The sequence below is a fragment of the Camelus dromedarius genome, chromosome 12 (assembly GCF_036321535.1).
Source record: "Camelus dromedarius isolate mCamDro1 chromosome 12, mCamDro1.pat, whole genome shotgun sequence".
In the NCBI taxonomy this organism is placed as follows: Eukaryota; Metazoa; Chordata; class Mammalia; order Artiodactyla; family Camelidae; genus Camelus; species Camelus dromedarius.
The window spans coordinates 9,469,725-9,749,554 of record NC_087447.1 but is presented as its reverse complement, the minus strand read 5'-3'; the positions used below and the strand labels follow the sequence as shown (position 1 = coordinate 9,749,554).

Genomic DNA, 279,830 nt, shown 5'->3' with positions numbered 1-279,830 from the left:
GGTTAACCGCCCAGGCTCTGCAGTCCAGCCTGGGTGAGGTCCCCAGCTCCAGCACCGGGCCAGGTGACTTTGGGGGACTGCTGACCCCCTCTGCATCCTTGTGCCCCCAAAACAGGAGTATCTCCCCTCTTGCCTTCCTTCTTCCTCTCTTGGGCCAGCTTCCATCTCCTTCTAGGGCTTTTCCAGCACCCCATAAGCAGGCCCCTGGCCGAGTCACCCCTCTTCCTCCAAATCATCAGTTTGCAACTGCTCCACCACAGGGTCCCGCTCGTCAAGAAGAAGTCCTTGAGGAAGAACCTGACTGAGCAAGGCAAACTGAAGGACTTCCTGAAGATCCACCACCACAACCTAGCCAGCAAGTACTTCCCTGCCACCTCAGAGGCTGCCAACTTCCTGGACGAACAGCCCCTTGAGAACTACCTGGATGTGAGTGTGCGGGCAGGCAGTGGGCCGGCTCCAAGGCCTTGGCCGGGAGGAGAGAAGGGGGTCCCAGGGGTCTTGGAAGATGGCCCAGGGCTCTGAGCCCCCAGGCAGTAGTAAGCCAGGGGTCCACTCCCTGGATCTCAGAGGCACAGGGAGGCAGGAAAACTCACAGTCAGAGCTGCTGCTCTCATTCATTCGTTCATTCCTCCGGTGCTTCCGTATACAGAGCACCTCCCACGTGTCAGGCACGGTGCTGGGCCCGGGGAAGCAGCAGTGAACAAAACCTCAGGAAGCTCACAGTCTGGTAGGAGAGACAGACGGTAATCAGTGAGCCTCACAAAGCGTGACAAGTACATGTGCGGCAGGTGGCAGGCAGGGACACCTCCCTGGCACAATGAAGGAAGAGCAGGGGGTCCAGAAGGACAGGAGAAGTTCCCAGAGAGTGGGATGACTTGTGCTAGACCCTGTGACAGTGAGGAGCAGAGCGCATTTGAGGAAAAGAAGCCAGTGTTCATGTTCAAAGCCCAGTCAGACATACTGGGGGAAATTTTGAGTTTAAGGTCACTTAACAAATATTTCTTTTGGAGGGGGAGGTTAATTAGGTTTATTTATTTAATTTTTTTAATGGAGGTACTGGGGATTGAGCCCAGGACCTCATGCATGCTAAGCATGCACTCTACCACTTGAACTATACCCTCCCCCTTAACAAATATTTCCAAAGCACCTACCATGTACCACAGCTGGGGAAACAATGGTGACTCAACAAAGATATTGGAGTTTATATTCTGGTGGGGAAGAAAAATAAGAGACCAAGAAATAAGTATGTAAGATAATTCGTGGTAATTACAAGTGTCACAAAGAAAAAATTACTTAATTAGAGTCAGGGGAAGAAGAAGAAGAAGGCAGGGGCAAATTTAGATGAAGTGGTCAGAGGGTCTTTTGGCTGAGTTGACATCTGACTGGAGTTCTGAATGATCAATGTGAAGGAGCCAGCCAGGAAAAGATCTAGAATAAACATTTTCCTAGCACAAGGAAGTGCAAGTGCAAAGGCCCTGGGGTGGGAATGAGCTTGCCATCAAAGAATAGCAAGATCACTGTAGTTGGAACAGAGTTGGTGAGGGAGAAATTGCTTCCACTAAGAATAAAAATTCTGTGAGGATGCCCTTTCTTAAAATCTGCACCCAGATCTAGGAATAAGAGATCTCAAGGGATTTCTGTTTCGAAGGTGACTTGTTTATCTCTTCATCAACAATTTAATGAAAATACACTCTGCTGGGTGCTGTAAGGTTCCACCCCAAACCGAGGGTGTGCATTTTTGAGAATGGAAAGATTAAGACATACAAGGCAAGAGCTTAGGAAGGGACAGTAGATAATTATTACTGTTTATAGTGCTTAGAAGAGAAAAATCAGAGGGTAACAGGAAAGTAATCAGGGAAGACTTCAAGGAGGAGGGGAGAATAGGCTGGGCCTTAAAGGATGGACTCACTGGATAGAGAGAAAGGCAAGGAAGCCAGCGAAGGGGAAGGCAGGAGATGACTGAGAAGATGGCTCAGAGACAGTCCCTGGGGAGACCAGGTTGGTGAGTCCCAAGACAGTGAGCTGTGCTGTCCCCACCCCGGCAGACGGAGTACTTTGGCACCATCAGCATCGGAACCCCGGCTCAGAACTTCACCGTCATCTTTGACACTGGCTCTTCCAACCTGTGGGTGCCCTCCATCTACTGCTCCAGCTCTGCCTGCAGTGAGTGCCCAGCCTGCCCTGTCCAGGCCCCCAGCACCAACCAACCTGGGAGCCCTGAACACTCAGGGGCCTCAAATCGGTCTGATTGCAAGTCTGCTGGAGTCACTCAGGAATCCACTCAACAGGCATTTACTCAGCACCTACTATTTAGGTGCCCTGGAGGATGAAGCGGGGAATCACATGTGGTCCCAGCCCCCAGGGAGTTCAGGGCCATGGCAGAGGGTATGAAGGTGCAAATCACTGTGCGCAGCCATGGGCCTGCTCCACTCAGCATTAGCCTAGGGAGGGAGATGCCGGGGGGGACCCTCGAGAAGACCTTCCATCAGTGAGATGGTCCCAACTGGTCCAACCACACAGAAAAAGGAACCTGGGAATGCAGGGATCCAAAGTCTGGGGAAAAGGTTACCTTTCTTCTCTGAAGCCCCACCCAGAACCAAGGCACCCAGCCCCAGGAGACATCCCGGCCCATGACACTCACTCAGCTTTTGGAGTCTGACAATGTCACATCTTTCTCTTGCAGCCAACCACAACCGCTTCAACCCTGAGGAATCCTCCACCTACCAGGGCACCGACGAGACGCTCTCCATCACCTATGGCACCGGCAGCATGACAGGCATCCTCGGATATGACACTGTCCAGGTGAGCACCCGCTGGCTGGCCTCCTCATTTCACCCAGCCCTGGGGCCAGCTTCCAGGGAACTGGAGGCCACAGCACCCCCTGCCCCCTGGCCCACACTAGAACCAACTTCTTCAAGCAATATGGGTCTCAGTGATCACAAATGTAACCTGACCGGGGCATGCAGGAAGTGGTAGAGATATCACAGACATTTCTAGTGGGGGCAGCAGCGGTACAGGGGTGGGGTGCCTAGAGCTGGAAGCCAGCCTCAGCCCCACCCAAGCTGAATGCTATGGAGGAGGGTGGGGAGAAGGTAGAAAAAGGCTCAGTCCTCTATTTGTACCTCTTCTTCCTCCTTCCCACCACCCTGCAGCCGCCTTGAGTCACAAAAGCTCCCCAAGCACACAACCCTACCCCCTACCCCACTTTCAGGGCTCAGCAGGGGTCAAGGGCTCTGATTTGCCCAGGGTCTGCTTTGCATCCGATCTTCAAAAGCACAAACACACGGTGACCATCTGTTCTGCAGCAAATTCTCACCAAGTCGCAGACTGTGGCCATCTGGAGATCAGCATCAGCTGTTCCCTCCAGTGGAATAACAAGCATTCCCAGGGATAATCCCTCTCCACTCCTTCCAGTCTGATGCCCAGAGGCCAAGTCCTACAAGAGAGGAACCAAGGACGCTCTGCACGCAGGGCTGGCACCCTGCAGGGTTCTGCAAACACAAACTGATTGTGAACATCTTGGTTCCCCCGACTCAGGTTGGAGGCATCAGCGATGTCAACCAGATCTTTGGCCTGAGTGAGACAGAGCCCGGCTCCTTCCTGTATTATGCCCCCTTCGATGGCATCCTGGGTCTGGCTTACCCCAGCATCTCCTCCTCCGGGGCCACCCCTGTCTTTGACAACATCTGGGACGAGGGTCTGATTTCCGAAGACCTCTTCTCTGTCTACCTGAGCTCGTAAGTTGGGGCTAAGAGGTCACAGCCGGTGGCTTTTGAGGGCTGGGTGGGATGGAGAGAATCTTGGCCAGCAGGAGATTGGACAGGTTCATGTCTAAGGCTCGAGAGGTATGTCTTTGGAGACAATGGTGCCCAATACCCCTCTAATGAACCATCTTCATTGGCTTTACTTTACTAGCGAGAGCTTGCCGTACCCAAGGCAAATACCATTAGCTATTTGTTTTCCAGCACCCCTCCCTCCACCCCACCTCCCCTCATCCCGTCCACCATTTCAAGAGTATCCACTTAAAATCAGGGCCAAAATTCAATAGCAAAAAATGAAAAGAAGGTTTGACTGAGATTTAACATCTTGAACAATGAAATTTTTCAATAATGAAAGCAATTTCTTGAATTAGTTAACCCAGTCTAGGATCCACGTATGACTATGAGTTAATTCGAAGAATAAATAAAGAAGAAACGGAGTGTTGATGTTCCTTGAGTAGAGGTTCAGGCCAGAATAGCTGAGGGTGTGTCACTGACTTTGCCGAGACCCACACATCCTTCTCTTTTGAAGCGATGTGTCGTGATTGATGTTTTTATTTAGTTATTAACTGTTCTACTGTGATCTCATCATATCACATGGACTGTCAAGATGTTTACGGGAACCATGGGGTAGGATGAACTGAGTGGGGTCACAGGCTGCCTGTGACCAGTTCTTTAGGGATGAATTCCTTTCTGTCATCTACATTTGCTTCCTTATCTAACCTGAAACTGAAGAGATTGAGACAAGGAATATTCCAGTAACAAGGACTCCTGCCATTACAACAGGAGGGTCCCTTTAACCTTTTTTCCTCTGGACCACTTACTATTCAAGCTGGCTCTTAAACATAATTTGCCTTTAGGGATACTTAGCTATTTCCCATGAAGCCAACTAGATCAGTTTCTCAGCCTTAGCACTATTGACATTTTGGGACCAGATAATTCCTTGCTGTTGGGGGCTGTCTGGGCAGTGTAGGAGGTTTAGCAGCCTCCCCGGCCTTGACCTACTAGACACCAGGGGCTCCCGCCACCCCCACCCAATCAGGACAATCAATAACATCTTCAGACGTTGACAAACCATGAACTTCACTATCAAGGCTTTCAGAGCAGAAGCTGCTGTTCATTCCTCTTGAGGTCCCCGTGGTAGCAAGAGTGAGTATGTAGTGGAAACCACACACTTTGGAACTAGAAAGATCTGGGTTCTAGTCTTGGTTGGACAGCCCGGCTGTGTGACTTTGGGCACGGTGCCTCACCTCTTTGAGCTTGTTTCCTCACTGTAAAGTGGAAATAATAATAGTGACCATGGCATGGGCCTTGGTGTGAGGATTAAGAAACCCTCTTGGTCACACACTCAGCACAGCCCCTGCCACTGGCAAGAACCCAATCAAGAGGGAAGTGCACACAGAAACTCAGGTGTACCAGGTCCAAGGGCAGAGGCAGTGGTTTCATAGGAACCTGGGCCAGGCCTGCCTGCTGGATTTGGAGGTTCTCCTGGGGACGTAGGGGATGGCTGTGCCTCACTCAGGGGGCATAAAAGCTAGTGGTGGATATTCTGGTAGTGTTCATCTACATGAGCTTTCCTGGAGGCTGACATCTTGATTGGATCATTAGCACCAAGACCTAGCCCCACACAACAGCCTGTAGGGAAGCCTCAGGCCGAACAACATACAGGGTGGGAGCACAGCCCCACCCATCAGCAGACCTCCTGAGCCACTAACACCCCTAGACATTGGTGGGCCTTACCCACCAGAGGCCCAGGACCAAGCTTCCCCCAGCAGTGGGCAGGCACTGGCTCCTCTTGCCAGGAAACCTGCATAAGCCTCTAGTCTAGCCTCATCCACCAGGGGCAGATACTAGAACTAAGAAAACAATAACCTCAAAGCCTGTGGAAGGAATCCACAAACACATAGAAAGCTAGGCGATATGAGGCGGCAAAGGAATATCTCCCAGGCCGAGGCACAAGATAAGATTCCAGAAGAAGAAATAAGTGATGAGGAGATAGGCAATTTATCTGAGAAAGAGTTTAAAGTAATGATAGCCAAGATGTTCAGAGAACTCAAGAGGTGTACAGATGCACAGAGTGAAGTTTTTAGCAAAGAGTTGGAAAATATAAAGAATACCCAAACAGAGCTGAAGAATAAGATCACTGAAATGAATCACACACTAGAAGGAACCAAGAACAGACTAAATGAGGCAGAAGAATGGATCAGTGAGCTAGAAGACAGATTAGTGGAAATCACTACTGCAGAACAGAAAACAGGAAAAAGAATGAAAAGGAATGAGGGTAGTGTAAGAGAACTCTGGGACAACATGAACTGCTCTAATATTCGCATTATAGGGGCCCCAGAGAGAGAAGAGAGAAAGGACCTGAGAAAATTTTTGGAGAGATAATCACTGAAAACTTCCCCAACTTGGGAAAGGAAACAGTCACCAAAGTCCGGGAAGCGCAGAGAGTACCACACAGGATCAACCCAAAGAGGAGCACACCAAGGCACACGGTCATCAAACTGCCAACAATTAAGGATGAGGAGAAAATATTAAAATTAGCAAGAGAAAAGCAACAAATAACATACAAGGGACTCCTATAAGGTTATCAGCTGATTTTTCAGTAGAAACTCTACAGGCCAGAAGGGAGTGGCACGATATATTTAAAGTAATGAAAGGGGAAAATTTACAACCAAGAATACTCTATCCAGCAAGGCTCTCATTCAGACTTGATGGAGAAATAAAAGCTTCACAGATAAACAAAAGTTAAAAGATTTCAACATGACCAAACTAGCTTTACAACAAATGTTAAAAGACCTTCTCTAGTCATCAAACCATAAGAAAAGAGAACAAAAAGAAGGAAAAAAAAAAGAGACCTACAAAAGATTGCTTTGGCTGTTCGGGGTCTTTTGTGGTTCCTTATAAATTTTGGAATTGTTTGTTCTAGCTCTGTGAGGAATGTCAGGAGTATTTTGATGAGGGTTGCATTGGATCTGTGGATTGCTTTGGGTAGTGTGGCCATTTTGATAGTGTTGATTCTTCCAATCCAAGAGCACAAGAAATCTTTCCATTTCTTTGTGTCATTTTGGTTTTCAGAGTTTAGGTAACCTCGTTTACTTCTAGGTATTTTGTTGTTTTTGATGTAATGGAAATGTCTCTGCCAGTTATAAAATTCTAGTTTTTGAAGTGAAAAAGAAAAAGTGAATGAAGGGCTGCAAATGGCAAAATATTCTTCTTTTTTATGGGTGAGTTGTATTCCATTACATATATAAGTCTATGTGCTGCATCTTCATTATCTATTCAACTATTGATGTGCACTTAGGATGCTTCCATATCTTGGGAATTATAAATAATATTGCTGTTAATAGCAGGGTGTATGTATCTTTTTGAATTAATTCTTATTTTGTGTTTGGCTTTATTCCTTTGATAACTATGTAAGTTTAAAAAGCTAAAGCTCTAAACATTCTTAGAAACAATGAACAGTACATATATGTAAATTAATAATATATGTACAGTAAAAAAAAATGATCTATCAAGCCATGAAAGACATGGAAGAAACTTAAAAGACATATTACTAAATGAAAGAAGCCAGTCTGAAAAGGCTACAAACTGTACAATTCCAACCAAACAACATCCTGGAAAAGGCACAGCTATAGAAACAATAAAAAGATCATGGTTTCCAAGGGTTTGGGGAGAGGGAGGGAGGGAGGAATGAATAGATGGAACACAAGGGATTTTTAGGGCATTGAAATTATTCTGTATGATACTATAGTGGTGGCTACAGGTCATTATGCATTTGTCAAAGCCCACAGAATGTACAACATCAAGAGTGAGCCCTAAATTAAACTATGGACTTTGGTTGATAATAACGTGCCCATGTTAGTTCATCGATTGTACCAAATATGCCGCACTGATGAGGGGTGTTGAGGGTAGGGGAGTGTATATGTGTGGGTGGGGAGGGCTATGTGTGAACTCTCTATATTTTCTGCTCAGTTCTGTTGTGAAACTGAAACTGCTCTAAAAGAATATAGTCTGTTTTAAAAAAAAAAAAAAAGGAACCTAATCAAGAATAGCTCTTAGAAAAGAACTTCTAAAAAATAAAGAAAAAGAAAAAGAAGAAAGAAAGAAAAAGAAAAAAAAAAAAGAGTGGCTCTTAGCATGCTCATAGCTTATGTTCAGGTGAATGAGTGAATGAATGAATGACTACCTGTCTTCCCCTCCACTTTCCACAGCAATGACGAGAGTGGAAGCGTGGTGATATTTGGTGGCATCGATTCTTCTTACTATACAGGAAGCCTCAACTGGGTGCCTGTTTCTGTTGAGGGTTACTGGCAGATCACCGTGGACAGGTGAGGTCACTGAGGACTGGTAATATACTGGCGTGAGCCCCAGATCCCACTTCTTTACAGACTTGTAGTAAACTCAGCATTCCAGGATTCCCCTGGAACAGCCAGAACAGGGAAATGTGCTCCAGAAGGAGAAGGTGGAATTTGGCCGAGCCAGAGAAACCCAGGGAAGGGCACCTCACCGGAGGAAGCGTGCTGTCTGGGACCCTCAGACACTCTGCAAGGATGAAATAGCCACTTTCCTTCTGGGCAAGGAGGCAGGACCATCTACCAGCATCCCTGGGAAGTGGAGGACCCCCTGTCCGCACATCTCAGCATTTAGGGGGCCTGTGACTTTTGGTCTAGGGTCAGGGTGAAATGGCTGAGACGCTGTTTCAGGTCATTCCCTCCCACCTTCCCCTTCAGAGCCTGTCTGTCCCCTAAGCTGCCTCACTCACCATCTGTTCTGCCCCCAGCTGGCTGGCTAGGGTGACCCCATTGCCCAGGTTTGGCCAGGAGTGAGCAGTTTCCTGGGATGCCAGACTTTCACTACTAAAACCAAGACAGTCCCGGGCAAACCAGGGCGCACTGGTCCTCTTCCATCTACCCATGAGAAAACCTCATCAGTTTCTCGAACCCCCGCCCCTGCTGCCCTAGTCTTCATCACTCCCCACCATCCACCCCCTCTGCCTGTGATGTCCTCCTCCAGCTCTTCGCCTCCCTAGCAACCTCTGGGTGTCTGCATTCCTGAGAAGCCTTCCCTGGTTGCTCCCTACCACCACCCTCACCCTGGTTTGTGTTCCCGTTCCCCTGCCATGTGCCCCACTTATCCTCTGTTCCTCGATCATAACTTCTCTTTCCAGATAGAGTGTGAACTCCCTGAAGCCAGAAACTGCAGCCCCCTTGTTTGGCTTTGCATCTCTGGTGCCTAGCACAGAGTAGGCACTCAGTACATCTCTGTTGAGTACATGATGCCTAGAATAAATGCGTGAACAAGAGCAGCTGAAATGTTAGACACTGGCCAATGGATGGGGAAGAGGGACCGTCTGGGGTCACCTACTTCCTCCTTGGGGAGACATACCCCCTGGGGGCTCAGGGAACCCTGACTTGCATCTCGTTCTCAGCATCACCATGGAAGGAGAGTCCATCGCTTGCAGCAGTGGCTGCCAGGCCATTGTTGACACCGGCACCTCTCTGCTGGCCGGCCCAACCGACGCCATTTCTAACATCCAGAGCTACATCGGAGCCAGTGAGGACTCATACGGTGATGTAAGTCCAGCCCTGACTGCCCTGTTCTCGACCCAAGCGGTGGGGCTGCCGCAGGAGGAATGAAAGCCCTTCTAACCCTTGTTCTTTCCAGATGGTGGTCAGCTGCTCCTCCATCAGCAGCCTGCCCAACATCGTCTTCACCATCAACGGCGTCCAGTACCCTCTGTCCCCCAGTGCCTACATCCTGGAGGTAAGGGGGCTCAGGACCTCCTACCTAGGTGTGTCCGCAGAGGATGTGGCTGCATACATACCCCACTTTGCTCAAGGGAAAGTGCACTTCCACAAGCTGATGCTGACAACTGCTCTGGACAACCTCCGGAGAGAAAGAATATGTGGAAAATAACTGCCCGAATGAGACTTTGGGTGCAGCACCCCCTGGGGGAGTGGGGCTGGGGTGGGGAGTGAAGCAAATGCTGAAGATGTGGCAAGAGGATTTCTAGTTGGACTCCTGAGTCCATGCTCTGGGACACACTCACTAGCCCGTGGATTCTGAACAAGTGGCAACCTCCCTCAGCCTCAGTTTCCTTGTCTAAAAGCTGGAGCTTTCCCTGTGCTCAGGGTGAGGTTAGGGTAATCACGTGAAGCTGACCACATCAAAGTACAAAGGGTTGGGCAAATGGAAATCACACTCTCCAGAGGGTCAGGGCTTCTGATGCTCTTACTGTCTCTACCAAGCCACACGTCCTTAGTCCGATGAGCTACGGGAACTCTGCCTTCCATTGTAATGCCGGGTGGAAAACTAGTTTTGCCCAATGAGTCAATGTTATTCAGCAAGAAAATCGGATACCCAGGCCCCTCCCCCAGCGATGCTGATTAATTAGGAGGGGGTAGGGCCTGAACCCTGGTTGTGGGGGGCGGGGTGCAGGCATCAAAGCACCCCAGGTCATTCTAATAGGCAGCCAAGTTTGCTGGCCCAGTGACTTAGTGAATAGAAAGGACCACAAGCTGATCCACTTTGCCACTGGACGGAGTCAGAATAATGAGAAAAGGCTGCATCACCCGCACTTCCAAAATCCTTCCCGGCAGCTGAGTTCTCCCTAAACCCCTCAGCTCTGATGCTGATGTCAGGATTTGTGCATCTGCCAGAAACACTGGATAATGTCTAGTAATCCCTGGAAACCAAGAGTGCAGCGAGCAGCTTGTACAGACAGATCCCAGGCCGGCAAGGTCCTCCTTGCATGTGCCTTGCTTATTCCCCAGCGCCTGTCACTGCTGGGTCTGTGTCCTAGCTCCAGTCTTATTCTCCTTTTCTTTCCCCAGAGCGACGACAGCTGCACCAGTGGCTTCGAGGGCATGGACCTCTCCAGCTCCGAAGAGCTCTGGATCCTGGGTGACGTCTTCATCCGCCAGTACTTCACCGTCTTCGACAGGGCAAACAACCAGGTCGGCCTGGCTGCCGTGGCCCAAGCCTGAGTCTTTCCGGCCACTTCCCAGGGAGATCCAGCCCCAGTTCTGTGCCCGCTCTGAGCTGTAGACAATTCTCCTGATTGTTTTTCCCTATGGGATTGGGGAGGTGGAATCTCGGCCCTGTTTCCTGTCACGCCAATAATGTAGAATAAATTATAATCTCCTGAAAATTGCTTTGTGGGGTTGCTTCTTTTCGTCAGTGTCTCCTTCGTGTCACCAGAGGAAGATGGACGGGCCTTGGCTGGTCTGACTGGGAGCATCATTCATATAAAAACTTGGGGACCAGAAATGCCAGGCCTGTTGCCTCCTCGTAGAATCGAGCACTTGACTTCTTGGTTGAGAGAGTAACTTATTTTTCCCAAAGCCAGAAATTGATCATGAGAAAAGGAAAGACGTCGAGGAGAGGTAGCCACTGATGGTGACATTCCTGAGTAGGCCAGGTAGGGCAATATTGTCCATAAGATGTGGGCTGGAGAGGTTACAGAAGCTGACACCCCCAAATCTACCAGGCTGCTCCGTAATGAGCTGATTGATGCAGAACCCCTCAACACTCTGGGGGCAAGACACTGAGCTGATCTGTTTCCCATCAGTGATTTAAAGAGGACAGTTTTCTGATCCCTGAGGAGAGATTGTTGAAAGGGAACTGAGCAGGCCTCTAACAAATCTGCCCTAGAAAGGCAGACAGGAAATATCCAGAGCAGCATTTCTCAGAATGGGTTTTCATAGCAAAATGTACAACGAAAAACAAAGTTTCAAAGTAAGTATGAAACATGCTACATTCTAGGCGCTTCGTGGAGGTTCACAAGGCGCCGTTCCCAATCAAAGTCTCTGAGAAGTCCTGCCGCAAAGTGGTCTGTTTCACTTTGACTCAGCTCAGCTTAATCCCAGTTCCTCTTTTGCTGATAAACCTATTCCAGTCCTGTGCTCCTCAGCACGCATGTTGCAAAAATTCCCATAGCTCCCGCCTCGGCTGGCTTCCAGGCTGTCCACTGGAGACACCAGCCCGAGGGCTGGAGCTGGGTCTCCCTGCTGATGGGGACTGACTTTGGGGGGCCCAGATCAAGATGACTTTGGAAACTTGTCACATCATTCCCCAATTTGTAATTTATTGCATAAATACAAGATGTTGGGATCGAGGAATGGTTGGGGTGAACTCTCGCACCCAGTGCCCCAGGTCTCCCCAGAGTCACTTCGACCCTTTCCAGCCCATTTTCTACCAGCTGTACAATCTTTTTGAAACATCAGTTTGATCACACCCCTCCCTTACTGAAAACTTTCATTAATGCCTTGCCATTGCACTTGGAATAAGACAATAAATCTTTGGCATGTCTTCCAGGCCCTGTACGCTCTGGTCACCACATACCTTTCCTGCCTCACCTTGATCCCACTCACCCCGAGCTCCTGCAACCCTGGCCTTCGTCCACCTCCACAAATACCCAAGCTCCTCCCCGCCTCCAGAACTTTGCACACACTGTTCCCTTGGCCTGGGCTGCTGTTTCCTTTTTCTTGACCCGCTAACCCCTAGCATCCTGCAGATCTCAGCTTACACATCCTTCCCTGCAAAGCCCTCCCGGACCACCCTCTCACCGAGCCCGGCCCTCCTTCCCTTTATGGCACTGGACACAGCTGGTGATCTGGCATTTATGGGAGGGTTTATGTCAGATCGACCAGGACAGAGACTGGGATCATTTAACTGTTGAAGTCCCAGGAGCAAGAGCTGGGCCTGGCACGCTGTAGGTGCTTGATGACTGAGTGATGAATTCGGAATGACTTTTTAAAAGGAAACAAATAGGATAAGATGAGAGCATGGATCTGATTTGATAGAGGCCATGCATAAGACAGAGAGGGCTCCACTCTCACCCCCAACCGGTATTCTGTCCTAGTCATGTTTGGTCATGAGACAAACAGGTGGCTTTTCAGGTGTCTGGGGATGAGTTTCACCGTGTCTTGGCTCCTCTGCTGTGTTTGTGTTTCTGCCGTTTCCATGCCCCAGCAAGCACCTCCCATGCCCCAGGCAGTATGCTAAGTTCCAGGGATGCAGCCGGGTCTCCCCAGACCCACCTTTTCTCCTGCCCCTGGCCCCATCCTTCCCGCCTCTCAGCGAGGGCAGCTGCAGCTCAGCCTCTCCCTCCCAGCCCTGCTTCCGCTCCCTCACCCTGGGATTCCTGAATCCAGACAGAATCTAAAAAGTCTCCCCATTAGACAGATCATTTGTACTAGAAAACTCCCTGCTAACATGTCTGATTTGACACTTTGCTCTGCAAGATAAGATGGATTCACATTCCTTTTCCCCATTCGTCTTTCCCCATTTCCTCAGGGCCTCAGGGCTCTAAACTCAGCTCAATCCATCCTTTCCACTCACACTTGTCCGGACATGTTATTTTCATTTCACAGGTCTCTGCCCCACTCATGAGGGGAACCCTGGCCCTCCCAAGAGCGGATTCCTGCACACCGCTGGTAGGAGCATCCGTTTGTATAGTCCCTAAGGAGTGCCGTTTGGCGCTATCCATCAAAATTAGAAATGCGTATACCTTTTGGCCCACTAACTTCACTTCTGGGAATTTATCTTAAAGACAGACTTGCACACGTGCAAAATGATTTAAGTCGGAGGTTATTCTTTGTAGCATCTTTCGTAAGAGCAAGATTTGAAACAACCCAAATGTTCCCCACCACCACCCCCAGGGATGGTTGTATGACTTTGGCTGTGTGCACACAGGAGCCACCCCGCAGCTGTACAAAGCAAAGAAAGGAGTACATTCGCTAGGGACTGGGGCGCAAAGATCTTGAGAAGAGACTGTCAGGTGAAAAAAGCACAGACAAACAAAAGCAGGTGACAACAGGGCCTACACCAGCCTATCTTTAGATTATAAAGAAAATAAGATTCACTTGCACATACATAAAGGAACCAAGAAAAGACACCCGAGAACCAGGCACCGTAGAAGTGGGTTGTGGGAGAGGATACGGGGTAGGCATGGGAATGGGGACACTCTTCACTGAATACAACTTAATATATTTTTATTTCTAATGATGTGGATGTACTACACAGTCAAAATAAGTTAATGAAAGCATTTTTATATATATTATTTTTTATTTTTTATTTATATATTTAAAACTTTTTATTTTAATTTTTTGGGGAGAGGAGGCAAGTAGGTTTTTTTTTTTCTAACAGTACTGGGGATCGAACCCAGGACCTTGTGCATGCTAAGCCTGCACTCTCCCTCTGAGCTATGCTCTCCCCAGTGAAAGGTATTTTTAAACCTCTGAAAGTTTTTCCTCATTCCAAATATACTGTGGTTTATCCTCAAGCTGGTTTGTCTAATAAACTCCAAAAGCAGGTCTCTAGAACCAGGCGTGAGCATCTGGCCTTCAGGAACTCCCCGGGTCCAGTGAAACAGACACTGTGGAATGGGCTTCTGGCCCACCCTCCCCATACCCCTGCACTTCTCAGAACCCTAAATGGGGGCTCCTAGGTAGGGGAAAATGCAAGGTGTGCTCACCCAAGAACACCCCCCCCCCCCACCGGGTTGTTGGAGCCCAGGCTGCTGAGAATTCAGACCAGCTCATCCACTCGTTAAAAGTACTATGTACCCATCTCGGGCCTCGAAGATACTGACCTCCTGGTGCCAGCCAGCCCTGGGCAGGGGGAGTCATACTGGGGCTCACTGTGGGCAGAATATGCTCCAAGTCAGGTCCCACAGGGGCCTCCCAACATGTCACAATGACCCTGCCTGCCCATGGTTGGGGGGAGACAGCTCAGAGCCCCCCAGGGGTCCTGAGAAGGGACTGTGCTGACCACAGTGTGAGGTGGTGAGAGCCCTGGCCCAGCTTGGGGTGCTCTGTAGACAGCTCCTGCACCTCCTGCCCTGGGGCCTTCTTATGCCCTTGGGTGGGGCCAGCTGGATGTGCTGGAGAGCCCACTGCCCAGGAGCAAGAGAGGGACCAGAGCAGCATCCTCAGGCCTTCGGCAGACAATTCTGAAGCGTGTGCTACATGATCTCCCAGGAGGTCCACAGAAGGGCCAGATGCCAATTGCCCACAGCAGTGCCCTTTACCAAAACCTGATGAGCCTTCTTCCCTTCTCTGTCTCCCTTCCCTTCTCCATCTCCCTTCCCCTTCCCTCACCCTGCTCCCTGGGATCACCTCCCTGGGCAGCGGCTCTCATCCAAATCCCTCTCTCCAGGTCTGCTCCTGGGGTGCTCAAACTAAGATAAGGTGGTCACAGCACCTTCACCTAAACTGCAGCCGTCAACTGTCTCTCTGAAACTCCAACAGAACAACCCAACCAAATGCAACGTGAAGGGGAAAAACCCAGACTAGGAGTCAGACTAAGCTGTGCAAACTTAGGACACCCCTAACCTCCCTAGGCTTCTGTGGTCTCAGCCATAAGCATGCGGGGTTGGGGGCGGGAGCTGGGTGGTCCCAGATAAGCATGTCCTTATACTTGGTCTAACCTGGGGAAGTGTTTACAGCTGTCCTCTAGCCCCCCCACACCCCAGCCCTTTTTTAATGTTCAAAATGAATGCCGTTTACTTGAGTTCTATGGAGAGGGGAGACTAGACTAGTATTATACAACTTGAATTGCACACTTTATGGAATTGAGGGATAACGATGAAAATTGGCACTGGCTTTCAGCCACTACCAGGGTGACAGTGGCTTGTGTGAGAAGCTGCAGCATGGAGGCAGCCAGCGTGCTACACTTTCATCCTGAAATCAGACCCCAGGAGGCATCGTGAAGCCGGGTAGGCTGTGCAGGGTCCCAAGCACAAGCCAACAAGACGTACGCAGTCTGTATTGCACGCCACCATCCCAACTCCACGAGGTAGGACTGCTGATAATACAGATGAGGTAGCTGAGACCTAAGGGCCCACAGGACCCCGGACCTCACTCAACCACACCCTTGGTATCTTACCAGACAAGATGGTCTCTAAGTCCTTTGCAGCTCTGAAGCCTTTCGTTTCCATGCTCCTAATTCCAAATTCATTGTTCTCACCATCATGCTCGGATTAGGAGCCCTCACTGCACTAGCATCTGGGCTGGATACCCTGGATGGCCTTCGCAGCCAGTAGCCACCGCAGACACCACCCGGGGAGACGCAGTGAGCAGCAGGGCAAAGAAGGGCCAGCGTAGGAAGGTGTGGGTGCAGTTCATCCTGCAGCCCCCTTGGATTTCAGTAGTAGCAAGTTGGTGACTTGGTGACAGCACAGTTCTCTGTCTTCCATCCCCATCTCATGTCCCCCCATCAGTGTTAGCACTGTCCTCTTTCCACCTGTCATGGAAACTGGGTTGCAGCGACCAGATGCCCCCCTTCAGGACTGACATGTTTTCTCCCCCAGCTGCAGAGAAGGTGGTTGGCTGACAGCTCTCAGCCGCCAGGCCTCATAGGGAACTGTCCGGGTGGATGCACCTTGCCTGGGGGGACCCAGGTAGAAATATTGGTCAACATGGGGGCACAAGTCCCTGGGCCCTTGCCCCACCTCAGACACTCTGAAGGGCCATCCCAGACTCTGAGCCTCACAGCCGGTGGCTGAGACCTCGGGGCTGCCCGGCCCCACTGCTCCCTCCTGCTCCCTCCCGCCCCTTCCCTCCTGCTCACAGACGTGAAGGCTGAACACAGGCACTAAGAAACCACTTCCCTCCTAGTTCATCTCAGATGTTCCCTCCCAGGGAACCTAACCTGCAAAACTGCCTCCAGCCATCTTTTCTCTCCTCACTTGAGAAGGCTCCTAGCAGCAGAGGCCACTGGGTGCTCACAGAGACCCCTCCGAATCTAGCCTCACACTGGTGCAGGCTTTTCCTCCAGGCTGGGGGTCGAAGTGGGTGCTCGGTCACACCTGCGGGCTTAGAGTTTTCCCAGCTTTCCAAAGGCAAGAAAGCGAATGAACAGGGCAGCCTGGGGGACACCGAGATAGCCTTTAATCAGGGAACCTCAGGTAAGGACGTGGGATGGCTGGTGACACAATCCCCATGGAATCCCATCCCCCTCTGACCCTCCTCCTCCAGCGGGAGGACTCGACCGCCCCGACATTTCTCAAGACAGGCCAGCCGTGCCATCCAGGGAGGATGCTGACTGTGGAGGACACACTGCTGGATTCTCACAGCACATCCCAAATGCTTCCTGGGGACAAGGCTACGTCGGGTCCTGGGGGCTTTCCATCCCCACCAGGAGTCCTGCAGGAGTGAGCCTCCGGCTTCAGCAGCCTTGTCGGCCCCCAGAGCCGCCCTGCAAGCTCCCAGGGCCATTGGCAGTCTTCTCTGTCCGGAGTCTCCTGGGCATGGCCCTGAAATGGAGGCCTGCTTACCCAGCGGCCTCCTCCTCCCGTGAGGTCCCCACGGCAGGCTGCGGGGGGTCCGAGCTGGCCGTGGCTGCAAAGGCTGCGGAGAGTCTGCGAGGCCTGAGAAAGGTAATGGGGCCCTTCGTGGAAAGGGCTGAAGCTTCAGTCAGGACGGTGGCAGGCAGAGAGGGTCGTCTGGACGCCGTGTGGGCCCCAGCGGTTGAGGATGAGGGGTCTGGAGTAACAGGAGGTGGCCCAGGAGCCCCAGGAGAGGCTGGAGGTAGAGAGGAGGCTCCTGGAGGAATTGAAGGCCCTGGTGAGGGCCGAGGGGGCTGGGAGGCCCTAGGCTCCCCTGGCAACTTGCCCCCTGGCCCCAAAGGGAACGAAGGCGAGGCCTGGGCTCCTGAGGGGCTCACAGGTAAAGTCTGCATGTTAGACAGGTTGGTTCTTAAGAGGAGCTGGAGCAGTTGGAGCGCTGGCCTCTGAGGTGATGCCGCTGGGGGCCCCGGGCAGGAGCTGCAGTTGACGGGGGCCTCAGTGTCTCCCCGGGGGCTCCGAGCCGCCTTGCTGAGCTCCATGTCCCCACGAGGAGAGAGCCCCCGGCTTTCCTCCAGGGAATCTAGAGAGAGAGGTGATGCAACAAGATGCACAATGGTTCTCCCTGCGGCTGAGGCAGTTCTGGGAGTAGCTGCACCAGAGACAGATGCCCAAGCTCTGTCCTCCAAGGGTCCTTGCACATCTGGGGTTGGGGTGGGGAAGTTCCTGCCTCCAGGGAAGTAGACGGAAAAGGAACCATGAGCAGACAGAGGCAGTCCACCAAAGGCATTGGCTGTGCGGCCTTGTGTAAGGCACATCACTCCCCTGAGCCTCCATTTCCCCATCTGTAAAATGGGCTTCATGGTAACAATGACTGCACAGGGCTATTCAGTGAAGATGGAATGAAACGGTGCTTGACAGATCTCAGCCTAAAGCCAAACATAAACTATGGACTTTGGGGGACATTTATGTCAGTGCAGGTTCACCAACTAGCAAATGTACCATCTGGTGGGGGATGTTGATGGCAGGGGAGGCTGTGCATAAATGGAGGGCAGGGGGTATGTGGGAGCTCTCTGTACCTTCTGCGCAGTTTTGCTGTGAACCTACAATCACTCTAAAAAAAAATCTATTGAAAAAATTTGTTTTTAAGTCTCAGCCTGGAACCTGGCACATCATAAGGGTTTAATCCATGGTGAGAGAACTTGGAAGGAAGAGAGAATATTAGAGAAAATATTGGAGGAAGGTATGATCAGGGGGAGACAGAGGCCAGCTAACATATTAAAAATTGGAACTACTACATTATTAAAATGATCAAAAGGTAACCTATAACCTTTAAAAATTGTGAATCACCAGGTCATGCACCTGAAATTTATATAATATTGTACATCAACTATACATCAATTTAAAATATATAGATATATAAATCATCAAAAGAACAGTCACACTACTCTGTGAATATACTGAAAACTACTGAATTGTGTACTTTGAGTGTGTGACTTGTATGGTATATAAATTATATCTCAAGAAATATTCATGATCTAAAGGAAACAATTCATACTGTATTTCAATAAAAAACTGTTTCTCCTTAAAAAGAGTTCTCTGTACTGACAGGCATATGTAGGATAGATAAAAAAGATTACACTGTATAGCACAGGGAAATATATACAAGATCTTGTGGTAGCTCACAGCGAAAAACAATGTGACAATGAATATATGTATGTTCACATATAACTGAAAAATTGTGCTCTACACTGGAATTTGACACAACATTGTAAAATGACTGTAACTCAATAAAAAATTGTTTAAAAAAAAAAGAGTTCTCTGTACATATGACTGAAACATTATGCTGTACACCAGAAATTGACACAACCTTGTAAACTGACTGTACTTCAATAAAAAAAGAATGCAAAAAAAAAAAAAGAAAGAAAGAAAGAAAAGAAAGGGCTCTCATTAGGAAGAGGCACGTGGCAAACGGACGTGAGGCTGATGCTCCAGGAGAAGGAACTAGGCTCTGCATCTCACCTCTTTGGGCTTCAGTTTCCCCATCTGGAGGCAGGAGAGCAGAATGGGAAGGAGCATAGGCGTAAGGAATCAGAGGGACCTGGCTTGAGTCCAACACCACCACACAGTGTGGCCTCAAGACAGAAACTTCTTGGAGCCTCCATTTCCCCATCTGCAAAATGGAGCTAATGAGAGCGTGCAGGCTGGAATGTTCCCAGGGCATTTAAATGAGATCACGCAGGTCAAATGCTCCCTACGCTGCCTGGCACCTTAGCCTCTAGAAAGCAGAGGGAATAATACCTATCAGCTTGCAGAAGGGTTTGGGGTGCTTAAGGTGAGATCGACTCTGTAATCACTCAACAGTCCCCAACAGAATGACTGTATGGGATCAGGGTGCCTCCAGCCCCACCAGTCTCGACAGCAGCTCTTCATCCACAGATCTGAACAGCTGCTCTAAATAGAGAACATCCTCTTCAAAAGATCAAAGGAGTTAAAGAGACATTTTATACAAATGGAAATCCAGGCCACAAATCCATGGAAAAATTCACTGTCTTGCTGGAAGTTTAAAAAACGTAAAAAAGCCACATTCACGGTTCTTGATGGACATGTTGAATTAGAAAAAATTAAACTCAAAACACACAGTGTAGAGCTGGTAGGTATGTGGGGAACCAGCTCTCTGTCTAGGACTCCTGTCTGGTCATGTGCTGTCATGCCGGAGGAGTTACCAAACCACTCCTGACGCCCTATGATCTAGTTACTCCATTTAACTGCAGGGTCCGAACACAACTCACAAAATTTGAAAAAAAAAAAAAAAAGCTGTCTGACCAAAGGTTTTTCACAGTAGGTCCAAAAAAAAAAAAAGAGGAAAAAGAAAGAAACCACCTAACTATCAACTAAAAAGGCAAGGGGTAAGTAAACCAGAGTATGGGAGCTTTTTTCAAATGGCCAGCTGAGGGCTACAGCAATACTTTGAAACTGTGTGTTACAGTAGGTTGTCCACGTCCTGTTTATATCTCTGCAAAAAGAGCCACGTGGATGAACACTAATGATGGAGACAGACAAATAGATGAGAATAATTTTCAGGAGTCAATGCAGCATAGTAGCTGAAAGCATCAACTCTGGGCTCAAATCCTGGCTCTATCAACCAGCTGCGTGACCTTTAGGATCTCTCGTCACCTCTCTGTGCCTCAGTTTCCTCACCTGGAAAATGCTAATAGGACCTATCACAAAGAGTTGCTGTGAAAAGGGAATGAAACAAGATATATGAAGACAGACAGATGGCCAACAAGTACATGAAAAGATGCTCGACATCACACATTACCAGGGAAATGCAGATCAAAAAACCACAATAAGATACCACCTTACACCTGTTAGAATGGCTGTCATCACAAAGACAAGAAGTAACAAGTGTTGGTCAGGATGTGGGGAAAAGGAAACCCTTCCATTGTTGTTGGGAATGCAAATTGGCGCAGCCACTGTGTAAAACAGTAAGGAGGTTTCTCAAAAAATTAAAAAAGAACTATCATATGATCCAGCAAGTCCACTCCTAGGTCCATATCCAAAGAAAATGAAAACATTAATTCAAAAAGATACCTGCACCCCAGTGTTCACTGCAGCATCATTTACAATAGCCAAAACATGGGAACAAACTAGGTTTCCACTGATAGATGAATGGATGAAGATGTGGTGTATATATGTATATATATATATATATACAATGGAATATTACTCATCCACAAAAAAAATGAAATCTTACCATTTGTGACAACGTGGATGGATCCACAGGGTATTATGCTAAATGAATAAATCAGACAGAGAAAGATAAATACCATATGATCTCACTTATATGTAGAACCATTAAAAAAAAAAAAGAAGAAGAGCTCAAAGATACAGAGAACAGATTGGTGGTTGCCAGAGGTGGGATGTGAGGGGTGGGCAAAATGGGTGAAGGGGGTCAAAAGGCACAAATTTCCCGTTATAAAATAAATAAATCATGGGGATGTAATGTACACATGACTATAGTTAATAATATTGTATTGAAATACTATATTTAAAAGTTGCTAAGAGATTAAATCTTAGCAGTTCTCATAACAAGAAAAAAATGTTTGGTAACTTTGTGTGGTGACTGATGTTAACTGGACTTACTGTGGTGATCATTTCATAATATATACAAATATCAAATCATTACATTGTACCCCTGCAACTAATATAATGTTATATGTCAATTATACCTCAATTTTCTTTTACCTTTTCTGTTTTTTAAATTGAAGTATACTATATGTTTTGTTAGTTTCTGATGTATAGCACTGATACAGTTATATGTATATATACATATATATATTCTCTTTCATTATTGGTTATTACAAGATATTGACTATAGTTCCCTGTGCTATACAGTAGGATCTTGTCGTTTATCTATTTTAATATATAGTAGTTTGCATGTGCTAATCCCAAACTCCTAATTTATCCTTTCCCCCCTTTTCCCTTTGGTAACCATCAGTTTATTTTCTGTATCTGTGAGTCAGTTTCTGTTTTGTAAATATCTTCATTTGTATCATTTTTCAGATTCCACAAATGAGCAATATGATATTGGTCTTTCTCTGTCTGACTTACTTCATTTAGTATGATAATCTCTCTAGGTCCATCCATAATGCTGCAAATGGCATTATTTCATTCTCTTTCATGGCTGAGTAGCATTCCATTGTATATATATCACATCTTCTTTATCCAGTCATCTGCTGATGGACCTTTAGGTTGCTTCCATGTCTTGGCTATTGTAAATAGTGCTGCTATGAACATCGGGGTCTATGTACCTTTTCGAATTAGAGTTTTCTCTGGATATATGCCCAGGAGTGAAATTGCTGGATCATATATACCTCAATTTTTAAAAAAAGAAATAATATATGGTGTTCCTTGACCCATAACGGGTGCTTGGTACATATTAGCAATTATTCCCCTGCAAAGTGGATTCAATTCCTAAATTCTAATTTTTAAGAAGGGAAGAGAGCAGAGGAGGAGATTAAGGAAGGAAGAAATGAAGAAGAAAAAGGAACGATAGACAGACTTGTCAGACGGCACGTCACAGGCAGCATAAACAGCACAGATGAGGGTCAGCAAGGCCAGGGCACACTTCGTGCTTGCCGCGTGACCTTGAGCAGGCCATGTTCCCTCTCCGAGCCTGGGTTTCTCACATCCAGTACAAGTTCTGTGTCTCTGGGAAGAAGAGCAAAGTGGAACGAGACGATGGTGAAACTCCAAGCTGCAGAGGCCCACTTACCTGGGCAGGAGGAGCAGCAGTCCCCAGCGGGTGTGGAGGGGTCTGAGCAGGCCCTCTGGCAGGGCACCTCCTCACAGCTCACCTCTCCCAGCTGGGGAAGCAGAAGGACACACATGAGAAAGCCCAGAGCAACTCCCTGCCCAGAGCAGCGTCCTCGGGGATTTCTGGCACCAGCAGCTGGACCCACGGAAAGATCCGGGGCGGATGCTGCAGTACCCAGCCCTCGCCTGAACAGGTGAGCCCAATGGAGCAGGGCCACCTTAAGGAAACTTACAAAGGGAGAGGATACCATCAAATCTGAAAGCGTTCTGGCAGGTAATTAAAGTTGAAGAACGGCAGGAGGAAGATGCGGGGATACTGGCTAAGGGGTTCCAAGTTTGGCCAAGGGATGAAAGGCTAGAAGCCCTGGCCAGGAGTCTCCAGGGTCCCCAGGCCCAGCTCACCTGGCATATGCACTGGGTACAGGGCTCATCGTCCAAGGTGAACACCTGGCCATTTCCCACCTTCCTGCCCTCGTAGTTGCAGTCTGCAGGGGCAGAGGAGACAGGCGCTGTGAGAGCCAAAGCCCACCTGGGAGCCCCAGACATGGGGTGGCTGGTCCCACTAACCTAGGCACACCGGGCAGCACTCCCCGTCGGGGTGGAATGGGTAGGTGCAGGTGATGGGGCAGTCCACCGGCGAGCAGGCCACCGATCCTAGCTGCAGGACACAGAAAACACATAAGGCCCTTCATTCAGGGAGGCTGGAAGGACAGTCGGGAAGGACAGATCACACAGCCACTGAGTGCCCATCAGAGCCACCAAGGTCAGGGAAGAGGTCCTTGTCAGAGGTGGGAGAGGAACTGTTCACTGACAGAGTCTGTCCTCCCACTAGAACACAAGCCCTACGGGACCAAGAGCCTGGCCTTGTCTACGGATCTTATCTGTCAACAGGTACCTGTCAAACAAATCCATGAACCACCCAGGGACGCTGAGCACTAAAAACGTAGGAGAAAGGACCCAGAAGCCGAAGCTCCCCAGAGCACATGGCTATGAATGAATAGGGCCACTCAGAGGCCAGAAATGCTCACCCCGAATTTCTCAATCTTTTTGTAGACCTGTCTGTTTTCACACAGCGTCTGTACCCACCACCAGCAAAGAAACTCCATTGGCACGAAACAATTTTGGCATGACAAGCAATAAGGACTTTCTTTTTTTTTTTTCCATTTTCCAAATACTAAATGATATCCCTATCATTTAGGGGTAAAAGTGTGCTTTCTGAAGCAGATTCAGAATATGAGGATTTGATTCTTGGCACTGTGACTGACTAGTTGTGGGGTCTTGAGCAAATGACTTGTCTCTCTGTGCTGCATTTTCTCACCTAGCAGATGGGGATGGAGGTGGTACCCAAGTCATAGGACCCCCCCGTGGATTAACTGAGGTTGAGCTGAGAGCAGGGACTGGCACTAGCAGAGGCTAAGAATGTGAGTGTATTAAAGATTCCATACAGAGTCCTGGGTTTGAGTGCATCACCCCCACTCTCGGCAGGAATCCCTGGGCCGCATTTTATACCATAAGGAGCTGGCCCCCAAGACCCTTCCTGGTCACCAGAAGGGGAGGACTTTTGCTAGGTAGGGTTAAAAATATTTCTCTGACCCTGAACAAAGATTCACCCTGGGCAGGGCTGGAGGGAGCCGGCTTTCACCATGACCCAGAGTGACCTTTCTCTTGGAGGTCTCTGGATTTTGCCTCCAGGGTTCAGGAGCTGGTGGGAAGTTCCTGGGGAGTTTCTGCAGACAGGGGTCAGGTCTGTGTGGTCATACCAGGCAGATGCAACTCAGACACGGGTCCAGCATGGATGGGAAGGTCTGGTTGTTGTAGAAGATTCTGCCTGTGTAGGTACAGCCTGCCAGAGAGAGCACGCGGTAAGCACCAGCCGGGGCATGGCCGGCCTTCCCCAGGGCGGGAGTCCAAGGCCGATCTGGGTAGCAAAGGTCAGGCCAGCTGCCTCCCCAGGCACTTGCCCCGGGAGTTGGGGAAGGGACAGAACACTTTTAACTTCAAGATTTTGAAGACAAGGTCCTACTGTATAGCAAAAGGAACTATATTCAGTACCCTGTAATAGCCTATAATGACAAAGAATATGAAAAAGAATATATATATATAATTGAATCACTATGCTGTGCACCAGAAATTAACACAACATTGTAAACCAACTGTATTTCAATTAAAAAAAAGTGATAATGGGCACTTTTAATTTTTTGTTTGCTTTCTGTATTTTCTAAATATTCTATAATAAAATGTTACTTCTGAAATAACAGAAAAGGTAAAAAAAATGACTATTAGAACATAAGGGGTGCTCTTCGTTTCCTCTCCCTGTTCTCTAATCATTTCCAGATACAGTTGCTTGATCACCCCACCTAGGCTGCAAGCTCTGCATATCTTCACATCTGCTTCCAGCACCCAGACAGGGCCTCCCTTGGGCAAACTGCTTTCTGGCTCTGAGCCTCAGTTTCCTTATCTGTAAAATGGGCTGGGTCCCCAGGGTCACTGCGAGGATGACCAGAGATAAAGCATGTTTTTTATGGAGAAGCCTGACACAGGGTGAGCCCGGGGGCCGGGGGTTGGGTAGGGATGGCCAGGGAGGGTGCTCTGCTTCTCCCCCACATCCCCGGGAGGGGAATTACCTGCAGAACAGTCCGGGCAGCACTGTCCAGGGATCCGTATCGGGTGAGGGCAGGAGTCCACACAGTCTGTCCTCTTGCAGCTCACTGAGCCGTCTGCCTGAAGGAAGGAGGAACTTCACCAAGAACCCACCTGCAACACCAGTCCCCACCTCCCTTCCCACCCTGCTCCACCCTGCCGGCCCCCCCAAAAGAAAGGTTAGTGCTGCAAACTGGCCAAGATTTGCCCTAAAGAGCACCACGAGGCAGCTAGGAGCTGGCAGGGATCCCCAAAGAGATCCAGCCTCTTGGGAAAGGAGGTGTGAGCCTTCCAGAAAGGCGTCCCTCATCCCAGGAGGGGGAAGGTCAGAGCTGGGGTCTTGGTCTCCTCGGCTTCCTGTTCCTCTCCCACAGAGGCCAAGACTGCGCTGTGACCCCATCCAAATTCTCCTCCCAGAGTTTCCCTGAAACCCTGGCTCACCCCAGATCTATGGAGTACAATAAAATACTATTTTTATAGAAAGGTATTCCACCGGAAATGTCTTTCAGAGATGAAAGCACCATATACATTTCTTTTTTTCTAAAAGAATCTGAATGTTTATGAACCTTTTACGTTACTTTCTTGTCATACAAATGCCTGAGATCAGTCCTAAAGGAGAAAAAGGCAGCGGATATACTTTCCTCCCGACTCTAATTCCAGTGAAATGTGTCCAAGTTTTGCAAAGGTCTAGGACTTTTTAACAAATGGTGCATCAAAGGGACTCAAAGGCCGTTCTTCTCATAGGCTTATGTGCACGTGAGTCACCCGGGGATTAAAAGGCAGATTGCTGAGTCCGGAGGCCTGGGCAGCCTGAGGGTCTACCCAGCTCCCTGGTGATGCTGATGGCACTGCGGGTGCAGGGATCTCATTTTGAGAAATAAAGCTCTAACCTCTAAGGGACTCAAAACTCCTTTAAAGTTGAAAAGAAAGCCAACCTATACTTAAACATGAGCTAGAATGATGCTGTGTTGGCATTTCTGTCAATCTGACGCTAAAACTCACGCGCCCTCACCTTATCCACTTCTGATGAGATGAGGTCACGTGATTCGTGTTAGGGAAGGAAGCCTTGCAATTTCGCAGCTGAACTAGAGGGCTTCGGGCTGCCCCAGCTCCCTTGGTCATCTGTGCCCGGGGAAAACCCGCTACCAGGATTCCTACTTTCATCTCTTTATGCCAGCAGGTCCCCACACAAGCAGTGTGTCACACACCACTCTGAAGACAGACCGCCAAGCTCTGTCCTCCTGAAAGTCTAACGAAGACAGAATAAACTGGATCCCAGCCCCTTCTGTAAAAATGGGATTTGACAGCATGGAGGCGAGACTGGGGCCGCCAGCCTGGGGTGGCCCCGCTTCTGGAGGGGGGAGGGCCGGGAAAGCAGCTGAAGGCGCGCAGGTTGTCATTCACCTGGCAGATGCATAACTCACAGGGATCACCGGGAGACCAGATCTGTCCAATCGGAAACTCAACCCCGTTGTCGTCGAGAGAGCAGCCTGGCCAGGGGACAGCAGGGGAGAAAGGGCGCATGGGTAGAAGTGCCAAGGAGGGTCCTGAAGGCCCATGGGACAGACGGCACTGCCCCGCCAAGGACAGACAGATGCCTCGGCTCACTCACACAGTGTCCACGCAGCCACCTTCCCGCAGCTGCCACCCGCTGGCTCAGATGGTGAATTTTTTCCCTGCCCAACATGCACCCAGTATACAGGGACACACTCACAAATGTGAGCTTCCGTGCACACCCACAAACACAGCCATTCACACTCACAGAACCCACTCCCATATGGACACACACACACTCACACAGATACAGCAGACACACAACAAAAACACACACACACTCAAAAACACACACAGATACAACTCACACGCAAACACATGGACACACGTACACAAACTCACACACAGATGCCACTCATACACAAACTTAAAACAGACAAATATATACACTCACAGACACACACACATCCTTCCAGACACACTTAATGCAACACACACGGAGAACACACACACACACTAACAGTCTCAGGGGTGACGCTCAGCCTCCCTCCTCTCCAGCCTCCAGACCCGGGGGTGGGTGCAGCCTGGGATGCAGGGCTGCGTGGTCCTCACCTGTCATGGGTGTGGGCTTCCTGCAGGTGAAGCAGCACTGCCCAGGGCCAAGCCACCACTCCTCGCGGGGACAATCCAGTTCTGGACATGGCGTGAAAGAACATTCCACCTCCCCATTCTGGAAGAGAGCCCAGGGGCACGGACCAGAAAGAGCAAAAGAGGAGGCCGGCAGGCTGCCATCATCCTCCTAAATGTGATGAATCTCCAGCAAGCCAGAGTGGAAGGAAGGGCGAGTCCTCCACTGGGGGTTGGGGGTGAGGCTGGAAGAGGGTACAGGGAAGGTGCCGCTGTCTGGCCGGAGGGTCCCTGGCCTGCCCTAGCTGCTGCCTCCAGCATCTCTCCGCCTCACTTCTGCAACAGCTTCCTGTTCTCACTCCAATCCACTCTCACCCTGCAGCCAAAGAACTCTCTTGTGGGTCAACCTGATCTCATCACTCTGCCACTTAAAACTCTCTGGCACCTCTGCCAAGTCCAACCCCTCTGCCTGTCTGGCAAAGCCCTTCATGACTGAGTCCGAGGCAGAGGCTGTCACCCCAAAGTACCACCTTAGCTGATGGGGCTGTGTCCTCCAGGTGCCTGGATGGTTCCTTCAGCCCCACTCCCTCGCCTCTAGACACACTCACCTCTGCAGAGCAGCTTACACTCCAGAGCTCCCCTGGGATCAGCCTGAGACCCCGTCCTCACTGGACCTCTTCCCTTGCCTGTCCTGCTCCCCCCACCAGTGTCTCCTGAGAGCGCACCCTCCGAAAATCACACGAGAAGCCCACCCCACGCCCTGCCTCTCAGAACCCAGCCCAAACTGGATGCCCGCCTCAGCCTGGTCTCCAGCCTCTCTGGCATCCTGGGCTCCGGCCAGAATGGACATCTTCAGACCTTACAACACGTCGTGCTCTCTCCTGCCTCCTGCCTTCTGCTCATGCAGTGCCCTCTGTCAGGCACACCTGTCTCAGCTCCCACCTGACTAGTCCTCGACATCCTTACCATCTCTGCTTAGCATCCCTCCCTCCTAGAACTAAAGAGCTCCCCCCCGGTCACCTGTTCATTGCCCACCTAGCTGCGTGCCCCCTGACAGAGGGGAAGGGGGCTGTCTTGTGCTCAGCTGCATCCCCAGCACTCAGCATTGACCCAGGCATTCAGTAGGTGCTCAGTAAATAGCACTGCTCAAGGACAAACTTCAGGGAGGCGGAGGGGAGGCCTTGGTGAATGCTAAGGTCCCTTTGATCACTTTGCTTCGTCAGTATCCCTTTTGCTGCACGGCTGCTCCTCTCCTCCTGGACAAGGCATCCTGGGGAAGTCCGGTGCCCTACCCTCTCCCCGTCACCCATCCTGGAAGAAGCCCCTACCTGGCAGACACAGGTGGTACATTCATCACCAACCCCGCTGAACACAGCCCCGTCTGCATACCACCGACCGTGGAAATAGCATCTCACTGCAGAGAAAGGAAGAAGCAGTTCACGGTCTTTGCGCAGCTAAAGAAAAGGGGGAGCAAATGGGTGGGGGGGTTGGGGAAGAAAACGCACCTCCATGATACCCCACAGCACTCCTACACCCAGGACCCCAACCGTAGCCCCCCTCCAAACTCTCAGCTAAAGGTACACTGGTACCTAAAAATTGACAGAGAATGAGCCACATCAAAATTAGGTCCTAACTGAGAAGGCAACAAGGCCCTGAATAATTAGAGTCAGAGAAAAGAAGAAATGAAAAAGATGGCCCTGTTTAATATGGTATTTGTCTTTCTCTGTCTGACTTACTTCACTTAGTATGATCATCTCTAGGTCCATCCATGTTGCTGCAAATGGCACTATTTCATTTTTATGGCTGAGTAGTATTCCATTGTGTATGTGTGTATATGCATATATATATATATATACACACATATGTATATACCACTATGCTGTACATCAGAACTAACAAAACATTGTAAATCAACTATATGCCAATTAAAAAAAAAAAAGACAGCCCTAGACACCTAAAGCAAAGTCTGGGAACGCTGCTGTTCCCTAGAGGCTGGGAGGATTCAGTGGGAGCCTCTCATCTGAAGATCCCCACTCCCACACTGGTAAAAACAGCCTAAAAAACCTGCGCAGGCCCACCTGACTTCTGTCACACTGCTCTGGGTTCAAATCCCAGCTACACAACTCACTTGGGGCAAGATACTTAAGGCTCGCTAAGCCTCAGTTTTCTCATCTGTAAAATGGGGTTAATGGTTCCTACCTCCTAGGGAGTGTATTGCCTCTTCAAAAACTATTTTAACTAAAAATAATATAATATTCAAAAAATAGTATTAAATACACCAGAAATTGACACAACATTGTAAACTGACTATGCTTCAATAAAAAAACAACAGTAACAAAAATAGTATTAAAAAGAACACTATGTGAGGGAGGGTATAGCTCAGCGGTAGAGCTTGTGCTTGGCGTGCACGAGGTCCTGGGTTCGATCCCCAGTACCTCTGTCAAAAAAACAAATAAATAAAAATTTCAAAAGTAAAATAAAAAGAACACTAGCTTTGAAATCAGATAAGCTTGAGCTGAAGCTCTGCTCCTTTACTAACTGACTGTGTGTCTTTGGGCAGTGAGGACCTCTCTGAGACTCAGTTTCCTCACCTATAAAATGGGGCTATTAATAGTACTCCCTCAGGGCTGCTCCATATGGACTCTGAGATCAAGGACTGGCAAGCGCCCCACACAGCCGTGGCCCAGAGCCGGCAGTGACAGCAATGAGGTCATCTCAGGAAAGAGAGCCATGTTTTAACAAAGGACCAACTCATTAGTGGGGAAGGGGACACCCCTCCCAGTCTTGGGACAGAGCCATGCCAAGGGTGGATTCAAACCCCTTCCTGTCAGTGTTGAAGGCACCACCCCGGGCGGGGGCAGGCCGGGCTGTGAGCCCAATCTCGTATCCAAACTACTGTGCACACGGTAGGTGCTCAATTAAAACAGGCGCTTTGAAATGCTTCCCTTGATCTGGGTTTCTAAAGCAGAAATCAATCTCCTCCTTCTGTCCTCCACTCATCCTTCCCCCAAAGCACCTCCCCGACACACTAAAAGGCTAAATGCCCTCCCCCAACCAAAGAGCCACTTACCTGGCACGCAAGTACAGCAGTCCGGCTTCGGGGAGGTCTGACAGGGGCCGGGAGGACACTCAGGGGAGATGCAGGACACATTTCCAGCCTGAGGAGGGGAGAGGTGTGGGGGGCCCGGGGGGGGGGTTGGGGGGGAGCAGGTGGAGGAGGGGCACCAGGCTCTCTGTCAGGCCCTACTGTCGTTCCCTATTTCCACCACACTCAGGTCTCCTGTCCCACACAAAAGCCTCCAAAAGGAAGCCGTCCAAGACCTTTATATGTCACTATGGGCTCACAAGGATACTGTGCAGGGACCCAGTACCAGGGCTTATTATGGTGTGGTTTAGAATATCCCCCTTTCCAAGATGAGCAGACCGGAGAGCAGAGCAAGCTGCCTAGTCCTCCATAGCATTCCCCCCATGGCATCCCCCCCATGGCATCCCCCCATGGCATCCCCCCCATGGCATCCCCCCCATGGCATCCCCCCATGGCATCCCCCCCATGGCATCCCCCCATGGCATCCCCCCCATGGCATCCCCCCCCCCATGGCACCCATCCAATAGAACCCCTCCCACAGCATACAGAAGTTCCGGAAGGATGCTGAGGATGCTGAGAACAGATGTTACTCCACCAAAGGCACCTTCCTGTGCATCTCAATTTTGAACCAAGTGACCATATTGGCCAAGAAATTACATTTAAAACTCAATTTTAAAAATTGGAAGTTACGAAAAAAGCCCCAGGCTTGGGAGACAGCCAGACCTGAGGTCCATGGTCTGCTCCTACAAGTCATGTGACTTTTTGGGCAAAGTATATCCCCTCTCTGAGCCTCGGTCTCCCTGTATGTGAGATGAGCTGTGAAGGGCTCCTCAGTCAGGGGTCACTGAGGACTGTGAAGTGTGGTCATGCACACCAGCGTTTGACCACTACACCTGTGTGCGTGGCACAGAGGAAGGGCTCAACAAAAGGGGGTAGGAGCTGTCACCTGCCCCCCACCCAACCTTACAATGCAGCTTCCACCATCCCTGCTTGACCAGGGGCCGCTTTTAAAGATGATCAGAGGCAGTGAGAGTTGGTGGACAGAGCCTGGGTTTTGGATGCAGACAGATCTCTGCTCAAATCCCAGCTCAGCTACCTCCCAGCCTCAGTCTTTTCATCTGTAGAATAGGGGCAGTAAAGCCAACCTGGAAGAGCTGCCAGCAGCCTCAAGTGAGGAACTAGATGGAAAGCACCAAGCCCCCTGCCTGGCACACACTGTATGCTCATAATCCAATCCATGGGACAGCATCTGGCACTTAGTAGGTGCTTGAAGCAGTGGATTTGCTTAAAGCAAAATACTCTTTAACAAGCTAAATCTGGTCATGAGCCTTCTCCCTCCCGAAGTGGACACCTTTATGGTGCTGGCAAATATTTTGCCTGGAGAGAAAAACAGCCTCCCTGGTGGGAAGTTTCCGAGGGAGTTTCATCCCCTCCCCTTCCTAGACAGATGGACCCTGTGTGCCTGTTGGCTCTTTTCTGCTCAGCAGAAGCCTCCCTGACTCCACAGACTACAGGCTTCCCTCCCCACCCGACCCCACACTTTTAAATTCGACAGGTTCCGACCAAAATCCACAACCCGAGAACTCTCCCACCATTCAGTCAAGCTCACCTTTAACATCCAGTCTTTCCTCCTTCCTCTAAAACCCCCAAAGGTTAAGAAAACACCCGCAAGGCTTTGGGATCTTGTGATGCTCACCAGACAGACACAGACGGTGCAGTTCTGGTTGGGAGGTGAAAACACGTCCCCTTCGGCCCGGATGACGCCACTGTGAAAACAGCCTTTGAAAGACAAACAGGAATGGAGGCATTGGACCTCTTCAAAGTAGAGGAAGCTTGAGGGCTCATTACTTTTCCAGGCAAAATGTACCTGGAGGCTTCTCCTACCAGCCTGGATGCCCCAGGAGTGGCAGATCCACACACTCAGACCTGTGTGGTCCTAGGACCCCTGGGGAACTACAGGAGATATTCGCATAGAATGCCCTGGGAGGACTCCGTTCATGTCTGATAAACCCAGAACCGCTGAGAACATGGCATTTTATTCCCATAAGGCAGGAAAGGCAGCCAGACAGCTCTGGGTTCAAAACCTGGCCTGCCTGCTAAGCCCCTTGAGCGACCTTGGACATGTCACTTAGCCTAGGACTCTTATGTCTACCGCAAAATGGAAATACACCACGTGCCCTGCAGGGGGCTTCAAAGGATGCACACCCGCAGATGTAATGCACCCAGCACTTTACATTCAGGCCTTAGTATGCGGTAGGGACACAGTAAAAGATCACAATTATCATTTTCATTCTAACCCCTAGGAAAACTTTTTCACTGCTGCTCAAAGTGCAGCGGAAAAGCAACTGATCATGTTGGGGGGGTTGTTGTTCACAGAAGCACAGAAGCTCAGGCCTGTCCCTAAATCCACTGAATGGGAACCTCTATTTTAACAAGATTCACGTGCAGAGTGAGTTTTGAGGAGCTCTGCTGAAGGACTTGTTAAGATTTGGGGTCTTTATCCTAACAGCAATGAGAGGCAAATGAAAAACTGTCAGCAGGTTGTTGGAGGGAATCAGAAAGGGGGGAGAATTCATAAATGATTATTCCTGCAGTGGGAGGGGGTAGGGACAGAGGAGGCGACTGCTGAGTGGGTCTGGAGGAACTCGCTGAATGAATGAATAAATGAATGAATGAAGCTCGGAAAGGATCCTCAGGAGATGAAATGTTCCCCCTTGAAGGGTACCTCAGCATAGACCAGTGGCTCTTAAAGTGACTTCTGACTTAGCAACACCAGCATTGCCTGGGAATTTGTGAGAAATGCAAAGTCCTGGGTCCTACACCTGCTAAATCAGAAGCCCCCAGGGGGCGAGGCTCGGGGAACTCGCTTCAGCCTTTCAGCTACAGAAAGGCCGGGGAGGGTGAGAGGCAGGACCACGTGGGACACTCACAGCCTCCCCCAGACCAGCTCGCACCTGTACATGACGGGCAGCAGCCCCCATCTCCAGAGGGAATCGGGTGGGAACAAGCAGCTTCACACATCACCTTCTCACAGGTCACTTCCCCATCCTAGAAGCAGAAACTGGAGTTCCAGCCACCACCAGGCCCCAGATACTAGACCAGGGACAGCCCGAGGACCCCTCATGCCCACCTGGCACCAGCACTGGGAACAGCCAGGCTCTGTCCAGCGGCTCCCCGACTCATACATGGCTCCCAGGTGCCAACAGGCAGGGGGTGCTGGTGCCAGGCGTGTGGCTTCCGGGCCCCTGGGCATGGAAGGGGTCACCACCACCTTCTCTTGGAGTTGTGAAGGAGGTCTGAGGGTCCACAAGAGAGAGGCACTGGGCACGGGGATGGCCGTCGGGGTGGACAGCAGCTGCGTCGGGGCAGAGGGGGAGGACACGGGTAGTGCAGGTGTGGGGGATGGCAGTCGGGTGGGCCTGACTCCCACTGGGGGCCCTGGGGCCCCAGAAGGAGGGCTGTGTCCTGGGGAGAGGGCGGGCCGGCCTGCCTCTGGAATCAGCAGTAGCATCTTAGGGGGGTGCTGCAGAGGCTGCAGGATGGCTGATGGGGCCAGCACGGCTTTTGGGAAAGCTGCAAAGGAAAGAGAGGTGTCTTGAGGGAAGCGGCAGGGGTCAGAGGCGAGATTCAAGGGGCCTGGACTCAGCTCCAGCGCTGCTAGTCACTCAATGTCTCTGAGCCAGTGTCTTCAATATAATGGGTCTAATACCACCAGTTTAAACTCAAACCGAGGGAGCGGCGGTGACGACTAGGGGAGAAGACTGATGAAAAAGTACCAAAGGAGCAGACAGAAGTTACCAGCTGGTGATGCTGAAGGTCCAGCTGCCTGAGACGCTGCAAAATCACACTCTTCTCCCTTCCCTTCCTCGACAGCCACAGAGGAGACTCAGGTTTCCTGAGCCAGGCAGACCTTCTCTAAGCCCTCAGAGATCCATTCTGGGAATGACCCTTCCCTACTTCTGTGTCCTGACAAGTCCAGAGTGTGTCCCCTCCTCCACCACCCAGATGTGGCTTCCTAGGAGGAGATGCTGAGGTTCAGGGGAAGGAAGAGAGCCTGGCGCTGGGAGAGCGGGGCCGGGGAGGGGCCAGCTCTGGAAGCGCGGGACCCGGGGCCGGGGCGGGGCCAGCTCCGGGAGGGTGGGGCCTGGGGCCGAGAGGGCGGGGCCGGCGCTCACCTTCACAGGACACTCGGTCAGCTCGGAGCCTGAAGCCAGGTCGGCAGGTGCACAGGAAGCTGCCCACGGTGTTATGGCAAGAATGGTGACAGACTCGCCTCTCCAGCGGCCTCCGACACTCGTTTACATCTGCGGGAGAACCTCGCTACCAACGGCTGCCTTGTCCCTGCTAACGAGTCCTTCTTCCTCCATCCCTTAGCCCAAAAGGCTTGGGGGAGTCTCCCTGCCACGTTCTTATGGGGTCCATCCCTGCCCCAGGGTGCGGATGTGACTTAGAGGGCCGGGAGTGGGGCTGAAATCTGGTGCTAGTCCCTTGGAAGGTTCATACATCCAGTAGATGCACCAGTAACTTATGCCCCAGCACTGTGAGCAGTGATTAAGTGCTGGCTGGTGGGGATGGGCCCCACTGGGGATCTCATCTCCAAACCTTCCACCATCCCACTGTCAGGCACTGTCGAGTGGTGTGGGCCCTTCTGAAAAAGTCTCAAAAATCACTGCACTGCTCAGGGCAGGCTTCAGGACAAACACCCAGCTCTGCTAGAACAAGGTCTTTTTTCAGGCCCATGGGACCCCACCTTCAACCCATGAGCCAAGCTCCAGCCAAACATGCCAATCCCTTTCTGGAAATTTCTGCTAATGGGCTGAGAAAACAGGGGTCTCCTTCTAAACCAGAGGAACCAAGACATAACGTGCTTTATTTACCCAGGGGAGCAAAGGCAGCCAAGAAAATGGGTGAGCAGAGAGGAATCCTTGGGGTGTATCTGGGAGAGGGTGGAAGAGAAACATAACAGGATGAAAGTGGCATGGGGCCAGGAAAAGTCCAAGACAGGGTCTTCCATTAGGAGCCACGCCAACCCCGGGGGAAAGGCCGGCTCTGAGCGCTTGCAGGCTCCAGGGAACCAGGAGGTCCAGGCTGTTGCCCTTTCCTTGTCCCTGGGCTCAGCCTGTCCATCTTCCTGATTGGCAGCGTCAGTGCGAAGACAACAGGGTCCCCGGCCTTACCTACACAGGAGTGCCGGTTGCCGTGGAGATGGAAGCCAGTTCGACAGGAACACCTGTAGCTGCCAATGCTGTTTTTACACCTCTGCTGGCAGGGGGTCCCAAGGCATTCATCAGTGTCTGAAGGGAACAGGACACAGCTGGAGCTTATTTCCCCCTGGAGTTTTGGAAATAGGTGGTCCTCCCTGCCTCCCTTATTGACATCTCCTACCAGACTCTTCACCCATCTCCTTCTCACCACCCATATTCAGTCTATCAACTCCTAAGTCCCCCCTGGACTAGTCCACTTCTCTCCAGCCTCACCGCCACACCCGAGTCCACCCAGGGCACCTTTGTCTCTAGCCTGGAAGATAACAACAGCCTTGTAGCCACCCTCTACACAGCCTCCTGGATGTTCTGACCAAAGGGCACCCTGATCAGGCTGCTCTCTGCTTAAAACCCCTCCAAGGCTCCAGTAAGCACAAATGCTGCACCAGAGCTCATGAGCCCTGGGCTGCCTTTCCCACCTCCCTCCTTGTCCCTTTCTCTTTACTCTGGCCTAAATTCTTGCCATCTTCTAAATGCTCCTGTGGCCCTCCCCCTTTGCCCATGTTCTCCTTTCTGCTTGGAATGCCTTCCCATCTTGTCTGGCTGGAAAACTTTTACCCATACCTCAAAACCCAGCTTTTAAACCACCTCCTCTGTCAAAGCTTCCCCAAGCCATTGTTTGAAATTATGAAAAACTGGAAATAATCTACATGTTCATCAATAAGAGAAGCATTAGTAAACTATAGATATTTGCATTGCAGAGTACCAGGCAACAGTTAAAAAGAATAAAGCAAGTCTGTTGACCCTGATGTGAAGATATCTTCAAGACAGATTGTTGAAGGGAAAAAAACAAGCAGAGGACCAATGGGGATCAAATCTCAGCTCTAACGTGATTGTGAGCAAGTTCATTTTTTAAGCCTTAATATTCCTATCAGGCAAATGGAAATAAACAGTACCAACTTCACCGGATAATTTTGAGAATGAAATGAGAAAATGCATTTTAAGTGCTTCACATGGTGCCTGGAACACAGGAGTTCAACAACTGTTAGCCACTCATCTCTTATTATCCTATCTCTGTAAATGCACGTGTGCCTATGTACCCGTACTAGGGAGGGGCAGGCAGGGCACTCATCGGGTTGATAACCAAGTGCTACAGATGAATTATGTTCCCTCCAAATTCATATATGGAAGCCTGACCCCCAGTGTGATGTAAAAGGAGGGGGGCCTTTGGGAGGTAATTAGGTTGAGATGGGGTCTGGAGGGTGGGGCCCTCTTGATGGGATTAGTGCCCTTAGAAGAAGAGCCACCAGAGAGCTTGCGCTCTCTCTCTCTCTGCCTTGTGAGGTTGCAGAGAGAAGGCAGCCTTCTGCAGGTCAGGAAGAGAGCCCTCACCAATAAATGAATGGACCAGCAACTTGATCTTGGACTTCTCAGCCTTCAGAATTGTAAGAATAAATTTCTGTTGTTTAAGCCACCCAGTTTGTGGTATTTTGTTATAGTGGCCCAAGCAGATACTAAGATACTAGGGTTATTCTCTAGGGAGAGCAGAGCTTGGCAGTGAGAGAGAGGGCCTGAGGCTAGGGCCATGACTTCTAAAACTTTTTAAATAATCTACAAAAATTTCAAACACACAGAAAATGGTACCAAGTATCAAGGGGAGCTTCTGTCTTTGCTGCCTTGTTAAAGAGAGAATGTTTCCTTGGTTTCTATAAATAAAAGTCATTTTTACAGAATGAGTAATTACTTTCTTTTGTTTTAATTGAAGTATATAGTCAGTTATAATGTGTCAATTTCTGGTGTACAGCACATTGTCCCAGTCATGCATATATATACACACATTCATTTTCATGTTCTCTCTTTCATTAAAGGTTATTACAAGATAGTGAATATAGTTCCCTGAGCTACACAGAGGAAATTTGTTTTTTATCTATTTTTATATATAATGGTTAACATTTGCAAATCTCAGACTTCCAAATTTACCCCTTCCCATTCCCTTTCCCCCAGTAACCATAAGATTGTTTATTACGCCTGCAAGTCTGTTTCTGTTTTATAGATGAGTTCTCTCATCCCGTTCCCTTTGAAGAAAAGATGCCTTCTCTTCCCTGGGTTCCCACAGCACTTACCCCTCATCCCAGCCTCTTTATTCTTCCCCTGCCCACCAGGTGGGGGCTGCTGGAGGGCAGGATGTTTTCCTACTGTGTGTCTCCAGAGCCTGGCCCAGCACGAGGCGGGTGGATGAAGTGAGTCCATCACAGCATGCCTCTCCCACAGCCCTGTCCCCTCTGACCTCCTCCATCTCAGCGGCCTCCTCCCTCAGGTTAGTCTGCTCTGCCTGCCCTGAGCTCTCCCCTCAGCCTCTCCTCCACTCCCAACCCCTACCCTGTAATAAAGGCACTAGCAGTTTCTCCTGAGTCGTGATCCAGAGAAAAGACCCTAGAGTCAGACACACCTGGATGCAAGCTGACTCCTCCTCTTACTGACAGAATGGCTTTGAAGCCTCAGTTTCCTCATCCGTAAGGTGAGGATGCTAACAATATCTCCCTCAGGGGTCGGGGTGAAGGTGAGACACAATCATGCCTAGAGAGCACAGGCTGGGACCGCAAGGGCCCTGAGTACAAGGTCAGAGTCTAACAGCAGTGGCGACGCCATCACCATGACCCCTCCCAGAGCCGCTCACCTTGGCAGCTGTGGCGGTCAGCAGACAGCTGCATGCCCGGCCCACACTCACACACGAACCCGCCTTCTGTGTTCACGCAGTGGCCCTCGCAGGAGGAGCTTAAACACTCGTCGATGTCTGGGGAGACAGAAAACATTCTTGAACAGCCCACTCTGATCGTGGTTCGGGGGCAGGGAGAAAACCCACCCCATAAGGACTCTGTGTCCACACGGGGCCTACTCTTAGCAGGGTGGAACCCCCACCCTACCCCAAGGAAGTCATCTGGCTACGAGGGAGCCCCCAGGAAGAAGAGGCCGACGGGCCAGGCCTCTTTTTGACCCACACAGAACAGATGACAGAGAGGCTGGCAGAGACAGAATCATTTCCAACGGTCCCACCTACAGGGCAACCCCAAAAGGCAGACGGGAGTGGGCAGAAAGGATGTTTAAATTCCCTTAAGTGTTTCTGGAGCACTGCCTGTGTGCAGCAGACCTAGAGGGGTGGAGGGGGAAGCTGCCGAGGACACAAGTGTGACTAAGACACTGCTGACTCTCCAGATGGCTGCAGCCTGAGAATGTAGGAGCCACAACACACGCCCACGAGAGGCCAGCATGTGGCCGGTGAGACGTGCCCCATCACGGACCGCCTGGCCACAGCAGGGGTGCACTGGAGGAGAGCTGGACTGGAAGGTCCAGGAGGTGTCAGGAGGAGGGAGCCGTCAAGCAGAGAGAGTCTAAGAAGCTTCCTGGAAGGATGGGGAATGCTGGGGACTCAGTCTGGCCAGAGATTAGGTTCCTGTCCGAGAAGTGGGAGGCAGAGTTGAGAGGTGGCGGGTTAAGGCTTGGCTGTGGAGCGCAAAGGGGTCACCAAGCCTTCTGCCCAGGGTAGGGGGACTGGATCCAAGTAGTACTTTAAGGAGGTTCAGATCAGGGGCGGGGAGAGGGGAGACAGCTCTGCATTTCAGCTTCAAGGCATCCCTTCCTATCTGAGAACCATGGCGGCTCCTGAGGGCCTATGGGATCAGCTCTGCCCACTCCAGTCGGCCCCTGAGTCTTCATCCAGCCCCCTGGTCCCACACCTGCTGGTCACCTCCATTCTCCTCTCTTGCTCTTCCCACGGCGGGCCTTTTGGGGCCATACTCACTACCTCTAAGGAGCTCACCCTGACTCACCCCATCCCACGGGGCCCCTCATGGTGGTGGCCAGTGCCCCCCTGCCCTGCGCTTGCTTTGACATTGGGCTCTGGCTTTTCCCTTGGTCCAGTTTGCCTCGGCCATGTGTGTGTGGAAAGGACTTCAACCAAAACTCCTTCATGAGACCCCTGACCCCGTAGTTCTCCTTCTGGGAATAATCAGAGAGGCCGACCAGAAGCCTCTTTATTGCAGCATTATTTATAGCAGCAAAACATTGCAGACAAGCTAATGATGGATGGCACAGAATTAGGGACTTGAATTACAGCAGCCACATCTGGAGCCGTTAAAAATTATGTTGTAAGGACAACTTCCTGCTCATGACACCAAGTTAAGTGAGAAAAATAATGAACGAAAGCAATAAAAAAGGTATGATCCCAATTTTATAAAACACACAAACATGCCTGACACACATAAGCACAGTCACACACACTCACAAACACAGACACACCCAGAGGAAAGGGCAGAAAAAAAAATAACTTCATTTTAGTAACAAATATCTATGGGTAGGAACTTCAGAGAGATGTTTATTTTCATCTTTCTACCCTTTTACTTTCCAAATGTTCCAAAATAAGTTATTTTTTACTTTTATATTCAGGGGAAGAAATATTATTTTTACAAAGTTCAAATTGAAAAAAAAAAAAAAAGGCTTTCAGCTCTCTGGAAAGCTATGTAAGAAACTGGTCACAGTGGCTGCCTCTGGGGAAGGTCACAGACTTCACCCATGGGAGCTTTTTTAAAATACGAACAAATAATACTTTTACAAAATAACCATTGAGTTTCGTTTGTCTCAAGTTTCAAATGTCACTTTTCCAAGGGAGCCTTTGGTGGTCAGACCTCCATTCCAGTCCTGGTTCCCTGTGCCCCGTGGGCCCCGGCACCGTCCACTCCACAAGTAACGGTCCCCTCACAGGGGACTGTCATCGTCCTTACTTGTCTCCCTGCCTCGTATTCTGAAGCAACATAAAAGCAAGGACTGCCCCCGTAACCCCAGCCCCAGCTCAGTTCCTGGCCCATAAGAGGAGCCCTGTGAGTATTTGTGAAGTAGCAGAAGGGACAAATTTCATGTGTCCACCTGCCTGCCCACCCACTCTCAAACTTCAGAGCTGCTCCACGCTCAGCTCTGCTCTGGCATCTCTCCGGAAACCATCCTGGCAGGACCGGGACCACCCACCCTCTCCCCACGGTCCCCAGGCCTCTCACCGGTACACCTGATGCCGACAGCTGTCTCTGTCATGGAGAAGCCCACAGGGCACACTCGGGCCACCTCCTGACAGCCGCCATGGTTACAGGTAAGGTCACAGCCATACTCCCCGCAGGGTCCGTGGGCTTCTAAAACAGGCACCGCACCCATGAGCATGCACCAGGCCACAGTCCCAGCAGCCCCCGCCTCCCTGGGCTCCTCCTAAATCTTTTTGGGAAGTTGGCTCTGCAGGCAAACAGGCCTGAGTTTAAATCCAGCTCTGCCACTTGCTGGCCGTATAACCCTGGGCGAGTCACTAGCTTCTGTGCCTCAGTTTCCTCATCTATAAAATGGGAATGAGAATGCCTATCTAACGGGGTTGTTTGAAGACAATATGCCAGGGCACAAGTGCCCAGGGCCTAGCACATAATCTCAGTGAAAACTGAGTTCTTCCCATCAGCATTGCCCCACCCCACCCCCAGTTACCTGGGCAGGTGGCCCCTTGCTCTCCATCCTGGCAGGAGCAGACGTTGGGAGCGATGCAGATGCCACTCCCACAGCCAAAGGAGCAGAGGGCTGAGAGGAGAAAGGCAGGTGAGGGAGTGGGGGCTGGGGTCCCCAATCTGCCCCTCAGGCCAGCCCAGGGAATGAGCGCCCTTCTGTGGAGGACGTTCGGGGCACAGAGACAGGCACTTACGAAGGGTGCAGTGCCCACTGCCCATGGAGGGTGCCCAGCCAGGGCAGCAGCCACTCCCGAACCCTGAGAGGCAGACGTGGGGGCCCAGCCGGCGTCTGCAAGAGAGGAGAGAACACCTTCTACATTCTGTACCAGAGGGGAGGATTCCTCTACAGGGCAGTGAAAGCCTTCCAGCCAGTCAGTGAGTCAGTCAGTCAACAAACAGTTCTGGAGACACCACACCCCTGCCAGAGGAATAGTGGGAAGTTTCCAAAGAAAAATGACCCAGACCATCAGTCCCTCCTGGAGGCAGGACAAAGATAAAGGTGTAGGAGAACAGACACTAGTCTCCTACAGATGCCTGCCACATGAACACAGAGCAAAGAGGGGCCACAGAGCTGAGGAGGGAAGACTGCAGTGGATGAACAGCCCCAGGGACGGCTGCCTCAGGGCCTTTGCACTTGCAGTTCCCTCTATGACGAAGGTTCCTCCCCAAACACATAGTTCCGTCTCTTCTTTTACCCAGGTCTATGTTCATGTCACCTTCTCAGGAGACCCTGCTTGCCCACCCTACCTTGCTTTATTCTTCTTCATAACACTTACTCCCTGGGACATTAAATTATGTATTAGTTTGTTGATTTATTCATTGCCTGGCTCCCCAACTATTCCCTGAGGACAAGGGCTTCATCGTTTTTGCTCACCTCAGCACTAAGGGCAGTGCCTGGCACATAGTAGGTTTTCAGTAAATGGCTGTTGAGGGCAAGGTTGAGAAGCAAAGCCAGCAGAAGAGAGGAAGGGGGGGGCGGCAGCTCCAAGGGGGCTGGAGAGATGTCATTCCCCAGGTGACAAGTCTGGAGTTGGGGAGGGGGCACCAGCGAGCTGCCCAAAGGAGTGAAGGGGAACCCAGAGCGCCCGAGGCTGGGCGAGGCAGCACAGCCACGAACAAACCACTTTCCCCGCCTTCCAGGGACAGATAGGAACCAGGTGACAACAACATAGTGTGACAAGTGCCACAAGGCAACAGGCTATGGAGCCCCAAGGAGCGTCTGGGGAGGTTTCCTGGGCTGAGGTGGGAGAGAGGAACAGAGGCGGCTGGTGAGAGTGGAGGAGTGTTCCAGGCAGAAGGAGCTGCACGTGCTCGAGCCTGAAGGGGGATGGAGACCATGACTAGAACTGGTTCTGTGATAATGAAGTCCAGCCTGGTTGGAACTGGGAATCCTGGTGCAACAGAACAGGGACAAGAAAACCCTTCCCAACAGTGTTCTACCTGTGTTTGGGGGCTGATGGGAATATTCTGCCAGTCAGGCCATCTACGGAGCACCCACCAGGTGCCAGGCATGGCAGAAGGCACTGGGGACATGAGTGGAGAGACAGACTCAGCCTGCTCTGGGGGAGAATAACCTGTGTCAAAAGTGACAAGTATTCTAGAAAGGGAAACTCAGGGCACATGGCAAAACAGAAACGTCTGCAGAAAACTGTCCCTGGAGCCTGCGAGAGACTTTTCCCTCTCTGAAGTCATCACAGAAAAAGGGGCCCTGGAAAGGGGTGGGGGGTGCGGCAGGGATGTCTCGCCCGCTGCCCTTGCTGGAGCGATTATGGCAGCAGCCAGCGAAGGAGGAGCCGGCAGCTCCTGTTGCTCAGATGGGGCTTTCAAAGGGACAGGGGTGCCACCAAAGCAGCAGATGGAAGGATGTCCGGGAAGCCGGTGGAGCTTCACCCTTAGGTGGGCGGGGGCCAAGCACCCACCACAGAGCCCCAAGGAGCCTAGGGAGGGTGGTGACAGGGAGACAGGTGGCAGGCAGGAAGGCTCTGACGCGCCGCGGATCCAGGCCTATCTGAGCAGGAACTGGCGGTGGCTGCAGAACACACGTGCGGCTGCGAGCCTCGAGGGGCCGCCCCCCTGCGCGCCCCTCGAGGCCGTGGCCGCGGGCCAGGCCGCCCGCTGACACCGTGTTCCCTCGCTCGGAGCATCACGCACACACGCCCTCGGCCCGCGACGGCACGGCCTCCGCCGGGAGGAGACACAAGGGGAGGGCGGCATCAATTGAGAAAGAGCAAGGGGCAAACACCCCACCCCCGCCCGCGCGCAAACACAGGCGGAAACCGAAACATAACCCAGAGACCCCGGCGGTTCCAAGGTCCACGGCGTGCGCAGAACCTGGACACAGGGAGCCCCTAGTCACAGAGCGGCGGGCGCCGCGGGGCAGGCCAGGCACTGCCTAGGCAGAGCCCCGGGCACGTTCGGGAGCGAAAGCCAGCCAGTCTGGAGACCAGTGGCATGTCCCGGGGTCCCCTCGCCAGGGGTCCGCGCTCCACTGGTCTCAAGAGTGGCTCAGGCAGCTCCTGGATCTCCGTTCCCCGCGCCAGGTCCTAGTCAGGACAGCCCGGCCAGGGGCGCAGAATGGGCACCCGCTCAGAGCACAAACTGCTGTCCCTTTGTCCCGACCCCTTGGGCTGCGCCCGCGCGCGGACAGCGGCCGGTCGGGGGAGCCCCGACCGGCGCCTGCTCGCGGATCCGGGACGCCCCTTCGCGCCTCCCGGCTCTGCGCTGGTAGCGCTCTCGCGGAGGGGCAGGGCAGGGGCGCAGGGCGCTTACCTCTCGGCCCCGAAGTGCCCGGGCGTCTTCCTCCCGGTGTAGCCGCGGGCCGGGGTCCGCGGCAGCAGGAGCGCGACGCAGGCGGCCCGGAGGAGCAGTCCGGCCCACATGACCGGCGGCGGCGGGTCCCCCCGGCTCGGCTGGGCTCCGGCGCCGCGCGCGGGGGAGGGGGCTGCCGGCCCTCGCCCCTCCTCCTGGCGCCGCGGGGAGCGAACCAGCGAGCCCCGAGCTGGCACGCGGAGCCGAGCAGGGGAGCTGGGGACTCCGAGAGGAGGGGCCGGGGGCCGCGAGGGGACGCGGCCGACGACTGGGGGGGGGGGGGTCTCTGGCACCTCGGAACGAAACACACAAAAGGCAGCGCCGCCCGCCAGCCGGTGGCCTCCTGGGGAGGCGCGGAGCCCGGGGCGGGGGCAAAGATCAGGGACCCCTGGGGGCGGGGTTTCGTCCTCGGCCCACACCCCCTGCCCGGGTTTGGGAGTCTGCTTCCTGCGACGGGCTGTAGGCGTCATATTGAGGCCCAGAGAGGAAAGAGACTCCGGGAACAAGGCTGGCGCTGGAGGCTTCGCGTCCCAGGCTTTGATGGTCTCGGTGGAGCTTGAGATGCCTGTGTTGTCACGAGAAGGTGGCATGCTGGGTCATTTTAATGCTGGGCAGTTCTAGGCTGGCCCCCTGCCTGACAGCAGGTCTGCACCCTCACCCCTGAGTGCGTGAGTCAGTGGGTCCACCTGCTCCCTGGGCAGGGGGCACTAGCGGGGCTTGAACCCACAGACTCCTCTTCTGCAGCTGCCCCAAGCCACAGTCAGAGAAGGGAAGCAGGAAAGTGGTGAGCAGGTGGTGGATGGAAATCAGGATCATTCAGCTGGGGAAGAGTTGAAAGGAAGACCAAAGTCTACCTTCTGCTCTGTGCAGGAACCTTCCCTCACCACCCAATCCCAATCAGTCAAGCTTTTGCTTAAACACTTCCGGGGATGAAGATCTCACGACCTATCAAAAGGCTGATACAATTTTGAATAACTACCTTTATTAGGAAGCATTTTTTCTTTCCAGCTAAATAACTCCAGTTCCTTTAGTCCTACCTCCACAGTAGCCCTCCCACTGGCTACCTCAGCCTGTCACTAAGGTCCTTAACATTGGTGGCCACAGATGAACATGGTGTGCCAACAGTCTGGACTCTTGCCTCCTTCCTTCCTTCCAGACACCATACTTCTATTAACACTGCCTAGTATCACTTGTCTTTTGGGGTCACCCCATGATGCTGTTAGTTCATAACTTTATGTTTACAGTAAAGGAAAGCCTCAGGTCTTTTTTGTTGTCATGTTTTTGTGTTGTTATCACAAGCTGCTGAGCCGATCTCCTCACCTTGAACCTGTATGATTGAGTTTTTGCAGATGTTCTAATTTAGGCCTGTTATCTCACCTAGTTAATCTTGATCCATCTAAGCAAACTTAGATGGATCAGCAAGTAGGTTGCCCAGATACTCTGTTATCATAAGATGAATACAACTTCCATATTTATGTCCATTCAGAATCCTAAGGACCCCAGAATTTTAGGGCATCTTTCCTTTCTATTCCAACATCCAAAGGTACACTTTCCCCCTACCGCTCACACTGCATTCCTGTTACTTTCAAAGTGCTTCAGGGCCCACCTTCAATGTCCACACCGTCAGAAATCTAGCCCTGAATTCTTCAGTGGAGATAAACATAAAGCCCTTCCTTCACCTGAGCCCACAGAATCTATTGCACCACTGCACTTACCACTCCCACCTAGATCACCACTCAGTAACAAACACGTGCTCCTTCTTGGCCCTAGAAGCTACCCACAAATTCTCAACACATTTACCTAGGACAAGTTTCTATTCACACACTTGTTACCCCTTGTGCCACTGCCTCCCATCCTCCAGCACACCTCAGCCACCTCCATTCTCATCTTGACTACCTTATGTTGCTCCAGCCCCTCCATCTCACCCCTGTGACTCTGGCAGGCTTTGTTCCATAGTGGGCAGTAGGCAGCTGGAATAACTGAGCTGGAACTTTGTGCTTACAGAAAATCCTCAGCTACCCTCAGGAGGAGTTTGGAATATTTTAAGACAGAAAATTCCTACTGGTGAACTTTGAAAGAAACAACTTTCTAAACAGCCCTTGACATTTCTTTCATTTCCTGTTTCTCTGACCTTATGACATTCACCTTGCCTCCTCATGTCAGAAGTTTGCTTCTTTAGTTTGGTTTTCACTATTTTTATTTTTTTTCTTGTCTTTTGGGTTGACCTTGAGGCTTCTCAAAGTTCGGACCCTGAGAGTCACTCACTTAACATCATTCATCTTCCAGGACTAGTCTGGACCCTAACAGTTCTTCAGTGTTTCCTCCTCAGGTCTGTGGCTTGTGGCTTCTCGGTAACAAAAGGGACCCTCCGCCGAGGGTGGAGGATTCAAGTTGTTGTTGGCTGTAGAAAGAAGGCCTCTGGCTTGTGACCCTTCCAAATGGTCATGTGATGAGTCAGTGTTTCTGTTCTCCCAAAGGTCCATTCGTGCAGAGGCCTGGAGTGAGACTAGCTCATCAGCGCCTACATGGAAAGGAGCCATTCCAGCTGGCTGCAGCGAAGCTCCAAAGGCAACCTTTCACCCCGGGAGAGGTGATTAATGGTTTTAAGAGGCGATGTGGGAGTGTGGCAGCAGAATGTCAGTTTCCAAAGGATTGCTGGAATTCAACCCGGAGTGACTATACCCAAGATCGTAGGAAACAAAAAACTGCAAGGACTCTGATTTCCAAAATCAAGACTGAGCCACTGGGAGGTAATACCCTTCTACTTAACAATGTAGCAGGTCTCTGTGGCTGCAGGTCAGACCACTAAAAAGCACCAGAATAATAATCCCACCAAATTCTGTCTTTCTGACCTTGGCACTTTATAGTCAATCCTCCTATCTAGGATTAAATTTTTTAAGTAATCACAATCTGGAGACTGTTGCTTGCCTGCCTCATTTAAGCTGGTCTCTGGCGTGGGGGCAGGACTTTTCAATTCAAACCATGACTTGAAGAATTCAAATCACAGTGTTGAGTTTCAAGTTCAAACTGTGGTTTTTGAGAGATGATTACTTTTTCCCTTAAGACCCTTAACCCCCACCCTCAGAAACCCCAGGAGAGTAAGGGGAAAAGAATGGTAATGAAACACAAGGAATGCCCCCAGGGAAGGAAACTTGCTCCAGAAGACCCCCAAAGCAGAGATGCTTCCTTGTTCTTTTCCTTTTAAGCTAGAATCTCTCAAAACCACAGTTTGAACTTGAAACCACAATTTTCCTGACACTGTATCAAAGGCTGGTCTTAAAGGAGCCAGCCAATATGCCTGGGATCAACCCTGCTCTGCTGCTGGGACAGAGAGGCCTTTATTCCCACTGGATCACGGGTGGAAACGTGGGCCCAGACACTGACCCACAGCTGAAAGAAGACAGGCTCTGTTTGCTGGACAGAAGGGTGAACCCCAAATGTGTCCTACTCCTATGTTTTCAAACCTAAGGCATCAAAGGTTTACTCAATTTAACCAAAGGAAATAAAATCAGAATCCAAAGGGCATGTGGCAACAGGCAGCTGGGAGGCGCGTGAGGAACAGCGCCTGGGGGGCTAGCTGGCTGAATGCTGCGAACACATCTGGCTGTAACTGTAAAATGACGTCAGGAAAAGCAGCCCAAGGAACCCCCACGCCCGGCATGCTACTAACAGGCAATGGGGAATCAAACGGTGACCAGACAGTCAAGGGCAACCAAAGACTTCTGTATTTTGAAAACCGGACACTCATCATCCTTGGGATCCCACCAAGAGTGATCATATGGTAAAGAAGCGGTACAGACGTCATTCCACTACTTGAGAGGAATGTTTCAGCAGCAAGGACAAGGGACTGCTGCAGTGGCCATGAAGGAGAAACTGAGCTTGCAGTGAATTGGGCAGTGAGACTGGGATGCTGGAGAGCTAGGGAGGGGGAAAAAAAGCAGAAACCAATGGATCTTTCTTCTTAGACTCTACTTTATTTGGTAAAACTCAAAAACTAACCACCAATTCACGTCCCCCCACCTTCTTCCCTCTGAAGGAGGCAGTTCCTCAGAGACAAAAAGGCTGTGGTTTGGAGATCATCCACCATCTGCAGGTTTTATACTCAGGCAGCCCACGGCCTGGTGGTCAGGCCTCCAGACCCAAAGCTCTCAGAGGCAATAGCAGAAAGCAAAGGAAGCTCTCACTTCAAAGACAACGAACCCCTCCCGCCCCTCTTCCCCGCCCTACCCACAACCTCCCCACACCCCCAACCTAAATAAAAAGATAGTAGAGGACAATGCATGAGTGTGGGAGACACACACACACAGCGCTTCCTTTCAGCCAAAGAGCTGCAAAATCGCTCCCTGGAAGGAGGAAAACTGGCTACACCAGTCAAGGCTTGGTGGCCCAAGGTGATGGCTAGAATCACATGAGACTGGTAAAAATCCAGGGAGAAAATATTTCACCTTCAGCCCTTTCCCAGGTCTCCAGTGAACTGGTTTGAGTTCTACGAAATCCCCATTTCCACAAAGGTGGGCTGTGGCTTCTGGGGCAGCCAGGAGACAATGGCAGGGGAGGAGGAGGAGAGCAGGAGGGCAAAGCCTTCAGAGAGGGTCTGGGAGAGGGGGGTCCCCGCCCTGGGCTAGTGGATCCGGGTTAACTCCTCCACCACCTTGATCAGGTCATCTGCGGTGGCCTCCCGCTTCATTCCGCTGCCGTCGTCATACTGCAATGAGGGAGGGGTGGCTGTGAGGGCCGAGGGGGTGCTCTCCCTCCCCTGGGGAAGGGATGCCCACAAAGGAGGCGCCCCACCCCACCACTTCCCCAGCAGGGAGGAAGGACTCATCGTTGGAAGCCCACACCTCTCCTTGGGGTCACAGGTTAGCATGGTCTGATGATAGCAAAGCCGCCTGGAGGCTGCCACCTGGTATATAATTTCCCCTCCCCCAGGATGTTCCTCACAGGCACCATCTCCAGTGAGCAATAACCCCAAACTCCAGCACTGTGGAAATTTCTCTTCCCTGCAGGATCCTGACCCTGCCCCCTTCCTGTGGGTCTGGCAGAGATCCCAGACACACCCAAACATGCCCTCGTTGCTCAAGTACAGTGCCCGGTGCCTGGTAGGGGGATCCAGGAGCTCCAGAGACATCTCCCTGCCCTCAGACTCCACCTTCCCACATGGGTAGAAGAAAACTTTAAAAGGCCTGCTGGTGTGTGGGACTCAACAGAGGGGAGGCACTGGAGTTCTAATGGTCTCCTGGCACACCTGACCCTGCAACGGACTCACGTAACTGACCCAGGACTGAACACTGCACAGCTCACCTGTAGGTTTGCCACAACCTCCTGCATCTTGGGCCTGCTTATATCCAGGAAACTCTCAATCAAGTCTCCATCGATGAAGCCTGTGGCTGGTTCTGTCTTTCGTTCAGTATGAAAGGATCTCCAGGTGGACAGGTGAGTTAAGGAACATACTGATTATTTGGAAATAATAGATACCCTTACCCTGAGTCATCCCCACTTCTGAGTAACCACGATCTAAAGCAATCATCAAGATGAGAATTGGAAACAACAGTTTCAATTAAAAATCACACCACTTTTTGGACAGTCTTGAAATTGAAAGACCTGCAAAATCATCACCTAATTAAATGGTTCTCAAATAGGATAATCTTCAAAACAAATCTGTTGTTTAAAACACAGCTAAGACTCTTGGTGCAGAGCCTGGATCTGTCTGGATGTTATTTTTACAAGTGCTCCAGGTAAATCAGATGTCTGCTTGGGAAGAACCACTCTAGCCTTAGCCTACATAGATAAACAAACTAAGGCTCAGAGAGACAAGAAGTGTGTCCGAAGTCCTGCTGGTTAGCAGAAAACCACCCATCGGCCTGTCCCCTCCCTCCCTGGCTACAGTTCGGCCATACTGCTTGTAACAGAGCGTGACCAACCGCACAGACTCACAGCAGGAGCCCCTCCCACCTCCTGAGGGCTCCTTATCTTTCTCCTGTAACAGACTTCCAGCAGTACTTGGATCCTGGGTGTCCCGGGGGGCTGCTCCCTGGGCTTCTGGAGTTTGCAGTTTCTTCTCTTTTCCCCTCTTCTTCTGCTAGCCTCTCTAGCGAGGGTCCTCAGACACTGCTGCCTCCAACAAGATCTCTGAAAGGATGTTCCTAAGCTGTGATCTACATTTGCATTTGACACGTGACACCAGGAAGGCCAGAGGCAGATACATTTCAGGAACATGAATGTCCATTTTCAAGATGACCCAGTGAAGCTGGGTGGTAAGTACTTGGGGATTCATTATACTAGTCTCTCTACTATTGTGTTTGAAATTTTCAATAAGAAAAAGTTTTAAAAAGCCTTTTCCCCCAGGAACTTAGTCAAGACAGTTTCTAAGCTGACAGTAGTTTCCAGAAGCTGCTCAGGGTAATGCTGTGCTCTGCCTGTGCCAGGACGTGCTTCCCAGCAAGGGGCGCCCCGGGAAGGATATAAGGAGTGCTCAATCTTGCCCACACTTTTGATGACTTTATTGAGTCGATTCTGCATGTCCAACAAGAGGTTGTACCAGCTCTCTGACAGCGAGGTCACCAGGCCTGAAGAAGCAGAGGGAGCAGGGAGCTGCAGGGTGCTCCGGAGCCCACGGTGAGCAAGGCCAAGGGCTGCCCAGGCCGCAGCACGAGGCGGCTCCTCCACAAACACAAAGCCCCGCTCTCCCCTCACCCCTCAGGATGGAGCGGGGATCTCAGGAAGGATGCTTGTAGGGAACTACGCCTGCAGGGGTCACCCTTACCAATCATGCCGTTGACCGTGCCGAAGAGCACCGAGCCCTGTGTGGGGGTGGAGGTCTCGCCCAGATTCTGCATAACCAGAGAGCCGTGGCAAAAGACGTTGACAAATTCGCCCAGATGGAAGAGCCCGACCTCCTGAAGGTGCTGCCGCTCCTCGTCAGTGGTGGCAGCGCTGAAAGGCAGTGCAACAACTCACCACCCAAACCTCCCGTCCCCGCCACGGGGCTTCGCCAAGGACCGCGTGCAGCGGGCAGATTCCCTGGTAAGCCCACACACTCAGCGGAGGACACGCCAGAAAAGGCTCATCTTTGTGGTCTGATTCTCTCGTGAAAACACTTGACCTCTATAAAGAGAAGCAACTGAGTCTGAGAGAGGACCCGCCCCCCGACTCTCCCCAAACCCCCACACGTCATCCACCGCACCCAGGGGCTCCAGCTGCCCCCCACCAACCACTCCCACAGCTGGTCACTCACCTATCCTTCTGACACACAAACAAGTTAAAGGCATTTTCAGCCCCCAGGAAATTGTCATCATCCAAGATTTCCACAGCACTCATCCAGTTGGGGTTAAAGTCTCGAGCAATCTTATGAAATAGACAAGATACAAAAGGAAATACAATGAGCAGTGCTGGGACGTGGCCAAGAGCCTGCCCTGTCCCATGTCTAACAACTGCCCCTCTACAGAGATTCTCCACCAAGTCTCTGGCCAATGCAGCCAATTTGGTTTTAAGTGCCCAGAAACAGAGTTGAAGGTCTCTAAAAATACTTAATGGATACAGAATGCATGCTCCAGGGACAACGTTTCTGCCCCCACCGGGCTTGACTATCCCTCACACAGAGAGAGACACCTGCAGGGGGCCCAGCCTAAGCAAAAAACCTGCCCCTCCCTCAACTACCTCTTCGAAGTTGCCCTCCATGGGCTTGTAGGCCAGCAGTAGCACCGAGCGCATCAGGTCGCCCACCAGGATGAAGTCGCCCTTGGTCTTCAGGTAGAGGGCCATGATGTTGTTGTAGTGATTGCACTCGGTGCGAAGCTCCTTCTCTGTCGTCCACTCATAAAGCCGCACCTGGACGGGCATTGCATTTCTCTCAACCCAAGGGGCCCAGGAGTGCAATGTGGGATGCACAGTGGTTTGGTGTGGTACTTGGATGAACATTGTTTATTTCAATGTTATATATTCACGAAAGATGAAAACAGAGTGAGCACATGAAACTAATAACACAAAGTTTCCCTTCACATAAAAAAAAGAGGCAGAGTAAAGAAAAATATAAAATAAACAGTAATACAAGTAACACTATGGATGTGACAAAAGATGGTTTTGTGCCCGAAGTTCAGTAGCTGACCTATAGAAATATCTCCGGAAAGAGAGGATCCATCTCCAATTTCCTGACCAGAATGGAACAAGATCCCTCCTATACAGATTGCCTTTTCTGAACCCTTCTCAAAACTCACACATTCCTGGCACCTTTTGATGTGAAAGCAACAAGCAAAGAAAACCAAAGGGGAGAGTCCAACAGAGACCAAAGGACTGAAGCACCAGAGTCTGCGTCCTCCCCTCGACGCAGTGTTTCCTCAGTGGTGAGCACCTCTCCAAAAGGAGGAAGACACTTTATCACCAGCAGACAGACGTACAGATGCTCAGCACAGCACAGCCCTGGCAGAGACTTCAGGGTCCAGGCAACCCCCCCACGGCCTCTGCACATCCGGAAACTCCAGGACAACACATTAAGCCATGATTTCTCAAGGTGTGCCCAAGGAAACCTAGCTCCAGTGTGCACTCCAAGAGCCATCCACAAATTACAATGGCTGCCACACCTCTACCGCTAGGGTCAAGGGTGCCCAGAACACCCCAATCTGGGATGAGGCCAGCCTGGCTGAGCCTCCACACCTCTAAGAGTGGAGTGAAGAAGGAGCCAGGAGTGCAGCACACTCCTGGAAACACACCCCACACGTCCCTCTGCATATTCCCAGCCTCCCCTCCGCTATGGCGATAGTCAAGACCAAGGTCAGATACCACCGAAATCCAAGGCTCCCACTCTCAGCCCATCAGGTCCCAGACCCCCACTGTTAATGTGGTAACCACCAGCCACACATGGCTACAAACACCTGAAATGAGGCTAGCTCAAACTGAGATGTGCTTTAAGTAAAAAATACACACCAGATTTGGAAGTCAGATAAAAATGTAAAATATCTCACTAAAAATTTTTATATTAATTTTTCTATTGATTAACTACATGTTGAAATTTTAGATCTACTGAGTTAAATAAAATACATTACTAAAGTTAATCTCACCTGCTTTTTACTTCTATTCATGTGGCTTCTGGAAAGTTTAAAATTACACATATGGTTCTTTTAATTCTATTAGACAGCAATGGACATCCCGTAATCCCACCTCACATCCAACCCCTCCCCAATTCCTGCATCTGTTCACTGTACCCTCTGGAATATACAGTCACTACTCAGGGGCAACCTGTTCTCTAGCTGGTCCCTTGTCACTCTAACTGAAATGTGGGTCTTTCAAAGGGCCCTGTGGCTCTCTCAACGTGGCAATTCTCTCTCCGACTGTCCTTCATACACTGGGACTGGAGGAAAGGCAGCCTCCAAGCATCTTGCCGGCCCTTTCAAAATTCTATCCTGTCTGCCTCCCAATCATGCCAGTTCTGAAGTTGACACCACCAGACCACTACCGCTGTCACCCCTGGAGGCACTCATCTCCACCCCTACCTACCACGCTCTCCCCACACAACATGCCTGTAATTCTTGGTGACGTTAATATTCACTGACAAGAGCCTTCCAATACCCTGATCTCTGACCTTTTCTGACCCTCTCTCCCCCACCCATCCTGCCCATTCCTATGGTCACCCTTAGAGCGTGTCATTAAAAGCAACTCCAGAATCTTGGGGCCCCAATTTCACCACTTCTCAGACGCCGAGTCCAGCACCACAACCCTGGTCTCACAGCTTCTCAGCCCCCTTCCCCCTTGATCATGCTCACTCAGCAAAACCAGACTTTGGTGAAATTCTAATCTTCAACTACAAGCTGAGGAAAAACAACCAACCAGGATGACAGGTGTCATTTTAACCTCAAGACCACGCACCTGAAGTGGGCTCCTGTACTTCTCAGTAACTGCCTGTTCCTAGTCCATTACTCTTCAGGTCCTGAAACGGATTCAGACCTCCTTCCCTCGCCTTACAACTCTCGTATCGCCTCTTCCATCCTTCCTCTCAGCAACTTCACAGAAGACGGACACAGTCAGAAGAGGATTTCCACCTACTTCCACCATCTTGAGGCCGACACTGTGCACTCCATCTCTCTCGGACATTCAAAACATGGCTCCAGTGGCTCTTCCCTGACGGACCACTGCCATCAGCGAGAAACCTGCAGCAGTATTTCCTAACTTAAAGAGTTCAAAACTCTCGTGTCCTGACACTCCCTGTAGTTACCCCATTACTCTCTTCTTCACCGCAAAACCCCTGGAAAGGATTCCTAACACTAGCTGTCCTCACCTCCTAGTCCTGGTCGAACCCTCTTCAATCAGGTCTCCATCCCCACGACTCAACCAGAAGAGCTAAACCAATGGCTGATTCTTGATCCTTATGTTACCTGACGTACTGACAGCACCTGCAGTTTATCAGCTCCTTCCTGCTTGAAGCTCTCTTTCCATTGGCTTCCAGAAAGCTTCTCTCTCTCGGTTGCTCTCCTACTTCACTAGTCGCCTCCTCTCTGTTTGGCTGGATCCTCCTTCTCGCCCCACCTTTCAAAGGCTGGAGGGCCCCTGGGCTCAGTCTTCAGATCTCTCCTCTCCCCACTCTCAGCAGACAGCTGATCCCAGGTATCTCATCCAGACTTCCAGCTTTCCACGCCACCCAACAGCTGCCACGCTGGTATCTCCAGCCAACCTCTTGCTAGAACCTATTCTCTCTCTCATTCAGCTACCTACCTGACATCTCCACTAAGATGACTACTGAAGCTCAGCATTTTCAAAGCCAAACCTCTGACTTCCCCTCTTCAACACAAGAAGAAATACACATTTCTCTGCCCCCAGTTCCTGCAACAGAGCTCCTAAAACCCTTGGAATTTCCTAGGTGATAGGAGTTCTTTGTTATAATGATGTGGCTATCTGTAGCTCCTGGATAGCAACAGGATGGGGGCTGGTCATCAGAAAGACCCGGCCATGATTAGAAGCTTGGAACTTTCAGCCCCACCCTCCTCTCCTCCAGGAGAGGAAAAAGGGACTGGAGATTGAATTAATGATAGATCATGTCTATGTGACGAAGCCTCCATAAAAATTCCAAAAGGACATAGCTCGGAGAGCTCTCAGGTTGGTGAGCACAGCCATGTACTAGGAGGGTGGCTCACTCCAGCTCCACCAGGACAGAAATTCCTGTACTCAGGACCCTTCTAGGGCTTGCTCTATATATCTCTTCACCCGGCTATCTGTCTGTCCTTTATAGAAAACAAATCTAAGTAAATGTTTCATTTCAGCCAACTATCAAATCTAAAGGGGTGGGGGTCATGGGAACCTCCAACTTCGTAGGCAAGTTGGGCAAGTTCGGGTACCTATTACTTGGGACTGAGGTCTGAAATAAGGGCAGTCTTGTGGGACAGAGCCCTTAAACCTGTGAAGTCTGACATTAACTCTGGGTAGCTAGTGCCAGAATTCAATTCAATTATTGGACATCTAGTTGGAAAACTGGTTGGTGTGGGGGTAAAAACCCCATACATGTGGTGTCAGAGGCTTGAGTAAACAAAGTTTTCCTTTAGCCCCCAAACCTGCTCCACTCACAGTCTTCCCCCTATCGGTAAAGAGCAACGCCACCCCTCCTGTTACTTGGGCCAAAACCCTAGCCCTTTATTCTCCTCTCCCACCCCACCTTCAATCCATCACGGAAGCCCCTTGATACAGCAGAATCTGCAGAATCTGACTACACTTCACCTCCTCTATCAGCACTCTGCTCCCCACGGCTATCAGCTGCTGTCTGGATTACCCCAAGGGCCTCCTAACTGATCTCACTGCTTCAACCCTTGGTCCCCTACAGTCTTTTCCAAGATGTGAAATGAGCTTTTCAAAATATAACTCCATCATGTCACTCATTTGCTCAAACCCTCCAGAGGTTTCCATCACCTTCAGAGGAAACCCTGAAGGGCTTACACACACAGCCAATCAGGCCCCACATGTGCTAGCCCCTGGCTGCCTCTCTGACTTATCTCCCAGCACCCAGCAGCACCCAGCAGCACCCTCCCATGCAGACACCAGGCTTGCCGGACTCCTGGCCCTGGTCTTCTCCCAGACAGAGGCACGCTTTGCTCCTTCCCTTCCTTGAGGAACCTGCCCAAACGTCACTGTACGAATAAGACCCTCCTGACCATGTGACAAAACAGCAACTCTGCCCTCCCACGCGCGCTCTGGCCCGCCTCCAGCTTCCTGCCCACTTTATTTCTCACCATGTATTTTTCATCATCCCCGGTACATACATGCATGCTACTTGCTCACAAGCCCCAGAAGGGTAACTCTTTGTCCATTCTGTCTACTGCTACATTTGGTAGTCTTCCAACTACCAAAACAGTGCCTGGTACACTACAAGTGTTCAGTTAGTATCTTTTGAATGAACGTCTAGAAACCTTCAATTCAAAGCATTTACATAATGCTTCTTTACTCCTGATCGTCTCAGAACCTTTAACATGCTATGATGCACTGTGAAGCTCCAAGAGGGGGAGACAGGAGGCAGCATTTCCCAAATCTGTCTGACCATGAAACTTACTTTAAAAAATATTTTTTGCGAGGGAGGAGGGGATCATGCCAGAAGGGAAGTGGAATATTTCACAGGACTGGTATTTCAGGGATGCACTCAGGATAACCTGGTTTGACTCATTTTGTTCCATACAGATGGAACAGTCTCATGCCATGACCCATTCTGAGAACAGGGGCCAGCCCCACAGCGCTCAGGATGATAATACACATGGGGCTTGACATAACCAAGTCTGGGGTCTGGTCTAACTCCAGCTCCCCATATTCCCAGCTCCATCCTCCATACCCACTACTTTGTTATCCTTAAAATCTGATACACAGGCAGCTCCAGAAACAAGTGAAAAAATACTCTGTGAACAATGGTGTGTGACCCGAGGCACGACACCAGTGGGACGGGCCTCACCGTGCTGTTGATGCTGGCTAACAGCTTCCCATTGAATTCCACCATGGAGTACACGGCTCCTTTCACCTCCTTTTCAGCCACCGTCTGCAGTTTTCCTGTGGGAAAAATGATACTTTTGAGTCTTCCTTATGAGCCCACACTTGAATCAAAAGAATCTCCATTTTCCCTCTAGTTCTAATTTCTGCCCCTAAAACCACTCACATGAAAGCAGGAAATAGAGTCAGTGAATAGGGGGGGTTATCCACCACCCAAGTATGAGCCCCAACATAATGAGCAGTGATCCCAGACAGTGCCCTCGCCCTGAGACTCCAGATGTCTCTGTCAAGATGGAAACCAAATTCATTTCTAGCCATCTAATCTGAGATTTCGGGGCTGAGAGCTAGTCTTTAGAACTATCCTGGGTAGCAGAAACGAGAGAAGATGTAGAAAAAAAGCACTGATGCTGGGTAAAGGACCTAAAAGGCTGAGCAGCCCAGTGGAAAACACACCAAGGATTCCCTAATAAGATTCCTAATTCTTGTTCTGGTCACCAGTTATCCATAGTTCACTTCTCCCCTTTTTTTCTTCCTTTCGAAGAGTGAAAAAGGAAGAAACACATGATAGATTTTTTTTGTGCCTCTGCTCATACACTCCAAAACTCATTCAGACCACCAACAGCTTAAAAGAAGCACCTTGAGTCACAGGAAATCAACCCAAATTCTTCTCCTTAACTGAGGCTGAAACCTAAGAGCCTGCTGACTTCCCCAGTTTCAAATCTCCCAAAAGCCGGAGACTGTGCTCACTTACCGTCTGAATACTGAAAGACCACAATACGACCCTGCTTGGGCTCTGCCTCTTCGGGATACACCATGGCCGTGCCCACGATGAAGTATGTGTTGGGGTCTTTGCCCAACTTGCAGGAGACCAGGCTGAGTGCATACTCGTTCTGCAGAAACTGGTGGGCATGAAGCACTAGAAGGAGAGTAGCAGAGAGGTGACTGGATGACGACCCCCACACACGCGCACTTGTGTGCTTCTGTGAGGCCCTCACTCAGCTCGAAGCAAAGTACAGGAGGCATCTGCCTCCTGCTATTCCAGTCTCCTCGCAAGCTCATTCTGACATGAGGATGCCCAGCACTCTCGTCTCACAGTCCACTCAGAGGCCCCACCCCTTACTTCTCCTCCTAGAATGGTCTGCCAATGTCTATCAGATTTTGGAGTATATCAGAGCCCAGAAGAGCCTAACTCAAGGAGGACATAGGTACAGAATGACAGAAAGAGCTCAGTTGCACCTTCAAAGGTGTGCTGGTCAATGATAAGGAGGTTATGCACCTCCACCTCTTCTCCAAAGGAGGTCTCGTGAGGGGCTGTGCTGCTGGAGAATAGCTTGCTGGAGCTGACGCTGCTGGACAGGGCCTGGGAACAGAGAGAACACACATCAGCCCTCTCAAAAGCAGAATGGGTGCTGGGAGCAGCAGTGTGAGGATGAGAGAGGGTCAGGGAACAGGGGATGAGTCTGAATGAGAACTTAAGGCTGGCCGGTTACACAGAGCCCAAAGAACAGAGAGCTTCAGAGAGGACACAGGGGCCAAGGATACGGATCCAAATTCCATATGGAACTGATACAGCAGTCCAAAATACCACAAGAATCTGAGAGTCATTAAAGAGCACTAAAACAGTGATGCTACATCAATCAAGCTAAGGAGAAATTCAGATGAATGAATAAAGGGACAGATTTCCACCCTCTCCACGGGGAGAGTAGGAGAGCACTTCAAATAGAAAGAAAAATGACCTTCTGCTCTGGGTTAAGGGAAGAAGCCATACCAGATACGTGGGAGCAAGAAAGGCAGAGAAAACACAGGATAAAATGATCAGCTAACGTCTCCACTGATTCTATAATGTGCAGCACTAGATTCTCCTATCACTTTGCAGATGAGAAAACTGAAGTTTAAACCTTCCCAAGGTCACATAGCTAGCAAGAAACTCTGAAGCCAGTTCTGTCAACTCCAAATCCCATGCTCTTACCTCTTATACTACACTGTTATGCACACATGACCCAAAGTACCCAAACTGATGACAAGAGAAAAAGCGGGGAGGGTACAGCTCAAGTGGTAGAGCACATGCTTAGCATGCACGAGGTCTTGGGTTCAATCGCCAGTACCTCCTCTAAGAAACAAAATAAACAAACCTAATTACCTACACCCCCCCAAAAAAAGTTTAAAAATATTTTTTTTAAATGAGAAAAAGAAATATCCTGCAAGGAGGAGCAAAATCACTGACTGCTCATTTAAGGGTCTTCTCAATCCTCTAAATGAGGGTGCCAAATCCAGCTCACTGCTTGTTAAAAGTTTTCCTGGAACCCAGTCATGCCCACCTATCAGGGCTGCTCTCACAATGGCAGAGTTGAGTGGTTGTGACTGAGACCAGATGACCTGCAAAGCCAGAAATACTAACTATCTGACTCATTACAGAAAAGTATGCCCCTGCTCTCACGCCATCTTTCTTTGTCCATTGCCCTTACCTGGGTGCTGGCACTGGGCCTCAGAGCAGTGGTGCCCCCACTCGTGTCCTGGACTTCAATACGGCTGGAGAGGACCCCGAAGCACTGGGACACCTCCTGATAGCAGATCTTCCTGGAGAGAGAGTACGGAACAACAGGGCCTCTCAGGACAAGTCTGAAGCGCTCCACGCCAACTCCCAGATCACCACCCTCTGCGGCTCCCGTATGCTGCCCTCACCTGGGAGATTCGTAGAGGGGAACTGTGCGAATGTGCAGCTTCTGGATCTCGTCGATGGTGCCAATGGTGAGGGTGCTGTTGTTGGCCAGTGCCAGGCTGGAAAGAAGGTTCTGGGTTTAGATTGAGTAGACCCAAGGAGGGAAAGGATTCTATGAGGCAACTCCATGAGGGGAAGAAAAACAAGGCAGAATTATACTACCTTACTCCAGGGCAGTGGTTCTCAACTACGACTCTATGCTAAAACACACCTAGGGCAGATGCCTGGTCTGACCCCTGAGATATTCCTGCTTAACTGATCTGCTTGGGCCTAGGCTAAGATTTTTAAGAGCTATTTATTTATGCTAAAGTCCAGCATTAGAATACAGAACAGTGGAAACTATCAAACCATGCTGGCATCAGGATCAACTGGAGGGCACTTTAAACTAGTCTGCTGGGCCTGCCCCCAGACTTTCTGATGCAGTGGGTCCAGGGGTGAGGCCTGAGAATTTACATTCCTACTGAGTTCCTAGATAGTGCCAGATCTGCTGCTGAGGGACCACACTTTGAGAATTCCTGTTCTAGGGGAATAAATGATGAGCCCTAAATCAGGGGTTCTGAAACTTGACTAATTTGAATCATTTGAATCACCTGAGAAGTTACTCAGGATTCCATTTTTGTCAGATTCTAAGAAGGATTCAAAACCCATCTGTACATTAACAAAGGTTTCCCAGGTATTTCTACTATGCAGCCAAGATTCTCTGCTGTACATGTCCCATCTCAGCTATCCACTGACTTTGACATCGGGGAAAGGCTGGAGGGGAAGGGTTTGAGGAAAACATCACAAGACCCTCAATCACTGGCTCTTGCTGAGGAAAGGAAAAGAGGCTCACCTGTCAGGATAGCCATCTGAGTTGAGGGGACACATGTAGTTCACTTCCTTGAGGTTGACATTGGAGAAGACCAATTTGTGGTTGCTGCTGTAGATGACAGTGGGGCGGTCAGAGCAAGCAAAGACGTTGGTCGTAGAAAGAGAACGGAAGGTCCTCAATACCGTGGGCTGGGTGCCGAGAGTCACCTTCTTACGGTCGCTCAACAAGCCTACAGAAAGAATGGCATCAGGAGAAAAAAGGAAGGAGAGGAAACAGGACAAACAGCTGGATTGTGAAGGTTCAAGAGCAGCACCCTGATGCCAGCAACTCCAATAACCCAAAGGGCCCCTCAGTTGAAGTGCTACTCTCACCTGTCTCAATGTTGAGCCCGAAGTAGAAAAGTGCCCCATCTCCCAAGGCACAGAGGAGGTAGTGGCTACTCTCAAACGTGGTCATCAGGATGGAACGAGGAATGATCTCTGTGGGAAAGAGGCACACTGAGCTCTTGTTCCACATTCTGACTCTGATCCCAACCCAGGTCCTCGAAAGAAACACACCTCCACCCAGCATCTCTTTGTGCAGTAGCTCAAAAGAGGGCAGCTTCGAGATACGGGCCGAGATGTCTGTCCAGAGGCCAATGGCACAAAGAGGGGACAGACCATTGCTGTCCCCTAATGGGGTGATGTCCAAGCAGGCCACTTCATGTTCCATCTCTGTGTGGCTGAACAAAGAATAATATGGCAGAGGGAGGAATCCAAGGATCAAAGACGTCTCAGAGAACAGGGGAGGAAAAAAAGAGCAGAGAGATAAGCACGCACCTGATCTGTCGGAGCTCCTGTGGATGGATCTGCAGGTAGTAGAGGGCCCTTCCCACGGCTACCACTACCTGGTTGCTATTGCAGGAGGCCACACTGATGTTCTTGCCCTGAGGCTCCTTCCATTCACTGACCAGAGCTTTGGGTTCTTGAGAGACCAACCTCACAGATGCTGAAGTAATCTAGAGAAAGAAGAGCAATGTTTCCAGGCCCCTGTTGGGATCTACACAGGGGAGGAAAGCTGGCAAGCACTGCCCTCGTGGGACCCGAAGAATAAGCTCAGTCAGTCCTCCTGGGCCACGCAGATTCATTTTTCCAAAGTCCTGCAATGATTAGTTATGTGAAGATGTTATTTTTAGTTGAAGCCCTGAAGACTGGCTTAAGGCAGCTGACAGCTTACATACCTGTAGCCAGCAAAAGAGAAGGCCTGTTTCATTCTGAGTAAGACCTGGGTAACACAAATTGCACCCTGTGGAAAGGTATCAATGGAGTGAGACCCTCTGACTACCAATCTAGCCATTTCCCTCAACCCAAAAATCAGACCTCTAAAATATCAAAGTTCTTCCATACTAACCATTAAAACTGCATAGAATTCTTTAGTAAAAGCTACAAAACTGTATTAAAATACATTTTATACATTTATCTCATTACTGAAATAAAACAAAAAGCAGGTTGATAATGCTGTTACATATTAATACATCTTACTTCTCAAAATTGAGTTTCTATTTAGAGAGGGAAGCGCTTTAATAAGAGATGTGAGCTGGGGCCAGTCTTCAAGCCACTAGTTAGAAAACACGGACAAAGCAACGAGTCAGGATCTGGGCACTTCCCACACTTGTTCCAAAAACTGACAGAACCTTCCTTCTGGTTTTTACCAAATCCACCACTGCCTCTTGGCTAAAAGGAAGAAGAGGATAAAAAGATGGAGACAGTTCAGTAATCCTCAAGCCCTCAACTGCTTTATCCACCACTGGCAAAAACTGACACTGGTCAGAGTGGAGAACAGCTCAAAAGGTGAGGAGAGTGTGCAAAAAACCAAGGAGCATCTTAGTCACTCCAAACCTAAAGACTGCCGGGCCACTGGGAGGTGCTGAGAAAGCAGGCTCTCGCGGCTAACCATTGCCAAAAGGCTGACACCCATATCACAGACAGATTCAGAAAAAAGATTGGAATAGAGTTAGAGCTCTGGATATAATAATTAGTATCTTGAAAGTGCTGCAAAAAGTCTTATATATGGATGCTAGCATATGACTAATTTTTTTCTTCTTTGCGCTTTTCAATATTTTCCAAATAAGTATGCATTATTATTATTATTGTAATGAGGGGGGAAAATGTGTCTCAGAAGACAGGATATAATACATGCTAAAAGAATATCCACCCCGCCCAAAAAAACACATATATGTGTATACATACCCACATTCATATATATATACACATGTGTGTATATATATACACACATCATTTATATATATGCTTATATATATATATATACATGGACATATATATACACATATATACACACACATATATATATATGCGCATATATATATATGCGCATATATATATATATACATATAAAAGATCCGAGTCTATAAAAGAAAATATGAATGAATACAATATACAGTCATCCCTCCGTATCTGCAGGGACGTAGTTCCAGGACCCCAGTAGATACCGAAACCCACAGATGTTCAAGTCCCTTATATAAAATGGAGTAGTACTTGCATATAACCTACTCATATCCTTCCGTGTACATTAAAGCATCTCTAGATTACTTGTAGCACCTAACACAATGTAAATAATTGTAAACACAATGTAAACAATGTGTAAATAGTTTCTGGTGTACAGGAAATTCAAGTTTTGCTTTTTAAACTTTCTGGAGTTTTTTTCCCCCAAGCATTTTTGATCCACGGCTGGTTGAATCCATGTATGCGAAACCCACCAATACAAGGAACCAACCATACATACATTTGCAAAGGAAAATTAAGGCCAAAAGGAACAATCCCAAAGTTAAAAGAGCTAAGTTGCTCTCAGTAGTAGGCTACCAGGTAATTTAAATTTTAGAGCCATAAAAATTGACTTAAAATCCAGTGGTGCTCTCTATGGCACTCTAGGTCAAATTCAAGTAAATGGGGCCTGCCTTATTCTCAATTACTACCTGGATAAGTTGTTGATGAGCCACGTTGCCACAGAAGAAAGTCTGCTGATCATCCACAAAACCCATCAGTTCAGTTTCTTCCACTTCCTCTCCGTTTAACATGAGAACTCTGCAGCAGAATGGAGGGCTGGGTCAGCCAGACCAGCTTCCACACCTTGCAACTTTCACATGAGCACCCGGAGCTGGCACCAGACTCATCTTACCTTGTCTGGCCCACAAAAGAGAGCACCAAAGTGTCATCAGTCTCCCGGTTAGGATCGGACCGCAGTGGCCAGAGGCCTGGAACAAAGATCAAGGATTAAGATGCACAGTAAAGGCCAACACTCAGCTCCTCGCTCTCTGTCTAAGGAAAGAGCAGCCTAATCCCACAGGAAGAGCAAGAAATTTGGAGTCATCCTGAGTTAAAAGAGCCTCTCTATTCGTCCCTAACTTTAAGACTCTGAAGAAGTTAAGACATTTTCAAAACTGTTTGAGCCTGATATTTTAAAGTTTTTCATTTGACTTTGGATGGGAGAATACATTCCCATGACTCAAAATCAAAATTTACCTTTAAAATACTTAATACAAAAGTCTCACCTCTGTACCTCTCCCTCCAACATATCCCCAAAATAAGTAATCAACAACAGATTCCTGTTTATCCATTTTTTTTAACTTGAAATAGGTAAATGCTGTATTGTAAACCGATATAAATATAAAATAGCTCATCACAAACTGCACCTTGTTCTGTCATCTAACATATGCCTGAGCCCTTACAGGACAGCAGTTCCTTGTTTTTGACATCTGCATGCTATCGAATTGTATGTATGTACCAGTTTATTCATAAGTCCCCAGTGATGGACACTTCTCCAGTGTACTGTCGTAACACACAATGCCGCAATGAAAAATCCCGTATTTGTCATTTTACATAGATGATGGTCTGTGGGGTAGGTGCCCAGAACTGGGGTTGCTGGGTAAATCACTAAATGCAGCTATAGTTTCAGTAGATATTGCCAATGAGCATACTTATTTCCTCACAGCCTCACCAACATAATGTGTTATCAAACTTGGATTCTGGTCACCTAGTAAAGAATGGTATCACTATTTTGTTTTGATTTGTATTTTTCTTATTACAAGTTAAGCTGGTTAACCTGTCCGTTCACGTACTTTGCCATTTCAGGGGGAGGAATTTTGGAGATCTTTCTAGAAATTTTTTTATAAATTAGGGAGATTAGGCCTTTGTCTACAATATGAACTATAAACTCTTTTATCCAATTTGCCATTTCTTCCAACTTAGCTTATAGTGTTTTGTTTTTGCCATGCAGATGTATTTTATTTTTATGTTGTTGAATTTATCAATCTTTTTGGTTTCTGTGCTTTGGGTCATAGTTTGAAAGACTTTCCCCACTGTAAAATTAGAATGGAATTCACCAACTTTCCTCTTTTGTATGACTTCATTTTTTACAGTAAGTCTTTGATCTACTTAGATTCTAACAACATATACATTGTGCAGTATGATGGACCCAAACTTACCTTTTCCAAAATGACACCAGTTATACCAACACCATTTATTAAAAAGAATCATCTTTATCTCATTGAACTGAGATACCACTACTGTTGTACACTAAAGTCCCACATATAATTGTGTCCATTCCTAGACATTTGAATCTGCTCATGGGACTCCTATCTATTTGTGCACCAAAACCACACTTTTAATTACTAAGGTTTAATAGTATGTTTTAATAACTGGTAGGACTAAACCCATCTCACTACTCTTTTTTAAGTTTTCCTAGCTTTTCTTGCTTATTCTGTTTCCCATTCAGACTTTGACTTGTCCAGGTCAAGGAATAAAACTGATTATTTTTATTGAGATACATTAAACATAAAAATCAAAGACAGAAAAGCTTTATGTGTTGACTTAAAAGACCCTGGCATGTCTTTTTCATTTAATCAATCTATCCTTTTAATCCTTCAAGAGTATTTTAAAGTTTTCCTTGTATAGATTTTGCACAATTCTTGTTAAGTTCATCCTTCAGTATTTTACCTTTTCATTGCTATTGTAAATTGCTTCTTTCCCTCTACTATACCTTCTAATTGTTTTTACACGAAAGCTGTTGATTTCAGTACACTAACTTTATATCCTACTTTAATGAATTCTTATAGTCTAGTTTTTCAGGTGATTCTCTTGGGTTTTGTAGTTTTATGATCTCTTCCTAATTTATAAACTTCTATTTCTTTATTAATCTGTTCTCATTCTTTTTTTTAATATTCTGAATTACATTTTTTTAGATGTGCTTCCTATACTACTTTGAGTTGATTTTGCCTTATGATCCAACTTGACTATCTTTTTTAGGTGAAGTTTAGCCCATTTACATTTACTGCTATCAGATATCTGATATATCAGACACAGATACTCATACAGATGTTTGGTAACAGTTCCGTCATTTTTTTTAGGTTATGTTTACTGTATATATACTGTAAAAGTCCTCTGCTATGTAGTCTTTCTTTGATCTTTTTTATTAAAATAAATAAATAAAAATTATCTTGGAATTTAGCAAGATTTGTATTTTCGTTCTAAAAGTTACCTTTACATGATATTTTCAATCTCCTCTTTCTTTAGAGGTTCTAGCAGTTCCTTTATATAAACAACATTAAATTTAACTTGTAATCTTTTCCTTCCCCATTCTTCTACTCCATTACTCATTTGGGGCAATAATATTCTCTTTTTTTAAGTTTACTTTGGTACTTAAGCTTCTACCACTTATTTGTCATTATGACCTTTTTTTTTTCTTTATTCTTCATTTGATCTGCTTTCCTCTAGCTCCCACCCAAGTGTCTTCATGACAAGTAATGAGGCCAAAGCCCGGGGTCACTCAAATAAGGTCTGCATCCTATGTCCATCAAACGGCTACCTTTGATGCCTGGTAGGTCAATGCTGGCATGCTCGTGGATTCCAATTCCATTCCGGATGATCCGCAAGGAACCTTCCTTGAAAGCTCCAGAGCAAGTGACCAGCTGCAAGTAGAGAAAAGGTTTCTAAGTAATCCCTTACAGAAACTAGAACAATTAGATGGACACCCAGAAAATAAACAAACGATACCTAAACCCAAGGCCTCTTTGTTGTAGAGCTAGGTTTGAAGACGCAGACTTAGAAGAAGTTGATCTTCAAAGTCTCCCAAATTTATTGAGAAGACAGGATATCCTAGACCAAGAAGCAAAAAGCTCCTACCACTGCTCTTAGCAAGCTTGCTTCTACCCTGGGAACCTAGTTCACTAGAAAGAACACAGGATCTGGAGGCAGGCACACCTGCCATTTAGTAGTTATATGACTTTGGACAAGTTACTTAATCCTTCTGAGGCCTCAGTTTCCTCACTTCTGAAATGTCTAACAGGGGTGCTTGTGTGATTTTAGATAATGTACATAAAGCGCCTGGCAGACGAAAATAGGCACTCAATTAATGGCAGTTATCCTCGCATCACTAGAATTACTGAGTGAGGCTCTTAAAGGTTATCTGCAGTGCACACTCCCCAGTCTAGATAAGTCTTTGCTAACCCAGGAGGACACAGTTTGTGTGGGCGTATCTACTATCCCTTTCCAGGATGACCCCTTTACCTGTCCCTGCCCCTGCCTCTCCAGGTCCACCACACACATGTCCACGATGGGTCCTAAATTGGTAAAGGTTTCCATGGCCACTACATAGGAGCCTTGTTCATTGCTGTCAACATTGAGCTAAAAAAGAAAGAACAACGTTAGTCCTGGAATGATATAGACCTACCGTAAAGAGATAGCTCTCATCCAAAAGAAACTCAGTCTTACTAGATCCACCCTTCTTGTGCCTTATTAGATCCTTCTAGAAGGGGAATGCTGACTAAGGAACATGGCTGGTGACCTTTAGCCAGGGATTTCTAATCTGGCATCCATGGATGGATTTCAAAGAAGCAGTTTGGAAATTAACGTAAAATGTTTACATGCATTTCTCTGCGGAGAAGGTCCAAAATTCTCATATTCTAGAAGGGATCAAGTGCATTAGACTATGACCTATTTGAAGGCAGAAGCTGGGTCTTGTTCATCATTGTATTCACAGCACCTTGCACAGTATACTTGTTTTTTTGTTTTTTTTTAACATTTTTTATTGATTTATAATCATTTTACAATGTTGTGTCAAATTCTAGTGTTCAGCACAATTTTTCAGTCATACATGGACATATACACACTCATCATCACATTTTTTTTTTCCACAGTATACGTGTTGAATGAACATTTAGGACAAAGAGCTAGTCAGGGTAGGATGCTAAATCAACTAAGGAGAAAGCTGAATAGTAGGAATACCTATGAACTGAAGAAATTCTAAGAGGCACTAAACACAGGAAACACTTGATGATGAGGCAATGAAAAAAAAAAAAGTAGCAGCAATGAAGACAGCTGAAGAGAAGCCAGAAAGAAAATGTCTTCTCACCTTCACAAGCTGGGAGTCACCAAGGCGAGACCCAACAAACACAACACCATTATCGAGGTATGTCAAGCACTCAGCAATAGAGGTCTAGAATAAAATCAACAGCGTGAAAGACATCAGAATGAACTTCACGTGGGATCCAGACACTGTCCTACCCACTTCTCAGACATGTGCTGAGAAAAATCACAACTGCAGCCATGATTCCCAAAGCAGCTCTCCATTTCAAATCCTCAATCACACTCAACAAATGTTCCTAAATCTACGAAGTTTGTGACTATTTATCACATCCCTACAGTCAGAAAAGTCTAATTTATCTTGCAGGTGTCTGCTCCACATGATCATTTCAATCCCAACAGTTCCAGTCTGCTCAAAATAGCTAGAGACCGCTCAACTAAAATTCACTGCATCGCTCTTAACAATACTTTTTTGGAACCCCCTCCCATAACTGAACATCAGTCTTAGATTAACCTTTAATTCTACACTTTATCCTTTTGTTTCTCTTCCTTTTAATACTTGAGGTAGTGTCCCACTGCTTGTAAGATTCTCTACAATCTACTCATTCTAAAACCAACTTCCATAGTAGCACTGAGCATTTGTTGTTGCTCGGTAATTCCCAGTTGCAGTGTGGGACCACACATCTGGGGTCACTAGGCTTCTAGGAGAATGTAGCAGAGTAGGGACAAGGCCTACCTCCCCAAGGAGTTCCACACGGAGATCCTTGAGGGTAACAGTGCCATCCATCTGTTCCTCCTTCTCCAAAAGCAGCATGAAGAGCCGTCCTTCCATGTCTCCCAGCAGATAGCGGGAACCATTTGGGTCCACACGATTGTGACACACAATTGTGCTTTGCTGCCAAGAGAGAAGATACAGTCATTAGAGATTAAGTGTCTTCCACAACCAGAGTTCAAATCCTAGAGGACCACTTCCTTTTCCAAACCCAGCCACTTCATGAGCAAGGTATCCACACAGTTCACATTACATGTATGACTGAAAATGGGGACATTTTTATTTTGAAGACAATGTTCTAAGGAGCTCAATATACCTGAAATGCTTATTTACGTATTATTCTACAAAAAAACAGAAATAGACAGAATAGGAAGCAGCTGTAGGTATTCACTGGACTGTGGATACTACCACAGATTTTGTTTTTATCCTCACTATCACTAACTACCTCTGATCATGAATGTCACTATAGATTTTCTTATTTATTTTCAGAAAAGAAAATAAAATTAAGCTTTTATGGTGTATTTTTATAACTTGAAATTTTAAAGCTTGAAATTTTTATGGCTAATTTTTTAAGTCTATATATATTTCTTCACTATATTACTTTACATGACTTAAGCTCTGAAAACATTGACATTCAATAGAATTGTGAAATTTTTCCCTTCTTAAAGTTGCCCCAGACAGCAGAAAGGGTAAACCAACTTTGATTATCATTTCTCTTCCTTAGCAAGGAAGCAAGCTCTTTGTAAGAAAATCAAACCAATCCCTCTTTGTATTCCCACTGACCAACAAAGTATCTTATATACATAGTGAATAACTTAGTGACAGACAACTGTGAATCTCCTTTTGACAAATGGAGAGAAAGGGCGGGGGGGGGGGTCGGGGGAGGGCAGGGCTCAGGGGGCAGTAAGAACAAGGGAAGAAAAAAAAGAAAAGAATGCTGCTCACCTTAATGATAGGAGGGGCAATCGCCAGGTATTTGTCACCATTGTGATAGGTGATCGATTCCTGTCCAATGATGATGGCGCCTCCAAAGGGCTCTGGGACTGCAGGAGAAAGAGCGGCGTTAGAATGCTCAGCATCTGGGACTTGCAAAACCCTGAGGCAGCAAGGGCACTGATCAGTTATCTCTGAGGCAAACTTTAAGATGATCATTATTTTAGACATCAAAGTCCAGGGAACATGATAGCCCTTTTCTGAGATTCCAGTCTTAGAAATTTTAGGCTGCTCATCCTCCACTCCTGGGAATATTTTTATTGCCATTCTTTCAATGTTTCTGAGACTCAAGGTGTGGGCAGTCTTCCCAGTGTTTTTCCATACGCATTCTTCCCATTTCTCTTCTAAACTTCAGATCCTTTCTAACTAAAAGCTTTTACTTTTTCCCCTTGTTCCTTAGCTTAATTTCCCCCATTTCAGGGCTACCATATAGAAGAGCTAATTAAGAGTTTTAAACTTCCCTACTGTTACCTACTAGGTGAGACACACAACAGCATTAGGGGAAGAAAACAGGACAGAGAGCAAAGAGGTCTGGATTTCAGCCCAGGCTCTGTCAGTGAGGTACAGGTATATGGGCAAGTCCCTTGGTCCTGTTTTCCTCATTTATGAAATAAAGGAGCCAGATAAGATAAGCTCTACTGGTCCTTTTCAGATTTTAAAAATTTTACATGCAAACATAAAATAATGAAACTAATTTCCATATGTCACTCTGCAAATCAACCTCACTGTTTTATGGTTAACCCCTCTACCGCAAATAAAGCTATACTTTTTGGGAAGAGTAAAAAACAAGACAACCCAAAGATAGAAATGCAAAAAGCAAAGGAAAGCACGTTTACAGACAGGAGACATGAGGGAGTGCTAAAGAATGCATGTGCTCAATAGCACTTGGGCACTGAGATGAAGGGGCAGAGAAGGTGAGGAAGGAATAATAGGGAATTGGCCCAGACCTGGGGTGGAGGCACATTTCCCAAATCCCCCAACAAACCTGCAATCACCATGGAAGCTTCCGCTTCTACGTTTTCCTGTTTCCAAGGGCCCTTATTGAACTCCTTCTCGCGCAGAGACACCTCATAGGTTTTCACGTGCCGCCCCTGAGGGTCCTAGATGGGGAAAGGTGAAATGGTTAACCCCCAGGAAGGGTGAACCCTGGAGGGGGCCTGAAAGGAACAGGTTACCAGCATCCAGCATCTGGCACTCCTGCCACGCCAGCCTTCCCATCTTTATCCATCAGCATGCCGACAGCCCCCAGCTGAGCCTCTTATGGTCTGGGGAGACTGCGACTGAGACCAAAGGCTTCTAGCAACTGAATCAACCAAGGCTTAAAAATTAGAAAGGTAAACTTGTCACACTGCATGAACCACTACAGAGACGTAACGTACATATGTGTACATTTGTGTGTTTGTATGTGTATGTATAGGATATACATGTATATGTGTGTGTGTGTATATATATATACGTAAACATATATATATTCGATACTCCTTGTCTTCAATGAACTTACAAACAGCTAAAGAGAAAAACACATGAGAAGTTACATACATGTAACAAAAATTTCAAATTTGTTTCATACAATTCTCAGAAGCATTCTGGTGGGGTGACAGTAGAGAGAAGAGAGCCTGCTGCTCCTCTGAACTTAGTCGAAACCTCCAGTCCTGCCCCTGTCAACACCATCCCCTGCCCTCCCACCCTTTCTGAATCACGACTCACTTCAGTCCTGGAACTGTCCAAGTCACCTTTAAGAGACTAAAAGAGCCGGCATGGCCCCAGGGGACGGCCTCATCAAAGGCCACACCAGGGTCTAAGAATTTATGGAAGGAATCTGACAGTGGGTTTCAGGTCAGGGCCCGCATCTTAATCACTGTTACAACTCCTGAAGCACTCTGCATGACTACCTTTCAAAACATGGTGTTTTTCAAGTTGACTTTAGTGAATAAAACAGGAGAAAAACTGATTTTTAGTTGAGGAAAGGTTTTCCCATCAGTGATTATGGGTAAGACTCAACTTCACCATAAATTTGGATCTGGGCCTCTGACACATACATAAGAAAATAAGATCCTTCACAACCAGGAGCCCTGAGGCTGCCCACAGTCAGTCTTGAAACATCGACATCAGTGTTTGAATGACCTGATATTTACAGAACTAAAGAAGGGAGAGAAATTCTAACTTTTTATTTCTGATATTGGTATTGTAAAAAAGATTAACACAGCTATCAAAGTGTTCATATGTCCACATACAGTAGTTGGACTAAGTTTCCTTCCATCATTTATTCAACTACATGCTAGTGAAATAACCTCATGCTGTAAGGCCCTTTGTTCAAAGGCTGAAATTTTATCAAGATATGAGCTCTGCCACCCTGCTCCACCCCCCTTAACATATCTGGCCTAGTGAACAGCTGCCCAGGATCAGTTCTGCTAAAGTCTGAGGCACAGACTGAAATAGAAGTCAAGAGCCAGCAGTCACCAGAAAGTGAGTGCTCATCAACAAAACGCACTTCTGGGAAGACATATAAAGCACACTCAAGACATTTTCTCGTTGCTTGTAAAGGCAATTTCCAAATCATTTCTCTACAGCTAAGTTTTAATAATCCTCTGGCATGCTAGTAAGAGACAAAGTATAAACTGGGTCACCCTATAAAATCTCCAAGGCCCACAACCAGAGTGTAATCTCAGGATTAAAACCTGCTACAAGCCCCAGACTGCTTCCTGCCTCCACAGTAAGTACTACTGCGCTCAAGATGCAACCAAAATCTGACACATATTAATTATATCATTCAAAACACTTCAGGCTAACAAATACATTCAACACTTCTGCCTACCCTACCACGAAATCCAGACATTCTGATTAGTCAAAATGAATGCCCACTGTGCCAAACCTCCTTCTCCCGTACCTGGTAGACAAAGCAGATGGTAGGTGCTTGGCAACCATATAGGAACTTGACGTCAATAACATGCAACTCCTCCAGACGGATGTTAAAGGCCTTGAGCTCTTTATTGTCCCGGTCTAATGGAATAACCTTGAAAAGGCCATCATAGAGTCGCAGGCCAATCATTCGGCACTCGGGGTCAATGATGCCAATAATGCCTGTCTCTGAGGGGCGGCCAATACGGTCCTGAGAAATAAAACTGGGGTTAGGGAAGAACCTAGAGTAACAGACGACACTGGCCACCACCTTCCCAGGGTGATTTTAGGAGTGGTACTAAAACTAGTGGCATCTTTTTGACATGCCAGGAAGCCCAAATGTCAGCCCATGCCTTTTTGCAAAACACTGAATCTCAATGAATTATTACCTTGTCCCCTGGACTCTGAGTAAACTACAGAAGTCCTTAGTGTTTTCTTGTTTCTCTGATCATGTAGAGAGAGAGCTGCCCCAGCACTTTAATTTTCTTCACCAAATCATGACAACCCTACCTGGAAAACTCTCATCAGGCGGAAGCAGCCACCTCACCTGGACATTGCCATGGGCTCGAGTTATGATGTCAATGCTCTCGCCACTCTGTTTATACTCCAAAATGCAGGCATTGTACTTAGCTGTCAGGATAAACAGTAGGTCCTTGCTCTCCCCCTGGAAACCAACATTTTATTATCAAAAGAGATTCCTTTTTGAAAACAAGAATAACTGTCCAGCCCTTAATCATTTCTTTAAGTATGCTAAGTTCTTCAAGAATTTTCTTTTCTCCCTGAAGAAAAAATCCACGGTGAATATGCAACACACATTAGTTATACACCCCGCCTAAGGGTGTGTACAGAAGGCCAGAACTGAAGCTGGTAAACATCTGGTCCACTTTCTCGAGTCTCCATCTCTCTGCTCTACAAACACGGTATTAGTCTAGTTCCACCTCCTCTAATCCCAGTTATTCCATTCAGATTTCAGAAGATGAATGTAGTAACACCTCCCCTAATCCCCTCCAAGCACTTGGAAAGAGAGAAAAAAAATGTGAACAATGGAAGCTCAAACAGATCTACAAAGTCCTTCTCATTAACACAGATTCCAACAAAGTGAGTACTTTGTTCAAAGGCTTAAAATTAAAATTTTGAACCCATTGCTTTCTTGTCAGATTCAGTTAAAGACATAATGAAGCAATGTGGTGATTATTTAGATGAAAACACCTGAATTACAATAACGATAATAATAATGTGATAAGTCTTAACAGTGAATGCTTGTTATACGCTAAATCCTGTGTTATTAAATCACTTAATCTTCACAATAACAGAGAGATACTATCACTCCATTTTGCAGATGGAAAAATAAGGCTCTGAAAGGCTACATGACACCAAAAGTTGGATTTTATAAGGAATGAAACCAGGACTGCCCTAACTCTAGACCCTACTCTCTGAATCACAATGATGACCCACAGCATGGTGACCCACATTCCAAACTGCTTTAATATTCCTTTCTAAAGAAGTCAACTTGATAAATTTTTCCCTAGCGAATCCCTCCTGCTACTTCTTGGATGCCTGTTAAATAAGAATGTAAACTGAAATCTGCCATTCAAGAACAGAAGTCCTAAGTCCTACTGCTCCTTCTTTCCTAAGTCCTACTGCACCCATTGCAAGCAAGCAATGACATGAAACAGCGTAAACCCAATTACAACCTATGGTTCTCCCTTTGTTGCTGAGCCCAACCCAGAGCACTTACCTTGGGCCTGAAAAGCTCCATGACAGCAATCTTCCCATACATGCCCACCTCTTTGACAGGCCGAAGCCCCTCGGCAGTGACCACATAGATCTCTAATCTTGTATTTTTGGCAATCAACAGGTTCAAGTCTTCAGCTGAAGTAAAGTGTCCTGAAAGAACAGATCCTCTAATTTTGGAAGCCAAAACACTACCTAAATAATCCTAACACTTATACCTAAAACCTCTATTCACTCCATTCTCACCAAATCCAGCACCTCAAAGAGTCTTACTTCATACATTCGGGAAAGCTCCTTCCCTAATCAAACTAAAAAAAGTGGACTGGGCCTAAGAGCAGCATGCCCTTCAACTGACAATGACTGTGAAAACCCTTCAGATGGCTCTGTGCCCTCGAATTTCACTTTTCCTATTGCAATGGCAGACTTGTCCTCTAATTAGGGAAAGCTGGAGAAAGTGTTCATCTCTATTCAGTCCTTATCTGAATTTTCACAACATTTTTACCAAACAGACCAGGTTAAATGAAGAAAATTCTCAGAGCTTTATAGTAAAACATTGTTTTGTCCGCACCTCTTGCCCTCCCAGCCGTCTACCAATGCCCCATCCACACTCTTTCACTGCCTCCAACTCTGCCAACAAGTTTTCTTTTAGAATCATGATTAGGATTTACATAATCATGTAAGTTTGAAGTCTTCATATCCTGCTTAAAACTTGGTACAAGATGATTATTCCCGGGCTCTGGACATTTGTGTCCTTAACAATTCTTGCATAAACAAACAAGGCAAACCCAGCACTGGGCCGGGCCATTCCAAACCCTCTCCTCCAGCAGCTCGCTCTTGTAAACAACAGCCTCAGGCAAAGCAGACTCCTCTCTTTCGGGTGAGTGCAGACATTTCTCACATCCCTCCACCTCCTGCATCTCCCAGGCTCTTCTTACATGAAAATTCTTGCCCCAAAGTCGCCATCACCACCGCCTCTTCCCCAACCAACGAGGCCAATCTCGCGACCCAAGCAACAGCGAACAATCAACTCACACTCCACTCTCTGTCCCACTTGGCCCGTCCCTGTCCTCGAGGCTAAGTGACCTCCAAGAACGAAAGGGGACCCTCAGGCTCAGCTTTTACTCCCCAAAAGGCGCGTGTTGAGTCAGCTTCTTTAAAGTCGTGGGCTGCGGGAAGTTTCTCGGCCGCCTGCGCCTTCCATTCCCCGGGCCCGGTCCTCCCCGGCGGCCTGGGGGCCGCGGGCCTCCCTAGGCCTCGGTTTCCACCAGCTCCCTCCCTCGCCGGGGTCTCCTGCCCTGGCAGCCTCACCGGTCACGCAGCCATTCACGGCGGTGGGCTTCTGCGCCGTTACCACGTAGTTGTACGACATGTCGAGGCCTGGGGCGGCCCAGCGGGACACAAGCTCAACGATAGAGAGATGTACACGAAGAGACAGGGGGCCCCCACCCGCGCGCGGCGAACTCCACTGCCTCTGCCTCCGCCCCAGATACACGTTGCAGGCCAGAGCGGCCTAGGCGCAGGGCATCACGGGACAGCCTCACTTGGCCTCTTGGAGGACTCAAGGAGCCGGAAGCGGCCAACCAAGAGAGGCCCCGCCCCCTTAAGGCTCCGCCCACCCCTATAGAGCCTGGAGTACCCGGATGAGGGCACCCGGTTGTGGGGCCTTTGGGAGGCAGCGGCGGTTAACGAGGTGGCTGATGCAGGCGTGAGCGAGCAGTGGAGGTACACCGACACCCCCTCCTGCCTCGGAGCTGAGCCGCCGACCTCATCCCTAGTCCGCGCCCCTCGCCCTTCCCCAGACTGTCCACTCTCGGTTCCTTGCTCCAGGAGCCCACGGGGCTGTTCTCTTGGAACGGGAAGGTATTGAAGAGGCCTAGAGAGGGGAGGAAGGTAACATCAATTTGTGCACCTCCCAGACTAGAACCAAGGTCCGTGCCTCCCTCCGCCTAGCCCTCCCCGTACCTCTAACCCAGCCGGTACCCTGCCCTGACCCTAGAATGACCAATCACTCCGCCTCATCTGGCGGGTGGAGGGGGAGGGTGGAGGCACTTGGACGCTCACCTCGCGCCTTCGCGCTGTATTCAGTAGGCCCAGGAGGCCACTTGCCCAGCATTTTTAGTGCCCCCGTGGCTGTGTAAATTCTGACCTCAAGCAGAACACCATAATTTTCCTAGTGAGAACCTTAGTGACCTGGGAAAGCAAGTCACTGAGCCCTGCAACTTCCAAGCAGCTGACAGGCCCTGCAAAGAGTACTAAGAGAGCAGAGTGGCTTGGAGCACCCGTCCGCAAGACCACAGAGGAGGCAACCCATTTTACAGAGGAGAAAGCTGAGGCACAGGGGAATTCGTTTACCTAAGATCCCCCAGTAAGTCAGAGGTAGAGCTGGGTGCTGAGACAGGCATAGATTTTTCCCATGGCAGACACATGCTGTGAGCCCAAGACCCTGGATGATGGTGAGACACCTCTGAACCTGGCTGAACTGAAGGGGACTAAAATATCATTGTGGTTTACGTGTGTGGTTTCCCAAACCAGGGACTTTCTGGTTTGACTTTGGAGGCTTTGAGTTATCAATAGAAAGAACACAGGCTTTGTAGAAAGACTAAATGTGAGTTTGAGTTCTGGTGCCTACCAATTGGCCTCGGACACATCACTAGGATTCTCTGGGTCAGTTTCCCAGAAACAAAATGGAGTCACAGACTCTGCTGCCTCCTTCCTGGTGTGGTGCCAACAGCAACATGAGCAAATGTGTGAAGATCTTTATGAACACATTTGCTGCATGTGATGCCCATGTAATAGATGAAGTTACTCTGTAGGTAGTTTTGCACCTTGGTGATAAGGTGGGCACTACTGAGTGTAAGGCAGCCCTGTGCCCAACACAAATTGATCAGTGTTCTGGCTGCCAGGTGTAGGCCTGAACCTTGGTTAGCCCCATGCTCTTCTCCATCCCCAGCCCACGTTCTAGAGTTTGGACTTGGATCAAAGTCTGGAGCAGCTCCCTAATTACTAGGGCCCTGGAAGCATGATTGTGCCTCGGCTTGAGTGCTTCAGCAGCTCATGCTGTTACCTCCTTCTGCAGGTACTGCTTGCCACGTTCATTGTGCTCAGGCCCAGTAGCACCCACAGGATCGCCTATCCTCCGGCAGCTCAGTGGGAAGGTGTGAGCTCAGCTTCCTGCAGAGCTTCCCCACCATGGTGAGTCCCATGGGAGCCAGGGCAGAGAAAGGGCACCATGGTCTTGAGGCAGTAGGAGTGCTAGCCCTGGACATGCTGGAGTTCCTTGCTCCCTGACCAAGAGATGCTGCTGCCTCCTGAGGTTAAGAGAGGGTCATCCTGCCTCTCAAGGCCTGACTTCCCTTCATTTCTCAGCTGGGCCAAGCCAGGCCTGGCTGCAGCCTCTGAGTCCCTCCAGGGCCCATCTGTCCCTGCTCTGGGTCATGCATTTTGATTCAGACATTAACAGCTACCTATTCTGTAATAGATAGTACCAGTCACAGGAGTTATAAGGAAGGACCTGGTGCCTCTTCCTGAGCCTTGGGCATGTGTGGGCTAGTGGGATCTATACTGTGGGAGGCTCAGCATGTGCCCAGGCAGACCTGGGTTCAAATTTCAGCCTATTACCAACCAGCTGTGTGACATTTTACCAAAGACTTGACCTCTCTGAGCCTCTGTCCTCATGCGCAATATAACGCAGATTAAGCAGTGAGGTGCTGATCAGATCAAAGTCCTAGGGGCCTCACATAGTTACCTAGTCAACTTTACTTTCTTTTTCCATCCCCTCAGGCCATAAGGAAACAGAGATGGCCCTGGTCCCCAAGCCCTCCTCTGGCTCTAGTTTGGGAATGGTTGCAAATCCCAAACAGGACAGACTGTCAAGGGTGGCAAGGGGGCACATTCTTGAAGGGTGGTGACACTGGAGGCTGTGCTTGGAATTGAGACCAGTTCACAAATTCATTGCATATTACAGTCCCTGGCAGTTTCTGAGAGCCACAAGCCCGTGCCCTTCCTGGGGCAAGACCTCAGTCTCCCTTCAGCCCCTAGGGAAAGCAGCATGATGAGGCCAAAATGGAACCAGCTTTGGAGCCAGCTAGACCTGGACACATGCTGACTGTGTGACCTTGGGCAAAGTCATTTAACTGTGACTTGGTTTCCTTCCATAGGGTTGTTGGAAGATTAAATGAGATGTGCTTAAAAGCACTGAGAACGAGACCTGGCTCTCAGTCACTGTTCTGGTCCCTGCCAGACCCAGAAAAGGCCAAAGTTTGCAGGAAGGAACCGGGTGCTGGCAGGCTTCAGAGAGGAGCCTTGGGGAAGTCTCAGCTGCAGGCGGCCTTTGGCCACCAGGCGGCATTGGGAGCCCAGCCCTCGCGGACCTTATTGGGCACCAGTTTCACTCTCTTTGGACAAAGGCAGGAGCTGCACACTGCCTGCAAACCTTGTTCAGCTAGTCTCAGCTTTTCAGAGCTTGCTTGAAGTAGGGAGTAGCTCCCTTTGATTCAATTTTTAGTATATAACAGGCATATACTCTAATTTATTAAATCCCCATTTGGCAGAGGAATACTTAAAGCTCAGAACAGTGAGGTATCCTCACTGAGTTCTCACAGCCAATGAGAGGTAGATGTGGAATTTGAGCCTAAGTGCCCATGACTGCAGAACCCAAGCTAGCCTCCCACCCCCAACCCTTGTGCTGCTTCCCTCTGCTGCCCCCCCCCACCCCCAGCTTTGTCAGCTAGCTGTAACTCTCAGGCCAGCCTGCCCACAGCTCTCCCACCTGAGGCTCCCCATGGCCAAGTTCCTCCTTTGGTTTGTGAGGCCCTGCCCATTGCTCCCTGGTGATCACGTGACTGACTGCTCCAGTCTTTCTAACTCACTTCCCTCACCATACTATTTCACACCTCCAGACCTCAGCATTTACTCTCCCTCTGCCTGGAAATATCTCCCTTTCCCTCTCCCCATGCCTCTCACTCCCTTTTACCTACCCAACTCCTACTTACCCTTCATGGACCCTTCCAGGATCCGTTAAGGAAGCTGGGGTCCCCCTTCCCTGTGCCCCCGGCACTCGCGCATTCCTCTTGGGTAGCACTTCCCACAGCATTTGGAAGTCTTTGTGTTTCCATGGAGGCAGGACCAGTGTTCTGTTCTCTCTTTACACGAAGTGTCTAGCACTGGGCCTGGCACATCATGAGGCTCAGGAAGTGTTTGCCCTGCATCACAGCCCAGTCGGAACAGCAGATGGGTGTGAGGCCTGTCTGGCCCCCTCCCCTAGCAGAAGAGCCTCAGCCTGGGGCTTCTCCTTTGACAGAAAGCTCTTGGGCTCCAATTTTATTATTTTTTAAATTATATTCAGGACTCCAGTTCCCCCATTTTCTTTGTATTGAAGCCATTTTTCAGGAAAAATATAAGCTATAGTCCAAAACACTCCATGAACTAGTCATTGAATAAGTCACAAATTAGAAGTCACAGAAATATCCCCTAATATAATGATCCCTAACCTAAGGAACCGCTGTGTCCCTGGAGCTCCCAGGTGGGCGTAGGATAGGGTGCTTAGCCATAGCAATGCGACTGGGCGGGATGGGGGTGTCCCTACCACATGTGGAACCTCCTCCCGCTCCTCTTCCACAGACTTCCAAGAAGCTGGTGAACTCGGTGGCAGGCTGTGCCGATGACGCCCTTGCTGGCCTGGTGGCCTGCAACCCCAACTTGCATCTCCTGCAGGGCCACCGTGTGGCCCTCCGCTCTGACCTGGACAGTCTCAAGGGCCGGGTGGCACTTCTGTCGGGCGGGGGCTCTGGCCATGAGCCTGCCCATGCCGGTGAGCACCGTGGGCCAGAGGTGACAGTGGGCACCAGGCAGAATGGACAGGGTCTCCTGACAGATCTTCAGTGCTGTTAAAGAGGTTCAGGACAGAGCCCAGCCCACAGTCAGGAGCCCGGTCCAAGCTCCAGCTCTCCCACTCACTTGGGCTGTGATCTAGGGCCAGTCACAGCCTCTCTCTGTGCCTCTGCGTCTACACCTGTAAAAGCACAATTTTGGACAAAATGATCTCTCAGGTCCTTCCAACTCTGAGAGTCAGTGATTCCATCAATCCCTCTGGCCTTCCAGGCCCAGCTGGCCTGTCGTGTCCTTCTCCGTGAAGCCTTCCTGACTTTTCCAGCCTAGAGCAGTATCCCTCTTCTGAATTCCCACTCTGCATTCTCACATCCAACATGGACAGTCCTGGATTGTTTCCTGGATTGTTCAGTGCCAGGCATGTGAGCTCTCCCTGAGCACTCCTAAGGGACAGAGACCAGGCTTTGTATCCTCTGTATCTTTCCTGACTCCCATTAGCAAATCCATCTATCCATTCAGCAAACATCAATAAGCACCTCTTCTGTGCCTGGCACTATTCTGGCCACTAGAGGTGCAACAGTGAACCAGACAGACAAGGTACCTGCCCTCATGGAGCTTCTGTTCTTCTCCAGGGAGAAGACAGTAACCAGTAAACATGTAAGTGAAAGAGATCATTCCAGAGCATGTAAGTGAGGTAGTGAGGACAGGAGAGCAGGGTAAAGGAGCAGCAAGTCACTGCAGGTGGGGTGAGTGACTGCTTTGTTTGGGAGGCCAGGGAATGGCTCTCCGAGGACATGAAAGCTCTGCGGAGAGTGACCCAGGTGCTCTTCTAGCACCAGGCACACAGTAGGGCTCACTGAACCACAAAGCCCAGCAGCGTGGGAAGCCCCGGGGTCTGCAGGCACAGCTCCCTGCCCGGCCTCCTCTGCCCACCTCTCTCCGTCTCTCAGGCTTCATAGGGAAGGGGATGCTGACGGGGGTCATTGCGGGAGCTGTGTTCACCTCCCCGGCAGTGGGCAGCATCCTGGCGGCCATCAGGGCAGTGGCCCAGGCGGGCACAGGTAAGCCTGGCGTGCAGGCAGGGCTGTGGTGGGGAGGGCAGGCACTGATGGGGCCCCGCCGGCTGCTCCTGCAGTGGGGACCCTCCTCATCGTGAAGAATTACACTGGGGATCGGCTCAACTTCGGCCTGGCCAGGGAGCAGGCCCGGGCGGAGGGCATCCCTGTGGAGATGGTGGTCATTGGGGATGACAGCGCCTTCACCGTTCTGAAGAAGGCCGGCAGGCGGGGGCTCTGTGGCACCGTGCTCATACACAAGGTGAGAGTCCCCTACCAGGACACACTGGCCAACCTGTCCCAGCCCTCTCTTTCCAGGTAGCACTTGGTGCCTAGAGCTTTCCAGCCAGCCCATGCCCCAAGGAGGCACTCCCTTCCCAGTGCTCCCTGATCCAGGAAGGCCCACCATCCCCACGGCTACCTAAGCCAGGATACAGACATTCATTCTCCCAGACCCTTCCCTTCCCTCCCAACTCTCGACCGTTGCCCCTTTTAAACACACATCTTCCTCCAAGCCCTGCCCTTCCTGTCTGTCTTGCTTCAGTGCTGTCTGCTGGTGCCCACCTGGCTGCCTCCTCACCGGCCTCCCCTGCCTGCTTCCTGTACCCACCCCCACCCCAGTCTCTTCACTACGCTACCCCAGAGATGTCTTTCAAAAATGTGTATCTGACCAGGTGGGTCGCCTGCTGAAAGCCCTCCAGGGTTCCTGGAGTCAGCCCAGGCTCCTGGGTCAGGCACCCACCACTCACTTGCCCCTCCTCCCTCCTCCCTGACTTCCCATGTTCCTCTCCCATCATCCCTGCAATCCCCTCACGGTCCATTGACACCAGTTCTCTGTACCACTGGGCTGTGGCTCACCTTTGGGGCTTTGGTGCTACTGAATCGATGGCCTTGAAAATTGTCTCCCTGTCCAACCCCTCTTTGGCCGGGCTAACTCCTACTGTTCTGTGGAGGCCCACCTCTGATATCTCTCCTTCTGGGAGGTTTTTCCCTCCCACCACGCCAAGCTGGTTAGGAGTCCCTCCGTAGTCCTCCCACAACACCCTCTCATGAACTCCCTCATCGGATGTGCCATCTCACGTGAAATGTTCAGTTTGTATGGGTCTGTTTCCCCAGTCCCTCCCCAGACTGAGTTCCTCCATGACTTAGTCACCATTTTTTCCCTTTTTAGCAAGTACTAGATACTTGGCCAAAAGTGGGTGGGTGGTGGGTGAGCCACAGTGTATATACCATGAAGAAAGAACTCTAGGAACTGGGAAACTAGCCACCAACTGGACAAGTCACCTCCCCTCTCAGGGCCCAGTTCTCCATTTGTAAAGTTCCTCTGGCTCTGGGATTCCTGAAGATCCCTGGCAGGTGCCCTAAATCTGGCAGGCTAGGTTGATGTGGTGGTACTAAGAGATTCTCTGTTCCCAACTAGAAACTCAGCCCCAGCCTGCCTTCTACCCACTCATGGTACAGTGACTCCTTCCCTCCGGGGGCCTATCTCTGTGTGGGCGCAGGTGGCAGGTGCCCTGGCCGAGGCAGGTGTGGGGCTGGAGGAGATCACAAATCGGGTGAGCGTGGTCGCCAAGGCCATGGGTGAGTGCCGGCCCGGGGATCGGGAAGAGGGTGGGGAGGTTGTGGCCAACCTTGGACTAGGAGCAGGCTCCCCGCAGCAGCACAGGAGGCCTTCCAGGTCACTGCCCTGCGGCTGTGGGAGGGTCTGCCTGAGGGAGCTCCTGAGGCCTGGTGACCTCAGGTCCCAGAGCCGGGTTCTCTTGCATCCCTGAGATGAAGAGATGGCAGCCAGTCTTAGTGAAGAGGCTTCCGAGGCATTGCTGCCACCCGGCCCGATGCCAAGAGCACAGTGGTCACCTGTCATACATACCTCATTTCTCTCAGGAACCCTGGGAGTGAGCTTGGCCTCCTGCAGTGTCCCTGGTTCCAAACCGACCTTTGAGCTCTCAGCTGATGAGGTGGAGCTGGGCCTGGGTAAGCTCGTGGCCTCCCATCCCGCCATGCCCGCCTCCTGGGTTTTGCCCACATCTTCTGCCCTGGGATCCACTACCTGGTCCTCTCTGCTCACGTGGAGCTGTTGCCTGGGGGGCTCTTATTATTTTTAAGTGAGCACATGAGGCCCTTCTGGCCCAACCTGCCTGAATTCTGCCAGCTTTGCCCTCCACACCCAGGGCTCTGGCCACACAAGGCCCTGCCCTCCTCCTTGGTTTTGCTTGCACCATTCCTGGGTCTCCTGACCCTGCCAAGATGCAGCCCTTCTTTCAAAAGCCATTCAGAGGCCAGCCCAGCTGCAAAGCTTTCCCTCTTTCTCCCCCATGCTTCCAAAGTGATGGGCAGAAGCGTCACGTGGGCTGGCTGTGACTGCCTCTAGTTAAAGCTACTTGACTAGTTAAATGTTAAGTCCCAGCTGTCTCCACCAGCAAGCCATAGCTCCCAGGGAGCAGAGACCGTGTTTCTTTCATTATTTTGTCCGTTCGCCCTGACTCCCCACATACACAGTGCCTGGTCTAGTGCCAAGCACTTAGTAAATCCTTGACCAGAACACGCTGAGTGAGTCCCCAGGCCCTGAGCAGGTCAGTAATGACAGTGTCTACCTACAGGGATCCACGGGGAGGCTGGCGTGCACCGGATAAAGGTAGGTGGACTCCCTGGCCCAGGCTGGCCAAAGACCTAGGCCCCCGACGCACTTACTTCCACTCCGTCTGACAGATGGCGACGGCCGACAAGATCGTGGCGATCATGCTCGACCACATGACGAACTCCTCCAACGTGTCCCACGTACCTGTGCAGTCCGGTGAGGAGCTGTCACTGTCTGTCTCCCAGCCTTTCCCCTCCTCTGGGAAGGGGGCCCAGAGGGCCTCACCTGTTGCCGTGTCTGTCCACAGGCTCCTCCGTGGTGCTGATGGTCAACAACCTGGGTGGCCTGTCATTCCTGGAACTGGGCATCATAGCCGATGCTGCTGTCCGCTCCCTGGGTGAGCCCCACTCTGGAAGGGGACCTCCTGATCCCCAGAGCTTATTCCTTCCTGCCCTTTGAAGCTGGACATGAGAAAAGCAGCTGAGATAAGGTCTTGTGATGGTCCAGGGCATGGGCTGTGCAGTCAGTCAAGCCCGAGTTAGATGGTCACTCTGCTACCTACTTGCGGGGTGCCTTGAGCCTGTTTCCATGTCTATAAAGGAGGGAGGGGGATAAAAACAGTACCTGCCTTATGGGCTTGTTGTGAGGACTAAATGAGATTAAACATATATAAAACACCGCGGTACCTGGGACCTGGTAAGAACCCAGTCAAGTGAGACTTGTAATTACTCATCTGCCCCAATAGATGGGACACCTCCAGGGAATGTGGTCATTCAGGGCATCATTGAGGGGTGCCCTGAGGAAATCTGACCATCTCCCTACTGAATCTCAGGGCCTCAGCTCCCAAAGTCTTTATTTTTCTCTTATTCTGTTTCTTTCTCTGATGCTCTGGGGGAAGGTACCCGTCCGTGCCTCCTTTCCTCACACACTTCCGTGCTGTGGTGTTGCAGAGGGCCGTGGGGTGAAGATTGCTCGTGCCCTGGTGGGCACCTTCATGTCAGCCCTGGAGATGCCTGGCATTTCTCTCACCCTTCTGCTGGTGGATGAGCCCCTCCTGAAACTGATAGGTGAGACCCGGAAGCTGGGGTCAGCCAAGCTAGGGTTCCCTGGACTGACTAGGACAATCAGGACCCTGTGGAGAGGCCCTTTCTGGTGTCCCCAACCGTCTCCAGCTCTGACTTGATTCTGGAGGAGTTGGTATTAGGATCCCCTCAGGGACCCTCCCCCTTCCCTTGTACGCGGTGGGCACTCAGTTCCTGCTTGTTGAGATGAGGAGAACTGGGCTACCAGGTTGGAGTCCAAGCCCCACCTGATCCCGGGCCAGCCAGCCTGTCTCTAAGAGAGTCACCCTGCTGTCCCTAGATGCTGACACCACTGCATCAGCCTGGCCTAACATGGCCAAGGTCTCCGTGACTGGGCGGACGCGGATCCGAGCCGCCCCCACCGAGCCCCTGGAGGCTCCTGACTCCACTGCTACAGGAGGTACCAAGCCGCGCTGTTGGGGAGGGTGGCCCAGGGCTTTGGCCTGAGGCCCGAAGGATTCAGGGTGTGCAGAGGGGTGTGCAGGGGCCCTGGCACCCATGCCTCCCACACGGGTCAAGTTCGGTTATGAGAAGGGCCAGGCAGGCCTCTTCCCCACTGTCCTCGCTCTCCAGGCACAGACTCAAAGCAGATGGTGCTTGTGCTCGAGCGGGTGTGCACCACCCTCCTGGGCCTGGAGGAGCATCTGAACGCCCTGGACCGAGCTGCTGGCGACGGGGACTGTGGCACCACCCACAGCCGCGCTGCCAGAGGTCAGTGCCAGGGCCTGCCTGGGGCGGGAGAGGGTATGGTATGGCTTGTTGATCCCGAGATTTTTGTATTTTATGGACCAAAGCAATTGCAAAAACATCTGGGGTGCTTACATGGGGTTGGCAACTTTTATTTTGCCAAGAGAGGTTGTTCTCAAAACCTAGCACTTCTTCACCTATTTTCATAAAAAAAAGATCGTCCTAACACTACAAATGTAGGAAGGTTGTTATCGCAGAGTAAAATGTAATCTTTTACAGTAAATAATAACGTTAGATTCAAGGGAAGCTCATTCTGTTCTTATTTTTCTCAGCTTATCCAGACTAGGGAAAAGCTCTTAATTATCCAGCATCATTCAGTCAAGAAAAATTTATTGAGTACTGACCACGGGTCAAGTGCTGCCTTGACTCCATGGATACAATAGTGAGCAGAGCAGATTAAAATCGCTGCCCTTATGGCTTATGTTCCTGTAGGAGAGACAAACCATCAAGGTAAATCAGTAAAAGATGAAAAAATGAAGCAGAGAAACAAGGAGGCTTCACCTGGTGGTGACCACCAAGGTCCCAGTCAGTGACCATTTCCCACCCCTCTCCAGACTGGACGCAGGACATAGAAAGGGAGCCATGGGAATGTCTTCATGCTGGTTCCCTCAGCCTCTCCCAGTGCCCATTCCTTCTGCCTGGCAGGGAGGCCTGGGTTCTTGGCTGGGGTGCAGGCAGATGGGAGGGAGGGTCTCTGAATACCTCGCCATCTCTGCCTGCAGCAATTCAGGGCTGGCTGAAGGAGGGCCCACCCCCTGCCAGTCCCGCCCAGCTACTCTCCAAATTGTCCCTCCTGCTACTAGAGAAGATGGGAGGCTCCTCTGGGGCAGTGAGTGCTGGCAGCCCCCTGGGGGTGGATGGCTGACACGGAGGGGCCCCGGGTTGGTGGAGGCCCAGGCCAGCCCCATGTGCTCAACACTCTGGTCCTCCCCAGCTCTATGGCCTGTTCCTGACTGCGGCAGCTCAGCCACTCAAGGCCAAGACTGATCTCCCAGCCTGGTCTGCAGCCATGGATGCTGGCCTGGAGGCCATGCAGAAGTGAGCCAGAGCCCTGTGCCTTAGACCAGGGGTGGGCTTGGGGAGGGGGTTGAGGTCCCCTGCTCCCAGCCAGGCCCTCCCCCGACCCCTAAAGTGATTCCTTGCAGTGAGCCTTGTCTGTTCTCTTCCCTGCCAGGTATGGAAAGGCTGCCCCTGGGGACAGGACTATGGTGTGTATTTGGCCCAGCCCTTCCCCCTTTTGAGCATAGAAGCCCTGAAGGCCACCCTCAGTGGCAGGGCCTGTTATCAGCCCCTCTCTCCCTCACCTTGTCCAGCTGGATTCTCTGTGGGCAGCAGGACAGGAGCTTCAAGCCTGGAAGAGCCCAGGGGCTAATCTGTTCCAAATCCTGACCAAGGCAGTCAAGGTGAGTGAGGCTGGGCCCAGCCAGCCAGGGATACAGACCTGGAGCCACTAGGCTCCCATCTCCAAGTTAACATCCTTCCTGTACTGCAGGTTCCTCCTCTAAAGATGGAGGACAGTACCTGTGTCTGAGGGCTGCTGTGGGGCTGAGGAGACAGAGCCCCAGCACAGGGTCTGGGACGCAGCAGGCCTTCAGTAAATGGTGGCCCCTTGCCCTGCTAGAAGTGGGTGGGAGGTGACCCCTCCCACCCTGGTGACAGTGCAGAGGGTCCTGGCAGAGTGGGACAGGAGGGTCTGGGGTCCATGGTGGGAAGGAAGCCTGGTACCCTCTTCTTTAACCTGCTCCCACACCCCACCCCTCAGAGTGCAGAAGCTGCAGCGGAAGCCACCAGGAACATGGAAGCTGGAGCTGGAAGAGCCAGCTACATCAGCTCCGGGCGGCTAGACCAGCCAGACCCCGGGGCGGTGGCGGCTGCTGCCATTCTCCGTGCCATCCTGGAAGCCCTGCAGGGCCAGGGTGCATGACTGCCTCCCAGGGCCTCAGGGCCTCTCACTGCTGTGCTCAGCGACCACTGTCACTGATTTCTGGCTTCTAAGTCACCCTCCCCCACCTCTCACCCTCAGGGCCTTCCCTCTGAAGCTTCCAGAATTACTCCATTGTAGAAACTGCAGGCCCCGAGTGGGTCGCTGCCCTCTTCCTCTTCAGGGAGGGTTAAGTCCTACTGTCACCTGGCTCTGTCCCCAGCCAACTCTGGGCTTCTGTGAGGAGGCTCTCCCCTCTCCTGGGTGGCAGCCCAGCCTAGAACTGTTAAGGACATCCACACATACCAAGACTCCCTGTGAGAGGCCTTCTGCACCTGAACTCAGCCGGTGTGAAAAAGGAAGCTAATAAACCACACTGAAGCAGAAGAGCTGCTGCTGCCTCTGAGGGACCTTTAGCCAAGCGTGTGAACAAGTAGGTGCACTAATGCCCCAGGGACTAAGACCCGTGCCCCTGGCTGAAGTGATCATCTCCCACCTCCCACCACCTGAAACCCACAGGCAGGGTCTGTGCAGCTGGGCCGACTCCACTGGGATCCCCTTCCTGTCCTTCCAATACACACCCCACACCTGATGGCGTGCTTTTCTCAGCACTAAACAGAACATACTGATTGTTTAGGAATCAAATGGGCAGGTGGGTCACCAGAAGGAAAAGAAATCAGCACATTCTAAGGCTTGGTGGTAGAACAGAAACTGCGCCCAGGCCAGCCCGGGTCTTTAGAGCAATCATCGATGGCCCCCGGGAGGCCGGGAGGGGCTGCTGAGTCTGCGGGGTACACGGTGGAGACGGCGCAGTGCACGCCTGGCCCAAACCTGGTGCCAGGGAGCAGTTAGAGGCACCAACATGGACTCACTTCAGACACAGCTGTGACTTTTAATCCTCTTTCTGCTTCAAACTAGCTACGAAAAGTCAGGCTTATTATTTAGCCTTTTAGAATCTATAAATTCAGAATGGTGCCCATCTCATGCGGATGCAGAAAGGAGTCAAATGAACTGACAAAGTCCCCAGCACGGTCTAGGTGCTTCCTCACTGGGAGTTACTATGATTGCTGGTGTCTGCGTCCAGCTCCTTCCAGGTCATCTGCTCCACCACCAGGTGGCATCTACAGCAGGTCACATTGGGAAGGGGGCCATCACTTATTCTGCCCAAACTTGGCTGCAGGCTTCAACACCTGGACTTCTCTTTCTCTGCCTGGGTCCTTGTCTGTCACCCACACCATGAGTCCCTAACCACAAGACATGGTTAGCCGTGTGCCCAGATGCACACAACCAGCAGCTAGGAAGGAAACGCTGGCATCAGACACTTGGCCTGTGGATCCCAACTCTGCCATTTCCTGGTTGGGTGACCTTTGGCAAGTCACTAATCTTTTTTGAGTTGTGTTCCAGGTTATAAAATAGGAAACATTTCCTTCCCCATAAGATCACCAAGTGCTCAAGAGCCATTCACTGTTAAGGACACCCACACATACTAAGAGTCACATGCGATTCCAGGAAGACAACCCTGTGGATTTTGGGGGCTTTCTGGTTTGCCCTTCCCAGGTCTGAGGGTCAGAACTATCCTGAGGCTTTTGCAAGTTGCCCCAGAGTTCATTTAACCAGTGTCACTTCAGCAAAGACTCTGATTCTTAAAAACACATTTAATGAAAATTAAGCTTCATAAGTGAAATGCCTACCCGTTATGGAAAGAGGGGGAGCTGGTCCCAGGGCCACGGTGCCTGGCAGTCATTCCAATGGCTTTTGAGGGTTTCAGCCACTCCAGAAGTTCAGTCATAGCCTCCTGCCAACATCTGGCCACGTGGGGTGGGGTGGGATAGACAGTCAGCCTCATGGCCACCTGCCAGGGAGTAAGCCCATTCGGGACCCCAGGTGTCATGCTGCTTGTCACCTAAGCACAGCAGGATGGAGCCTGGGACCCAGCAGGGCGTGTTTGGAAGGCAGGAAGAGGCACAGCGCCAACACTGAGGAGAGGAGCAAGACCCGCCACCCCAGCTTGTCAGGGAGAAGAGCAACGGCTCACACTCTGGCTTAACATCTGAGCCTGGGTCTGGCCAGGCGAGCGGCCATTGTGGGTGCAAGTTGAGGCACTCTGACACTCAGCAAGGAGCACCTCTGGAGGTGGCCGTGGTTCCCAGGGCTCCGATGGGCACAACACACCACAGCTCTGGCACGTTTCATGCTGAGCCGGAGAGTGAAGGAGCTGGGTGAGGGCCCTGCCAAGAGAGCAAGGTGGAACCTGCCAGGGCACAGGCAGGGGAAGGAAAGGAGGTCCAAGGCACCCCTGCTACTCCTCGTGGGACAGCTCGGGGCAGGCTGTTCCCGGGTTCACAGGGCTGCCTGTCAGTGACAGGCATGTCCGTCACAGGGAAAGGCTGGCGTCCAGGTCCCAGTTGCAGCAGCAGCTAGAAGAGGCGGCGCCACAGGGCACGGATGATGCACGCAGACATGACAGGGCAGCAACGTGAAACAGCAGAGGGCAGCCGGCTCCTCAGCTTCGCCTCTGCGGGAGCGGCTCCGCGCCGTCCGGGTCCTCCCATCGCTGTGCCGTGTTCCCGCCCAGCCTCACGTCCAGATGGGCTGGATGGAGAAACGGCAGGTGAAGCCTGGCCCAGGGCGGGCGGCCCACACGAAACGCAGGCCTCAAGGGAAGGCTGGTGGGAAGGCCGCCTGCCTCACTTCTCACAGTGTGGACTGTCCCGGAGGCCCAGCTCGTCTGCACCGTCGGGGTTTTCTACCACATCCGAGGGGCCAGAAGGGGAAATCGGCTTGACTTCATACGAGCAGGAGCAGCGTGAGCAGCCAGGGCAAGGAGAGCCTGGGAAGTCAATGCCAAGAAGGGCGGAGAAGCCAAAGCCACCAAGGAACGCAGGTGGGCAGCAAGCTGTGGAGAGAGCAGGCCCAACAGAGGCCAGGGGAGCGTGGGGCCCGGACCCCAAAGCAAGTCTGTTGCTGAAACTGGACAGGAGCCCCAGGGAGAGCAGAGCTTCTGAAGAAGTCAGGACCACACACCAACTGCTCCCAGGAACCCCTTCCTGTGTCACTCCCCACCACGCAACAGGGCCTAGGAAGACAGGCAGATGAAACACCGGTTAGTGGCTTAACATCAAAATGGCCCCTGACCTGCAGGAGATATGCCAGCCCTGAGCTGCTCAGACAGACCCCCAACCTGCAGGGTCAGTCCCAGCCCACACCACCGCATCTTTCAGGGAGGCCCAAAGTCCCTCCACCAATGCACACCACACCCCATTTCACCATGTCCCTTAGGTGCCTAAGTGCCTCGAACAGACAAAATCTGCCCCAGGCACTCAGCTTGTCACCAGGCACCCACTAGATAAGCCCCAAAGCTGGAAAAGTAGAAATTACGACACGCCCTCATCATGCTCGAGCTCTTCTTTGGGACCACATTTCCCCTCATGAGACCACAGCAGTTTGGGGAGTAACCCCTGTCCTCTCCCAATGGACAGGCCCCCAGGGGCTCCCAAGCCTGAGCAGCTGCACCTCCCGTGATGGCTGGGAGGTGCTGGTTTGCTACTGGTGCTCCCCATCAGCCAACTTCACCCCACCTTCCAGCTACTTGGTTTCCCCCCATTTTACTGGGTTGGCCTCCCCGGCGAGGCCCAAGCCTTAACTGGGTGACCCTTCTCTAGACTCGGCTCTACTCCAACCTGGAATGGGAGACCAAGACCCCATACCTGTCTTTCGGCCTGCATCCCCAGCTCTGGGCGTTTCCAAGACGAGGCCAGTAGGATATAGAGCACCAGCAGCCCGAAGACCACCACCAGCATCCCAGTACTGTTGGCAAAGACAGCCTCACTGGGCAGGTTGGAGTACAAGCTGGTGCCATTTTTCCTGAAGATGACAAAACAGTGTGGGCCCTTAAGAAACTTTTCCACCTGTTTTTGCCCAGTGGGAGACTCAGTGCACTAACAGAGGATGACAAAAGCTTCCCAGGGGCCCCTGTGTCCTGGAATGTTAACATACCCTCTAAGGCTCTGCCAAAACAGTGTCTACAGGATGCTGTGTACCTAAGGAAGCTGAAGCTCCCAGGGGTGAAATGAACTCGTCCAGAGTTACATAACTACGAAATGGCACAGCCAAGATCCAAACCCAGGTCTGACCTCAAATCTTGTTTGCTTTTCACTGTGCCCTAACTATCTCAAAAAATGGAGAAGGGTAATGGTTAGGCATGCAGGCTCTAGTTCTAACTCAAAGCTCTGCCCTTTACTGGAATTTACTTAACCTCTCTGTCCCTCTGTCCCCTAATTTATCAGTGGCAGTCACGTTATCAATGTGTAGGGTGTTTAGAGGATTAAATTTAAGGTGCTTAGAATAGTTTCTGCCACATACTAGGTTCTAAATCAATTTGATGCTGGATAAGTATTTGCTGACCAATTTACTAATCTCAACCTAAAGAAAGACTGACTCCATCACCTTCCAGATCAGGAAGGAGCCCGATCCCAAGGCTCCCCTCCCTTGGATGGGTCCTATGATTATAAAGTGCATTTTTTGAGGACTCTGTTCTTTCCCCTACACCTTAAGAGCTGGGGGCCCCACTCCACTCACAAGCTGAAGAAAAGCTTCTCATTAATGCCGGAAACAACAGATGCAATGGCCAGAGAGAGAATGGAGGCTCCAAAGAAGACGTGGAAGGGTTTGAGGAGGCTGCGCAGCTGCAAGGACGCCCAGGGCAGCAGGAAGACCACAAAGCCCAAGAGCCACTGTGGACACAGGAAGTACCTGATTGTACTGTGACCAAAGGTGCGCCAGGGCATCCACCCCACCAGCGTCCCCACCTGTCAGTGACCCTTCACCCCTTTCCCAGCTTGAACTTCCCACCAGGCATTGCGCCAGCACCACACCTCACTGCCTCACTGTGATCTGTTTCTCTTACACAAACAAGAATGTTACCTACATGGAATGCTTAGCTACCCAACTCTCCTGCAAACCCAGCCATCCTTGTTTGTCCCTGCTTCCTTCCTGTCTGGCTCACAAAACTCCTTACTTGTACAGAGCGGACATCAAAATAAGAACACTCCGTCTAGAACTGCTTCTAGTTGAGAGAGAGGTGGGAGTGGAGAAGGTGATGATTCGGAGTCAGTGTGGTGTGCGCTACGACAAACTTAGCTCAGAGTGCTCTGGGACCACAGAGGGGCAGCGTGAGGGGTAAGAGCGGGAACAAGGTGAACGCGGGAACCACCAATCTCCCATAGCCTTTCAAACTGCTGATTCTACAGGATGTGTCCTGCGAGGCTACCGCCAGGCAGTGAACAGAGGGACTATTTGGTGCTGATGCAAGTGAAGCCCCAACCAGAGCCCACGGCTGCCAGCAGCAGTGGGAACCCAAAGGAGGACAGAGAGAACCCACCTGGCAGGCGAAGAGGAAGACGGCAGTGATGCCCAGCCAGCTGTGCAGAGAGTAGAGATGGGGGATCTTGCTATGGTTGTGGAAGTTAAAGACGGCAAACAGCCCCAGCACAGTCAGGATGAAGGCCATCAGGTGCATGGCTGCATGACCGATTTTCCAGGGTAGCTTGGGCCCTACCCATGACTGGGGCAGGCGGTACACCAGCGACGCTGCAGGAGAGAGCAGTCCCAGGGTTTGTCCTCTCCCACTCGCTCACCCACACGTTAGGGGAATTACCCTGACGTGATCTCAACCTCCCAGCAAGGGAAGAAGGAAATGCTAGGACATCAGTATCCACTCCTCAGCATCTTCCATCCCCGCATCATTTCTGGGAAAGCCATTAACCACGAAGTGGGGTGAGAAGGGACCAGATAAAAAAGGGAGAAGCAGGTCTCATGGATGCCATTCTGTCATTACAACAATAAATGCAACTTTTACAAGTCAAAAAGCAATGTCACATTCATTGTTTCATCTAAGTGAATTCTCACAACTGAGGAAAGCTGTCAAGGCACAGGCTTTAAGGTTAAAACCTAGGTCCAAATGCTGGCTCTGCCTCTCAGCTATTTGGCTTCTTCTACCTAAATCTCAGTTTCCTCTTCTGTAAACTGGAGACAATAATAGAGCCCACCTGACAAGCTTCCTGTGAGAACAAAATGAGCTGATGTATGTGATGTACACAAGGTGGGCTGCTATTATCAGTGTCATCATATTCCCCTTTTACAAGTGGAGAACATGAGACTCACCTGGGCCCTGTGGCCCAGCTCTGAACACGTCGAGCAAAGATGGGCCTGGCAGGAGTACACAGATCCCTCCTGTAAGGACCTGGTTATGCCATGAGAGGCTTCAACCTCCTGCTGTCTAGAGCAAGGGTTGGCACACTACAGCTCACAGGCCAAATCCTGCCTATTTTTGTAAATAAAGTGGCTTTTTTCCATATGCCCAACCATCATTTATTGAAATGAACATCCTTTCCCACCGCTCTGCAGTGCCACCTTGTCTGCCTGTCCACTTATTAATACCACACTGTCTTTATTACAGGAACTTTATAATAAACCTGAAGAGATGGGAGAATAAGCCCTCCAACTCTGCTCTTTTTCAAAACCTGCCTGACTAATCTTGGCCCTTTTCATTTCAAGATAATTTAAAATGATTGTCAATTTTCACAAAAATAAGCACTGAGACTCTGGGATTGAAAGCAACGTACAAAACAATTTCAGGAGAACTTCCATCTTGATGATGTTTAGTCTTCCAATCCACTTACACAGTGGTATACCCCTCCATTTATTAGAGCTTCTTTAATTTCTCTGAATACAGTTTTGTATTTTTCTCTGTAGAAATCTTATACAGCTTTGTTAGATTTATTCCTAGGTTATTAATGTTTATGGGTGCTATTATCAATCAAATCGTATTTGATATTAAATAATACTTTAAATCGTATTAATTTTTTAAAATTTCACTTATTTTTTTCCGGTTTTATTGAGACATAATTAACATACAGCACTGAATAAATTTAAGGTGTACAGCATAATGAGTTGACTTACATACATCATGAATTGATGACCACAATAAGTTTAGTGAACACTTGTCATCTCACATAGATAAAACACTAAAGAAATAGAAAAAAAATTTCTTCTTTGTGATGAGAACTGTTAGAATTTACTTTAACAATTTTCATACATAACATTCAGCATTGTTAATTATATTTATCCTATTGTACATTACATTCCTAGTACTGATTTATCCTACAACTGGAAGTTTGTACCTTCTGACCTCCTTTATCCAGTTTCCCCCACACCTGACCTCTGGTAACCAGAAGTCTGATCTCTTTTACTATGAGTTTGTTTTTGAATTATAATTAACCTACAACACTATATTACTTTCTGTTACATAACATAGTGATTCAATATTTCTGTACATTTCTGTCTATTTCTGGCACCATCCCAAGATAACATGTAATTACTGACTGGATTCCCCACACCATGCATTTCATACCTGTGACTCATTTATTCTGTAACTGGAAGTTTGTACCTCTTGCTCTCCCTCACCTACTTCTCTCTTCCCCCCCCACCATAAATAAAGCTGACTGGAACACAGCCACTCGTGTGTTTCCGTGTTGCCTCTGGCTACTCTCACAATACAATAGCAGAGCTGAGTAGCTGGACAGGACTCGCAAAGACTAAAATATGTACTAGCTGGCCTTTAACAGAAAAAGTTTGCCAGCCCCCATCCAAGAGCATCTGTGAAGCTGCCCTTTTCAGATGCTCCTGTCCTCACTACTTCTTCCTCCAAATGACACCTAGGCCCAGAGACAACCCACCCCACCCCACTCCCATAGCCCAGAAGCCAACATTGACAAAGGCCAGGCCTGGAGAGGGAGAGCTCTGCCCTGTACAGGCCTGGGCCACACCACGTCTCCTCTGCTGACCTCGTACTCACCAGCACTGTAGAGCACCACCATGCCAGTAACCATGAGTACCGGGTGACAGTTGAACATGAGCACAGTGCCATCCCAGGCAAAGCCACTGTGCCAGTACCGCATCCAGTAGATGGTGAAGAGGATGCACATCAAGCCCAGGGAGGACAGTGCCAGGACGGCCAGGTAAAACCACCTCACAGCCATTCTGATCAGGCACTCCTAGAAGAAGCAGAAATCACGTCCCTGCTGGCTCAGGCGTGCCCCACACGCCGGCTAAAGGAGGTAACGTTGACCCTGCTCTTGGCAAGAAGGGTGGCTCCCCTGCCATGGGCACTGCCCCATAAAGCTGGGTGGAGTTGATCTCTGGTTATAAACCATGAGTGAGGCCCCAACCCAGCACCTGGCTGCGTACAGGGCAGCCAGCTCAGGAGAGAGGCCTCCTCTGCTGTGGCCAGATGCCAAGGCTCTAGGTCCATAGCCTGGGATTAGTCTCCTCTCACAGGACCAGATGGTAGAGAATTACCACCCTTCCCTGCAAAAAGGACAGAAATCAAAATCCAGGCTAGATCACACAAATGCCCAAGCCCTCAGTTCTAACATAAGGAGGCAAAAATCACGATCTTCACACTGCTATTAAGCTAGCCAGGGGAAGGGCAACGGGGTCCCACTTCTACAGCAAAGTTCTTCCCCAGACTCGGGGGCTAATCCTCCCCCTGGGGGATAAGATAGGTCTTCTCTTGAGTCCCCATACTCCACACCTTGAAGTGGGCAAAAGCCCTCAGCTGTCTGAAACTTCTGCTTTCTCTTCTCTGGGGAAAGTCCAGAGGAGAAGAGAGGAAGCAAGAACTCATGGTCGAGGAAGCAAGAACTCATGGTCTAGAAAGCAAGTTTATTTTGAGGTTTCCACATAAACTCAGAGACCAAAGTTCTGAGGTAAACTCAGAAACCAACTCTGGTTTCAGGCATGGTGAATGCCTAGCCCCCTAAGAAGCTGCTCTGAAAAGCCAGGGTTGAAAAGCATGCAGGTTGGCAGCAACCACAGGACGCCCCTGCATTCAGCCTGGGCACAGCTCTCAAGGCAGGCACACTGCCCCACGGACTCACACCAAGAAGGCGACACACTGGCTTCCTGCAGCAACACCCCTCCATCTGAACCAGCTAACAGAGAGAAGAGTCCCCTAAGCTAGCCAAGAACTCCCAAGGAGATAAAACACTTGATTCCTCACCTTTACACCTAGTGGTAGACTGAGAGAGTGATGACCTGGACTCCAATTCTTATGTACTGAGCCTCCTGGAGCAAATCACATAACATTTGTAGGATTTAGACTTCTCATCTGAAAGAAAGGCATGGCAATAGAATTTACTGAAAGGCAGCTTTGAGCAGACATCACACCATCCCATCACACACGATCCCATTTACTCCTCTTGCCAACCCTGGGGGGAGTTATCCCCATTTTATAGAGGAGGAAACTAAGGCTCAGAAAGATTAAATACATTTGGACTCAGTTAGTGGGTGAGGAATTTCAAACTCTTGTCTATTTGGTTCCAAAGCTCATGTTTTTTCCTTGACCACATGCTGTCAGAAGGTCAAGGGAGAAAATGTACGTACGGACATTGTGAGAGTGAAGTATTATAATGTTCTTAGTAATGTACTGTAGGAGTAGTCATGTGATCTCATCCTAACTACTAACAAAACCCTGAAGCTCATGGCCTCTTCCCTGTGCCTGCCCAGGCCTCTCAGTGGTCCCAATTCCATGCTGTGACAGCTCTCTCCATCCCAGTGTCCCCCTAACCAGAAACAGAGGCTGAGCTCTCACACGGTGATCCAAGTTGGCAGTAATTTCTGAGAAAGCAAGATCTGAGGTCTAGGGGAAAAAATAAGCTTCCATGAGGTCAGAGGGAGAAAATCATGTCTCCTCCTTTTTAGCTCTCACCCAGCTACTGAGTTCAGAGATTTACTACCCCACCTCAGAGCTGCCCCTTTAGTTCCCATAAGAGCAGTGGAAATTTCAGGTCACAAGATTTTCAGTCACCCCCCCACCCCGCCCCAGTGAAGTGTCAGCACAAAGGAGCTCTCAATCAGTAGGCGCCATCCACTTGGACAATATCTACTTTCACTTTTTTTCCTTTGGTAAAAGGAAAAAATAAAAGTGAATATAATCCAAGAAACTGTACTGCACCCCCCTCTCCCCAAAGAGGTCCTAGACTACTGCTCTGGGACAGACTTAGAATAGACAGTGGGGACACTTTCCTGACAGACGGCTGGAATGTTCTACTGCGCGAAGTACACATAAGAACCCTCCCTCTGTCCAAAATAAGAGAGCAAAAGGACAGAAAAAGGAAGAATGCAGTGACAATTGCAATCCAAACGCTAAGAATACCCTCTCATTTGTTCTAAGAGAGCAGAAAGTGCTATGATTTCAGAATGTGCTCACCATGATTTGTTCTCCTATTCTGCCCCCACTCTGTAGAGCCCCAGTCTAAGACTGAAGTCAGCAAACTTCTGTAAAGTGCCAGAATGTTAAATATTTTAGACTTCACAGGCCATACAGTTTGTCACAACTACATCATCAACTCTGCTAATGTACTGCAGGAGCAGTCATAAACAATACCTTCACAAACAAAGATGGCTGTGTTCCAAGAAACTATTTACGGACACTGAAATTTCAGTTTTTATATCATTTCCACATGTCACAAAATATCCTTTCTATTTTTCAATCACTTAAAAATGTAAAAACCATTTAGGTGGGCCAGATTTGGCCTGTGGGTCACATTTGTTGACCGCGATCTAAGGAGTCTACTCTCCAACCCAATATACTCAATTCCTTAGCAGAAAGGATTCTCCCAGGCTGCACTAAAACAGATCAGGCCCCGGGGTCGGACATGGGTATTTCCTGTTCAGCCCTAGCCTTTGGGAAAAGGCTCTATTCCAAACTCTCACAATTACTTAGAACTACAAACAGATAAAGGAACAGAAAGTTAGTCTGTTGCTCTCCCTTCCCAGATGAATGGTTAGGGCTTTAGGAATTCTGAGAACCAGACGTAGGACTCAAGTCCTAAACTCTTATTTTACAGATCAAAAACGTTAGGGCTCAAAGAGGGAACGTGATTTGGCCACGGTGAATGGCAGAGCTGGTTCAAGACTCCAGGTTCACTCCCCCTCAGCTCCAAGGGCTCCTCACTTTCAAACGTAGCTTCTGTAAAGTCAGGGACTCAGGTGTGAGGGGCCCTAAATTCCAGTCAGGGGGTAGATAAGCAAGGACACCAGAGTGACTACAGACCTGCCCTTAGGACTGTGCTCTGGTTTGACTCAAGTGTCCGGAGAACCGCTCCAGGAACCCAGGGATCGATCCCTGACTCCTTCGCCGGGACCAAGGGCCCTTCCTTGGGTGAAAATTAAGGCGAGGGGCTCCGCCTGCTTACTGCAGCTTCCGAAGACCTTTCGATTTTTACAATCACCACCTGTGGAAGGGAGGGCAAGGAGAACGGTGTCCATTTCCTAAAAGAGAAAACTGAGCCCGAGCGAGGGGTCGCGACAGCGCAAAAAGGCAGTAGCAGAGCCAGCACTCGAACCCAGGTCCCTGAAATCCCAGCCCGGGCTCTTTCTCACCCCGGAACCACAGTGGGACCCAAGGGTGCTGGGGTCTCCAAAACCCGCCTCTTGCCACCCGGCGCCGGAAACGCGGCTCCCGAGGCTCCTGGGAGATGGAGTGAGAGACTCGGACGAACGCCTGCCACCACCAGACACTGCTGCCTCACAACCGACAGGCGGGACTACCCCGTCATCTTATAGACCCACGGTACTTCCGGTCGCGCGTACGGCCGCCTGGGAAATGAAGTCCACAGCCGTTGTGTCACCGGCTCCCCGTGCGCCAAGGTGCCGACCCCAACTCCAGTTCCTCCGCGGGCACTTCTTTCCCAAGCCTGAGGTTCCCGAGACAAGGAGCACCGTCACGGGTCTGCCCTGTCCCTCATCCCCCAGCCCCTCGATTCTATGGAAGCGGAAATATTCGGGCTAACACGAAGCCTTTCGCCAGGGGCTGGCTTTCGGCAAGGCCGCGCGCGGGGTGAGCGGGAGGCCTTGGTCGGCAGCTGGAAGCTCTGGAGCAGGGCGCGGCGTCGTTGGAAAGGCAGGGAGAAGGGTGGGCCCAGGAAAGCGGTGGCCCAAACATGGCGGCCTGGCCAGCCATAGAGCGGGGAAAGAAAGCGGAGGACAAGCGGATAGCGCGGCGCAGACTGAGCCCGCGTCCGCCATCTACTTCCGGAATTTAAAACCGGTTTCCGGAAGCTGGGATGGTGTCCCCATGACAACAGACGTTGGGCCTTTGAGGTGAGAGTGATGAGGAGTGGGGAAAGTATCCAGAAGTCGAAATTTTTGTTGTCTGTTGTTTTGGTTTTAGTTTTTTGCTAAGGCAACCCCATTTTAAAGTGGATTGGGAAGGGTGAGGAAACTGCTCTAGGGACAAAGGGAACGCGGCAGATAGCGGTGGACAGACTGAGATGACCGCTTCGTTACCTTGCGAATCACCGCTGCCCTGACCCGAGACGGTCATCCTTCCAGAGATGGCGGTGGGCGGTTCTATGTAATCTCACAACAGCCCCGTTTGGTGCCCTGTGAGGTAGTGGCTAAGGGAACGGGTTTTGGTATCACACTCAGTTGTGAATCCTGGCTCTGCTCACCACCGGACTTGGAGGAATGACTTGAACTCTGACCCTGTGTCCTTACCTGTAGAATGAGGATAATTCTTTCCCACCTTGCAGAGCAGTTGCGAGGATTAAAGGAAATTATCTTGGTGACAAGTTTATCATGGTGCCTGCCAGTAAGTAGGTAAGAGCTATCAATATTATCTGATGAATAAGGAGACTCGGCTCAGAGAAAACCACATTCGTACATCCACTAAGGTGGGACTTCTCCACCAGGTGAGGTGAACGAGGTTTCTTTAACCTCTCAGAGCCTCTGTGTAAAATGGGGTTTTAAGCATAATATCAGCTCTTTTTCAAGATGGGTGTAGAATTAAATAAGGAAATATGAAAAGAGTTCGTAAACTGTAAGATATTTTGCAGATGCTAATTTAATCATTCTGTAACACTTCAAAGCATATTGAAATTTGTTTATAGGTTTGATCCAGCTGGAGGGGATCACAGGACGCCCCCAAAGCAGCTTCTGGGTCTTGGAATAGATAAAAATAAAGGCCCATCTCCCCTTACCTGGTGCCATTGTGTTGCTACCGTAACCTTAAATTTTAAGTTTTGCAGGAGAGCACTATTTCCTCTCAGCTTTTTCTTCCTACACCACTTCCCACTTCTCCTGTGGCAACATTTTCCCTGCCTAGTTATGTATAAGTCTGTCAGGTTATGTAAAAGGTAACTTTGTGCAGAAGTTAAGAGCACAGACTCTGGACCTAGACTGCCTAGGTCTGAATCCTAGCTCTGCCAATTACTAGTGCTGTGACCTTGGACAAATTATTTTACCTTCCTGGACCTCAATTGTCCTATCTGTAAAATGGGAAAAGTAATAGTGTATCTTCTACCTCATGGGGTTTTGGGGAGATTTAAACAATGTTAGGCTGAGAATAGTCCCTGATATATTCTAAGTGATATACAAATGTTTACTGTTGCAATTAGTATTAGAATTAGTATTGTTACATGTTACTGTAGTATCCCATGATTCCTTTGGATTCAGAAGTAGAAAGAGTTCTGCATTTAGAGGGTTCCAGGTATGGAGTAAGGTTTGAGGGTAAGGGTCCCTGGAAAGAGGGACTGATTGGGTTTTTTTGTTGTTGGTTTTGTTCACTGATGTATCTCAAGTATATAGAACAGTGCCTGGCACATAGTAGGTCCTCAGTAAATATTTATTATATGAATGAATTTCTAACCTCTGTTTTTGTCTCAACAGGCCCTTGTCTTAAAGCAAGGGAGACAGCTCTGAGTCTCAGGAACTACAGCTTCTCCCTCAGTGCCTGGACGAGTACCAGGAGCTATTTTCTGGGGACCTGTGGAATGTTACCTTGGGGGCCCAAGAAAGCCGAAGGAAGATGCTCCAGACCAGTAACTATAGCTTGGTGCTCTCCCTGCAGTTCCTGCTGCTGTCATATGACCTCTTTGTCAATTCCTTCTCGGAGCTGCTCCGCATGGCTCCCGTCATACAGCTGGTACTTTTCATGTGAGTTCAGTGTCTGGGACTGGACAGCTCAACCCAAGCAGTTTGAAGACCCTGACAATCGTGATTTAGCCTTTTAAAGTTATTAAGAGAGAAACGTCAGGGAGAATAGAATTGCAGTGTCCTAGGTATTCCGTGGTCCATAGATGTGTCACAGGGCCTGTTTTTATAGAATTCGAATAAGAGTTTGGGACTCGGGGAGCTGTGCACATAGAAAATGAGGGTCAGACTGCTGACCCTGCCATTTTCTCCACCTGCAAGTAGAAATACTATCTTATCTTGCCGTGAAAGAGGATTACAAAATGGCAGGTAAAAAGGATAATCGTATTATTAATATATGTGAATCCCATAGGATGGAAGCTATTGGCATTTCCCTCCCACAATGATTTATAGTCTCCACGAGACAAGTTCTAAACAGAAAACAGGCTGCCTAGATCTGAATCCTAGCTCTGCCTCCATCTTCCTTCACTCACCAAGTGTTCATTGGCCAGCCAGCCAGTATTCTAGTTGCAGTGGTAAACCTGACAAGTTCCTGCCTTGATTAGGTTTCCATTCTAGTGGAGAGAGACAATGAATACATTACAAAAAGATAAAAAAGATAATTTCAAATAGAAATAAATATCATACAATGGCTATAAAGGATCTGGGCTGGGGAAGGGAGGGTTACTTTAGGGAGAGGGTTGAAACAAAAGTCTTTCTGAAGAGGGGACGTTTGACCTGAGACGGGAATGGCACTAAGGCACCAGCTCTGTACAGAGCAGGGAGAGTGCACTGCTTTCTTGCTAGAGGAAGACGTCTGGCGGGGCCAGGTTATGTGACAGGCAGGAAACTAGCTTCTTCTCACGGGTGCCTCGGAGCTTTCTTGAGAGTGTCAGCAGGAAAGCTTTGTAGACACAACTCAACTGATGGGGCCTGCAGGTAGTTTTAGCTTCATGTCATTTGGAGCCCAAAGCCCACGCTCCCTCTGTGGCGGTTTTAGGGGACTGTATCACAGGTAAGGATAGACCTCAGGTGTCTGGCTCTTGGGTCCTCCCCAGGCCTCCATGTGGCTGTCCTTTGTTTTCTGTGTCTGCAGCATCCAGGATATTGCAGTCCTCTTCAACATCATCATCGTTTTCCTCATGTTCTTCAACACCTTCGTCTTCCAGGCTGGCCTGGTCAACCTTCTCTTCCATAAGTTCAAAGGGACCATCACCCTGACAGCTGTGTACTTCGCACTCAGCATCTCCCTTCATGTCTGGGTCATGGTAAGAGTCAAGCTCTGAATTCCTGAATCCTTAAAGGGCTAGGACTATCTCTTCTCTGGGAACCCCGCATCATTCTTTCACATCTCACAGAATCTCGATAAGAAATGGGTGAAGTGAATGTGGTCCATCCTGGAACTAGGCACGTGAGAATTTCATAAGGCACTTTTGCCCAACCTTATATGTTGAAGAACAGCCTTATCCAAGTGTCCAGGGACACATCTGGAACGTTCAGTTCACTTTTACCCCAAACAGGGCTCAAACAGGAAGTTGAATCTGTTTCATCATTGACTGTTTGGGCAGGTAAGTGTTGCTACAGGGTATTCTTAGGCATCTGTGTCCCGTGGGAACTAGCCAAGCAGGAGTGCTGCTCACCCTTTAGTGCTTCGTGCCCTCAGGTGCATCCCCATCACATACCCTGGAAGAACCAACCCCCAGAATGCCTCCCTTTGGTTCTAACATAGGCCTCAAAGCAGATCCACTTTTCATGGTTTCAGATTTCTTCCATCTCTTTGGGGATCTCGTGTGTTTCTCATGTACTCATTTTGAGGGAACACATTAAAACTTCAGGGGTCCCTAGTCATTGCTTTACTAAAGCCACCTTCTCAGACTAAATGTCCTATTAAGTTGCCCTTGTGAGTCCACGGGGAGAAGTAGAGCTCACAGGAAATGAGCAGAGCAGTGCCCAGTGTGCTTCCCGAAGAGGATTGTCTCTGCGCTGGTCCCTGGAGCCAAAATAGGTCCCGGCTTTGTGCTGTGAAGCTGTTAATCTGATTAAACCCTGAACACACCAAGCCTTTATCTGACAGGAGCTGAGCCTGAGGTTTTCAAGGCAAGACAGTGACCTGCTGAACCCCTGAAAGGATGTGTATCCTTTTTCCTAGGCAAAGGCTATAGAGTGAAAGGGAATAAACGGCTTAGTTCAGACTTCCTCCTCAGGGTTAAAAGGGAACGTGAGCCTCCTTTGAGAAGCAGTCCTTGAGCTTGTGGAAAGAAGTGGGGGTGAGATTAGCCTGATATTAAACCAAGCGGCATCTCTGCAGCTAACCAAGTTGGAGATGTGAGGGCCCCATCTGGCCATTAACCCTTCTGTGTCTCCTCATCTCCCTCAGAACTTACGCTGGAAAAACTCCAACCGCTTTGTCTGGACAGATGGACTTCAAACGTTATTTGTATTCCAGAGACTAGGTAAGGACCAGAGCAACCCCAGGCCTCAGTTTGGTCCCACCTATGGCTCTGGCAGCAAGGGTCTTGATCCTGGCTTCCCAGCCCGTCCCACCAGCGTGGGATGAGTGGCACAGCCACACCAAGAGCAGGAGAGGCCACTGCCCTCTGCCCTCTCTGGGAATTACGGGAAATCACAAGGCAGGGCCCCTTAGCCGCATCCGGTGATGTTCTCACCCTGAAACAAACACTCAGGAGCATCCCTGAGGCTTCTTTCCTGCTTATTGTCCACAGTGGCGGTGTTATACTGTTACTTCTACAAGCGGACAGCCGTGAGACTGGGCGATCCTCGCTTCTACCAGGACTCCCTGTGGCTGCGCAAGGAGTTCATGCAAGTCCGAAGGTGATCGCTTCTTGTCACACTGGTGGATGCCTTTCCTTCCTTCCAGAAGCCACATTTGTGGCTCTGCAGAGGGGGTGGTTGGCCCCATGCACTAGGAAGGAACTTGACATTCCTAGTACAGGCTCAGGCCAGTTGAGAAAGAAGATCCTCCCTCTAGCAAATTAAAGTGTTCCCCAGTACAGACTGCAGTGCGTGATCCCTTCCTGGGCTCCTCCCGCAGCTCTGCCCCCTTTCCTTTCCTGCCTCCACCCGTCTTCCGCACAGAGGGCTCCGTGGCTTTACCCCTGGGAAGCTTTTCACTGAGCCTGGTACAGAAGGAGCTCCCAGCTCCTGTGGTCCTAACTATCACACCTCAGAGATTTAGATTTTATACCCAAGGTACTTTTTTTTTACATTTTATAAATAGGAAATAAATTCTTTTCCATAAATGATAGAGTCTCTGCCTCGCTAGATGTCTTCATGGTTAAGAGGCACGCCAAGCCCTAGCGTTGGCATCTACTTGATCCAGTGGGCAGATTGAACCACAGAGCACGTATTTATTTATTTAAATATTTATTGAGTCCCATTGTGAGTGCAAGATACTTCTGCAGAAATTCAAGATGTAATCTGATGCCCACCTCCATCCCTGGAGTTCCAGATGTCTGCGTTTTATTCAGTCTCTCCCCACCTCCCCCCATTGGAGCCCTAAATTGTCCTCAGAAGAGTAAAAATCTTCCCTAGCCTATTTTGGCAAAAGACATTTTTAAAATTCATGTGCCCATAGTGTCAGTTTTCTTTTGCCAGGATAATGTTGCATAACAAACCCACCACCAGACTTCAATGCAAGTAACAATAAACAGTTCCATGGCTCTTGAGTCTTGGGGTTCAGCTGATCTGGCTGGGTTTGGGTAATTTTTGCTGGGCTTGCTCATGTGTTTGTGGTCAGCTGTGGGTCAGCCAGGCAGCTGCAATGATCGTGAGATCCTTGACTCTTGGCTAACCTAGGCTGGCCTCAGCTGGAATGACCGGGCAGCCGGCTCTGCTTCACATGACTTACCCTCCAGCAGACTAGCCTGGGTCTGTTTACAGCAGTGGGTAGCCAAGGAGCAGGAGAACTCGCCCTGGGGTGCAATCCCATGTCTTGTCTTGTGTCTCTTAGACTCCCATTGGCCAAAGTGCTCGCGTGACTGAGCCCAGTGTCAGAGCTGGAAAGCACCACCAAGTTTCCTGGTAAAAGACATGGGCACAGGAGGGCCGCTAATTCAGCCAGGCTAGCCCACCAGAAAGCTGCTCTGTGAAACTCATTATTCTGAGACACTTTAGCCCCCGGGGTTGGCAAACATTTTCTGTGAAAGGCCAAATAGTCAATATTTTAGATTTTGAAGGTCATGTGGTCTCTGTCGCAGTTGCTCAACCCCAGCATTGTAGCAGGAGAGCAGCCAGAGATAATAGGTAAATGGATGAACTGTGTCACAGATTATTTTTTTCTTTTTTTCAACCATGTAAAAATGTAAATCTAATCTTAACTTGAGGGCAATACAAAACAGGCTGGATTTGCCCCCAGGCCGTGGTATGCTGACCTCTGGTTTAGAAGCCTAGAATGAAGTTCTGGGGAAAGAGAGACTGTAATCAACTGTGCTGACAATATTTTATCAGCTATTTTAAAAGAAAAGGTATAGTGTTCAAAGAAAATACCTAAGATCCCGTATCCTATAATCAGAAGAAGTGATCCAGAAAGTCTAACAAGCTACTGTCTATACTTCCCATACTTTCATCTCTAAAAAGGAAAATGACAACAGCCCAATTTTGAATCTTTTCATAAAAGCTTTTAAAGAAATATTATAGTCCCCTTTGCTCATCACAAACCCTGAAAGAGGCAGTTTTCTATGCCCCAAAGTGAATCAAGGCCAGATTGTTCTCTGTAGCCTTTGCAGCTAGTGAGTACAACCAAATGCCTGTTTCCTCACTCTCAGTATAAATGGCACTTTGTGGCCCTAGGGGTCTCTGGGAGGGTCTGTGTGTGTGTGTGTGTGTGTGTTTCCCTTAGTAATTAATTCATTCACATGATACAAAATTCAAGTTATGAAAAGGTTTATGCAGTTAGTCTTCCCACTGCTACATCTCAGCCACTGAGTTCCTTCCCCCTCCCCTCCTTGACAATCTACATGTACTTAATAGACTTCTTATGGATGATAGAACATTTCAGGAACTTTTTTTTTTTATCGCTGTTGCAGAAGCCACCCTGCCGGCTCCGCAGCCCCAGGGCTGGCAGCATGCAGAGCACCAGGCCCACCCTGGCGCCAGCCCAGGAGGTGCCCCGGGAAAGGGGCACAGGCACCTGCAGGGCTCTACCTTATGCCACGGTGGCCACCACTGCCGTCCCTGGGCGCGCAGCCAGTGCTGGCCCTCCTCTGGGCCCACCGGGGTCCTGAGTGTGGGGCAGGGGCTTGCCCACCATCCAAGTCTCCAGAAATATTTTTACAAAAGAAGAAATTGCCATATCCTACCCCAGTCATTTATTTCAAATCTGTGACAGTATGTATTTATATTTTATACACAGTTGTGATTATGAGGAATATGCCATAAAATAGTTTTCTTTTTTCTTTTTCATTTAGCAATTGGAATATGTTTTTAAGATGTAATGTAAATTGACTCCTCGGGGACAGTTTTCAGAGACCAGTGGAAGAAAATAAACACTTTAAAAGTGCTTAGAGACTTTTAGTAGGTTGGAATTGCTTCTGGCTGACCAGTGCTTCAGTCAGGAACCAGAAAAACTAGATAAAATATAAAAATTGTCTTTTTAAAAGGCCTGAGGAAATTGCTGAAGGAAAGAGGATTGAAGGGCCCCAAATTCTAAAGTAGAATCATAGAAAACATGAGCTGACAATTTGCAGATTTTCCCCTGGGAACATTTGTTGATTCTGGGTTTGAGCAAGAGGCTAAGAATCCAGGCATTTAACCAGGAAGAGGGCTGTAGGCGGGGACCAGAGAAGCCAGGTGAGCTCAGTGGTCCACAACACTGAAGGACCAAGTTGGGGACTGGAGGAGTCTTAAAAACATAATACATTTCTCCTCAAAATAGCTACCAAATTCAGAAGCTGTGTAGGGCAAGAGGCTATAGAAAGCTAAACCTCAAACCTCCGACAAGGAGACTAGGTTTTGGGGCAGGCTTATGGTGCTGATGATGAGAATTCAGGACCCACCTGGGGAGGGGACTGGTGAACACACCAGGTTTTCAGTTGAAAGCTTGGGAGGACTCCTTACTAGGAACAAGATGGAACAGGTAGACAGAGGCTTATCAAAATCACAGTGCAGCCTCAAACCATATAGTCCCTGAGTGGACTAGGGTGATCGGCCCCCATTCTGTTTAGCAGAGGAAAGAGTGGAAGAAAAAACATCTAGAGACACTGTAAATGTTTATACACAATTTCTGGATCTAAAAAATCACTAACAAGAGAGGACCACATTACTTAAAATCAGAGTAAAAGTAGAAAATAGAAACAGGTGAGCCAAATATTGGAGAAAGTGGACAAGGAGTTTAAACTATGATTGATGTACTCAAGAAATAGAGGGAAATATGGAGGAAATAGAGAAACCATTTAAATTACACCTAGGGACTTCTAATAATGGCTGAGTTAAGATGCTGTGGGAATGACCCCTCCACAAATAATGGCTGTAAAATACGAACATAATATGAAAAACAGCTACTTGAAGACACTGGAAAATGGAGGGAAGCAGAAAGTTTGATGGGTAGTTCACACTCAGAAGAGAATCATGCAGAGAAAGTTCCCTATTTTTGCTGCTTGTAACTTGGCAGCTGACAAAGTGGTGTATACAATATGCTGGTGGAAAATCACAGTACCAGAGTACTGAGCCAGGGCAGCTGAAGCCACTGGAGAGAGAGATGGGAGTCCAGAAAGGAAGAGCGAAAGAGGGGGGCACGCTCCAGTCCTGTCTGCCCACATCTCCGCCCAAGCTCTGGACCACAAATGTGCAAGTCAGACTCAGTGCAGCTCAGCTCAGCTAAGATTGGAGCTGCCACTCAGTAAGTGTGACTTGCAGTCTGTATCCACCCGAGCTAATCGCCTGGTAAAGGAACCATCACTCTCTGGAGACAAAAAGATGCCAGAGCCTCCACAATTTAACATTCAAAACTGACACCAATGCAGAGATGATCCAGTCTCACAGACTAGTCAGATAATCAAACAGTCAAACATATGTAATTGGGGTCCTAGAAGGTAAACAGAAGGAAAAGAGCAGAAAAAAAAATGTAAAGAGATAGCCAAAATTTCCCCAAATTTGATGAAAGAAATGCACTGATTTTAGATACTCCACAACCCACCCTGATAAACACAGAAAGGCCACACCCAGGAACATCATAGTCAATTATTGACAGCTAAAGCCGAAGAGCCAATCTTGAAAGTAGCAAGAGAAAAACAACACATAACACAGTTTTATTTGGTTTTGGTGGCTTAAAGTGATGAACACTTATTAGCTCATATTTTCTGAGGGCCAGGAATCCTGGAACAGCTTAGCTAGGTGGTTCAGGGTCTCCCATGAAGCTTCAGTGGAGACGGGCTGAAGTCGTCAGAAGGCCTGGCTGAGCCTTGTAGGACCCGCTTCCCTGATGGTTCACTCACACGGGTGGTGGCAAGAGGCCTCATCTCCTCGGTTCCTCACATACACAAGAACAACAATTAACAGCTGCCTTCTCAGTAAAAATCAGAGGCCAGAAGAGAGTGTAACATCTCTAAAATACTGAAAGAAAAAGAGGGTCAACTCAGAATTCTAAATTTACCAAAAATATACTTCAAGAAAGAAGTTGAGATAAAGACGTTCTCTGATAAAAGGAAACTAAGAGAATTGGTGGCCAACAACCCTGCCTTATAAGAAATGTTAAAGGATTTATTTGGCTTGAAGGGGAATGATAACAGATGGAAATTCAGGTCCTCAGAAGGGAATGGAACACATCAGAAATAGTGTCTGAGTAAATATAGACTATTTAAAATGCTTTTCCTATGAATTTCTTTATAATACATATATAGAATACAAATTTTTTTCACATACACAGAATATTGACCGCTATGTATCAAATGCTGGGCCATAAAACAATTCTCAGTACATTTAAAAGAATAAATACATTTAAAAGGGTAAAGAGTATGCTCTTTGACAATACAGAGTGGAATTAGACATCAGTAACAGTAAGAGAGCTCAGTGGTTCAGTCTAAGTCCAATTAGGAAACAGAAACCACACAGTAATTTAAACATGACAAGTTTAATATATAGAATCATTAAATTATTATAAGGAATTATAAAGATGTAAAGAGAACTCTAAAACGGTACCTGAAGGGCTAGACCTGCAAAAAAAAAAAAAAACAGAGTTACCTGAGGGCTGAGGGAGAGTACCCAAGGTAGGGTCCCCCACTCCCAAGGCTGGGGTTCAGACCTCACTGCAGCCCACTGGGTGATGGACAAGTTCACTGGTCTGCCCAGGCCAGAGCCGGTTCACAGCTGCCAGACAAGAAGCAACCCTCCAGGACTCAGGGAAGCTGAGGCTGATGAGATGATTCAGGAGTGTAGGGACCTGACCCATAGGCACCAGGCCCACAGCACACAGTGTCCACATAGGGAGGATCCCAGGAAACAACCCTCCAGGGCACAGGTGAGCCAAGGCTGTCGGGCAGGTGCTCCAAAAGAGTTGGGGTGTCCTGTGTGCACAAGGCCTGGAGTGCAGGATGGCCACACAGGGCATGGCGGACCAGGGGAATCAAGCTTCTGGGGAGAAGAGCCAAGGTCGGTGGGCAGACGTGTGGAGGGAGTTGGGACACTGCTGTGGACACACACCGTCCAGGGCACAGGTAAACAAGGCTGAGGGGGCAAGTGCACAGAGTTAGGGAGCTGCCACAGGTGCAAGGCCTGGAGTACGCAGTGTCCTTGACAGGAGGGCCACAGCAAAGTGGTCACCAGGCCTGGACCAGGTGTGCGAGGTTGCCGAGGGAGTGTGTGCACTTGGCATGTGGCTAGAGCAGAGCACCACCATTTACCCTAGATGTCCCTGTGCATAGTGATAGACCACCGTGCAGGAGCAAGGAAAAGCAAACCCGAGCTCACTGGAGCCGGAAGCCAAGCCCTTTCCTTCCTCCAGTATCCCTCCAGCGCCCTCTGCTGACAAAGTTTGCCATTGTGCTCACTGCAGGGGAGAAATGCTCGTCCAGTCTGTTACCGCAGGACAGGTTTTGAAGGGTGAATGTGAAGCTAATGTCCATCTTTTTGGCTACTCAGCTCCCGTGCACCACTCTATACATAACTGAACTTACATATTATATTCCTACTAACAATATATATCTATCCTTCTTAAAAGTGACATTCTCACGCTCCCCTCAACATGAGAAGACATACAGTGCCAACAGTCACTGTATCCACAGGCAGCTACATTAATTGCTCCACAAATTTTGTCAGGGTCCCACTAAATGTTTTATTACCTAAAGACTAAAATATAAAGTTGACCTCCAATAAATTGTAAATGAAGAGGCAAAAAAGAAAATGATCAGTATATACAAATAAACATGCCTACAAGGAGCAAAGAAACACACACAAAGCTACCACAGCGTTTTTGTAACTGGTCACTTTTATAACTGGTCACAAGGTCATAGTTGATATTCATGACTCCCTTCTTCAATACTCATTCCATATTTCCCTTGCCCTCAGGTAGAGCTTCTGTTGCTGCTCTGAGGTCTTTACCTGATAGAGTGACCCAAAACCTTCATTCCTGAAGGATCTGAGTCCTGCTTTTGCGGGGTCATGGATATACTAATAGGTACCCCCAAGGAGTCCTCTGGGTTCCAAACATAGTCTTCCTTGCCTCCGTTATGTAGTAGCAACCCAACTTCCCCAGGAGACTCAGGACCAGCAACCCAACTTCCCCAGGAGACTCAGGACCAATCACTCTAGCCAATAGACTGGACCTGCTCCTCTCCTTTTTTCTTGGTCCATTGGTTTAGTGGCATAAGGAACCCAAAATGGCCAGGTAGCAGTCTCATCTGCCAGTTCAATGGTACCGTTGTTTTGTCTCCTTGTGGAACAAGACTCACTTAGGAACAAAGATGTCCAAATCAGCAGACTCAAATTTTTCAGGATAAGAGGCAAAAACTCTGCAGGTGGGTTATTAGGTATAATAGTGAGAGGAGTCATTCCCAGTCCCATCCCTTGATGCCTGGACCCATGTATGCTGGCCAGGGGGACGACCACGCCCTGTAATGGTCTCTGACTCAAAGATGTACTTCATTCTGTAAATTAGAACCCCCATCCTTTCAGGGTGTTGTCTCCCTGCTGGTGCCAGAACTGAGCCTTTGGTAAGCCACTCAACTTTTCAATTAAACTGCCTTCTTCCAGGTGATGCAGTATGTGTGGTGAGACCAGTTAATTCCACAGGCATAATTATGCCGACTGCCGCACTTCTTTGCTGTGACGTGAGTATCTTAATCAGAAGCAATGTTGTACAGAATGCCATGAGGAGCACACCGTGTCTCTGTTGGGAGGACCCCAGGAAAGTTCAGTTTTATGAAGTGCACCAAGGCTGGTGGGTGGGCGTACCAAGATGAGGCAGTACTGCAAGGGAAAAGTCTGGACCGTGTGGTGTTCACACCAGGAAAGCCTTGAGAAACAACCTTCTGACGGAGCAGCAAGCTAAGGTGGGTGGGCTGGGGTACCCAGGGGGTCAGGATGCTGCTGCAGGTGTGAGGTTGTGGCAAGGTGATCACCAGGCCTGGGCTGGGGCTGAGAGATCACTGAGCCCACCCCCTCTTGGCACGCTGCTGGGGTGGAGCACCTCTGGATGTCCCCACACAGATGCACACATGACAGACAGGCAGGGGCAAGAAAAATGAAAACCCAGCACATTGGAACCAGGAAGAAAAGCCCCCTTTTTCCTGCAGTGTCCATCCAGTGCCCTCTACTGACAGAATCTAACATCATGCTCACCGGAAGGGAGAAATGCTCACAGTTCTAGTCCATTACTGCAGAATAGATATCGAAGTGTGAATCTGGGGCTAAGGAGCAATATGTTGATAACTGCCACATCAGAAAACCACTAAATATTTAGAAGTTAAATTATGCACTTATAAATAATCATAAATTAAAGAAGAAATCATAAGAGAAGTCAGAAACTGCATAATAATGAAAACACAACATTTAAAATGCATATGACGCAGCTTTTATTAAAAAAGAAGAGGGGGGAGGGACAAATGAGGAGTTTAGGATTAGCAGAGACTAACTACTGTATATAAAATAGATAGCAAGCTCCTTCTGTTTAGCACAGGGAACTATATTCAATATCTTGTAATAAGCTATAGTGATAAAGAATATGAAAAAGAATATATATAACTGAATCACTATGCTGTATGCCAGAAACTAATGTGACATTGTAAATCAAGTATACTTCAATTTTAAAAAATCCTTGAGAAATTGGTAATTAAATTGAGTATTGATCATAAAAAAAAGATCTGAAACCAATGGTCTAAGTTTTCAAGTAGAAAAAGAGCAAATTAAACTCAAAGTAAGTAGAAAGAAAGAAGGATTAAGACCAAAAGTCAACAGAACGTGATAAATAATAGAGAAAAATATATGAAACCAAAAGTTAATTCTCAAAAAGTTAATTGATATATCTTCAGCTAGACTGATCAAGAAAAAGAGAAGACACGAATTACCAATATTAAGCATGAAAGGGGATGTTCCTGTAGGTCCTATATTTATTAAAAGGATCATAAGGGTATTTATAGACAGCTTTATGCCAGTAAATCTGACATGTTTTATGAAGTGACCAAATTCATCAAAAGAGACAAATCACTAAAACTAGCCCAAGAAAAAGAAAGAAATTGAATTCATAATTAAGTCTTCCCACAAAGAAAATTTCAGGTACTGGTGACTTTATTGGTGAATTCTATCAAACATTTAAAGAAGAAACATCAATCCTACAAAAATTCTTTCAGAAAATAGGAAAAGAAACATTCTCAACTCAAATATCCTTACCGAAACAAATATATCATGTGAAAAAAATAATAAAACCTGTAGATTCATACCCCTAATGATCATAGATACAAACATTTATAAAATTTTAGCAAATTGAATCCAGCAGTGTAAAAAGGATAATACATCCTAAGTAAAGTTTATCCCAGGAATGTAAGGTTGTTTAATACCTAAAAATCAATGAGTGAAATTCACCAAATCAGTAGAATAAAGAGGGAAAAGCACTTGCTCATTAAATAATTGTAGCTGTGGCAAAACTCAACACTCAATTATGATAAAAATTCTCTGCAAACTAAGAAGCGCACTTCTTGTACCTGGTAAGCTCCTCCGAAGTACCTACAGTTCATATCATGCTCAATGGTGGAAGGCTGAATATTTTGTAAAAATCAAAAAAAGCACAGATACCCATCTACACCACTTCTATTCAACATTGTACTAGAAGGCCTAGGCAGAGCAATAAGAGAAGGGAAAAGAAATAAAAGGCATACATATCGGAAAGGAAGAAGTAAAACTGTCTTGATTTGAAAATGATAATTGCGAACATAAAAAAATCCTAAAGAATCTACAAAAAGTCATTAGTACTAACAAATGAATTTGATTTAGTAGCACACAGGACTCAAAGATGCAGCTAAATTAATGTGTAGAGAAGAATTTATAGCCTTAAAACACAAATATTAGAAAAGCAGTGCGGCTGAAGGTAAGATGTAAGTTTCTGTCTCAAAAAGAACACCAAGTCAAACTTGAAGAAAACAGGAGGAAGGAAATGATGAAAAGCAGAAGTCTGTAAAACAGAAAACAAGTATAAAGTGAAGAAAAAAAACAAAATCAAAAGTTGATGTTTTAGAAAGAATAATAAAATTGCTAAACACCTATCAAAACTAATTAAGAAAAAAAGAAATTAAAATTATCAGGAAGGAAAAAGGCGACATCACTATATTTCCTACAGGCATTAAAAAATATAAGGATGTTATGAAAACTTCACACCAATATACTTAAAAACTTATTTTTAAATGTGTAAATTTTTGAAAACCACAAATTTGTCCCAAACTACCCAAAAAGTAGAAAATATGAACAATTATACATGTATATATTTGGAAAAAAATATATGTATATATAAAAGAAATTTAGTTCTTTTTAAATTTCCCACAAAGAACATTCCAGCTTTATATGGCTTCATCAGTAAATTCTTCTGAAGAAGAAATAAACCTATTTTACACAATGTCTTCCAGGTAATAGAAAAAGAAGAAACAGTTTTGTGCTTCATTTCCTGAAGCCAACTTTACATTTGATACCCAATGTGACAAGGTTCTTATAAGAAAGGGAAATTACAGACCAATCTCTCATATAACATATGTAAAAACTTGAACAAAATATTAGCAAGTGAAATTCAGTGATCTATAAAAAGGGTAATATGCCTGTCAGGGATCCCTATGACCACCCTCAGGCTTGACGATTTGCTAGGAAGACTCACGGGGTTCAGCATACAGTTCTATTCATGGCTATGATTTATTACAATGAAAAGATTCAAAAAAGCGGGGGAGGGGGCCCAGATGGTAAGTATTTAAGCCACACAGTCTCTGTTGCCACTACTCAACTTAGCCTGAAGGCATGAAAGCCTGTAGCGTGAAAGCAGCTGTATACAAAATGTAAATCCCCGGGTGGAGCTCTGTTCACTTCAAAAACCTTTACTTTCAAAAATAAGCAGCTGGCCCACCTTCCTTTTAGAGTTGGACATTGGAGGCTCACAGCAGGACCCTGCCTATTTTCTCTCATCTAGCAGGCAGAGGAGGCAGATGTGCTGGCGCCATTTCCACCCGTCCCGGCCTTGCTGTGTGCCTTGCTCCCCTGACACTCAAGAAAGCCCTCCAGGCTTGCAGCTAATTTCTACCAATGGGAGGCACAAGCAGGGGTCAGGGTGCAGAGGAGAAGGGAGGGGAGGAGGTCAGATATTAGTTCACCAGTTTTTCAAACTTTGCACAGCTCCTCGTGGGAATCCTCCATACATGTTACTCTCTCTAGGTTCAAGGAATTGCTTCTGCTCCTTCTTCATGCCTAGAAATAACAATTATTGCCCCACCTCCATCCCAATTAGCTAGGAGTACAGCTCTGTCCTTAAAGGTCAGTCACTCTAAATGCAAATCAAGACCACAATGAGAAAGCAACTCACAACTGCCAGAAGGGCTATTATCAAAGAGACAACAAATAACAAGTGTTGGCTAGGATGTAGAGAAAAAGGACCCCTCATGCACTGTGGGTGGGAATGTAAATTGGTGCATCCGCTGTGGAAAACCGTATGGAGGTTTCTCAAAAAATTAAAAATAGAACTACCATATGATCCAGCAATTCCACTCCTGGGTATTTATCCAAAGAAAACAAAAACACTAATTCAAAAAGATATATACACCCCTGTGTGTTCACTGCAGCATTATTTACAACAGCCAAGATATGGAAGCAACCTAAGTGCCCATGAATAAAGATGTAATATATATATATATATATATATACACACATACATACATACATACATACACACACACACACACAATGGCATATTAGCCATAAAAAGAATGAAGTCTTGCCATTTGTGACAACATGGATCGACCTAGAGAGTATTATGTTAAGTGAAATAAATCAGAGAAAGACAAATACTGTATGATTTCACTGATACGCAAAATCTAAAAAAAAAAAAACAAACGAACAAATATAACAAAAAAACAGAGGCATAGATACAGCGAACAAACAGTTGGTTGCCAGAAGGGAAGGAGGTAGGGAAAGGAAAGAAATGAGGGAGATTAGAGGTACAAACTTGCAGTTGCAAAACAAATGCATCACAGGTATAAAATGTACAATGTGGGAAATACAGTCAAGTATTGTGTAATATCTTTGTATGGTGATAGATCATAACTAGACCTACAGTGGTGATCCTTTGGAAATGTACAGAAATACCGAATCACTGTCGTGTAACAGGAACTAACATGGTGTTGTCAGTCAGTTATACTTCACAAACAAACTCATAGAAAAAGAGATCAGATTTGTGGTTACCAGAGGTTAGGGGAAGGGGGAACTGGGGAAGGGGGAACTGGATAAAGGCAGTCAAAAGGTACAAACTTCCAGTTATGAAATACACAAGCACTAGGGATATAATATACAACATGATAGATACAATTAACAGTGCTGTATGTTACATATGAAAGTTGGCAAGTAAATTGTTAAGAGTTCTCATTACAAGGAAAACATTTTTTCCTTTCTTTAATTTTGTATCTATATGAGACGAAGGATTATTGTGGTAATCATTTCATGACATATGAAAGTCAAATCATTATGCTGTATATCAAACTTATACAGTGCTGTATGTCAATTACATCTCAATAAAACTGGAAGAAAAAAGCAAAACCAAACAAATAAACACAAACTCAGCAAAGGACTTGAGTAGACATTTCTCCAAAGAAGATACACAAATGGTCAATAGCTGCATAAAAGATGCTCAACATCATTTAGTCATTAGAAGAATGCAAATCAAAGCCGCAATGAGCTATCACTTCACACCTACTAGGATAGTGATAATAATTCTAAAAACTGAAAATAAAAGGTATTGGGGAGAATGCAGAGAAATTGGGACCCTGGTACATTGCTGGTGGAATGTAAAACAGTTACAGACACTGTGGAAAACAGTTTGATGATTCCTCAAAAAGTTAAACATAGAATTACCATAAGATTCAGTAATTCCACTCCTAGGTATATATCCAAAAGAAATGAAAAACAGAGACTTACACAGACACTTGTATGCTGATGTTCAATGCAGCACACACACGCGCGCGCGCACACACACACACACACGAATGTTATCCAGCCATAAAAAAGGAACTAAGTTCTGATATATGCTACACGAATGAACCGTGAAGGTGGGGCAGGCAGGGGATAGCTCAGTGGTAGAGTGCACACCTAGCATGCACAAGGTCCTGGATTCAATCCCCAGTCCCTCCATCAAAATAAGTGATTATCTGCCCACAAACAAACAAACGAAACATGAGTGAACCTTGAAAACATGTTAAATGAAATGCGCCAGACACAAAAGGCCGCCTATTTTATGATTCCACTTATTTAAAATATAAAGAACAGACAAATGCATAGAAATAAAAAGTAGATCAAAGGTTAGCAGGGATGGGGCAAGTGGGAGAATGGAGAGTTACTGCTTAACGGATACAGAGTTTCTGTTTGGGATGCTGAAAAAGCTTTGGAAACAGTGGTGATGACTGCCTAACACTGCGAAATTAACTATGATTGTACACACACAAAAAAGGTGTCACTGTACTCATATTACCTGATTTGAGTGCCACCTGACTGACCAACGGGCCAACAGCCAGGTCAGCCTACGTCCACTCAAAACCCTTCTTTCTACTGCACACTTTTACTGCTCCAAATCACAGACAGGCTTCCAAACCCAGTCTCCCAATTCCCACCTCGAGTACTTTGTTCTTCTCAACTCCCACTGCACGTCAGGGGTCACGTGGTGATCGCGGTTAGTCTTCCCATCTCATTTCTACTCCTTGAAAGGAGCCTCTAATTTCGACTAATTTTGGTGTCTTCTAATTATCTGGTTCATACATCGGACGCACAAAACCCTTTGCCCTCCCCAAAAGACTGCTTGTCCCGCGCCGCATTTGCAGAGCACTGTCGCGCACACCGTTTCTCATTTTCAGACCGTCGTTTGTACAGAGAATCGTGGGGCTAAGGCCTGTGGTCACATCACCACAACTGGCCATTTTTGCCAACTCGTTGTAAACTTGGATGGGGAAGCTCGGGAGCTGCCTCCGCCCCCGGGGTCCTGCGCTCCGTGAGCGGCCACTGTTCGCCAGTAGGTCCGCGGCCGAAACTCCAGTAAAGGCCGTTTGCGTCCCACGTCCGCCACCCCGCGCACGCGCGGACTGCACCGAGCCTGTCCCGGCGCCAGGTAACCATAGAGTGCGGCCGGCAGGCAGAGGGGCCAGAATCCGGGGCCAGTCCGTCCCCAGCTTCCGGCAGCACCTCGCTGGGCCGGGGGCGGTGGCAGCCGCGTTTGCAGTTTCCATGGGGACTGAAGATGGCGCCGCGAGGTGAGATTCTCGAGGTGTGTGAGTCGCTGGTCCCGATCCCGTCAGGCCCTCCCTTTTCTCCCAGTGTTCGGCCTAAATCCTCCATTGTCGGGTGTTAGGGGGACATCACTCGTCACTTGTCCAGAGCCGGGTTTAGCTGCCTCACCCATCCTGAGTGCCCGAAGGTCTCGAGGTGCGGGTCTCCGAAATACCCCCAAATCCTTGGCTGGCCTGTTCTAAGCCAGCTCAGCTAGAATTTGCCGCGTGATCTCAGGCCAGTGCTGGTCTCTGCGCCCCGCTTCTCTTCCCACATAGTGACGAGGTTAGATTTTAGAGGGCCTTGACTTTCACCCCTGAAGCTGAAAGAGTCGAGTTTGAGGGTGAATCTGGAAAGAAGGGGATGGAAGGGACGCCTCCACACCCTGTACACGCACACGCTCCTCATTATCAGCAATCAGAAGTGCCCCAAGTGGCTCTTTCCTCTAGTTGCGACCTCGTGTTTCCTCCAAGTTAGAACCATTCAAATAACTGAGGTTGAGCTGCTCTCCAGCCCGTCTCTCTTCTCTGTGCTCTTATTTTCAGGTAAAAGGTTGTCCTCCACCCCACTGGAAATCCTGTTCTTTCTGAACGGGTGGTATTATGCTACATACTTCCTGCTGGAACTCTTCATATTTTTGTATAAAGGTAAGGTCTGGCGTTTGACTACCCTTGCCCCCACATACTTTCCCCACTTCAGCCCAGAGCCAACTCCCACCAAAATCTGCTTAGGTTTCGTTCTTCTCTGCCCCTCTGCAGCTCCTCTTCACTGCAGGGGAGAAGTCTCTTCATCAGATGGCTTCCTTGAGAAAGATTCAGCAGGAAGCCCCTCAGCAAAAATCTGAGTTTGGGAAATGTGGAGTTTCTCCATTCTGAGTCTCCTCCATCACCTCACTTGGCTGAACTCCACTTTAAGCCCATTGGTGACCCTCAGGAGCTATTCAGCAGCCTGTGTACCGATGTACATCTGATAACTGTGGAGAGTGGAGCCCCCCCCAAACTCTTGGAGTTAGGAATAAAACCCTATAGTAATGAGCCTGCCCTAATCAGACATAGCTGCACCATGAGTTAACAAATCCTGCAGCAGGCTAACAGATCCTGCCCGTGTCTCACTAAGTAGCTCATGGAAAGCTGATACGACTCCTGTTCTCTTTATTTCCAAGTGTGTGAGAGTGCATGGTGTTATACGTTGTGTGCAACTTCTGGCTTTTGTATTGGCAGGTCTCTTGCTACCATATCCAACAGCCAATCTAGTACTGGATGTGGTGATGCTCTTCCTTTATCTTGGGATTGAAGTAATTCGACTATTTTTTGGTGAGTGTTGTCCAGAGACTATTTCCATTCCTTCTGAGATGAGCTGCTATCTGTAACTTGATTAACAAGGAAAAGTGCATAACCTAGGTTCACAATAAGAGACTGGATCTGCTGGTATATCCCATTACTTCCTCTCTGAAGTTTCAAGCTGCTTCGTATTTTGCTTCAAGATTTACCTGTCTGTTGCTCTGTGGGGTCGGAGCTGGGCAAGTGGCTTTAGATATTAGATAATTCCTTCCCAGTTGTCTAACTGCTACAGGAGTGCCTGGTTCCTCTCACTGGTTGCTGGGAACTGAGATTCCCTCCACTCCTCTGAATGAGGATTTCTCTGGGAGAGGTTTTATGTCCCCAGAAATACAGAGCCATCCCTTATTAATTAGAATATCTCATCCCTGAAAACAGTGTTAAAACACACACTGAGGAAAACAAACAATTTGAACACATGTAACAAAGGAAAAAGGAGGCTCACATAAATCGCTAAGAAAAAGACAACCTGCTTTTAAAAATTAACAAGGGACACTAAAGGGCAATTCACATAAGGATAATTACAAAGGACCAATAAACGTGATAAAATGCCCGAACTCACTAATAAAAAGCACATTGAAAACAAGGTAACATTTTCACCCATCAGATTAAAAATATTTCCAAATACCCAGTATTCGAATGGCTGTGAGGAACAGGTCTCTCTGGTCCCACACTCTTGTGGGTATTTATATTCCCACACTCTCTAGCAATATAAATTAATATAACCTTTTTGCTAATAGTTTTATCATATAAAATTGATATTCTTAGACCTAACAATTTCACTTCTAAAAACAGGTTGAAAAACACAAACACTTGGACAGACACACAACGATATCTGTGTGAGAATGTTTATTGCCATGTATGTTGTAACATCAAAACATTAGAAACAACCTATACATCTATCAAAACAGGGTTAGTTAAATAAATTATGATCTTGAGTCAATGAAACTGTTCATCGCCATTAAAAAAGAGTAAAGTAGTTACGCATAGAAAGATGTCTAATTATGTTAAATGGTTAAGTAAGTTGCAAAACAGTATGCAGAGTATGATTCTATTTTTATAATAATTAGTAATATGTGACTATACACATAAAAAAAGTCTGAAACAGTATACATCATAGGCTATCTCTAGGAGGTGAGTCACGAGGTCTTAGTTTCTGTATTAGCTGAAAAGTTTCTAATCATTATATATTATTTTTATAATTTAAAATATTTTCCTTAAATAAAGATCCCATTGTTCCCTGACTGGGAGTCAGACTGGAAGCAGGACCTTTCAGTAACTCCAAACCTACAGCTGTTCCAAAGCATCTAGTTTTTAATGCCGTGGGACCCCGTTTATAAATCTGCACATCCCTATTCAGGACCATTTTTCTCTACTTGCCAGTTCATCCCATCCCACCCCTCTTTCCGCTGAGGCCAAAGAAAGCAGGCCACTTGGAGGTGACTCCATGGCCTGTGTCTGACAGGTACAAAGGGAAACCTCTGCCAACGAAAGATGCCACTTGGTATTAGCGTGGCCTTGGCCTTCCCATCTGCCATGATGGCCTCCTATTACCTGCTGCTGCAGACCTACGTGCTCCGCCTGGAAGCCATCATGAACGGCATCTTGCTCTTCTTCTGTGGCTCAGAGCTGCTGCTTGAGGTGCTCACCATGGCTGCTTTTTCCAGGTACTTCTGCTTAGGGATCATTTCCTGTCACCTAAGGGTTGGGTTCCCATCCCAGGGAGGGATTCATTGTTCTAAAGCCTGAGGGGTCTGGAGGGGAAAAGGGTGTCTCTGGGACTGCCTTTCCCATTTAGGGTAGATAGTTACTTAGGGAAGGTATTCTCCTTGTGCTTTGGGGCCACAAGTCTTGGAATATAGAACAGTTCGGGCCAGCTGCTCTCTTCCACTGGTCTTTTAACATTTTGTTTTTTCCTTTCTGCCATCAGTATGGACAGGATTTGAAGTACAGAAATTTCAGCCAGCAGCCCTCACTGGCTGAGGCCACACATATATCTGGTACTTTAGCCAGACCAGTGAGAAATGGTGGGTCAGTGGTGTCCTGGGAAAGGTTGCAGCTTTTCCTCAGCAGACATTTGGGCAACAAATGAACATAAGGCCACTGGGCACCATCTTCCAAACCAGGACCGTCAGCCTAAGAGACTCTTCTACACTTCAGTATAGGGAGGGGCAAGGCTGTGCCCATCTTGGCCCTTCTCAGAACCAGTTCCCTTCTGACCTCAAGTTCTTCTCTTTGATCATCGTGGCCAGAGCATCTTATGTGGACTGTGTAGGCGCCTTAGGCTTCTGGCAGGACCTGAGCCACGCACTCCCTGTGTGTGCTGTGCCACGTGTGTCCCACACAAGCACACTGCGCCTCAGGACGGTGCGCTCCCAGGGCGATGCAAAAGCCTCTTATCCCACTTCTCAGAGACTGAGCTCCAGAACTTTTTTAGTAGCTTGTAGTGTTATTTTTCTACTCTCATCATGAAACAAACATTATTTTATAATAAATACATATTTTCCTTTGTGGGGGTTGTAGCCTTTTCCTTACGGCACCTGCCCCTAGAATTTCGTCCACTCCAGGAGAGGGTGGAGACTATCCCAGCAGTGTGTTCTCAGCTGTGCTTAGTGATCCAGTGTGGACAGCGATGAAGGTGTCCCACTGAGTTTCTTCCTGCAGCTCCAGCCTCAATCCCTAAAGTCACTGCCAACTTCTGTATCTTCCTCAGGTCTGTCATCCTGACTGCTTGTACTTGTCACCTCTGCCCCAAAGCCAGCATCTTGTCTCTCATTACTCTTAGAGATAATTGTCACCTTTCCAGAGTGAGGCATGAGTAATTGGAAGAAGCATACTCTAAACTTACCAATATTTTTTGGTCATTTGTTTTAAAATTTCAAGTTCACGTAAAAGGAACACATACTTTTATTATTTAAGCTGGAGAAATGGTGCCCTAGGTGAGTGTGTCGTTCCCTTTTCCAAGTAACTATCTGAAACTTTCTCATCTTGCATAGTAGAGGCCATTTTTTTTAGCCCCAAGAAGCCACCAGGAGCCATGACAGAATCCACTTTAGGAAACTTTGATCCATATGGCCCCTCTACTGTCAGATAAATCCAAGAATATCTGCTCTTACTCAAAGTAAAAAGTAATTGGCCTTTAAGCATTTCATGTTGATTTTTAACTGCTTATTTCCTGTGATCAGGCACATTCTCATCCCTATGAAGGTCTCCACCATCCAAAGCACTGATGCTTTTTCTTGTTTCCTATCCTTTCTGTGTCCTTGTCTCCCAGCTGCTTTTTGGGTCCATCCAGAAACTATAGCAGACAGGTCTAACCAAGCATGAAGCAGTAACAAAAAATCCGATAGGAACTTCCCTGACCCTTCAGTCACGTATCCCACTACTACCTTGATTTTCTGCTGCTTCTCACAGTGCTTTTTTGTCTAGCCCTGCTTTGAAGAAATTGCTGGCATCAAACTGCAGAGGAACTCTTTCTCCATGGCCTCCCTATTCCATTTATTTCATAGGTTAAGGTCACCCTCCAGCAACACAGAATGGAAGGCTCAGTTGGAAGTTTAGAGGTGGCTTATATTCAAAGGGACTTTAGAGATCAACTTAAATCTAACCCCTACTTTGCAGATTTAGAGATGAGGAAATAAAGCCAAGCATCACACAACTGGTTACTAACTGGTTAGAAACCTGGTCTTGTGTGTCTCAGTCTGGATCAAGGAAGTTCCATTCCTCAACAGATACCACATGAGAATGAACGGTTGAAAATGGGGATAGGATTAGGATGAGAAAGTCCTCTGATTTATTTTATGGTTATCTGAAAGCTTAGTGCATTGTTTCCCGTGCACGGCTTTGTAAGTGTTCATTCTTCCTGATGCTTGTTGGAGACACCTGTGTGGATGCAGTTAGTCACACCAGAGTAGAACGTCATACAACGGAAACTGAGGCAGTGGAGGACGGGAATCGGCGCAGCTAGTCTTTCAGTGTTAACGTGTCAGAGGCTGTAGTCACTGTAGTGTCAAGGGAAGCCACTATGCCCCATACAGACCTGAAGGACCAATATTCTGGGACAGTGGAGAGCAGAGCAGCCCTGGTCACAGGAGTGACAGAGCCCTGCTCAGGTGTCCATATTCATGCCTAGAACTGTCAAGTGACTGCAGCAGCCGTCTCTAGGGCTGAAGTCTTGGCTCAGTTCAGGAAGCACTTAGGACAGAGATTCAGATTTCTGATTCTATGCTGTGACAGCAACTTGTAGGAGACTAATATTCAGTCAGTGCCTGGCAGAGTATATTTAGTCCATACAACAACCCTGTGAGGCGGAAAGACTTGGATATCAGTCGATTTGGGTACTGGGCATTCAGCTTAAATAGTAAACTGGGATTTGAACCTAGAGGTGACCCAAAGGTCATTCATTCCCTTTCTATACCACCGTGGTAGCCCCTAGAAGAAACTGAAGATTGTATTTGCTTCTCTAAACTAGCAGTCCTCACACTTCAGTTACATAAGTCATCTGGGGCATAAAAAGTAGGTTTCTAGACTTCAGAGACTGATGCAGCACAGGAAGGCATTTCAGCAAGCACGGCACATGAGTGTGATGCAGACCACGGAACTCAGCTTGAGAACACTGGTTTACGTTCTGAGAGGCACTCCAACTTTCCTTCATTTCACGTCATAGACCCCCAGGGTTACTTGTTTTTACACTGATTGATCTAGCCTTTACTGGTCCCAGTAACATATTACATATCACCTGGTCTCTGACTTTTTATTGTTACTTGCCTCTTGTTCACCTTGCTTTTTTAAAAGCCAGCTTTCTGGAATCCCAAGGATTACTCCACAACATAAGCTTTCTAATCTGTATTTCCTCATACTTAGATAGCAATTCAGTTTACATAACATGCTCACATTTGTTATCTGGTTCTTAAAACATCTCTGTGTGGTGGGCAGAACAGCACTTCCATCTTACAGATGAAAAAGAGACTGCGGTTATGCTGCTTATTCAGTTAGACACATGGCGGAAGCAGGCACTAGTAAGCACATCTTAACACCAAAGGGCAGGTTCTTCCCTTTCTGAACTAGGTGACACATTGGAGCTAAACTGTACAAGGTAGGACATTTATTCTGAGAATAAGTCTTAGGAATCTTTAAGGATAAAGGATGACTTGGAATTCTTTAACTAGGCTGTTTAGATGGCTAAGGAAAAAGGCTAAGCCTCAAGGGGCACCTCCAAAGGTTTGCACAAGAGGTCCCCTAGGAGGTGTACCACACGCAACTACATGCCCAATGTGCAATTCCAGCTGAGAACTTGGGTTTCACTCCCCTCCCAAAGCCTCTACATCAGCCCCTGCCCATGTCCCAGACACCTCAACAAATCTATTCAATGCAGAATCCATGAAACAGCTCACACCCCATTTATTATTTAAAAATATTTTGTTACAAAAGGAAAAAAAATACAATGCAGTATAAAAGATTGACAGCGTCATCAAGTTTATTACACAATTTTCAACCTATCAGAAAGACAAACAAATCACCGACAACAGGGGGACGGGGCCTTGGCCTTTTTGAGGGTTGGGTTTTTTTTCCTTTTGCTATCAGGAAATAAAACTAAAAATTGTGTCATTGAGTAAAAACAAAACAAAAATGGGGAGAAAAAAATTCTCCGGGTAAACGGCTTTTCTGGTATTCTATATATATTTTTCTCCTTAAACTGTCACCTTACTTGGTTTTCTCTACATTAAAAAGACACCCGGAGCTGCTCTTGAGGATAAGCACATCACTTAACACTTGGCCGGCTAGGCAGGGTGCCATATTCTGAAGTGGAGGTGGGGATGGGGTTGGGGGACAGGGGGAAAAAAGCTACAAACCTGTAGCCTCTGTCCCAAGGGAATGTGCCTCTCCAACCCTGGGGGGGACTCCCTCAGTGACTGAGGGCTATGTCAGAAACGTGCAGGGAACAGAGGAAGGGTTCGGTCCAACTCAGTCTCTCCCCTCTGAGCCAGAAGGGTCTCCAGTGACCCTATGTCTCACATGCCACGTCTCTTCTCATGTTAGATGTCATGTGCCCTATAGATGCATGCAGAAGTAGCATCCATCACCCCATGGGTACTGCAGGACCCTGTTGCTGCTTCTTCCTTCAGCAGCAACCACATCACAGTCTGGATGTTATAGGAAAAGCAATTCCATTTGCCTGTGTAGAAAATGGCCCCCAAGTGGTGGTCCTTAGAACTCTGAGCTGAGCTCATTCAAATTAGGCTCCACTTCTTCCTTGCTCCTTATCGGAGGCAGCAAGTACCTCCAGGCAGAGCGAGGGGAGCTATTAAATCAATAGTCAAAAGGTGGAAAAATACCAAATTTGTGACTTTACCTACTAGTGCCAGGTTATCCCACAATAAGTAAAAGTATGTACCTGGAGGATGCAAGCCATGCTCACATCAAACCTGAAAAAAGAAAAGCCTATGGAAGTAGGCCATATCCTGCCCAACTTGCCTCCTTCCCCACTTCTAGAACTTCACAAGGGTTCTTCACTGCTGAGGTCTGATGTCCCCAACTCCCAATGGCAGTACCTTCCTCTAAAACAAGGAAGCAGCCTTCTTGGGGGAAGGGCTCCACCTGTGAAATGGAAAAGCCCCAGGGAAAGGGAACACCTAGTGGAGCTGGTTATTGTATGAGGCAACTGAGCAACAAGCAGTAGAGGATAGTAATTGGTTCTGCCAGACTCCCCACCAGAAAGCAACCTCATGAGGCTTCTCTGCTCGGGAAGTCCACTGAAGAGGCTGGGCAGCAAGGAGTTAAAAGGGTTTAGCCCTCTGGGAGGTCAGGGAAACAAACCATCAATATGTAAGAGGGAAAAGCAAGAACAGAAGCTTTTCATAAGGTAATTTCTGTCCTCATGGTCCCTCCTCAAAGGGCTGGGAAGAAGATAAAGGAGTTAAACAAAGAAGTGGTATGTTAGCAAGGGGTTTGGACCCTCTTGGCCCCATCATACCTAGTGCTGAGGGCAGGACCCTGGGCATATTTTGGCACACCCAGTCACTCTCCTAGATCCCACAGGAAGGATCCATTTTCTATGGGAAGGATGTCTTCCCATCAACCTCACCACTGAACTGCTGGAGAATCAGAAACTCATACGTTTCCTTGGACAAAGCACCATTCTCTATGGAGACCAGGGACCTGGACATGGTTTCCTCCTGTCTGCCACCCTCCCAACCACATGAAGTCTTTAGGTTCTTTCCCCTGGCAAAAAGGAGTGGGACTGGGAGGGCTGCCAGGCAATCTTCAATCCTGTAGGGCAGAGGGTATTCCCTGGGTGTCTGCAAGGGGTTAGGGGCTTGGAGGAAGGGGAAGGGGTGGAGAGGCCTCCGTCCTTTAGTCCTGATCAAGGTGAGGAGATGCAAGTCCATTAAAAAAACATCTGCTTCCAACCAGACTCCTGCAAATGAGAACATCAGAAGAGAAGAAAGAAAACACAAGTTAGAGGTTACTTTCTGATTAACAAGGGCTTATATAAATTATACTGGCATTTTCTAAAGCTACAACATAAGACAGAGGGGATGGAGAAAGAAAGAATGCAAGCCTGGGAAAGTAAAAGACAGCAGAACTGTCTGGGAGTGTCTGGCACTGCGAGTAGTGAGGAAATGGTCGTGAGGAAATGGTCGGAGGAGAAGCTACAGTGAACAGAGGAAAAAGGAGTGACATCTTACTTTAAGGTTAGGGGAAAAAAGAGACAATGAAATGAAGTCTCAAAGCAGTCTGAAGAGACTTTGGCTGGAAAAGTATGGAAACTACTACATTTCAAGAGAAGTTGCTATAAAGGAGCATGGTGAATTTAAATACTGTTTCAGAGTATCTATTCTGAGCAAGTCGTAGCTTACCTTAGGGGAAGGGGAAAAATCTGGAAATGGGAGGTACAATGGTAAGAAAACAAATGTGTACATAACCAAATCCATTAACCCCCAAACACCCAAGAGGTTCTAGCAAGGAGCATGTACTTAACACAGGAAAACTCCTAAACTTACTTTCTTTTAAAGAAGCATGCACGCACACACACACAGAGCTAGAGATGTTCCAAGTTGTACAAAAACTCAAGAGATTTTAAGTTTTTCTCCAGATGACAGCTGTGGGTCAGGGACCAAGAAGCATACTAACACTAATCAGCAGTGATCTGGCCAGGCCAGAACAGAAAGCAGAGCACAGAAATAAAAGAAAATAATCAGTAGTCACCATCCAAGAAACCTAAAAGTGCAGTCAAGAACTTCTGCTGAACAGTAAAGCACTATTAAGCCACTTGTCACATCTCGACCAAACTTAAGGTGTCTAGCACACTCAGCCCTTGTTCCAGTGTTGTAGTATCAATCTGCAGAGAGTGGTCTGGTCAATCTTACCACATAGAACAGAACTGATAGTGAAAAGGAAAAAGGATTAAACTCAGGCTTACGATTTCTACTAATGCCCAAACTGACAACATAGCCTACACATAAGTGCTCACCCTCAATGTATGTATTTCTGTAACCTAGAGGAGCTATCCAAGAGACACCTGATCCTTCTACATTCCGCAATAGCACTATTTCAGCTTGGGATCCTCAGAATCTGTCATGGCCTCTGACTTCTCTAAACACCTATGCAGGCAGGTATCTGTCTCATTTTCTATAAAGCAAACTTAAAATCACACCATTTGGGTTTCTGAAGCTTTGCATTAGATCAAAATTGAACAGAATGCTCAGTTTTCATTGGACCAGAAGGATAAGAATGAGGTGACAATGACTATATTTCAAGCAGAATAATGTCCTAAAATAATGAGACAATAGCCTACAACTACAGTAAGTCAAAGCCACTGACTACCCAAGAATATCCTCGAATTCCAAAGCATACACACATATACCACAAGAGATGTAATTTGGGAACTGTTCCTACAAAACAAGACTCACGAGGATAATTAGTGCATCAGAAGTAAACTACAATTGAGCCTTCAACAATATGGGTTTGAACTGCACTAGTCCACTTACATGCAGATTTTTTTCCCCCAATAAACAGGAGGTTGGTTGAATCTGTGGATGTGGATCCGTAGAAACGGAGGGCTGACTGAAAAGTTATACTCGATCTTCAACTACACAGAGGTCAGCTCCCCTCCTCTATGTTGTTCAAGCTGAACAGCACCCAATTGTCGGAGGTTAATGGCTCCATTTTAGTAGTAATGTCTGAATGTAGACAGGAACCAAAATGGGTCAATCACACTGTAGGCCCCAGAGGTGGAGCCCATCCTGAGCAAGGATTGGATAAAGGCTGCTGCCTCTAGATGGAACACATCTTTGCTCTCAGGGAAAACCTGTCTATACAAGTACTATTATTTTTCTAGCAAAAAGGTATACACAAAGCCTGCAAAGTTCTCAAGGTAAATGAGGCCCAGGCATCACCTCCCCAACATGAAATACTCCTAAGTCACAACTTGCTAACTACAGATGGAATTAAGAGTCCCCAGAAGAGAATGTGAGAAATTGCTATTTTTTGGGTGTCAGGCTCAGTTCTTTTGGACTAATTATCCACATAGCATAACCAACATATCTAAGGGGTGACCAGGAAAAATGGGGAATTAGAAAACCTGCCTCAAAAGTTAATCTTACTAACTTGTCATAGGCCAGCACCAGCCAAACGACTGTTTTCTGAAAACTACTGGGTTATAGGACTTTTCAGTTATCCAACTTGAATCACACTCATAATGGAAAACACAATTCCATTTAACAGATGGAAAAAATGAAGCAAGATAACAGCTAAAGCCTCAGGTTCAGATCCTCAATCCTCAAAGTACTAATGGTCAGTGGATCCCACAATTTCTCTGTCAAAAGGCTGTTAGGAGCAAAGTCACCAGGAATAGTGACATGCAGCTACATGTTCTTTTATGTTTTGTTTGGGTTTTTTCTTTGGTTTTTTTTTTTCTTAATTAAAAAAATTTTTTTGTTTTTGTTTTCTTTTGTTTTTTCCAATTTTTTATTCTTTTAAAAACTTTTTTTGTGTTTTTTGGGGGGGTTTTGTTTTTTTTTTCTTTATTTTGCAGTTACATGTTCTGACTACTAAGCTGAGTTTGGCTCCAGAGACTGTAATTCATGCTTTGCACAAACTAAGCAGTACCTCCCTGGTCACTCTTATCTCAGCGCCAAAGGACACACATGATAGGCTGCAGGATGAGGGAGGGAGTGACTGATGCCAAACCCACAAGCAACACCAGCAACTGTGCTAGTTCAAACAAGAGGACGGAAACACTGCTCCTGGGACAGAAGGGGTGAGACCGATCAAAAGACCTTTTCTACCCCCTCCCTAAGACTGAATCAGACCAAAGCTGTCTGTGGACTCCACCTCTCTCGGAGTCTGCTCTTCTGGAGGATATATGGGCACCTCCCCAAACTCAGCCTATTGCAAAATCTAGAAATTCCACAGCCTAACTGCTGATTTTCTGAGGGGTATCTTAGATTTCTGTGATATCAAGCACTCCAAGACTTTGTGGAATAAATGAGTGGTTTAAGAACAGAGAAGGGAGGCAGGTAAAAACCTGTTAACTTTTCATTTTCCCACTTACCTGCTTTCCATAGAACAAAAAGAATTCCCCACAACAATTCCACTTAAGTTAACAAAAGATAATGCCAAACAACAAAGTAGCAGTCAGTAGCTGAACATAACAAGACTCCTTCTCTTGTTTGTTAGTAGGTTGTCACTAGGCAAAATACCACAGTTTTTCAACTGTTTACAGTCCAGCTATTGCCTGTGAACTACAGGCACCCATAGGAAGTGGGGAGGGTTTCTTATCTCTTTTTCATCCAGTCATCCATCTATCCACCTCACAGATACCAAACACAACTATTCCTTCTCTTCACCCTCCTCAATTACCATTACTTCACACTACCAGCTCAGCCAAAAACCAAGAACATTTTCCTAATGCACTTGATGTGAAACTACAAAATTGAGAAGAGACCCCACAGTCAGCTGGGATCATGCAATAACCTTCAGGAACCACAAACAGATCATCTTAGCCAGTGTCTAGATTAGTTTTAAAGATCTCCACAGAAACAGTCAACAACTGCTCCTGCTTGCTTATATACTAGAAACAATCTCTGCTGGAAGCTTGTCTTCAGTTGGGATTGCCAAGCTGGTGGGATATAACCTAGAGCCTGTCTGAGAATGAAAGTAACAGAGCTGGAGCCCCTAGATCCAGTCAAGCCTAACTCAACTTTTAAATTACTTCGGTTAATATAGTTCCCCACCCTCAATTCTCCTGCTTTTGTTCTGCTTCATTAAAAAAAAAAATTGCTGTCACTAAGTTCTTCCAAAACAAATATATCCTGCCACTGAATTATCCTCCACATCGATGCTCAAGCTCTAAAGGTAATTTTTTTTCAGATCAGCTTTCTCCTCTCTGACTAAAGTATCTTGACTTTCAAACTCTAATAGATATTAATTCTTAAAATCATTAGTGCTGCACCTTGAAACCTTGCACGTAGGCGATGATCTTACTTTTCTGTCTTGATCAATTTTCCCGTTTTTTCATTTGAAAGTTTGGAGGGGTTAAAATATAACAATGATAATAACAATAGCTATCATTTATTGAGAACTTACTATGTGACAGGTACTATGAGTGCTAAATGCTCTATATGGACTAGCTCACTAAATTCTCAGCAATCCAGTAAGACAGTTGCTTTATTGTCTTCATTTACAAATGAGGAAACTGAGGAACAGAAAGTAATGTGGCTGGAGGAGCTGGGATTCACACTCTGGCATCTACCTGCCGACACTGTGTTCTTTGCCACTACACCATGTCGTCTAGGATACAAGATTAAGGCAGTCAAAAAACAAGCAAAAATAGCTTAATCTCAGGTCCATCTCAGGGTGAGACTCCTCAGAAACAAGCAGAAAATCTGCCCTCCTGAATTTTTCATAACCAAGTCCTCCCGTCCCCTTTACTTGCTCTATAAGGAGAGAGAGAAATCTTTACTGTTTCTTTCCTTAGAGATTATCCACCAGCCAGCAGTCGGGCTCTGTCCCACCTTTCTCAGTGGTGCCGGTCCCGTTCTCTATCCCGGTGTCTCTCGTGCTCTCGGTTCCTTTCTTGGAAATAATCATCATGCCGATCTTCGTTATGAAGCAGGTCTCGGTGCCTCCTGCTGCTCTCCCGGGACCGGCTAGGTGACCTCTCTCTGGACCGATGTCTTTTCCTATTAGAAAGATCCTTCAGCCTCACTCAGAGGACCTCCCTCTTCTTTCCAAGAGTATTGGGTTTTGGTATTTTCTAGTATTTGTCTAAAGCTTTCTTCTATTCTATCATGGGCCCACTGTCTGAGGATGTTAAAGCTCCCTGAGGACTAGTCTTTTTGGAAAAACAGTAACAATTAAATTTGTTGAGATCTTACTAATGTATCAGGCACAGTGCTAAGAGCTTTACATGCATTATCTAACCTAATCTTTACAACAGGTCTGTAAGAACTACCATTGTCCCCTTTTTAAAAATGAGGCTTGGAAAGCTGAGTAACTTTCAAACTCAAAGTCATACAGGTGGTTAGGAGCAGAACTGAGATTCAAATCTGAGCATGTACGGCTCCAAAGCCCACAAACTACACCAGTCTGTCTTTTTTTCTAAATAGGAACCACTGCCTCACCCAACAGATTCCAGACATTACAACATTTATTAATGTAAATGTTTGATTAATTTCTTCCCCTTAAAGACATGAGGGCTAGGTCTGCTCTTTCAGCCAGGTCCTTGCCAGATACCCTGGGCTCCTTTCCTCCCCCTGCCAATCCCTGGAAGAGTGCTGCTCAGGGCTGGCTGGCCACCAAAGTAATCAACTCACCTGGACGAGCTCCCGCTGGCACCCACACTGTAAGACTTGGCTTCAATGCCATGAAGACAGTCCTTAAGAGAGGAGATGAGGACACGGCAACGCTCATCATTGGCGACCCGGGACTGTTTGATAACAGCAATGGCTGTGAGCAGCGTCTCAATGGCGTCACTGTAATCCCCTGACAGGGGATGGATGGGAAAGGCCAAGGATGAGCAGAGGCAGTAAACTAACTGACAAAAAGGAGAACTTAGGACAAAAACCAAGGGTAACTAGCTGTCCCACAAAACCACGGTAAAATGGATGAGGCAGAAGTGGCAGGTATAAAACATATGGCACCTATATTCCAACAGTCTGGAATCAGATTGATGCTCTCAGGTACTGCTAGTGGATGTATAACCAGCACAGCACTGCCTGAGGGCTATCTGACAGCATCCATTAAAATAAACAATGTGCATACTTTTTGACCCAGCAATTCTAAAACTTTTCTATTTCTGTTCTCAAGTATGTATAAACAACGTTTGTCTCAGTGTCATTTGTTGTATTAAGGAATCACAAACAACTTAAAAGCTCCTTCGATAGGGTTTGAGTACATAAATTATAGAACACTGGTTCTACAGAATACTACATAGTTGTTAAAAAAGCATGAGGTAAATCTGTATGTAAACAAAGCAATCCAGGTGAAAGCGCTTAGCACAGTGCCAGGCACACAGTAAGGCCTCAATAAATGTTAGGTATTAGTTGATATAACATATTCAGAATACTTTTTTTAAAAGCTGCAAGACAGTATTCCATTTCTGTAAAAACAATCAGAACTGTATATATGTTGTTATATGCACAAGAAAAATCTGGAAGCTAGACATCAAATTGTACAAGGTGGTCTTATTGATGGTTCTTGTATAGAGGCCTTTCATTAATTAACACTGCATATTTATATGTCTGAAGTATTTTAAATCTATAACCAGATATGTGTATACATTCAAGTATTATATATCTAAAACATGTATGTTGGGTGTGTATATACACACAAACATATTTTTAATTATGCTGCCATCAAGAACTAGCTCCTCCATTCCTCACATCTGAGCAATGCTTGGGGCTCAAGGACAGTGGCAGGAATGGGTACTTGCAGAATGCTTTTCCAAATTAAAGTTTTTCTTGCTTTTCAAGAGTATTAAGGACAAGATAGTACAAGGAAAACATGAAACCAGATGGGTCCAGTGATAACGAGGACTAGCAGCTTCCTCTGTGCAAGGCAACAGAACAGAAACTATGGAGGAACTGCGATAAGTACACTAGGATTTTGGCTCTACCAGGGTAGGGAATTTTTGCCTATTTTGTAAGCATTCAATAAATATTTGTGGTTTGAATGACTGGAATGAGACCAAAACAAAGGGAGACAGAGATTAAGCTACTGATCATCTCAATGTGAAGGAACTGATGGAAGAACAATGATTGTTTTCTTTATATCTGACTTGCTACAGTGAGCATAGATTTTTTTTAAATTCATTTATTTATTAATGTATTATTTAATTATTTTATTGGGGGGGGAGGTAATTAGACTTTCTTATTTTCAGAGGAGGTACTGGGGACTGAACCCAGGACCTCATGCGTGCTAAGCATGCGCTCTACCACTCGAGCTATACCCTTCCCCTAGATTACTTTTTAATTTAAAGAGATTTACTCAGATGTTAGTGAAGGTTTCTGACAGGAAAAAAAGAAAGAATATATATACTTTTTGTCTTTAATCTATTTTGGATTCAGATTCTGAAGCCAAAGATGAGAAATTATAGAAAATGAATGATAATGGAATTAACTTGCTTCTTAGAAGATCTGACAATCTACATCTACATTCATGTGGGAAACTCACAGGGAGTATAATTAGTGTTACGATGTGAAACTTAGACCAGAACCCAGAAACTTCCTATATTCTCTTCTCTTAGGAACTAAAGATTCTGTGCCCATGGCTCTCAAAGACATGGCTTCTGGTTCTGCCCAGTTACTACTGACAGGAGGGCAAGTTATGACACCCGATAGACTTGTCTCTTCCTAGGACAGGCTACACAGAGGCCACCAGCTCTGCCTCGATCCCCAAATGTAATCAGATTCCACATCAAACCATCATCTAGTTGAGGCATCAGTCCTAAAAACCCAGGGTCAACACTTGGCATTGGACTCACTACATAGATACTAGATCCACTGATCAACCATGAAAATCAAGATCTCCATGAGGCAGGAATTTCACTCTACAACACCACAATGAGATAATATTAAGTTACTTATATTCTAGGCACTAAGTTGGTTTTGATGGGGCAGGTCTAGACACAGGCTAAATAAATAGCACCAGAGGAGCTTCCCAAAAGCTAAGAAATCAGGTTATGTATTGCTTTTCAAAATGTGCCACTCTTGAGAATCTACCAGTGCTCCAACTTTATCTTGTTGAACTTCTTGCCAATGGAAATAACAGAACAGTGGGAAAACTAAAGGTAAGGAGAAGGCAGCAAAGGTAAGGATGAGTTACCTGCACTGGCTCCAGATACCGCTTTGGAAATGGCACTGCTGGAAATTGCCCTGTTCCGCTTCATGATCTCTTCAAATTCTGCTTCACTCACTGTAGAGGGCGGAGGGCCCGAATCTCGGCTGCACAGAAATAATACCATTCCTGATTGCCCACACCCCTTATTAATTTTACCATACTCTAGAATACCATGTTATTTAATTATGCTGTCCTGAATAATGTCTTAAATGGTTCCCAGCCTGTTCACATGTTTTATATGTTCATGCTCTCTTCAAAGATAGGATTTATGTCAAATAATTTTGTAATTTTGGCATGACCCAATAGTGCTAGACATTCATAGCATTCCTAACAGTGACAGAGCACTCAATTTAACTGATCGCCTAAAAGGGATATGAAGGACATGGTTTGAGTCGAGAGGTAAGATACAAACAAAACACCACACAAAAACATTCTCTAATAGTTAACTATTTCCCAGGACTCAATACTATGACAACAGAGTTTCCACAAGGAGAAACACAAGAATTCAGTGCTTAGTTACTTCCTCAGGGAGAACAAAGTGCTTAACACACTGTCTACCCTACTATGCCTGGCTCAGATCTGAAAGGAACAAGATAGTCCTTACCTGCCGTGGTGGTTATAGGGTGCTGAGGCCTTCATGTAAGTATCTGGTGGAGGCCCCACTGTGGCGTTTGGTGGGGGGAAGAAGGCTGGATTGAGGTGAAGGGCAGGTGGGATGGCCCCAGGGGGAGGTACAGCCAGATGAGGAGGTAATCGAGGAGGAGGGGGCATGAGATGCTGGTAGTGGATGCCAGGAGGAGGAGGAGGGACCCCAAAGCTTGAGGAGAGAGGTGGTGGGGGTGGAATTGGGGGTGGGGGCAGACCCATGAGGGGAAGGGCTGAAGGAGGGCGATTGAAGTAGGGCAGCACACTGGGAGGCTTATCCACACGGGCAGATGAGGGTACAAGGTTCTCAGAGGGTGTGGCCCGTCCATCAGCAGAATCACTAGAATCCCTGGAGTGGGCCCGTGGAGGTATTCCTATGAAGCAAAACACAATCACTGTTACTGCCCAAGCTTTAAACATAACTACAGGACCAGCTCATCCTTCAGCAAGAGTCATCTGACACCTTACTGAGGAAGGTGACAGGTAGCTGAGAAAGAAGGTAAAATCATCTACTGTTTTCCCTTTGGCCTCAGACAAAAAAGTCAGAGGCAACTTAGTTAAGACACAAACACAGAAAGCAATATCACTCAAAATTCTGTATGTCAAAGAATGCGCTTTACCAGAACTCTTACTGCTTCACACTTAAATTATCCTTAGATTTGCTTTTACATTTTTAAATGCAGAATGATCCTAACAGCCCATAAAAAAAAAATGACTGTTGAAGTATGCTCATTACTGTTCAGCTGAACTCAAACTGATCTGAAATCTCATGTTGCCTAGTAAAGAGTTCAGGGACTCTCTCCTTAGACTACTAGTAGTTGACCTTCCTTATCCTGCTATACACTTGAAATTTTCTCTTTGCCATGGCACTTTGGCCAGGGAATTTGGGGGAAGACAGGAAAGGGCAGGGGATGGACAACACTTCTTCCATACACATGCCAAAACTGGTAACTGGGATGGGGAAGAGACACAGAACAAAGAACAGAAGACTGGAGGTTAAATGAGAGAAAATGGGAGAAAAGCCAAGAAAAGATCTGCGCACAGAATGAGCAGATGGCACGCAGCTGACATCAGGGACTCCTAGCAAAAGCTTGCTACAAACATGCCTCAAACCTGGGAAACTCCCACTACATTTTAGTGGCCCCAAACCCTCTACCTCACAGGGCAGCCTATCAGGAACATCTTCTTAGCATGCTGATACGGTGTTGTGCACAACAGGTGCTCAAAACATGTTTGTATACAGCTGGAAACAGGACTCTGACACTGTCAAGTCTCTTAGCTAAACTTGTTCTCTTTTTCCAATTTAATAGTCTAAGCCTGGTTAACATGGACTCCCACAGAAGAATGTGATCACGTGGCCTTGGGGTCTTAGAGGTAGAGATGCCATTAGCAGATAAGTGTGAAGAGAAAGAAGAGAGCTCCTTACACAAAAACTTGTTAGTAAAGTCTAACTCCTGATTAAAGCAAAAGGTGGAATTAATTCCCTTGGCAACCACCTTGGTTTCTCTAATACAGTCTATCCCAGTGCCTGTCAGAGCATTCTCTTTTTTCATGTCTCAAACACATGGCAACTTGCTTCTTCCATGAGTTCTCTCAAAGTGAAGAAAGTTGTTAGCAAGTGTGATCCTCTGTAAGTTAGCCACTTTCCCAGCTACTGTTCCCACATCTGCCAGGGTTCTTTTTGTGTCTATTACTACAAATCCCAAGAACAGTAACCATTTTTCAGCAGACTAAGCCAACAAGTTAGTGAATTAACAGAGTCCATCAACACAACAGAGCAGAAAAACACCACTCAGTCACCACCTTTCTTCATTTTCGGTAAAGAAAGGTAACACTGAGGAGTAAATAGCCTTGTGGTGCTAGGACTGTTATCAACAGTGCAGCTGTGAAATTATGCATCTTTAAGAAAATCGAAAGAGGGCTGAATCACAGAAAGACTCTGAAACAGAATGGACTTCGAAAATTCAGGTTATCAGGGAAGAAAAGCGTGTGCCTTCTAACCCAGAGCAATAGGAGTTCACAATACATCCGTCTAGGCTTTCAATCTAGTTATAAGAACATAGCTTTTCCTACGCAAGAGTTAAGTGGCCATATTTCAATCAATCTATACAAGGTCCCAGTGGACTTCCCAATCAATACAAGGCACTATTTTGAGAGTTAAGACCTAAGCAGTGACAGAATGTGGGTGATCAAACTTTGCCATCCCTCCACTGTAGTAAAAGAAAAGTAACAGCAGTTGTCTGTTTCAGGCAGGGCTTAGTAGGGCAGCTGCACCTTGTAAGGTCAGGACAGTCCAAGGCTGGTCCTCAGGTTTTGAAGGTTCAGAAACTTGAATTTAATAGTTCACCCAGGGGTGACTGGACTCTAGGAGATTGATTCACGCTATCCAAACTCACAAGAGACTGATTCATAAATCAGAATGCCAATTTATTAATTTACAATGAGAAATATAACTGCCAAGCAGACCGGAATACTTGTGTCGGCTGGTCAGCGCATTCTCTTCCCAGTAGGAGAGCCTAGTTGGGAAACCAAATTAGTATCAGAAGGCGGCTTGGTGAGCAGAGTCAGAATAAAGGGAGTAAGGTGAGCCTAAGAGATACTATCTTAGGGTAAGGCAGTATGATGCAACTTTCTTTACTAACAGCAAACATTTGCCAAGCAGACTGAAATAGCAGGTAATCGAAAGGGTACCCATTCCCCTGGACAATGCTGGAGAAACACTGTTAAATTCTTACTCTCCAGCACTCCTTTTGGTCGATTCCTTACAGAACATCCTTCCAATGTATGTTTATAAGATTACAGCCATCTTTATGTACCATACTTATATTTTAGGATGGTTGCTTCTTAATACCTTATAGAGAAGCATGTCTTACAATTAAGCCCATTCACTCTACACTGATTTTTTCAGACAGAGACATAGTTTAGAGCTGATGGGAACTTTATACATTGTATGTCTAGTTCCAGTAGGGAAGTAGGCCCTAAATAGTAAAGCACCTTGCCCAAGGTCACACAATGAGTTAGTGGCAGAATCGAACTGTAACCTGAACCTACCTGACTCCCAGCATAGTGCTCTTTCTTTCTTGTACACAAGCCTCATTTTTTTGGCTTACCTACTGCCACGCTGCGACCCATAATCACCACCACCCTCCCCAAACCCCTCCACATTGTAGGCCAAGCCTACACCACAGAAAACAAACCCACAAACTTCCCCCACTTCATACAGATTGTCTCCACGTACCCCCTCTTGGGACTCGGACGCACTCACGTTTCCGAGCCTGTGCCTCAAACTGTGACAGGTTCTGCCGGGTGGCCGGCCTCACGTCCACTTTTTCTCCATTAAGAACTTTTCCTGGCAGAAGTTCCAACAATTTGTGGACAGAGTTTTCAGAGGCAACCACCACCTCAGCATACCTTGAGGAAGAAAAATTTTAAATGAGTGAGATCTACTAGACAACCAAGAGAGGAACACAGAAATTCCCTTTCATTTTTTGTGAAAATTGGTAAAGCAAAGGATATCTTGCTAATATTAAACACAAAACTACCAACAACAAAAAGGTGTCAGCATAAAATTTTCCTATTTATTTGGAATTAGAAACTAGTTTTCTCTGCCCTTCAATGGATGGATGTTCCCCTACATTGCAGCTAGGTCCCCATTCTAAGGTAGTTTACCAAAACCAAGGCAGTAAACTGGGCCAGGGGTGGGAGGGATTAAATTACAGGACCCAAGTAACAGTACACATCTGTTATCCCAATGGTTACAAACTAACAGGGGCTTCTCAAATCCAGACCTCACCCTTTGGACTGGCCATTTGCTCGATTCTCTGCAAATTTCAACTCCACCACATCATAGACTCCTATAGAGCGAATAACCTGGATCAGCTGCTGGTCTGTGGTCCACTGGGGCCGGCAAGATGGAAAAGGAAGAAATGTCAAGAGCTACACCCCCTGCCCCAGAATGTTCCAAACCCTTCCCCCAGCCCCAGAATGTTCCAAACCCTTCCCCCAATGCTAGGATTCTAGTCACAGCCATGACCTCCCACAGGAAACCCAGAAGGCCACCAAAATTTCAATTGGTGCAGGCTTTTCCTATTGTCCTCACCCATACAGAATTCCAAAACCACCCACCCCTGCCCCAATCCCCATCTTCAGAGACTAAGAGGATTAAAATCTATTTTAACTTTGATTGCCATTTGGGCTGGCTGGTCATCAGTTCAAACACTGATTACTAGCAGCCTTTAACTGTAGATCTGACAGGCTAGAGTTGACCACTGTCAGCAACTTCCCCCTCAGTATATACATTTAATTTGAAAAAATCGCCTCCCACCACCGCCCCAAAACATGTCACATAGTAACTTTTGCAGAACAACAGTCACCACCTACCCTGAGTGTACTAGAGCTACCAAGGTCTTTGATCCCTCTCACCCATCATTATCACAGAACCATCTAATGACCACCATGAGTTCAAGGTGTTCACTCTGAAATCTCATCCCACAGATGACCCTGGTAGACATAAAGCCCCAGGGTCAGGGGCGGTAACAAGATGGCAGAAAAAGCAACTACCCACTTAATCATTGCTTTCTTCGGCACCAGTACGTCCTCAGGATAGTTCTCTTTCAGAGATCAATCCAACCTGATCCCAGGAAAAAGAAATCCAACCCCATCAGAGCACAAAACAGTGCAACAGTGGTTTTTGAAAATGCCATTACCTCCCAGTGCTCTCCCTCCAGCCCACCCATAAGCTTTTTTAGTTAGCCATGCTCACCCAGGAGAAGCTGCCCACATAGACAGCAGCTCGTCTGTTACGCAGACCACTGTAGGTGTACAGAATTGCAGGGGTCTTGTTATTGGGCTTGGGAGATGGCTCCTGGCGAACAGGAGGAGGTGGCTCAGTACTGCTGCTTCTGTCATCTGAGGGCTGTGAGGTGGCTGTCAACACGTCATCATACAGGTCAATCTGATCTGTATTGTTGAACTCTGGGTCCTAAGAGATGAGGGGTTGGCAAAGGTGCATTTGAAAACCTTTCATTTTGTTCATTCTAGCTTAATTTACTTTTATTCCATGGTCAAATATTTCATAAAACAACATACAAAACTTCCTTGTTCTACTCCAGGAAACCAGATAAGAAAAACTTTCCCACTTAAAACAATTTTAATACTTAATTATGCTTATGTAGGTGTTCCTCCCAAGACCCTGTTAGTAGTCTGCAGTGTTTCTAGCTTTAATCAACTGTGAGACTCAAAAGGTACATGATAATTAAACAAGCAAACCAAGAATACAGCATCTGCTACTACTATCAATGAGGCCAGCTTCTCAAGATCACATCTAAGATACACTAATGAAAATCTATTTTCAACAGCTTATGCTATTTTCAAAATCAAGACTTACACAAAACTTACCATTCTATTTAGTTAAGAAACAGAACATTTTTATTTAGAAATAGAAAGCAGGGGAAAAACATGTTAAAGTGGGAACCAAAATGCAAAAAAGAATGGGAGTTACTGGTTTAAACTATTTGATTTACATAAATGACTTAGGGATGCTCTAAAACTTCAAGTACATAACCCCACCTTTGTATTAACCATCAAAGAAACAGAAAATGTAGTAATATATAAATACTATAAAAATATAAAATAAAAAATAAAGTGAAAGGGAAGGGAATAACTGAGGGATTTTCCCTTATAAGCTCTAGTTCTCAAATGACATGTAGATTCAATACATTACCATGACATTTATATGAGTAATCTTCAAGCAATACCAGAGATGTTCAATGATACACAAAAACAATGAAAATTCTCTAAAATATAAGGGTCAGGAAACAGGACTAGCACCTATATCATAAGCGGCGTTATAGTAAACATTTACAATATGAACGTGTACTCTGGAAGACAGGTGAAATATATTTTTTGCCTATGTGATATATTACCGTTATGGACTGAATGTTTGTGTCCCTCCTCCCCAAAATGCACATGTTAAAACTCTACTCCCCGATGTGATGGTAGTAGAAGTGGGGCCTCTGGAAGTCTTGAGGGTGGAGCCCATGAAAGGGATTAACACGCTCATCAGTCAAGAGAGCTTGTCTGCTCTGCTCTGCTCTCCATCACGTGAGGATACAAGTTGGCAGCTGGCAAGCGGAAGAAGCTGCTCACCAGAATTCAAACCTGATCTCAGCCTTTCACCTTCCAGAATTGCAAGAAATAAATCTGTTATCTATAAGCCACCCACAATGTTTGGTATTTTGCTATAGCAGCCCAAACTAACATTTATATCAAATATCCTAAAACCAGAAAAACTACTATTGAGGGATATTAATGTTTCAAAGTTTGCAATATCATTATCTCAGGGGTTTTTGTTAAGAGTCAGAAAAGTATTTTTTCAGGTAACATTCTAAAACATCCAAGCAGTGCTAAAGATAATACTGTCAAAATGAGAGACAGGGAGAAGTTCAGAGTGTTTTAGGGAAACTACGACTCATTTACGTCATTGCTGTCTTCTGAAAAAGGGAAGAAAGGAAGAGCCTACATTAAGCGAGTAAAAAAAAGAACCTGTATTAGGTAACTTGTTTAGTTTCCTGAAGAAAGAGAATCATTTCCCCTAATGCAACTCAGGACAGGAAGCTCCAGTAACTTTCTCCTTTCAATACCATCACAAGAAATACTTATTCTGAAGTGAGACTAGAGGAGAGGCTTACTGCAAAATGCAATCTTAGACCTACATACCATTAGAAACTTTTGAAAACAATCCTTTATCTGGAGTACAACGGAAGAACATGCACACCAAGATACTACTACTGGACAGTTCTGGTAACGAGGGGGAAAGGATTCTATTTCCTGAGCCATGTAAATAGCTTCAAATATTAAATATTCTAAGAAACCCCACAAGAGAGGAGTCTGAACCTGGTAAAAGTATCAAAAAGAGAATGGCAAAAGAGAGGAAACTTTTTCTCTAAAAAAGTTCTAAGTTACCTCTGTAACTTAAAAGCATGAAAAGGAATCAGTGAGGCAAATAAGCACAGGAAGACTATTTTTAGGCAGTCAAACCTATAAATAAGGACCTTGCATAAAAAAGGATGTGAAAAATGGGGAGAAGCTAACATTGGAGAGCACAGGGTGGATAATAAATTAAAAAGGTGAAGAGAGCTGGGGTTAATAATTCGACATTTTGTGTGTAAAATATTCCACAGCCTTACGTCTCAAACAATCCTAATTCTAGAATTTATTTATTCACATACTAGGTATGATTTACCCTTGTGTTTCAAGGTAGAGAAAGGATTCAGAAATCACTAGATTCTCCCCAATGCTCTAATCTGCTTAGCACTACCTCACACTACGTGTCTTTATTTATTTATTTTTTAATAAATCAAGGATTGTGAAATGGAACTTAAAGGGAATAAGGAAATATCATCTTGGATTATCAGTGAAACCAAACTGGGATTCCTTCCCTGCAGTATCTGTGATTCAGAGATGTGTGTCTGAAAGCTGTAATAGAAAAAGTATTTCTGATAACTGGGTAGTGAACATGCAGATCTGGACAGGTGAGAGATCAAATGTATCACCAGGAAATCCCCCATATCATAAGCCTAAGCAAATAATCTACTCTTTCAGGGTTCCTCAGAGAATATGATAGACTCAATTCTGGAAGACCTTGGTGTATGGATTACTTTACCACTTTAAGAAACACAAAAGGATTCAACGAATGCAAAATTGTCACAAGATTTAAACGGTCTCTCTGGGCCACAGAGCCTCAGTTCAAAGAAGTTTGTGGGAACTGTTCTGGTGTACAAGGCAGACCTGCTGAGGATTCTGTTGAAGATTTTATTGAAGAAACAATGTACCAAGTTGTGTTTGGACTTAATCTGCTAGCAACACCAATTCACTTTACTCTTCAGATGCTAAAACAGAAAAACAGATTAGGGCCTGAGGTTTTTCTGATTACCAAATGAGCTGATGATTTATGCAGTTGAAGTAAAACTTAACTCTACAAATTAAGTGAAAAATACAATGTTTTACAGGCACTAATGTTGAAGGTTTTATTCCAGGGATATCAAAAAAGATGTATTTCGTATTGAATTACCAGGAAGGATTTTGTGTTGAATAGCATAAAAATAACTGAGATTGTCTCATGAAGCTTCCTGGTTTACAAGAGAATTTGCATAATTCTGAATTTAAATAAGGACTTCCCCACCTGTATGCTCATGTTCCTACCTGACAGCCCTTTTCCTGTTATCTAAGGGGATAGTAAAGTTTAGGATTTATTTTTTTCAAATCAACCATTTGATATCATTGTTTCTTTTAATTGTAACTAAAGCTCAAAGTTTTTGACTTTATAACTACTATTTCCACAGTTCTCATCTCACTCTCCTTCCCTTAACTGCCCACTGTCTTCAACGACCAGGAATGGAAACTCTTGAGCATAGAAATCCATTTTCCCCATTTGTCTCACTAATCCTAACACTAAGCCTAGCAAACAGAAGTAGCTCAATAAATGTCTATTGATGAAATTAAGGAAGAAAACAGGGCACACTGTGTAGAGGGCTTGTCTCAGTACAAGAACAGAATGGGGAGGAACACTCAGAATGGCAGCTCTCAGTCACTTTTCCAGAGTTGTTCTCCCCAGCCCAAGAGAGCACTGTCAATCCCAAGACTCTCAATATAACAGCAGTAAAACAGCTCTGCAAAAGAGGCTTTTGCAGCACATGCTGTAAGAGATTCAGGAGTCAGCACCACAGGGTTCCACCTAGGAACTATATTTATTTTCCCTGGGGAGCAAAGTACACGTGACAAGGTTTTTGTGCATGGGTAAGCCTGGGGTAAATCAATGACATTCTTAAAACATTCTAAAACACAATCTCTACTGGTTGCCTTGCTGTTAACAATTCCAGCCAAACAGAGCCTTTACCACTTCCTTAGCAGCCTCCAAATTACACTAAAACCAGCTTTGCTAAAAATTAACTCATTCATGCAGAAAAAAGCACCCCTCCCCAGACTTCCCCCAAGACATAAAACATTCAAAATCTATACTTTCTTCAACTTACCAAGTATCAAATATAGTCTGTTTAGTGTAAATGTCTACTAGGTTTTACACACCCTCTTTGGCTTATCTTAGACTCATAACAAAGTCCTGTTTAACTAAAGAGACCAGAGAAGAAATTGTTGAGTCCAGTGACTTCTAACCTGACAAAGCAGAGACCATTGGACGAGGCCTGCTTCTTGCCTGTGACCTACAAGCTATAATGCTCAAGAAATTATGAAATCTCATTTCTCAGGCCAAATATGGTAGATCTGTGGTCAAGGACATCATTCTACCCATATGCCAAAGTGAATCAGCAGCACTGTTATTAACCCAGAGATAAGAAAATTAAGGGGAAAAGGTTTTTTATTAATAGAAAAAGACTAATGGAGCCTCTTCTTGCTATCTTGTATTTATCCGACTTGTTTGAAATTTTTTAAAAAGTTTCCTAAGAAATGTTGATTTAACTGGCAACCACATGTAGATGACTTGTTTGCATGAGAAGACATGGGAGGATAACTAATAAAAGTATACTTGGTGAAGCTGTATAACCGTTAGAAGGTCATTACACTATTCTGCCTACTTTGTGTATGTTTTAAAATCTCCATGTTCAAAAAGCATAAAACAGTAAAAGAATTTTTTTTAATGTAAACTTAGGCCAAGTATAAGAAATGCATATATCAACCTCTTCTGTTGCTTCATATCAAAGTCAGGGTCTAACCAGAGCACCTTCCTTCCCCAGCCTATTCCTTTTATCCTCTTTCAGGTCCTTACATATACCCAGTGAAAGATGTCAATGGGAAGAACCAGCTTACTCAAGGAGAATAGTGCTGAAAACAATCCAGGCAACATATTAGTAAGTTTTAAATAGAGACTTTGGAACATTCTTGAGGTTTGACCTCCAGAGCTCAGAACTGAACTGTATATGAGGTTACTGTTTCAAGGGAGATCAGTGCGTTATGTTCCTTGACATGACATAATGAGACCAACAAATCCAACTTACAGCATGTGAATGTGTTTACATCTGCTTAATTGGTTCGTCCAACACCTTTACCTCTCCCCATCAAACAATTAGATTCATCAATAAAATGTATTACACTAAAATGCCTAGGGCTTCTCAAGACTGGAGTCAAGCTACTTCTGGAAGTAAGACAGAAAACAATTGGAATGCAGCTGAAATTAAACGTTAAAGTATCTTTTACACTGTCCCTTGCTCTGCCTTATGGAGGAGGAAACTACATTTCTCCAGCAGCAGTTTGGGAGAATCTCAAAGGAACAGGTATCAACATTGTCCTCACGAATACTACAGCAAACATAATTCTGATTTTTAAGTCTGGTTAGTCTTTGAGGAGACTGACATCCAACCTTGGCTTCCTGGGGGAGCAAGTTCCACAGGTTGATTCACCATTCTATTAAACCTGATTTTTATTTGCTCTTAAATCAAAGCCTTTAAAATTAAGCCTGGAAGCTTAAATTAACATAAAGTGGAATGGTCAGAAGTCCTAAAGTCTGTGCCAGAGGGAAAATTTTAGACCTGTCAGAGGCGTGTTCAGGCCTAGTAAATTCTCAATGATTGACATAACTTGGAACCACTGCAAGTCTGCTGGAAGTGATTCTTCAGCTGATACAGGAAAATCCCAATGCTCCCGATGACCCCTCACCTGATTGAACTCCTCGTCAGCATATATATCAATCAAGTCCACTCCTTCTGACATGGCTCCAGAAGGAAGATCTCGAGCCCGGAGGTTGGACAAGGTAAGAAAGATGCCACTGCGATATCCAGAAGAAAAGGAAGATTTAGAAGGCATGAGGGTCCTGGGCTGGGAGGAGAGCATTGGTTGCCAACCACCCGTCTCCAGAGACGCAGCATCCCGGCAGCCCGAGCTCGGCCCCACCCGCTCCGCCCCGCCCCCGGCCTCGCGCCGCCCCTCGCTCTCCCAGGCCGCCGGGGCTCGCGGGGCTCGCTGCCCATCACCCTCGGGCCCGACCGGAGTTGCGCCCCGACTATTCGCGGCGCGACGAGAAAATGTCCAGGCCTCTGCTCCTAGGGGCCCTCGGATGGCGCTGTGAAGAACGACGGTGGCGAAGCCCGCATCCCCAGCCCGCCGCAGCTGCCTAGGCCCCAAGCGGCCCCGGCTGGAGTCCCTGCGGGTCCCAGAGCTCTAACCACCTCCGCTCCCCACCCAGGCCTAATCCTCGCCCCCGGCTAGGCCCGCCCCGCTCCCTCCCCACAGACCCGGCCCGACGCCCTCGGCCCCCTCCCTCAAAGGCCTGCGCCTCCCGCCGCCCGCCAACTCCGGCTGCCCCAAACTCAACCGACCCCCTCCCCGCCTCAGCGCCGTCCCCGAGCCCTCTTCCGGCCCAGCCGGCCCCCGGCCGCGCGCCCCCGTTACCGGGAATATGGCGGCGGCGGCGGCGAGTCCGGACTAGGCCCGAAGCGCGCGAACCGCTCTCGGCCCCAGGTCCCGCCCCCCGCCGCTGACGTCACACGCACAGCCACTTCCGCCATACGCGAGGACGCATCTTCCGTCTCAAGTCCTCGGCGACGCTGCCTGCAGATCCGGTGTCCGGAAGTTTCCGGAAGTGGCCGTCCGCCGGCTTCCGATGCGGGTCGGAAAAAATGGCTGTGGCATCCGTGTTCCCGGCTCTTGCTCGGGTGAGGAAAGTGGGGATTCAAGGGCCCTGAGCAGGCCACAGTGGGAACTGTGTCTTGTCTTCCTCCGCGGTCTTGGAGACTGGGAGAAGCATCCAGCTGCTTGATAGCCCAGGACAAGGGCAGACCCAAGGGGAGGTCGATCTTGCAACGTAGGAGATTCGGGTTGTGTCCACCCTTGCCTGAACCCACGATGTGCCTGTCTCATAATATCTGTGAACGATCAGGCTTCGTGGGAGACCCAATTCAGATTTCACCTATTTCCCAGGTGGAGCTGGCCAGACAGCCTCTGGGCGCCCCTTCACTCTGTTCTTAGGACTCTCTGTTCTTTTAAAATTCTCTAATATTTGTCATGGTTTCACATAGCTTCATAAGATTTTTCTTCTTTTTGAATATAGGCTGTTAACATTGTAAACTTCTCTCTTAGTACTGCTTTTGCTGAATCTCATAATTTTTTTTGTATGTTGTGTTTTTTTGTTTGTTTGTTTCCATATATTTTCTAATTCCCCTTTGATTTCTCCTTTGATCCATTGGTTGTTCGAGAGTGAGTGTGTTGTTTAATTTTCACATACTTGTGAATTTTTTGGTTTTCCTTCTGCTGTTGATTTCTGTTGTGGTCAGAAAAGGTGCTTTGTATGATTTCAGTCTTTTTTGTTAAGACTTGTTTCATACCCTAACGTGTTGTCTATCCTGGACAGTGTTCTCAGTGTGCTTGAGAATAGTGTGTATTCTGCTGTTGGGTGGAATGTTCTGTGTATGTTTGTTTGGTCCATTTGGCTTACAGTGTTGTTCAAGTCCTCTATTTCCTTCTTGCTCTTCTGTCTGGATGTTCTGTCCATTACCAAAAGTAGATTTTGAAATCTCCAACTATTATTGTGTTACTGTCTATTTCTCCCTTCAGTTCTATGAATATTTGCTTCATATATTTGGGTGCTCTGATGTTGACTGCATATGTATTTGTAATTGTTATATCCTCATGGTGAATTGACCTTTTTATCATGTCCTTCTTTATTTCTTGTGACAGGTTTTGACTTAAAGTGTGCTCTATCTGTTATAAGTAGGGCCATCTCTGCTCACTTTTGGTTATCATTTGTATGCAGTATATTTCAAACTTCCACTTTCAGCCTACATGTTTCCTAACATCTAAAAATGAGTTTCTTGTAAAGGCATATAGTTGGATCTTGTGGGGTGTTTTAATCTATTCAGCCACTCTCTCTTGATTGGGGAGTTTAATCCACTTACATTTAAAATAATTATTCATAGAGGAGGACTTACTATTGCCATGTTGTTAATTGTTTTCTATCTATCTTGTAGCTTTTGTGTGCCTCTTTTCCTCTCTTGCTGCCATCCTTTGTGTTTCATTAATTTTTTTTTTCCTACAGAGATGGGCTTTGATTCCTTTCTCATTTTCTATTATATATAGGTGTTTTCTCTGTGGTTACCATGGGGCTTACATAAGACATCCTATAATCTATTTTAAACTGATAATAACTTCAGTCACATAGGAAAACTCTGTTCTTTTACTCCTCCCACCTTATGTTACCACCTTAGGTTATCAACGTCACAATTACGTATTTTATATTGTGTATCTATTAGTATATTTTATAGTTTTTTTACGTTTTTGTCTTTTAACTTCTAAGCAAGAATTAAAAATGATTTACACACCATTGTTACAGTGTTACAGTATTCTGTGTTTGTCATATATTTACCTTTACCAGTGAGCTTTATGCTTTCATATGCTTTTGTGTTGCTATTTAGTGTCCTTTGGATTCTACAGGCTTCTTCAATTTGGATTTCCATTTCTTTCCCCAAATTTGGGAAGTTTTTGGCCATTATTCCTTCAAATAAGCTTTCTGCCCCTTTCTGTTTCTTTCCTCCTTCTGGGACTCTCATAATACTTATATTGATCTTCTTGATGATGTCCCATAAGTCCCCTAGGCATATTTCTCTCTTTTTTTTTTCTTCCTTTTTTTTTCTTTTTCCTTTTTTTTTTTTTTTTTGTCTTCCTCTGGGTAATTTCAAATGATCTGTCTTTGAGTTCACTGATTCTTCTGCTGGATCAGGTCTACTGTTTCACCTCTGTAGTGAAATTTTCAATTTGGTGTATTCTTCAGTTCTAAAATTTTTTTTTAAATATTTCTCTTTGTTGATATTCTCATTTTGTTCATGCATTGTTTTCTTCAGCTCATTGAACGTCTTAATGACAGTTATTTTGAGTTATTTGTCAGGTGGTTCATATACCTCTGTTTTCAGTGTTGATTTCTGGAAATTAATTTTATTCCTTTGTTTTGCTATTTCATATCCCTTGCAACTTTGTGCATAGATCCATGCATTTGTAAAAACAGCCAGCTCTCCCAGTCTTTTTGGGCTGCCTTTGTACAAGGAAGGACCTTTGCTAATCAGTCCAGCTAGAGCATCTGGGGGGCCTCTCAAAACTTCTTTGTGGAAATGTCTCCTCTAGACTTGTCCATGCAAAATCCCAACTAGGGATTTGCTGGTTTCTTTTTTCAGGAGCTCATAATCTCTTGCTCCCTCTGGTGTCTATTTGTGGTAGTGCAGGTTCTCGAGCTGCCACAAACCTCCCAACTCTCCTTCTCAGCAGCCCCCAGGCTTCTACAGTGTCCGGTGTTCCTTGAATGCTGCAAGTTGGCCAGGACAGAAACCAGTCCCTTGTGCAGCTTCTTGAAAAGGAGGAGCTTTGGATGCATGCTCTGCTTTTTTCTTTCCATTGGCCTCTGTCTGCTGTCCCATGGGTCCTCAGGAGCAGCAGCAAGCCACCCAGCTCTCTTGTTTTCAGAGGCCCCCAGGTATCTAGAGTGTGTTGAGTCCTGTGAGCGCTCTGAGACAGGTGAGACAGAAACCATTCTCTCAGGCAGCTCCCTGAAAAGCTGGAACATTGGATACACATTCTAACTCTTCTCTCCCCAGGAAGAAGTCAGGAGTTGGGGGTTTTCTCCTGCTTGTTTTGTACTGAGCCAGGGGTAGGGATGATGGTGAGTAAGTATATCCTAGTCCAAACCCTCACCTAGTTCTCAGCAGCCCCCAACCTGGCACCCTTTCTGTCACACTTAGATTCAAACAAGACAGAAACTAGTCATTCAGGCACCCCCCTGAAAGGCTGTGTGTTGGACGTAGGTTTCAGTCTTCTTGCATCCCCAGGGAGAAGCCAGGAGCTGAGAATTATCTCCAGTTGCGCTGGGCTGAGCCGGGAGGAGGGTCTGTGATGAATGAGTGCCATGAATTTTCCTTCCAGCTGTAATGCAGCTGGTTTTGTGCTCACCTGGGGTTCAGGAGCTTCTTAACTGGTTTATGGATTTCTCATAAAGGGAATTGGTCCATGTATTGTTGGGGAGTTGGTATCTCCATGGTAGAAGAGGGGTGTGGGGCTTCCTATTTCATCATCTTGCTGACATCAGCACCTTCTCACATCTTGGTAGTTTTTGCCGTTCTCTAGATGGCAGACTTTGGGGGATTAGGGACCATGCCATCACCATATGCTCAGATTTTAATACAGGCAAGTGACCAGAATGCAAACCATATTTTAAGAATTTTAAGAAAATGCAAAGGAAGGAGAAAATATTTCTGCTGAAGAGTTTCTGGGAAGGCACTGGTTAAGAACACGTTTGCAGTTAGGGCTGGGCTCTAGTCGTTACTGCAATTACTCTCTGAGTCTCAGCTTTCTAAGCCATAAAGTGGGGACAGTATCAGCACAACGAAATTTTTTTATTGAATTATAGTTGATTTACAGTATTTTATAAGTTTCCGGTGTATAGCATAGCAAGTTACCATTTTTAAAGATTATACTCCATTTACAGTTGTTATAGGAATCAGCATAACTTCTTAAGGACTAAATAAGATTGAATACATCTTGTACCTAGTAAGTGTCGAGTGAATGGTAGTCGTTATTACAAAGGTGTTCTTGGCTTGTGTGGCTTGTGTGTTTCAGATGCTTGCTCTGTCTCGGCGCCACCTGGTGTCTCCTTCACTCAGTGTGACATCGTTCAGACGCTGCTACAGAGGTGACAGCCCAACTGATTCCCAGAAGGACATGATTGAAATCCCTTTGCCTCCGTGGCAGGAGCGAACCGATGAATCCATAGAAACCAAAAGAGCCCGCCTGCTCTATGAGAGCAGAAAGAGAGGAATGTTGGAAAACTGCATTCTGCTTAGGTAGGGGAATAGGAGTCTTGGTGTCGCTTTTCTTTGACTAGAGACAGCTTTTTCAAGTTCTTTCTCTTTCTCATTTCTAGCCTCTTTGCTAAGGAATATCTGCACCACATGACAGAGAAACAGCTAAACCTCTACGATCGCCTGATTAACGAGCCCAGTAATGACTGGGATATTTACTACTGGGCTACAGGTACTGGGCATGAGTAGCAGCATGGGGTGAAAAATAGGGTGACTTGGGCTGACTTGAGCCTGGAATTGTATCAGGGCGATTTTTTTTCCTTTTATCATGCAGTAGACACTCAACCCAAACACTATTCACATTTTTCCAAAGCGAGCAAAATTTGTTTTATTAGTTAAAGTTCTTTGTTTGCAAGCGATAGAAACCTCTTCTGTCTAGCTTAAGCAAAAAGGGGATTTAGTGGAATTTTATAGGAGGCTCACAGTATCAAAGGGGAGGTTGAAGAAAAACCAGGCTGGGAGTGGAGTGGACCAAGATAGCTCTGTAGGGCTGCACAGCAGGCGGGTCTTGGGAGTCACATTCTGGCTGCCTTTGTGAGGAATGAAGTCTCACTGTGTGTAGTTAGATTCACTTTGGCTGTGAGTTAAAAAAAAAAAAGTCCAAAACAATAGTAGCTTAAACAAGACAGAACTCTCTTTCTCATAACAGAAGTCCAGAGATAGACTCTCCAGAGTGCAGAGAAGGGTTTCAAAGTCACATTGTCCAGAGTCCTCTTGACTTGCTGCTCCTTCACCTTCCCTATTTGTCATCTACCTCATGACCCAAGATGGCTGCTGAGGCTCTGTCTGTCATAGCCACATTTCAGCCAGGAAAAAAATATGGCGAGCACACCCCATTTTTTATGGATCCTTTTCAAGAAATTATACATCGTAATTCCCCTTCTTTTCCATTGGCCACAGTTTAGTCACTTGGCTGCACCTGGCCATAAGAAAGAAATAATGTAGTCTATTCCATGTGCCCAGATAAACTGGGGAGTCTATTATCAAGGAAAAATGGGACAATAGATATGAGGGGACATCTCATCCATTTCTGTCACACTCTGTATCTCCTGTTTTTGTGTTTCCACTGAATATTTGTATCATAAAATAGAAACCATTCTATGGGTTCCAAGTATGAAGGGTAACAATACAGGGTCTAGAAGCTTATATAACCATTAGAAAATCCACAAAGTGTGAAATATTTACCATCTGGCCCTTAATAGAAAATGTTTGCCCCTGACTTGGCATCATGTATTTGACATTCATTTGTGTGGTTGTATCAATAGTTCATTCTTTACTATTGAGTGGAATTCCAGCGTGTGGATGTACCACAGTTTATCTACTGAGCAGTAGAGGAACGTTAGGGTATCTCCAGTTTTAGGCGATTATGAATAAAGCTGCTGTAAATCTCTGCATACAGGGTTTTGTGAATTTAGGTTTTAGTTTTTCTTGGGTGACTGCCCAGCGGAAGGGTTGCTGGGTCATATGGTAAGTGTGTGTTTAACTTCATAGCAAACTTTTTCTCTGATGGGCCAGGTAGTAAATATTTTGGGCTTTGCAGACCATACAGTCTCTGTCATAATTATTCAAGTCTGCCATCATGCGTGCATACAGCCATGGACAGTATGTAAACAAACGAGGGTGACCATGATCCAATAAAACTTTATTGGTGAGCATTAAAGTTTGAATTTCATATAATTTTCATGTGTCGTGAAATATTATTTTTTCCCTCAATCAGTTAAAAATCGTTCTCAGCTCACAGGCCAGACAGAAACAGGCAGTATGCCATAGTTTGCCAACTCCTATGCTAAGTGGAAGAGGCTAGACTCAAAGACTACATACTGTATGATTCCATTTATATGATACTCTAGAAAAGGCAAAACTGTATGGAAAGGACGCAGACCAATGATTGCCAGGGGCAGGGTGTGAAGAAAGGAATAGATGTTCCCTTTCACTTGATCTTAGCCAAAAGGCCGAGAAGCAATAGATGTTCCCCTTCTTTACCAGTGCTTGGTATGATTGGGGTTTTATTTGTTTCTGTTTTTAGCCACTCTAAGAGGTATACAGTGGTGTGTATCACTGTAGTTTTAATTGGCATGACCCTAATGACTAAGGATTTTGAGGGTCTTTTCAAGTCATTTGCCATTCATAACTCTTTGGTGGTGTGTCTCTTCAAATTTCCCCCCATTTTTTTTTTAATTGGGTTGTTTGTTTTCTTTTCCACTCTAAGCATTTGATGCTATAAATTTCCCTCTAAGTACTGCTATAACTATATGTTGCAAATTTGGATGTGTTATGTTTTCATTTTCATTCAATTCAAAATAGTCTCTAATTCCCTTGTGACTTCCTCTTAGACCCATGAGTTACTTAAAAGTATGTTTAATTTTCAGATATTTCCAGATTTTCCAGATATTTTTCTGTTATTGATTCCATTGTGACCATGGAGCATTATGTTATACAATTTCAGTTCTTTTAAATTTTTTTGAAATTAATTTTATGGCCTGAAATGTGTGTCTTGATAAATGTTCCACGTGAATTTATTTGAACATAACATGTTGTTCTGCACTTGCTGGTGAAGTTTTCTGTAAATGTCAAGTAGGTCAGGTTGGTTGATACCATTCTTCACGTCTGGTATATTCTGACTGATTTTCTCTATACTCCGTATCAATTAATGAGTGTTGAAATCTCCAGCTATAATTTGGATTCATCTAGTACTCCTTTCAGTTCTCTCAGTGTTTGCTTTATGTGTTTTATAGCTCTGTTATTCTATGAAGACATATTTAGGATTGTTGTATCTTCTTGATGAATTGAATCCTTTATCATTATATATTGCCTGTCTTTATTGCTGATAGCTCCAAAGTGTCTGATAGTAAGGTAGACGCTCCAGCTTTCTTTCGATTAGCTTTTGCATGGTATGTATTTTTCCATTTATATTGGTTTCCTATTGCATAACAAATTACTGCAATTAGTGACTTTCAACAACAAACGTTTATTAGCCCATGGTTCTGTAGGTCAGAAGCTGTGGCCAGATCTTGCAGTCTGAAATCCGTGTCATCTGTTGTACATTCCTGCCTGGGAGCTCATTCCGGTTGCTAGGAGCACTCATTTCCTGAGATCCTGATTGTCTTGCTAGCTGTCGATCTCTTTCAGCTTCTAGAAGCCACTCTTAGGTTCTTACCATGGCATCCTCCATCTCAGCAGTGGAGACCCTCCCTCACATGGACTCCCTCTCATGCTTCACAGCTCCCTGACATCCCCTCCTGCCACCAGCTGGAGAAAATTCTGCCTTTAAAGAGCGCATATGATTAGGTCATAACCACCTGGATAATCTTCCTGTCCTGAGGTCAGTGGTGCCATATAACATAACCCAATCATGGGAGTAAAGATCATCGTATCACAGTCCTGGGGATTACACAGGGCTTATATACAGGAGTGTGGGAAATACTGGGGGCCAACTTAGAAATCTGCTTATCACACCATTCTTTTAATTTATCTTGTCTTTACATTTAAATTGAGCTGCTTATAGACAGCATATATAGTCATTCTTTTTTTAATCTAATCTTATAGTCTCTGTCTTTACATTGGTGTGTTCTGGCCATTTATACATAATTAATTTGTGGGGTTTTTTGTTTGTGTTTCCTAGTTCTGTCTGTCTGTTCTTTATTCTTTTTCCCCCTCTATTTCCATGGATTTTTTTTTGAGTATTTAAAATTTCATTTTATCTCCACTGTTCGTTTATTATTTATATCTCTTTATAATTTTTTTAGTGATTGCCCTAGGGTTTACAGTATACTGTAAGTAATCACCTTTAATCAATCATCTTTAATTAATCACAGTCTACCTTCAAGTAATATTATACTGCTTCATGTATAATACAAGAACTTTTTTTTTTGGCTTGGTTTTTTGTTTTTGTTTTTTTTGGCAGGGGAGGAAGGTAATTCAGTTTATTTATTTTTAGAGGCAGTACCTGGGATTGAACCCAGGACTGTGCATGCTAGGCATGTGCTCTACCACTTGAGCTGTACCCTCCCCCTGTAAGAACTGCCACTAGTATACTCCAATTCGTCCATTCCACGTTTTGTCCTATTGTTGCCATGCTTTTCAGTTTTACTTATGCTGTGAGTCTACACTGCTTTTCTGTTGTTTCACTTTAGACAGTTATCTTTAGATATATTTAAAAGAAGGAAGAGGATACATTGTATTTTGTATTTATAAATATATAAGTTACATGTATTATATATAAATATGTGTGTGAGATAATATCCAATGTGTATTGCAATGTGTAAAGTACATTATATTTTATATTTGCCTTCATTTTAATCATCTCTGGAGATGTTCATTTCTTTATGTAGAGCCATATTTCTCTGGTATCGTATTCCTTCTGCCTGAAGAACTTCTTTTAATATTTCTTGTAGTGCAGGTTGTCTGTTATGAATTCTCTCAGTTTTTGCCATTTTCAAAAGGTATTTTCAGTAGGTATAGAATGATAGGTTCACCATTTTTCCTTTCAGCACTTAAACATGGGCACTCTTCTTTTGCAAGGCTGTTTTGTGTAGGATGGAGTCAGCCTGGTTAGGAGTTGACCTGGGTTTGGATCTGTGTTTTATATCTTCCATCATTGTTGGAAAATTCTCATCCACTTTTTCTTCATGTATTTCTTCTGCCACAGTTTCTTCATGTATTTCTTCTGCCTCTCTTCCTTCTAGGATTTCGGTTACATTTAGTTTAGACTGATACTGTCCCACAGCTTTTGGATCCTGTGTTTTGTGTCTCTCACTCTTATTTTTCTCTTTATGTATTAGTCTGGGTAATTTACACTGGATAATATCTATTGATCCATCTTCCAGTTCACTAATTCTTTCCTTAACCATGTTAAACCTTATGATGAGCCTGTTGAGGTCATTCTGCTTATGGGCTACTATTTTTCTTTTTAACATTTCCATTTGACTTTTATAGTTTCCACCTCCCTCATCTTTTTTTCATATGTTTTTCCTACTTTTTCCACTAGCACCTTTAACATGATGGTAATAGTTACTTAAATTTCCTGTCTAATAGTTCTAACATCTGGGTCATTCCTGAGTCTGTTTCTGTCGATTGCTTTGTCCCTTCACAGTGCATTGTTTTTCATTTTTCTTTTGTCTGTATGTATTTCATAATTTTGGAGTAAATGTTAGACATCATGAGTAAGTCAGTAAAAACTGAGGTAAATAGTATTTATGCTTAGAAATGGGCATGCTGCTTCTGCCAGGCTGTTAGAATGGGAATCGAGTCCGTCTAGTTAGGAGTTAGGCTCACTTTGGATTTTGTTATTCCTGGGTTCTCTTCAGTTCACCACCAGCCTCTGTTGCTCCTGTGTGCTCAGGGTGGGGGCTGAGTTGCCAGAGGGTGTTTCTCAGTGTTTTGTTCTACCCTCAGCTTTCAGCCTTCCTGTGTCTCTGTGCCTCAAAGGGAATCTCTCACTGTGTTCTTGTCCTCCCCCAGCAGTAGCTTCCTATTGATTTCCTCTTGGTGCTTGTTGGTTTGTGGGGGGTGGGGGAGATCTGGAGGGTGTTTTCTGTTAATCCTGGTCCAGCTTCAGTCCCTGTGGCCATGGGTCTCAGGGGTGGCCTTTCCCAGTGATCCTACTGATCCCACAAGGGTAGAGGATTTTTTTTTTTCTCTTTCCCTCCCATATGGGTCCTCACATGTGGCCTGTAGGAGACAGGATTCACTGACTTACTCCAAGTCACTTGAGGCTTTTGTGCAAGGCTTTCTCCGGCCTCCTGCTCTGGACCGTCTCTGTCACGAGCACACTCAGTGGAGGTTTGTTGAGAAGAACATGCACATTGGGGCAAAGTCTCCTTGTGTCTGTGGCTCCCAGAGATTTCATACTCTCCTGCTAGCCTACACTTGGCTTTTGGCAGTTGGTTAAAAATTTTAGCTGAATTCTTACCTGTTTGTATGGTGCCCAGTGCTCTTCTTCCTGTGCAGGTGAGCAGGTGCTCATTTCCAGTTTCTCCTTTCAGAGGCTCTTTCCTTAGATTTTATTCTATTTGGTGCCCTGTGACCTCAGCTCTCTGATGACTTCAAGAAAGTTACGATGTTTCTAGTTTATCTGACTTTTTCATGTTGGGATGAGTGCAGTCTTCTCTCCAACTTTCAACATCCTGGGGGGAAGCCTAAATCTCCTTGACCTTATTTTGATTGTCACAAAAAAACAGATGCCAGGCCCACTAGATGCCAGGCTCTGTGCTGAGTGGGGGGAAATCAAACTTGGTTTCGGGGAATTCCCTCTCCTTGTATTTCATCTTGCTAGAAGGGAAATTTCAGAGCACATTACCTGAGCTTTCCCAGTGGGAGTCTTTGCTTGTAATTTGAACCTTAAGTGAGTGTCTCAAGGGTGGAAAGAAAGTTGGAGGCGAACAGCATCCCACCAGACCATCCCTTCCATGGCCAGAGGCCGGCATCCTCACTTCTTTAGCTCTTTAGGGCCTCGGTTGCCTGTCCGTTTAAATCTGGTTCTCCAGATTCTTGTCAGTTTTGTGGACCTCTAACAGTCTCCCAGTAAACTCCTTTTTGCTTAAGTTTCCTAGAGTTATCAGTTGCTGTCACTTACATCCAAGGACTTTTGCCTCAGGACATTTATAGACTAGAAAGGAAACACAGTACCCAGAAAACAACTGAAGTACCAAACGCAGAGCATAGCAGTGGATTGGATGGGCCCAGGGTCGGCAAAATTGTTCATAAAAGACCACACAGTAAGTGTTTTAGTCTTGCAGCCACACGGCCTCTGTTGCACCTACTCAGCTCCACCAGTCCTGCAGGAAAGCAGCCACGGACAATATGTGAGCAAATGCGAGCAGCTGTTCCGGGAAAGCCCTGTACAAATAGAGGCTGCTGTAGGTTCATGGGGCCGGCTGCCGTGTGTATTTAGGGGAAGGATGGCGCTGGTCTGTGTACCTGCCGTGGTTCTTGGCCAAGGCCAGAGTTTGGAGTTTCGAGATCCTTCTACCTGAGAGATGACTGACCAGCATAATTCTTTTTGCCCATCCTTCTCTTGCAGAAGCAAAACCAGCCCCAGAAATATTTGAAAATGAAGTCATGGCACTGCTGCGAGACTTTGCTAAAAACAAAAACAAAGAGCAGAGACTGCGGGCCCCAGATCTCGAATACCTCTTCGAGAAGCCACGTTGAGCTGCGCACGGCTGCCCGCCTGGCCTGGGTCCACGGGCGCTCACTGCTTGTGACCGAGAGTGGCCTTGGTTTCCTGCTTCTCCTTAGGTGCTCAGCCCGCCCAGACTGTTCGCCCTGCCTCCCATGGTGGACCTACCTCCCTCGGAGGACATGTAAATAAATGTTCAGTGTATCTCACTCTAAGACCTTTTCGTTCTGTCTGAGCCTCAAAAGCAGCTTTTCCATGTTACTGGCCCTCAGGCCTGTTTCTCGGGCTCCTGTCTGCGGATGCAGGGCTTGGCCACTGCGGGGTGCTGTAGGGGAAGAGATTGCGCCGGCTCCTTGCTTCAGCCAGAGATGTGCACAGTGAAAAGGGGCAGCCAGCTGCGCTGCTGTGTGGAAAGTTCCCCGGTGACTCTTCCAGCCTGGTATGGTGCTGTCTGCCGAGGGAAGCTGATCCAAGCCCACTGAGCCAGATCCTTCCAAGGCCCAGCAAGCAGAATGAGGGGGGCGGGCAGGGACGGCGAGGGCGTGCCGCTTAAGAGGCAGCGTCCTCGTCCTCAGATTTTCTCTCAAATGCTCACTCTGTAAACAGAATTGTGATTGAACATTAAAGAATATTTTAAAAAGGAGAATCCCAATTCCCCAGCCCTCACACAGTAATTTTAATTTTGCCTGTTCTCGTATAATCCATAGTCATATGTTTGTAGAGTTTTAAAAGGTCACAACCATAGGTTTTATCTCCATGTAGCACTATAGCAAACTTTTTCTGTATTTCTGCAGTCTCCACAATTCTTTTAGTTGACCAACAAATAACGCATAAGAAATAACATTTACAGTGAATCAGTTGAAAATGTTTAGCTCTAGGGCCGAAAGACTTCTGCATCACTCAGAAGGTGGTCTCACTGGGGAACTTTGCCCTCGGAGCTGTAATCCAGTCAAAACGGGGCCAGGACCATCTAAAGGTGTGGCTCAGAGGAAGGCAGGGCAGAACTGAACACAGGAGCTGCACACAGGCAGGAAGGACACATCTCCAGCGTTACTGAGCTACGGGGTTCCCACAGAGCCTCCGCACAGTCCTGCCTGCCTTTGGTGTCCCTGGCTAAGGGAGGAGAGACCCAGCCTTATTTACGTACATGATCTCAGGGAGCATCACAGCTGTCCTGCAGACAGTTGGTGTTACGCCTGTTTTGTAGATGAGAAAGTGGGCTCTGAGAGTGATTTGTCCAAAATCAAGTAGCTATTCAGTCAAAAAGCCAGGCTCTTGTTCAGTTCAGTCTGCCTTCAAAGCTCATGAACTTTCTGCCAGAATACACTACCTTACTGGTAGAAACTTAATAAAAATCTGCACTTTGAGAAGTTATAGTAGAGGAATGGGACACTTCTAAGACATGACTGGTGTGTCATGGAGGGGACAGAAAGCTGCCTGGCGCCTCCCACAGGAAGCACTTGGTCACCCAGGGTAGCTGTCATAAGTGAGGAAGCAGTGCAGGCACTGGTGACAAGTCAAATCCTGGCTCTGCTGCTTACTCGATGGATAAATGAACTGGCCTGAGCCTTGGTTTCCTCATCTGTAAAATGGGGGTGGTGATGCTCCCTATCTTAATTATTTGTGAAGAGAGAAAGCACACAGAACTCTCCCGTGGTCCCCAGCACACAGTAAGCTCTTGGGAGATATTAGGTGTCAGCATTTGGTCATGGCCTCAGCCTGAGATTTAAAACCTGTCTCCTGACGCAAACTGCCTAACATGTCATCAAGGTCACCAGGGCTTCATGCAGATGGGAAAGCCGGGCCTGTTAAAGGACCATGGGGTGTCTTACCAGCCAGTGAAGAATGGAGAGAAAACAGACCCTGCTGTTGAGGCCTTTGATGGAAAACTCTGTAGCCTGCTCACCTCAGCAAGGAAGGGGAGTGAGACGGGGGCAGAAGCAGGCATCGCCCTGGGAGATTACCGCAGACTCTGGCCAGTCTCTCGGGCCTCATTTGATGTACGGTGTGGAGAATGTCAGACAGAGAGTTTATGTAGAGAGACGTCCGGCCCGGCAGAAGCGCACGTGGATTGGGCAGTGACTTATCCTTCTATCTTGGACACTTAAGCCACAAACCCCAGCAGCCAAGTATGCAGTTTGTGTTTTTTACCCCAGGGGGGTTGATCTCTCCTTACCCTGATTTCGTCTCATTTAATATAATGTTCAGCTGCTGGCCGCTCTCACCTGGGGATGGCATACTTCAAAGGAATTGTTTTTTTTTTCCAAGCTGCTGGCTTGTGTCATCTCTGAAAGTGAAGGATCTTGCTAACTTCAGCTGCTCGGTGTCAGACCCAAGGGTGCTATGTAAACAGTTTTTCCCTTTATTAGGCATTAAGTAAAACTAGGCCGGCCACAGTACATTTTTTAAAAATTAATAAACATACAGCAAGGGCCAGTGGCCCCTCCAAGGATCCATGATGAACAGAAGCTGGACTCATTCCTCTCCCCTTGACACATCATTGCTCACTGACCTCATTCAGAGCCTGCAAGGGCATCTGAGCGTCCGGCCCTGCCCTGCTCCATCTGAAGCAGTCTCGTGAGTTCTGTCACACAGGCTCCTGCATCACGTCAGACTGGGGCTGTAAAGGCTGTCCTCTCCCCTTCATTCCCTCTCCCTATCATTTTAAGCCATCAGAGTCCATAAGCCAAACACCTTTTGCCCGAGCCCTGAGCCTCCGATGGGGCGTGTCTGTCAGGGTCATTACATAAGCACCTCTGAGTGGCGTTGGCCATTGGAGGTCATCTGGTCTGTCTGTTTGGCTTCGGCCGGCGCGGCCCTGGCACTAACCTCATTCCTATTAAACATCCCCAGGGAAAGATTCCACTGGGAGAGTTGAGAGTGTCACATTTATCCTTCAGTCCATCTGCTGCTGTCCCGGTGAAGCAAGGAGTGCCCAGGCTAAGGAAGCTCACACAGCCTCAGACGGCAAGCAGGTCTGGGAGACTCAGGCTGACAGCTTCTTATCAGTGCAGCCTGTCGTGTCTGAGGGCAGCGGACTTGTCCTGCAGCCGTCAAGCTGATGGTGCTGCTCAGCCTCCAGCTAAGCCATGTCCAGAATTGAAGACTGGTGTTAGGATCTTCCCAGTCAGGTGGCATGCACTGGTGGAACAGGTGGCCTGAGGCAAGGAGTGTTCTTTTGCCCTTAAGAACCAATGACTGCCAGCAGTCAGGCATTTTAGCGTGGATGGTAGGAAAGATGAAGCTTTCCAAGATAAATAACAGGCTTCCAAAGAGAAGACATGTAGACAGGAAATCTGCTGTCTTGTTACCTAAGACGTAGAGTATTTTGCTGAGTCCCAGGTCTCGCGCGAATCCAGATACTCCTGCCAAGGGGGAGAATGTTCTCTTTACAGTGGACAATATGAACATTTTTACTTAACCACGTCACAGCACGTAGTTTTAAAAAGCAAATTATGACGTTAAGAGGTGCGTTTCCCAGTGGATTTCAGTTTCATTAGTTAGTAGGTAATGAAATGTTCACGTTCGGTGATGTGTTGAGGAGAAATAGAACAGAGCGGTTCAGGACAGCTGCTTGGAGGTCAGACCTGCGTTAGAAACCTGGCTCTGCCATTAGTCAGCTGGGTGACCTTAAGCTTGTTACTTAATGTCTCCACGCTTCCATGTCTCATCCACAAAAAGGAAAGTAAGAGAACCTCCTGACATGGGGGTGTAAGGACTAAAGAGTTCCTGCGTGTGAGGTGCTGAGCCCAGCACCAGGCCCCCGAGTACCACTCGTGACCATGGCTCACGGTGTTGTTTGCCAATGGTGGGCCCAGCACCACTGAGAGCTTTCCGTGGGTGGCATCACTCAGTCCTCACGACAGGAATGTGAGGCAGACCCAACTCTCATTCGTTCCCCTTTTGCAGATGAGGAAAGGGAGGCTGGATGAGATTAAGCTCCTTGCCCGAAGTGGCAGGCAGGAAGCGGTGAACTGGAATTTGAAGCTAGGCAGTGGGCCTCCGGGGCCTGTGCGCTGAGGCCCCGTCTGCTACCTTGAAACATGAAACTATCTTCATTACTCCTCTGCTCTGGCCTTGTCTTGGTCCATGGAGGACTGCTGTGCAGAGGACTTTGCAGAGACCCTCTGTTGGTTCCCTGTGGCCCCCCCACCCCAGCCCTGACCCTCGCAGAGATGACATCACAACCTCAGCAGCTCCAGCCTCAACCACCTGAGCCCTCCACGCAGCACAGGTGCAACCTGGCTCTCCAGGCGACAGTCTAGAGCTCAGAGAGACTGCCCTTGGGTTTGTGGGGAGCCAGGGGGCAGGGCTCAAACTCTGCCCTGCTTCAAGGTTTCGTTCTTACCCTGAGCCACAGAGATGAGGATGGAAGCTTTCTGGGTCCTGCCATCACTGTCCGTCCTTTCCCTCCAAGCCACAGGCTGTCTCTGAGAGCTGGATGTGGCTGGTGGGAAAGACCACGTGAACCCCATTCCAGGGTCTCTGGCTGAGTTGCCCAAACTCCTTCACACCCACTGGCTCCAGCACTTTTACTGACAATCCAGTGCTGGCTTCTCTGAAGGGCATAGCGTCTGTTGCTAGGCCGCTGGTGAGCAGGACCTCTGCTTCCCTGTTTCTCTTTGCTCCCATCCCTCAGACAGTCATGCAGAGGTAAGAAGGTTTTAGTAGATCTTACATTAGGTACTGTGTTTCCAGTGCAAATAGAAACAGGCAGTTGACTTGGTCCTAACAGGAAAAGTGATGCTCAGAAATCTGATTTGAAAGATACACTGTAATGGTCTTCACTAGATGCCGGGGATCAGAGAAGGATGTATCTTGTCTGTCTTTGAGGAATTCACTGTTTATTCTTTCACTCTATTTCATTGATGGACAAGCGGAGGTTTTCTGCACCCACCAGCACTATGTGCTAGGCCCAGTGCCAGACCCAGGAGTCAGGGATGAATGAGCTGGAAGAGCCCATGCCCCGGAGGACCCCTGAAGAAGGAATGAGTGAACAGAAGAGAAGCGAGGGTCGGTCTGTGTATCTCAGGCACTGACGGAACTGGGTGCAGGCCGTGGGACATCCAGCCTACTTCCATGTGTATCCTAGAAATAACTTCTCTTGTTCTGAATTCACTCTCACCAATCAATTTTATGAGTTCTGGTAGATTCTTAGCTTCTGTAGCCACACCCTTTGCCATGTGACTCTGCAGGGCCATCCAGTCTGACTCTGGGGTCAGCCAGGGCCTTGCTTGGCTAACAGGATGTCAGTTATCATGAAGTAAGCAGAGCCTTGTAAAGCACTTGACAGTTGGGCTTGCCCTAGCCCTTGTACCTCTGCCACCACCTGAAAACCTGCCCAGGTTAGCTTTCCAGAGGATGAGAGGCATGTGCCCAAGTCATCCCTGTCCTCAGCCAAAGTCAGCTAATAGGTGAGTAAGTGAGCCCAGTCAAGACCAGAAGAATTACCCAGCCAAGCCCAGTCCAAATTGCAAACCCAAAGATCCTGAAGCTAAACAAATGCTTATTATTTTAAGCTACCAACTTTGGGGGGTGATTTGTTATGCAGCATTATAGCAATTGGTAACTGATAAAGATGGTAACTGGGCTTCCCATGTAGATTTGTTTATAGAGAAAAAAAATCACCAGCTGGCCAGAATGAGTGAGTTTCCTGTCCCCTGGAGAGGCAAACTTCTCAGTTTAATACTCTTTAAAAGGTGGCTGCTGCTTAGTGTATCAGACTCTTGTGAACTTAGTATCAGTTTCATATGAACACATGTAATTCCTCCTCCGCAATTTGAACCATAGCAATAACAGCCAACATGTACCGAGTGCTTGTTCTAGACCACACACTGAGCTAACACAGTACCTGCACTGACTCACTCAGTTCCTATAACAGCGCTGTGAACTAGGTTGCAGGCCCAGAAGAACTGAGTTACTTGCCTGTGGTGACATTGGCTTAGCACTTGGGCGGAAGTGATCAAAGAAACCGACGTAGGTCCCTAGAAAAGTAGATTTGTGTTCTGCACTAGCAAAATATTGGGTAAAGCTAATGCCTGCTCTAACTGGGGAGGTACCCCATGTGTTTTCCAAGCTGGCAACCCATAAGGAAGACGCTGGAAAACAGAAAACTCGTAATCTGTGTTGGCTACTATTGGCTGCATTTATGAGGATTTACAGGAAAGAGATGAACTCAGCAAAGCATTGCATGGTGTTCAAGTAGGAATGAGAGGAAATAGAATCTAGAAATCTTGGGCCTTTCAGGGCCTTTCTACACCCCAAGTAGAGACAATGAGCTGTAAGGGGGGAGGAAATAGCTCAGTGGTAGAGTGTGTGCTTAGCACACACAAGGTCCTGGCTTCCATCCCCAGTACCTCCATTAAAGTGAATGAAAACCAAATCACCTCCCCCTACCCCCACACTAAAAAAAAGAAAGAAAGAAAAAGGTGAGATGTAATCGAAGCTTTGGGCAACAAAGGCCCAGTAAAACTTACCCTTTGGATGAAGTGTCTCAGGACAGATCAGATTAAAGGTGTGCCTCTTGTTTGTTGTTCCAAATAGCCTCAAGATAACCATCGTGGAGAAAGGGAGAGGTGTGGAGGGGAACCAGCAAAACAAGTTAGGCTCAAGGATTAGGTCCAGGAAAAGACTCTGGGTGAGGGTAGCTACTTTGCACCCCAAGTTCTCCAGAGGGTTGACTGCACCCATCTCCATTTCCTTGTCTCTTATCCATTCCTTATCTTCACCTCTCTAGCTTTCCACCTCATTATTTTATGAAAGCATCTCTCACCAAGGTCACATAGGACCTCCCTGTTGCTAAATCCAATTGACATTATTCAGAGCTTTACTCTGACCTCTGACCAACAATAGAAACCTCCCCATCCCTTGGTTTTCATGCTTCAACATTTCCTTGGGTTTCCTTCCGCCTCTCCAGCCACACTTCTACTTTGGTAGCATATTGCCCCCAACCCAGTCATTAAATTTGAAGTTCCTCACGATGCTGTCCAAGGAGCCCTCCTTTTTTCTCTCTAGGGATTCCACCCACACCAGGGTATCCGTTACTACCTGTATGTGCACAATTCTCAAGTCTTTGTTTCAAACCATACTCTCCTTTTAGCTCCACAACGTCTGCCAGCTTGACTCCCCCAGTGTGTCGCAAAGGTCCTTCAAACTCAGCACATCCATAGGGAACCAGGCTATTCCTCCTCCTTGTTCCACCCACCCAAACCTCCCTAGTCTTCCTCTGTAGTGAAGGGCACCAGCATCCATCCAGTCGCTGGGAATTGTCCTGAACCCCTCCCCCTCCCTCCATTACATCACCAAGACCTGTTGACTTACTTCCAGAATAGCTCTTGAATCCATCCACTTCTTTCCATCTCCAGCATCATCATCCTGGTCAGAGCTACTCCCATCCTTCAGCTGTACAACTGCTCCAGCCATCTCACAGCCCCTTCATATCTGTTCTCTGCCTGCAGCCCTGAAATCAGTGTATTCCAATGTACTGCTCTGACCATGCCTTCCCTCTCCTGAAAACCCTTCAACTGCTCTTTTTAAAAAAATGAAAATTCTTAATATCACCCTTAAAGGGTCCCACATGGGATGCTAACATCTTCAGCTTCATCTTGGCCAGTCTCTCAGTTTCTGTGCTCCAGCCCCTACTATGCTCCTTCAACCTCTCCTCTCCCCAGACCTTCTCACCACAGGGCCTTTGCACATGCAGTTCCCTCTTTTCTCCCTTTCCCTCTCACCCCTATCCTCTTACAGATCTCAGCTCAGGTGCCACTTCCTCAGAGAAGCCCTCCCTAACCTCAGTTTTAAATCTACCTTGTCATTCTCTGATGAATACCTGTCTCCCCACTGGACTTTAAGTTCCAAGAGGACAAGGACTAGATCTATTTTTGGTCACCTGAGATTCCTAGTACCTGGTGCATCACTTGGCACATAGAAGGTGTTCCTAATCATTTGAGAAATGAGTGAAAAAAAAAACCCAATTTAATGTATCAGTTGGATCGCAGAGCTCAAAGTAAACCTCTTCAACAGCGAGAGCCATGGGTCTGCAGGAATCCGAGGCCTCTTGGCCCTCCTGCTGTTCTGAGACTTTCCTCCCCTATCTAGTTCCAATGGTTCAGTGTGCTTGAAGGATTGGTCCCCTTCTTTCCAGGTGGCTGGATGCCCTTAGACTGGGAAGAAGGGTTTTTAATGAATTAGATCTGTCTCTCTCACTGTGGAAAGTGGAGAGTTCTTGGTTCTCTGCCCAGGCCTCTAGAGGACCTGGGATGCTAAAAGAAGCAAACTCCCAAAGCTAGGAGTGCTTCAGGAAACATATGTACCAGAGGGCCCTGGAGTCCAGGCCACCGGGGTCCATCCACCCCTACTGAGAGTGGGCCTCGTGTTTCCCACAAGGAGGGTGTGCTGGAGAAGCAGAAATAGCTGGGAATCCTGTCTGTGTGGGTGCTCAGTATTTGCTCTCTGCTTTTTTACCCCTTGTTCAGTGTGGTGGGCCTACTTAGAATCTCTCCCCACCACTTTTCCCCACACAAGCACACATCCCCCCTCGCCCCAGTTGTATCCTTCAAACTGTTTCCCCAGGTAGCAGTGTTCTCAGACGCAGGGAGGAAGGCGGTGCTCACTGTGGCTTTCCCTGGCTTGCCTCATAACCAGCCCCCTCTCGGAGGAGACTGTGGTATTTCACTTCTCCATGAGGAAACCGAAACTTGGAGAGCCGTGCCCACAGCCACACAGCTGGGCGGCAGCAGCACAGGGTTTACACGGAGGTTTCCCCAGAACTGTTTGGCCTAGAATTTCATATCGATGGAGTCATACGGTATGGACTTTTCTGTGTCCCTGCTTTCACTCAGCAGAATGTTTTTGAGATTCACTCATCCATGTCATCGCACACATCAATATTTGTCCCTGTTTATCACTGGGGTCATGTGTATTCCGTCATCTGACTCTACCACAGTTGGTCTATCCAACTGTCCAGTGGATGGACACCTGAGCTGCCAGCGTTGGGCAATTATGAATGAAGACATCGCACACAGGTCTTTCTGAGGACACATGTTCTTATTTCTCTTGGTAAACATCTAGAAGTAGAATTGCTGGGTCATAAGAAGATATATGTCTAGTTTCAAAGTGACTGCCAGAACTTCTTCCAAGGTAGATGCACCATTTTACACTCCCACCAGCAGTGTACGAGAGATCCAGCTGTCCCACAGCCTGGCCAGCATTCGGTGTTATCAGTTGCTTAAATTTTAGCCATGCTGATGGGTGTGTATTGCTGCCTCACTGTGGCTTTAATTTGCATTTCCTTAACAATGAATGATGTTGAATATTTTTTCACATGCTTATTGGCCATTCATATACCTTCTTTTGTGGTTTCTCTGGTCAACTGTTTGTCCCATTTTAAAATTTGGTTGTTGTCATTTTATTATCGAATTGTAGGAGTTCTTTATATGTGCTGCATACCAGCCCTTTGCCGGGTACATGTTTGCAAATCTTTTTACTCAGTCTATTCATTTTCTAAACGGTGACTTTTGAAGAGCCGAGGTTGTAAACTTTGTTGAAGTCCAATTGGTCAGCTTTTTCTTTTGTGGTTATTTCTTTCCATGACCTGTTTAAGAAGCCTTTGCTTATCCCCAAGTCATGAACACATCTTTATATCTTGAGTGAATTTTTAAGTATGGTGTGAGGTAAGGTTTGAGGTTCTTTTTTTTTTTCCATGTAGGTATCTGGATGTTATTCCAACATCATTTATTTATTTATTCATTTTCATGTTCTTTTTCATTAACGGTTATTGATATTGAATATAGTTCCCTGTGCTGTATGGAAGAAATTTGTTTTTTATCTGTTTTTATATATAGTGGCTAACATTTGCAAATCTCAAACTCCCGATTTATCCCTTCCCACCCCTATTCCCCTGGTAACCATAAGATTGTTTACTATGTCTGCAAGTCTGTTTCTGTTTTGTAGATGAGTTCATTTGTGTCCTCTTTTTTCTTTTCTTTTTAAATTTTTTTTTAGACTCCACATGTGAGTGCTATTGTATGGTATTTTTCTTTCTCTTTCTGGTTTACTTCACTTAAAATGATGATCTCCAGGTCCCTCCATGTTGCTGCAAGCCAGCATCATTTATTAAAAGGATTTCTTTTCCCATTGGATTGCTTTGGCACCTTCATCAAAAATCACATCTGTAACTGTAAAAACAAACAATAACAAGTGTTACTAAATTTTAAAATTTTTAATAAAATGTTTAAATGAAAATTAAGTGCAAATAAAAGTAGTCTAACTGAGGTTCAAAAATTCGTATTTTAAAATAAGTTCCTCACAGAGAAAAATGCAACTGGTTAGGACTTAACCTGTCATCAAAGGATACTTGCTTTAATATTATTTATTTATTTACTTATTTTAATAATATGTGGTCCTTTGGGGTTTTAAAAAATTTTTTGTGGGGGAAGGTAACCTGATTTATTTATTTATTTATTTATTTATTTACTTACTTACTTACTTACTTATTTATTTACTTATTTATTTGTTTTAATGGAGGTACTGGGGATCGAACCCAGGACCTCATGCATGCAAAGCAAGCACTCTACCACTGAGCTATATACCCTCCCCACCCTGTATCATTTTAATCTAAAATAAAGGTGAGAGTCTCCATCAAAAAGCAAATCTCTGTTTTTGGGGGGAGTTGCATCCTCTTTCTAAGCAATTCTCTTTTTTAAGCTGTGATATTAACGAGCACTGAGAATGCCAACAGCCATATGTATGTAGGTGGATAGATTGAAAGATTTTGGCTAGCTTCTCCAATAAAATTATCTATCAGTTTGTCACATAAAAAATGGTTGTCAATGCTCCAGGAGTAATGTTTGTTGTGATGATCCCTGCCACCTACACTGTGCGTTGACCATGTGGCGTGAGAGCCGCACGGTCACGTGGCCAATGTTCTGGTCAGTGTCAGGAAGACAGCCGAGACCATGCTTCGTTTAACTTTATCCTGAGACTAATAATAGTGACATGTGCTTATCGTGGGAGGCATGCTTCTAACTTAGCTCATTTATTTCTCATAAAGAAAGGTAGAGGCACGCTGACCATCCCACTTGAACTGGGAAACTGGGGCGCAGAAAAATCATGCCACCTGCAGAGACAGCTCGGCTGGTGAGGGGTAAGGTGGGACGGGAAGCTGGCAGTCTGGTCCTTTGCGCTATTGCCTTCTCAGAGGACAGGGCTTTCCTTGGTGTGCTGCCTATGTTTACTGTTCCTGTTACTCTGCAATTTAAGTGTATGAAAGGCTAAAAATCTACTTGCCTACATCCCGCCTAAAACCTCAGAGAAGGTGCCCTCTTTCAGAACCCTACTGCTCTTTGGGGACTGCTGCCTATGTCCTCCCAATCACCGCCTCTCCAGGCCACGGCCAGGGTGCAGCAGCTACCACCCACTCCACTCAACTAGCCCTGCGTTACCTGCCTTGAGCTCTAGCTCTGGTAACACGCGAGATCCCACTTCATAAAATGGCCTTCGTCTATGAAAACAAGCCTTCTGATTCAGCTTGAGACTGATTTCCTCGAGGCATTTCAGAGAGCTATAAACAAAGAAGTGACTTACTCAGATCTGTGCTTTAGAGAGAGCATCGGGCCAGAGAAAAAGGCTTTCCAAGCAGAGGGACTGCATGTGCGAAAGCAAGGAGGTGAGACTGGGCGGGGCATGTTTGCAGAGTCTTGAAGTGGTTGGACGAGGGAGGCTGGAGCAGAGGGCACCTGGTGGGAAGGATTAGAGATGAGACTTGGAAGGGAAGGTGGCCTATTTTCTATGTCTGGATAAAACTTTTAGACTTAATTCTGAAATAAAATAATACAATAATGTTTACAAATTATAATGTTTAAAAGTTAGGATGGGCTAGCTTGCAGGCTTCGGAGTCAGCTGGTCTGGGGCAAGAGCATGAATGTGTGTGTGTGTGTGTATCACTTGCCACACATCAGGCAGTATCTAAGCAAGCACATTACGTGGAATCAACTGTGATTAGATAGAACCCAGCCATCTCAGCCTCCAATACCCCTGCTCATACTGCTACCCTATATGGCCCCCGTGTGGCGTGGAGAGATTGTTTATGTGTAACTCTCTCCTGCGCCAAGTCCCCTGGAGGTAGAGACCATATTTTACACTCCATTCTATCCCCTGTTTCAGCACAGTGCCTGGCACATCATTGATGTTCATTCAGTGCTCATTGTATGGCTAATTGACGGATGGAATACATGTATGTGGGGGCTCTTTATGGAGCTATCTCTACTGGATGCAAGACCATTTAAGCGTGCTGCTGATGGAGCTTGTTCATGAGACCTAACAAGTTGTTGGAGAATGTCTGAGTGTTTGATGAAGTTCTCTTAACATCCCAAACTTCCCACACTCTCCAGATGTTTCCTCTTCCTCCTATGCGTGTGATAGTTACTATCTTTCTAATAGATGCACTTGTCAGGTTGGGCTAGACTATGATAAGAAATCGCCTCCCAAATTTCAGTTGCTTAGCAAAGCCAAGTTTCTTTCTTACTTGTGCCCAGTCCTTATCCCCACCAGTTTTTTTTTTTTTTCACACATACATCATTCTTTACTTTATATTGTTTCGGTAATTTTTTAAAAACATTTTTTAATTGAGTTATAGTCATTTTACAATGTTATGTCAATGGCAACCACCAGTTTTACTTTCTGTTTCTATGAGTTTGTTTTTCTTAGATTATGTATATAAGTGAGATCATACAGTATTTGCCTTTCTCTGTCTGCCTTATTTCACTTAGCATCTGCCCTCAAGGTCCATTTATGTTGTTGCAAATGGCAAGACTTTCTTCCTTTTTACGGCTGAATAATATCCCATTATGTAGACACACTTAGGAACACGTATACATCCTACTGGTTCTGTTTCTCTGGAGAACACTGACTAATACCCAGAATCACATCCAAATTTCTTTCCCCAGAAGTCCTCAAATCTTCAGGTCTTTGCTTATTCTGCAGAAGCAAACAAAATCCCAGACCTCAGGGGCTGGAAGCAGCAAGGTTTCTCTCTCTGCTACATCCCCATCTACTAAGGGAAAGGTGGTTCTCTGGGGCAGCTGACCTCCAGGCGGTGACTCAGTGATCCAGGCTGCTTCTACCCACAGAGAGTGGAAAACTCACAGGCCCTGCTAAATTCCCCAGACCGGGAATGGTGCTTTCAATCCCTCACCCAGCACATTGGCCAGAACTGGCTACATGACCTTTATCTATCCCTTCACTGCAAGGGAGGCTGGGGGAATGTAAAATAATCATAAATACTTACTGAGTGCTTTGTGTATGTCAGGCCATGAGCTAAGCACTTAAATATTGTCTTTTCTGAACCCTCAGCCCAGCTGTGTGAGTTCTACAGTGACCTCATCATACAGCTAAGGAAACAGGCTTCCAGGAGTTCAGGATGTCCCAGAGCACAGCTTCCCTAAAAACAGAGCTGGAGATTCAAACCCAGATCTCTGTGCGTCCAGAACCCACCCTCTTGACTCCTGTCCTGGGTGTTCTGCTGATCACAGACAAGACTATCTCGATCTCATTGGAAAACTGGGATTGGCTTCTTATTTTCTGCTCCATCTCATTTCATCTTCCCCAGGAGTCATGAATTTTTAAACCTTGTGCGAGATCAACCAGTTCACCCAGAGGAGATGGTAAAAGAACAGAACAGGCAGGAAAGGAACAGCCATCAAATAAGCTCAGCCGAGTTCTTCCAGGAAATGTCCACCGAGGAGGGTGGAAATAAACCACAGGAAGTTCTGCTCACATGGTGGGAGGTGGGGGGAGAGAGTGCTCCACTCAGGTAACAAGGGAATGATTTCCTTTTAGGAAAGACAGAGACAGAGAGGGATTGGACTTGGGCCATTAGCCTTGGGCTATTTCGGTTCTCGGTGGTGACAGCACAGTGAGCAGAGCCTCCAGTGCATTTTTCAAAGGTGGGACTGTTAGGACCCCAGTCCCTGGCATCTCTCCTGCCTCATTAAGGCAGCCGTCTTTCCTAGAGGCCCTAGTCACAGTGCAGAAAAGCTGGAAATGGGCCAGATGGGTAGTATTATCTGAAGTCATCCCGGTCTGTCTGCTTGCCTGCTCCCTGGGCCCAGTCTTTACGCCCAGAATGATCACAGCCCCCATCACTCACCGGTCCCACTGTGCAGGACTCACACTGAGCCCCTTTCTCACAGTCCTCATTTCATTTCAACAACAGCCCAGGGAGCAGGCAGCATCCTGCTGTTACAGGGAGGAAAGTGAGCCCTGGGAATACTGTCCTCAGTGGGGCCAGGATCTAAAGGCAGGTCGGTGAGGCCCCAAAGCCAGGGCTCCTACCCGAACACCAGGCTACTCAGAGTCAGTAGCCTCCGGATCCACTTCCCCCAACTCAGTTTATGAGGCCATCCTCAGAAGCGCTGAGCTCTTCAGTGGGGCAGCACCCGAGAGGCAGTTGCGCAAATCCAGGCCACCCTGCTACCCCAACGCCCGTGGACGGGACAGCCCCATGGGCTTGGCCTTGCCCCAGCCAGCCCATCCTGCCATGACCCCCTTTATGCCCTGTGCCAGCTTCAAGTTGCTCCACACCAGAGGGTCACTGGGAACAGATGAGATCCGGGTGATCACGCAGTGGGGACACCTGGCCTGGATGAGGATTGTCAGGTGGGCTCAGAAGAATCTAGGTTCAGAAATAGTAGTCCTGTGGGCAGAATGAGGGGTTTGGTGAGCACTGTTCCCTGGATCCCAGGGCCTCCATGGACACACTTCAGGGTCTGGGCCAGAAGTCACTGTCAAGTGCGGGTCCAGCTGGCCCCGGAGGATCAGGAGGAGTGTGGCCTAGGGTGAGGCAGACTCTCCCCCACGCTCCCCTGTAACAAAGCAGAGGGGAAGGACCTGGAAAGAGGGTGGCTTGGGCCCTGCTGTCTCATAGATGATGGGAGTGGGGAGAAACATGGAGCCAACCATCATTTTAGTACTTGTTCAAACAAAGAGTTCCAAGGCCTTGAGGCCAAACAAACAACACAACTCAAACTAAAAACTGTTCTGCCTCAGCTCCCTCTTTCACGGCAGCAGGAACAGAGAGGGTGGTTAATTAAGGAAAGTCACACAGCACTATTTGTGCCAGAGGCAGACCTCAAACCTGACTACCAGAAGAGACTCAGAAAGGAGCAGAGAGGTGATCTTGGCTCAACCAAGACATAAGCATCCCTGTCTCTTCTTTCTCCTAAAGGGGCTCAGCCCAGGCCTTTCCTGGGGGCAACACCTGATTCCATCTCTCCTGCAGCAACCCCCTTGCCTCGGGGCCCACCTGAAGCCAGGAAATATCACCCTCGTGCCTGCTGCAGCCTCCAGTGCAGGGACTTCAGAAGCATGAGTGTAATAAGTTCTAGCAATCCCACTTCTGGGTACACACACCCCGAAAACTTACAGCAAGGACTCAAAGAGATACTTATACACCCATGTTATAGCAGTATTAGTCACAATAGCCAAAAGATGGACACAACCCAAGTGTCCCTCTACAGAGTGGATAACAACGTGTGGTATATACATATAATAGAATATTAGTCAGCCTTTAAACAGAAGGAAATTCTGACACCTGCTACATCGTGGATGAACCTTAAGGATATTATGCTAAGTGAAATAAACCAGACAAAAGGACAAATGTTGTGTAATTCCTTTTATAAGAGGTTCCTAGAGCAGTCAAATTCATAGAGACAGAAAGCAAACGTGGTGGTTGCCAGGCACTTCGGGAGGGGAGGATGGGGAGTTAGAGAAACTGAGGCCGGGAAGTGAGATGTCCAAAAGTCACAGGGTAATTGTGAGCACCAGGTGAGCAGTCCCTAGGCTCCCACTTTTTGTAAGCTCAGGGCCCTGGCCCTTCCGAGCACTCCTTGCCCAGGCCGGCCCCTCGGTTCTGGAGAACTTGAGGGGTGGCCTGTGGCTGGGGCGATCTAGTGGCTCTGCCCTCGCCAGCCTTTTGAAGGCAGCACTAGTCGATGACCTGCAGTTCCAAGTGGCGACCGCTGGGTGTCGCCACACAGCAAAAAACTACAGCATAAAGAGGATCGCCGCCGCCTCCCAGAATTCATCTCCAAGCCTTTCATGGGCTCCGACCCAAATGTTCCAAGCAGCTCAAGAGCTTCCCTCACAGCGCCGTGGGACGATTTCAAGAATTTCACCACCCCATTAGCTCTCCTACCAGGTGCGAAAAGGAAAACCTGGCCACAGCCTCCCTCGAGGCTGCCTCCCCCAGCTGACCCCCTCCTCTGCGCTCCGTGCTCCATCCAGTCACATGGGACCAGGTACTCTCACTTTGCCTTTGCTGGGTCTTCCGCATGGAGTGCCCTCCCTCATCTCCGCCTAGTGCAGGCCTCCTGCCTGCTAGACATTGTGCACAGGGTATTTCAAATCCACCCGCACCCCTGCAACAGCTCAGCTCAGCTCAGGCCTCTCAGGCTCCTGAATTGAGCCTTCTTTGGCTACTACACACTGCCTGTGTCTGAATCCCCCTGGACTGTGGGCTCCCTGAGGGCAGAGCGGTGTGGAATTCCCATTTTTAACCCTTGAGCCTAATCCTTTGCCAAAGCCTTTCCCTAACCCTCAAATGGCACTTACCAGCTCAGTGTACCAGCTACAGCCTCACTGGTCAGTACCATCATTACCCCATTTCTCAGAAGAGGAAACCAAGGCAAGAGTAAAATACACCAAGTCTTTTAGTTATTAAGTGGCAGAGCCACTTTTAGTTATTAAGTGGCAGAGCCAGGGCCCATGCCATCTGGCTTCACAGCCTGAGCTCTTGCTTGTAACCCCTTCTCTACGAACACTTTGTGGAGAGCCTCACCCTCCCTCTGCCCTAGGTGAGCACCCACCCCCATCTTGTGTTTCGCTTGTGGCTCTCAGGCGAGCCTCTGTCATTAGACTGGGAGGTCCTGGCTGGAGGGCTGAGCATTTACTTCTGTCATTGCAACTTTGGATCCCTGACAGCATCGTTCCTCTGGAGGATGGGTGCCTGCCACACTTCCACTGGGCCCTGGTCACCACTGAGTCCAGGGCCTCTCTTTCTGTGGGAGTCAGGTGTAAACACAGTGCCACATCTGGCAGGCCAGTCACCTCTGGGTGAGTGCAACAAGGTCATCTCCTGGGCCAGGGGCAGCTCCTTTTCCCTCGGCCTCCCCTTCATTCACACCTCGCTGTCCCCTAAGAGCAGGGTGCACTGGAGCTGGCTCACACAGTTCCTGAGAGCTGAAGGTGAAACTTCTGGGAAATTGGCCAGCTGATTGTTGAACTCAGCCATTGTTTAAAAATTCCATTATATAAACTTACAACTTAATAAATTATATTAAAAATGAAGTGATAAATACTTCTAAGTCATCACCTCCTCATTACATTTCTGTATTTTTCTGTCATTTATGCCCTTGGGGTTTCTTCCATCTACTGTATCTGTATGGTGGAAATACCATATAGTGGTGGGCTCCTGACCCCATCTTCCCAGTTCCCTTCTCAGGAACATTGCTTTGGTAGTTTGAAAGCAGCCATGATGGGAGTATTTACACCACAGAAATTGACAAATGCAATAAATCAGGACTCTTCCTCCCCACCTCCACCGCCCAGCCCCCCTCCCCAGAGATCCAATTGGTCAACGTTCACAAGCCTTAGAACCAAGGAGACAAAATGGGCCTGGGCCGTCATGGAAGGAGCAAGGGGCTGTGGGCTGTTCCCACATGGGTCCGCTATCTGCCGGGTGCTGAATCCACACTCTCATTAAATCTTCCAGCAGCCCTAGGAGGCGAGTCCAGTGACAGCCCTCAGTGAAGATGAGGAAATAGAGGCGCTAATAGGATAAGTGTCCCATCAAAGGGGACAGATCGGGTCTGAACCACACTCTTCACTGCTGTGGTTTATTAGTGCTATGATAACAGCACCCAGTTCACAGGGCGGTTTGGGGGATTATGTGAAGTACTGTGTGTAAAAGGGCTTGGCACAGCTTTGGCTCTAGCAGGACAGAGCAAACATTAATTTACTGACAGGCTTAAGAGTGGGATCTGGACCCACCTACATTTGAATCTCAACTCTGCTATTTTCTGATTGTGAGATCTCCAGCCAGTCAAGTCCCTTTGCTTGTCTAAGCCTCATTTTCCCCATGTGGATAGAGGGATAATAATAGCTACCTGGAAGAGCTACTCAGAAGACTGGAGATAAAAGATGTAAAGTGTCTGGTGAGAAGTGGATACTCAATAAATGGGAGTGATTGTTCGGGATTATCTTTTATTCCATGTCACTCCGACAGCAATTTTGCCAGGCTCTGTCGAGGGACACCACCATGGGGGCCAGAGCTGTGGAGGCAGGACCTTGCCTGAGCAGCTCCTGGCCTCCCCTCCCTGGCCGGGTCAGCCCCTAGTGGGCCCTGGCCTTAGAAGGGTGTCAGAGGCTTGGGGACGCTGTTGCTAGGCACCCGTTGCTAGGCAACGCACTGTTTCTCCTGGCCTGGCCACCTCCCCAAGGGCTCAGGCTTCTCTGGAGCAGCTCCTGCCTCCTGCAGCCTCCTGCCTGACCTCAGAGCCACTGCGGAGGGCAGGTGAGGGTGGGGCCAGCTGTGACTGGGCCCCAAGAGAACCGAACCAACTTCTAGAGGGAGGCGGGCAAGGTGAGGGAGCACAGGGAGAGACAAGGAGCCTGGGGCTGGGGGTGAATTTCGAAGCTGGGGGGGCCAAGAATTCCCAGGGTGGGAGGTTGTCTGGCCATTCAATCCCCAGAAGAGGGCGTGTGGGGATTAAGATCAGGGGCTGAGGAGTCAGATACCCTGGGTCTGAATCCCACCTATTGTGAGCTAATCATTCATCACTTGGAACTTCAGTTTCCCAGCTGTAAAATGGGGGTGGAGAGGTGGGAGGAAGGTGATGATAAGGTGTGAGGAAGGTGAGACACATGCAGGGTACATAAGTGTTGACGATTACTAGTCCTTTCTTCAGTTTGGGGTGTGGGTGTTAGTGGAGAAGGACAGACGAGAGGGAAAGGCCGCTGGGTGGGCATCCATCACCTCCCGTGTGGTCTCCACCTCCTGGGCCTGGGGATGGTTCGGGGCCCTTGGGCTGCCAGACCTGAGGGGTGCCTTGTGTTTCCTTCCTAGGCCCCTGGGGCCCTGCCCCACAGCATCATGATGGGAAAACTCCCCCTGGGGGTGGTCTCCCCTTATGTGAAGATGAGTTCGGGGGGCTGCACGGACCCCCTGAAATTCTACGCCACCAGCTACTGCACAGCCTATGGTGAGGGCACCGTTTTTATAGGAGCCACTCCCAGGTCACAGGGTAGGAATGGGGATGCCCTCCCGCTGGGAGAGGAGCAGCCCCTTTGGCCTGTCACACACTCAGAATGACTAATCTGTCCCTTAAGCCCCCCAAGGATTGTGTCCACACATGTACCATCAGGCTGGCCCTGGCCCGCTGCCCTGGCCTGCTGCCCTGTCCCCCAAATCTGTCCTGTAATTCTGCCACCCTGACTTTGACCCTGTCCCTTCAACTCCATTTCTTGCTCTCCCATCCCAAAAGGCCAGGCTTTCACAGCCCCCTTCATGCTTGTTACTGCCCCTGCCTCTGTGCCTTCTCCATCAGAGGGACCCCTGGGCTCCTGGCAGTTGTGGGTGGGGGTGGGGGATGCTGGCCCTGTCCGAGAAGCCCCACTCACTGCTCTCCCCCTCTGCTGACCTGCGGTCCTATCTTCCTGCTTCCCCTCTGGCAGGTCGGGAGGATTTCAAGCCCTGCATGGGCACTCACAAAGGCACAGGCTACAGATCAAATTACCGGCCCATGGTCTCATACCAAGCCAATCTCGATGCCCTGGACAACCCGGCCACGGGGTATGGTCTGTCCAATGCCTCCTCACCCCCTGCCCGGCCGGGCCTTAGCCCTCAGGGCCAAAGGAGCTCATCAGACCAACTCCAGGCTCCACGCACAGGGACCCTGAGCATTGCCTGGCCTAGGTCTGGGGTGCTGGGGGACTCAGGGCCTGGCGCCCAGCCTGGGGCCCAAAGGCAAGCAGACTCCTGAGGCAGCTGTGGAAGTTTGAGGGAGGTGGGAAGCTTCTGGAGATAAGCTTTGCAGCCTCCAGATGACAGAGACAGGTGGTCCTGGTGGTAATAGCTCCTGCCTCACCCTCAGGGAACAAGTCGACAATAAGTTCCAGACAGAGACCAGTCAGAACTACCATCCCCTGGAGGTGCCTGATGGCAAATACCCTCTGCCCTGGAACCTGCACCAGACCAACTCTGGCTACTCTCGGGAGAAGCCCAGTGCGGCCACCCCTACCAAGGAGGTCAGAGCTGGGCCAGCGCCAGGAGAGAGGGGGAGCCATAGACTCAGGTGGAGGAAAAGCTGGAGGGTGGATAGGGTGGGGATCCCTTCAACGGGTGGGGCTGCACTGCCAAGACTTGGTCAAGGCTGAGATGACTGGGCACGGAGGAACCACACTGTGGGCTGGAGTCCACTTACCTTTACCACCTTTGTCCTCATTCCCGTCCCCATCATCACTTCCCCCTCCATTTCCATCCCCATTCCTACCACCATCATCACCTCTACCATCCCCATCTCCAGTCCTGTTCCCTCCCCATCCCAACCCCATCCCCACCCCCACTGTCTCCACCATCCCGTCCACATTTCCAAGCCCACATCACCATCCTCTATGCCACTGTCACATTCACTTTTGTCATTATCCTCCCCAACTTCTTTGTTTCTATCATTGCACAACCATCATCCTTATCATCCTCACCACCACCAGAATGGATACTGTCATTCATTCATTCACTCATCCAATCAATATGTTCTAAACATCTCTTCTGTGTTTGAAGATGATAAGTGCTAGGAAAAAATGTAACAAAGAAGGGGCAGGGAGTGAAGCACCTGCAAGTCAGGGGAGTTAGAAAAGAGCTTGCTATGCAGACATTAGATAAACACTTGAGGGAGGTCAGTGTTCCTCTTGATGCAGCTGTGAGGGAAGACTGTTCCGAGCAGTGTGGGCAGCAAGTGCAAAGGCCCTGAGGTGAGAACAAGGGGGCAGGTGGCTGGAGTGGAGTGAGAAGCCGATGTCCTCGTGGGCTGCTGTCAGAATGTGAGATCTTACCCGGAGTGAGATGGGAAAGCTGCAGGGCTCTGGAAGGGGACATGGCCCAGCCGGGACAGAATCAGAGTCAGGAAGTTACTGCCATCCCCTCACCTGCAGGGTAATTGGCTGCTCCCTCCTCCCAGGTCAGGAAGGTCCATTTTGACACCCAGGACTATGGGCCCCAAGCCATCACCGGGGCGGAGCCCAAGGACGTGCCCCTGCTCCACCAGCAGCAGAACAAGGGCTCACTGGAGTGGGAAAACTCCCGACACGTGAGTGGGTGACTGGGATGAGGGTCTTGGATTGGGCAGAGGGGCCAGAGCACCCCCTTCTCCTCTCTCCTCAAGACAGGTTCTGCGCTGACTCACCTTATCCAAGCTGCTGGCTAAATGTGGGCTCAGGGCACCCCCAAAAAACTGGGGAGACCCAAGGATTTGATATTTGGCATTTCCAAGACAGCATCGAAGTGGTCCTTACAGAATTCCTTGTGTTATCTTGGGATTTAACCCGTGAGCTCCCTTCTCTCCTGAGCCCATCCAGGCGTTCGGAGCCCTGGCAGTGCACTGTGGAGTGAGCCCCTATTTCCTCCCATCAGCCTCTCTCCTCTCTTTGGGGCCCTCCTGGTCTGGGTGCCAGGGGCTCCAGGACTCGTTGCTCATCACGAGGAGTCCAGTGTGGGATATCACTTACTTTTCATTGTCACGGGGGAGCTGTGCTCTCATGGTGGAATCTGTGGTGTGGTGGTGCGCCAATCAGAGATTTGTGTGTGTTGGGGGGGTGTCATCCAGCTCTCCCATCTCAGAACACACACACAGGTCTACTCAGAGCACAGATAACCAAAGAGTCACCCTGACCCCCACCGCCTTTGGGGCCTGGCCACTCTGGACGCCCCTTGCTCTACCCTCTGTGTTTCAGGGCCCGCGCTTCATGACTTCCGAGTATAATTCCAAGTATCTCAAGGAGCCGTCAAATCAACCAGGTAGGCGGGCAGGTGCCTGAGCTCATGCCTCCCCCACCGCCCACTATACCTCCTTACTCCTGACTCCTAGGAGAGATGCCAGGGGGCCCTAGAGCTAGCACAGGACTAGGAAGACACCAGCAAAAGAAAGAAGGAAAAATAGGCAGCTTGGAGAAGCCCTGTCCAGGGGCTGACCTCAGTGTCAGGCCTGCCGACCCCCAAAGGACAACTTGCTCACTTCGAAGGGCTGCTTGAACCTGCCGGCCCCTGCCCTTCCTTCTGCTCTCCTCTCTTCCTCTCTGCCCTAGATGCTGGAGTCCCCCTGGGGTCCACGATCCTGGTGGCTCAGGCCTCCAGATCCTTGGAGCAGGCTCCCTCCCCACCTATGGGGACACTGGGCCACTGGCAGCCACGTGGGTGGGGCCAGCACAGGGGGGCTGTCTTCTGCAGATCTCTTGCAGAAGAAATCAGTCGGCGCCAAGGAGGAGACTGGCTTCACTGGAGAGTCCACCAAGAATCCCATCATCTTTCAGCCGAACTCCCAGGCCCTTCCTGGGGACCCAGTAAGTCAGGCTGGGCCCCACTAGAATCTCAAGGTGATTGAAGACCTCCAGTCTGGGAATTTCTAGCTTAAATACACACACACACACACAATATATATATTTTATATTATATGTGTATATATAAAATATAGCTCACATATATATGTATATGAGTGAGCTGTAGAAGCCTTCATTCAGACACAAGATGAAAGAGCTTGGGCAAAAACCACCACGGTTTAATTTTCCCACTTTATGGATGAGAAGACTGAGGTCCAAAGAGAAAAAGCAGCGTAGCCAAGGCCACTCAGAGTTGAGACAAGAGGCTGGGCCTGCTGGTGCCCATTCAGCATATTCCCTCCCCTCCCTTTTTCCCAAACTCTCCCCTTTCCTCAGTTACTCCAGTTATACCTGTTTGTGCTGAGCCTTCTTCTTTGCTCAGGACAAAGGAGCAGCTGCCTCAGCCAACCTGGTGCTCCTCTGTGGCCCCTTTCCAGGTCCTCCTGCCCAGCCGGAGTGTCACCAGGTCGGACTTTCTCCCCATAACCCACCCTCATGTAAGCTGAGCCCGGCTTGGGCAGGTCTGTCCCACAGCTGAGCGCCTCCTGCGGGGCAGGTGGGATGCTGCAAGGGGCAGCGATGCTCTGGTGCCAGGGGCTGCTTTGCTGCCTTAGGGGGATGAGTTCCTGCCTGTGCTGGCCAGAGGCTCCGAGCGGGAGACGGGCTTCAGCCGAGTGAATGAGAGGATCCTGAACCCCAGAGTGAGTGGCCTTGGGGAGCTCTCTCAGAGAAGGGAGCACCACGGGGAGGAGACGGGGAGGTTTCTCAGACCCGGTGGCATGGATCTAGGCACTGCGGGATGGAGAGAATCAGGATATTTGGAGATTTGGAGGAAGAACTCGTGGGTGGAGGGGGAAAAGCCTAGGGGCTGGAGAGTGAGGGGCTTGTTCAAAACAGTGACCTGCAGTCCTGGGGCTGGAGTGGTTGGGGCTTTGTGTGACTCTGCCTGCCCTCCCTCCATCCTGCTGCCTCAACCCTGGCCACCCAGTCACCCTTCTTGTGGCTCTGTCCCTGCAGGTGCCCACTCCTGGCCCAGAACCCTGCAGCATGAGCCACTGGCAATTCCAGCCCCCTCAGCGGGTGCAACAGACAAATGTTGCCCTGCTTGGCCGGGAGACCGTGGGGAAAAAGGTGAGGCCTGGGGTACCCAGCCCACACCCCCAACTTCCCACCCGCTCCTGACCTGACAAGTCCCCTCTCTGTGCTGCTTATGCAGGAGCCCACAGGCTTCAGCCTTAACAACCCGAGCTATGTCCGGAGCCCTTACGACCCTGACCTGGATAATCGCTACCTGACCACCTACAATCAAGGGTGAGCCCCATTCCCTCCCCACGTCTGGAGCTGTGCGCACGAATCCATTTTACAGACAGGGAGACTGAGACGAGGAAAAGTAATAAGCTCATGGTCGTGAGGGAAGAAGACCAACACCAGGTCAAAGTGGGTTCTCCCAGAAGCAGACCCTGAGCCAAGGAGTTGGGTGCAAGCCCTTTATTGAGGGTCTCGGGGAGGGGGCAAGAGGGATAGGGAAGGGATGGTAGCCAACGCCAGTGTGTTATTAACCCAGGTATCCCCTGGGGGGACTCTAGAAAACCGTGCAAAACACACAACTCAGAATGGTCCCAGCCAAGGAGCGAGAGAGCGGGACAGTAGTCATACACGGCGCCCATCAGTCCTTGGTTAAGGGCTGTCCCCAGGGGCCATCTTAAATCCCAGGTACCTACTTGCTCAGGCAAAGCAGCCTCCAGCAACCCAAGGGTAGCCTTCCTAGAGATTCAGTGCAGACCATTGGTGGGCAGGGGAGGAATTAGGAGATATGACGGGGTCTGGCTGGAGCAACAGAGCATCTGCTAAGACACTACATCCAGTCCATGACAGGTGGGCTCCATGTACCCTCAGAAGGTAAGCTCTGTGCTGTGGGAGCCCTGGACAAGGAGTGAGTGTCCTGAGCATCATGAAGCGCTTCCAGGAGGATGTGGCCCAAAAGTCATGGGGGAGGCTACCCGGGCCAGGCCTGGGTGGGCAGGGCATTACAGGAGTGGGATAAAGGAGGTTTAATTCTTAGGCAAAAGCCTCCCCTCATGTATCTGCCATCTGTGTGTCAGCCTGTGTCATCCATGTTCACACTGCCCCACTGGGTCCTCCATCTCCCAAGGTGCTCTCTCTGCTCCCACATCTTTGAAGCTAAACACCCCCTCTTTTGGATGGGGACCCTGAGGATCAGAGGGCAGAAGTGGTGCCTGAGTCTCTCAGCAAATCCGTGAAGCATGTGGCTGCTCTAGTTCCCAAGGACAAGGCGGGTAGGGCAGAGCCTCACTCTGGGCAGTTGTGGGGGTGTCAACCGTGTCCCTGCCCCTCCCTAGGCAAATGCCCTCCTCCTACTGCTCTGGATCCAGCACACCCCTAGGCCCAGCCATCTCTGCTGGGTCCTCCCCCCAACCCCCCTGTCTGTTTCCTGAGCTCTCACAGGCATCAGGCACACTGCCCCTTCCTGACGGCACCCAGAGCCCCATGGGTTGTAATCACTGATTTTCTCATTTATCTCTCTGCACCCCTCTTTGTAAGGGCTGGGCCCACATCTTACTCATCTTGGCACCTTCAGAAACTGGCCCAGTAAGTGAACTTATTTACAAAACGGAGACAGACTCACAGGCATAAGAAAACAAACTACGGTTACCAGGGGGGAAAGCGGGTGGGGAGGGATAAATGAGTTCGGGACTTGTAGATACTAACTACTATATATAAAAGAGATAAACAACAAGGTCCTACTGTAGAGCACAGGGAACTATATTCAATACCTTTTAATGGCCTATAATGAAAAAGAATATGAAAAAAAATAGATACATGTGTAAATGAATCACTAGGCTGTACACCAGAAATTAACAAAACATTGTAAATGGACTATACTTCAATTTAAAAAAAAGAATCTAGAGAGGAGGTTGTAGCTCAGTGTTTGAGTACGTGCTTAGCCTGTATGAGGTCCTGGGTTCAATCTCCATTAAAAAATAAACAAATGAACAAATCTAACTACCGTCCTCACACACACACAAAGAATCTATAGAGGATGAAAAAATTTTTTCAAAATGGAAGAAAAGTTGAATGCCTAGAGAGAAATGGGTGAGACAGGTTCCCCCCACCCTTCCCGTCCTCTCTCACCCCCTGAGGTTTTCCCAGGCCAGGGAGGGAGGCATCTCTTAAAAGTCCATTACACTCCAAAGCGCTGTCTCAGCATTGGGGGCGGCTCAGGGGCAGAGGGAGGGTAGGCTTCCAGAGTGAGAGGTGAGTGAGTGACAGTTTGCCAGGTGGATGGGCCTCCAGGAGTGCCCGGCAGAGGGAACAGGGTGGGCAAAGGCCAGGAGGCTGGAAGATCTGAGGCTGACTGTGCTCCGCTGGAGCCGAGATTCCTGCCAGAGAAGGGCAGAGGGGCTGCAGAGGGGCTGCAGAGGTGGACAGAGACCAGCTTATCTCCAACAACACTTCCTGTGCCTCAGATACTTCGAGAACATCCCCAAGGGTCTCGACCGGGAAGGCTGGACTCGAGGTGGCATCCAGCCCCAGAAGCCCGGAGGCTATGCCCTCAACCAGCCGGTCACCCGCACGGAGGCCGCCCCCAGCCCTGCAGAGAGCCTGCGGCGCCTGCACCCCCACGTGGGCAGGTAGCATGCCCCCTTCCACTGTCCTCTGCTGCATCCGGACCTTTCCCCCAGCCTCTCCTCCTTCCTTCCTCAGTCTGTACGTCTGAGAGGCTCATTTCCTCTCTCTGGTTTGTTCACTGCCTCCCTGCCCAAAGGGCCTCCTGCCTCCTCTCCCCAGTGACCCCTCCTTCTGCACGGCTGCTCCCCTTCCCCTCCCCCCACCCTTGTTTTTCCCCGGAGTTTGGTGAACCTTCCCTGAGACCAGCACCAGCCTGCTCCCTGCCGGCCACGTGGGGTGGGGTGGGAGTGTGGGGGACAAATCTGAATGACTGTGGTTCTGACTCCTTTCTGCTCAATTTAATCCCTCCCAAATTACATTTATACCAACAATGGCCCAGAGTTGGCAGGCAAAGACCGTTTGTGGCTTGGCTGCCGCAGCTGAGCGCTGGCCCTGAGAGGAGGGGCAGGCAGAAGAGAAGGTCCGGGCTCTGGGTCCCCATCCCTCCTTCTCCTGCACCCCTTCCTCCTTGCAGAACCCTGATCTCGGCTGACCCCTTCTACCGAGCCGCGCCTCACAGCAGCCACGGCAGCCGCTTCACTGCGCCCAACTGAGCCTGAGGCGGGGGTAAGGGGCTAGGGGACCCACACCCACAGCTGCTCCCTATACAGGGGTGTCCACTGTGGGCCAGCCCCACATCCTAAGCCCTGGGTCAAGCCAGCCTTGCCCAGGGACCCCAGCCCCAGAATGGAGGGGGTGGGAGATCTGAGGCATCTCAGGAGCACCACAGACCACCTGGAGCCTCTCAGGCCTCATCTCTGTTCCCACAGGTTTGCCGACCCCAGGGGACAGGAGCGGGCTACTGTCCCTAGTCCCACAATCCCCCGGGGCCTCCTCGGCAACTTTCTTAATGAAATAAAGAGCAGTGAAGCAGAGCAGTGTGTCAGTGCTGTCAGAGGTGGCTGGGAAGGGAGGGGTGAGGCTGGGGCCAGATTTGGAGTCAGGAAGGCCTGGTTGGACTCACCATGAGGCTACAGACCAGGTGCTTCGCTCTCGAGACTCAGTTTTCTCTCCTGTGAAGGGGTCTCCTAGGGCCTGTGCTAAGTGCTTGGTCAAGGGCAGAAGGGAGGATGCCCCAGGGAGGGGCAGGTGAGCCAGAGTGGCGGGGGGCAGAGGTGGGCACGAAGTGGGTTGAGAGGCCTCAGATACCTGGTCTATAACGTGGGGCGAGGGATCAGAGCAGGACTGCCGGGGCCCTTCTGGGTTCCCGCCTTGGATGGTTTAAAGGAGAAGGGAGGACAGAGGGGCAGGAAGAGATCTCTCTCCAGAAACAGATGGAGGAGGGTCCACAGTGGATGGATCCCTGAAAACTGACACTGGGAAGGGCGGAGGCTGATCCCAAAGGCTGGTGCCTCAGTGCCTTTGTGAGAATTAGAACAAGGCATCCCCTAGGCAGACGCCCCACGTGGGCGCAGGACATAAAGAGCAAAATTCTTATGGGAAGAAGAAAGCCTCCTTTCCTCCAGGTGCTGCAGCCTGAGGCCAGGGCCCTCAGCCTGTGAGGCAGGATCCAGGCCACCTTTCAGAGCCTTCTATCACCTCCCCCCGGGGTGCTTTTGTGCAGTGCACAACCGTACAACTATATGCCGTGGCTCTGCTAGCACCAGCCCCTTATTTTATAAATGAGGAACCTGGAACCAGAAGGGGTACATGAGCTGCTCAAAGTTAGTTGGGACAGAAGGCAACAGCCGCCCCGGGCTAAGCTTATCGTGTGCGCCTTGCAGCCCAGCCTGCAGGCACAGGAGCAGACTCAGTGGTTCAACAGCTGGTCCCCCACCCTCCACCTCCACCCCTGCCTTTTAGTGGGAGTCTGTGGAACAGCTCTGTTGGCCCCAGGGCCTGGCTGTACCCTGCAGTCTCGAGCAGCTGGCCTGGGGGCTGTCCATGGCCTGGCTGGGGCTCCATGTGGGATGTGGGTGGCTCCAGCTGGCTCCAGCCCTGGAGGAGGGGAAGAGGGGACATGGAGTATCTTGATGACAAACCCAGCCACACTCAGGACCCAGTGACAGCCCCACAGACTGCGGGTGGGGCCTCCTGGTCCATGGTCTCCAACTTTAAGGGTGAATCACCAAACCAGAGACTTTCCAACAGGGCTGGGCTCCAACAATGGTCTGGCCATAGTGAGGTGGGGGAGAGGGTTGGGGATCAACCAGCCCCTCCTGCCTAGAGTCTCACACACATGCACACAGACACACTCAAAAGCACACACAAACACAAGTAGAGATGCACACATACCCCTGACAACATGCACATACAACTACATGCAGACCGATAAATGCCAACAGACAAGTACACACAGACTCACTAACGTAACTGCACACAGAAACATGTGGAAGCATGCAGCAAGCATGTACACAAACACACATCTTCATATAAGCACCTAAGACGCTTGTACATGCAGACACACACACACATACAGGCAGACCTGCAGATACATCATAGACACAAACGTGCGGGCACACAAAGCTGATGTGCAGAGAATTCCAGGATAGACAGACACACACACACACACCCCTCCTCACCGCGTTTCACCTCTGCGCATCCTTCCCCACCAGCGTCCTGTTACAGCTCGTGTTTCCTGCTCATCTGACCTCTACTGGCCCAACAGGGATACAGTGTCACGTCAGGGACACTGGAGCTGAGTTACACCCTCTCCCCATCGCCTCCCCCTCCCACCGTTCTGCACCCAGGCCACGTGACCTGAGGCCACCCCATGATACTTCCTGAGCTGGAGCTGTGGCCCCCACCCCTGGGCTCCCCTTAGCCTCTGCCTTCTCCCCCTGCAGCTTCTGTCCAGGCAGCCCAACCTGGCCCCCCTGTTTGGGTCCTGGGCCCCAGCCCGAGGGATTGTGTGAGGAGGGGATGGCTCAGGGCGTGGGGTGGCAGGAAGGGGGTCCAGCAGGGGCCCAGGTCAAACTTATGTGATTCTAGAGCCCCTGCCTGGTGTAGGACATGAATTTCCCCATTTCTGGATGAGGAGGCAGACAGAGAGGTAGAGCCACTCGCCTCAGCTCACACAGCCAATAAGGATTGTGGATGGGGGCCTGCTGATAAGGGGTGAGGCAGGAACTCAGAGTGGCAGTAGGCTGGTGGGGGCGTGACTCAACTCCAAGTCATCACCAGCTTCCTGACCTTTGCCCTCCCCATCAAGTCACTCAGGGCAGGCCCCCTGGAGGAGGGAACCTTGAATTAAAAGGGCAGAGTGGCCAGTGGTGGGCACTGAAGTAGGCAATGCTGGGGGCAAGGACCCAGTGGAGGGGCCAGCCCGAGGCTTGGCCAGTGGGGCGGAGAGCAAGGGATGCTGAGAGGCAGGCATCCCTGTGGGGAATGTGGGTCGGGCAGGGGCCTTGATGGCCGTGCTATGGAGCCCTTCTCTGTCTCCTTCCTCCTCTATGAGGCTCAAAAAGGGAGCAGACCGCGTCTGTCTTGTTCACACTGAAACTTTAAAGCCCAGGACAGTGCCTGGCACTCTTGCAGGTGCTCAGTAAATACTAAATCATGGAATGAATAAATGAATGAATGAACAATGAACTCTGCCTGCCAGTAGAGGCACCAGATGTGGGTTCTGGGTGTGACCCCCCCTGAAGTCAGGATGTCAGTGGCCCAGGCTCCCTGCATCTGTGTGGCCCAGCAGCTGAGACCTGTTGTGGCCCTGCCCCTTGCTTGGCTGCTGTGGCCGTGGCCCTGGCCCCTGGGACCACTGGGCTTTGCCTTCCAGGTCCCACCTTCTCTCTGCACATGCCCTGTGGCTCTCCCCTCTGGTCCAACCTCTCACCAACCCCAACAATGCTCCCCTGCAGTGACCTGAGGATCCCACATTCCAACCTTGATCCCCCGGCAGGACCCGGGACCAGGGCAGGGTTAGTGCCAAGCAATCCTCTGTACATCCCCAGGGCAGGGGGTGGCCCCTTCCCCCCACAACCCTGTGGCTGCTTATGTTAGTGAAACCCCGTGGGAGGGACTGGCCTTCGCCAGGTCACTCTCCTCTGTGCTGTCAGGTGAGTGTGGGAACTGGCTTCACTTTCAGGGGCCCGTCCCCTCACCCCTCTGGGACTTCAGCTTTCAACCTGGCCCAGGCCAGCATCAGTCCGGCACCCTTCGCTCGCCCGGGCCCAGGCTGTCCACAGAGGGTAGCCGTCCAGGCCTGAGCTCTGCAGTCAGACTGCCTGGGTCCAAAGCCCAGCTCCTCACATTCCGAGGCTGCCTCTTGCCCCCAGCTGACCGTCTGAGCTACAGCAGTGCCCAGCCTGCGGACTAAGTGAGAGGACGTGTGTAAAGCACTCGGCACCTGAGTAGTAGCTGCATTGATGCTGGAGGGGAGGAAACTCGAGTCCCAGGTAGGAGTGGGGACTTGAAATTGTCACGCGGTCTGGTCTTTGTCTCCTCCCACTTGGCCCTGGACAGGCCCCTGAGGACCCTTCTCTGGGAGCAGGCCTCCACTCATCTGGGAGAGTCTGGGTGTCCTTTGGGGAACACCTGTACATCCTTACTTGGAGGCCTCGGCTACCCCTGGAGGGGGCCCTGTCTCTGAGGCCAATTCTGCCCGGGCTTCCTGGAAGCTGCCTGCCCCTCCCTTCCCCTGTAAGCAGGCTTTGGTGTTCAGAGTCTCTCTTGGCAGTGAGTACCTATTGAAGCTGCTCCCAAAAGCTTCCTGCCCCTCCCCACAGATATTTTAGAAACAGTTCTGAGGTGTACAATGGTGATTAATCTTTATTAAGCCCCCACAGCCTGCCGGGTGCCGGGAATATTCCCTGGGACTTCATCATTTCAGCGAGAATGCAGAGGGACCCCCCTCCGGTGGATGTTTGAGGATGCAGGTGGGTGCTGCGCTGATGGCGCTGGTGTGGGGGTGTGGAGCCCAGGGGGCTGACGGGATGGCAAGATCGGGGCAGATGCGGGATGCCGTACCATTGGGCCCCACTTCTGACGCACGCAGACCTGTGTGGGGCTGCTGCCCGTCACAGTACTGTGGCAACTGATGTAGACGGGCACCATCTGGTCCGGGTCACGTGATGACCCGCAGAGTCACCAGCTCATGGGACTGACAGCTGGCCAGCTGGGAAAAGTCCGTGGGAACTGGAGGCCCCGGGAGAGCGGCGTGGGTGGCAAAAAACCCTACGTGTGGAGGCTGCCGGAAGGTGGGTCTACTACACACAGACAGATGGAAGGTCTGAAAGTCAGAATCCCAACCCCAGTTTCCTCTCTGATCATCTGGAGGGATATCCATTCCCACGGAATTGTTCCCCAAATGGCAACATTTGCAAAGACAGGAGGGATCAGGCCCAGGAAACCCACACCTAGGGCCTCTGTTCAAGGTCAGAGGAGGGCCTCTTGGGGTCTCCCAGGCGTCTTGACACTCCTGGCTTCTCAGATGCTGCTATAGACAGGGTTTGCCAGGGAAGTTCTTTGAGTCATAAAACTTCACCCCGGAAAGGAGCTTTGGGAAAACCAGGTCAGCCTGAGCCAGAGAGGTGCAGCAAGTTCCCACAGGCTCACGGCTTAGTGAGTGAACGCTTGGGTCCCTGCTAGGAACACAAGGCATTTACCAAAATATCACCACACTGAGGGGTCTCAAGTGGGGCCCTGGAAGCTCCCTAGAGAGCCAGGTATCACATTTGCAGCCAGAGAGAAGTATGGTGCTTTGTTTTCATTTGCTGTGTAAGTGTGAGTGTGTGTGTTTGTCTGTCTTCAGAGGTCCCGAGGGAGAGACAGATCAGAAAGGCATCTAAGAGAGGCATCCTTAGAGAAAGGCTGGGCAAGATCCTGAAGGAGCTGGGCTCAGGAAAGACTTTAGGAGGCTCTGGGCCCAGCGACAAGGTGTGGTCCCTGTGGTCTCTTCGTGTCCCTTTGGTAGGACAGCCTCATGGCAGATTCACATTTTCCTGGTGGGCTCTGGCACCAGGGGCAGGAGGCTGGCATTGGAGAACATGGGCAAACTTATTCCTGAGCATATATGAGGCATCTGGCACTGAGTGTGACACTCCTGGGTATGACAGTGAAGGCTCTGGGGACATGAGGCAGTGGTCCCTCCACTGTGATCACATGACTCCTTTAGGGCTCTGACTGTGTGAGATTACAGAACTCTTTGCAAGCAGCAGAAACTAATTTCAGCTCATTTAAGCAGAAAAGGAATTTATTAAAAGGATTTTGGAGCTTACAGAATCTTCAGGTGGACCCGAGAGCAAAGCTTAGAGGCCACAAAGCTAAGAACTGCAACCAAAATTGCCCCACGAGCCTGGACCCATGGGAGAGCACATGCCACCCCCAATGCGGGGCACTGGACGTTTCTCCTCCTGCTGCCACTGTCCCACCCCTCCTCAGAAGGGATTCTGCACAGTCCCTTCTGGTCCACATCTCTCATTTCTGATTCAAAATCTGTGGTGGGTGCTTCTGACGGGCGGCTCCTAGGTCACATGCCTGCATCCAATTTACAAGGGAAGCTGGGACTTCCCAGAATTTTCAGCTTCCACAGTAGTACATGTGGGTTGTTTTTAATAAAGCAGTTGGGAGTCTCCAACCTGGGAGAATGCTGGGAGGCCCAAAGAATTCAAATGTCCTTCACATGTGGATTACCATTGAGAAGAAAGGATGAACATTTCTGGAGAACCTCCTGTGAGTTGGGTGCCTATGCACCTGTAGGAATGCTGCTGGCCCTTAAGGACCCTTTGGGAGACATGAAAAAATATGCCTTCCTCTACTGCCCTAATAGGATACCAGTCTATGAGGTTCCTGATGCAAATACGGCCCCTTGGACGTGGTTCCAGCATGCATAGTACCACCTGCTCAGCTGTGTGGATTTCACACGCACATACTCAAGAGCTCAGAAATGTACCTTGGTCTATCTGTAACTCAACTTAGCTGTGCATTTCTTTGCTTCCAGTCCAACTCAGTCCTCTTTGAATTTAAACTGTCTATTCAGGACTCAAATCCAACCAGGTCAGGATCTGCCCTTGCTCCCTTCCATTTCCCTTTCCAGGAAGGTGTAGATATTCATGGAGCTTGCTGCTGAGGGAGCAGCATCCGTCCATGTAGACTGCCCCTGAGAACTCATGGGCTTTGGTCATCTACACCTGTCCTCCCTGCACCTGCCTGGAAGCAACTGTGACACTCTGACCTCTGGTTGCCAGGGTCACGAAATCGACCTTCAGCTGCCTTCCCTGGACCACACACGTGGCCCTTCCAGGTCCATCAGTCTGCTCTCAGACACACCAAGTCCACTTTGGAGGCGCAGAAACTTCTGGATGCCCTCGACTCGTGACACGGGGGTATATTGAGGATTCTGGGGAGGGGCCAGCTCCCTCCATTTCTACTGTAGTGAGATTTCTCCATACAGGCAGAGGGGGTTGTGGGAGGACTACTGCATCCTCAGGATACACCTGGTAAGGGAAGTGCAGGTTCCCTCTGCCCTGATGTCCCCCAAATATATCTGAGACTTTTTCAAGCCACCTTCAGGCTCAGCCCAGAGCAAGAGGGCCAGGAACCCCTTTGCAGACCAGCAGCCATGTTTAGGATTGCTGCCCCTCCCCTTCCCTCCCACCTGCTGGTGGAACCTTTATCTCCTTTTGGCTGAGATTTTGACTTCTGTGATGACACATGCCTTCTCACTCTAGGGCTTACAGCATCAGCTCCCGGCTCTCCAAGTTCAAAGCCAAGCTTTTCTACTTAACAAAAAATCTTTCTCTCTTAAAACCCTCTCTGTGTTTCAAAGCCTCTTTTGCAACTCAAAGCCAAGGGTTTGACTCTTTGTTCTGAGTTCCCTTTGGAGAACGATGCCAACTTAGCATCTGAATGGAGGGGAATGGATATAAGGAAATTGCCTACAGCAGAGCATCAGTTAATAGTTCAAAATTTTAATACCCAGTTCCCTTGTTATCTCAGGCTTCGTGATAATCCTTCTAGGGGAGCGTTTTCACACCCATTCGGGTGAGGCGAGTGAGGCACTTTCCCAGGAGCAAAATTTAAAGTGCCCCAAACTGAGGAATTGAGATAAGTAACAGTTTAATGCAATAATTTAAAAAAAATCAAAATTAATGCAAAAAAGTCATGATGAATGAGATATCAAGTTTTAAAATAAAGAGAGGATTCGTATCATGATTCTTCCTTTTGCCACAGGCTCCAATAATGGCTCATCACAGTACTGGTTCTAATCATGCTTTTATTCCAGTAAACAATTATTTGCAATCATTGCTGAGGTTTTTGGCACTCCTTTACATTTTGTACCTGGGACAAGCACTCCAACCCCCTCTCTTTCTCCAAATGGGAGAATTGAGGTTCATAGAGGGTAAATAGCTCAAGTGGAACAGATGGTCCCATGGAACCTGTTCATTTATTCAACACATCTTCCTTGAGTAGGTACAATGTAGCAAGCACTGGGCTCGGTATTAAGGAACATGGGTGAATATGGTCCCTACCCTCATGGAGCTTACATCTTAGTACAAAGGAAACAGACTTCAAATAAGTCACAGTTAATCATTTATTTAATTATAATTAGAATAAGTACTTTGAAGGAGAAATGTGGGAACTCTGTAACATGGGGGCTTAATGTGCTGTGTAGGACCTAGAAAGAGTCTCTGAGAAAGGGAGGTTTCAGCTGAAACCTTAAGGATAAATAATGTGAGCCAAGTACAAGAGGGACCAGCATGTGTATAGGTCCTGGGGTAGAAAGAAGCTGGTATGTTTGAGAAACTGAGAGGAAGTGTATTAAACCAGGTGAATTCTATAACAAACAGCCCTTCAGTCTAAATGGCTAAGCATATTAGAATTTTATTTCTCACTTGCTTCAGTCTAATATGGGTCAGATAGCTGGTCTCCAAGTGGTGACTCAGGAATCCAGTTCCTTTCCCCTTTAAATACTGCAGAAAAGAAAAGAGAGTTGAGGATTGTGCTGGGTTGTAGCATGTATCACTCCTGCCCACATCCATTGAACCAGTGCTCATTCCAGGGCCCCATCCCATCAACCTGCTGAGTGCTCAGGAGGAAGACGAGTAAAAGAGAAGTTGGTGACCTGCAGTAGCCCCTGCTGCAGGGAGAGGAGCCGGGCCAGGCAAGTCCTTGGTGATCACAGTTGGGACCTGAGTCTGGAGGCTTAGCACAGAAGATCCAACTTGCACTCGGCCACAAATCTAGGAAGTTATTAACATAAGGGCAGTTGCCAGCCATGACCACCATGGCCTCTTCCAGAAAGAAGAAGCCATCATGCTTAGGGCCATTTTGGAATGTGGTAAGCCTACCAGCACCCATTAGGATGGTCAGGTTCCCATGCCAGGAGGCATGGCCCTGGGCATCAAGTCAGCCTTCCTCCCTTGCCCTCTGTTCCTCCCGCTCTGGTGTCCCCTGGGAGAGATGAAGGGGGTTTGGTGGGTACTGAATGGAAAATGACACTCTCAGTTTTCAACAGATGAAGCAGGTGACTCTCAGAGCTCTGGTTTCAGGGGCATGTGATCCCCAGGGTATGTCTAGGCTCCAGTTTCTAGGGACTCTGGCGAGCTGATGGGCAGCCACTGAGCTAGCTTTGTGAGTTTGGCTGTCTACTGTTGAGGGGCCGGAGACTGCCTGGAATTTGCTAACAGGCAAACCCTGAGCCCAGATCACAGCCCTAGGGGTCTCTTTGCTCTGCCCTCTTGAGCAGAGGTTCTGAGCCTGCTTGGGGCTTCCTAGGCTTACCTTGTGGGTTCTAGGACACCCTTAGTTGGACAAACACACTGAGCCCCAGGGCCTGGGATCCAGATCTCCAAGTAGGGCAGTCCTAGAAATCTTTCTCCTGTTTGCAGGATGGGGGCGAGCATTTGGGCATCCTAGCTGATTTTTCTGATTTCCTCCAGCTTAGAGAGGCAATGAGACGTAACAGGAAAAGCCCTGGCTTTGCAATAAGATGGACTGGATGGCATCCTGGCTTTGCCCCTGACCAGCGGTGTGACCACGATTGAACTACTTAACTTCTCTGAATCTGTTTCCTCTTCTGTAGGGCAGGGGGATTTATTACCTGCCTGGCAAAGCTATGGAGAAAGGTAAATTAGATAACCTGTAGGTGCTCAGTAATGATAACCATCATGATCACGTGAAAGAGAACCGAGATGAGAGGGGTATGAGCTGCACAAACTCCTTCCCCCAACACGCATGCACACATCTCTCTTGCAGCTGCAGCCAAATGGATCCAGTTAAAATGTGTGTCAAATCATGTCACTCCCTTGCCTAAAGTCCCTCTGGATCTTTCAACCAGAGTCAAAGCCAAAGCCTTCACAGAGGCTGCAGGCCCTCTACGGTCCACCCCCTCCTCTGTTTCTCTCCCTGTCCTCATCTGCTTCCAAGCATCCCTTGCTCCTGGGGCTTTTGCGGCTCTGGTCTGCCCAGGTGCACTCCCACCCCAGGGTTTTGGCATTGCCGTCCCCTCTACCTGGAATTTTCTCCAGACATCTGTCTGCTTGGCTTACTCCCCCTCTTTCCCATCTTTGCTCGAATGCCATCCTGTCAATGAGGACTCCTGGCCACTCTGTTTTCAGTGGGGTCCTCAGTCCTCCTCATCTCTTCTAGCTTTACCTCCTCCATAATCTGATCACTGCCTGACACACTGAAATGCATTTTGTTGATTATCTCCACTCACAGGAATACAAGTTCCACAAAGGCAGGATTTTTTATCTATTAGTTCATATTCCTAGTAATTGCCAGTGCCTAGACATACAAGTAGGGGCTTAATGTTTGTTGAATGAATAACTGAATGCTGACAAGGACGCACGCTGTGCCTGGCCATATAAGGGGACTGGGCCATGGCATGAAGGACACTCATTTTTCTTTTTGCCGAATAAGGGAATTTGACTAGACCCTCAGGAGATCACGAACCATGGGGATTGCATGTGTCATTGAGTGAATTCTGGCCTTCATGAACTTTTCTGGGAAGAGGGTCCCTGGCTTCTTGCAGACATTTAACAGAGCCTGTGATCTCCCAGAGGATCTTAGCACCCTCCCTGCTCTGACATTTCATGGTTGGCTCTAACAGGCTCAAATCCTTGTTTTCTAAGAACCTGTGATGCTAGCATTCCATGATCTTATTCAAGTCTTAGCCACCACACTCCTGGCCCCAAAGATCAGGGGTGGGAACCAGAGGGGCCTTGGCAGGGTCAGCGGGGTGGAGACCGGGGTGCCTGTGTCACCCACCTTAGGATGGGTGACAAAGGAGGCTTCTAGATTCCATGTGCTGTTCCCTTCCTTTTATTTAAAAGAAAATAGATTTAAAGCAAATATGACAAAATGTGAACAACTGTCAGCACTGGGTACTGGGCATGGAGTGCTTATTGCAGAGAACTTTGTACTCTTTCTGTATCTCAAATATGCCTTTTAAAAATACAGATTTGGAGGTGGGCTGGACAATTCTAGCTAATGATTAGGAATGGAGAGGCCATCTCTGGGGGCCTGAGGTGCCTGTCCTTTGGGCGTTTTTCCAGTGCAAGTGCGGACAGAGGGCTGGCCAGGGTCTGGGGCCATTCCTGGAGCTGTCGGAGCCCCTCCCCTTCCCTGCTCTCCTCTCTGCTCCTCTCGAGTGTCAGTTTCCTGTCTTCCTGGGGAGTGGGGAAAGGCTGAGAGGCCCCGTGCTGGGGGTGAAGCTAATTCATTAGTGACGCCTCGACAAGGACCAGGCGCCCGCAGTGCCAGCGTGATTCATCAGCACGGTTGCCCGGCTGCCAGCCTGCGTGGGCCCAGAACGCCAGCACATTTTACCTTTACCCACTGAGAAGGGCCTGGTGGGAGGCGAAGGTACAGCATATACTGAGAGCAAGAAAAAGACTTGAAGAAAGAAGAGGGCTGGTCCCTTGTACCCTGGAACCCAGGAAGCTCTGCTAAGGCTGGTGCTGGGGCTGCAGGGGCTTGCGTGGCTCCTGCCCCTGCTGGCAGAGCCCCAGAGGGCTGCCTGGTGCTGGAGTGCCAGCTCCAAGCATGTGGTGAGGGGGGCTGGCTGGGCTTCCTCCTCCACAACAAATGTTCCCTTGGGGAAACTGCTTGTGGGGGCAGCAGGGGTTTGTGGGGTGGGGAGGTACTCATTCTTGTCTTGGCTGCCTGGCTGGGTTTTCCTCAGCTTGCTGATCTCTGAGGTGTCACCTCTTCCCAGAAGTTCTCCCAAATGAGTAGAAGGGAGAGGGTTGGACTGGGGCTTGGGTGAGGATTGGAAAGAGTGTATAGTCCCTCTGGCTGGGGCTACACCCCAGATCAGATGTTTGAGCCCCACTTCCTCTCTGCCTGGGTCCTCTGCTTCAGCTTGCATCTTGTTAGTCTCTGTTCCAGGACAGGACATCTGAAGCTAGTTCCTGGTTCATGGCAATGCCTGCCTCTGTGTCCCCCATCACCTGTGCACCCCCTGACATCCCTTGCCTGATTACAACTGCTATTGCTCTGCCCTTTCGTTCCTTTATCCAACCACATATATATTGAGGATCTGAGCAAAAGAAGCCAGGAGCAAAAAAAAAAAAAGTATACACTGAATAATTCCATGTATATAAAATTCAAGAGCGGGCAAAACTGATCCATCAGATAGAGGTCAGGATCCTGGTTGCCTCTAAGAGGTGGGGATTGACTGGAAGAGGCAGGTGTGGGGAACTGTGAGTGATGGAAATACTACAAGGGTGTTTACATTTGTCAAAACTCACCCAACTGTACACTTACGATCTATGCATTTCACTGTATGTAAAGTTTGCTTCCATCTTTTAAAGTGTTGATAATTTTCATTGAAATTCCCGGTGCCAGAAGGAAAAGAGATAAGCTTGCCTGTTCTGCCCAGCTTACATTTTAGGGGATGTGGTTTTCATCCTCGCCTTGCAATGGGCATTGCTGTCTGCCCTTGGGCTGGCCTCCCTGTCTGCCTGCAGTGGGGATGGGTCAAAGGGCAAGATGCTGTGCAGAGGTCTGTGCCTTCAGCCAATTGCATGGTCACACCAGCTGGGTTCAAGGGAAGGTGGGAAGGTATGATGGAGGAGGCAAGATTCCTGCAGACTTGGGTCCCTGGCTGTACCCCTCTACTCACTGTGTGACCTTAAGCAAGTTGTGTGACCCCTCTGGGGCCACCTTCCTTATCTTTCATATGGGATTAATAATGCCTCTGTCATGAAAGTTAGAGGCTCTTCTATGAGAAAATTCATTGTCAGAGGTGGAGTCGTCCATCGTTGTTTCCATTTACTGATGTGGTACATGGTTAAGAGCACAGGCTGGATGGTCAGACTGCCTGGCTTCAAATCCCAGCCACTAGCCAGTGGGTTGACTTGGGCAAGTCACCCAGCTCATGTCAAATCTTTCAGAGCCTTAGCTTCTCTGCCTTTAAAATTAGGGGCAATGAGGGTACTTACCTCATAGGCATAAGGCAAGGATTTAAGGCAATGCTTAGCATAGTGCGGGGCACAGAGCAGGCGAGTGTTTCTGCCGGCTACTCTGGCCGGAGGGCTTGAAAAGGGAGGGGAGAAGGCAGCCGAAAACGGCTGTTGGTGGGAGTGCGTGCAACAGGAAGAGTTACAGAACAAGAGTGGTCGTCATTGGTGGTGCTCAAAGGCGCTCATGTGCTCCAGTCCTCTGTCCACCACAGCCACACGCAGACTTGGAGCAAAGCAGGAGGGACATGGCAGGAGACGGGAGTGTAGGTGCACTAACCAGGCACTGAGGGTGCCAGGGGCGCGGAGGGGGGCGGACCCAAGCCTGGGTCCCTGCAGATCCTTAGTTGTGACCCACACTGAAAAGGCCCAGAAAGGAACACTGTTCTGAGTTACTATCCTAACGTGACCTCAGCGGGAAGCCTGGGCGCACGCCGCGGGACATGAACGGCCGTCTGTGTCCGCGCCCCTCAGTCCCTCCTCGAGAGCCACTTTTCCCGAGTCCTGGGTCCCGCGCCGGCGTTTCCTCGGTCCTTGGTAACTTCTTTTTGGACTTGCAGCTCTGGGCGCACACAACCACACACCAAACGGCTCGATGTGGCTGGAAGTGTAGACAATGTCGGTCGTCGGGTCTGTGTGGGCACGGGGCCAGGCTTGCGGGGAACGGATCTTGGGTTCCCTTGGCAAGCGCAGGTTCTGGGGCTGGTCGGGTGGGAACGCCGGGTGCGGACTTGGGAGCCTGGACCCGGCTCGCGCTGTACCTTGGCCCCGCCCCGCCCCGCCCCGCCCATCCTCCGCCTCATTGGCAGCCGCACGCGCGTCGGGGTTGCCTGGGCGACGGGTCTCCAAGCTGCGAGTCAGCTCTAACCTGAGCCAGTCGGCCTCCGGCGGAGGGAGCAGGGGAGGCCGGTGGGCGGGCGGCCGAGAGCGGCGCGCGGCGGTGGTGCCCCAGGCGGGCGCCTCCTTCCGGCCCGGCACGGCCCCCGTCCCGGCGCAGGGGCAGGCCGGGGCGGGGGGCCCCGGAGCCGGCGCGGCCTCGGCCCCGTCGGGGAGGCCGGGGGACCGCCAGGGCGGGGAGATGCCCGGCGGCGGCAGCGGCCCCGGCCGGGGCCCGTGACCATGGGCATCGCCGAGTCCACGCCGGACGAGCTGCCGTCGGAAGCGGAGGAGCAACTGCGCAACGGCGAGCAGCAGTTGGAGCTAAGCGGGAGGCGGCTGCGGCGGCTGCCCAGCGCTGTGTGCGCTCTGAGCCGCCTGCAGAAGCTGTACGTGAGCGGCACAGGGCTGCGGGAACTGCCCGAGGAGATCGAGGAGCTGCGCGAGCTGCGCATCCTGGCGCTAGACTTCAACAAACTGGAGCGCCTGCCCGACGGCCTCTGTCGCCTGCCGCGCCTCACGCGCCTCTACCTGGGCAGCAACCGGTTGCTGGCGCTGCCCGCCGACTTCGCGCAGCTGCAGAGCCTGCGCTGCCTCTGGATCGAGGGCAACTTCCTGCGGCGCTTCCCGCGGCCGCTGCTGCGCCTGGTGGCGCTGCAGTCGTTGCAGATGGGCGACAACCGGCTGCGCGCGCTGCCCGCCGAGCTGCCGCGCATGACGGGTCTGCGCGGCCTCTGGCTCTACGGCAACCGCTTCGAGGAATTCCCGCCCGCTCTGCTGCGCATGGGCCGCCTGCACATCCTCGACCTAGACCGCAACCGCCTGGGCGGCTTTCCCGACCTGCACCCGCTGCGCGCCCTGCGTGTCTTCTCCTACGACCACAATCCGGTCACTGGGCCCCCACGAGTCGCCGACACGGTCTTCCTTGTGGGCGAGGGCGCCGTCGAGCGTATGGCCGAGCGCGACGAGCCCACGCCCCAGCCGCCGCCCCGGCGCCCAGCGCGGGCCTTTGAGGATGAGGAGGAAGAAGACTTGCTCATAGGGAGCGGTGGCTGCCGGACTCTGGGGCCCCCGGGGAGCAGCCTCGGAGCCCTGGAAGCAGCTCCAGGACTGGGCACCTGAGCCTGTGCTCTGAGTGATGGGCTTCGGCCACTCTGGGAGGAGGGGCTCTGGGAAGGTTTGTGGGAGCAGCGAGCCTTAACTTGTGGCAAAGGCAAGGTCACTTTGAGCCAGCTGCCCCGGGGACAGGCAGGCCTGGGGGCCATCTTCAGACATTCCAGGGTTGTAAGAAGACTGCCCCCTGGCTGGTCCCTGGGCAGTCGTCAGGCCGAGAAGTCCCAGCTCTTTCCATTTCCTATAGCTCTGTCCGGTCCCTGATAGTCACTGACAACACAACAAAGGTACCAGCTTCCTCCTGGAACCAGGGTCCACGGAATCATCACCATGGCTGTGGATGCCCAGGGCGCCCACCAACCTCCCTCTCCTGGAGTTTGGATCTCCTAGGTCCACCCTTTCTGGGGCAGAAGCTGCTACCTCTGGGGTGGACCACATGCCTGCGTGAGGCAGAACTGCCCCTGGAGGAAGGCCTGGCCCTGGGGCAGGGCCTTGGAGTTGGCGCCTGTGCCCAGGACAGGTGTGGGAAACAGACTGAGGCCCTAACACTGTAGCTGCCCTTGCCTCTCCATAGGGGCTCATCGTGCATACCTCCCTACCCAGGCCCCCTAAATTTTGGGTGGGGGAGGGGGAACTCAGAAGGCAAAGTCTCTTCCCCTGCCTTTCACTGTTTTCTTCTCCCTGCTTGTGCCTGGGATCTTGCTGGGAAAGAGAACTCTCCCTCCCTTCCCCACAGCCTGAGCCTTCCAGCTGTCAAGTTTGAAAAGAAGCCACTGTGCCTCTAGGGCCTCCTGCACCCGAGAGAGAGGCTCTCTGCTCTGGGAGGCTGCTCCAGCGCCTCTCCCACTGCCTGCACTCTCCATTCCCTTAAATGGGCACCATCAGGGTGGCTGGCACGGCGTGGGGCATGAGACGAGCTCCGTGTGCCTCCACTCCGTCACCAGGAACAGCCTCCAGGGGTGAGGAGTGGGGCCTCACTTTGTAATTCCCAGGGCCAGATCTTTCCCATCCAAGCAATAATGGGAGGAGGGCCCAGGGCCAGGGACACTCAGGGACACTGTCAGGGGCAGGGGCCCCTCATGGTAGTGTTTTCTTTAGGAAGAAAAAAAAAAACTGGCTGTAAACATAAATTATATTTCTCAGAGACAGAATGTGTGTTTCCCACATGCCTGTTTATTTATAAGCCCTGGGAGCACTGGGTCCCGTCGCTGTGGGGACCCTGGTCTCCCTCTGGCACTGCCCTCTGTCCACATGCCCCAGCTCTGCGTCAGAGTGGCCATGGCTAACTGTTGTGTCCTGTCTGAGGAACAAGGGCTTGTCACCAGTTACAAATGGCTTTAGCTTCTCAAGACTACTCTCTTGTCTGGCTGTATCTTACTGTCTGCCCCCTGGCCACCGCCCCCACCCCCAACCCCTCTTCCTCAGGTCTTCTCCAGTTTAATTCTCAATAGATTTCTGAGTCTCAAGCTGGGCTGACCTTTCACTATTCTTTCCCTGGTACTGACCCCCCACCCCATCTGTGACTCTGTTCTTCTCTCCTTCCATCTCCCTGGCTCCATTTTCCTCTCTGTCTCTCCCTCTTAGCCTCTTTTTAACTCAGTCATTACTTTCTCCCCTCATTGTTCAGAAAAAAAAAAAAGTTAAAGATTTAGAGAAAAGGAAGACATTGTAAAACCTCAAGCCTAGAAGCCATCTCCCATGAGAAGATGCTGCCAGGCCACCATCACCATGGCAACAGGGCTGATGTCATATGTGGCCCAAAGGTCAGGCCTGTCCCAGCAGCTCTGCTGGCCGCTGGGGTTGGGAGGAGGCTGGATCTGAAGCAGTCAGCTTGCAGGAGTGAAGGCCTCCAATGGACAGAAAGAGCTCATAGAGTGGGGAAGATTGGAGACTGCCTCCTCAAGGAAGAAGAGGAGTCTGGGGCTTGGTGGTAGACCTTGTCCCTCTCAGGGCTCCTCAGGTGACCATGCTCTCCCTGTTGAGGTTCCATCAGGGCTGGTGGTCCATCCTGGGGTCTGGGAACTTGGAAGAAGGAACTTCCTCCAAGAGATCTCAGATCACTCAGGTGGGATAGGAGCCGCAGCCAACCAGATTGTCCTCTTGGTCCATGATTCCTATGGTGGCATCCCCCTGGGCTTAGAAACAGAAGGCATGGGTTTCAGTCCTAGTTCTGCTATGGACCAAGAGATCTTGAGCAAATCATGGCCCCCAGGCCTCCATTTCTCCATCCTCACACCAGGAGCCGGGTTTATTTAGATCTGATGCTGCAGCTTAGGACTCCATGCAACCTGGTGTTTGTCTACCTTCCCTTCATGCAAATCTTAGAGGTAGGGGAGGGGGCGCTGGGGACTCATCCTGAAATAACTGTTGGCCCTACCAGCCTAGATTCCCTTCCTCTCTCTGGTCTGTTTCCCTGTGCCTCTTCCCCTGTGGCACTTACCCGAGAACTCTAGGGCCAGGCAGAGGCCCTGGGATGAGGTCCCTTGGGCCATCCCAAGGCACAAAGTGCCCTGCTTCATTGCACTGTCAAGGAGAGCACCTTAGCCACGGCCGCTGGCGAACCAAGCAGGGCTGCCAAGGCTGAGTTTCGCTCCAGGGAAAGAAAGAGGAGAGAACTCTGTTGGGACTCAGGAGCTGGCTTTGTTCCTTGCTTGCTCCTCACCGCCAGAAGCCACTTTCTCCTGGGAAGTGAGAGAGCTGGGTTAAGGCGGGTGCTGATGTCTGGTCTGAGAGTGCTGTGGAGGGTCTCTGTCTCCATATGGAAATAGGGGAGACCAGGGTAGGAAAGGGGCTATTGCTACTGACAGCAGGGCATCACAGCTCTCTTCAGTGATGAACTGAGCACTGTATTAGGAGTCCTAGCCCACCTGCTCCCTATCCTCAACTGCGGGTGACTTCTCACTTGGCCTTGGGGGAGAAGGGAGAAAGGGAGATGACTTTTGTAGGGGCACTGTAACAACAGCCACATCAGTGGTTCCCCACATTGTTGGGGGGGGCAGTGAGGGTGGGTGGGCCACGGGGGAGCAGGGCAGGAAGTCCCCAGAGAGTTAAGAGTTTGTGCCAGGGATGCAGGGCAGAGGCCAAGGGAGTCGGCAGATCTGAGCAGGAAAGCAGGCTGTGGGAATGGGCCCGGGGAGGTAAGAGACTTGTCCATAAATGGGTGTTAGGCCTCCTAACCCAGTGCTCAGTCCACACCACAGGAGATCCTCTCTCTGTGTGGCTGGTGGTCAGGTTTGGGTGTGGAATTAGTGGGAATCGTAGTCAGTGTTCCTCCTGGAGCCTCCTGACAGCCAGACCTCCTAGCCGGCCAAGCAACGGAGACTGGATCCTTTTCCTAGCTCCGTGAAGGCCATCCCCCTCTTCCCGCCCACACTCAGGGACTTGGGGAAGCAGGAGACCAGGGTGCTTGGAAACTGGGGGCCACGCCCAGAAGCACCTCCCTGGCTTCCAATGCCCCAAAGTTTCCTTTTTTTGATTTCGTTTGTTTGTTTTTGTTTTATTTTGGGGGTGGGGAGGTAATTAGGTTTGTTTGTTTGCTTTTAATGGGGGTACTGGGGATGGAACCCAGTACCATGCTAAGCACACACTCTACCACTGAACTATACCCTCCCCAACCAGTTTCCTTAAGACACTGGGTCACTCTTGTTCTGAGGATGGACATTTATTAACACACCCAGGTGTGCCACACAGAACATGTGTTCAGACAGGGATCCCTGCCCAGGGGGGCTCACAATCTAAATGAGACACAACACGTACACGCAGGACACAGACACAGGGAGCGGGGCATCTTCAAGGGACACAGATGGTCAGGGGAGCCACAGGCTGGGGCATACAGCGTGTTCAAGCATTGTCCTTTTGATTGTCTTTGTGGGGAAGGGAGAGGACAGGGGGAGTGGCCCGAGATGGCCTTCCAGAAAGCAGTAGCATCCAGGAGGGACTTGCAGGACACAGAGAACACCAGAAAGAAGTGGTCCCAGGGAGGGATGGGGGAGTCTCTGCAGGCATGGATGAAAAGAGACTCCAAGAGTGAAGGCAGGAGAAAGGCAGAGTCCAGGAGGAGGCCTCGAGCCCACGGCAAGGGGCTGCCACCTCTGCCAGACCGAGCTGTCCTGCTTTCAAGCCTAACTTTTCCAGAGCAAGCCTGAGCAGAAGTCCCAGCAAGGGGCGGTCTCGAGGCTACTTACCTGACCCTAGGGCTCCCTCCAATCTCTGAGACAGATCAGAAACTTTTAATGGAACATTTAAACCAGGTTGTCAGAAATTAATGTGACAGAAAGGGAGAGGGTAGGCAGCTGCCAGTGGGGGTACTTAGTGCGGTGTGAGGCTGTGGCTTCCGGCCCCAGGTGCTGGGGAGCAGGAGGTGGGGCGGCCCCTTCACTCCAGAGTGGGCAGGGGCCAGCAGGCGGACACACAGCAATGGAGGGCACTCATCTCTGTGTGCCTGTAACGATGTAGCACCTTCCTTCTGAAGCACCCCGAGAGCTTCCCCTGGGCCGTGAGTCGGAGGGAAGGCTGGGATGGTTATTGCTTTTTTGTGGGTGGAGGGAACTGAGACTGGGGGAAGGAAATAGCTTGCCCAGGGCCACTGTGTCTGGAGAAGGAAGACTCGGGCCCAGCTGTCCAGGCCCTCAGGCTGGGGCTGGCCGTGGGGTCCTTGGAGTTGGAGAGACTTTTTCAATCCTAAGGGATTAAACCAGAAAAGGGTGGAGAGAAGCCAGAGATCCAACCAACAGACTCAGAGCTCTACAGGGAACAGGAGGAGATGCTGGCCTGAAACCACAGTGGCCCTGCCAGAGTTCGGGTGGTGGTGGGGAAGGCAGAGGGTCCTCCTTTGGTTTGTCTGACCTGTCTTGAAGGTGGTAAGGGTCCCCTGGGAACTGAGGGAGGGGATGTCAGCCTGGGTGAGCTAGAGGGGTGGCCCTCAGGACCCGAGGAGATGCCACTCCCAATGAGCCTTGCTTCAGGCCTGATCCGGGGGGAATGGCTGCTTCTTTCTGCTTTCGGGGTTGCTGGTGGGTTCATATTCTCCACCTGAGGATGGGCTGGAAGAGCCTTATCACTAGTGAAGCAAAATCCCAAGGGTAACAGGTGAGGTGAGACTCAGCCCCAGGCTCCCCATCCCCTCACCCCACAGCCTCTTCCCCTGGTAGGTGAGGGAGGGCTGGGACCCACGGAGGAAACAGCCAAGGCCCTACTTTTTCACGATCCTTTATTAATCAGAACAGGCCTTGCCACAAAAAGCAGGGCCCATTCCCACAAAAATATGATTTTGCAAAGAGGAAATCTTGCTGGCTTAGAGGATGCATGTGGTGGAAAATTTTTGTATGGTTTTTTTTCCTAGTTTTTCTTCATTGCTCTTTGCTGCAATTTTTTTGTTGTTGTGATAGTGGGTTTTTGTTTCTTTTTTCTTTTTTTTTTTTTTTATAAAACACTTGCTCTCAAGGACTCAAACACAATACAAACAGCGACCACCAATCCCCACCCCTGGGGCCCCAGTGGGGCTTGGGACTCTGGGGGTTCCCCTTGGCTTTTTTTATGTGGCTGTTTTCCTTGTCCCTTCCCTGGCGTATGGCGCCGGTGGGCGGGTGCGGGGTCCTGGGGCAGGTGGAATTTGTACAGCAGTTACATGGGGAGATGGTCACGAGAAGGGATACCTGAACAAGATGACAGCTAAGTCTAGGGCACCCACAAAGATGGCAGATGACACCCATGAAGGGACCAGGGACACAGTGGAGAAGAGACAGATGGGCCCAGGCTGGCCTCAGCTATCCCTGGAGGCTCTGTGGGGGGAGGGGCAGGTGGGCCTTGCTTTCAGGCTTGGGTAATAATACTTTGCTCGCGGGTAGCACCTTCAGAATCCTCCTGCCTTGACCCCCAGGTCGGGTGACGGTGGCCTTACAACCTCCCCTATGAGGTAGGTGAAGTATTATTACCATCATTTGACAGATGGGAAAACTGAGACCCCGGGAGTGTGGGTGACTTGTCCAAGGTCCGAGGATGGTAACAGAGCTCAAGTGCTCTCCCCCTAACATCAAGTTCCTCTTTTCCCTGCTCTCCTATAGCCCTCTGCCGCCCCCACCCGCGCCCCATACCACCGGCCTCCTCCTGTGCCAACCCACCCTGCCCTTGGCCCACCACTTGCCACCCACCCCAGCATCTGGGAACGCAGGCTGCACATCAGGGATTGGAGAACCCCAGGCCGGGTTCATCAATGTGCCTGGGTGGGGTCAGATTTGGAACAGACAACACCTGGAGATGCTCTCTCTCTGTGATTGGCTAAGAGCTCTGTGGGTGGGGCTCGGAAAACAGTGAAGCAGTTGCCCTGCCCACTCAATGCAAGTTGGTTCAATCTCTGAAGGCTTTGTAACAGGCAGGGGGCCTGGGGCGGCTCGCTCTCCCACCCTCCTCCAGCGGGGTGGAGGGGCACAGGATTTGAGGGAGGGATGGAAGATGGCAGATCCCCTCCACTTCTCAAAACTTCCAACAGCACCCTCTCTTCACTTCCACACTGTCTCCGGTGTCACTGCCCTCCCATCCCCCTGGGGGCGGCCCAATAAGGACCATGTGGTTGGGGCAGACCCCCATTTTAAGCAAAGCTACAATATAGAAAAATTGGGATTTACAAGGAATGTGGGTGACTATTTGCATTATATTAGCACTCTTCACTCTACAAAATGATTCACCTACTTTGTATGATATTCCTCCAGATCCTTGGGGTAAGGGGTAGGGGCAGGGGTGTGAGATTCCAGGTAAGGAATTTTTGATATGGGCAAAAATGTGAGTGTCTGCTGCACAGAGCAGAACGCTCAGCTGGAAAGGAAGAGTACTGAAGGAAAAGAGTTCCCAACTGCCTATGCTTTTGCCACACTCTCTTAAGTGGAGACCCTTTCCAGAGTCTCCTTTTCTGGGGTGTCAGGCCCATCTAGGGTAGAACTGTGGTCCCAGACTGTAGTGTCTGGGCGCCACCTGGTGGTGTGTGCCAGGAATGTCAGTCCCAGGCTCGTGGTCCCCTGGATTCGAGGTTGTCACCAGCTGTCTTGTATCAACACCAGGACTCGCGTGGGGATGAGTGAGCCTAAGCGCGGATTATCTCCAAATCTGCTGTCTCCAAGGGGAGGCCACGTCTAGTCTCTGCAACAGCTGAGGCAGAGAAATCATGGCTTCTTTGTGTGGGGCAACCTCAGAACTCACAGAATCCTGGAATCTCCCCCCTTTCCTCTGCCTGAACTGCGAGGGGCAGGAGCTGCTCTGAGGGTCCAGGAGCGGTGGGGAATGTGAGAAATTCGAGTGATGGTAGATCAGAAGCCACAACAGAATGAAGGGGAAGGTCTATGAGCACAGGGGATGGAGGGGCGGAAGAGTGTGGGTGCAGAGGTCTGCACAGGGAAAGAGGAGGAAGGGAAGGAGGCTGGAAGGCATGGAGAATGTTGCCAGTGTGGCTGGGACATGACATCTGGGAAGGCTGAGGGTGTCTTTGGATGCGGGTGTTAGGGAAGGGAGCTAGTGGGGGCTTGGGACCCCTGAGATGGAAGGGAGCCGGTGAGTCCTGATGGAATGTGGTATACACAGTAGGTGTGTGAAATGATATTCAAGAGATGAAATTGCTGGGGAAGGAGCAAGTGGAGAGCTCTAACGGAGAGGGGTGCTGGGGTGAGGGCAGAAGGAAGCAGCCCAGTTCTCAGCCCAGCTCTAGTGTCTGCCCCTCTTCCCCACCCTACCCTTCCTCCATCCCTGCCTCCCTCACCCCTCACCTGCCTCGCCCTCCTACCCCCTGGCTCCGGGCACTGACTTCCAGCCTCCAGCCCTACCTCACCTCGTGAAATCCTGCCCTCTCTGCCTCGTCTTCAGCACTGTCAGCCCCAGGGAAACAGGGAGCAAGTACCCCCACTGCAAACACACGCACACACACATACACACACTCACAGTGGACACAACACAAGTACACAGGGCTGGGGCTCCAGGAGCCCGGAGCGGTCTATATACTATCCTCGGCATTCAGGGCCCAGCCGGCACCTGAAACCGCTCTGGAATGGGCACGCTTGGCCAGGCCGGGGCCAAACGCCTCGACCTCCCCTCTCCTGGGCCCATCCTGGGGGCTGGGGAGGGGGTGGCCTTTCTCCACTCCAGGCACTGCCTTAAAGAAAACGGGGGACCGTGCCCACCTGGCGGGCCTCTGGAGGGATCTGCCCGTCTGCCTGTCTGGCTCATGTGCTCCCCCCGCCCCACTTCTTTAGTATCAGCAAGTCAGGAAGGAAAGGGGCAAAGCAGGAAAATGGCCCCCAGAGCCCCTACCCCAGAGCTGGGCCATGAAGGGGTGGGGCTGGTTCTCCCTAGGAATGGGGCCCAACTGATTCCTGGGTCCCCTCCTTGGCCAAGCCCTCAGGATCCTCCCATCACCCATGGCAGGGGGGCCAGGCTGGGCATTGTGCATAAAGTGGTGAGGGCATGATGGGGACCCAGGCCCTTGGCCCCCTGGGCCTCCCTTGGCCCCATTCAGGCCTTCAGCTGGTGCCACTGGGCCACAGGCTGCCGGGGACGGGCAATCATGTCCTTCCAGTGTTTCACCTCCCCGGGCCCACTCTTCCAGGATAGGTAGATCTGGGGAGAAAGGGAAGAGGACAGCATTAGTGGCACTCTCTGAGGCACTGCCCCTTGCCCCTACTGGGGGTGACACTCCATTTCCACAATGACACTCTAGCCTGTGATCATGGGGAACAAGGGGACTCTGTCTACAGTGACAACCTACCCCACAGAGGCCTGTCCCATCTCCCCCAACCAGCCTGATCTATTTTCCTTGTGTGCCTGCTGTTGGGAGCCTGAGCATGCCTGGCCCTTGTGAATTAGACTCCCAACCTGTGGTTTGGGAGTTTGAAGTTTTGTGGTGGGGGATTGAAGGGGGACTGAAGGGGGATGGAGGCATGTCTCGCCATGCCCTCCCCTGCCCTACCTGATAGGCCCTGTCTGCCTTCCTTACTGACAATCGCTCCCACCTCCTGGGCACTTACTACACACCAGGCACTGAACTAGGGACTTTATATACATAGATCATCAAATTCTTACCTGTGAGGCAGATATGTTATTATCCCCATTTTACAGATGGAGACACTAAGATGCAGAGTTAAGAGACTGACCCATAATCACAGAATTTATAATATGCACAGCGGGATTTAAATCTTTGTCTTCTTGGCCCTGTACTATCTGCTCAGTCCTACCTGCCTCTGTGTTATGGGCCTCATAGCCTTGTCGTGCTGCATGTGCGATCCGCCAGCTGACTCCAGCCTTGGGACTGGTGGTTAGCTAAGAGCACAGAGCTCCCTAAGCTACCCAGGCCAAAGTAAGAACAAACCCACCTTCACCTTTGTTCAGCCAATAGAAGGTAGACTGTTTCAAAAGGAACTGCAGTTGGTACCCAAAGAACACCCAAACTCCAAAAGGCTAAGCTTCAGAAGAGATTAGAAGTAGGTGTGGTAATTTGGCCTGAGCTAGTCAAGGAAGGTCAGCAGGTTCCAGCCCTGCTCAGAACGCACAGTCCCACTGGGGTATGGGTGATGCCATCCTGGGTCACCTGTCCTACCTGTGGCCACTGGTCAGCCTGGCTAGATGGCAGGCAGGGCCAGCTCTCCTCTTTGGGGCCAGTGGCTTCCCTCACAACTAATAGCTAGGTTTTCCATTCCCATCTGTCTGAAGGGTGCTTCCACCTCGGCCCCCTTCCCTGTGGGTGCCCAGGCCCCGCTTTCTTGTTTCCCTCATACAGGGCCACACCTTGGATGATCCATGGTCTCCCCTCACTTGCTTCTGGCATCTACCCTGCCCCTCTGCCTGCCCTGGTCACTGGCTTCCGGCACTGTTCCTGGTCAAACTTCCATGTCTGAATGGACACACATGTCCTTACTAGGAACTTTTCAAAAATAACTTTCATTATAATAGTAGCTAAAATATATGTTCCAAGTATTATGCAAAGCATCTCACCTATGTTATCTTATTTAATCCTCCCAGCACGCTGTGAGATTAGGATTGTGTTACTCTCATTTCAAGAGGAGGAAATGAGACTCATAAAGGTTATGACTGTTAAGAGGTAGAACTGGGACCTAGATCCAGGCAGTATGACTCTCAAGTCCACACTCCCAACAATAAGCCATAAACCAGCACAGGAATAGATATTTCAAAGTAGAAAAGTAGATGGGTTTATGTCACAAAATTGCATCTTGGGAAAGCTCAAGGCCAGGCATGGATTTTTGGTAATGTATGATGAGGAGAGGTCACTTTCTACAAGGAGAATGTCCACATAGCTCAGGCAATAAATTCTTCCACCTCCCTGTGAAGTACTGTAGGGTTGGTATTAGTAGCTCCATTTTACAAATGAGAACACTGAAGCTCGGAGAGGCAAGTGACTTGCCCAAAGTCATCTAGCCATTTAACAACAGATGAGAAGAAAACCGAAGACAGATCTCTGGAGTCTGACTACAGCTCTCAACACTACCCCATGCAGCTCACCCTCTGCAGATGGGACCCTGGGTGATACTGCTCTGAGGTCCTTATCATGTCCTGACCAGAAAACCCTCTTTTGGGGATCCAGGATACTTTTTCCTACCACCTCCTTCTTCCCTGCTTTTCCAGTGGTCTGTCCTGAACTGACCAACCCATAGAGGACACTCTGGGAGAACCTCATCGAATCCTCTCACTTCCATATGAAATGGAAGCCCTGATAGGGGAGGAGACTGACCCGCTCTCTCCTGCTGTTCAGCCCAGTGCTCACCCACTACCCCTGCTGCTCCTTTTAAGGACAGAGCCTGGCTGGGCATCCCCCTACCTTGCCGATGACGTCGTTGCGGCTGAGCCTGTCCTTGTCCATGACGGTGATGATGATGGTCGTCTCCCTCAGCTTCTCCGTGGGGATGTCGAAGGCAAAGGACTCGTTGAAGATGGGGTTCAGGTTCCTTTTCATCGTCACCGTCTTCTTCTTCTCTACCCGCTTGTCCTTGTACATCAGCCACACCTTCACATAGGGGTCTGGGGACAGGTGGAGGAAGGGTCAGAGGAGCAGCAGAGGGCTCCCCAGGACCCCCTTTCCCTTCCAGGTGTGGCATCTAGGACAGGAGGGGTGAGGAAATCCCTAAGGAAGAAGGAGGGGGATCTGGGGGATCAGCAGATGGAGAAGTTGGAAAGGACCTTAGCCATCACCCATGGCCTTTCTGCGAGCATGAACGAGGAAACCGAGAGGCCAGGTCTCGCCTGAGGTCACAGACAAGCAATGTCGGAGCTGGGGCTAGAACACAGGTCTCCCCACCATTGCATTCCCTTTCTTCCTGACTCTGGGAAGGACAGAGCCCCAGGTGATGCTGACCCTGAGGGTGTTCTGAAGATGGCCACCAGGGCTCTAGGGTAAAGCGGCTGGGATTGGAGGTGGGATGCGGGGTTTGGGATGAGGGCCACAGCCCGGACCCTGTTGTCCACATCCAGCGTGACCTCCATGCCCAGCCTGTCCGCCCTCTGCTGTGAGGAGCAGCCGCACCTGATGTGCCCCCGATGTCCATGGCTTTGAGGTTCCGGGCTTTGATGATGTTCACGATGATGGAGTTGGCAGAGGGGTTGTAGCAGAGGGACAGGAGCAGCTCCCCTCGGCTCCCCTGGGAGGGACAAGAGGAGGGGTAAGGCTGAGCCACTCCCCTTACTCCCCTGGGGGGGAGAACAAGAGGGCTGTGGGGACTGGGGTAGACCTGGCCCAGGACCCCACCACTAGGACCTGGGTGCTTACTCACCCCCCCTGTCTGTCACACTGCACACCTGGTCTCCCCCTATCTGGGCTCCACTCCCCAGGCTCTTTGTCACAGCTCAGGCTCCCCGAGTGCTGAGCACGGGCGCTGAGACCGCTGGTGGGAACTCTGCTCCATCAGGCCCACCCATCTGCACCTCCCTGCCCACAACCTTCCCGGTGTTCTTGAGGTTGGGGAGGTAGGACCGGATCTTCCAGCCCCCAAGTCAGGGGCCTCCGGGTGGGGCCTTACACTCCCATCGCTGCATGGCTTCAGATCCTTCCAGAAGGTCTGCATCTGGGTCAGGTCCACCTTGTTGAGGGGGATGGACACCTCCCCGATGGGGTCGTTGCGGCTGAAGCGGTCATAGTCCAGGACCTGGAGGTAGAGGACCCTCTGCACCACCTTCTCGTAGGGGAAACCTGGGGGACAGATAGTGCAGGTGAAGAGCAGGCCAGAGTGGCCACACAGGGCCTGGGCAGGGCCACACTCCTGGGCAGGAAGGCCCCAGGAGGAGGAGGGGCTGGCCCTGTGCCTTCCTGCTGCCACCCTACCTGGGCTGAGCAGGCAATACCTGCATTCAGATCTTCCTGAAGTGCCAGCAAGAACTGTCATCATCTCATTTATCTCCCTCGACAGTCTGTGAGGTGGATGGTATCTTGTCGATTGTACAGATGAGATGATTGAGGCTCAGATGACTTAACATACCTGCCCAAAGTCCCACAGCTAATTAAGAGCAGAACTGGGACCATTCATTCACCCATTCACCACGTGTCCGTCTCGGTGGCTGGGCAGTGGCCCCCTTGCTCTCTGGGCAGCCCTGACACTGCCAATCATTCTGAGACAAGTCTGGGCAAGTGGTCCTGCCTGAGATGGTCACAGCTGCCAGAAAGTAAGCCTCAGGAGGACTCAGGGCAGAGGGGAATGGCAAAGACAAAGAAATAGCAGTAGACGCCTGTCCTAGGACTCCACACTTCCCCTCGCCTCCTGCCAATGCATCAGCCCATCCTTCTGTCCTTCCTCAACAGACCTGCAGCTGTCCCCATCTCCACTGCCACCTCCCCATCCAAGCCACCGGCATCTCTTGCCTAGACAGTTGCAAGAGTTTCCAAACAGCCCTCCCCGCTTGTGTGCTTTCTTCTACAGCCCATTCTCAGCACAGCAGCCAGAGTGATCTTTTAAAAATAGAAATCACATCACGATACTCTCCTGCTTAAAGCCTTTCAATGGCTCCCAGTGCACTTAGAATAAAAGCCGTGGGCTCTGCTTTGGCTTCAAGTCCTCCCACAACTTGGCCCGCTGTCTTCTCCCTGCTCATCTTGTGACCACTCTTCAATGACTGGGCTTCGGCTACCTTGGGTTTTCCTGCCTTGGCCCCACCACGCCCCGTCCCGGCTTACCCTCTTCCATCAGGTCTCAGCTTTCTTTCCTGATGCCCCATATGGGGTCAGATCCCCTGTTCTATGCACTAGCACTTCCCCTTCGCAGCATGTATCACAGGTTCTTCTAGAGACTGTTTCTCTGAGTCTGACTCTCCCACTAGGCTAGGATTTCCAGGAAGGCATCTCTGTCCTCAGCCACCGGATCCCATCTAACACTGTTTCTGGCGTGTAGTAGGCACTCGATTAAATATTTGTTAAGAGAATCAATAATTGAACAAGTAAATAAATGTCCATGAAAGGGCCTAATGGAGCCTCAGGAGCGTGACTGGCTGGAGCAGGAGATGAGGCCAGAGTGGAGGGCTGGGGGAAGGAGCTTGGATGGGATGGAAGGTACTAGGGAGGCAGAGGAAGGCCTGAAGCCCGAGTCATTGGGCCTTGGGAGGCTTAGTCGGAGGAGGGGCTGGCCTGGGAGGTGCAGGAGGTGCAGGCCAGCCTGGAGGTCTGAGGTGGCGAGATCCTGAACCAAGGTGTGAGCAGGAAGGAGACAGGACCCTTAATACCTTAGCCCAACTGGTGGAGAGGTGAAGGGAGAGGAAGAGTTCTGCAGGATTCTAGTGCCTTCAGCCAAAGATGTTAGAAGCGCAGAGTTGCCTCTGATGGGAGCAGATTTGCTGGAAGAGGAAATCCTATGTTCCCTGAGCCCCCAGCCTCTGAACTCCCTCAGGGCCCCTTCCTCATATTGAGGGGGGCTATGTCTTGCTCACTTCGGAGTACCCCCAAAGACCTTTAGCATCTATTTAGGTGAAATGCATGAGGATAAGTGTTCTGAAAATGCTGAAGGCTCCAAGATGTCCCTGAACCTGAGTCAGCTCTTTTCAACACCAGAGGAGGCATTCTCCTACCTGGAAGACTCCTATTCATCTATCAGAACCCATTTTGAATGGCCCCTTTTCTGGGAAATGTTTTCAGCACCACCAAGGGGATTTTATACTGGGTTCTTGCAGTATCTGTCATGCACTGTGTGGTTTAATTATCTACACATCTGTGTCATCCAAGGAATACCTTGAGGGTCATAATGCCCTCATCTTCTGTGCCCTCAGTTCCCAAAACAGTGCCTAGCCTGTAGTTGCTGCTGGGTAAATGTTTGCAGAAGGGACAGTGGACTGGGGCTCTGCCCATGAACTTCACCCCACCAGCTGGCTACATACACCTGCAGGTAGCCAAAGTCTCTCACTGGTTGTGCCATCTCTAAACTGGCTCCCATGCGGAACTGGGGAAGGGAGAAACCCACAAGCACCCATTAGTTCAATCTCAAAAATTTATTTAGTGGGTGAGCTGGCTGTCACCCTATAGAAGGAGTGGGCTATCAAGTGGCTGGGACACCAGATGGGGCAGATTCCTGAATCCCTGGGGCACACACTTTGGGTTGTAGCCAGTCAGGGCACCAGGGAGTTGGTGTTGTAGTGATTTATTCTTACTAGTTGAAAGTGTCATGACTCCTCTAAGTGGGGTCCAGGTACCCAAAGGACCTGGGACAGAAATCACTCCCTGATCACACACCCAGTTTCCTGGTTACCTTGAATCCTCAGAGATAATGGATAAAGATGGGTCCTCAGGAGAGAGGAAGGATATTTGCCTCAGTGGCCTCTAGGACCCTGGGGTGTGGTTCAGAGCTTCTGTTCCTGTGCTTCTGGACTGGCTTGGCCCGTGTTGGGAGAGGGGGTCAGAGAATGGGGGCAGATGGAGTGTGTTTGACAAGCGTGTATAAAGTGTTTACAATTCACTGATTTGTTTAATCCTCACTATTATTATCTTTATTTTACAGAGGAGGAAACCACGGCACAGAGAGGTTCAGGAACTTGCCCCAGGTCACACAGCTAGTAAGTGGCAGAGCTGATATTCAAACTCAGGCAGTCTGGCCCATTGCCTGGGCTCTTACCCACTACACTGTGGGCACTGCAGGTGCCCCACCTCGTCCTGCACGCCGGAGTTTGAGTCCTGTGTCTGGGCAGTGGCCCAGCTTTCTTCCTTGGCCTCCGACTGTGATGCTGGCTCCACTCAGCCCTGTAGCCTCATCCCAGCTGGACCCAAAATGCATCAGGTTAACTGGGCTGAGACACTCGCCTGTGTGGGTGTGGGTGTGCCTCTGTACATGTGCATGTGTGCGGTCACGTGTGTGTGTGTGTGTGTGTGTGTGTGTGTGTATTGGGCTGAGGGGAAGAGGGGCCCTGAGGGCAGGGGCGGCACAGCCTCACCTTCAAAGAGGAAGGTCTCGTTCCAGTGGGGGTTCAGGTTCTTCCGTTTCACCTTGGTCTCCAGCTTGTGCTTCTTGTCTGGCAGCAGGTAGATCTTGACAAAGGGGTCGCTGGTGCCGCTGAAGTCCTTGGCCGGCAGCTCCTGGGCCTTCATGATCTTCACGGTGAGCGTGGACTCCTGGAAGTTGTAGCCGACGCTGAACTGGATCCGGCCCAGGTTCTCTCGGCTGCAGCCCTCGTGGGCCTCGTCCTCCTCAGAGCCTGGGGAGAGCTGGGGGCGGGGGAGAAGCAGGCATGGTTGGGGATGCTCCTCTGCAGCCCAGCATGGCTGGGAGGCCTCCTGGTGCCCAAGGCCAGGCCAGCTACAGAGAGCTGCCTTCTCCCTCTGGTCACAAAGTAAGGCTGGTGGTGGCACATCCCACGTTCACCTCTGGGACAGGATGCTGAGGCAGGGGCAGGTGCCTTGACCAGGGTCACATAGGGAGGGAGGGGCAGAGCGGGGCCAGCCCCCGCCTCCTGAACCCCAGAGCAGTGTGTGCCCCACTTGCCAGCCTCTTCTTGAAGCCCCAGGTCTGCCTCCACTCCCCTACCCCCAGATCAGCTCCCCAGGTGCACTCTAGGTCCCCGGCCCTCCTCAGTACTGGCATCTGAGGCTCTTACTAAATAATTCTGCCACCTAGGCCCACCCTAGCCCCCTCAAATCAGGCCCCCTTGGGAGAGGGCCTGGGAATCTGTACTTTCAGTGTCCCTGCCTTATACAGATACTGCTTCTGAAAAATTGGCCTCTCTCATTTTGTAAATCACATCATTCTCAGAACCCCAGAGAGTCAAAGAAATATTGTGGTAAAGCCTTTTGAGATGAAAATCATCTCCCTCAACTGTTTTGTAGCCTAGGTTTTGGGGTTGGTGTATTTCACAGTGGGCCCTGCAGGCACCAGGGCTGAGGTCCACTGGAAGGGAGGGCTACACCTGCAGTCGGTCCCCCTTCCCTGGGAGTGGCATTTGGGCCGACCCAGCAACCGACAGACATGTGGCGGGTGGCATGGGTGTCCCATTCCCAGGATGATGTTGAGAAAAATAGGAAGTAGTTGAGGGGAGGGTCTCCTAGTCAAGTGTTCTCAGCTATGGCTGCTCGCTGGGAACAACTGGGTAGGTTTTAGCATACTGCCCATCCTCCAGCCCCCTGGGTCTTGTCCTGGGCCCCATCCCAGGCCCCATCCCAGACCCCACCCCAGACCCAGGAGTCCAGGTGGCCCAAGCATTTCTGTCTCTAAAAGCTGCTCAGGTGATTGGATAAGAGCCAGGGTGGGACCCAAGATACCACATTTAAGACAAAACTGTTGGCACCTATTTTCTTTCCCTCCTTCCTCTGCAGGCAATGTTTCTGTGTCCCTCCTTCCTCCTGGAGAGGTGGTCCCAGGTTCTGAAATACTAACTGATACAGATGATAAGAACACATATAGTGTGCACTTACCACGAAGAAGACTCTTGTATCACCTTCTTACTGAATCCTGACAACAACTGGGTGAGGCAGTTATCAGTACTCTCTCGCTGAGGACACTGGCTCAGAGAGGTTAAGTCACATGCTCAAGATTGCACAGCAGTGTGGACCCTCTCTGACTTGAAAGCCCACTCTTTCTACCAAAGAAGCCCCACATCCCAGGGCAATTTTGAGACTTCCCCCCAAGCCAGAGAGGACTCACCTACCCCAGGTGAGAAGCACCACACTAACAATAGTAACTACCATGGGCCTGGCCCTGCCCAGGGCTGTGTGGTTTTCCCTCCTCTACTCCTTACAATATCCTGATGAGGCAGGCACTACCGTGTTCCATTTGGTTTGGAACACAGAGTTGTTATTGCCTCCAGTCGCCTGTGATTTAGTGATGGGTCAGAACTCGACCCCAGGTAGCGCCCAGACATCATGTGTACCTTCCTGCTGCCCTCACACACTCAGATCCAATGTCTGGGGCTTCACAGCCACGCCCCTGGTCCCGCCTAGAGCTGGAAGTGGGGCTGAGCTGCCTCCCCTGCTCTTCTCACAGAAGAGAGTGCCTCCAGCCCTGCCCCTTGGCCAGAGCCAGGTAACACTGCAAGTTCCACCCAGGCCGGCTGAGAATCTGTTCCCTCCCTAGAGCCAGTTTTCTCCTGGTCCTCCTTCCTTCTTCTCCTACCTTTGAACCCCTACTCCCTTTGAACCTGTTTCTACATCTGTAGAATGGGACCATGAGACAGCCCTATGGTATGTGGTTCCAGACAAGGTTAAGTGGGTCCACACCCCTTCCATCGTCCTGCTCTGTAGCCTGGTCCCTGCCACTGCCAGACATGGACTGAGAGTGGACAACTTGCCCCTCCCCTTTCCTTCTCAAGTTGGGGTAGAGAGCCTGGTAACTGGAGCCCAGGTGGCCCCAGCCCCACCTGAGTTCCCTCTGGTCACTGGGTTCCCAAACAGGGTGGTCTGGGCTGGAAGGCCCAACCTGGCCTAGTGGGTCAGTGGGCTTCACCTCAGAAGGGGGTGGTGGTTCTCAGCCTATTCCCAGCCTTCTGAAACCACAGCCCTGAGCCCTAATTAACCAGCTGGGGCAGCTCCTGGAGCTGTTACCATGGCAACCAGGCTAGCCACCCCCACCACGGGCTAGAAGAGGTGTTGCCTGAGCCCCAGCTCCAGCAGAAGCAGGGTGGTAGTAACTCAGATGCAGGTGTGGCCCGGCCTCCTCTTTGACCCCCTCCCCTCAATCCCTTCATCTGTAATACGGCTGCTGGTGCCTGTATCCTGACCCCCATCTCTGGGGCCCAGAGATCAGCCAGTGGTTTACTTCTGCCCTGTTCATCTTCATCATCACTATTAATGACAGTGACCCAGCTTTGGCCTAGGGGGAGGCAGTTAGATCCTGCCTGCCCACCTCTGAGCATCCACTGAGTGTGAGAGGGCGCTGTGCTGGGACTCGAACTTCCTTCCTCTGCCTGTGGCCATCGGCTCCTCCCTTGGGGCAGCAAGGGGCAGGCAAGCTGGCTGGGAAAGGGCCGGCCCTTCTGGGAACCTGGCTACCGGGAAGCTGTAACCAATTAAGAAGCTGTGCAGGGAGGCAGGCTGGATTGTGGCAATGGCCCGCAGGGAGAGAGGATGGCCGGGCTGATCTACACGGGTGGAGGAAGACAGACAGGAAGGAGGTGGAGGATGAGGCAGCAGGGCCTAGGGGGCAGGGAGAAGGGGAGAGGTAGGGAGGCTCAAGGGAGACCTGATCTGGAACAGGGAAAATCTGATGCTTAATCTGCATCCAAGAGAAATACAGACTTTGGGGCCCATCTCAGGCCTGCTGACTGGGAATCTGCACTGTAACAAGCTCCCCTAGTGACTCGCGTGCCTGTCACAACTTGAGAGGCTCTGGGCTAGAAAAGAGCAGTGGGCACGTATGGTTAGAGCCAGCCAGAATCCTGACCAGCAGAGGCCTGAGGCCTGGGGGCGCCAGGGGCCTCAGGGAGAGTGGGAGCTGTGGTGCCAGGGTGGTGGCAAGGTGACTCGGAGTCAAGTGATGTTAGGACTGGCGAGGGCCTGAGAGGAAGCCCAAGCCCCTTCCCTCAGTGGGAGGCAGAGGGGAGACAGGGATGGTGCGCGGAGGAGGGCGGAGGGGGCGGAGGCCAAGGACCAGGGAGGCGAGATGACTTGTCCCAAGGTGTGTCTAGTAGGAACATAGCAGGCACCCGGTTCCCACCCTCACGTCCTCTCCAAGCCTTCTTAAAACTTCTGAGCTGCCAAGCCTTTGACTGACTCCTGCCTGAAATCTTCGTCAGCCCTGGGCCTTCAGGGGCTCTTTGGAAAGCACAGGTGGGGCAACTGGCTGTGACTCACTGCTGACACCAGGGGGCACCACGTGAAGCCACAAACTCTGCCTTGGTGAAAACTCCCCAGAACCACCTGGCTGGGATCTGGGGAGGGCGGGGTGTGGACAGGAGAACCCCAGCACCAGAGAGACTGGGGTCCTCACAGGGACTAGGACCAGAGGGGTTCTGCTCTCCTGTTCTTTTTGGGCCTCAGCTGGCCCCCAGCCAAGGGAGCTGGGGGATGTCCCTGGGATGGGCATTTGAGACCTGCTCTGTTGGGAGTGCCACCCCAGACCTCCACGCAGTGGGAAGCCACTCCAAGAGAGGGGTCACCTTCTGCCCCAAGTCCTCGGTCCATTAGCCTTTCCTTCTAGGATCGTAAAATATGTCACATAGCAGGATTTCTTAGTCCCCTGCCTCATCCAGAAAGAGACTGGAGGAGGATGGGAATCTTAATCTTGCTTGACAGATGGGGAAACTGAAGCACAGAGAGGCCATCGAGGTGAGAGAGCTGGAAAAGAACCCAGGCCGGGCTCACTCGGTCACCACGATCGTTTCTCTGCAGGACTCTCACGTGGTCACCCATTTCCACACCCACCCCACCCCCGCCCCGGGCCTCCACCCTTCTAACCATGAGCATCTCGCTGGTGAGGGAGTTGACGAGGTCTGAGACAGAGGAGCGTGGTTCGGTCCGGCGGTCAGACTCATCGTGGGGCGTCTGGCCCGGCACCGGGGCTGTGTTCACCGCCTTCCCACCTGCAGGCAACCTAGGGGTAGAAGGAGTCCAAATGAGCGTGGGCCCAGAGGTGGGCTGGGCTGGGCACCACGGACCTGGATGGTGGCAGGACCTTCTGAGACCCACGCAGCTGCCACCTCCAGTGGGCCAGCAGGGCCTATCCTTTTATCCACGGGAGCAGGGCCCATCCCCCTCGCCTCGGCCCCAGCGTGATCCAGCTTGACTTCCCCTGCGGGGGCTTTTTCAATTGGTGTACCCACACCTTTTGTTCACCAGAAAATCCCCTACCCTCCAGGCACTGCTTCCATGGTGGTCTCTGAGCACGCTTCCCTCCCCAGAGGCCCCCTCCATCCTTGCTTGTCCCAGCCTGGGAGGGAGGCTCCCGAGATGGCGTGTCCCAGTCGCCTCTCTGCGTCATTACCCTCGGCAAACACACCAGGAGTGCCAGTCTCCCGGAGGCCCCACCTGTTTGTTCAGGCTCAGCGGGAACACAGGTGCCCTTCAGACAGGAGACTGACCAGGGGAGGTCAGGACCAGTATCCACACAGCCCTGTCCAGTAGAATTTTCTATGTTCACGTGGCTATTGAGCATTTGAGGTGTGGCCAGGACGGCTGAGAACTGGATTTTTACTTTTGTTTGATTTATACTAATTTAGATTTACATAGCCACCTGTTGGGTAGGGCAAATCTACATCCCCTTGCTCCCCAATCCCCACCAATCTCCCACTCTGAGGACTGCACATTTGATAAGGCTCTCAACCAGGGTTAGAGAAAGACGGGGTGCCACCAAGGAGCCCCAGATCACCGTTCACTCCAGACCCTGTCTGCACCCCGACTCCATGCTGTCCCTGGGAAGCTGGGCTCTCTGGCCTTGTGGCTGGGTGCTAAGCCCAGTCTCCGTCTAGCTGGGGTGCAGGAAGCTGGTACATAAAACCTGCCCAGGGACCAGGGACCAGGCTGGAACATCCCATGAGAAGGGGAGGTGGGGGCAGGCAGCGAGGGAGACGGGGAGATGGGGAGCATGGGGCTCAGGACAGGTGACGACAGAAGAGCTTCGAGAGTACTAGAGCCACAGACTCGGGGACACACAGGCTGGACACACGCCACGGCCCTCAGGACGGACCAGCCGCCAGCACACAGTTGGCTACGACAGGCAGACAGACATGCATGGAACATGCCAGGCCCTGGAGGGGAGACACCAGGACCCAATAGCAGGGTGTGCACACACACGCACACACATACACACACACACACACACAAAGAGCACACAAGCCTGACAGATACCCGGGGCCACAGGGAAGAGAATGGCAGGGGCAACAGGCCAGGTCAACCAGAGCAGCACGATGACACACATACAGCGATGTGCACACTTAGATCCTGAGAGGAAACACATTCCGGGAGGCCCAGGCATGCCAAGGTGTGTGTGTGAACTGGGGTACATTGAAACAGAAGCAGGGAGTGCTTTCAGAGACAGACATCAGACGCACGGTGCACCTGCTGTGAGGACCCGGACAACACGGAAATGCCCCACCCCACGCAGGACACGCGGGGCACCCTCCCAGAGGCGCAGCCCCAGCAGAGCACGCGCGCACACACACATACGCACACGCGGACACATGCTCACGCAGACAGGCACGGGGAGGAAGAGGAGACTGAAATAGCTGGAGAGGTAAAGTCAGGTTAAAAATAGAGTGGGAGAGGAGGAGAGAGCCGAGATTGACTGCTGAAGGTATGAGAAAGTCGGAGTTATTTTGGCCACACCACAGCATCAGCACAGCTGCAAAGCAGCCTGGGAAAAGATGGTCAGCGCCACTGAAGCTATCGGAGGTCACAGGACAGAGAGAGACAGAGAGACGAGAGCACAGAGGCAGAGGGAGAGGCGGAGGGGCCCGTCACTGGCCCGGGGACATCCCTGTGAGGAGCAGATGGGAGGAAGGAGAAGGGGAAGGAGAGAGAGAGAGGCCAAGAAAGGTTAGTCGGAGACGAGTGAAGAGGCTGCAGGGTGGACGAGGGGACAAGGAGGAGCGAGGCGGCCGTGAGGAGAGGCAGAGAGGAGGACGCGGGGGACACACACTGGGGCGGAAGAAACATGGTGGCTTCGGAGCAGGGAGAGTGATGGGGGTGGCCAGGTCCCGCCCTGCCCCGCACCCCACTCCGGTGGGGGTGGGGCCATGGTGGAAACCATTTGGATCCCAAGGAGCGATGGTGAAAGGGATGGCTGGCAGCATGAGGTGCGCATGGGCACAGGGCAGAATGGGGGAGGTGACGGGCACAGCAGGGCGTGGGAGCCAGGGGTGGCCTTGGCCTCCTTCCCTCCCTCCCAAGCCCAGGAGCATTCTGAAGTTCTTAGGGCCCCAATGCTGAGGCCCAGGGGCTGGGGAATCCTGGATGGAGGAGTTTCAGGGCCATGGAGAACCCTGGGAGTTGGGGGCAGTCACTTGCTGGATGCACTCCCACCTTGCTTGGGAACTGGAGTGGACACTTCTCCTCCCAGGACCCTCCTGCCTCCTAGAAGCCTGCTGCTAACAGATCTTGGGGACTGAAATGTCCTTCCCAACAACAGCCAAGGGCCACCAACCTGTTACCCTGGAGACATCTGGCCAAGGGGTAGGCTGGGTGGAGAAGGGGGCACTGGGGCCAAAGGGCAGACTCTGGGTCTGGAGGCAGAAGCTGAGGAGGACGGGACAGCCAACCCAAGCCCACCATTCCAAGGTCCAAGGGGCCAGGAGCCCAGAGGGGTGGAGCCCTAAGGTGCCCGGTGCCTGGTGGGTGGTGCCAATGCCAAGACTGGGGATGGGGAGAGTGCTGGGCAGGAAGCACCCTTGTAGCAGAAAACACCACAGGAGCCGTGAGAAATGAGCTTCCAGGATGGGGTGGGCGTGACCAGGTGGGAACGGCATGTGTCCTCTTGGAAAGTCAGGCTGGCTGGGGGCGCAGGCGCAGGGCCTCCACCTCCACACCCACCTTTCCCAGGAAGGCAGGGGACAATTGATGTAATGATCAGAACGGATGAATGTGTTAAAATATGGAGTGAGACCTAAGTGGCAAGGAGGTAAAAATAGGCTGTGGGTGAAAATGGAGCCAGTTAATTAACACATGGGTGATGTGAAATCTCGTTTCCAGCCTGCATCTGCTCCCTCACGCTTCACACCTTTTCCGGCCAGGGGCTTGAGTTCTCAGGCTTTCGGAGGGCTCCTGCCCCACTCCTGCAGCCTCTGGCCCCTGGTCCCTCGTCGTCTCCCCACTGCCCTCTGGCCTGCCTGCAGCCCATCTCTGAGCCCCCAGCCTGAGAAGGCAGGACTCCTGTGGCGCCAGTGGTTTGGAGGTGGCAGACTCCATTCCTCCCGCAGCCCAGGACTTGGGCTCAGGGTGTGACACCATCTGTGCCACTGAGTGCCAGAGCTGGTCCCACTCTCCCCTCCCACTCTCTGAGGACTTCAGGCTTGGCCCACTAGACATGCAACTGTGGACCCGGGGTGGGAAGAAAACAAGAGAGTTGGTTTCCAGAAGCCACCGAAGGGACAGGCAAACTAGCTAATTTTCGGCCTGTCCTTCCCTAACGCACAGGCCCCCGGCAGCAGCCTGGGACAGTCTCTTCCTGCACCCTGGAGCCTCTTAAGGAGCGAATGTCAGGGTCCCTGGCCAGCTGACAGGCTCTGACAAGTGCCCCAGCCTGAGGGCCTACTCCCTCATTAGAGGCTTTGCATGTCTGAGCTGGAAGGGGTCACCCTGTCCAATCCTTCATTTGACAGACTGGGAAGGAGAGGGCCAGAGAAGGGCTGTGACCTCCCCAAGATTGCAGAAGGAGGCTCTGACAAAACCAGAGCTAGAAGGCGGCCTGGCTGCCAGGCCACATGCTCTCCTGTAGGCGTTCGGTCTGATGAAAAGTAGACCTGACCAAGGCGATGAGCCGTCCTGCCCTGATTACAGGTGTGTGGCCAGGATAGAGGAGACAGCCAGAACAGGTACAGGACCACCCCACCTTAGTGATGCCACCTGAACCCTGGGACCTCCAGCCTCTCCCCATCCCCTCCCTCCCTGAGACAGGGGCATCAGAAGATGCTTCCCTGAGTTCCTGATGGCCGGCGCTATGGATGGTTGATTGTCCAGCCCTCTGCTCGGTCTATGCTATGGCCACACAGGCTACTCCCGAGGGCCAGCAGCAGGGCTCCCAGTGACGGGGGCCTGGCCGGCACCTGCTGGCTGCTCTCACCCCTCCATCCTATTCCCTCCTCTTCGTACCTCGGGCTCAAGGGCTGCTTTTCTGGTTCTTTCTGGTCACCAGGCCTCTCCCATTCCCCAGACCCTCCCCACCAGGGGCTCCTCTTCCATCAGCCAAGCAGTCTGGTCACATCTCTGCAGGGGGTGTGTGACCATCACCCCAGCAGGACTCCAGGCAACAGGGAGGTTGAGGTGGCGGGGATGAGGGAGAACAGGCTGGCGCCCCTTCCCTAACATCCCCCCCACCCACCAACCACCGGAGAAACTGGGATTTCTGGGTCGGGGTGGGGGCAGAGATGAAAGATGACGGGGCAGCAGAGGGGAGCCAAGCAGGAAGATGGGGCAGAAAGGCTGGCTTGCTCCGGGCGAGGGCAGGCATGCCCGGGGAGCAGGCTTGATCCAGAATGGTCCCAGGATAGCCACACTGGCCTCAGACCCAAGGGACACCACCAGGGTGGCGTGTGTGAGGGCACTGGCTGGGGAGGGGGCTGTCCTCCTGCTCCAGCATCTGCTGAAGGCGCCACTGCTGCCTTGTCCAGCAGCCAGCCGGGTGAGGCTGGCGGCCTCTCCGCGCCTCCTCCTCCTCTGCCGCCGCTGCCACTGCCGCTGCAGGCCCTCGCCTGTGCTCGTACCTCTTGTCCCCCTGAGCGTTCTGGTTCTGCTGGGTTCCTGGGTTTTGCAGGTCAGGGATATTGGCAAAGTCATCCTGTTCCGAAAGCCCTAAGACCAAGGATAGCACCACCATCCGGCCTTCCCTGCCCAGGATGGGCAGCCCACCAGCCGGGGTGAGAGGAGGAGGCCCCACGGGCCAGGGCAGGGAGGGGAAGGAGAGACAGAGACAGAGACAAAGAGAGAGAAGAAAAAAGCGTAAGAAACTGGCCCTGTAGAAGAGAAACCAAACTTCAGCACTGTCAACAGTCGTAGAGCAGAGTAGGGTGGAGGCAGGGAGGGAGGGAATGGAGGGCAGGTGTCCGCGGCCTGAGACCCAGCTTGCCTGGGGCCAAAGCAGGAGTCTCGGGAGAGAAACGGGGAAGGGGCTGGGCAGAGGCTTGCGAGATGGCGTGTGACTGGGACACCCGCGGAAACAAGCGGGGAAGACTGCGGGGAGAGGAGCCCAGGCCCTGGGACATGGTCCATTTCCATGGCTGAACCAAGGCCAGAGGCTACTCGCCCAGACCATCTGGGTCCCTGAGAGAAGAGGGAGGGCTCTGCTGCCATCTTGCTTTGGGACTGCAGGTGGGACATTCTTAGAAAGTTTGGAAATCCAACGGGCACTGCACCCGGTTAAGCCCCTCATAAAGACATCCCTGGGTCAAGGTCAGCAGATGTCTTTGATGCCAGAAGGGGTCTCAGGAGCTCCCTCCCCCAGGTCCCTGGACACACAGCCCGCTGGAGGAGAAGGCAAGTCTCTTCCGGCATATGGCCTGCTGGCCATCGAAGGTCTTCTCCTGCGTTCCCCGTCCTGGAGCTCAGGGAATAACCACCACAGCTTTTGGGTCCAATTCAGGGGTCTTTCCTTGGAGAAGCAGTCCAGAAGGCATCCAAAGGCAAAGGTGGAGAGAGAGAAAGCGCAGGAAGCTGGCAAGGCCTGGAGAAGTGGTGGCAGGACCAGAGGGAGTCTGTGTCTGCAGCGAGGACAGTCTGGAGGAGGCTGGAGGCACAGTCCAGGCAGACAAAGAGTCGGCATGTGGGCAGCAGCTTGGAGCCAGAGGTCAAGGTGTAACATCCTTAGTGTGAGGCTGTCTCAGAGAACAGCGGGGCAACTGTGGGGCTGCCAGCGCTTTCTAGGGGCGAGGAGTGGCCCTCTGCCCCTCAAAACCATCTGAGTTCGTGGGCATTTTCTGGCTGCTTTACTGAGCTCTTCCAGCATTGGGCTTTCATCCGAACAAGGGGAGAGGGATTTTCGGATGGGGCAGGCATGAGGGCGTGTCTCAAGAAGGGCCAAGGGAAAGATAATAAGCCTGATGGAATGTTCTGGAGGGTGGGAGATCCTGGGTCAGGAAGTCTACCACTTCAACCACCAACCAGGAGGGCAAGGTTTAGAGAGGAACCACTGGCCATGGCGCTTTCCCAGAGAGGTTGTCCAAAAGGGAACTCCTCCAGTAAGAAATGACATCCAAGGGGAGGGGCGGGGGCCCAGGGGTCCTAGAAAACAGGAGATGGCTGTGGGGTCCGAGGAGGGGATGACGCTAGATGGATGCTGCCTTCTCTTTTTTTTAGGGAGGAAGTAATTAGGTTTATTTATCTATTTATTTAAAGCTAGGTAGATGCTGTCTTATTTTTTTTTTTTAAGGAGGGAGGAAGTAATTAGGTATATTTATCTATCTATTTATTTATTTTCTAACAGAGGTACTGGGACTTGAACCTAGCACTTCATGTATGCTAAGCATGCATTATACCACTGAGCTATACCCTCCCCTCTCCCCCGCCTTCTCCGTCTTTGCTTCTTGGTCCAGGCTGACACTTGCACTGGCATCTAACTTCTGGGAAACAACTCCCCCCTTCCCTCAGGACAAATCCTCATTTTCTTTGTTCCCTGCCCACCGGTACTGTTTCGTAGTTGGTAAAATTCCATTTGGCTGCTCGGGAGCTGGTTGTGCTGGGGGAAGGCAAACCCAAGGAAAACAACATGTTTTTCCCTGGTTAATGCATTTTTCAGATACTCCTTTGGCTCTTCTTAAAAACAAAACGGCTCCTCTGCATAAGTTCCCAATTTGTCATTCTTCCCGGCATCACAGGCCACAGGGGTGAGAACGAAGGGCCAGGGATGGAGATTTGGGGGAGAAGCTGGTGTTGTTGGGGGAGTTACATCCATGAAGGAGGAGGAATGCCTTGTCCCTGCCAGAGGGGGTGGGATCTTGAGGGGCCTGGCTAGCCCTCTCTCCCCAACTCCCTACCTGGGCCACCAACGTCTGAGGCAACAGAAGGGCGTCAGAAGCATGCCAGCTAAACTGTAAGGAAGGGGTCAGGGGCTGGCAAACCACAGCTGGTGGCCTGTTTTTGTACAGCCCACAAGCTAAGAATGGTTTGTACATTTTTAAAGGGTTGTTTTGAAAAAATGTGATCGAGAACACATGTGTCTCTCAAAGCCTAAATTATTTATAATCTGGCCCTTCACAGAAAAAGTTTGCCGACCCCTGCTGTGAGGGACTACAAGTGGAGGGGTTGGGGGGTTGGGGTGCGCTCTGGAGGTGGCCAGCAGGTGAGGGGCCCGAAAGCAGCAGCGGGCAGAAGTGTGAACAAAGATGCTGGCACATGAGTGATGCATTAAATTCTGGCCAGCTAGAGAGACAGTGAGCAGGGAAGAGTTGGTACCCAGGGGCATTCCTGCAGCTGGCTCCTTTCTTCCCAGAGCCTGGGCATGGCCCCTGCCCCTGTGTGATGGCTGCTAGAATGGGAGGCAGGGGGATGGCTGTGCAAAGAGCAGCCTGAAATCAGGAGGAGCAGAAGGATGCAGGGTTCCAGCTAGTTCTCAGTTCTGTTCAAGCCACAGCAGAACTAAGTTCCTTCACTCTCCTACTCCACGCCAGTGCCACGGCATCCATCCCAGAACAAGACTGCTGCCTTGTCTCATGCAGGCATCCAGCTGGATTCCCGAGGGTCCTTGGGTGGGGGAAAGCCCAGCAGATGTGCTGCCCAGTTTTGCCAAGTAGAGTCACAGGCAGCATGTCCTGCCTGGCCAGGGCCACAGGCCATGTGCACGGGTATGGGAAGCTGGCGTGGTGGGGACTCCTCCGTTGAGGTGCCTCTCCCAGGGGCAGCACTCCTGACCACGCTCTCGGGTTAGGGTCTCAGCCAGAGGGGCAGGATGCTCTGAGGGACTTGCTTGCCTTCAGAATCCCTACATCTTGCCAATAAGCTGGGACTTGACCTTGGCCTTCCCCTTCCTCCTCCCTTTCTCCTCTCCCAGGCTTAGTGTGGTGGTCTCCTGCTCCATGAAAAGTGCTCCCAGGAAAGACCTGGGTGATGGGAATAATCCCCAGAGCCTGGAAGGAAGGTCATGTTAGGTCAGAGGCAGCAGGTGATGTCAGGGACTGAAGCCCAGGCCTGCTCTGGGCTCTGAGGGTGAATGTAGCTGCCCAGAGGGACACAAGGGAGACGGCACCCTGGGTGGGATCCTATGGGGGAGGGCAGGTCAGGGCACACGGTGTGTGTGTGATGGGGGGCGGGGCCAAGCTGTACACAGCAGAGGGGAATGGCTAAGGCTAGACAAGATGCTGTGTTATTTCTCTGACCTGTACACAGGAAAGAAGGCCTTGATTTGGGAACATTATCTAAAGCTTTGGGGGAACATCCAAGCTTTGTCCTCAGGGAATGGGTCATGGTGGGAGCTGGAGGGCAGGTGGTTATAGAAGGTTGGAGGCAGAGGACAGCGCCCAGGGCAGAGACAGGGGAAGTGGGAGGGAGGGAGGAAGTGCAGGGTAGGAAGGTGAACAGAGTCGGGTTACAGGGAAGAAGTACAGTGGAGGGGAGGAGGCAAGGCCTGGGCGATGGTGTGAAGGAGACCAGGTTTGGGAGGAAGGCAGGAGAGAGGTCACAGGAGCACAGGGAGCAGAGGGAGGCTGGGAGCAGCCTGGACTGTCCAGGAAGGGGAGAGGCAGGTCCAGGACCTCAGCAGCATCCTTTAGTATCTCCACTGACTTTTAGCAATATGGGCAAGGGTCCTTAGAGGAATGGCTCAGATAAAATCCTTCGGGGGTGGGGGATGTTTCAGGCACAAGCCACAAGCCACAAGAGGCTGGGGAGGGGACGGCTGAGTCTGCCTGGCACCCTGCCTTGGAGATGGAGGGCCAAGAGTCGTTCAGGGCCAGCCACTCCCAAGGAGATGGGGAGGAAAGAGGCTGGGTCGGGGAGGTGGGGGCCGGGCCGCTCAAGGGGGGGACTTACAGGAAGGATTTCATGTCCAAGCCACGGTTTCGAATCTGCCCCACCACGTGGTCCCAGCTGCCCGGGTTGGAGCGGCTGCGGCCGCCAGCCGGCCGGTACTTGGAGCCAGCCGAGGAGCCCTGCCGAGCCTGGCCCCGGCCATAGGCCCGGGGGTTGGGGCCCGGCGCTGAGGCCATGTGGGCCTGCAGCTGGCCCAGGCTCTGGCTGGTGGTGGGCTGGCTGGGCTGCCGGCCCCGCTGGTGCTGGCTCAGCGGCTGCTGCAGGCTCTGCTGCCGCATCAGGGTGCGGGGTCGCTGGCATTTCGGCTCTCCCGTGGAGCTGGGGATAGACTCAAGGGTAGTGGCCGTGGACAGGGTGGAGTCCTCGAAACTTGGGGCGGGTGGAGGAGAGGAGAGAAAGGAGAAGCAGGTGAAGGGATCACAGTGGAGGAGACAGACGACAAGGGCCAAGACTAGGAGGCCCCAGTGCAGGGCGTGCTCTGCTGGACCTCGTTGGGCCTCCATCGGGGTTGTCGCTGCCGCTGTCGCCGCCACCACCTCACCCAGGAGGCCACGGAGCCCCACGCCCACCCTGAGGCCCTCGGCTCAGCCCTGCCCAGCCCACCCCCTGGCCCTGACTCAGCTAGAGCCCGGATACCTCCTGTCTGAGCCGACCTCCCTGCGGGTCTGAGTGGCCACGGGAGCGGCAGAGGCTGCGTGGTGAAGGCGGGTCCCAGGGCCCTGTGGCTGCCTGTCGAGTTGGAATGGGAGCGGGTGGAGGGAGCTGTGCCACCCCCTCCCGCCGTCTCACTGGGGGACCCCAGGAAAGTCTGCCTCTGTGTTCTAAGTACTATTGGCCTTTGGAGACGTGAGGAAATCCAGGCCAGCGCAGAGCTGGCCTAGTAATGCATGGTGAATCAGGGAAAGCCAACAATTCTTATACTCTGTCCTCAGAGGCCGGGGCGTGTCCTCAGGCTCCCAGACCTCTGGCCTATGGCCAGCACTGCCTCAGGGTTCAGGCTTGGGCACAGATCTCTGCCTCCTTTGGGGCGGGCTCCTTGTTTCTGAGGTTTCGTGTCCTGTGTTGGTATCTTGGGAATGACTTCCAGTCAGAGGAGGGGATGCAGGAAAGCACCCGACTTGCCCCTTGGCCACAGTTCTGACAGACAACAGGGTGACCATCCTGTCCTCTACGCATGTGCAAAAGGGCACCTGCCTCAGGGGCCAACAGCATCTTTGAAACTTGCTGGGAACTGGGCAAGGACAGACAGGAAACAGGACATGGCTGTTCAGAGGTGGCATGGGGGTTAGAGAGACCCAGGGTTCAAACCCTGTCTCTAGCGCTCCCTAACTGTAGGGCTTTGGAAGAGGGAGTCTACCTCTCGGTTTCTCCATCTGTGAAATGGGGTAAAAATTCCTGAGCTGCCTCCATTATGGGGTTACCATGGGGACCTAAGGAGGTCAGGCCCAGGAAATGTGCTATTGGTCAATACTCCCTTGCCAGTGGCAGCTGCAAATGTCTCAGGAGGTGGAGGCAGAAGGAGTCAGAGACCCCTGGCCTCCCTGGGCAACCTGAGTGCTTTGTCTCCTGGCTAGAGATTTCAGCACAGGCAGGGCCAGAGCCTCAGAGGTTCCAACCTCCTCTTCCTCTATCCCTTTTTTACATCTCCCAATCCAGTGGTCTTGGGCAGGGCTTGGCAAATCTGGCCCGTAATCTTTTTTTGTAAATAAAGTTTTACTGGAACATAGCCATTGTCATTAATTCACACCCATCTATGGCGGCTCTGGGGCGACAAGGGTGGGGCCGAGTCATCATAAAAGAGCCTGTAAATGGCAAAGTCTGAATATTTCCTGTTGGCCCTTTATAGAGATAGTTTGCCACCTCCTGGTCTAGGGCTGCTGGGCAGCCAGCACCCCCGAGCTGCCCAAGGGCAGCCCCAGGGCCCCTGGAGCCGCTTCCACCACTGTAACCAGACCTCAGTCTGGCTCACCCCCTGAGCCTACCCTGGGAACCAAAAGGACAACAGTTAGGCTGCCCCTGTGGGCTGAGAGGGAGAGAGAGAGAAAAGTGAGAGCAAAAGAGGGAGAGAGAGTCAGAGGATAGTAAAGAGAAAGTGAGAGAAAGAAGGAAAGAAAGAAAGAAGGAAAGAAAGAAAGGAAAGAAAGAAGGAAAGAAAAAGAAAGAAAGGAAGAAAGAAAGGAAGAAAGAAAGGAAGAAAGAAAGAAAAAAGAAAGAAAGAAAGAAAGAAAGAGAGAAAGAGAGAAAGAGAGAAAGAGAGAAAGGCAAGACATAGCTTTAGCTGGGGTCTTGGAAGGCGCAGTCGCCTTGCCTGGTTCAGGCCTGGAACCAGGGCAACCACCGGGGCAGGCCCAGGCCTGGCAGGCCAGGTAGGCTCACAGCTCCCTGGGGGCCGGCCGAGGACTGAGGAGGATGGCACTTGGGTGGCCTCCTCCTCCTCCTTGCTGACCTCATTTTGGTTTTCTATCATATCCAAAATTAGTCCAATTTACAACCTTCTAGTCACAGGAAACTAAAATTGGTTCCTCCAGGCCTGGAGCCAGTGGATGTCTTGGAGGCCTCAGCCAGGCTGGAGTCTGTGGCTAGAGCCACCTGGAGAGGGCGGGGCACTGGGACTGGCTCTCGGAGTGGGTGTGGGGCTTCCCTCTGGGCCCACCCCACCAGGCTCGATGTCAGGGGAGAAACTGGCTTGTGCTCCCTCAAGCCAACAAGCAAATGAGGTCTCAGCACAGTGGCTCTCAGTGGTCCCAATGGCACAAACCACAGGCTTTCTGAAGAGAACCAGCCCAACTGTTAAGAAGGGGTCAGGGCTGTTGGCCTTCTAAGTTGAAAGGCTGCTCCATTAGCTGGGAACGAGGCAGTTCTAAAAGCTGAAAATGGAACCTATACCCCAATGAGTGAGAACGGTCATAGTTCAAAGGATTTAGAGCCTGGAAGGCTCAGCTGTAGGAAAATAGAATGTTCTAAGAGCTAAGATGAGAACAAGGCGGCCCCATGGGGGGACGGGGGGGACACACTATCTGCTTAAAAGAGGGGCCAATCCTGTGCCTGTTGCTCCGAGGGAGGGACCGACCATTTGGCAAGCTCAGACAGTTATTAAAAAGGAAACGGCTCTTCTGTCTGATGTCCAGACCACCCTCGTCAGAAAAGAGAAGTTAGCTGGGGCTCAACAACCCAACCTCCAAGTATACACGATCCCAACAGCTGATAGTGGGACAGCTCACTGACCAAGACTGGGACAGCCAATGGGGATGGCTGAGATGAGGATGAGCCAATGGGAACATCCCAGCTGCTTGTGGTGGGCCTGTGGAACAGATGGTGTCATGTTGTGAGCAAGACTGGGACAAGCCAATGGAGTCACCCGATGGTCAAAAATGAAATGGCTCAACCTCTGGGTCTAGAGCCAATTGCTGGCTGCAAGAAGGAAGGCCCGGTGGCAGATGAGCGGCATAAAACAGGCTTGGCCAGCTCCCCGAGGATGGATGGTCCAATGGCTAATAACCATGGCGTGCTGCCCTATGGAGGTGGAGGTGGGGCAGCCAATCAAAGAGGATGGGATGATCCAAAGACTGAAATGAAGCTGCCCTGGGGGCAGAAAATGGAATGACCTGGCTAGTGGCAAAGAAAGAAACTCATGGGAGCAGCAGCCGGAGGCTGAGATGACAGTGCATGGCTGAGTTAGTCGTGCCCGATGGCAAGGAGGATGGGCGTCTCGTGAAGGGATGGGATGAGCCAGGGGCCGAGGAAGGCACCTCTGGGGGCAGCAGCGGGCATGCCAGGGGTCCCGCTGTCCACACTGGCGGGGGCAGGCCTGAGCGCACGGCTCCAGCGGCCGTGGGGGCCATCACTCACTTGGACAAGTTGAGCTTCCCGGCGGCCAGGTGGCTCTGCACCGTCCGCCAGCGGCCTCTCCCCGCCTTGCCACCGCTGCCCGGCTCGCTGGGGGCAGCCCCGCCGCTTCTCAAGGCGTCCTCTCCAGGTGGCGGCACCGGCGCCGGCTTCTCGCCTAGCCGGCCTTCCCGCTCCACTGCCAGCCCCGCTGCGGCGGCCACTTTGGCGCCCGCCAGGAGGGTGCCACTGGAGGCACCACAAGGCAGCCAGGCCAGAGGGGCACCGCGGGTGGCAGCGGGGGAGAGATGGCAGGCCACACATGGTTGGGGGGGTAAGAGGAGGAAAAACAATGACAGATAAAAGGAAGAAAGAGACAGTGAGAGAAGAGGAGAGAGACAGACGGACAAGAGACAGACAGAGAGAGAGAGAGAGAGACATCAGCACTGCAAATGGGCCACCAGCGGAGCCTGCAGAAAGGAGAGAGGGGACCCGGGCTGGGGCGGAGAACAACGCACCACGACAACGGAGGGGGGCCCCTCCCCACCGCCTGGGGCAGGGGCGGCGGGGGTGGGGGGAGGGCAGCCACCTCCAACTCTATCCCACAGGACAACGAAGGGTTAACGACGGAGGAAGAGCGGGCTGTCCAGGCCAGGAGGCCCCAAGGCAGGGAGAGAGAGAAAGCTGTGTTAGTCAGAGTTCATCACCACCACCACCATCACCGCCACCACCGCCACGACCGACCACCACCAGAGCAGCCAGGGCAGCAGCACACAGCAAGGAGGAAAAAGCAAGCCACACCGAGAGGGAGGGACCAAAAAACGTGCAACCCCATCCTGACTGCACAGAGGGGGTTGGGGGCCGCGGGTACCAGTTAGGGGGCCGGGTGTGGCTGCGGAGGGGGCTCTCCTGGTGGCTGGCCCTGGGGGAGGGGACAGGAGAGGGGCAGGCAGGCGGGGGGGGGGCAGGAGGGGTTGCTCGTCTCCATGGTCAGCCTGCCCATGGGGTGCACGGGTGGGGAGGTGGGGGGAAGAGCAGGAGAAGTGAGGGGCCGGGAGGGGTAAGGAGGGCGTGCGCGGAGACTCATTACATATGATCAAACCAGGTAAAGTCACTCACTTGAGGGACAGTCGTGGGTCGCCATAAGGGGCGTAGGGTGAAATGTTTAGAATAAACTCCTTGGGAGGGTAGGAGCTCCATTTCTGCTGCACTGTGCTCTCATTGTTATTCCAAAAGTCTCTGTCTAGATCACTGGAGGGGCAGAGAGAGAGGGGAGAAAACAGGAGATACAAGAAGAAACAAGAACTGCAAGTCCTGTGCGTGCAGAGGGGACGGGCCCGGGGCACTGAGGGTGGGGCGGGCCGGGTCAGCTCCTGCGGGAGGAAGAGAGGTGCCCGGCACACGCACACGCGCACGCGCACACCGCACACGCTCCAGGGTGGGAGAAGCCGCGTGGAAAGGAGGCGAGCTGCAGGCGGGCAGGCTGGAGCCTCACACCCAGGAAGCTGGTGGGAGAGAGAAAGATGGTGAGAAAGGAGCGGAGAGGAAGAGGGCGCTGGGGACAGGGCCTGGGGTGGGATGGCGATGGTTGTGGGGGGAAGTGGGAGGAGGCAGGGGACGGGTTTCTGGCTGGAAATTGCTGAAAGGTAGATCAGACCCTGCTGCCGACTGGGTGGGCCCCACCTCTCCTGGCCTCAGTCTCCATGCTTGTCAAACCAGAATGTTGGCTGAAACTGCCGAGCCATCAGCGCCGCCATGCTAGGGTAGAGACCCCAGTTCTGGAAGACCCGAGGTTCTCTTCGCTTCCATCTACTTTATGGAGCTGCTCCTGGTACAGGCCCAGCTCCCTGCCCGTCTTTCTCCTTCTCCCCCCAGCCTAAGGCCCCCCTGAGCCTCCTTCGCTCTCTCCCCACCTCAAGAAAGGCTGGGTCACCAAGGGCTCTTCCAGGGTGGAGGGGGCCTGGCCTTCTCAGCCTTGGGCCCTTGGCATGTACCAGGCCTGCTCCTGTCCCTTTCCAAAGTGGAACTGCTGGGTCTGGAAAGGCCCTGGTCTCCCCACCCCCTCCTGCTGATGTGTCTTACCGAAAATGCAAATACCCCGAAGCAAAAAGAATGTGGGGACCTCAGCTGGGGGAAGGCAGCAGACCTGGGGGCAAAGGGAGAGGAGAGAGGAGGGCAGCTCCCAGGCCAAAGGAACATTCCAGAAAAGAGCCATCACTGAGCCCTCAGGAATGCGTCTATGGGAAGGGACTCGAGAGGAGTGTTGGGGATGGGCCTGCCATGTGCTGCGGCTGTGCCACTGCTCGAGGCCAAGGTGAGGACCTCGTTGAGGTCATACCCCCTAAGGATGGAGGAAACATGGTCTTGGGGGGCCTGCTTCTCAACCCCCTCCAATCCCCAGAGTTTGACTTTGATCTTGGACTCGGGAACAAAGGAGAGAAAGCGGGAGAGAAGCTGAGCCATCCTCACAGGCCAGGAGGAGATGGTGGCCCTGGCTTGAAGGTGGGCATGGCTCCCTTGGGCTTCCCTGGTGTGGACAGAGTCTCTGTCAGTCCAGAGTGAACCTTGGAAATGTCTCACAGGGGACTCTGTGCATAGGGTCCAAGGCCAAAGCCAGTTCACAAGGGCAGTGGGGGTGGGTGGTGGGAGAGGCAGGACAGGACACTGGGACCTGGGAGGGGGGAGAAGGACGGGGGCCCTTCCTGGTGAGGCTCCCTCCACAGAAGACTATTCCCACTGGAGACGTCCTGTGGTCCCCCTCCCTTAATGTAACAGAGAGATGAAGCAGTTGGAAGGCCTCTCTTCCCCTGCCCCTTCCAGATCTCCAAAATTGAGGGCCATCCAACCCTAGGTCCTAGAGAGAAAGATCTACCCAGGCCATCACTGCCGGGCTAGCCTCCTGCGCTGTGCCCCACAGCACCCCAGCATCCCTCAGGTTGTGCTTGATGGTAATAGAAAAGAGGATCTTTAATTAAATAAGTTTGCAAAACACTGATTCCTTTACTGCAGGACTTCTCAGTGTCTTTAATGTGTCAATATCAGTGTCTCCAAGGGGGAGGTGGAGTGTGCAGTGATTCCCAGATCCAGTTGGTCATAGTACCCTGGATTCATGGGATAACTACTAATCATTTAGGGGGCACAGGTGCTCTGAGGAACACAGTTTGGGAAACACTATTGAAGAATGAAACTTCCCAGAATCCTTGATAACACAGTCCTTTTGGAGGAGGTCCTAAGCCCATGGGGAGCAGGTAAACCCTGCTTCCCACCACTCCACTGGCTTTGGGCCCTGGCAAGAGGCAAAGGCCTAGGAGCCTGGGGGCATGTAGACATGAATAGTGGCTTCCTTTCCCTGGGACAGAGGGTCTGACAGCTCAGCAGGGTAGGAGAGGGCAGGGACTGCAGGGCCACAGAGAGGCGAGGGATGACCCACTGTTGCCCTCACTTTGTCTTAGAGAGCCCTCAAGGCACTGCACCAGCCCGCAGAGCCCGCTGCCCATGCCCTGCTCCTTGTTGGGAATCCCATCTTCTCTCATGGGCGCTTTCTAGGTCTATCTAGGACATCATACCCTATCCAGGAAGGTTATGGTCACCTGGCAGAGACAGGCCCCCAGCCCAGACAGTCGTGCAAACTCATTAAGAGGCCTGGCCTGGAGGCGGCACAAGTGCTGGGCGGGCCCAGCCTCCCCTGACGTGGTCCCTCCTCCCTCCAGAAAGCCTGGGGCCCAGGCTTTGCAACAGCCCCTGAGACCTGCCAGCTCTTGCTTTTGAAGACTGGAGAGTGTGCAACCAAATCCACCTTCAAAGGCTCCCCACAGCCTCCGCCTGAGCCTCCTACCCACCCCCAACCTGGGCCTGGCCCACCCCTGCACTTACCCGCCCCCGCCAACACACACCCGCAGCTTCTGTGAAGGCCCCAAACAGGGTCAGAGCAAGAGATGAAAAAAGAGGAGGGGGGCCGAGGAGGGAGCCCTCAGGAGCAGAGGAGAGGAAGAAGGGAAGGAGGAAGAGGGGAAGGGAGCAAGATGGACAAGGGGGAGGGCAGGAGGGCGGGCGTGGGGAGGCTCAGTTGGGGCCTTGAGGTGAAGGAGGCAGAGTGGGAAGACTGGGGGATGTCCGGCTTCCAGGCAGAGCCCTTGGCTGGCAGGTTCAGCCCCAGCAGGCTGTGATGGAGGGGCGCCCAGCGGTACCTTGGCCTGACAGCCTCCTAGTAAAGGCCTGGGCCAGGCAGAAAGGAAGAGTCCAAGCGCCATTGGCCAGAGGGCACAATCCTCTAGAGAAAACACCCCCTGCCCAGAGCCCCCAACCAGGTAGGGCAGGGGAGCTTCTCCTGGTGTCTCCCAGTGACTCTCAGCAGTGGTCTGCAGTGCAAGGCAGACCTGCCTACTTGAAGAGGTTTCTCAGAGCCAAATGCGGAAACAGGACGAGACAGAGGCAGCAAGACGTGAGCAAGAAGTGAGAGGGAAGAGTCTCTCCTCAGTGCTATGCTTCCCCTGAGAGGCCCAGCACTGGCTTCTGCTGGGAGCCCCAGGGTTTTTGTCTGTCCCCCTTCCAGGTTACCCTCAGAACATTGGTGGGCTCCGAGAGAACAGTCTGAGCCCCCCACCCCGCCCCCATGGGAGAGGCTCCCCAGCCCTGGGGGCTGGGGGATGAGGTCAGTGGTGCAGGGGAGTCACGCAGGGGTCAGGGACAGTGTGTGATATGAGGGTCAGATGGAGGAGCCAGCAACCAGGGTTGAGGGAGGAGGCAGACAGTGCTGGGAGTGAGAGCAGCCAGAAAATGGGGCCCTGGGACATTGTGAGGGTCTGGGAGGCACAGAGAGAAAATGCAGAGCCCTGGAGCCACCCTGAGGGGCTGGGCGAGCGAGTATGGGGGTGGGGTGGGGAGAGAGCGAGTGCCAGGGTCTGAGGGGGAAACTGCATGTGAGTGTGGCCAGATCTAGGGAGGGGCGAGGGGCTCCTCCCACTTGGCTGCCTGGGTGTCCCAACCCAGACTCGAAGCCTGGCACCTACTTGATGGCCTTCTTCTCACTGCGTCCACGCCCTGAGTCTGGCGTGCCCACCGTCTCCAAGGAGTTCTTGTAGCGTTTGCCCTGCAGAGGTAACACCAGGGTCACTCCTGGGAGATGGGGCTGGACCCTCCCTGCGTCCCCAGAATGGGGCTCCCCAGGAAGGGGAGTAGTCTGGAGCCCAGCCTCAGCAACAAGGCCTGGAGCCAATGTGTGAGGGCATCACCAGTGTGAGGTGCTAGCCCCACTGATCCCTGCTCCCTGGTTGGCAACTCGGGGGCCCCATCGGGCTCTAGGACTTGCCCCGCCCCCTTGATCTGCACGCCATCCCTGACCCCCAGGGATGAGGCTCCTCCCGTTCGCCTGTCTCCTGGGGCTCTGGCTCGGCTCCCAGAAACATATCTCCCTCTGCCATGGACAGACGGCTCTCAGGCGCCTGGCCACGTCATACTGGCCACGTCACCGCCCCCAGATGGTGGGGGTGGCATCCTGCAGGGCAAGGTTGGCAGTGGCCAGTGACGTGAGCGGCCAGGGCTGGGGGAGGGCCTGTGCCCAGTCCTGCCGGGGATGTGTCCATCACTGTCTGGGAGCTCCCTGGGGTCCTCCTCACCTGGGCCTGTGAGGCAGAGTGGGGACTGAGCATCTCCTTTGTCAGAAGAAAAGCCTGGAGAAGCAAGGCTGCCCACTGACTCTGAGGCCAGAGGCAGCCTGGACCGTCCCCCTAGAGTCCCTCACAATGGCAAAAGTGGAGGAGGGGCAGGGCAGGACAGGGTGGGCACACCAGGTCCCCTGGCTAGAGGAAGGACCACGGCTGCAGCAGTGACTGGGCCTGCTGCCGGGAAGGTGAGCACCATTCACCTTCTCGGTTTGGGTTTCTAAATTTAGCTCATGCAGAGCTTGGCACCATTAACATTCCTGGCTGTCACCAAGCGTCCTCATGCACACCCATGGGCCACGGGCCTGGGCCAGGCCAGGGCTGATGCAGGTGGTGCGGGGCTGGGGGCTGTGCCGGGGCTGGAGCTGTCTCCCACTGGGTACTGGCCTGCCCCTGCCCAGCCGAGTGGGGATGGACACAAACACACACGAGGGTACACATTTCCCCAACATCCCGTCATGTGCGCCAAGACCACAGTCACAACAGTCAATTATTCCATCCTCCCTAAAGCAAAATAAAAGCCGTACAGCCGCGTTCCCTGATGCTTCTGGCAGCTACGGCCCCTTCCCGGGCACGGGAGCTGCCTGTTTAGGGAGAACAACAGTGTGGCTCCTAGGAAGGGGGTGGGGTAGGGCTCTCATTGCACCTCCAGGACCCCTATGTCTCAGGGGTGCGAGGATCCTGTGTCAGCAGTGCCCCATATTCCCCATGTCACCCTGGTCAAGTCCCTCGCCCTCTCTGGCCTCCCTTTCCTCCTTTCAGAAATGGTGCAGTGTCACTGGATGAGCTCCGGTCCTTCCCCCTTCGAGGTGCTCACCACAGATGTTCTTACTTCTCTCCTTACTTGCTTCAGCTCCCACCCCTGGGAACGCCGACCCCCATGGTGGCAGGGACTGTACAGCTTCTAAACCTGGTACTCGGAGGTTCTCAGAAACCATCACCCCCACCCACCCTGGGGTCTGAGCCTCAGGCTGTTGCCTCTGAGCCAGAACTTGAAGAGTTAAAAACAGCTGCTGGATCCTCTAGGTCCACAGAAGCTGCCCTCTCTCAGCTCACCTCTTGTCCCTCTCACTGTTATGCAGAAGTTCAAATCCCAATCAATTCCCAGTTCCAACTGGGAAGTTCAGGGGCCTGTAGCCCCTCTACATGTCCTTCTTGGGCAGGACCCTCAGGCAGAAGCCCCGCTTCCACTCTTCTCCAGCAGTTCAGGGCAGTGAGCACCCTGCTGAGAGCCCCCCCACCAAGCCCACCTCTCACCCGCTCTCCCTTTTCTTCCTAGTCTTCAGGGAACTTGCCCTGGTCAGCACCCTCTTCTAAGGCTGATCAGCTGCCCCTTCCCCAAGGCCAGGCATCTGGTTCACCCAGGGCATTCTAGAAGCTTCTGCTTGCCCCTCTTCCTTCCACGGCTCAGAGAAGCTTCCCCTTCAGCCACAAAGATCCCTTTGCAGAGGAGTTGGGGCATACAGGGGGCAGGAACTGGGCAGGACTTGCTTTGGGGGGCAGGGGGAAGTTAATGGGGCAACATTAGAAATCCCAGGTGGCGTCCAGGGGACATTAGGCAGCTCCAAGGGAGCCCAAAACCCCCAGCCTGCTTATCAGGGAGGGGGTTGGCAGGCTGATCCAGAAAAAGCCAGCTGGAGATTAAGGAAGTTATTAATGTTTAGAAATGGGATCTGGGCTGTCAGGTATCACGTCACTGCAGCTGAGGGGACAGGCAGGCAAGGAGAGCCCAGCAACTGTGCAGGGGGGCACTTCAAAGCCCCTTCCATGGAGCATGGAGAAAGCCCAGATAGAAAGCTCTCTGGCTTCTGAGACTAGGGGGCAGAAGGAGGTGGCAGGATTGAGGTCCTGGGCACAGTAGCGTTCTATCAGCAGCTCAGGGGAGCAAGTCCAGAGAGGGACATGTTGTGGTCTGGACCCCTGGGGAAGTTCCTGGCTGGGAGCTGGGAGGAGGGGCTGGGCCAGGGAAGGTTCTGCATCTCCCAGCTTCCCAAGGCACCTCTTTCACTGACAGCCCCCCAACTGCTACAAAAGCTGTCATCTCTGAATTCCTGTCCCCACGTGAGTGGGGGTGGGGCTCTCAACAAACACACAAGATACACACACAGACACAGACACGCATACATGCACTGCAGCACTTACCAGGGGAGCCAGGACAGGGGGGCGTAAGTGTCAGCTAACGCAGGCATCTGATGAGATGACCCACATCCTATCATGCAGAGGTGAACAGACACACACACGCTGTGCCCAAGCCCTTGAGGTCAACATACTTAGCACAGAAGACCCCCACTCAAGGTCACCAGCAGCACCTATTCATACAGCCTTTCCCTGCCTTCAAATACAGACAGACAGACAGCCTAATGGGCCCTGCAACGAGATGCACAGGGCTGCAGTGCGCATTCAGCCACTCCCAGGCCTCTGAGGACACTTCCACACACAGGCATGTGGCCAAGCCCCCTCCTCCACCTCCCTTGGAATTCTGAGACAGACACAGAGACAGGAAATCCAGGAACAATGCAGGGCAGTCAGCCTGGCACCTGCATACAAGGAGTGGGCTCGAGTCACACACACCCTCACACACACTAACACGTGGGGCGGGGCGGGCTCCTCCCCAGGGAAAGGAGCTGTCTGAGGCTGAAATCCCAGAATGGAGAGTCTCACTTCCAATTCCCAGGTTTGCCTTTCCTGAAGGAAGCACGCGGGTTATGGGCCTCTTGGGTCTTCCCCAGGGGCACCTGCCCCTTCTCTTCCACAGGACTGAGGCATGAAACTCCCACCTACACAGTACCCATGGCCACAGCTCCCGTCCCCACCCCTGCCCCCAGGCCCCTCTGTGGCTGGTCGGGGAGAGAATGGGGCTCCCAGATGCGGCACCCTGTTCTCACTCCCACCATTCTCAATCTGGGGCATGGAAGGTGCCTGCCAGGGACTCTTCCTCACTCAAGCCCTAGAAAGGAGGACCCACACCTGGGACACCTCTGACCCCATCTTCAGGGGTGCCCCCTGCAGTCCCCACCGCCCTTCTAAGCTGGGGCAGCAGGACGTGGGGTGAGTGGAGGTCTCTGGGAGCTGCGGGCAGATGGGGAGGGCGGCTCAGCCTGCTCCCCCTCCTGGCGCCCTCCGGTGATGAATGTCCCTCCTGACGGTCTCGTTACTTATTAATGGCCTAATCCTGCTCGTTAATTTCCCAGCCCTCGTTAAAAATGAAAAGAAGCCGTTTGTGCTTGTACAAACCCCGAGAACCAGGATGGATGTGCGAGGGCTGGGGGTGGGGCGGGGCAGGAGGAGTCTCCTCATTGGCCAGGAGACACGGCTCGGCAACGCCCAGCTATAGGGGGGTTCGGTTGGAGAGGAAGGGGCGCGCAGCGCTCAGTGGGAGGAGGCCTCGATTCTCAGCCTGCGCGTGTGTGCCTGTGGTTCTTTCTGCGGGAAGTGGGGCATATGTGCGTGTAATTACGACCATGAAAATGTCTAAGACCCCTGTTGGTCCACCAGTGTGTCCCTAGGTTGTGGCTCTGGGTGTACACACTGACATACGCGGCCAACACCCAGCAAACGCAGTGCGAGCATGCCTGCGAGCGTGTGTGCCGTGTGAATTTCTACGGAAGTGTGCCTGACTATGTGGGCAGGTGGGTCGTCTGCGAGCACCCTTGAGAGCGTTCATGAGCTTGTAATTGAGGTGGGGCGGGGTGTAGGGCCAGGTCCCGCCACCGGGGCCCTTAGGAGCCTCACCAGTTTGCGCTGACACCAGTGGCAGAGGCCGCAGAGGACGACAGTGACGCTAAGGCTGACGGTGATGATGGCAGAGACCAGCAGGACATCTCGGGTGGGTGCCCCTGAGGAGGACACGCACAGGTCAGACCCTTACTGGCCAGGGCCAGCCACCGTCTTTCAGCCCAGAGTCCCCCCAGAACAACCACCGTACCCACATTGGGAGTTCTGGGCCCCAAGTTGTACTTCCAGCTCTGCCTTGCTGGCTGACCTTGGAAAGTCTCTTCCTCTGTCTGCATCTCACTTTTCCTCATCTGTAAAAGGGGAGTCTCCTATAGGTTAAGGTCTCTCCCAGTCCCTCACTACATGAGGTCTGCACCATCCCCCAAACTTCACACCCTCCTAGGGAGAGGCCAAGTATGCCCCTGGCCTAGCCAGGCCTCACCCGGCTTTCAAATCCCTCTAGAAGAACTACTGCTTCTGCGTGGCTTCCATCTCCTGCCTCCTACCCCCGCCCCCTGCTCTGAGCCACAGCTCACCCGAATTTGCCCAAAGGGTTATTGTTAATTCCCACAGTCCCTCTGAGGACATCTGCCCCATGGGCACTAACACACCCTCTTATGTGTTGGCCAAAACTCGAGAGCCACATATGTAGTCAAAGAGGGAATCTCTGGAATCCTCTGACCAGTCCTCATGTCCTTTAGCTCACCTTTTCTCAGGCTGGAAGCCCATCCACCCAGCTGGCCTCTGCACACCCTGTCCTCTCATGTCCTAGCCCGAGCTCACCTCCAGGCCTCCCATCCCATTGGCTCCAGCCCCACCTTCATTATTGGCAATGTCCTAAGTGTTCACAAGGGCTGCCCCAAAGCTTCCATTCTAAGAGTTTGGGGTCCTCTACTTCAGAAGTCGGAACCTTGATGGACCTGCCCTGGAAGCAAAAGTCCAGGTTTCTGTGCAAATCCTGCAGCTTGCCAGCTCTGTGGCTTTGGACACATCACCTAACCACTCAGTTTTCTCCCCTGGTAAATGTGGATTAAACTTCCTCCCTCCCTCCTCACAGGTGGCTGTAAACATGAGCCCAAACCAAATGTAAGGAAGGCACAACTTGACCAGAAATGAACATGTGGGGGAGGAGTTGACAGAGCCCAGCATAGATCACACGTGCACTGTAAATATGTGTGCGCTGGGATGCGTCTTCAAGTCAGGAAGATGCTGTTTATTTACAGAGGAGCCTGCGTGGGCTTTTCGGTTTCAGCGATGGTGATAATTAAGAGTTGACGATATCTGTCTGGTCTTGGTTCCTGCGGATTTAGCTTCTGGCGCCCGGTCTCTCTCGCTTTCCTGTGGGGCTCATGGAGGAGGGCCCAGTGGTTGTCCCCAGCTCTCAGGGCCCTCGGGCTTCCTCCCACCACCACTCTAGTGCTCTGGGCAGCCAGTCTGCTACCTGCTCACCCTAGAATTCTGCTTGGGCCCCATCTCTCCCTCCCCAACTTTAGGAGCCTCCAAGCTATGGGAAAAGGCCACCCTCGCCCTGCCCTTCCCTGTCCACCTGCCAGGCCAACTAAGCTTCCTCCTGTCCCAAGTCCACAGCCTTGGTACCCAGAAGCCACTGCACCCAGTTCACTGTCAGCCTCAGGACCCACAGCACGCAGGAGCTCTGACCTGGACAACCTACAGACACCAAGGAAATCGTCCTGCCCTTCCCTCCCTCGGGCAGAACTCTGCAAGGCTGGAGGGGCCACGTTTATCAAAGTTCTCAGGCCAAATGGGGGTGGGGTGGGGACATAATACCACAGGGCACAGCACCAGGGCCCCTAGACTCAGGCTGGTAAAGAAGTATGAAGGTGCCTTCCAGGAATGGGGCCACACTTTTTCCAGCTCTTTCCACGGGAGCTGCCCCTGCCCCACTGGAAGCATTGGGGGGCAGGGTGCTATGGAGCCTGGGAGAGCAGACCCTTCTTTGTTGAACTCACTTTTAAATAAAGTAAATTCCATTCTTAGGCTGAACTTCCTTCAACCACCATCCATTAAGAACCTACCATGAGGCACAAGGGACAGGCAAGAATTCAGCTAATTATTTCTTAGCACATCAGTTGCCCTAAAACCAGGGAATGGCAGAACAACCCAGCCTGAGGCTCGAGACTCCAAAATACCTGAGAAAAGACCCAAGTGTGAGTACAGCCTCTGCCTCTTAATAGTTGTGTGGTCTTGAACAAGTGTCTTAAACACTCAGTGTCTCCATTTTCTCCTTTATAAATTGAAGATAATAATGGCACCCACCTCGTGGGGCTGTTAGTACTCAATAGATACGTATTATTATTATTAGGGTTGTTGGTGTTAGTTTTCTCTTAGGTGTACAGAGAGCACAGATGAAGAAGTGATTGCTGAGGGAGCTATCTGGGAAGGCTTCCCTGAGGAGGTAGTATCATGTGGTCTGGGGGATGGATGTGAAGGGAGGGTCGGACAATCTGGGCAGAGGGAACAGAAAGAGCAAAGGCATGCAAAAGGGAGGAAGGTTGGGCATGTTGTTTGAGGAGCTGGACTAGGTTGCAGGGAGTGCAGTGGTGGACACCAGGTTGGGAATGAAAGTAGGTCCTGATGGGAAAGTGCCTTGTCTATCAGGCTGAGAGGCTTCCTGTATTCTACAGGCCGTGGGAGCCATGGAAGGTTTTTGATCAGGGGAGGAGCAGGATCAGAGCCGGTGTCAGCAAGGTCATGATCTGGGAGCTGTGGTAGGTCACGTTCCAGGTGGGTTCCTCTGTCCTGGTGCCCTCTCTACATGCACGCTCCTCACATCTCTTGGCCATGGGGCAGTTCTCCAAGGGGTCACTTCCCCAGAGCTCCCTCCTCTCTTTGTCAAACAAGGTCCTTATCCAAAACTGCTCCTCAACCCCCGCTGTAGGCTGGAGAGCCCCTAAGGACAGAGCCTGCCAATCTCAGAAGCCAGTGGTCCTTCTGAATGGTCCCCAGAGACCCAGGGAATGCCCATCTTAAGCAATCATCATTCTGTGGGCATGCAGAATGAGCCCTGGGCTTGGAGTCTAGGAGAACGAGGCTGAGGCCCTATTCTGGCCTCTAGCCGGCTGTGCAGCTGTGAGCAAGGTGCTCCACCTCTTAGATGTCAGTGCCTTCATGTGTGCAAGACCTGACCCCAGTGATGAGTCTTCACAACAAAACTGAAGTAAGCAGTAAGATTGGCCCTTCTTTTACAGATGGGGAAATTGAGGCACGGAGGGGTCAAGTAACTTGTCCAAGGCCATTTAGCTAGTCGGTGGAGCCAGAGTTCAAATCCAGGTAGTCTGACTCAGAGTCTACACTCTTTGCTTTGACATCACACCCACCACAGAGGGGGGTGGTCAGTTGTTTTCAAAGTGTGTTCTTTGGAACTCCTAGGGCTTCCAAGGAATTTCTCAAGGGCTACAGATAAGGATGCTGAGTAGATGAGGCTGTGTGCCCTCAAGCCCTGTTCAGCCAAGCAGCAGCATTTCCCTGCTTCACATCACAGGCTTCTTCAGAAAGTTCCATTTGAGGAAAGGGATGTGTTATTAAGGAAAGTTGAACCCCCACCCCCCAGATCAGTGACCCTAGGATCCCCTGCAGGATGAGGATGCTGGCTGTCATCTTCCATGCAGCTGACACCTCCCCTAAAGATTCCCTGGGCACTCCCAGCATCCCTTGGGGAGCCCTTGGATCTGGGGTGAAACAAATGCTTGCCATTGCAAATTGCATTGATGCTGCGAAGAAAAGTGACATGATGTCCTCGGCCAGCACACGATACTGCCATCAAGGGGTACAAGCGTGTTATCGCCTGTCAACCAGAGTGAAACCATTCCCAGAACACAGAGTCACTGTGTCTTGGGCTGCAAGGGACCTCGGAAGTCCTGGAGTGAGGCCCCATCCATGCACAACCACCCTGGGCAACCCTGTCAGTGACAAGAAGCTGCTTCTGCAGGAGGCAGACCCTCCACAGACGGGCATTGATAGGTAGGGCTGCTGGGCCTTGAGCTGAGCTGAATCTGTTTCCCTAGAACTTCCCCCTGTGGTCCTAAGCTTGCCCTCCAGAGCTGCACGGAATAAGCCGGCTCCCTCTGCCACATGACAGTCCTCTAAATCCTTGCCGACAGCTCTCATGTCCCCTTCCAGTCTTCTCCAGGCAAAGCTGCCCCAGCCTTTCTAACCCTTCCTCCGATGACATACATGGTTTCAAGTCCCCTTAGCGTCAGCATATTAACATTTGGGGAAAGAAAATATTGCAGCCCTAGTCAGCCTTTTGACAGAGCTGAGTTCCACGACCTATCCTTGGGCAGAGGAGACATCGGGGTCCCAGGGGTGAGACACAGACAAGGGCAGACAGATGACATTGGGAGACCTGGGAGGCAGGGTGAGCCAGGAGCAAGAAGGGCCTCTGGGGTTGGATCCCAGGGGTGTCCTGGGAATGAGGGGTGAGCTCAGGCATGTCCCTGTCCCTCTGCCCAGACCTATGGCAGGCATGTCAGCTGACCAGAGCCAGGATTAATGATGATCAGGTGGAGTCCTGTGGGCAGAGCCCATGCTCCTGACCATTCCACCCCACCAGGAGCTCTCAGGGTAAATAAAGGCTGTGTGCTTGAGGAGCTGGCCCACCTCTGAAGGTGGACAAGATGACCACACACAGTTATCCCCTCTGGAATGTCAGCTCCGCGAGGGCAGGACTTGCTCTCATGTTCACCACTGTCTTCTCAGCACCAAGGACAGAGCCAGGCATATAGTAGATGCTCAATAAATGCATGTTGAAAGAATGAGTGAGGAGGAATCCCAGGCCTCTAGGAATAGTGATAATAATAGAGACTACCATTTATTAAGCACCTACTGTGTACTAGACTATGAAGGTAGGGGCTATATCTGTTTTGATCATTCTAGTACCCTCTGTGACAGGCTGACCCATGGGAGGTACTCAAATATATGTTGAAAGCCCAATGCTTGCATATGTTATGTCACCCAAACAAGATGGGAAAGAAGAGATGGAAGAGGCTGCAGTGACAGTCTGAGAGCCTCTCCCTTTTACACACACACACATGGATCCCTTCTGGTCTTCTCCCATCCTCATCTTTGCCTACAAGTCCTCATTTTTCTAGACCCAGATGAAAGCACCTTTTCCAGGAAGCCTTCCATAATCTCCCCAGTGGGAATTATTTTCTCTTGCCTCTAAGCTCCCATCGCACTGTGCCTGCACCCTTCTTTTAGGGTGCAATGATTAAGTACCAGGGCTCTGAAGCCATAGTGTCTGGGTTCAAGTCCTGACTCTTAGTCTTCCAAGCTGTGTGACCTAATCTCTGTGTGCCTTGGTTTCCCCATCTGTAAACAGGGGCTAGTATAGTACAGGCCTCATAGGACTATTGTGAGGTTTAAAGGCACTGTCAGGCACAGAAAATGTAGGCAATAAATGTTGGCTATTATCCTAGCATTACCATGTTGAGCCCTGCATTAGAGATATCTGGGGCATGGAACTGGCTCTCAATGAGTGTTGAATGAAATACTGAATACATATTTAGTTTTCCCCACAGGACAGCAGAGGCAGGGTAGGGGTCACATCTTACTCGATTCTGTGCACCCCGGATCCCTGCCCCAGGACCAGGCCCAGGGCTTAACCAAGAGCAAGCATCAGTGAACACCCCTGGCAAGGAATGAAGAGGGCTGAGACATAGAGGAAGGAGGAGAGGGTGCATGTGGTAGGTGGGGACGACAGCTGGAAGCCTGGCTGGGCTTTTGGTATGAACAGCAGACCTGACCCGGTCCCTTGCCAGGGCTCTGCCCCCACTCCCAACTTCTTCTCATCTCCTCAGCAAGCCATGATTTATAGATGAACAGAATCAAACAGGGCCGCTGGCTGCTGGGAGGCCCTGGGGAGCTGCTGGAGAGGGAATGGACTTCTGAGGGCAAGCTCACCAGCTGCCCAGAGAGGAACGGGAGGGGAGCCAGAGGGGGAGCAGGCACACACACACATAGGCCATAGACATGGCCACCCATGGCTCACATACACATAAAGCCAAGGAGACTCACCCTCGGCAGTGACATCTATGCCCCACCCCATATATAAACACATGCACATGCACACACACAAGCCATGCTGACTCACCCCTTGCATGGATACCCACATTCACACTCACACACAAATGTGCACATACACCCATGGTCACAGTCATGAGCAGATGCGTAGCCCACTCTGCTGTCCATGAGGGCTAAGTGTTCACACACTTCCTCTGGCCTGGATTTCTCTCTCCATGCACACTGCTTGTTCTCTGGGGCAGAGCAGTGGGACAGACAGTAGACTTTGAGGCAAATGACCTGGGTTCGAGTCCCATGTCTGCTCCTGGCCAGTAACCCAGGGCAAGTACCATTCTGGCCTCAGTGTTTTACCTTCAGATGATGATGATAACCCCTGCTCTTCCCTGCTGGGGTACTGTCAGGATCAAATAATAGCTAATTAATTGAACACATGTCTTTTGTGGCAGACAATGTGCCAGGAAGTTTATATGCACCATCTCACATGATCTCCACAACCTTATATGATTATCACCCTCATTTTGCAGAGGAAGAAACAGGAATGGAGAATTAAGGCAACTTGAACTTGTCCTTGACCCTGCTACAGCTGCTTCTCTCTGAGCTGAAGAACGTGACCGCATTCTGTAACATGCTACCCTGCTCGATCCAGCCACACCCCACCATCCTCCTTCCTTCAAGAAGGCCAACATTTTTTCACACTTGAGGCTTCGGAGAAGCTGTTCCCTCTGCCTGGAATGCCCTTCCTGCTAGTCTCTTCCTTCTATTCTCAAGATCCCCAGACAGAGATGGTCTTCATTCCCTCCCACATGCCTTTCTGCCTCCCCTGTAACAATGGCAATTCATCAATGTGGATTAATAATTAGCATTCTTCTATGTCTTTCTCCCACTGGGAACACTTGGAGGGCTGAGACTCCAGATCACTCATTTCTGTAGCCCAAGGTTTGGAACATAGGAGAGGCTGGAAAAATAAGTGCTAAACAAATGCGTGAAATTATTCAAGGCCCTAGGTGAGCCCCCTCATCCAGGAAGCCCTCCCTGATGATGTGCTCACAGCAGTCTCTTAACATGAATTAACTCTGCCTTCCGTCCAGCCTCCTTTTGGGGGGAGTAGGCCTGTCCTCCAAACAGAACCAATGGGGTTCTCCTCATTGCTCGGGGTCTCCCACAGCCTATAGTCCAGGACACAACACAGAGAAGCCACTGGACATGCTGGAAATCTGGTCACATAGGCTCTTTTCTTCAGAATTCACTTGTTTTTACACTCTTAGGTGCTGACAAGTGCACTCTCCACATCTAGCCCTTCCAACGTTGTCTCATCACCCCCACATCGTCCTAACCTAGATTGCCCTCCTCTTTCAGGCATCCTCAGATCCCAGGACCTTGCTCTCCTCACCAAGTACCTTCAGTCATAGTAACTAATGTACACTCTGCACTGAATCCTGTTCACAGTATTCAGCACAACTCTGAAGGTAAATCCTCTTATCTTCATTTCACAGAGAAGGAAACTGAGGCTCAGAAGGGTTAAATACTTGCCCAAGAGCACACAGCAGAAGAGAAACAAAGCCAGGATTGGACCTGGAATCTGGAAGACCTCAATCCTGTGCCCCATGGGAGCTGAGCCTTAAAACAAGTCTCTCAGAGAATAAAGGGAAGGGAAGGAAGAAATGGCATGAACACAAAATAAGCAGCAGCCAGGGAAGGGCTTCTACTTCCCCACAGATTTCCCCAAGCACTTCAGAGATCCTTCTGACACATACACCTTTGCAGTGTCTCCTTCCTCCCTCCACTGGTCCAGCCCTTGGCCTCAGTAAAACATCCTCATTAGATAGATGCTCGGTCTACCTGAGGGTCTCGAAACAGCTTGGGAGTTGGGCCCCGAAAGGGTAGGAGCAGGAAGAAAAGGAGGGTGGGGTACTTGAGAATTTGCCTAGGGCCCTGTCTCTGGTGCTGACTAGGGTGGAACCACTCTTCCAGAGATAAAACAGTGATGCTGGGGGTGGTTGGGGCTACATCTGCCATCACATTCCCATCCTGATCCTGCCTCCTCCCACCTGATTCTGTACGACAGTGTATCAAGCCCCAGGTCCTCCCCCCCATCCTCCTTTGGTGGCTGCAGGATGACATTCGAGGTGGAAAACAGTGAAAGCTGGAGTCACAGGTTTCCATAGGAAGTACCCCTCCACGTATATGCAGACAAGATGGAAATGGGGGAAGGTGGGAGAGCCAGTGCAGAGCCCACCAGCCCCAGGGCTATTTGGGCCTGGGAAGGGGGGTATTTGGGGTGCCTATCGCACCTCTCCTCGACCCAACATGCACAAGAAAGCCAGAAAAAGGCAAGTGTGGTAGAAAGCAACAGAAAACCAAGGAGCTAAACTCTGAACCCCAGACAGTCAGGCAAAGCTCCAGGCCTCCTGTCATGCTGAATTTTCTGCCCTCTCTTCTCTTTAAAACTCCCCACTCCAGGCCACCCACCTTGGGAACGGGGGCAGCTTGTTCCTTGCAAGAGGAAAAAGAAAATGAGATGGGCGGGTAGAAGGAAAAGAGAAAAAGGAGAGGAAAGTGAGCCTGGCACTCATTTCCCAGGAGAGCTGGGCTTTGGCCCTGCCCCCATTCCCTCGGGACAGTCTCTCTAGTGTCCCTCAGAAAGTAGTGGAGACACCCACAACCCCTCCGGCCTCACCTGGGGCAGGAACAAGCCTTGGGAAAGACGAGGCCTGAGGGGAATTGTTTTGGAAAGTTACAAGTAGCTGGAAATAGGGGCTTAGCACGAGAAAGCCTCCTCAACCTTGACTGTAATAAAAACAGATAATGCGTGAGTGAGCTAGGGAGAGTGTGCTGGCAGGGGCCGCAGAGGCCGGCTGGATGCAGACGGTTTAGAATTCAGAGGAGATGCCAAGTGAGTAAACAGCGAATGAAGGATTATCCGGATGGGCCAGGAGTCGTTCCAGCAAGAAATTGGACGGGGCCATGTCAGAATCCACAAGCACTATGACTCCTCATCAGGGAGCAGGGCCTGGTGAGCTGTGAGGGCCTCACCCACGCCTTCTCTACCTCTGCTCTCTCTTCCAGCAGAGTGTGGCCTTGGTAATAATGGCTCACATTTATTCAATGTAGAACAGTTTACAAAATGCTCCAGAGTTTACCGAGGGTTTTACAACCATTGTCATATTTAATGGAGGTGACGGAAGTATTTTCTGCCTGGTGACCCCCTCCCCTCCCCACAACTCCCCCCAACCTTCCACAATTCCTGGCTTAGTGAAGCCTGGTGCATCTGTCTTCAGTCTTCAGCTTCAAGGTGGGTGGGAGGATGGTGGTGACAGGCCATATGTAGACCCCAGATATCTGTTGAGTCTGGAAGTCATCAGGGTCAAAGCCATTCTGGATGGACAGGGCCAAGTGCCACCTCTGTGCAGGGAGCCCAGACTGAAGGGTGTCCAGCCAGAAGTTAGTCTAGAACCTGCGACCCACCCTGATCCCAAAGCTGATAAGATGCCTGGGTAGCCATGAAAACAATCATGCCCATCAGAAAAGCAGGAGCCCAGGAATGGAGAAGCTCATATGGAGGGCCTCTCCACCAGGAGTGTGGAGCAGGGGCAGGACCAGGGACATGTGGTGATTAAGTGCAGGCTTTGACCACTAGTTACTTCTATGAATAATGCATGGTTGTGCCTTGGCCTAAATCAGAATCTTATTGTTATTAATAATACACGGCTGCAAAGAAGCTGGGGTTGGAATGGTGTGCTATATTTTATTCGAGGATCTCAGAGCACTTAAGAGCTTCTCATGCTGATGACTCAACTCTACCCCTCCAAGTCATAGGCTTCCTTACAGAACAGGGGACCTGTCCTTCCCTGACATCCTCCCACCTGAGGCTTGGAGTCATGGAAGCCATACGGGTTAGGAATCTTCTATCCTGGGATTCAGATTCTTGACCTGAGCTTTTGGTAGAGGAGGGGGTACACTTAATCTTCACGAGCTCAAGGGCTCTCAAGTGTGCAACATAACGTGAAGTGGCTCCCAGGGATGTTCAGGAAGGAGGGATAGAATTAGTGGGAATCCAAGTGTGGGAGAGGAGTGTGGAGAGAAACCACTGGGAATCTGAACCCAATTCTGCCACTCACTGCCATTGTGGCTGTGTGACCTTAGGCAACTAACTCAACTCTCTGCTCCTAAGTCTCCTGGATAGAATATAAGGTGTCTGAGACTCCCTGTCGGAGATTCCGTTCTTCCATATTCTGGGGGTATTATTTGCACCACAAATACTTGGATGAATCCACAGAGTGCACGGCTCCGAACTCTGTCCGCGGTGCTGAAACATCTAGCTGCACGCTGCCTCTGTCCCTGGTGCTGAAATGGAAGTCAGTTGCAGGGAGGCACCCGCCCCGGGCCACCCCGTGCATTTCCCCTGGTAAGCGGAATTCAGGAGACCAGAATCCTTTCCAGGACTGCTGCACAGCGGTCCCACCTTCCCTACTAATTACTCCCTGATCAACCCCGACCTGAAGACACAGCAAGAAGCAGCCGACCTCAAGAGCCCCCTTTCCCGGATGAGATCTGCTGATGCTAAGGACCCCAGTCAGCAGTCCTACTCCAGACAAAAAGAGTCTCCCCGCTAATGTAATTGCCGCATCCCATTCCCTCAAGGGGAGCCTGCCGCACTGCCTCCTAGCGGCTGGCGCGGGTACTGTGCGCAGAGCAGGAACACAGAAGGTCCCCAGGGGTGGCGCTGGGCCTGTGGGGAAGGAGCAGCAGACGGTCGGGCCCCCGCCGCCCTCTCACCCCTCCCGGGGCAATCTGGCGCTCTGAGCTTGCAGCGCTACCCAACACCCAAACGCTCTAGGCTATCCGACTGTTTTCCAGCCACCTTGGGGTGCCATGCTGCCCTGTTCACAGTGAGGACTCAACCCACGTCGCTGGACCCTGCCAGGTGAAACTTCCTGTTTCATTCTCCAAGGTGGGTGTGGTAGACCTGTTTAAACAAACACAACCTTTTCTCCAGCTGGCGGGCCAGTCCTACCAGATGAACACAACGGCCTGTAATAAGCCTCCACCAGGGCAGAGGCTCCCTACCTCGCACCCACCCAAATAAGAACCCTGCTCACAGCTCTTCCCTAGGAAAAAGTGGGCACTGGGGAAGAAGGCCACAACTGCAGCCCACTCCTGCCCCCACCCCCCCAGGTGAGGGCTCTCTGAGAAGCAGATCTGCTTGGTATTTCTAGGGACTACTTGCTACTAGCCCCACTGGGTGTAGAAATCCTCTTTCTTCCAAAAACAAACAGCAAAACAAATAAAACTACCTGAAGAGAACACCCCAAATCAGCTTCCCTGGATTCAAGCAGGTAGTAATAGTAAAGATAATAACCTTTAATCACAGTAGATAGAGCTAATATCATTTATTGAGCACTTACTATAGGCCAAGCACTGTGCTAAAAGCACTGCAAACATTATCTCATTTAGCGTTAACAAACCCCCTCCCCCAGGGAAGCAGCAAGAGCAGCATCCTACAGTTGAGGAAAGTGGGGTTGAGAGAGGTGAGGTGACCACTCAGAGTAGTGCAGCTGACAAGTATTGAGACTGTCATGGAATCCACATCTACCTGCCCTTAATCTTGAAGCTCAGCTGGATCTACCTCACCATACTTCGATGTTCTTCATGAAGCCTCACTGCCCTAGATGTTTCCAAGACCACCCCACCCCCGCATCCTCATGTCTCAGCTGAGAGCCACATGGAGGAAGGCAGTAACACTTCACATTCCCACAGCACTTTATAGCCTGCAGAGTGTTTCACAGCCACTGTCCAAATCAACTCTTATGATACTGAGACCCTCTTTTGATTTTACAGGAGAGAAAACTAAGGCTTAAAGGAACAAGTTTTGCCCCAAGTCACACAGTGAGTAGTGGAGCCAGAACTCAGATGAAGATTGTGGGACTCCCAGCCCAGTGCTCTCTCCCCATTTCTTCAAAGCTGGGGTCCTGCAGGCAAGCCAAAAAGGGGGCCTTAAGGGCCTTCATCTCCTGAGGGACTTTGTGAGGTCCTGACCTAAGCTGCTACCCTCCTCCTGGGGCCATCAGTTGGCTCAGCTCTAACTTGGAGCCTCGGAGTCTCATTCTAAATGAAAATTTCTTTTCCAGGCAATTACTTCCTGCTAATTAGAAAGCAAGGCTGCCAGTCCCTGGGCCCTGGGCTGACCCCTTTTCTCAACTCACAGGGGTGGGGGATTGTTGAGGTACTGGGTAGCAGCACCAGCCACAGGAACTGCTTGTGGCTCGGCCCCATCATCTAAAGGAGGCCAGGAAACTTTCGAGAGCAGGGGGACTGGTGGAGGAGTAAGAAGCTCCAAGGAATGGGAAGAAGGGAGGTGGGGATGCTGGGGAGGAAGGGGCTCAGAAGTGGGAGAAAGTCAGGGGACAAGAAGCTAGAAGGAGCCTAGATGTGCTATGCAGAGTAAGTGAGAGACCTAGGCTCAGGAGCAGCAGGGGGAGCCAGGAAGATCCAGAGAAAATGGGGACACGTCATAGGAAAGAAAAAGGAGGCATCTCAGGAAGCAGGGAGACAGAATGTGGGGGGAGAGATCTCCCCTATGCAGAGGAAGTGGAAGCAAGAAGGAACCCTGGAAAATGGTCAAGATTACAGGAGTGGAAGAGGTAGAGGCAGGGAGATACTGGGAGACTCCAGGAAGGGGCAGGAGAGAGGAGGAATTGCTGAAGGAAAGCCCCTGGGAGAAAGGGAGGAGAGCGGGGGAGGACAGCTGGAGTGGCAGCTCCCTGGGCCCCAAGAAGGGCTCTCCCTACGTCATTGTCCTTGAGCCTCCCCCAATGTCAGTGCCCAGCCAGTCAGGCCTGCACGCCCTCCTACGCAGCCACAGGTGCGGGCGGGCATGATGGCAGGCCACCAGCCGGCTCCGGACCCAGATGATCCACTCACCCAGGGCAGCCAGCCGACTTTCCTTCCTGCCAATCTGCCACCCCCTCCTGTGGGCTAAGCCAGGACCCTCCCGGGTCACAAAGCAATAGGACCAAGGAACTCTGGGACTGTGGGGTCCAGCCCCTCCACTTTACAGAGGGAAGATAAAGGCCCAGAGAGAAAACAGTGCTTGTCCAAGGTCATATAGCAAGTGAGTGACAAGGCCAGATGAAGAGGGCTCAGGGGTTAAGCCACAGTGGTGGGTCCTGTTTCCTCCCGAGCTAAGCCAAGAACAGGAGACAAAGACAGGTTTTGGTTGGCAGCAAGTCAGTCCCTGATCAGTCTAAGCCCCGTGGATTGTGGGGTGGCAGGCAGAAGGGAGTGAGGTTTGCCAGGGGCTGGAAGGGAAGCAAAGGAAGTCACCATTTATGGAGCACTGGGTGGGAGGGTTCTGCCTGGGTTATAATTGCAGCTAACGTTATTGAGCACTTACTAGGTACAGTGTTCCAGCCACTTAAGACATTATGTGCAGATCTCATTTAATCCCCACGATAACCCTATAAAGCATGTATTACTGTTATTCCATTATAGGGAAGAAGCTGAGACTCAGGAGGGTTGAGTAATTGGCCAAGTCCACAGGCTAACCAGTGGCATGGTTCTAACTCAGGCAGCTGGCCACTGCTCTGAGGACCCTTCCACCCCCGCATCATCTGAAGAGCTCAGATCCCCGAGTTCCCAAGACCTCAGCCCAGCCCTGGCAGAATCCAGCCTCCAGATGCCAATGGAGTTACAGTCCCGTGTTGTGGGGGCTTCTTGTGGCCCAGAGGATGTCCTCAACTTGAACAAGCCCTGTCTTAAGGTACTGGAGTTGGGTTCTAGTCCTGGCTCTGCCACTAACTTGCTGTGTGACTTTGGGCAGGTCATTTGCCCTCTCTGGCTTTGATGCTCCCACCTCTGTCATCAAAGGGTAGGACCAGATAATAAGAGCTTGTACAGATGGTGCTAACCCTGTGGCAGGCATGGTTCTAGGCAGTGTACAGACATTAACTCATCCAACCATCCTGGCAAGCCCTCTGAAGTCAGTGCTATCATTGCCTCCATTTTACAGACAGGGAAATGAGGCAAAAAAAGGTTAAGGAACTTGCCCAAGGTCACACAGCTAATGAATACATGGCAGATCTGGGATTTGAACCCCAGTACTTTTGATCCAGAGCCCAGGCTCTGGCTGCCATTCTGCCTTATTTCCCGAATGACTCTCTCAGCCCCTGCTTGGTGCCCGCAGGAGGTCTGCTTACGGCCCTCTGCACAGGCACACATGCCGTCGTGTTTCCACACGGGAAGCACACACATTGCCATGTGTCTGCATGACGTGACATGCATCAGCTTATGCTTCCACACTCGCTCCTGTGTGGCCACCAAATTTCTGTATGGGATAGCCACACTCAGCCATCCATTGCTACAAGAACAAGCCAACTCCAGCAGGCCCACATGTATGCGCACACACAGCCCCCTTTCTGGGCACTGGCTGCCTTGTGTGCCATGCTTGAGCATGTGACCACAGTGGCAGTGACGAGGGCCGCCACACCCCTTCTCCTCTGGCCCCCTCCAGTGCCTGGGTGGCTCACACGTCACATCGCACACCTGCCAGCACCCCCATCCACGCTGCCTTCCCCACGCCTCTCCCCTAACAGAAGCAGGCACCTTCCTCAGGAAGGAAGCAGGCACAGGCCCAGCCTGGCTCCCACAGCCCAAAGATGCCAGCCAACCCGGGGGTGGAGAGGGAGAAAGAGGCAGCAACTGGAGGCTCTGGGGGCCTGGGGTCCATGGTTCCCATCTGAGACTAAGCCCTCCCTTAGGTCTGAGTTCCAGAGCTCAGCTCTTAAGACCCTAGAGATGCCAGCTCCCCTCTGTCACTGCGTGATATGGGGTCAGATGGGGGACCAGAGGACAGAGGGTCGGTCCATCACTCCCTAGCAGGACTGTGGTGCCATGAGGGCTTCTCTGGCCGAGTTACCATTGCACCCTGCCAACCCCATCCCTGGTCCCTGCTCTCCTCCCCCTGCCCAAGCATCTCAGAGTTCTGGGTATTTTTAGGCCTCAGCTGACAGGCTGTGAAATCGCTCCCTTCGCACCTCCCTAACCAGGCGGGGGCTGGAGAGGGAGGAATGGGGTTGGGGGGGGGCACACACAGCCAATTCATCAGGCTTCTCTAGGGCTGGCAGGTGCCAAGCAGGGAGTAAGGGGTGCCTCCCCTTGATTGAGCGGATCCTTCCACCGTGCCTGGAGAGAGGGAAAGGAAACAGGGTGGGAAGAAGGCTCCACCCCACTCCGGGGACCTGAGAACAAAGGCTTTAAGGGACACCCAAGCACTAAAGGAGGCAATGGGGACATGCTTTGAGTCTAGCTCTACAGCCAGTACCGATTCCCAGCCCTCCCTTCCCAGCGATGGGCCGAGAGACAGACTGGCTCAGATCCCAGTGGGATAAGGGAGCACCGGGCAGTGTCACCCAGTGGTTAAGACCGAGGCTTTGGAGTGAGGCTGACTTGAAATCTCATCCCTACTCTACTGAGTGACCTGGTGAGACACTCCACCTCTTTGAGCCTCAGTTTCCCCATCTGTTTGACAATGGTAATGATACCTCCCTTGCGGGACGGCTGTGAAGATTAAACGAAAGATGTATGTGAACAAGCAGATGGTCTCTGGGCCCACAGGGCACTGCTAAGAGATTCTCCTTTGCTGTTTCCCTGACGGGCAAATCCTCCTAACCCCTCCTTTTCTGGGCTGCCTTCCTCACCATGACCCCTGGGCCCACAGTTCATCCTGGCTGGCCTGACCCTCTTCCCCAGGGGAACAAATCCCCAGCTGAGGTGAGTAGAAAACATAGACCCTCCTCACCTTCCTGCTTCCTGCTGCAGGGCACACATCCACATCACTTGGCACATGGATCCAAATGCCAACGTGCTCAGGTGCTGCCAGCTCCTGGGTGTGAGGGCATTTGCTCTTGGATGACCCCCTAGGGACGTGGGAAGACATATCCAGGCCTTGCTGTGAATGGGCCCCCGTGCCAGGGGCTGTGGGCATGGAGAGGCGGGGCGGCCAGCCTAGTTGCTGTGGAGACAGGTTGGCTCTGGTGGGGCTCTGGAGCTCAGGCCTGGCAGCTGGCGCTTGAGTTGTGTGGCTCCTCCAGGGCTGGGCCCTGATGCCCAGGGTGCAGGGTAGGGTGTGGTGTAGAGCTGATCCTCAGAAACCTGAACTGTGACCACTGGGCCCTGGGTCTGCACACTTTGGCTCTAAATCTCTCCCTGAGAGGCTTTCTCTCATACCCTGGCCCCCGAGATAAGCCCCCTGGGGGTGTCCATCCATGACTACCTGCACCAGCCTGTCCTCTTGACTGCCCGTTACCCACCACAAGCTTTCCCAAGGCAGGGCCCCAGTCTGGCTGGATGCTGTAGACCTCCTGGTATGGGTCCTTTGGACACAGCTCTGTGTAGGTGAGACAGGAGGGGCTGGACAATGGCTGGACAGAGCCAGCTCCATATACCTGCCTGCCTCCAGGCTCCCCACCCTCCACATTGTCGCAGAGTTAAAGTTCTCCATAGAGATATGCTTGAAAGCCATAAGGCCCTCCACTGCCTTAATTAAAAAAAAAAAAAGAAGTCCAGCTTTCCTATTTCAGAGTGCCAGAACCTTCATAATCTGGCCCAACCCGACTTCCCCAAACCTTAACTCCTGCTACTGCCCCTTGAAGGCCTCCCTTCTAGCTGCACACGTGCAGATACTGCTACCTCAACTGGCTGGTCACACCTCGGGGCCATTGCATGTCCTGTCCCCACTGCACAGAACGCCTCATCCCTGCCTACTCACGTGGCAAGCTCTTATTCTTCCTTCAGGATCCAGAACCCTAGACCCAGAGCTCATGATCTTGGGTCTGGCAGTGTGGCTGGAATCCCAAATCAACTTCTAATTGCAAGTGCCCCCTTCCCAGGGTGGCCTGAGGATAGATGAGCAAACGTACGTCGTGGGCTTAGAACCTCACCTTGCACCAACTAAATGCTCAACAAATCTTTGCTGTTCTGATGGTAACTGACTGACACTGCCTCAGTGAAGCCCTCCCCAACTTGTCCTCCACCAGGGCGGAGGCAGGCATGTCCTCCTCAGAGCTTCCGGAACCCTCATCCCACACATCAATCACTCGGTGCAGGGTAATGCTGATAACAGCTGCCGTTGTCTGAGTGTTTACTATGTGCTGTGCTTTCCGCTAAAGATGTTTTCTGCCTTATCTCCAACTTCATCCTCCAACCCCATGGAAGGTAAGAACCATCACCATACCCATTTAACAGAGAGGGAAACTGAGGCTAGAGTGGTAACTTGCTCCAGGGACACAGCCACAAGTGTCTGTGCCAGAAGCTGTTTGATCCTAGAGACGTAGCTTAAGCAAGCCATCCCCTGCTGCACATACGTAAAGTGCTTAGCACATAGTGAGTGCCCCACAAGGAAGAGTGTGCTATTATTATGCTATTGTTATTACCAGGGGAGGAAACAGGGTATGTTAGGTGACCTAAGAGGGGCTTCCTTATGCTGGACCGCTATAAAGCATGGGATTCCCACTTTCCTGGAGAAAGAGAGGGCTCAGAGGGGCCCTTGGGCTACCAGGGATGAGGATTGCAATGGCGAGAAGGTACCCTGGGAGCCCTAATTTCTGGACCCCGTGGGCCTGAGGAACCTGAGGAGTGCTGGAGTGAGCAAATGCTCGAGGCTTTCAGGGTGAGCCCAGGTTGGGCAGAGCAGGAGAGGGCCGGCCGTGTGCTGGCTGAGCTGGCCACCGCTCTCTGGCCCCGCTGACACCACCCCGTGGTAATGAGACGGATCCAATTTGTACCCAGGGCCCCGCCGGGAGCAGCTGCCGCGGCAGGATTTGAAGTAATTTAATTGGACACATTAGCCACACAGCTCTCTCCTCCGCTCCCCTCATGGAGGGCCTCACACAGTCGCCCTTCGTGGCCTCCCACAGTCCACGCTACCTGACCCTGGCTGGAGGCAGGGTGCACGCTACCCCAGCCAGCACTGTGAGACCCCTACCTGCTAGGACTGACTTCTCGGCACTCCTCCTCTCTCATTCTGGGGGCTCCTGAGGGCTCCAGAACCACAGGGCTGGTGGGGTTCTGTTTGCCCAAAGTTCTCCCTTTTCTCTGATGCAACCAGAAACTATGGGCTGGGCTCAGACCTCTCCCTCCTGTCTCCTCTGATGGGCAGAACAGGTCACCCCCTTTCCACCCCCAGTCAGCTGGAGAACCACAGCTTCCTGCTTTCCAGGAAGGCATGGCATCCAAGGTGCAGGGCCATTACCAAGACAGTGGTGGGTGGGGGGCAGTCTTCCTCTTACGGCTCTGGGGGAGGGGTGCATACACACACACAGAATTAGACATAGCCACAAACACATATGCATGCCCAGTTAGATCCATGCACACAAACACCCCCCCCCCACATACATGCTGAGAGACCCACAGGCTGTAATGGATGTGTCTGTATCTGTACACACCAAAGCTCCAACTCCCTCCCTCCCCTGCCACAACGTCCATGGCCAAGCAAGTTGCCTGGCCAGGTGAGGCCCTGCTCCCAGCAGATGGAAGCTTCAGAGGTGGCCAAGCTGGCAGGTGGGAGGGTGTGGCAGGGGGCAGGCAGGGCCCCTGGAGGGTACAGGCCCCGCCTGGCTGGGTACAGGGCTAGAGGAGGTGCCCTCCCCCAGTGCTTTCCATCACAGCTCCCAGTGCACCTCAACACACCTCGCTACAAATATACTCATTAGCTGCTGTTTACAGCGGGCACGGCACTCAGATGAGCGCAGCTATTACGGCTGTCCAGCTGCCACCCGCACACGCAAGGATGTACACACAGCACAGCGCTTCTCCCCACCGGCCCCGCCCTCCCTTTCCACCTGTGCGGTGGCCCCACACTCAATCACTTGGATTTTTCCATTTCCTCCAAACATCCCAGCTCACCAGACAGGTCGGCTCCCTGCCCGGCCCCCGCAGGTGACACACCTCTTCCAAGGAGCTCCTCCAAGTGGAAGCTGCAGACCCCCCACTCCCCAAGAGCAAGTCCGATAGGCCAGCCCACTCTCCAACCAACTGGATCCAGAGTTCCAGGCGCAGGCTCTGGGTGCTGTCCAGCCCCTTCTACAGGTCCCGTGCTGCCTGCCAACTCCGTTCCAATCCTTGGGGAATTCTGCAGGGTGAGACTGAAGCCCTGTCCTCTAGACACAAGCTGGATGGGGCCCAGCAAGGCTGCCCCTGCTGCCTGGAAGGTCAGGGACTTCCATGTCCATGGAACTGGCACAGTCCATCTGGTACCACTGGCTGGGGTTCCCTGGCAAGGCGAGCAGGCACCCGGGCTGGGCCTGGCACAGGCCTCCTCCGGCACCTGGCCAGACCAGTGACCATCCCAACAGAGAGAGCTGACCTCACCAGAGGCATGTGCCACCTGCTGGGCACTGCCCAGGGAACAGGGCGCTGCCTCCATGCAGGGCTGCCCGGGCCCACCCGAGATGCCTCAGTGCCCCTGTGGGGCCTGTGAAGCCAATTCCTCTTTCAGCCGAGTTTTCTGCTCAGGAATGGGTCTCTCATCCCCTCTTTGAGGCCCCCCTCACCACTCTTCTCCCTGCTGTTCCCGGCCTCACTCCCCTGGGTGAAACAGTTATTGAAAACAGTTCATCAGATTCAATAAGGATTCAAAGTCCCTGAGAGAATAGGGGGAGGGTGTGGGGAGAGGAGGAGTGGGAACAGGGGACCACCCACTCCTCCTCTGCCTGTCCCTCAGGACCTCTTGCATCAGCAGCGGGGAGAGGGTGAGAAAGACACAGTCCTTCACTGTCACTCTATGCTGCCTTCAGTGCCCCTTGGGCCTGAGCCTGCAGTCCGCTAGGGGCAGGGCCCAGCTGCCACAGGCCTGTCTTTTTTCACCTGACACTCACCTGTTCCCTGTCTTCCAGCTGTCCCTCACCTGTCACCTGCTGGCCTGTGCCTTCCCAACCCAGTCCAGCCTGCTCTAGCCCCACTTCCCCAACCAGGAGGGGCTCTGAGGCTCTCTCCCTCTCTACCATCCCCCAGGCCGTCAGTCAAGTTATCCCCACAAGACCCCCAAACAGCACGACTCAGGGCCAAGGTTGGGGGGGGGGTTCCTGTCTCCCTGGAACCACTACAGCCTAGGGGCATTGGCTACCTGGACCCAAGCCCCACATAAGCCATATGTCAAGCCCAGCATTTCAAGCCTGTTCCACCTCAAGTCCACCTCCCAGCCATGGCCCGTTGGGAGGTCACTTGATCTTCAGTCCCAGACTTTGACCCAAGCTCGGGATGCAGGCCAGGGAGGTCTGGGCCAGTCAGATGGGGCAGGTAGGGGCTTGGGGGTGGGGCTGGTAGATGGGGTTGGGGAGAGTTTGCCAGTGAAACCGTCAGACAGGCCTTCTTAGACTGTCCCCCACCCAGCCCCTGTCCCTAACCTTGATGGCTCTCACAGCATACCCCTGATCTGCCCTTTCAGTAAGGCCCCTGACTCCTGCCCCACACATCACCCAACAGCCTCTGCCCCTAAGTTGTGCTGTGGGTGGAGGGTTGGCCTGGACAATCTTGTGGATCCTTCTGCCTTGAGAGAGGAGACCCACTGTGCCAAAGTCCCTGTCCCATGCAGAGTGTTCCCCACACTCCCTAGGAATGACCTGCCCAGCAGAGTTGCTGTAGGAGGCAGAGCCCACTAACAGGTGGGACAGACAGAGAAGACCTCAAGCACTGCTACCCCCAAGGACAAATTCACAGAGGGCTGGGGGCAGGGCAGGCAGCCCTCAGGACCTGAACTCTCTCCCAGCGCTGCTGCACCGGCCCAGACTTTCCCTCTCTGGCCTTGCTCACTCGCTCACCGCAAGGTCACCTCTCCCTCCCTCTCTCCCTGCTGCCGTCCTGCCTGCCCACTGCAACGCTGACCCCTGTGGGCCTGCTGAGGCCCTGCCCTGCCAGGGGACAGACGATTGGAGGGACACAGGGAGGCCTGGCCAGGTGAGCTTTGGGATGAACAGGGGATGAAGGCTGATGCCAGGGAGAGGGCGCATGTCCATGGGAGGAGGCAGAGGGGAGGTTGCAGGCATGGCCAGGAAGGCTGGGCAGAGTTTGGAGCAGAAGCGAAGGGGGTGTGTGGGAGGGGGCTGATCATTCTTCACTGGGCTCCAGCTTTTTCCCACAGTCCCTTGCTCCAGCCAGGATAGATCCGGGAGAGAATTGCCTGGGGGCCAGGGGCCCATGTTGGGAGGGAACTGTGCCTGTCCCCTGTCAGGGTAAGGGTCTTAGCAGTAGGCTGAGCCCTTTGGGGATTTGCAGAGTGCATGGTATGAAGGAGGGGGTACCACAGGGACCTTCTGGAACCAGCCTGGGACATGAGGGAGCAGGAGAGGACAGGAGATTACAATTTTTTTTTTGAGGATTGGGCCACAGGTGTTCCTGGCAGTGAAATGAGGCGATGAGGATGTAAAAGGTACTGGCCTTTGGGGGATCAGAGGGACGGTCCTGAATCACACAGGAGTTATTTGCATATCTTACTAACACCCTGGTGCCAGGCTTGTGGGACACATACCCTGTCTGGGAGAGCAGAGTCTGGGGAGCCTGGGGTGAACTGGGTAGGGGAGACAATCTGGCCTGGAGCTGTCAGAGGTGGGCAGGGATGTCAAGGGACACAGAAACCAGACTGAGGTCTCTGGCCCCTCATAGACCCCCAGGGGACTAGGATCAAAGGTAGATTCTGCTCCCTCCAGCCTATTTCTGATCCTGTCTAGCCCAGTGCCCACATCAGAGAGAAGTAAACCTCAGGCCAGCCTGTTTCCCAGTCAGAGCTGCCCCTGCCACAGGAATGATGGTTCCTGCAGCTGGAGTGGGCAAGACAGGTCTCCAGCCCAGACAGGGAGGCCCATTCGAAGAAGGGGAGAGGGAACAGTCTGGGGTCTGCCAGCATGCCAGGGGCAGCACTGGGTTCCAAGCCCTTTGCCCAGAAGATACCGAGCATATCAAGTTGGCCTCTGTGGAGAGGGCAGAGGTTCTTGGAGGAGCAGTGATGTCATGGTGCCCAAGAGTGGGAAGAAAGAGGAGGGAGGGAGAGGGGCCCCAGGCAAATGGCCTAACAAGAAAGGAGAGGCTGCCAGCCTGGCAGGGCAGGGGGAGGGGAGTGTCCTCACTGCATCCCCTCTTCCATCTTTGGACCCGGGGGGCTGGTCTCTGAACTAAGCTATTGGCTTCTGAGAGGGTGATCCAAGCAAGAGAATGCTTCTGTCCTTGGTCCAAGAGCTAGAAGCTGGCAGCCTCTTGGGGGAAGATGCCAGTGTAGGTGACCTGGGTCCAAAGAGATGAAGGGAGGGGTCTCCAAAGGCAGTGTCCCTTCAGCCATCACCTAGAGGGCATTTATAGATGGGCATGAGGTTCCAGAGAAGGAGACTGAGTCTCTTCCACCCACATACGTAAACGCTAAGTGAGTGCAGTGCCTGGCACCCAGGAGGTCCCTCCTCGGGAGGGCTCGGACTGCAGTGACTTGAAGGGGGTGAGAGAGGAGGCAGGGACAGGGTGAGGCTGCCCTCAGAGGGAAAGAGCAGATGAAGGGCCGGGCCAAGAGTGGGCAAAGCCGGCGCCCACTGGACTGCCTTCGAAAGCCTCGAGGTTCTAGGCTCCATTTGTGGAGGGCCTGAGAGTTGTCCCTCCCCTGGGGACCCCCAACCCCCAGAGATCAGCAGCAGTAAACCTGGAGGCTCTTCATCTGAGAGCAGGTCCTCAGGCTGGGGTGTCACGCTTTTAGCATCAAAAAGAAACCCAGAAGCGGCAGACTAGGGGTGCTGGGGCTGGGGTGGGGCACCCCAGGTGGGCACTGAGACTGAGCCTGGGCAGGAGCTTCAGGGGACCTGTCTACAGGTGGGCACTGTGTGAGGAGGCGTCAGGAGCCAAGGAGGAAATGGCAGAGCAATTTCCCAAGGAAGGTGGAAAGAATCCTCAGCTTGGCTTCCAGGATACCAAGCAAACGTGGGCTCCCAGGCCACTCCCTGGCTTGGGCTTGGGAGAAATGCAAAGGAGCACGGCCCCTCCCTCTCCCTCCCCCAACAGGACTGGAGTGAGTTTGGGGTTCTTTGCTTTCCCCCTCCTCAAGCCCTGGAGAACATTCCCCGGGCACCCCTATTCTCGCCAGTCTCTGCTTTCTTTCTCTTCAGGTACCCCTGCCTCCCTCCTCAACGCTCCTGCGGTCCACCCCCACCCCAGAAGCCCCCCTCCCCTGCTGCTGCACCAGATTCCCACTTGCCCCCTGGCACCCTCTCAATTCACAGTCGGCACCGCCGATGTCACTCTGCTTCCTGGTGCACACAACCTTGGCCAAAAGCTCCCTGAGATCCCTACCCTGGGGTCCCGTAGCACTGGCACCTCGGGGACACTGGTGCTGGGGACCCAGGGGTGCCTCTGAGGGCACTGCGGGGGCAGCGGCTCCTCGCTCCGCCAAACACGTTGTCCTTGGGCTGCTAGGGGGTGGAGGGGGAGGTCCTTGTGGGGACACTGCGAAGCCGGCGCCCGGCATCAAGCTTGGCAGTGCCCGGACTGCGGGGGGCCGGGGTCCCAGCTGCTGCAGCTCCAGCCCGCGCCCCCGGTCTGGGATGACCCTGAATGGGGGAGTCCGTGCGGCTCTGGTGGACAGCAGCCCCAGGCTGGGGTTCCGAGACGGCGCCCGGCGCTGCCGCCGTGCTGCCCGCCGGTGCGGGGCGCCCCAGCCCGTGCGGGGCCGCGCTTACCTGGGCTGGCAGCCTCCGGGTCCCGGTACATGGTCCCCTCGTCGCCGGCTCGCTCCGGGCTCTTCAGAGCCTCTCGCGGCCGCGCGTTGCTCCGCCGCCGCTGCAGGGCATGGGGCCGGGCGACCCCCGGGGGCGGGTCCGAGGGCGGGGGCCGCGCGGGCTGCACCGAGCCGCGGAGCCGGGGAGCGGGGGCCGCCCGCCAGCCCTCCCGCCCGCCCTCCGAGCACGCTGCCGCCGCCGCCGAGCCGCGCCGAGCCTCCTCCCTCCGGCCTGCGCGCCGCGTGTGCGCGCCGGAGCGTGTGTGAGTGTGTACGAGGCCGTGTGTATGTGTGTGTGTGAGCGCGTGTGTGAGCGCGCCCGGGGCACCGCCGGCGCCGCCCGCCCGCTGCCGAGCGCAGCTGCCACCGCCGCCGCCACGGCCACCCGCTGCTGCCCGCTGCCGGCCGCGCGCTGCACTGCAGCCCGCTCCCGCCGCCGCCCGGAGCCGCCCCGAGGGCACCGCCGCCGCCCCGTGCCCCGCCCTCCCGCAGCCCCCGCGGGGAGGGCACGGAGCCCTCCAGCTGAGCTCTTCGAGCCTGCGGGTCCTGCCGCACTGCGCGACCCACCCGGCCGGTGCGCCCCTGATGGCAACTGCTTCGAACCTGGCAGGGCGGCGGAGGTGCCCTTTGACTCCGTTCCAAAAGGCGTGGAAATCCACTTCGGGTTTTCCGCTCGGTGACGGTTAGAGGGCGTCAGCTCGGGACTCGACAGCCCGGCAGTCCAGGGAAGGAGAGCTGGTGTGTATAAAAACCAGGATTGGATTTCGCCAGCGCAGAGCCTGGGTCCGCTACTCTGGCCAGCCTGAGCTTGCACATGGTTGGAGTCAAAAAGTCTAGGATATCCTCCCTCGGTGTGGGACTAGGCCTAATGACCCTCTCCACTTAGCCCTACCGCACAATAGACGAAAACAGCTTTCAGCCTCTGTTACTACTTCTCTCGCACCGCTCCAATGCACCCTGCCTACTTTTCCTTGACCCAGCACTTCACTGGGTAAGAAGGAAAAGCCTCCTTCCCCTTCCAGCCCTGGGGCTCACTTGGCCCTCTCTGCTCCTCTGTCAGCGCAGCACAGTCCAAATCCAGTGAACCCTCATTCTCCTTTTTCTACAGAATTGGGACTGTTTGATTCTCGGGCAGGAAAGAGAAGGGGGCCCTCCTCCTGGGGCTTTTAAAGGCCTGGAACTGAACAATTGGTGGTTTCAGGTACAGAGACATCCCTGCACACACCTATACACCTGATCCACTACACTACTTCCTCCAAGCACGCCCCCCTCCAACACACACACACACACAAATACACCTCCCACACAGCAAGATACAGACACAAGTGTCACACAATACAGGGCCTGCCCCTACCCTGAACTGAAGGGGACAAGTAGGAAGGCAAAAGCCTAGGGCCTGCCGCAGCACCTTCCCCTCCCCTCCACTAAGGATGCAGTTCACAGGTGAACCAGGCTTTCCCAGAGTCAAAGATTCCTACTCTCACCCCAAGAAACCGACTTTATACTGCACAGCGCATATCCAGCCACACCTCCCCCTTCCCATAGGGCAGCAGGCAGCCAGCACCCACAGGGACAAGCCTCCCTCTCAAGTCTCCCCCAACACATTCACACACACACACCCCCCATCCCCTTGAACTCACATGGAGCCCATTACACACACACACACACACACACACACACACACACACACACACACACACACATTCACCTCCACCCACAGCTTTTCTGGTTGAGAAACAGACAAGGAAATTCCCCCGAGCAAACCTCCATGAAGACTGTTCCGGTGAACAGATTTCCTTGGATTGAATGTTCTAATTAAAAAATGGAAGGAAAAAAGGCATCTGTGGGTTCTATCCCATAATTCCACAGTGGCCAGAAATCTCAGCTCCTCATCCTCTGGTCAAGGACCATTATGTTTCATGCACCCTGCAGCCAACCTCACCCACAGGCAGACAAGAATTCAGGTGCTATCCACACACCCCTTTTTGGCAAACACCAGAAGGCCTGGAACTCCAAGGTCTCCAGGCTGGGCTTGTTCCTCTCCCACCTCCAGCTGCCTCTCTCACTGCTCTAGTGAAGAGCACCCCATCTCACCCCTACCCCTTCCATCCCCTTGCCCACACCCCTGTCATCAATGGGCACCACACAGAAAGGCTCCAGGTTCAGGAATCTCCCCACCCATCGACCTGAGAATCCAGAAGGGAGACAGCAGAATTCATCACTGCAACACAACAGATTTTTATAAGCATCTAAAATCATGGAGTTTATCAGAGTTTGTGGGGAGAGGACCTCTGAGAGATGACCCAGGCCACCCCTCAGGTGACAGATGGTGAAGACCAGGCCTCTAGATGGGAAGTTAAGGCCCAGAGCTAACAGCCCAGGGAGCTGGTGAGAGAACCAGGAATAGAACCCAGGGTCCTGACTCCCAGCTTTACTAACCACTGTGAGGTTCATGAGAAGTCCCAGTATTGCTCCCATCTGAGAGCTTACAGCCTTTCCCTTACAAAAATAAAAATCCCAATCTCATTCACTGCCAGCAGGCATTAGACAACCACTATTCCAGAATGCCAGAGCTGCACAGTCCCTCAGATATACATGATAAACCTCGTGAGATATAGTTGTAGAATCTGAGGCTCTGGGGCATTGGGAATCTTGGATAGCCTTTTATTTCCTACCTGCATCATTGACATAGGAAAAGTGTTAAAGACACCCTTTCCCTAGGCCTCAGTCACTCTGTCCAGGGGAGGTAGAGTCATCGGAAAGAGGAAAGAGTATGGATTTATGTGGCTCTGCCATTCATAGCTGTGTGACCTTGGGCAGACTCCTTGATACCTCTGGACCTCAGTTTCCTCATCCATACAATGGAGATAATAATAACGCCTATTTCCTTTGACTATTACAAAGATTAAATGAGATGATACAATTAAAGCACTTAAAATGATACTTGGAGTACAGAACTTATTCTTGATAGGTTTTGAATGCCATTATTATCATTTGTTTATCCTTAACAGGGACACCACATACTCCCATTCCCATGTTTTGCATGTCAGGGAAGTTCTTCCAGATGTCTAACCTTGAACCCTTATCCTGCATTTGAAGGCTACTTTCTCCTGCTGGGGCATCACTGAATGCCAAGCCAACTGTGAGTTCCTATCTTCAGAGTCCTCATGGAGGACTGAGCACAATGGGGAAATGAAGCCTGGGGGAGTGAGCAGGTCCTCTGAGAAAGAAGATCAGAGGGTGTGAGTCACCCAGGTTCTGCCCCCGCCCCACAAAGGGGAGGGCCCAGGGATTTGGTGTTCTGGCTCTCCCCTTCCCATCCCACTCTCATTGTCTGAAGCTGCTTGCCACTGTGCCCTGGGTTCCATGACATGGCAGGAAAAGCTAGCAGCACCTGGTTCTCCAGGGACTGTCACAGTGCGTGCTGTGGACCCCTCAGGACTGTTTCTGATCTGGTGCTGTCTTCAAAGCCCAGATGTCCTGGATCGGCTTTGGGAGGGATGAGAGGCAGGGAGGGACGTTCTGCCCCTCAGGAGCTGATGCCAGGTCTGCACTCTCCTAAACAGGGCCCCTGGGGCCTCCTAGGCTCCGTTGCTAGGCCACAGCTGGAGGCAGGGCTCCTAGGTTCTGCTCTGGCCTCCACCTGGCATGGTCTCCAACGCTGCCATCTCTCCACAGCTCCTGTCCCCCCACCCCGCCCTCTTGGCCATGGACTGAATTATTAATAAAATGCTGAGGAAGCTGTTTGTACAGCTCACGTGATGGAACAAACACACCTCTCTCCTCACCACCATCCACGTAGCAGGAGACTTGGGCTCAGCACCCTCCGGCTCCAGGAGGGGCAGGCTCAGTGATCAGCCCAGCTGGAAGGCAGCTGTAAGAGGGGCAACAGCAGAGCCTGCAGATGTGCCAGACCAGGATCAATTCTGCCGTCCTGTCCCCGCCGCTACCCACCTCCCCAGTCTTCCCCTTCCTCATCTACAGAGGGCAAGAGTCCGGAGAAGGTAAAAGCGTAACGTTAACAGAGGTTGTCTCCCCTGCCAGGATACAACGGCAAACTCCTAGAAGGCAGCTGCAGCCCTCTCTCTGCTCACTCTATCACAGTGGAGACTAAATCAACGCTTTTCTCCAAACTCAGGAACCCCTGAATCTCAGAGGCCTACTCAGGGGCCACGCTTGTCACACTTCTGCTGGGCCTTGCTTTGGAGGCTTGATGTGAAAGAGGTAGAGTCTAGCCCGAAGCATCCAGGGAAGAATCCTAGACTTAAACTCTGGTCCTGCCTCTGCCTCTATCTAGCTGTTTGGCCTTGGCCAGGTACTTGACATCTCTGGGCCTCAGTTTTCTCATCCATAAAAAAGGGCTAATAATGGCACCACAGGGGTATGTTAGAATACACTGGGGAGATGGAAAGGCAAGGGATGGGTGTCTTTCTTGGCTCCCTGGGGATGACCCCAGGCAGCAAAGACCCTGCGTCAAGCTGACCCTCCATGCCCTGGGTCCCCATACCACACCTTCAGGTCACCTTTTATGGGCCAGAAACATTCTCTTGCCAGAAACCCTTTCCCCATTCCCAGCCCCGCCCACATCCTTTCTCCCCGTAATCTCCTCCCTATTCTGACTCTGGCCCTGAGTCTCTCTCTACTTCTTCCTGGTCACCGTGTGCTTGGCTTAGTCCCTCAAACCTCTTGTCACCCCAAAAGATGAACACTAGTGCCCTTTCTCCTCACCAGCCCCTGTTTGCCACAGCCCCAGCCTCAGTCAGAATCTTGGTCTTGGGCCTCGATGTTGAGACACCTGCTACATCTCTCAGTGCCCCTGAGACAGACTGACAGCCACGGGGGCTCGTGAGTGCCCTTAACAGGATGTGCTGTGGAAGCACCTTGGCTTGCCCATTACAAGCTGAGTGACTCATGGTAAATGATTCCATCCTTCTAAGCCTCAGTTTACCAGTCTGTAGCACAAGGATGTTGATTTTTAATTTTGATTTGGCCTTGGACTCCTTTGGGAATCTGGTGAAAGCCATGGACTTCTCCTCCCTAGAATGCATGCATATTCAAATACAGACAAAACATTCTGTCCATAATTGGGTGGGAGAAGGTCCTACAGGTTCCAGATAAAAATCCCTGACCCAGAGGTTTACAAGGTCTCTTCCAGCTCTGATGGTCTGAGCCCAGTTCTCTGCCCTACTCACGCTCCCCACAGTGATTCTTGGGTCACGGTGGGGGTGGGCTGGTGGTCTGTCCAGCACAATTTCTCCATTCTGCCTAAGGGGTCCCCTCCCCCAGCACTCACTGTGGCTGGAGCCAGCTTGCCAGCCTGTAGCTCCGACTAGCATTTCAATACATTTCAATACATCTCCGAGTCTATTGAACAGGCTTCACCTGCCTTTCAAGGTATTTAAAGGTTCTTTGACCAAATGCTTTTTGATCCTCTGCTGATGGGAACCAAGCAGAGGCTCTTTCACCATCGCCCCCTTCCCCCCATATATTAGTGACTAAGAGCTCTTTTGATATTGCAGAAATCTTCTGTGGTTTGTTCAAAGCCCTGGCCCTTGCGGCCACCTCCCCTAGAGACCCAAGCCGGTCAGCTCCAGCCGCCACCTCCCACCCCCAGCGGTGGCCTAGTTAATGAGGGCCTCCTAGCGCTAGACGGCTCAGCCTGCAATGGCGGGCCTCTCTGACCCCAGCCCAGATAGTAGAGGGGCCCCTTCAGTCAGGCCCTGCTCCTACCAGGGAGGCCCCCCCACCCCCGTCCTCGTAAGGGTGTAGTTGTCTACCAGAGTCCGGCGGAACACACCTCTTCTTCCCGCCCAACTGAGGCTGCATAGACTGGCATGCGGCCCACGGGATCGATTAACCTGTTTCCAGAGTCCACTAAATAACATCCCTTAGTCTGAGGCTGAGAAGGGGAAAATGAGGCTTTGAGAAGTCTCAGGTACAGGTCTTGGTGTGTGAAGGGACAAGAGCCGGGACCCACCGACTCAAGACCTTCGTCCGCTCCGTAAGCCCCCATCACAGCCGGCGCCACTCCCCCCCCCCCCCCCCCCCCCCCCGCCCCGCGCTCCCGCTCCCGTTCCTCCAGGGCTGCGCAGAAGGCGCGCCTGGGGTGGGCCCCTGCTGCAGAATTGGAGGGGGGCGGGGCACGAGGCACCAGGATCAGGGCCGCCAGGCTCTGCGACGGGCGTCTCCAGCGCGGCAGTCCTTCTAGCCAACTTGGACGGACCCACCCATAGCGCCAGCAGTCGGGCCGGCTGGGGCCGGGGCGGGGATGCGCGTGCGCGGAGGGGGCGCAGCGGAGCCCGCGTGAGCTGGTGAATTACCCGTACCGGAGAGGACGTGTCGGCCCCGGAGGAGGAGGCGACGCCAGAGGCGCCGCTGCACAGAGCTAGGGGCATGACATGCCCGAGAACTGAGGCCCTATTTCCGAGCACCATCTGGAGTTCAAGACTGCAGTGGGGGTTGGGGGTCCCTTTTCTTAGCAGGTGAAAGGGTTTATCCGCGCCCAGAGAGCTGTGACTGCTGTAATTGGACGATGCCTGGCTCTGCGCTTGGGAGGGTGACAGAAGGGGCCCCAGGAGCCCGGGAGCTGGGCGAGTTCAGGTTGCCAGGCCCTCTTCCTCGCTAAAGGCTCTGGGGGCTGCTCGGTTCCTTGTCCTAGCCAGACCAAGCGCCAGAATCCAGTCCCGGCCCTGTAATAATCATAATAGCAGTAGTCACCATTTATTGAGCTCTGAGGGCTTGCCAGGCCCAAGTGCCAAATGCATAACACGCATTATTCCACTTAATAGTCACAGCAGCCCAGTGAAGAAGTCCTGATGTGATCCCCCCGGGAAGGCAAAGAGGCTAAGGATCAGAGTGCGTGTGGCACATCTGCAGTCGCACAGCCAGGAAGGGTGAGGAAGGGGGCAGCTCCCCCTCCACCACCTCCTGGCACTGACCAGTTCTACAGCCCAAGCACTGCAACCATGGGCTTTACTGCCTTTCACCTTGGGCCTTCCGGAGTCTGGGCAGGCTCCAGGGTCCCTCCTGCCCAGCTCACTAGAGGTGCGGAGGGAACAGCAGTGGGGCAGCCCTGGAAAAGAGGGGGAAGGCTGGGGACCACTCCCACCTCTCTGGCTCCCCCATTTCCTCCTGGATCTCCTCTCTTCCTTCTCCTGTCCCCCCACAATTGCAGGTGTCCCCCAAGGTGTGCCCCTAATGGGTCCTTAGTCCCATTTTCTTTCTCACCCACACTCTCTCCTTCATGAGCTCATCCACTCTCAGGAACTCAGCTTTTGCTTCAGCCCAACTCCCAGCTCTGTCTCTGGGGCCCTGACCACCCTCCCAAGCTGGCATCTGCCTTCCTAATAAGGCATCTCCACCCAGGTGGAGTGAACTCATGACCTGCCTTGGGAAGCAGCCCCTCCCTGGGATTACACCACACCTGTTAAGACCCCACCACTCTCCCAAACTCCAGATCAGTTCCCCAAAGACTCCCCTGCTCTGCCCCCACATCTAATGGGTTTCCAGATCCTTCAGACCCTTTTTCTGAGGAGCCTCTCACATCTCCATTGCAAACTTGGCATCTGCCTCCGTAAGTCAGACATTCACAGCCCTCACCGCCCTCCTCAGCAGTGGCTCCTGACCAGTTGCTTGCCTCCTCTATTCCGGTCCAGGGTCCTCCTCACTGATTTTCTGGTAATCTGATCATTCTGCTCCCAGCTCTCCTGCTCCGAGAACTTCAGTGGCTCCCCACTGCCTGTGGAGTCAGGTACGAGCAACTTTGCCTGACACAGAGCCCCTCCAGTCTGAGGACTTTGCCTTCCTTGTCTTGTCCAATGCCTTATCTTCAGCTAAAAACTGTTTCTGAGATTCTGCCATGTGTTTCCACCCTTTAAGGCCCGTCTCAAATTCCAGTTCCTCCAGGGAGCCGTCCCTGATTCTCCTTCTCGGTAGGCCCACAGTACTTCCTCAGCACTACTCTGATGGAATCATCTACTTTAATATTATTTCTACCACCTCTCCAATCCTGCTCTGTGCCCACCATCCCCAACCATGCAGCAGGTTGGGAGCTCTTTAAAGGCAAGAATAGCTCATTCCTCTCCATCCTCATCTTCCTTCCTTCATTTTAAAATTGACCCATTCAGCAGACACTGTGCCACTATGTGCTAGGAACTGCATATACAGAACCGCTATTTGGGCTCACTCCTGGGGGTAATTGACATACAGTGGGACAAGTACACTAATGGGGGTATACTCAGGGCAGCATGTCTTCAGGCTCCCAAGTGCCAGGCCCTTGGCAAGCTTGTCCCCTAGTACTGTCGATCTACAGAAGCAAGATGACATGTGCACAGATGCAGGTATGAACAAAGTGCTCTGAGACCACAGAAGGCAGAGCAATGACTTTGGCCCTGGGGAAATCCAGAAGCTTCCCAAATGCCCAGTCCTGGCACCAAATGGGAGCCTCTTAAATCTTTGCTGAATTAAATTGGATGGAAGAAGAAAGGGGAAATAACAGAGACTGAAGAAGAAAAGGAAGGTTTTGGAGGGGAGGGCAATGACTGAGCACTTTCACAACATCTGCCCAAAGTAGCCCTGCCACCCATCCCCGTGGGATGTCTTGTGAACGAATGAGATCATGGATGCTCAGCGCTCTGAACTCTCAGGAAGAAAAGAGCTCGCCCCATTCCCACCCACCCCCATATATATTACATTATTAGTCTGTCTCCATCAGAGCAATAAGTCCTTCTCTCCAGGAAGCCTCAGTTTCCCCTGGGAAAACCAGATGCATCCTGTGACAACTTGTTTCCCTCTCTGGGCCTCAGTTTCCCCGCTGGCAACATGAGGACATGGGATGAGATGGTCCTGAGTATCTCTGGCTCCTCCAAGGAGATGCTCTGTAGGACAGGTGTGTCTGACCAAGAGATACCCTCTGACCTCTTCTGCCCACCACACCCTGGGCTGAGCTCAGGAGTCCCTGTGATGTCACAAAGGCCACTCCCTGTCCTGTTTGTCTTTCTGGTCAAACATGGCTAGGCAGAAAGTGAGGCAAGTGTGGGCTTTTCAGCCAGAAGTTCTCCTGTAAATCTGGGGGCACAGGCTTCAGGCCTGTGTGCTGAAAAATTCCCCTGTGTGGGGCCCTTCCCACCATCCCAAGCCTAAGGTCTGGATTCCTCTGGGGAAGCCCCATCCTCCAAATCCCCATGGGCTGTCCCCTGGATGTTCAGAAGTGTTGGGGCACAAGGTGCCCTGGTGAGAAGGGATGGAGGCTGTAGCTGGGGGAGAGAGACGCTTGTTCTATAAACCTCCTTTCCCCTCTGAGGTGTGATCCCTGTGTATTCCCTGCACGTGGCTAACTCATCACCCCATCTGACCCCATAAGTCAAACACTTCATCTGTGTTCCTACTTGCCCTCTTTTCCTTACCAGCCACATTGAATCTGTGACAAGGCCTGGCCTTTCCGCATTCCTGGCTACCTCTCCAGTCCTCTTCAATCTCCTCCTAGCCCCGCATCCACTGCCCTAGCCCAGGTCCTCTTGCTTTTCACTGGCTTCCTCCCTGGGTCCCCTCCTCTGCCTCCAGCTGGCTCCCCTCCTCTGCGTCCAGCTGGCTCCCCTCCCCCCACTGTCCATGGGCACCAAAGCATAAGTGTGACCGTGTCCCTGTTCTGCTCAAATCCCTCCCGTGAATTTCCATGGCTCTTGGGGAAAAGGTCACTGCGTGCCTGGCAGGCTGGGCCCTTCCTGACCTAAGAAGAGAGGCGAAGTGCTCTCTGAGAGGGTTCTGAGTAATGGATAGTGTCTGGGTGTGTGTGTGTTTAGGGGTGGGGTGGGGAGGGCGCATTTCAGAGACAGCAAACGGCAAGTGCAAAGGTGGCAGACGTGATGGAACCTGGTGGGGGGGAGTCCGAAACCCACCTGGGGTGGGTGTCTAGGGGGCACTCCTGCTGTGTGCCAGCACGCTCCTCATGCTGAGCAGACAGTGGTGACCAAACTGAGTGAGAGCCCCTTGGGGAGCTGACATCTAGCAGAGGGAGATAGGCGATCAGCAATAAGCAAAGTAAGTAAATGTCACAGTGTAAGGTGATGTGCACCGTGGGAAAATTAAGCATCTCGAGAAGTAAGAGTGATTGGGAATGCTGGGGACAGATTGCAACGTTAAGACAGGGAGGTCAGGTCAGGGCTTGCTGACAAGGTGGCATCTGAGCAAAGACTTGAGGGAGGTGAGGGATTCTCACCCTGTGGCTGTCTGGGTAAGACAGTACCAGGGAAAGGGAACAGCCAGTGCAAAGGCCCTGAGGTGGGACTGTGCCTGGAGGGTTCGAGGAACAGCCAGGAAGCTTGTGGGGCTGGAGCAAAGTGAGTGAGGGAGAGAGGAAAGCAGAGGGGGTCAGGAGAGGAAGGGGCAGTGGGGAGGGAGGGCCATAATGAGAACTTTGGGAGATGGGAAGCTTCTGCCGCATTTGGTGAGGAGGAGGGATGCGAGCTGGGCTATGTGGTAAAAGGATCTCTCTGGCTATGTGTCAAGGGAGCAGGGGCAGGGAGACCAGTGAGGAGGTTGTTGCAATAATCCAGGCAAGAAAGGAGGCAGCTCAGACCAGAGTAGATGCCATGTGAGAGGCGGGGAGGAAAGTGGTTGGATTCTGGATCTATTCTGAAGGCAGAACCAACAGGATTTCCTGATGGATTGGATGTGGGTTGTGACAAAAAGGGAGGCGGCAACATCACCTCCAAGGTTTTGGCCTGAGCAATGGAAAGATGGACTTGCCATCCCCCGGAATGGGGAATCTGTGTTAGAGCAGCGCTGCTTCTCAGCCTTTTAAAAAAATTATCACCCACCCCCAAAGAGCCTTTTTAAATTTTTTTCCTCTAATCACCCCCTCCCTATGAAATTGTAATTCCACAGCTGTAATATATACATATTTTTATGTACTTTGGCCCTTTGGAGAGTCACAAACCATTGCAATAGCTAAGAGTTTTTGTCCCCCTGCCCAAACCAATGTTCTCCCCTTTGGGAGAGATGGCGCCTCCACAGAGAATGCGTGTGTTAGAGCGAGTTCCGTGAGTGCAGGCAGGATTGGCACCTGACGGATTCGAGCTGTCTGTGCCGCCGGCTGGGGGAGTGTCCAAGAGACAGTTGGGCATTTAAGGTTCAGACTGGAGGAGTGGGTTTGGGGGTCATCGGCATACAGGTGGTTGGTGCTTAAAGCGGCGAGATGGGTGAGATGGCCCAGGGGAGTGAGCACAGAGAGAGACCAGGATCGGAGCCTACGCATGGGGCATCCCAAGGTCTGGGAAAAGAGAAAGAACCAGCAGAGAAGTAACGTCCAGAGAAGCTGGAGAAAACCAGGGGAGCACAACTGCAGGGCGAAGGGTGCCCAACTGTCAGATGCCGTGGGAAGGGCAGATGCCGCAAAACTGGACTGACCACAGGGTTCGGCCATGCAGAGGCCATCAGAGATCTGGACAGGGTCACTACTGATGGAGTGGTTGGGTTGGGGGAGGCCAGATTGGGGTGGTTTTCAGAGAAACAGGAAGAGAGGCACGGATGATAGCATATACGGACAGCTCTGAGGAGTTCCCCTGCAGAGGGAGAGGTGGTCCATTGGTGGCAGTGGAAGTGGGATCAAGACAGGTTCATTTAAGATGGGAAGAAGAGCAGTGAGGCAGTGAGTTTGTTCACCGATGGGAAGGCTTTGGTGGAGAGGACAGAATTGATGATGCAGGAGGGTGAGCCAGCTTGCAAGGCAGGGAGACTTGTTGGAGCGATGTCCTTGAGCAGAGCAGAGGCTGGGCTCTGGCGCTGGTGCCAAGTGGTGGTGGAAGCGTGGGTAGTTGAGTCTCTTAGGATAAGGGACGCAGAGCATGTGGGTGCAGAAGCCGGAGGGGGCGGATGTGCCCCTGCAAATCTGGAAGCACTTCTGAGAGGCTGGACTGTCTTCGGGCAGTGGGAAACAAGGTCACAGCTGAGAGTGAGGGTGGGGGAGGTGGGTGTGAGGAGAAGAGGTGGTCAGAAATAGTCCCTCATGAGCAGGGGATGGTAGGGATGAAGGGGTCTGCAGCATCAAGCCTTCCTGCCCCACCTCAGGCCGAGGTCAGCAGCCTACCTCTCAGCTCCCAGGGCTCCTGGACTTCACTGGATTTTAGATGTTTACTGCTGTTTCCTCCAGGAGAGGTTCTCTTTCTTAGCATCCAGTTACCAGGAAGGGCTGTGCAGTCAGGCAGCCATCATTTGAATTCTCTCCCGTGACTCACTTGCTGCGTAACCTTGGACAAGTGTTTTAATGTCCCCAGGCCTCAGTTTTCTCATCTGTGAATTAGGGGCAATGATACAAGTATGCACTCTGTGCTGTTGCTATTTTGTACCGTCACCTGGCACAGGAGGAGGGCTCAGGAGGTGAAGAGTGAAGGCATGAGGGAGGGGAGGGGAATTTGCTTGGGCTCTTAAACACCAAGGAGTGGGGACAAGAGGGTTGACAGAGGACTTTCCCCACCCTGTTGTGCCCAGTTCCCACCGTGTGTGCAGGGGGCCCTGATGGAGCTCCCAGGTGGGCAGCAGCCAACTGGGGACTGAGCCACCAGTGCAGCCCGGGACAGCTCTTAACTCAGCCCTCCGCCAGGGCCACATGGGCCGCTCCCTGGGCAGAGCTCCCCAGTGCAGGGAGGGATAGGGGCCTCTTCCTGTGGCCTGGCCCCACCCGTGGGACTTCCTCCCAATCCTGGCCCTTCCTGTTTTTCCTCCTTGGCTCCTGGAAGCCATTTCCTCCAAGGGGTCAGGCCAGAGCATTGCTTTCTCTCTCCAGAGCCCAGAACTTTCTAGACTTGCAAACTTGCAGATCTGGGCCTTCAGGACTTCCTAGGAAATAGCCCACCAGCCAGCCCCTCCTCTGAGGCTGTGATGCAGGAGCTCTGCTGAGGGTGTGTCGTGTGTCGTGTGTCGTGTGTCATGTGTGTGTGTGTGTGTGTGTGTTTATGGAAGGAGGGGATAGGATTCATAGGGGCGGCACACCATGGAAAGCCCATGGGATGGGAGCTGGCATCCCTTGGGGGGGAGGGGCTTACAGCCCTGGCGTGGGGACCAGCTCTGCCATGTCCAGCTGGGGCCTCTTTCTTCCAGAACTTCACTCCCCTTACTCCCCTGCAGCTTGGAGGTAGCACTATATTCGCCCTTACCGGGGCCTGCGAGGAGTGAGAGCTAATGGCCAGAGTGGGCTCTGTAGAATGTTATGAGATCCACGATGTTCCTTACGGGTCCCAGATGCCTGGTGGGGAGGGAGCTGCTAAGTGCCAGGTGGTGTTAAGGCTGAAGAGGGGGTGGGGGCTGATGTAGCACTCAGCAAAGCCCCAGCCCTGCCCCTCACCTCCTTAATGAACCAGGCAGCATCCACCATCAGCTTGGTTCTCAGGCCTGGCTGCCGGCTGGCTGCCCGGATCACTCACGTGTCCTGCAAGCAGGCAGCCTAGTAGAGCCTGGGCTCCCAGGAGCATCACAGACTGACTGCTGCCTCATTCTCATCCCCCACACCCAGCCCTGCCGCTCGGCCCCCAGCTGCCGGTACCCAACAGGGTAAAGATCGGCACCCTCAGGCAAGGCCATGGCACAAGGTCCAGGAACAATTCTTGGGACTGGAGGCTTTCAGTCATCCCTTAGCAATGACCTCCCTGTACTGTGGGGAGAAACCAAACAGAAAGGGCATGGGGCTCACCTAAAGATGCACAGCCATTCTTTCTAGGATAGTGGCTGCT

The 279,830-nt window shown here is 50.6% G+C and overlaps 12 protein-coding genes and 2 non-coding genes across 37 annotated transcripts in view; 8 read left to right on the top strand and 6 right to left on the bottom strand.

The window, feature by feature from the left end:
* Positions 1-10,751, top strand: part of LOC105094886 (pepsin A-like) — a gene marked incomplete at both ends in the record, with an annotated part of 11,019 nt that extends 268 nt beyond the window's left edge. The window contains 8 exon segments of the mRNA NM_001303576.1: positions 261-426; positions 2,046-2,163; positions 2,684-2,802; positions 3,538-3,737; positions 7,973-8,089; positions 9,190-9,334; positions 9,426-9,524; positions 10,595-10,751. Coding sequence (NP_001290505.1) covers positions 261-426; positions 2,046-2,163; positions 2,684-2,802; positions 3,538-3,737; positions 7,973-8,089; positions 9,190-9,334; positions 9,426-9,524; positions 10,595-10,747 — 1,117 coding nt within the window.
* Positions 10,752-16,637: 5,886 nt separating this feature from the next.
* Positions 16,638-43,825, bottom strand: VWCE (von Willebrand factor C and EGF domains). The gene is made up of 20 exons (XM_064492285.1): positions 43,716-43,825; positions 41,141-41,235; positions 40,930-41,019; positions 40,464-40,592; positions 38,093-38,209; positions 35,392-35,508; positions 34,390-34,518; positions 33,345-33,787; positions 33,169-33,262; positions 31,911-31,993; positions 30,200-30,287; positions 28,458-28,543; positions 27,115-27,232; positions 26,413-26,498; positions 24,993-25,089; positions 24,129-24,211; positions 22,936-23,026; positions 22,771-22,853; positions 22,328-22,418; positions 16,638-17,632 (listed from the first exon to the last, which is right to left on the bottom strand). Exons 1-20 carry the CDS (start codon positions 43,823-43,825, stop codon positions 17,037-17,039), a joined length of 2,826 nt encoding a protein of 941 aa, XP_064348355.1. The 3' UTR covers positions 16,638-17,036.
* TRNAA-GGC (transfer RNA alanine (anticodon GGC)) lies at positions 29,497-29,569 on the top strand. The gene has a single exon. It is a non-coding gene; the product is annotated as a tRNA-Ala (tRNA).
* A 3,883-nt stretch (positions 43,826-47,708) lies between the features above and the next one.
* DDB1 (damage specific DNA binding protein 1) lies at positions 47,709-75,486 on the bottom strand. The gene is made up of 27 exons (XM_010986985.3): positions 75,293-75,486; positions 73,989-74,137; positions 72,798-72,914; positions 72,240-72,461; positions 70,338-70,452; positions 69,305-69,402; positions 68,324-68,482; positions 67,637-67,720; positions 66,793-66,909; positions 66,092-66,194; positions 63,407-63,482; positions 63,204-63,312; positions 61,051-61,229; positions 60,790-60,953; positions 60,604-60,711; positions 60,254-60,461; positions 59,385-59,480; positions 59,168-59,279; positions 57,939-58,062; positions 57,454-57,618; positions 56,668-56,762; positions 51,411-51,581; positions 50,989-51,098; positions 50,518-50,687; positions 50,218-50,320; positions 49,056-49,179; positions 47,709-48,459 (listed from the first exon to the last, which is right to left on the bottom strand). Exons 1-27 carry the CDS (start codon positions 75,351-75,353, stop codon positions 48,376-48,378), a joined length of 3,423 nt encoding a protein of 1,140 aa, XP_010985287.1. The 5' UTR covers positions 75,354-75,486; the 3' UTR covers positions 47,709-48,375.
* Positions 75,487-75,601: 115 nt separating this feature from the next.
* On the top strand, positions 75,602-87,580 carry TKFC (triokinase and FMN cyclase). Of its 5 annotated transcripts, none has more exons than XM_064492276.1 (18): positions 75,602-75,706; positions 77,061-77,176; positions 79,604-79,793; positions 80,761-80,871; positions 80,946-81,127; positions 82,368-82,446; positions 82,750-82,839; positions 83,466-83,500; positions 83,575-83,659; positions 83,751-83,840; positions 84,394-84,510; positions 84,806-84,925; positions 85,099-85,236; positions 85,995-86,101; positions 86,207-86,310; positions 86,447-86,480; positions 86,586-86,675; positions 87,035-87,580. In XM_064492276.1, exons 2-18 carry the CDS (start codon positions 77,174-77,176, stop codon positions 87,194-87,196), a joined length of 1,737 nt encoding a protein of 578 aa, XP_064348346.1. In that variant the 5' UTR covers positions 75,602-75,706; positions 77,061-77,173; the 3' UTR covers positions 87,197-87,580. The 5 variants fall into 5 exon arrangements, with proteins under 5 accessions (XP_064348346.1, XP_064348347.1, XP_064348345.1 ...); XM_064492277.1 differs by having other exon boundaries at positions 75,602-75,844; XM_064492275.1 differs by having other exon boundaries at positions 75,602-75,874.
* Positions 87,581-89,443: 1,863 nt separating this feature from the next.
* LOC105094882 (lysosomal membrane ascorbate-dependent ferrireductase CYB561A3) lies at positions 89,444-98,792 on the bottom strand. 2 transcript variants are annotated; one of them, XM_010986975.3, is made up of 8 exons: positions 98,639-98,792; positions 98,310-98,490; positions 96,255-96,362; positions 95,049-95,247; positions 92,574-92,782; positions 91,772-91,926; positions 90,901-91,057; positions 89,444-90,269 (listed from the first exon to the last, which is right to left on the bottom strand). In XM_010986975.3, exons 4-8 carry the CDS (start codon positions 95,230-95,232, stop codon positions 90,246-90,248), a joined length of 729 nt encoding a protein of 242 aa, XP_010985277.1. In that variant the 5' UTR covers positions 95,233-95,247; positions 96,255-96,362; positions 98,310-98,490; positions 98,639-98,792; the 3' UTR covers positions 89,444-90,245. The 2 variants fall into 2 exon arrangements, with proteins under 2 accessions (XP_010985277.1, XP_010985278.1); XM_010986976.3 differs by lacking the exon at positions 98,310-98,490 and having other exon boundaries at positions 98,639-98,783.
* Positions 98,793-98,823: 31 nt separating this feature from the next.
* Positions 98,824-112,395, top strand: TMEM138 (transmembrane protein 138). 6 transcript variants are annotated; one of them, XM_064492282.1, is made up of 7 exons: positions 98,849-99,095; positions 99,790-99,856; positions 100,925-101,191; positions 102,264-102,435; positions 103,545-103,620; positions 103,891-103,999; positions 105,138-108,683. In XM_064492282.1, the coding sequence occupies exons 3-7, from the start codon at positions 101,064-101,066 to the stop codon at positions 105,163-105,165; spliced, it is 513 nt and encodes a 170-aa protein (XP_064348352.1). In that variant the 5' UTR covers positions 98,849-99,095; positions 99,790-99,856; positions 100,925-101,063; the 3' UTR covers positions 105,166-108,683. The 6 variants fall into 6 exon arrangements, with proteins under 6 accessions (XP_031315366.1, XP_064348352.1, XP_031315365.1 ...); XM_064492281.1 differs by lacking the exon at positions 98,849-99,095 and adding an exon at positions 99,295-99,358; XM_031459506.2 differs by lacking the exon at positions 99,790-99,856 and having other exon boundaries at positions 98,824-98,905.
* A 5,562-nt stretch (positions 112,396-117,957) lies between these two features.
* On the top strand, positions 117,958-145,199 carry TMEM216 (transmembrane protein 216). Of its 4 annotated transcripts, none has more exons than XM_010986973.3 (5): positions 117,958-118,109; positions 118,657-118,758; positions 119,332-119,424; positions 120,914-121,115; positions 121,379-121,963. In XM_010986973.3, the coding sequence occupies exons 3-5, from the start codon at positions 119,379-119,381 to the stop codon at positions 121,392-121,394; spliced, it is 264 nt and encodes an 87-aa protein (XP_010985275.1). In that variant the 5' UTR covers positions 117,958-118,109; positions 118,657-118,758; positions 119,332-119,378; the 3' UTR covers positions 121,395-121,963. The 4 variants fall into 4 exon arrangements, with proteins under 4 accessions (XP_010985275.1, XP_064348354.1, XP_064348353.1 ...); XM_064492284.1 differs by lacking the exon at positions 121,379-121,963 and adding an exon at positions 143,038-145,199 and having other exon boundaries at positions 117,959-118,095; XM_064492283.1 differs by lacking the exon at positions 121,379-121,963 and adding an exon at positions 136,746-137,218 and having other exon boundaries at positions 117,959-118,095.
* CPSF7 (cleavage and polyadenylation specific factor 7) lies at positions 124,900-146,927 on the bottom strand. Of its 3 annotated transcripts, none has more exons than XM_064492280.1 (10): positions 146,836-146,927; positions 146,104-146,212; positions 140,198-140,416; positions 139,229-139,332; positions 138,674-138,846; positions 135,395-135,809; positions 134,776-134,894; positions 132,267-132,435; positions 131,466-131,633; positions 124,900-126,865 (listed from the first exon to the last, which is right to left on the bottom strand). In XM_064492280.1, the coding sequence occupies exons 2-9, from the start codon at positions 146,155-146,157 to the stop codon at positions 131,471-131,473; spliced, it is 1,416 nt and encodes a 471-aa protein (XP_064348350.1). In that variant the 5' UTR covers positions 146,158-146,212; positions 146,836-146,927; the 3' UTR covers positions 124,900-126,865; positions 131,466-131,470. The 3 variants fall into 3 exon arrangements, with proteins under 3 accessions (XP_064348350.1, XP_031315351.2, XP_064348349.1); XM_031459491.2 differs by having other exon boundaries at positions 138,701-138,846; XM_064492279.1 differs by lacking the exon at positions 146,836-146,927 and adding an exon at positions 146,763-146,800.
* A 13-nt stretch (positions 146,928-146,940) lies between these two features.
* On the top strand, positions 146,941-158,618 carry SDHAF2 (succinate dehydrogenase complex assembly factor 2). Its single transcript, XM_010986969.3, has 4 exons — positions 146,941-147,098; positions 151,042-151,265; positions 151,346-151,455; positions 158,305-158,618. The coding sequence occupies exons 1-4, from the start codon at positions 147,063-147,065 to the stop codon at positions 158,433-158,435; spliced, it is 501 nt and encodes a 166-aa protein (XP_010985271.1). The 5' UTR covers positions 146,941-147,062; the 3' UTR covers positions 158,436-158,618.
* Positions 158,619-168,922: 10,304 nt separating this feature from the next.
* Positions 168,923-168,997, bottom strand: TRNAA-UGC (transfer RNA alanine (anticodon UGC)). The gene has a single exon. It is a non-coding gene; the product is annotated as a tRNA-Ala (tRNA).
* An 8,380-nt stretch (positions 168,998-177,377) lies between these two features.
* SAXO4 (stabilizer of axonemal microtubules 4) lies at positions 177,378-185,291 on the top strand. The gene is made up of 12 exons (XM_010986968.3): positions 177,378-177,659; positions 178,132-178,249; positions 178,551-178,704; positions 179,634-179,762; positions 180,406-180,469; positions 180,899-181,011; positions 181,485-181,544; positions 181,662-181,748; positions 182,065-182,178; positions 182,264-182,358; positions 184,536-184,700; positions 185,213-185,291. Exons 1-12 carry the CDS (start codon positions 177,551-177,553, stop codon positions 185,289-185,291), a joined length of 1,287 nt encoding a protein of 428 aa, XP_010985270.2. The 5' UTR covers positions 177,378-177,550.
* A 13,798-nt stretch (positions 185,292-199,089) lies between these two features.
* On the top strand, positions 199,090-201,253 carry LRRC10B (leucine rich repeat containing 10B). Its single transcript, XM_010987049.3, has one exon. The coding sequence runs from the start codon at positions 199,203-199,205 to the stop codon at positions 200,079-200,081; it is 879 nt and encodes a 292-aa protein (XP_010985351.2). The 5' UTR covers positions 199,090-199,202; the 3' UTR covers positions 200,082-201,253.
* A 6,058-nt stretch (positions 201,254-207,311) lies between these two features.
* On the bottom strand, positions 207,312-266,187 carry SYT7 (synaptotagmin 7). Of its 9 annotated transcripts, XM_064492270.1 has the most exons (13): positions 266,069-266,187; positions 242,343-242,446; positions 237,960-238,039; positions 234,070-234,201; positions 232,975-233,199; positions 229,126-229,494; positions 224,871-224,993; positions 219,913-220,048; positions 215,463-215,733; positions 212,078-212,247; positions 211,585-211,699; positions 210,883-211,082; positions 207,312-208,670 (listed from the first exon to the last, which is right to left on the bottom strand). In XM_064492270.1, exons 1-13 carry the CDS (start codon positions 266,097-266,099, stop codon positions 208,566-208,568), a joined length of 2,061 nt encoding a protein of 686 aa, XP_064348340.1. In that variant the 5' UTR covers positions 266,100-266,187; the 3' UTR covers positions 207,312-208,565. The 9 variants fall into 9 exon arrangements, with proteins under 9 accessions (XP_064348340.1, XP_031315346.1, XP_064348341.1 ...); XM_031459486.2 differs by lacking the exon at positions 232,975-233,199; XM_064492271.1 differs by lacking the exon at positions 234,070-234,201.
* Positions 266,188-279,830: the final 13,643 nt, after the last annotated feature.

Excerpts from the sequence above, each read along its gene's own strand:
- VWCE (XM_064492285.1), bottom strand. The coding sequence starts at position 43,825 with ATGTGGGCCGGACTGCTCCTCCGGGCCGCCTGCGTCGCGCTCCTGCTG. Across the intron at positions 33,263-33,344 it reads GTTCCCAGTGCTGGTGCCAG|GATGGGGAAGTGACCTGTGA; the intron begins GTGGGCATGAGG and ends TTCTGCTTCTAG. Across the intron at positions 24,212-24,992 it reads CTGCCCGGACTGTTCTGCAG|GCTGTACCTACACAGGCAGA; the intron begins GTAATTCCCCTC and ends TCTCTCTGGCAG.
- DDB1 (XM_010986985.3), bottom strand. The coding sequence starts at position 75,353 with ATGTCGTACAACTACGTGGTAACGGCGCAGAAGCCCACCGCCGTGAAT. Across the intron at positions 50,688-50,988 it reads TTTGTGTGTCAGAAGGATAG|CGCTGCCACCACTGACGAGG; the intron begins GTGAGTGACCAG and ends ACTGCCTTTCAG. Across the intron at positions 50,321-50,517 it reads CACGGTCAACGGCATGATTG|GCCTGGTGACCTCGCTGTCA; the intron begins GTAAGGGTGACC and ends CTGCTTCTTCAG.
- TKFC (XM_064492276.1), top strand. Across the intron at positions 82,840-83,465 it reads TGAGGTGGAGCTGGGCCTGG|GGATCCACGGGGAGGCTGGC; the intron begins GTAAGCTCGTGG and ends GTCTACCTACAG. Across the intron at positions 86,676-87,034 it reads TCCTGACCAAGGCAGTCAAG|AGTGCAGAAGCTGCAGCGGA; the intron begins GTGAGTGAGGCT and ends CCCACCCCTCAG.
- LOC105094882 (XM_010986975.3), bottom strand. The coding sequence starts at position 95,232 with ATGGCTGTGAGGTGGTTTTACCTGGCCGTCCTGGCACTGTCCTCCCTG. Across the intron at positions 92,783-95,048 it reads GGTGGTGCTCTACAGTGCTG|CGTCGCTGGTGTACCGCCTG; the intron begins GTGAGTACGAGG and ends TCTCTCCTGCAG. Across the intron at positions 90,270-90,900 it reads GGATGCAGGCCGAAAGACAG|GCCCTGTTGCGTGGTGGGGA; the intron begins GTATGGGGTCTT and ends CTGTCTTCCTAG.
- TMEM138 (XM_031459506.2), top strand. The coding sequence starts at position 101,064 with ATGCTCCAGACCAGTAACTATAGCTTGGTGCTCTCCCTGCAGTTCCTG. Across the intron at positions 101,192-102,263 it reads ATACAGCTGGTACTTTTCAT|CATCCAGGATATTGCAGTCC; the intron begins GTGAGTTCAGTG and ends CTGTGTCTGCAG. Across the intron at positions 103,621-103,890 it reads ATTTGTATTCCAGAGACTAG|TGGCGGTGTTATACTGTTAC; the intron begins GTAAGGACCAGA and ends TATTGTCCACAG.
- TMEM216 (XM_064492283.1), top strand. Across the intron at positions 119,425-120,913 it reads AGTAATTCGACTATTTTTTG|GTACAAAGGGAAACCTCTGC; the intron begins GTGAGTGTTGTC and ends TGTGTCTGACAG. Across the intron at positions 121,116-136,745 it reads ACCATGGCTGCTTTTTCCAG|TCTAAGCCTGGTTAACATGG; the intron begins GTACTTCTGCTT and ends CCAATTTAATAG.
- CPSF7 (XM_064492280.1), bottom strand. The coding sequence starts at position 146,157 with ATGTCAGAAGGAGTGGACTTGATTGATATATATGCTGACGAGGAGTTC. Across the intron at positions 138,847-139,228 it reads GCAAATGGCCAGTCCAAAGG|GTATGCTGAGGTGGTGGTTG; the intron begins GTGAGGTCTGGA and ends TTCTTCCTCAAG. Across the intron at positions 134,895-135,394 it reads CCCTATAACCACCACGGCAG|CCGAGATTCGGGCCCTCCGC; the intron begins GTAAGGACTATC and ends ATTTCTGTGCAG.
- SDHAF2 (XM_010986969.3), top strand. The coding sequence starts at position 147,063 with ATGGCTGTGGCATCCGTGTTCCCGGCTCTTGCTCGG. Across the intron at positions 147,099-151,041 it reads TGTTCCCGGCTCTTGCTCGG|ATGCTTGCTCTGTCTCGGCG; the intron begins GTGAGGAAAGTG and ends TGTGTGTTTCAG. Across the intron at positions 151,266-151,345 it reads GAAAACTGCATTCTGCTTAG|CCTCTTTGCTAAGGAATATC; the intron begins GTAGGGGAATAG and ends TCTCATTTCTAG.
- SAXO4 (XM_010986968.3), top strand. The coding sequence starts at position 177,551 with ATGATGGGAAAACTCCCCCTGGGGGTGGTCTCCCCTTATGTGAAGATG. Across the intron at positions 179,763-180,405 it reads AGTGGGAAAACTCCCGACAC|GGCCCGCGCTTCATGACTTC; the intron begins GTGAGTGGGTGA and ends TCTGTGTTTCAG. Across the intron at positions 182,359-184,535 it reads CTGACCACCTACAATCAAGG|ATACTTCGAGAACATCCCCA; the intron begins GTGAGCCCCATT and ends CCTGTGCCTCAG.
- LRRC10B (XM_010987049.3), top strand. The coding sequence starts at position 199,203 with ATGGGCATCGCCGAGTCCACGCCGGACGAGCTGCCGTCGGAAGCGGAG.
- SYT7 (XM_064492270.1), bottom strand. The coding sequence starts at position 266,099 with ATGTACCGGGACCCGGAGGCTGCCAGCCCAG. Across the intron at positions 242,447-266,068 it reads CCCGGAGGCTGCCAGCCCAG|GGGCACCCACCCGAGATGTC; the intron begins GTAAGCGCGGCC and ends TGTCCTCCTCAG. Across the intron at positions 208,671-210,882 it reads GCAACGACGTCATCGGCAAG|ATCTACCTATCCTGGAAGAG; the intron begins GTAGGGGGATGC and ends CTTTCTCCCCAG.